Source organism: Natator depressus, chromosome 23, assembly GCF_965152275.1.
Source record: "Natator depressus isolate rNatDep1 chromosome 23, rNatDep2.hap1, whole genome shotgun sequence".
Taxonomy (NCBI): Eukaryota; Metazoa; Chordata; order Testudines; family Cheloniidae; genus Natator; species Natator depressus.
Window position 1 is genome coordinate 1,247,607 of NC_134256.1, and position 268,661 is coordinate 1,516,267.

Genomic DNA, 268,661 nt, shown 5'->3' on the forward strand with positions numbered 1-268,661 from the left:
GGACACCTGGGTCCTGAGCACAGGTGGGGGCATCCTGTGCCCATAACAAGCTCCCCTCCAGTGTCCCCCCAAAGGCTGAGCCTGGAACCCAGAAGTCCTGAACCGGCCTTCCCCTGGGGCTGCGCTGTGGGGTGCTGGTGCCTGTGGGGGGCTCCCTGCTGGGGCCCAGGTTGGGGCTTCCCAGCCTCAGGGGCCAGACAAGAGGCAGCTCAGCCTGGGGGCAGCGACCTCCAGGCCACACTCTGGCTCCCAGCCCCCCTAGGGGATGTTGTGGGGTCCAGGAACCCCCCCATGACAGGGTCACCCCCAGATGCCTGGGTCTCTCAGCAGCTGCAGGCAGAAGAGAAACGGGAGCCGCTGAAAAGCAAGAACAAGGGCCCTGGCGGGGACAAGGGGGCCACGAAGGTGAGTTTGGAGCCCCTGGGCGGGGGGGGGGGGCGGTGTTCACTGTCTGTGCGGCCCCCGGCACCCACCGCCCCAGGGGCTGCAGCCTCGAGAGCAGCCGGACTGGCTCTGAGGTGACCGAGCTCGGCTCCCAGCTCTGCTACTGCCGCTCCGGATCTGCCCCCCAGCTATGTGCCTCAGTTTCCTCACCTGTCCCATGGGGAGAAGGAGCCTTCCTCTGCCTGTGCAGACCGGGAGCTCCTTGGGGAAGGGCCCTGAGCTCAGTCAGGGTCTGGGCCATGCCTGGCCCCATGGGGGGCCCTGATCTAAGTCAGAGGGGTGGGGGTGTCTGTTGGGTGCTACCGTAACACACCTAATAGGCAGGCATTGTCCAAGCTCAGACTGTGCAGGGAGGGTCACGGTGGCTTGGAGGGGTCCCCGCTGGGGCAGGAGGAAGTGTCCAAGAAGGCCCCCAGTTGGGCCAGCCCAGCGTTAGGGGGCAGCAGGGGTAGGGGGTGCAGTGCAGTTGCCGTGAGCTTTGTGGGGGTGCTGAAAATGCAGATCAGCTTCTCACCCCCCCCCCAAACCTGCTGTTTGCAAGCTCCCTGCCCCCCAAGTGCTCGGGAAGAGTTGCTCACCCCACACAGCAGGGGGTGCTGGGGGCATGTGCCCAGGCCAGCTGCTGTGATTCTGGGGGGCGGATGGGGAGGCGTGGCCCATGCTTGGGGCGGTGAATCCCGGCAGTGTCTCGGGGCCTCTGTCCTGCCCCGGTGACAAGGGGTGTCGGCCAGGACGCCAGGGTCCTTCTCCCAAACGCCCCCAGTGCTCACAGCTCCCCTCCCCTGGGGCTGAGGGTCCTGGCTCTGTGTGGGGCTGCCAGGCTCTGGAGGCGGGGGGCTCGGGGTCACAGACCCGTCATCCTAGGGTGGCTGGCTCCCCCAGGGCAGCGGGGCGCTGACGGGGCGCGGGGGCGTTCTCAGCTCTCCGCCCAGGGCCCTGTGACACTCCCGCCGCCCCCACCCCTCTCTCCCGCAGAAGAAGCCGCAGGGAAGCCGGGTCCGAGAGGCGGCACCAGAGAAAGCAGCAGCTGTTTGCCCCAGGCTCCCCGCGAACCCCGTCCTGCAGGGAGGTAGGGGCCTGGCTGGAGGGGTGGGCCGTGGGGCGGGAGGCTGCAGGCCCAGGGTGCCAGTGCCAGCACGGGGGAGCTGCACACCGGGCAGCCCGCGATGCACCTGCCTCTGGGGTGGAGGGGCTGGTGGGGAGCCCCGCAGCAGTGGGACCGAAGGGCCGTGAGTGAAGAGTTCGCCAGCCCGGGGCACTGGGGGGAGCGTGGCTGGTGACCCCGTCTCTCCCCGCAGGGGGCTGCTTGGCGGGGGGGGCCAGCCCCTGCTCTCTGTGCCCGGGGAGCTGGGGGGAGCGTGGCTGGTGACCCCGTCTCTCCCCGCAGGGGGCCCCGACGGGGGGCCGCCCGGGGGGGGCCAGCCCCTGCTCTGCGTGCCCGGGGCGCTGGCCGAGGAGCTGACGCAGGCGCTGGTGAGCCTGGGCATGGCCCTGGAGCGGGAATACGCCTTGGACATCTTCGCCAGCATGATGGTGCGTGCCGGGGGGGAAGGGGGCAGCATGCCCGGGGGGGTTAAAGGTCACGTGACGATGGCTCCCTGGCTGCCCCATGGCTGATGTCCCTGGGTGGGGGGAGCAGCATTTTTGGAGGTTGGACCAGCCCCGCCCCCAACTACCCCCATGATGAAAAATGGGGCTCCCCCCCCCCCCAGCCCTGGCAGGAGCAACCCAAAGGCCCTGGCTGATTCCTGGGTCCCATCCCCAGCTCTGGGAGGGGAGTGGGGGCTAGTGGTTAGAGCAGGGGGGGCTTGGGGCCAGGACTCCTGGGTTCTCGCCCAGCTCCATGGCGTGTCCCTTCCGGCCCCTGGGCTCGGCCACTGCCCCATCCCCACGTTCCTCTCCCGTCCCCAGAGGAAACAATCCAGCTACGTCTTCCGGAGCTGGGAGGTGCCGCGCACCGTGACGGCCGAGATGCGGGCGCTCATCGTCGACTGGCTCGTGCAGGTGCACGTAGGTATCGGTGAACCCCCCCGCTGCCCCACCGGGACCCGACAGCCCCACACCAGGCAGCCCGACACCCCCCCCCCCCGGCCCTGGCAGGGTCCCTGGGCACGGAGCCTCCGGGATCAGGGGAGGGCGAAGAGGGGGTGGGGTTGGGCTGGGTTTGCCCCTGAGGGGGAGGGACAGCCTAGGACTCCTGGGTTCTACCCCTGTGGCAGATGGTTGGGCAGGATTCTCCCCACCTTGTGGTGCCTCAGTTTCCCCCTGCATAAAATGGGCAATAATTCCCCCTCCCCCAGGCTAAAGAGATCACACTCAGTGGCCCCCCACCGGCACCATCGCCCTGTCCCTGTGCCCCCATTTCCGGTTGCTCTGGTGACGATTGCTCTGGTGACCCGGTCCCCCCAGGAGTACCTGGGCCTGGAGGACGACACGCTCTACCTGGCCGTCTACCTGATGAACGCCTACATGAAGGTGGCACGAGTGAGGGTCCCAGCCCTGCAGCTGCTGGGTGTCACCTGCCTCTTCGTGGCCTGCAAAGTGGAGGAGTGCACCTTCCCCGAGGTAAGGCAGGGCGCCCGGACGCCTGGGTTCCTCCCCGGCTCTGGTGGGCTAGAGCAGGTGGAGCTAGGAGCTAGGACTCCTGGGTTCTCTCCCTGGCTGTGGGAGGGGAGTGGAGTGTCACGGACTCTCAGGTCGTGCCCACTCTTGGCCCGTGCGGTCCCTGGGGGGAACCCCCTTCAGTGAGACAGCCCTTCTTGGGGGTTCACTCTCTCCTGGGGGTCCAGCCCCTGCACCTCCTGGAGCTGCACCTCTACGAGCCTTAGCACCCCTGTTTCTCACCGTGGGCCCCTCAGGGAGTCCACTCGCTCTGGCCCCCCGGGGCCTCCACTCCCAGAGGGAATGATGCCTCCCTGTTCTCTAGCCCGGAGCGATTCTCAGCTGGGGTAAAACAGGAGGGTTTATTGAGAGTCCGAACCCAGCACAGGAAACTCGCCTGGCCTCCCTCAGCCCAGCACATCCCAGTCTCTCCTGCATCCAGGGGGGCTCTGCCTGCTCCCCCTCTCCAGCCCCGAGCCCCCCTGCTTCCCAGCTGGGCCTCTGAGATTCCCCGGCTCTGTCCATCATCTCTTCTGTAGGTAAACAGGGTCACCTGGGCCCCTCTCCCCTCTTTTGTCCTCTGGCCCCTCTGGCTGGGACCAGCTGGTCAGGTCACCGGGGTCCTCTCCCCACAGCCCATTGTCCCCCCACTGGCCAGACCCGGCTGGGACTCCCGAGCTGGGCCTCTGGGTCCCCAGGTCCCCAGTCGCTGGGGTCTCCATTCTCCAGGCCATTGGCCGGGGTCCCAAGGTCCCGCACAAACTCCCTCTCCCCTCCCCTCGTTAAACCCGTAACACCCAGGGAAACAGAGTCCCACCCCCTCTGCATGCAACCCACTGGAAAACACGGAGAAAACAAGAAAATCCCCACTTCGTCACACAGGGTCTAGTGGTTAGAGCAGGGGGCTGGGAGCCAGGACTCCTGGGCTCTGTTGTTTCTAGGAGGGGCTGGGGGAGGCTGGCTGCTGTTCCAGCCGCAGGAGCTGCTGGGGGGCTGGGAGGTGAGACGTGGGGGCGCCCGGCCCAGCCCTGCTTCCCTTGCAGCCGGCCGAGCTCTGCTTCATGACCGAGGACTCGTTCAGCCGCCGGGAGCTGCTGCGCATGGAGCGCAAGGTCCTGTCCCGCCTCAACTTCCAGCTGCATTTCACCAGCCCCCTGCACCTGCTGCGGCTGCTGGCGGCCCTGGGCCACTGTGGCCCGAAGGTGAGCGCTGGGGCCGGGGTCTTGCTGCGGCCGCAGGCTGGGGAGCTGGGCAGGGCGGGGAGCCAGGACTCCTGGATTCTCTCCCTGGCTCTGGGCGGGGAGTGGGGTCTAGTGGTTAGAGCGGGGGGGGGGCTGGGAGCCAGGACTCCTGGGTTCCATTCCCAGCTCTGGGCGGGGAGTGGGGTCTAGTGGTTGGGGGGGGGGGCTGGGAGCCAGGACTCCTGGGTTCTCTCCCTGGCTCTGGGCGGGGAGTGGGGTCTAGGGGTAGGTGAGGGGCGCTGGGTTTCCCAGCAGCAGGGGGCGCTGTGGACCGGTCTGACCCGTGTGCCCCCCCAGGTCCATCACCTGGCCATGTACTTCATGGAGCTGTGTCTGATGGAGGCGGACTGTGTGGCGTTCGAGCCGGCCCAGCTGGCTGCGGCTGCCCTGGGCCTGGCGCAGCGGGTGCTGCAGGAGGCGGGTGCCGGGGGCTTGGGCACCGGGCCGGAGGGCTCCACGCAGCTCTGCCTCTACAGGTGGGTGACGTGGGTGCAGGCGTGGGCAGGGGGCTCCCTGAAATGCGGCCGGCAGGAGCTCCAGCTGTCTGGGGCCCAGGTGGGCCACGGAGCCACAGGCCCTGTGTTGGACAGGAGGGTGGGGGGTTCCCCAGGCAGCGGGGGGTGGGGGGTTCCCCGCACCGGGCAGCAGGGGGTGGGGGGGGTTCCCGCTCTGGGTGATGCCCTCCCCCGGCTCTCGTTGCAGCGAAGAGGCGCTCGGTGCTGTACATTGCTCCATGGCCAGGGCCGCGCTCCGGGCCAGCAGCTCCACCCTCCAGGCCGTGTTCCTGAAATACTCGCGCCCCCAGAAGCTGGGGGCCAGCACCAGCCCGGCCATCGCCACCTCCGACTACCTCGCCCGCTGCTGGAGCCAGGCACCCTGAGCCCGGCGGGGATGGGCCTGGGCATCTCCGGGGATTCCCAGCTGCTCTGGGGGGGTGTCTGTGACTGGTGATTGGCCCCTGCTAGGGAAGGGGGCCGGGCAGGCCGTGGGGCTGTTGCACAGCTGGGAGTGCAGAAAGGGGGGCGCAGGGGGACGGGTGGGTTTTCTCTAAGCCTGCCCCCCATCTCCCTCTGTGCCCCTCGGCTCTGGGTGGAGGGGGCTGGGCCATGGGCCTGTGGCAGCCCTGAGGGGGCTGGGATCGGGGGCGGGGACAGCATCCCCCAGGCTGGCTCCCAGCCCCCCCTCGCACGGGCCTCAAAAAAAAAAAAAAAAAGAAGAAGAAAAGGAAAAAAGCAGCTGGTGGGATAAGAAACAGGCCGGGCGCGTTTGTCGAATAAAGTGAGTTTTAATCCCCCTGGAGCCAGCTGCTCGCTGGGTGTGACCGGGGGGTGCCGCCCCAGAGGGGCCCCCCCAGCTCTGGCTGCTCGCCGGGTGTGACCGGGGGGGGGGCCGCCACAGAGGGGGCCCCCCCAGCTCCGGCTGCGCAGCCCTTGGCCCAGGCTGCCAGCAGGGGCAGGTTTCTGGTGGTTTCCCTGGGCGGGGGGAGGGACTCTGCCCCCCAGAGAACGGGTGGGTCGTAGCTGGCGGCGCTGGCTCAGACCAAGCCCTGCTTGTCTGCACAACACGGGGGTCCAGCACGAGGGTCCGGCGTGAGGTCCCGGCATGCCGGGGGCTGCAGGGCGGGAGTGAGGGGCACCGGCAGAGCTGGGGGGGAGCCCAGGGCTGGGCTAGTGGTGAGTTTGGGGGGGGGGGGTGGATGCCTACAGGTCCCCACTGTGCAAGGTGCCAGGCACACGCGTGCACACACACACACGCGTCTTCTCTCAGCTCTTCTCCCCCCCCCAGCCCTGGAGGCGCTTTAGGGGAGCCTGGAGAGGCTGCAGGTTGTGACTCAGGCGTGCTGGGAACAATTGCCCGGCAGGGGAGGGTTTGCAAAGGGGAGGGCCCCGGATTAATTCCCCGATCACACCCCCCCTGCCGAAAGGGACTCCTGGCTTTTTAACATGGAGACATCTAAGGTCAGCGCTGCTGCGGTGCGATGGGATATTCCCACAATGCATCTGGGGAAGCTTTCCCGGTGCTGTTGCTGCAGAGCCAGCCGGCGCCTCATCCTCGCTGCTCCCCCCCCCCCCGCCAGAGTCACAGCCTGGCCAGGGCCCCCCCAGCCCCCATCCGCTGTCTGCACCGCTTAGCCCTCCGGCTCGTCCCGAGGAGACCGGCTTTCCCCTCCGCCCGGCATGGCTCACTGCCTCTGAGCAGGGCCATGGAGGAGCCGGGCCAGGGCTGCCCCGAGGCTGGTGGGGGGCACCGGGCCCGCGCCGAGGAGGGCGCGGTGGAGAGCCAGATCCGGAAGGCCGTGGAGTTCAAGGCGGAAGGGAACCGCTGCTACAAGGAGAAGAAATTCCGGGAGGCCATCGGGAAATACCACCGCGCCCTGCTGCAGCTCAAGGGGGTGCAGGGCCGGGCAGGGGCAGCCAGCCTGGAGCAGAGCCCGCCGGACCCGGGGCGGTGCCCGCTGACAGAGGAGCAGCTGCGGCTGGTGGAGAGCACCGAGGTGGAGTGTTACGACAGCTTGACGGGTAGGTGCTGACCCGGGGGCTGTGGGGGGACGGACAGACTAGTCACAGCTCATTCCCTCACCTGTCACTTGGCAGAGCCACCATCCGTGGGGGGGGGGACCCCCCTGCCAGGTAGACATGGGGCCGGATTCTGATCCCAGCCCTTCCCCAGGTCAATCCGGAGTCACTCCTGCCTGCGACGGGTCAGGGCTGGTTCTGGTCCCAGCCCCCCTGCCGAGGTCAATCCGGAGTCACTCCTGCCTGCGAAGGGGCTGGAGTGTCACTCCAGGCGCGGCGTTACCAGGGGCTGCTCAGTGGGGCTGGTACCTCTTGCTTTCGAGCCCCGCTGTGAATTGACTGACAGGGCCCAGGCAAGGGCCTGCTGTCCGGCTGGGGTCAGTCAGGAGGTGGGCCCCAGAGCTGGGTCGAGGGTTGGGCCCATATGACATGGGGCCTTGCCCCAGGGGCAGCTGTTTACACTGGTGCGCCATGCCACCTGGCACTTCGCACGAGTGTTTCGCTCATGCTTTGCACCAGTAAACACCTGTGGGAGCAGCCGAGCCGGGGGCCCTGGGCTTCTAGCATCTCCGCGTTGGTGTGTGGGGCGCCCCTGAGGTGCCCTGCCAGAGCCCCATTGCAGCAACTTGTGCAGTCCGCTGTGGGGCAGGCCAAGGGCGACCCAGGGGGCCGGGGGATGGGGGACCCAGGGGGCCGGGCAACGGGGAGGGTCGGGGTCCTGCAGTTCGCAGCTCCCAATGCCCCGGCCACGTGCGCCCGCCTGTCACCGAGTCGGGCCGCGGGGGGAAGCCCCAGGGAGCCGCCTCCTCCAGCCCCCACGCAGGCTCCAGAGAGCGGGGCCCTGGGCCGCGGCTGGGACCCACGTGTGCCAGGCCACGGGGGACCCCACGGGAGCCTCTCGTGAGCAACTCCCCAGGGGACCCCAGTGGCTGCAGGGTGGGGCAGGGGCTGCCTGGGAAACGCTTTTGTTTTCAAATTCCTTTAAAGAAAGATTTTAAATTGACACACATCCTGTGGCCAGCCCCTCACCTGGGATACTAGGGGCTGCGGGTCGGGAGTGAGGGGCACCGGCAGGCCTGGCTGGGGGTCAGGGCTGGGGTAGCAGGGGGCTGTGGGTCGGGAGTGAGGGGCACCGGCAGGGCTGGGGGGCAGGGGGGAGCCCAGGGCCGGGGTAGCAGGGGCTGTGGGTTGGGAGTGAGGGGCACCGGCAGGGCTGGGGGGCGGGGAGGAGCCCTGAGCTGGGGGAACAGGAAGGTAGCGAATGGAGCTCGGCTCCCCAGGGTCCCAGCCACGCAGGGGTCAGGGCGCGGCGGGCGAGGGGGTGGGCGTCCCGTCCCCAGCCCCACTGACGGCCCCTCTGCCCTGCCCAGCCTGCCTGCTGCAGTCAGAGCTGGTGAACTACGAGCGGGTGCGGGAATATTGCCTGAAAGTGCTGGAGAAACAAGGCAGCAACTTCAAAGCCACGTACCGGGCGGGCATCGCCTCCTACCACCTCGGGGACTATGCCCGCGCCCTGCTCTACCTGAAGGAGGCCAAGAGCCGGGAGCCCGCAGGTGAGCGGCCGGAGCAAGCGCCATGCATGGCCTTGGTCCAGCTACGGGGCGCTGGGCTGCCGGGAGCGGGGTGGGGGGCTCAGCAGGGGGGGTCTCCCCTGGCAGGCAGGGCTGGTCCCATGGGGCGCTAGGGGGCACTGGGGGGGGCAGGGGCTCAGTGGGGGGTCTCCCCTGGCAGGCAGGGCCAGCCCCATGGGGCGCTGGGGGGGCAGGGGTTCAGCAGGGGGTGCTGGGGGGGGCAGGGGCTCAGCAGGGGGGGTCTCCCCTGGCAGGGCCGGCCCTGTGGGGTGCTGGGGGGGCAGGGGCTCAGCAGGGGGGGTCTTCCCTGGCAGGGCCGGCCCTGTGGGGCGCTGGGGGGGCGGGGGCTCAGCAGGGGGCGCTCGGGGGGCGGGGGGGGCGGGTCTGGGCGCGAATTTCCCCCTGAGCCCTCTCCCCTTGTCCCCAGACACCAACGTCCTGCGTTACATCCAGCTGACGGAGCTGAAGATCCTGCGTCGTGGGCAGCGGGACGGCTACAAGGAGCTGATTGCGTAGGGCCCCCCCCCGGGCCCGGCCGGCCCGGCCCCCCGGGCAGAGCGCTTGGTGCCCGGCAGTCTCCTCGTTTCCTTTCCCCCTCCGAGGAGGCGGCTGGGGGTCTCTGGGGGGGGTGAGTCCTAATGCACGACGACCCCATCCCCCACCTGGGGCAGATCCCCGGCCCCCCCAGTGATGCCAGGGGGAGCCCCCCCAGCTCTGGTGAGGGGATAAATTAACCCCATGGCATCAAGCAAATTGTCCCCCCATGGCTTCCTGGGGGGGGGACATCTGTGGTGGGGGACGCCCCCCCCCCCAGAACACACAAGCAGCCTGCCTGGGGGTGGTGGCAGCCCCTGGTCTGTGAGACCGCCTCCCCCGTGCCCAGCCCCATAGTGGAACTTGATGGGGTGGGACCCACCTTCCCCCAGGGTTATTATGGCATCAGGAGGGGTGATGGGAAGGGGGGGCATCTGCAGAACCAGATCTCCTCCCCCCCCCCCCCCACAGGGCCCAACTCTCCTGCCCCACCTGGCATGGAGCCCCTCCTTTCACCACCACATGCCCCACCAGTGCTGGGGGGCAAAGCCCACTGGAGCGACTGTCCCACCCCTCCCAGTGCCAGTTGCTGCCCCCCCTCCACGCAGCTGATGGTGATTTCTCTTCCCCCCCCCCCCAAATTCACAGCATGCCACGGGGCCGCTGGGCTCGTTTCCCTCCCTGCCCCCCTGTGGGGCCCAGCCCCCCGCGAACAAGGCTGCACCCTGCCCCCAACATGGGCCATGCGGGATCCCAGGGGCGGGGGCTACAGAAGGGTGATGGGAGGAAGAGGCCAAACCCCCCCCCCCCCAGCAGCCCCCTGTCCCAGCTGTGACCGAGGAGCCATTGTAGAGCAGCTGGGCCTGTGCTGGGAGCGATGTGGGTCCTGCGGGGGGGCTCTGATGTGGGGGACAGAGACCCAGGGGCTGCATGTGGGGCGGCCGTGGACTATCTGGCATCGCTGTGATTTCTTGTCGAGGGTTTATTTCCCCCCCCCCCCCCGTAGACGGTATAAAATCTGTGTTGATTTTCTCCTGTCTCCCTTTATTTCTGCTCTGGGGGGACTGGGACCGGGGGCGCTGTACCGGGGGCTGCCCGGCTGGTGTTGCCGGCGGGGCCCAAGGACGCTGACCCTGACCCTGCCCAGGGCCAGCAGCATCGGGCCTTTTCCTTAACCCGCCGTGGGCCTTGGCCCCAGGCAGCCGCAGGAGTCGGAGAACGGCCTGGAGTTTGCCTGAGTCTGCAGGCAGCCTGCCGGGCTGGCGCTTGGGGGGCTGCCCATTCCCACCAAGCCTGGGGCTGCTCCCAGCGGGGCAGGGCATCAGGGTGGGAGTGTGGATCACGCCTCAGGCCCCCATCCCTGGGGCCGGGAGCATGCGCCTGGCTCCGTGGCGTTCCGGCCCAGCCCGGGGGGACTGGGGGGAGACCGGACAGGCCGGCCTAGGGGCGTGTGGGGCCGGCAGGGCGGAGCAGGCCATGGCCAGAGCGAGGCCCAGCACCCAGGCTCCTGGTGGAGGGACGGGACGGCCACGGCTAGAAGCCCTACACCCCAGGCCGTGCCCAGAGCCGGGTGGTGAACCCAGGAGTCCTGGCTCCCGCCCCTCGCCCTCTAACCACTAACCCTCCCCTGCCAGAGCCAGGGAGAGAACCCAGGAGTCCTGGCTCCCAGCTGCCCCCCCTGCTCTGACCACTAGCCCCCACTCCCCTGTGGCAGCCCCACAGAAGGGGGGATCAGGCCCCAGGCATGGAGGGGGAGACGCTGTGTTTCCCAGCACAGCCCAACCTGGGGGAGGACTGGAGGGGAGGGGGAGTGGGGGGGTGGGAGCCATCCCCCCTCCAGCCAGTCAGCAGCCATGCTCTTGTCACCCTCTATGGTAACCATGGCAACACAGCTGAGATGGACCCTAAGGCTCCCCCCAGGTGCAAGGCAGAGGAGGGGGGGCTGGGAGCCAGGACTCCTGGGTTCTCTCCCAGCTCTAGGAGGGGAGTGGGGGTCTAGTGGTTAGAGCAGGGGGGGATGTGAGCCAGGACTCCTGGGTTCTCTCCCAGCTCTGGGAGGGGAGTGGGGGTCTAGTGGTTAGAGCGGGGGGGCTGGAACCCAGGACTCCTGGGTTCTCTCCCAGCTCTGGGAGGGGGCTGGGAGCCAGGCCTCAATGGCGGGTGGGATTGCCGGGCCCTGCCTGCCCCCTCGTGGCCATGGGCAGTACTGCAGCAGGCACAGAGGCTGGGAGTTGTTGGGGTCTGGGGGCAGGACTCGGGGTGATCCTCGGGAATCAGGATGCAGCAGCAAGCACCCGAGGGGTGCACTGTTGGCCTGGCCGATCCCTCGGGGCCCTGTGGCTTTGGGGGCAGGGCAGGGCTGGCCTGGGCCCAGCACTGGTGGTGTCAGGGTTTAGTCAGGCCCCACCCTGTGCAGGATCAGGGCCGTGGCTCAGCCCCTGGGCACAGGGGCTGGCACAGGATGTGCAGGGGCAGCACCGGGCACCAAACCCAGGTGTCCTGCGTCCCACCCGGCCCCTCTGGGGGAACGTCGTCAAACCCTGGACAGCCTCACTCCGTCCCCTGCCTTGCCCTGCCGAGCCGGCTGCGCCCTGGGCAGCGAGCAGAAACCTGGGCGCAAACCAGCCTCTGAACACCGGCTGCAAAGCTGAGGGGGCCATAACCTCCCTCCGCCCCCCGGCCCGCGTCACCAGACTCCTGGGTTCCGTTCCCTGTTCAGGGAGGGGCTGGAGGCCAGCAGGTAAAGAAGGGGAGAATGGGACTGACGAACTCCGGAGGAGCCCAGCGAGAGGGGTCCCCATCTGAACAGTCCCCATGCCCTACCCCAGAGACAGCTGCATCTCAACACCAGGTGAGGGGGTCCCTGGATAAACAGCTCTCAAGTCCCACCCCAGAGGTGGCTGCATCTTGGTGCCAGGTCGGGGGGGTTCCTGTAAGCACTGGGGGGCTCAGCTGCACGCACGACACCTTGGGCTGGAAATGAGGCCTGAAGGCCGCAAGTTAATGAATAAGTTCACGGGGGACAAGCACCCCCTGCTGGCTCAGAAAGGGTCTTTCTTTCTTTTTTTACAAACACCACATGGAATTTAAATAGGGGTGGGGGTTCTTAACCCCCCATCAATAAATACACATGCTCCCCTCCCCCACAGTTCCCTTCCCAACCCTGCTTCTCTGGGGCAGCAGCTTCTCCCACAGCAGAACCTTTGGAGCGGTTGGTGGGTGCGGTGGGATCTCAGCCTGCTGAGGGTGGGGAATGGGGTCAGCAGCAGAGTGGGGGATGGTGGTGCAGGCGCACAGTAAAGAGGCTGGTCCATCCAAGAGGCCCCCCCCGCCCCCAGGTAGGTCTGGTGCCCCACACCGGCTGTGGGGGGGTGTACATTCATGGGTGGTTCCCTGGTCTCTGGGGGGGTGCAGTGCCAGGTCAGTGGGACATGTGGGGGTCCAGGCTGCTGGAGTGCGGTGCCCCCCCACAGAGGGGCACCGTGCTGTCCTTGCTCTGACCCTCCATGTCTATGTCCAGCAGCGTCTGGCGGGCACTGGCAGGGTCCGGTGGCTCCCCGCCGACGCCGCCCAGCTCCCCCTGCGTCTCGCACCCGCTGCCCGGGGACGCGCGGTGAGTCCTTCCGAAGGAGACGAGTTTCCAGGGGTCGAGGCGGGAGCGGGAGGGTGAGGGGCGGGGCCGGGGCGCGAACTCCAGGGTCTTGGGGCGCTCCACAGCCAGGTCCTTCTCAGGGGGCCTGCGCCGCGCCGGAGGTGGGAAGAGCGTGGGGGGGTCCAGGGTCTCCTGGGAGCCTGTGGGGAGGGGGGGAGGAAACCATCTTAGCTGGCCTGGGTGACTGCAGCCCATTAGCCCCCCCAGAATCCCCCCATAAAGCCCCCCTGTACCACAGGCCCCCTCCCTCCACCTCACAGTCCCAACTCCTCACACCGCTTCCACCCCCCGCAGCACCACTCCCCAGACACCCCACCCAGGCCCTCCATGGGGAGCGGGGAGCCCAGACTCCTGGATTCGACCCCTGGCTCTGGCAGGGGGAGTGGGGCCTAGGGAGTTGCGGGGGGATGAGAAATGAGGGCCCCAGAGACCCCAGAACAGCCCCGGGACCTGGGAGGTGGGAGCTGGGGACCCCAACAGGCTGGTGAGGTGGGGTGGGCTGTGGTGGGGGTGTGGGTGTGATAGACGCAGGGATGGGCAGGTCAGCGAGGGGGACGGGGAGGCAGGGAGGGGCTGGGGGGTGAGGAGGGGGTTGGCGTGGAGGGTCAGGGAGGGGCTGAGGAGGGGGTTGGGGTTGGGGGTCAGGGAGGGGCTGGGGGTAAGGAGGGGGTTGGCGTGGAGGGTCAGGGAGGGGCTGAGGAGGGGGTTGGGGGTCAGGGAGGGGCTGGGGGGGTGAGAAGGGGGTTGGGGAGGCAGGGAGGGGCTGGGGGGTGAGAAGGGGGTTGGGGGTCAGGGAGGGGCTGGGGGTAAGGAGGGGGTTGGCGTGGAGGGTCAGGGAGGGGCTGCGGAGTGGGTTGGGGGTCAGGGAGGGGCCGCGGGGGGGCACGACCCCTGTATCCTGTTGCTCAGGGGGGCGCTGGGGCCCCCCCACTCACCGGCCGTGGGCGCCCCCTGCTGGCTGAGCGTGGCCTGGCGCAGGGCCCCGTCTGAGGGCGTGCGCCGGTGCCCGCGGGTCACCACCTGGGCGGCCGTCACGTGGGTGGGCGTCAGCGACTGGCGCGGGCCCCTCTTGAAGCTCTCGGCCCGGAGGTCCAGCAGGGGGTTGTGGGCGGGGGGGGCGCTGGGGGGGGGCCCCGTGGGGCGGGGGGCCGGGCCGGGCGGCTCCTCGTCCGCGGGCAGCAGGGCCTTGGTGGAGTTGCACTCGCAGAGGGAGGAGAGCGAGAGCAGCGTGAGGGAGCTGGGGGGCCCCTCGCCCCGCCGGGAGTGGCCCCCCAGCGGGAACGGGCCCCCCGCCACCTCCCGGCCCAGCTCCAGCAGGTCGCTGCCCAGCCCCACGGAGGCCAGGACGGAGGCGCAGCCCAGCAGTGCCCACTCGCTGCGCCTGTGGGGCCCGGCCCGGTGCAGGCCCTCGGCGCCGGGGGGCAGCTCGTCCGTGGGCCCGGGGGCTCGGTCCTCGCCCCCTGGCAGGGGGAGGGGCGGGTAGGGGGAGTGGGGGGTGCTGCCCTCCGCCTCCGCGTACTCCTCTGGGGAGAGACAGACAGACAGAGAGACAGACAGGGGTCAGCACCAGGGGAGGGGCACAGCGACCCCCCCATCCCTTGCCCATGGGCCCCTCCCGCTGGGCCTTCACCCCCCCATCTCCCTCTTCTGGGCCCTGGCATCCCCTGGGGGGCGTCGGGCTCCTTGCCCTGAGGCCTCTAAGCCAGCCGGGCTCCAGGGTGCTGGGCTGGGGGGTGGCTAACATGGCCCCTCACCCCATCGCTGGAGGCACCAAGCCCCCCTGCTACTCCCCCTGGACATGCCCCCCCCCCCGCTGCCCTCACGCCTCGGGGCCTGGGGCCCGCCCCCCCACGTACCCATCTCCGTCAGGCTGGCGAAGCCCCCTGCCATGGGGGCACGTTTCGGGGACTTGCCCAGGTTGGGGGCGCTGGACGACCACTGCTTGCTGCCCTCGCCCAGAGCCTTCAGCCTGCGCCAGGAGAGACGGTGAGACGGCTACGGAGCGAGTGCCCCCGTGCCACCCTGCCAGTGCCCCTCGCCCCCGACCCGCAGCCCCCGCCAGCCCAGCCCTGGGCCCCCCCAGCCCTGCCCGGTGCCCCTCGCTCCCGACCCGCAGCCCCCGCCAGCCCAGCCCTGGACTCCCCCCAGCTCTGCCGGTGCCCCTCACTCCCGACCCGCAGCCCCCGCTAGCCCAGCCCTGCCCCCCCCAGCCCTGCCGGTGCCCCTCGCTCCCGACCCACAGCCCCTGCCAGCCCAGCCCTGGGCCCCCCCAGCCCTGCCGGTGCCCCTCGCTCCCGACCCGCAGCCCCTGCCAGCCCAGCCCTGGGCCCCCCCAGCCCTGCCGGTGCCCCTCGCTCCCGACCCACAGCCCCTGCCAGCCCAGCCCTGGGCCCCCCAGCTCTGCCGGTGCCCCTCGCTCCCGACCCGCAGCCCCTGCCAGCCCAGCCCTGGGCCCCCCCAGCCCTGCCGGTGCCCCTCCCTCCCGACCCGCAGCCCCTGCCAGCCCAGCCCTGGGCCCCCCACCTCTGCCGGTGCCCCTCACTCCCGACCCGCAGCCCCTGCCCCCCCAGCTCTGCCGGTGCCCCTCGCTCCCGACCCACAGCCCCTGCTAGCCCAGCCCTGCCCCCCACCAAGCTCTGCCGGTGCCCCTCACTCCCGACCCGCAGCCCCTGCTAGCCCAGCCCTGCCCCCCAGCTCTGCCGGTGCCCCTCACTCCCGACCCGCAGCCCCTGCTAGCCCAGCCATGGGCTCCCCGCCATCCAGCCGGTGCCCCTCACTCTCTGGCCCCATACCGCTCCTCCCCACCGAGCCGCTCCTTCTGCAGCGTGGAGCTGGGCCCCCACGTGCGCCCCTTCTTCTTGTTGCCCCCCAGCTCCTCCTTCTTCAGCCCTGCGCTGCGGCCCCACGTCTGGCTGCCGTCCACGGGCGTGACTGCAACGAGGGGGTTAGTGGGACCAGTGTCCCGCACGGCAGCTCATCAGGACCCGGGGGGTGGGGGGAGGATTCTGGGCTCAGTACCCCTCCCAGTAGGAGCTATGGAGGGGGGGGAGCGGGGAGATGGCCGGGGGGGCATCTCCCCAGAGTTACCGCCCAGTGTGGGGGGAGGGGGGAGACATTGGCTCATAATGTGCCAGTTCTTGGGTCTGGTCCTTGTTCCTGGATCCGGGACAGGAGCCGCAACCATTCCCCGGCCCAGCAGGGACCAGCCCGCACAGCCGGCCTCTGGGGCAGCCCCACAGGGTGCCTGGCCTGAGACCTGGGCAGCAGAGACCCAGCAAGGGAAGGAGGAATCATGGCAGAGATGGGGGGCAAATTCACATGGATGGTCCGCAGGTGTGGGGGGGACTATGGAGGGTGATGGGGGGCTATGGGGGGTAATGGGGTACTCATGGCGGATGGCCCACAGGCAGGGTCTGGGGGGACTATGGGGGGTGATGGGGGGGAATGGGGTACTCACGGCGGATGGCCCGCAGGCGGGGGATGATGATGGGGCTCGCAGGGGGGCTGGTGCCGTTGGCTCCGGTGCCTTTCCGCTTGTCCAGGGTGGGCGACGCCTGCACCGTGATCTTGTGTTGGAAGCCTGGGGGGAGAGAGGCCAGGTCAGCCCCAGAGCCCCAGCCCCCCCGGAGCCCCCCAAGGCAGCAGTTACAGCGGCGGGCGCCCTGCACTGCCACAGATCTCCCCGAGCAGGTTCGGGGCCCAGGCCTCCTGGCAGCCTGACACAGGGGGCGGGGCAGGGCCGGTGGTTATGGGGCATACGGGGGGATATGGGGAGTATGGGGGGAATATGGGGCATACAGTGGAGTTATGGGGTGTACGGGGGGTTGTGGGGCATACTGGGGGGGTTATGTGGTGTATGGGGGGTTATGGGGCATACGGGGGAGTTATGGGGCATAATGGGGGGGTTATGTGGTGTATCAGGGTTATGGGGCATATGTGGGGATGTGGGGAATACGGGGTGGAAATGGGGTGTATATGGGGCATACGGGGAAGTTATGGGGCATATGGGGGGTTATGGGGGATATGGGGCATACAGGGGAGTTATGGGGCAAATGCGGGGGTAATGGAGCATATTGGGGGGTTATGGGGCATACGGGGGAGATATGGGGCATACGGGGGGGTTGGTGGTGGTACAGGAAGTTGCTGAGATAACCGGCCTACGACTTTACCCAACCAAAGGGCCACTGGAGGAGAGCGCGGCTCCCACGGCGCCGTGATGTGACCCGGTCGTAACGAAGCCGGGAGAAGGCGCCAGCCCGGGAGCGACTGGTTCCGCCCAAGGCTGGGTGACGCCTGAGCTGGGCACCAGAGGAGCAGAAAACAAGGGACCAAACAGGCGTCGGGATTTCGGTCTAATTGGTGGACAAACGAAGGCGGCTGGATTATTCCACCCGTCACCGGTTTGGGGCCCGGCACAGAGGCGCTGGGGCTCCGGGCGGCTGTGCTGGGAGTATTGTGGCTGCGACACCAGCCCCCGGGCCCTCCCCGCTGAGCACCCCCTGGGGTCCAGGGGAGATCCCTGTGACGAAGCGGGACTGTTCTTAATGTTTCCTCTGAATAGTGTGGGAGTGCCTCAGTTTCCCCTAGGCAGTTCTTAAGTATCTAGGTGGTGGGGTAAGGGTGTATGATTATTGCAGAGCCCTAGAGGGCAGGTGTGTGCAGGGGTCTGGACACAGAGAATGGCCGACACCCTGTTTCCTGGCCACTGATGGCCTGGGCCCTTTCCCCCTGCAAGGTGAGAGCTAAAGGGTTGGAGAACAAAGGAATCCGGTGAGGAAGCCCAGGGGAGGTGGGGCTGGAGAGAGTTTCAGTTTGGGGCTGGCTGGGACATGGAGTGAAGGGCAGACGTGGTTGTCTGGTTCACTGCCCCCCAAAATGGACCTGGCTGAGGGGTCCTGTTCTCTGCACCTACAAGCTCTGTGTTAGACCATGTTCCTGTCGTCTAATAAACCTTCTGTTTTACTGGCTGGCTGAGAGTCCCGTCTGACTGCGGAGTTGGGGGGCAGGACCCTCCGGCCCTCCCAGGACCCCGCCTGGGCGGACTCGCTGGGGGAAGCGCAGGGAGGGGCAGAGGAGGCTGAATGCTCTGAGGTCAGACCCAGGAAGGTGGAAGCCGGTGAGCTGTGTGTCCTGCAGACAGGCTGCTCCCAGAGAGGAGACTTCCCCAGAGTCCTGCCTGGCTTCGTAGGGAGCAGTTCCAGAGCATCACCCGGGGACCCCAAGACAATCCCAAAGGGAGTGGGGAGACAAGAGGGCCTGGCCAGCTCTGCTGGCCCGAGCAGGACCTATGCAGGAGGGGGACCTGACCATGCCAGCCGGACGGCATCCCTATGCGGGGTCCAGAGCAACAGCTGGCACGGCCAACCCGCCCGCCCAGAGCGTCCCCTGTGGCCAAGCTGCCCCGGACCCTGAGGAGATTGGCTAGAGCCTCGTCTCTCCTCTCCCACCCGTGTCTGCGGTGGCCACGGCAGGATGGCGACTGTCAGTCTCAGGGGCGTTGCTGGGCTGGTCCCCGGACGTTAGAGCCGAGGGGGGAGGAGACGTCAGGAGCAGAGCTCTGCCAAGCTCGTTTCTCACCAACAGGAGCTGGTCCCCCCCACAGTCTCTCTCGCCCCGATTCAGAACCGACCGAGAGAACTAACCCCCTCAGCAAGAGACATGCACTGTGACGGGGCACTGGCCCCACCCTGGCCTCTAAGGGGTTACTCGAGGCCTGGGGAAGTTGTGCAGGAGGCAGCCAATTCGAGAGGGGCTGAGAGAAACAGCCAGTCAGGGCCCGGCAGGCCCATATAAGAAGAGCTGCAGGGCCAGGCAGGGCCAGTGACCCTTTGGAGCTGCAGGAGGCAGGGTGGGCAGCCGGCAGCCTTGAGGAAGCAGAGCCGCTCGCAGGGACCGGGGGCGCTGGCGAGAACTCCTGCCTGGCTGCTGGGATTTGCAGGCTGAGGCAAGGGCGAAGAGGGTGGTGGGCCGTGGGGAAGTGGCCGGACAACTGACTGCGGTCACTGCTGGGGAAGTGGCGGGATAGCTGGACTGCAGCACTCGCCCCTGGAAAGGAGGGGTGCAGGGCTGGGGGGCTGCGTGACAGAGGATGCTGTGGTCCTTGGAGTGATGTGGGTCCAGGAGCGGACGTGACAGTGGGCGAGGCACCACTGGGTGACTGTGTGCCAACCTGTGGAGCTAATCCCATGGGGTACCTGAGGGCAGGCTGATGTGGTTGTTTGGCACAGGGAGGCTGGTGGGAGTGCAGGGGAGCTGGTGGGGGGCAGGGGTTGCAGCAGATACCTGAGGGCAGGCTGATGTGGCTGGGGGCCACAGGGGGGCTGGTGGGGGCCACAGTGGGGCCGGCGGGTACCTGAGGGCAGGCTGATGTGGGCGGGGGGCACAGGGGGCCGGCGGTGGGCACAGGGGGGCCGGCGGGGGTTGCAGCGGGTACCTGAGGGCAGGCTGATATGGCTGGAGGGGGGCCGGTGGGGGCAGGGGTTGCAGCAGGTACCTGAGGGCAGGCTGATGTGGGCGGGGGGCACAGGGAGGCTGGCGGGGGGCACAGCGGGTACCTGAGGGCAGGCTGATGTGGCTGGCGGGCACAGGGGGGCTGGTGGGGGACACAGGGGGGCCGGCGGGGGCAGGGGTTGCAGCAGGTACCTGAGGGCAGGCTGATGTGGGCGGGGGGCACAGGGGGGCCGGCGGGGGTTGCAGCGGGTAACTGAGGGCAGGCTGATGTGGGCGGAGGGCACAGGGGGGCTGGCGGGGGGCACAGCGGGAACCTGAGGGCAGGCTGATGTGGCTGGGGGGCACAGGGGGGCCGGCGGGGGCACAGGGGGGCCGGCGGGGGTTGCAGCGGGAACCTGAGGGCAGGCTGATGTGGGCAGGGGGCACAGGGGGGCCGGCGGGGGGCACAGGGGGGCCGGCGGGGGTTGCAGCGGGTACCTGAGGGCAGGCTGATGTGGGCAGGGGGCACAGGGGGGCCGGCGGGGGACACAGGGGGGCCGGAGGGGGGCACAGCGGGTACCTGAGGGCAGGCTGATGTGGGCGGGGGGCACAGGGGGGCCGGCGGGGGGCACAGCGGGTACCTGAGGGCAGGCTGATGTGGGCGGGGGGCACAGGGGGGCCGGCGGGGGCACAGGGGGGCCGGCGGGGGTTGCAGCGGGTACCTGAGGGCAGGCTGATGTGGCTGGGGGCCACAGGGGGGCCGGCGGGTACCTGAGGGCAGGCTGATGTGGGCGGGAGGCACGGGGGGCTGGCGGGGGGCACAGGGGGGCCGGCGGGGATTGCAGCGGGTACCTGAGGGCAGGCTGATGTGGGCGGGGGGCACAGGGGGGCCGGCGGGGGGCACAGCGGGTACCTGAGGGCAGGCTGATGTGGGCGGGGGGCACAGGGGGGCCGGCGGGGGTTGCAGTGGGTACCTGAGGGCAGGCTGATGTGGGCGGGGGGCACAGGGGGGCCGGAGGGGGGCACAGCGGGTACCTGAGGGCAGGCTCATGTGGGCAGGGGGCACAGGGGGGCCGGCGGGGGTTGCAGCGGGTACCTGAGGGCAGGCTGATGTGGGCGGGGGGCACAGGGGGGCCGGCGGGGGTTGCAGTGGGTACCTGAGGGCAAGCTGATGTGGGCGGGGGGCACACGGGGGCCGGCGGGGGTTGCAGCGGGTACCTGAGGGCAGGCTGATGTGGGCGGGGGGCACACGGGGGCCGGCGGGGGTTGCAGCGGGTACCTGAGGGCAGGCTGATGTGGGCAGGGGGCACAGGGGGGCCGGCGGGGGGCACAGGGGGGCCGGCGGGGGTTGCAGCGGGTACCTGAGGGCAGGCTGATGTGGGCAGGGGGCACAGGGGGGCCGGCGGGGGACACAGGGGGGCCGGAGGGGGGCACAGCGGGTACCTGAGGGCAGGCTGATGTGGGCGGGGGGCACAGGGGGGCCGGCGGGGGGCACAGCGGGTACCTGAGGGCAGGCTGATGTGGGCGGGGGGCACAGGGGGGCCGGCGGGGGCACAGGGGGGCCGGCGGGGGTTGCAGCGGGTACCTGAGGGCAGGCTGATGTGGCTGGGGGCCACAGGGGGGCCGGCGGGTACCTGAGGGCAGGCTGATGTGGGCGGGAGGCACGGGGGGCTGGCGGGGGGCACAGGGGGGCCGGCGGGGATTGCAGCGGGTACCTGAGGGCAGGCTGATGTGGGCGGGGGGCACAGGGGGGCCGGCGGGGGGCACAGCGGGTACCTGAGGGCAGGCTGATGTGGGCGGGGGGCACAGGGGGGCCGGCGGCGGTTGCAGTGGGTACCTGAGGGCAGGCTGATGTGGGCGGGGGGCACAGGGGGGCCGGAGGGGGGCACAGCGGGTACCTGAGGGCAGGCTCATGTGGGCAGGGGGCACAGGGGGGCCGGCGGGGGTTGCAGCGGGTACCTGAGGGCAGGCTGATGTGGGCGGGGGGCACAGGGGGGCCGGCGGGGGTTGCAGTGGGTACCTGAGGGCAAGCTGATGTGGGCGGGGGGCACACGGGGGCCGGCGGGGGTTGCAGCGGGTACCTGAGGGCAGGCTGATGTGGGCGGGGGGCACAGGGGGGCCGGCGGGGGGCACAGGGGGGCCGGCGGGGGTTGTAGCGGGTACCTGAGGGCAGGCTGATGTGGGCGGGGGGCACAGGGGGGCCGGCGGGGGGCACAGCGGGTACCTGAGGGCAGGCTGATGTGGGCGGGGGGCTGGCGGGGGGCATGGGGGGCCAGCGGGTACCTGAGGGCAGGCTGATGTGGGCGGGGGGCACAGGGGGGCTGGCGGGGGGCACAGCGGGTACCTGAGGGCAGGCTGATGTGGGCGGGGGGCACAGGGGGGCCGGCGGGGGGCACAGCGGGTACCTGAGGGCAGGCTGATGTGGGCGGGGGGCTGGCGGGGGGCATGGGGGGCCAGCGGGTACCTGAGGGCAGGCTGATGTGGGCGGGGGGCACAGGGGGGCCGGCGGGGGGCACAGCGGGTACCTGAGGGCAGGCTGATGTGGGCGGGGGGCTGGCGGGGGGCATGGGGGGCCAGCGGGTACCTGAGGGCAGGCTGATGTGGGCGGGGGGCACAGGGGGGCTGGCGGGGGGCACAGCGGGTACCTGAGGGCAGGCTGATGTGGGCGGGGGGCACAGGGGGGCCGGCGGGGGGCACAGCGGGTACCTGAGGGCAGGCTGATGTGGGCGGGGGGCTGGCGGGGGGCATGGGGGGCCAGCGGGTACCTGAGGGCAGGCTGATGTGGGCGGGGGGCACAGGGGGGCCGGCGGGGGGCACAGCGGGTACCTGAGGGCAGGCTGATGCGGTTCCCGTCCCGCAGCTTGAGGCGGCTGCGTTTGAAGTGGCCCTTGCGCCCCTTGACCCGGGGCCGCTCCTGGTGCAGCTGGTCCATGAGCAGGTGCAGCTCGCGCTGGACGATGTCGATCTCGCGGGCGGCCAGCTCCTGCTCGCGCCGCCGCAGCTCCTCCTCCTGCGTCTTCTGCTCCTGGGCCGCCCGCAGCAGCTCCTCCTCCCGGCTCCGCAGCTCCTGGGGCAGGGGGGCACAGTGTGGGGCACGGGCCGGCAGCCGGGCAGGGCCGTGGGGCGCGCAGTAGGGGGGGTCCCAGGAGGGATCGGGCGCTGGGGGAGCTGTGAGGGGATGGGGGGGGACGCAAAGGGGGCTGTGCCATGCACGGGCAGTATGGGGGGGTCCCAGGAGGGATCGGGCGCTGGGGGAGCTGTGAGGGGATGGGGGGGGACGCAAAGGGGGCTGTGCCATGCACGGGCAGTATGGGGGGGTCCCAGGAGGGATCAGTGGCTGGGGGAGCTGTGGGGGGACCGAAGGGGGGCTGTGTTGGGGGGGGGGGTCCCACTGACCTTTTCCTTGGTGCGCAGTTCACTGAACATGTGCTGGATTTCCAGCTTCCAGTCGTCCTGCAGCGAGTGGAAGACGTCGAGGGCCATGGAGAACATGGCCGAGTGCTCGATGGCCACCAGCCGCCCCAGGATGCTCCCGAAGGGTGGCCGGGCATGGGGGTCGGGGTCCCAGCACTCTGTGGGGAGAGAGAATCAGCCAGGCCCAGGGGCACCCCCAGAGCCCCCTCCCTCGCACCCCCGTCTCCCCTGGGCACTCACCTGCCAGCAGGCGGGCGAAGGGCTCGGGGCAGGTGGAGGGAATGGGCAGCGTCAACTTGTTCATGGCCACGCCGTAGGCCACGGCCAGCGCGTCGATCTCCCGGTACGGCACCTCCCCGGTCAGCAGTTCCCACAGCAGCACCCCAAAACTGCAGCACAGGGACAGGCTGGGCTGGGGGGGGGGCGAGCATGGGTCTGGGGATTGGGGTGACCCCCCCATCCCACCACGCTGTGGACCCCCCTCCCCCAGCCCGTTGGGATCCCGCCCCCGCCCTCGTGCTGATCCCCACTCCCCGCGGGCCCCCGCTCTGCCCCGGCACCTCCAGACGTCGCTGCTCTTGGAGAAGCGCGAGAGCCGGATGACCTCTGGCGCCATCCAGGCGTAGGTGCCGGCCGCGCTCATCTTGGTCGTCCTGTGCCACTCGCGGGCCAGCCCGAAGTCCGTGATCTTCAGCGTGCGGCCGCCCAGCTCCCCGTCCTCCATCTTCTCCAGGATCAGGACTGGGGGGGGCAGGAGAGTGAGGGGGGCGTGAGGGGGCTCCCCCTGACTGGAGTACGCCAGGCTGCCATGTCCCTTGACTGCCCCTCCTTTGCCCAGTCAGGGGTGGGGGAGGGGTCTGGGGCCCCCCCTTGCTGGGGCCCAGGCCACAAGATGGGGGGGTGGGGTGCACAGGGGTTCATGTGTCTCCATAGCAACTATACAGCCCCTGCTCCGGCCTGGTGCCGCTCGGTACTGGTGTGGCCCACTGCCTGCCAGCACATTGGGGTCAGCCCCATGGCCCCACTCAGGGGTGCTTGGGGAAGGGGGGGCACCGGCTCCCATCCAGCCCCAGGGTGGGGACTGGCTGGCTCAGGGGAATGGGGCAGGGGGCCTGTCCCCGCTAGGGGGCGCCGGCTCCCATCCGGCCCCAGGGCAGGGACTGGCTGGCTCAGGGGAATGGGGCAGGGGGCCTGTCCCCGCTAGGGGGCGCCGGCTCCCATCCGGCCCCAGGGCAGGGACTGGCTGGCTCAGGGGGGCAGGGAATGGGGCAGGGGGCCTGTCCCCGCTAGGGGGCGCCGGCTCCCATCCGGCCCCAGGGCAGGGACTGGCTGGCTCAGGGGAATGGGGCAGGGGGCCTGTCCCCGCTAGGGGGCGCCGGCTCCCATCCGGCCCCAGGGCAGGGACTGGCTGGCTCAGGGGGGCAGGGAATGGGGTAGGGGGCCTGTCCCCGCTAGGGGGCGCCGGCTCCCATCCGGCCCCAGGGCAGGGACTGGCTGGCTCAGGGGAATGGGGCAGGGGCCTGTCCCCGCTAGGGGGCGCCGGCTCCCATCCGGCCCCAGGGCAGGGACTGGCTGGCTCAGGGGGGCAGGGAACGGGGCAGGGGCCTGTCCCTGTTAGGGGGCGCCGGCTCCCATCCGGCCCCAGGGCAGGGACTGGCTGGCTCAGGGGGGCAGGGAATGGGGCAGGGGCCTGTCCCCGCTAGGGGGCGCCGGCTCCCATCCGGCCCCAGGGCAGGGACTGGCTGGCTCAGGGGAATGGGGCAGGGGGCCTGTCCCCTCTAGGATGCCAGTCCCATCCTGGTACACCTGCTTTCCTGCCAGCAGCTGTTCAATGTGTGAAGTGAGTTTGGCAGGTCTCAGTCTGTTTCCCAGTGGTGTGGGCCCCACCCGCATCCCAGGGGCACCCACATGCCCGGGGAGTCAGTCCGGGGGGGCCGGCGCTGCCCCCCGCCGGCCCCTCGCCCGGCACTCACTGTTGATGGATTTCAGGTCGCGGTGGATGATGGGCACCGCGGCCTCGTTGTGGAGGTAGTTCATGCCGCGGGCGATCTGCACGGCCCAGTTCACCAGCACGTCCGGCGGCACCTTCCTGCCGGCCAGGGCTCGGCTGAGGGGGCCGCCCCGGGCGTACTCCATCACCAGGCACAGGTTGGGGGGCTGGAGGCACACGGCCTTCAGGGCAACGATGTTGGGGTGGTGCAACATGCAGAACAGCCGGGCCTCCTGCCGGACGCTCTCGGCCGTGGCGCCGATGTCCTCGTCGGGGTCCTGGCGCGCCGCCTTCACCGCCACCTCCTCCCCCCGCCAGGCGCCCTTGTAGACCTTCCCGAAGCCCCCCACCCCGATGATCTCGTCCAGCAGCAGCTCCTGGAAGGAGATCTCCAGCGGCAGAGGGTAGGGCCCGCGCGGGGGGCCGCTGGCCACGTAGTCACAGGGGAAGACGCCCACCTTGCCCTCGATTTTCCCCGTCCACCAGCCCTCGTCTCCCGACACGGTGGAGTCCTGAGAGAGCACCTCCACCAGGTCGCCGCGCCGCAGCGTCAGCTCCTCCTCCGCCGCTGCCTCGTAGTCGAAAACGGCCGTCCAGAAGGGATGGGGTTTGTGGCTCCAGACCCCGCCGCTGTCCTCTGCCCCGTCCCCGGCCTCCTCGCCCGGCAGCGCCTTGTGCCCGGCCTCCATGCTGGGCCCTCCGCGGGGACGGCCGGCCTAGGCCGCCGACGGCTGCTGGGACATGCTTCCTGGCTCCGCGCTGGGGCAGCCGCCCGCCTTTGCCGGCCCCGGGACTGGCCCCCGGTGCGCGCTCCCAGCTCCGCAGCAACATCCAGAGCTCCCAGCCCGTCGCCCCTCGGCTGCAGCCCGGCGGGCAGGAGCCACAGGTGGGTGGGTGGCGCTACGGACTAACCCCCGCACCACAACGGCGCAGCTGAGAGCGTGGGCCTTCCCCCGGCCGGCGATGCCGACCCCCCGGGAGCCTGGCTGGGGACCCCGGCACCTCTCAATGGCGCCGCTTCCCTCTGAAGCGAGGGGCCGGCGCGTCCGGCCTTTGCATCTCTGGGCGCCGGCTCTGCCTGGCTGCGGTGCTGAGCGTCGGCCGCGGACTCGCTCAGAAGAAAGGAGGCTTTATTCTTTCTTCGAGGACAGATAAATAGAGGACCCGCCCGCGCGGACAGAGAGCGAGGGCCCGGGCTACACCAGGGACCGGCTCGGAGCCTCGGCTCTCCCCGGCTTGGGTCCGGCTCCGTGAGGCTGGAGGCACCCAGCAGCCCGCGGGCGGTGGGTGACCTGGTGCTGGGGGGTCAGGGCACGAGGGCTCCAGCCGGCGAGGTGGCAGGACGGGCCAGCGCCGCTCACCCGTATGTCACCGGCTCAGGGGCCCGGGCTGGCGGGCACAGGCCAGACCCAGCTGGGACACACCGACTTCCTGCCACCCAGCGGCTGGCAGAGCGTCCTCCTCACCTGCTCCCGGCTGGCGCCCCAGCAAGGTGCACCCACGCCTGGCCCAGCCCTGGCCCCAGCTCGCTGGCTCTCTGCGCGCCCCGCGGGCTGGCAGCCCGCCCAGCAGCACCCCACGGCGGGAGGGCGGGGGGAGGGGGCACCCCACGGCGGGCGGAGCGGGCACCCCACGGCGGGAGGGCGGGCGCGGGGGGGCACCCCCCGGCGAGCCCCGCTCCCTTCTCAGCTCGCCTCTGTCAAGCCCGCAGCCTCATCGCCGCAGGGAGCGGCCGGCTCCTCTCTCCGGGCCCCCCGCGCATCCTCCTCTGCGGCACCGGGGGGCGGGGGGCCGGCGGGGTCACCCCCCCTTTCTATCCCCCACCTGGCTTTGCAGCGGCCAGCGCCTCCCCCCCCGGAATTGCAGCGCCCGCTCACCCAGCCGGAGATCGGGGGTGCGGGGGGCCCTGGCCGGGGGGACGCGGCCCCCCCTCAGCGCATCGCCCCGCTCCGGCGCCTCCCCGGCCCGTGCCAATGGTGTCCGCGCGCTCCGCCGGCCGTCAGCTGGTCTCGGGGTGCCCAGGGACCCGGCGAGCGCCCCGGTGCAGGCTGGGACTTGTAGTTCTCGGGGCTCGGGGCAGGCTCCCTGTCTTTGGGGCGGGGGGGGGGGTTTGGGGAGCCCAGCACCCGGCTGCTGCGTCCCTGCAGGGAGCCGCTGGGCCAGGTCGGGCAAGTCGCCTGCTCTGCGCCCAGAGAGCCCGGTGCCTTCGCTGGCCCCCGGCACTGCCCCCCCCGCCGGGCCTGCCAGAGCGCCCAGCCCATCGCCCCTCGGCTGCGGCCCACCGGCCCCCGCACCCCGGAGCCGCCGGCGTCGGAGCCTCCCCCCCCCCCCGGGCGCCGCGTGCCGGGGTCAACGCGAGGCCCCTGCCACGCCCCAGCTGCGGGGGGCAACGATCCCGAGCGTCGGGGTCGAGACGGGCGAGCTGGCACGTGGGCGACTTGAGGGGCATCCCACGGGACGCCCTGCCCCCCGCCGGCCTCCCCTGCCCGCCCAGCCAGGTTCACCAGACGGCGGCCGCTGAGCTACGTCACGCGTGGATCCGGGTGTGGAGGGCCGCTCAGCCCAGCCCCAGCGCTGGAAGGAAACCACGGGTGAACAGCAGTCACGGCCCACCCCAGAGGTGGCTGCATCTCGGTGCTGGGCAAGCGATCCCTGTTTAAACAGCTGCTCCCCGCCAACCCCGAGGCAGCTGCAGTTCCCCCCTAGGTAAGTCCTGCCTGGGCCCTGTCGCTGAACAGCCGCTGAAGAGCTGCCACGTTCCACCCCAGAGGTGGCTGCATTGCAGTGGCTGAGAAAAGCGCTGTGTATTGTATGACTGCTTCTGGGTATGACAGTAGCACCCAGAGGTCCTGACCGGGCTGGGGGCGCCCCGGTTGTGCTGGTCGCGGCACAGGGTGAGAGACGGCCCCTGCCCTGAACAGCTCGGTGTGTCAGTATCCTGTGTGCCGGAGGAACGAGCCCAGGGCAGATTTTCCCGTGTCTTAGCAACAACGAGGCAGAGCAACGTGCTGATTACAGGATTATTGTTCTCGGCACACGGAGGTTACCGCAGCCGCAAGCGTAGAGGCCAGAGGGCCTCCCGGGTCCTGCCATCCTGCCCCCCAATCTGTTCCCAGCCCACGTGTGGCAGAGCCGAGGAGAGCTTGCTGGTCCTCGTCTCCCTGGCCCCCCAGCGGTACCGCTGGCTTTCCCGCGGCCTTGTCCGGAGGAAGCAGACACTGGGCACGCTGTGGCACCAGCTGCTGCTTTCCCTGGCCTGGGGACGCCCGCAGGAAGGGCAGCTTGCTGAGCCCAGAGGTGTGGGAGGCTGGCCGGGCACTGGGCCGGAACCCAGGAGACCTGGGGCTGGTCCTGGCTCTGCTATGGCTCTGACCGAGAGCGGGGCCTAGCGTTGGGCAGGGCGCCACGCAGAGCATGGGGGAGGGGGACTGGAGCCGTCCAGAGTCCCACGGGGCGTCAGCCGCGGAACCAGGGATGGATCCCAGGCGTCCTGAGTCCCAGGCCTCCCCTTGTTCCACCTGGCAGCAGTTTGGGGCAGGGCCTGGGCCCCCTGGCACATCCTAGCTGGGGCTACCCCAACCCACGGGTATCCCAGAGGGAGGTCTCACCGCCAGGGCTGCCCTCTGGGGCTGGGGGCACCCGAGACAGGTCACTGCGGGGGCCCCGGGCGCACAGCAGGCAGGCGTGACTCTGGAGCCATCCCTGGCGGGGCTGCTCCCACCCAACCCCCCTCTGGCTGTTTCCCTGTCAGCCACCGCCCGTGGCAAACCAGCCCGACGGGTCCGGCAGCCGGCTCCAACCCGCTGGGTCCCAGCACCCAGCAGCGGGGGTCAGGCTGCTCCCAGCGGTGGCACTGTGAGGGCAGAAGCTATGGGCGGGGGTGGCTAGGGAAGCCCAAGGGCAGCAACTGGGGATGTCTGGGGATGGAGGGACAGACATAGGGGAGCCCAGACACACGCAATGGGGTGAGCTAGGGAAGAAATCAGCTTCCTGCCCCTGGGCTCCACCTGCCCCCGGGGGGAGTGGGCGGGACAGCCATGCTGAGCCATGTGGGGCTGCTGATGGGACCTTGCCGGGTGGGTGGGGGAATCCGTGCTGAGTTGGGGCCCCAGGTCGGCCACACCCACAGCCACCCCCCAGGCCAGAGCCAGCGATCCAGCCTCAATATTCAAAGAAGGATCCAGGGAGAAAATTCTTCTTTCTGCCCATCCTTCCCCGGAGTCCAGCCAGCCTGTCACCTCTTGCCAGTGTCCATCCATAGAGCCTGGGCAGCTCCAGCCGTGGGCCTCTGCCTCTGGGCACCGCCAGCCTCCCGGCCCGGGTACCCACACCCAGAAGAGCGGGGTGCTGTCGATGCCACAGCGACCCCCTCCCCCCGTTCCTGGCTGCGGGAGGCAGCTGATCCACGCGGGCAGGGCACCCGACGTATCGAACAGGAGAGTCAAACAGCAGCAGCGTCTCCTGGGGCCGTGACGTGGCACCAGCTTTATTACAGACTTGGCTCCGAACGCAGGGGAGGGCGGCTGGAGCGGGCCCTCCGGGCAGGGATCGGAGCCACCTTGCGCCGCAGGGTCCCCTGGGCCCCTCTGGCCCTGGCCTGCTGGGGTGGCGCCGGGGGAGCAGCGCTGGGCTGACGCTGAAGATAGAGCCGCTAGCTCACCAGACAGGCTCTGCCGCGGACCAGAGCCCTGCCCTTCCAGCCCCTCATCCCACCCCCACGTGCAGCTTGGGCGGCTGGCCCGGGCCGGCCTGCGGCGCCCCCCTCCAGGCCAGGGCCACGCTCCCGAACCGGGCCTCCCCCCGCGGCTGCAGGCTGTGCACGCTGTTCTGGAAGCTGAGGGGGATGACGCCGCGGAAGCTGGGCGGCTCGGGCGGGTTCCGGGGGGCCCGGTGCAGGATCTGGCAGAGGATTCGCTGGCCCAGGGTGGCCTCGCTCTGCCCCTGCGTGACCTGGGCCATGCCTGGCAGGGACTTGCCGCTGTGCCGGTCGGCTGCCCCCAGCTGCCGGATCAAGGCGCGGCTCAGGGGCCGCTGGAGGCTGTAGAGTTCGGTGAGCCGGTGGAACTGCTCCCACCAGGCCGGGGAGAAGGGCCCGTGGCGCTGCTGGAGGGCGAGCAGCACCCGGTAGAGCGCCAGGAACTTGTCCTCGCTCGGCAGTCGACGCTCTCCCACCTCGGTCCCGCTGGCGCCGGCGGCCGGCGGCCGGTCCGGCAGGTACAAGTCGACCTTCTCCCACTGGCTGTCCACGGGCACCGCCTCCTCCTGCACCCGGGGCCTGCTGGGCCCGGGCTCACGCTGCTGGAGCCTCTGGTGCCGGGCCTGGGCTCTGCCCAGCTGCAAGGCCGGGGGCTGCGTCTTGCGCCAGGCCTCCTCGCGCTCCCTGGGCGCAGCCAGCTCCAGGCTGGACTGCCCCAGCCGGGCCACCTGCTCCCACCAGGCCCACTCCTGCCCCATCCTCTCGGCGCTGGCCTGCAGCCGGGCCTGGGCGGACGCCAGCAGCTCCTTGGCCAGGCCGGGCTCGGGGCCAGGCTGGGCCTGGAGCAGCTTCGTGGACACGGTGGCCTTGGGCAGCTGCTGCCCGGGAATGGCCAGGAGAGCGCAGAGTGACACTGCCCTGCCCAGGTCGTCATCCTCCTCTCCCAGCACCTGGGCCGCCATGGCCAGCGTGGACTCCAGTGCCACCCTGTGCTCCACGGAGGGGCACTGCCCGAGGGCTTGGAGCCGGCCCAGCAACTCGGCCAGGTCGGTGCTCTCCAGCCTGGCCGGGTCGGCCAGGGTCTCCAGCAACGGCTGGATTCTCTGCCAGACCTGCCCCTCGGCCCCCCCAGCAACCGCCCCCGGGCTGCCCTGGGCCAGCTCTTCCTGCTGCACTGCTGGGGCCTCGCACGCCCTGCCGCCTGGCACCTGCTCTGCCCCCTCAGCCAGGCCCCCCTCAGCTGGGGCCCCCTTGGCCAGGCCCCCTTCAGCCCTTTTGGCCCAGGCCCCCTTGGCCTCCTGGGCCAGGTGCGTGCCCAGCCTGGCCACCAGCTCCTGGGCAGCCAAGGAGCTGTCGGGCAGGTCCCAGAAGACGGAGCTGCTGGACTTGCCGAGGCCCCAGGAGCTGGGGCGCTGGCCCAGGGCCAGGCGGGCGGACGCCAGCAGCTCCTCCAGGGTCCTGCGGTCGTTGGCCGAGGGGGCGACGCGCAGGGTGAGCAGCTTGCAGAGGTCGTCGCGCCAGTGGGCGCTGTCGGGGCCGTACTGGCGACTGGGGTTGATGAGGAAGGGGTCGGAGGACTCGGGGCGCATGGCCTGGGCCAAGGGCTGGCTCGGCTGCCAGGACAGGGGCTCTCCCGGCTGCTGCTTCTGCAGCATCTGCCTCTTGAGTGTCTCCTGGTAGAGCTTGGTGCGTGGGTCCTGGCGCGGGCCCAGGGGAGCCTGCCTCACCTTGGGCAGCTTGACCGTGGGCACCTTGGGGGACAGGCCGCCCGGGGTGCCGGTTGGGCGCTGCTGTCTCTCCGCCTCGCCGCCGGGGCCCAGCCCCTCGCTGCCGGGGCCCAGCTCCTCGCTGCCGGGGCCCAGCTCCTCGCTGCCGGGGCCCAGCCCCTCGCCACTCGGCACCATAATGGGGGCCGTGAGCCGCTGGGCCCTGGGCTGGATCTGGGGCAGCTCGTCCTGTGGCGGGCTCTGCTTCTTCGTGCCAGGGGCGTCTATGGCTGCACCTGGGCGGGGTGGAGACGGGGTCAGACTGGCAGTGGGGGGGGGCACCCTGACACTCAGCCCTCCCCCCCGATGGCAGGGGGTGCCCCCCTGGCAAGGCCGGGCCTGCAGACACGCCCTGCTCTGGGGAACAGCGCGCCCCTCGGGCTGCTGGTGAGTGTGAGGGAGTGTCCCTTTGCCCCCCCGGGGCTCCAGTGGGGGGAGAGGGGAGTTGGCCCCCCTGGCTCCAGCTGGACGTACCAGAGCTCCTGGGCAGCTGGGTCTGCTCAAAGAGCTGCAGCCTCTTGGCCGGGCCCTGGGTCGGCTCCACACCACCTGCCTCTGCGGCCAGCAGCTCTGACGCCTGGAGCCATTGGATGCCAGGTCCCTGGCCCCTGGCCCTGGGCTCCAGGCACTCGTCCGCCAGGTGCAGGTTGTCCGTCAGCCTGGTCTCCACTTGAGCCAGGAGGATCTCCAGTTCTGTGAGGCTGAGCGGGGCTGGCGCCCACCCCAGCCCCTCTGCCTCAGGCCCTGGTGGCTCCAGCCCGTACGGCACATACACCCCGCTGATAGTGACGGGCCTAGGGCAGGCAGAGCGGAGAAAGCGGGGTGAGGGGCTTGGCGGGGGGAGCCCAGCGCCAGCCTGCATCTGATGTCACTCGAGGTGGGTCTAGCCTGCTGGGACCCCATCCCCTGCCCGGGTCAGTGCGGAGTCCCAGTCGCTGACAGCGGGAGTGGGGCTAGGAAAGCCAGCCCGTCCTTGCACGGTCTGGTGGAGTCGCTCAGCTGCTTTAACGGGCCCAGGCACCGACCTGCAGCAGCCGTTGGCTCCCCTCGCCCTGCACGTGGGGTTACGGTGGCTTTCTGCTCCATTTCTGCTTCCCATCTTCCAGGTCCTGTCCTGCCCCATGGGCACTAAGAGCAGCCTCAGGGCTGCTCTAACTCACATTCACCCCAGGGGTCCTGGGGGGGATGGGGCAGAGACTCGCCACAGTGCAGCGTGACCCAGCTATGGCCCTGATCCACCCCTATGAGCCCGGGGAGGGGAGACAAAGAATAGCCACAGTGCAGCACCCTCCAGCCATGCTCCCGCCCCGCCCCACCCCCTCCACTGGGGGCTGGGAGCAGGGCCCTCATGCCAGCCCCACACCGCCTGGGGAGACTTGTCTGCAGGGGGATTCCCACAGGGCCGGTCCCGCCAGCGCTTGGCACAGAGGGGCCTGAGTGTGACCGTGAACCGGGGGGCGGAGAGGGAAGGACGGGCCCCGGGGGCACTCACGGCTGCTCCTTGGCGGGCGTGGCCTGCCCCTTGATTGCCTTCCGGAGGACGAACTTGTCGGGGATGCCGGCGACGGCGGTGATGAGCGAGCGGGCCTGGTCCCGCACCTGCCTGTCCGGGTCCAGCAGGGCCTGGGCCAGCGGCACCACATCCCTGCGGCTCAGCAGCTCCATCTCGCCCAGGGTCTCCCAGGCCGCCCGCCGCATCTGCCCGTTCTCGCTGGAGGTGCCCTGGTAGAGGCGGGCGGCGGCCTCGGCCTGCAGCAGGGGGGGCAGCACGTAGGCCTGGCTGATCTGCACCAGGGCGGCCGTGCACAGGCAGTAGCCGGAGAGCGGCACGTCGTCCAGCTGGCCCAGCACGGCCCGCAGGACGGCCGCCAGCGTCAGCTCGCTGGGCTTGTGCCTCAGCCAGTTCTTGGCCGCGATCTCGGCCAGCACATCCTGGGGCAGCTCTGTGTCCACGAAGGACGTGGGCTGGTCCTGCAGCTTCTGCTCGGCCTTCCCCTTCTCTGCCGGCTCCTCCCGCCACCGGGACGCCGCCGGCTCCTGGACTGGGGCTGGCTTCCGCGGCGGCAGCCGCCGGCGCGGGGTCACCTTGAGGGAGCACTGGAGGTGCGGGGGCGTGCCCAGCGGCCAGAGCCAGGCCCTGATGACGGAGTTGGAGACATAGCCATCCGGCCTGATGGGCCCCGGCCCCTCTGGCAGGAAATGCTTCTGGAGCTGCAGTGCTGGCTTCCCGGGCGCCTGGGGCTCCTCGCTGCCGGGTGGCTCCACCGGAGAGGGCACGGGCCTCTTGGTGCGTGTCCGAGCGGGCCGGAAATTGGGAGCGAGCTCCGGCGCCCTGGCGGGGCCCTCTGAGCCAGGAGAGGCACCTCTCTCTGTCTTGGCACTGGCTACCACCCTGGGCACGCTCTTGACCACCGTGACCTCCCGGTGGCTGGTGAGGGCCTCCATGCCTTCGTAGCACTTGGACTTCTCGCCCGCCCAGAGGTACCTGGGCACAAAGACCGTGTCGAAGGACAGGAGGAAGTTGGGGAGGAAGGGCAGGGGGTCCTCGACTACGTCGTCCCCCACCCTCCGGGCAGCCAGCGCCTTGAGGTGCCTGTGGGGCAGGTACTCCAGGCAGGAGACGAAGTAGATGTTGGTGCCGCAGCCCTCCAGCAGGTCACCCCACAGGCTGGAGAAGCAAACACAGCTGAACTTCAGGCTGGTGTCGAAGTCCACCAGCAGGACGCCCGTCAGGGACCACACCCGCACCGAGCCGTCCGCGGCACCCGTCAGCAGCAGCCGCAGCGGGTGGCAGTAGTCCAAGGAGGTGATGGCACAGGAGTGCAGGGGGCAGGTCTCCAGCCAGTAAGGGTTGATCTTCCTGGGCACCAGGGCGGCCTGTCTCCAGAGCCTGAGCCGGTTCTGCTCGGTCAGGGCACAGAGGTAGCCTGGCAGCAGCAGAAGGCTCTGGATCCGGCAGTCGGTGCTGGGGATGACGACCAGGGGCCGGAGCGCCAGCTCGCTGCCCGTCAGGCCCACGTTGGACAGCACGATCCGCTCGTCCGCGCCGTAGGAGCAGAGGAAGTTGGACTCCGGGGAGCAGTAGGACATGTCCGCGCAGGCCGAGAGGCTACACAGGGCGCCCACCGCCCCTTTGTGGATCTGCTGCTCCGCCAGGTGGTGGGCATGCTGGGAGACCAGGCGCACGTGCCCGCTCTGGTGCCCGCTGAACACGAAGCCAGCGGGCTGGGTGCCCAGGCCCAGACGGCAGAAGGCCAAGCACAGCACCTTGTCGTCTCTGTTCTCCGTGGTGCGCAGGATGTACTTGGCCGGGCAGGGACAGGTGGTGGTGTCCAGGACATAGACGTCGGCCGTCCCCACGGCCACCACCAGCTCCTCCCGCTCCGGGTCGTAGGCGTAGTCCAGGGCCTTCTCCAGCCGGTGGAAGGGCCAGGTGAGGAGGAGCAGCTCCCCGGTGACGGGCGAGAGGAAGCGGGTCACCCCATCCTCAGTGGTGGCCAGGATGCGGGCTCTGCCGGGGCCACAGGTTACCCGGGCCAGCCTGCGCAGGCCGGAGCCGGTGGCGTTGAAGAGCCGGTAGAAGCTGCGCAGGGCATGGAGGGAGAAGCTGAACTGAGACCGGCAGTAGAGCACGCTCTCGGTGACCAAGCCCAGCTGGAAGACAGGCTCGCCCAAGGCCAGCCGGCGCAGCGGCTCGCAGGTGCCTAGGCCCCACTCCTTGAGCAGCCCGTCCAGCGACGCCGTCAGCAGGGTGTGCGCGGCCGGGCGGCACACCACGCTGGTCACGGCGCTCAGGTGGGCCTTGAACTGCCGCTCCTGGCACCCCGTCTCCAGGCTCCACAGCTTGACCTGCCCGGCCAGGTCGCCCACGTACAGGTGGCCCTGGGGCCCGTGGGCGGAGCAGCAGGTGAGGGAGACGCCCTGGCTGAGCTGGAAGGCCCGGGTCTCGGCCCGGCGCTGGCAGTCGTAGAGCCGGATGGTGCTCTCGCAGAGGGCCACCAGCGCCCGCGCGTCCCGCTCCACACTCAGGCAGTGCACGAACTCTCCGCCGGCCACTCTCACCGCCCACGAGATGCTCAGGCCTGGCACAGGCCCCGGGCTGAAGGCCCAGAAGCTGAGGGCGCCGATGGCCCCCGTGACCAGCTCGCCCGTCTCCGGGTTGTAGCACATGCTGGTGACGGAGTGCGGGCAGCGGACGGCCGCGAGGAGCCGCAGGCCCTGGCTGTGGTCCCCGAAGAGCCGCAGGTGCAGGTCATCGCAGTAGGTGACCAGCAGGCGCAGGCTGGGCACGTGGGAGACCTGCAGCACCTTCACCCGCTGGGCCATGGGGACGTCCTTCTCCACCACCGCGCTCTTGTCTGCAGTGTGCTGCAGCCAGACCCGGGCCTGCGGGGGCGTGCATCATCAGGGCAGGGGAGCAGAGCAGGTAAGCTGTGCGTGCATGCATGTCCAGCACCTTGCACGACAGGGCTCTGCCTGCGTTCACAGCACCTCGCACGACAGGGCCTTATGGATGTGTATGTGTGTGTACAGCGCCTTGCACGACAGGGCCCTATGTGTGTGTACAGTGCCTCAGACAACAGGGCCCTACGTGTGTACATGTGTGTACAGCACCTTGTACGACAGGGCCCTGCGTGTGTACGTGTGTGTACAGTGCCTTGCACGACAGGGCCGAGCATGTGTGTGTGCATAGGAGGGGCCCTAACCCTGCCCTAAGGCCCAAGCATGGCTGTCATAATTGATCATCAACCATCGGCGATCAGTGAGGGGCTCTCCACCCCCAGCCGGCGCCCAGCCAGCGATGAGCAGAGCCCGCGGAAATGCCGTCTGTGCTGGCCGATGGGCGCGAGCCAGCAATCGGTGCCCAGCCATTGCCAATCGCCTGGCGATAAGAGCGGGTGGCAGCTGCTGATCCGTTCTCAGCGCTGAGTCACTGGCCCTCGGCAGCTGGGTGCCATCGCTGGTGAGCGCCGGCCGAGGCTCGGTGCGTGGCCCCCGTTGGGAATCCCCGTCCCTAGTCAAGGCTTGGCGGTTTAGTGTCAATAGTCGATGGAGCCGCTCGAACTTCTCCACCCGAAGGTTTAGGGTTTTTAACCAAATCAGCTTTTTTCCAAACGTGAAACTTGGGGGTGAGTTGTGGGGGAATGATCGGGGGTTGGTGGCATTTGCCCTTTTTTGCACCGTTTTCTGCATTTATTTTTCCCCCCCTTGCCATCGGCAGTGACGGTGTCTCGGTGTAGTGCACCCCACCCTGTTCGTACTGGAGCGGGGGCAGTTTCTGCGAAGGAAACGTTTCGAAAATGGTTTGGGGTGAGCAAGGCAGGCGGAGGTTGGATGGAAAATGTGCCTTGTTCGAAACGGCTCCTGCTTCTCCAGCAGCTCCCCTCACAGAGTCAGAGCCGGGGACGTGAGAGACAAGTGATGCAGCTGCTCCTCTGAGGACAGGACTGGTGGGGAAACCGAGGCACGGGGGAAGTGCCTTCCTGACAGTCAGATGCCGGTTGTCTGACTCCCAGTGTGGGCTGAGCAGGGAGGTCGGGACTCCTGGGTTCTGCTCTGAGCTGGGGGCGGGGAGAGGAGTCAGTGGGGTTAGAACAGGGGGCTGGGAGCAGAGGGCCCTGATCACAGCATTTCAGGCTCCCCCAGCCACTTTCCCTGGGGCAAGGGCAAGAGGTGGAGGACGCAGCCCCCCATGCGGCAGATCGTGGTGGAGGGCATGAGGGGCACCAATCCCCCAGGCGCACCTCAGGTGGGGGTCTCACCTGGTCCTGTTTCACCCCCGGGCCCCCCCAGGAGAAGCAGACGAAGATGTTGGCGGTGGCAGTCGGGTAGAAGCAGATGCGGGGCATGAGGTGAGGGTGGCGGCTGGCCCGGTACACAAGGGAGGGTCTGTCGCTCAGCACCACCGGCGTCCCGGGCGCCGCCTTGGGCAGCTCCTGCGTAGGAAGGAAGGACAGTGAGGGCGATTTGTCCTGGCGCCTGTGACCGCAGGTGCAGCCGGCTCCGACCAGCATGGGCCTGCCACCTTGGGGGCTGAGGGGGTGCAGGTTATTGCCAGCGATGGAACCCCAGAGGAGGGTGGAGCAGGACCCCCCCCCCCCGGCCATGGCACCTCTCCCCTCCAGCTCCCTGGAGAACCTGGCGATGTCTGTCACGCTCAGGGCAGCTCTCCCTTCTCCGAGCGACAGGCTCAGGCTCTCTGCAGACCCAGGCAGCGTTGTTGGAACCAAGGCCCAAATCTCGCTGGAAGGGGGGGTGCAGCGTCTGTACATCAGCCGGCTGCTGCGGTGTCTGCCTGGTTCTATGGGTGCATCTCTACAGGAAAGGAGCAGTGTGGAGCAGTAAATGGCCCCCCGCTTCTCCCAGCCCTCACCCCGTTACCTTTGGCATCTGCAGCTTTTGGGAGATCTGAGATTTCAGGTTCTTCCATGTGGGGATGATCCTGGCAGCTCCCAACATGGCAGCGCTGGTGTGGGGCGGCTTATCCCGGGCGACTGCAGAAGCCAGGAGGTGACGTCGGGGAGAAGCAGCAGCTCAGACCAGCCTGGGAACCGGTGCGAATTCCCTGCTGGGATTCTCTAGCTGGAGAGCAGGTGCTGCCCGGAGAGCTTCCATGGTCAGTACGCCCTAGTGGGGTCAGGCCCCGTGCCCCATTCCCTGCCCCCTCCCCAGCCCCGAGCCAGCCAGTCCCCGCCCTGGGGCTGGTCCGGGGCTGGCACCCCCTAGTGGGGACAGGCCCCGTGCCCCATTTCCTGTCCCCCCCGCCCCGAGCCAGACAGTCCCCGCCCTGGGGCTGGTCCGGGGCTGGCGCCCCCTAGTGGGGACAGGCCCCGTGCCCCATTTCCTGCCCCCTCCCCCCCGCCCCGAGCCAGCCAGTCCCACCCTGGGGCTAGACAGGCGCCAGCACCCCCCAGAGGGGACAGGCCCCGTGCCCCATTCCCCATCCCCCTGAACCAGCCAGTCCCTGCCCTAGGGCCGGATGGGAGCCGGCGCCCCCCAGAGGGGACAGGCCCCGTGCCCCATTCCCCGCCCCCCTGAACCAGCCAGTCCCTGCCCTAGGGCCGGATGGGAGCCGGCGCCCCCCAGAGGGGACAGGCCCCGTGCCCCGCCCCCCCGAGCCAGCCGGCGCCCTGTTCGCTCTCAGCGTGAGACGTTTATTCTGGTCTCTCAGGCGCACAGAGATCTTTGTGGGTGATGCCGTTGGGCCGGGGGGGTGCGGGGTGAAAGCCCCTCCCAGCAGAAGAGGACAGGACACACTAGGGGGGTCAGCGGCATCTGCCCCTGGCTTGTGACCTTGGGGGTCAGGTTCCCGCGCGGCCTGGGGCGGCCCGCCTGGCACCCCCCTTTTCCGCTGGCCGCGAAGGGGCCCCGGCCTTGCTCCCGAAGCTCAGCCCAGCACCGCCGGTGTACGGGCAGGCTCGTCCCGGCCCCCGGCCCCCCGGGGCACCATGGGCGGCCGCGCCAGGGGCACCAGCTTCACCTGCCCGCGCGGCTGCGGCCCCATGGCCAGCACCGCAGCATTGTGACATCACCCAGCCCCGACCAAAGGACCCGTGGCCGTGGAGGTATCCATCCACAAGAGAAAATAGTCCCTCTTCCCTCCCCCGCCTGCCAGAAACCAGGGAACATCATCATGTAATGCAAAAGCAAGGATCACTCTGTACTAATTAGCACGTACTTAGGGTCATTAGGCAAGGGCTAGATTGTCAGTTTCCTGGTGTGTGTCTGTCCAGCACCTGGTGCAGTGGGGGGCCTGGCCCTGGGCTGGGGTGGTGCTACCGTAATACACCTAATAGCAATAGAAATGTACAGCGCCTGGCGCAGTGTGTGTGGGGGGCTGGACCTGGGCTGGGGTGGTGCTATGTAACACACCTAATAGCAATAGAAATGCACAGTGCCTGGCGCGGGGGGGGGGGGGGGGCTGGACCTGGGCTGGGGTGGTGCTACCGTAATACACCTAATAGCAATAGAAATGCACAGTGCCTGGCGCAGTGTGGAGGGGCTGGACCTGGGCTGGGGTGCTGCTACCGTAATACACCTAATAGCAATAGAAATGTACAGTGCCTGGCGCAGTGGGGGGCCTGGGATTCCTAGGCACCAAGATACTCTGCCTATTAATTATTAATAATTAATGTAGTTCTGTGTTAAGTACAATAGTTTATGGGCCTGTCCGGTCCCAACTAGCCCCTCCCCCCGCAGCTCCCCATTCCTGCCAGCGCCAGGACAGAGCCTCCGGTTCATTTCCTGGCGCCCGGGTCTCCCCATCCTCGCTCTGCAGTGATGGACATGGCCCTGCATGGGGCAGGGCAGCAGATGCTCCGCCCAGCCTGGCCTTGCACACACCCTGTTAGCCCTGGGGCTGCCCCCTCCACCGTGGGTCGTGTCCCGTAGCTGGCCCCTCGCCACTAGGATACCTAGCCTGATGGATCGATTGGGATTCAGATGCTGACATCACGTTCTTGCCCCCAATTCCCGATCCCGCCCCATCTCTGGGCCCCACCCCCCAGCAAGTCTCCCCCCCCCAGGCTCCTTTGCACCCCAGACAGATCTGCTCACTGAGCAGACCGGCATCTCCCAGCCGGGCATCTCCCTGGCAACAGCAAAGGCACGGCCCAACTGTGGGTACCGCTGGTTGCCCGGTGCACCCTGTGATAAAGCAGATTAACAGCAGGGGGCGCTGCACCCCCCTCAGCCACAGCCAGGCCCCTGGGGTAGCTGCAGGGGCAAGAATCCAGGACCTACCTCCCCTGGGGTTTGAGCTGGCAGTGGTGCCAAGCCCTCGTAAAGGCACAGTTTGCACCAGGGCACGGTGATTTGCACTGTCACAGTTTACACAGCCATGATTTATACCTGTGCAAAGTGAGGTGGGGAGCTGGGAGCCAGGACTCCTGGGTTCTCTCCCCAGCTCTGGGAGGGGAGTGGGGTCTCATGGTTAGAGCAGGGGGGGCTGGGAGCCAGGACTCCTGGGTTCTCTCCCCAGCTCTGGGAGGGGAGTGGGCTCCACTGGTTAGAACAGCGAGGGGGCTGGGGGAATAGAGACATTTCTTGAACTCCAGTAGCTGCTGTTGCGTTTGGGGGCGTGGGGCGGGTGGGGAAGAAAGCATGAACACGGCCAGGCAGAGGGAGGCACTGAACCCAGTGTCCGGTGCCAGAGCCCCCTTCGTCTCCTATGCTGCTCTGGTATTCCCCCCGGGCAGTCGCTCCATGCCACGCCTGCCAGCTCGTGCGGCGGGCCATCCGACAGGAGAGCCGGGCACGGGTCCATCCTGCTCCACCCTGTTTGGCCTCCCAGGGGTTCCCCCCACCCCCGCCCACACTTTGGTGTAAATTAGGGATTTTTCTCCCGGTGGGTAGATTACTGCTGGGCAGCCCCCAGATGGCTCCTTCCTTCCGCTAATTACTAATTAGGCTCAGGGTAAAAGCATGAGAGGGAGGGGAGGGCGGGCCGGACTGTGTGCAGGGACTGAGCTGTCTGAGCTGTTTGTCTCTGCTAGCCTGGGGGAGTTGAGGGGGGCACCAAAATCTCTCCTTAGGCTGGATCCGACCAGAGCAGCCAAACTCCCCCCCGCCCCCCATCGGCCTCTGGCACCACGGGGAGGGGGAGCAGGGCGCCGCATGCTGCCCCAGACGGCCGGATGAGCCAGGCGCGGATTAGCCGGGTCATGCCGATTCCCAACGGCACAGACTTCCCTCTGCAATCCTTTAATGGGGGGATCCATCAGCCTGTCAGCGCCAGAGCTGAGCGGCTGGGGCGGTGCGGCGGGACCCCGCTGGGGGCTGGTCACTGGCCCAAAGCTCTGCTGTGATGCTCAGGCCCTGGCCCCTGGCTTGCACCATCAGTTAATAATGGGTTGCATGGCTGCAAAGCATGGGACAAACACTTCCTGGGCAGCCAAAGCGAGTTCGGTGCTGAGGATGGTCCATGGGCTTTGGGTGCATCGTCCCCTTCATCCACTTAGACAAACCCCAGCCTGGGTCACTAGCTGTAGTTTGCCCTTTTACTTCATTTGATGAATGGACTTTTCACACTTGGGGGAGGGGGACAGAGCATTTTTGCTGAAACCTTGTCTTAATTTACTTATTAATCCAGTAGGACGGCAACACCCCCGCCCCCCGATCAGGACCCCCATTGTGCCAGGCGCTGCACAGACCCTGACTGCAATCTGGGCCCCCACTGTGCCAGGGGCCGCCCAGACACAGGCCTGGCGCCAAAGAGCTCGCAAATTCATCACGTATCTTAAACCTGCTTTAAAAGAGGGCAATCCCCTGCCCGCTGTCCGAGCTCATGCGAACGCTGCTACGCGTGTCTCCCGGCTTGTCCCAAGAGCAGAACCAGGGCAGCTGAGGCAGGCACCTCAAAACCTTTCCAGGCTCTCCCCCCTCCTCCAGAGGATGCGCAGAGATTTTCAACCGTGTCTTTCTGTAGGAGGTGTGAACCGGTGACAGGACCTAGTTTGCAGCGGTGTCATTGCTGGATCTGTGCTTAGCAGAGTGTCGCCAGGTCACGGAGTGAGCCTCTTTACACGCCCCAGGTCAGAGCATTTCTACTGGTTTATTAGACTGAGTGAAATCGCTGCTCCCGCATTTAACAAGCCAGGTGTGCCGAGAGGCCTAGGCAGGGGAGCTGGGGTGTGTGCGGGTGAGCATGCTCTGGGTACTGAATGAATGGTAACCAAATCTCTAAGTATCTGTCCCCTGTCTGCTTTGCTGGGTATGTCACCGGTGCACTCATTTTTCCAGGACAGCCCCCTCCCAGATTTGGGGAACCAGTGCTCTGCAGTCGGACTTGTTATTTTTCCCCAGTGAGGGGCGGTCAGTCGCCCTGCAGCTGTTAGAAGACCCAGGAGGGCTACCAAAGAATCGCTGGGTCATAACTAGCCACTCATTTGTGGCAGCTGGTTATGACCTGCATCCCAGGTCCTTCCAGGACTGGCCACATTCACCTCATGATGTGCATAAAATCTCCTCTTTCCCCACGATTTCACCAACATTTGTCCCTGTCCAATCGCTTGCTGGTGTCTCACCCTGGGGGTATTTTTTGAGGTTCACCAGAGGGGGCGAGGGACAATTTTCAAACCGCTCGAGCCAAAGGACGCGGGTGGTGACAGTTGAGCAGGAGGCTGTGGCGAGAGGGACGGCTGGTTATGGGGAAACTCTTCCCTTGGCATTAAGTGAGGTGCAGGAAAATCCAGGGGATGCTGGTGATGTTGTTAGCCCCAAGGAGGCAGCGGCCATGCCACTCAGACAGCATGAAGTGGCCTGGACCATCCACCAGAGACTCCCTGGCCGTGGGCCTTGCAGCCACTTTGGGCTGCCCCCTCTGAGGTACAAAAGCCTGGGGTGAGCATTGAGCCCACCCACCTGGCAGCTAGCAGTGTGCACTGGGCACCCCAACAGGTTCCCAGGACAGCTGCCTCCACCTGAGGGCGATCCTAGGAAAACCTGGACAGCCAGCAGCCATGCTCCCAGGGGCTGGGGCAGATCAGGGTGTGGTGGGGGCATGCCGTGCTCTCATCCTTCTCCCATTCCCAGGGCCCACAGAGGGCCGAGCGGGCCCCGGGCCATCCCCAAAGTCAGGGGGAGGGAGCGCAAAGGTAAGATCAAGGAAGGATTGTCACCTTCATCCGACAGAGGGGGATGGGGCTCAGCAAACTGCCGGGTCAGTGCCAGGAACTGGAGCTGGTCTTCTGAGCCCCACACCTGAGCCAGTCTCCTGAGCCCCACTCCAGGCCAGCCCTGAGGGGATCATGTCTCAGAAGGGGTGAGGAGTGGGTTCATAGACACAGGGGGCTGCCAGGCAGCCCCCGCAGGCTCCTGCGGCAGACAAGACACCAGACTGGCTCTAATAACAGCAGGCCCTGGCCCTGCAGCACGGGAGCCGTGCCGGGGAGCCAGGTGCCGGCCAGCTGTTAATCCTCAGGGCGCAAAGCGATTTGCAGTTACCACAGAGATGAACGGCTTTGCTCAGCCGAAATGCTAGGTGCTTTTACTGCAGCCCCCGCCCTGGTAGCGGAATCATTCCTTCTAGCAGCAGCCTGCTCCTTGGACAACCCGTCCTCTCGGCTTGGGGAGGCAGCGTGGTCTCGTGGATGGGACACTGGGCCTCAGGACACCTGGGGTCTATTCCTGCCACTGTCCCTGTGTAACTTTGGGCAAGTCCCTGTCTCTCTCTGGGCCTCAGTTTCCCCTTTGTCCGTTCCGGCCGTGAGTTCTTCAGGGCAGGGACTGCTTCTGGCTCTGTGTCTGTGCAGTGCCTTCACAATGGGGCCCTGATCTCAGTCGGGGTCTGTGCAGCACCTGGCACCACAGAGGCCCTGATCTCGGTCAGGGTCTTTGCAGCGCCTGGCACAATGGGGGTCCCAGTAATACCAACATTGCCAACCCCAGCAGGACTCAAGTGGTACCCTGGGCCCTGTGTCAGTCCCTGTGCCTGGGGTCAGCAGAACCCCACATCGCAGATCCCTTCCTAGGGGGCAGTGTCCCTGCACGTGGTTGCCAGGTTCAAACTGCAGCCCGGACGCCTGGCTCCTGTCTACAGTAAATCCCGTTGGACGGGTTCCGCAAGCGCTTTCCCGCTGCTGAAGGAGAACGGCAGGGAGCGGAGAGCTGAGCAGATCGGCCTGAACCCAGAAAACCAAACCACGGTTCTAAGCAAAACTGTACGGGTCGGGTTTTCTCCCCAGGACCAAGAAAAGTCTGTTGGGTCAAACCCAATGTTTTGTTCAAGCTGTCATTTTTCTCCAGTTCTCACTTTGGGTCGGCTTTGGGTGTTTCCCACTTTCTTTTTTCCAAACAGCTGAATTGCAAAATGCAAAGCTGTTGAAAAGTCGGGGCATTTCTTTGCAAAATGGCTGAATTGAAGCATTTTGACTTTTTAGAATTTTTCTCTCATATTTTTAATTTCTCGCTATTTGCCGAATTCAGCTCAAATTCGTGAAGTTTCAGAGACACAAAAATACAATTTCCACAATTTATTATTCACCAAAAAAGTGTTGCCCGACTCTGCCTTGCCAGCAGCTGCAGCTCTGTCGCTTTCCCCGGAACTGCTGACGAGGCAGCCAGGGTCCGGCTCACCCGGGAACCGGTTCTCAGCCGAAGCACTGGGCCTGTAGACCCACAGCGATGGCTCGGTTGGGATTTGGTCACCTCAGGTCCCCCTGGAACTGGATCAGAATGGCCTGTTTCCTGCCTGCTTTGCACTGGAGTGTGACCGCAGGTGTGTGTTAACCCCTCCCCCGCTCGCCCCGCGAAACAACGGGGGGTTAACCCCTCCCCCGCTGGCCCCACATACCCAATGGGGGTTAACCCCTCCCCCGCTCGCCCCACGTACCCAGTGGGGGTTAACCCCCAGGGATTACCTGGAGCAAGTCGGGGAGGGGTTAACCCCCATTGGGTACGTGGGGTGACTGAGGGAGGGGTTATTCCCCATTGGCTATATGGGGCGAGTGGAGGGGGTTAACCCCTCCCCCACTTGCTCCAGGTAATCACTGGGGGTTAACCCCCTCCACTCGCCCCATATAGCCAATGGGGGATAACCCCTCCCCCGCTCGCCCTATATACCCAGTGGGGGTTAACACCTCCCCCAGTCACCCCACGTACCCAATGGGGGTTAACCCCTCCCCCGCTCACCCCATATACCCAGTGGGGTTGCCCACCCTGCGCTGTGGGGCGGAGGCTCAATGGGGTGCGTGGCCCTTTAAGGCCTTAGAGGGGCGGGGCCAGCTCCCTCCGGTCGGGCAGCTCCCTCTAGCGGTGGGAGGTGCTGGGGGGGCGGAGCCGGTCCCTCCCTTCAGCCCCGCCCACTCCCCGCCCGGCCCCGCCCACGCGGCGGGTGAGAGCACCTCCCCCGCCGGCTGTGCCCCTCCCCCGCCGTGTCCTCGCGCCCGGCCGGCTCAGGTCCGGGGTGTCCGCGCGCCGCTGCCCCGCTCCCATTGGCCCCTGGCCGCGCGCCGCTGCTGACCGGTGAGTGACCGCGCGCCGCGGCCGTTGGGCTTCCCCTCCGCGCGCGGCCGGCGTCTGAGCGGAGGGGGCGCTGCCCCCGGTGCGGGGTGGGGGGGCGGCCCCGTGTGCCCATCGCGGGGGGGGCCGCTCACCGCCCCCCACCGGGCGCTGCTCCGAGCCGCTTCCTGAACCCCCCGCGGGCAGCTGCGGAGCGGCGCGGGGGCTGCTGGGAGCTGTAGTTTCCGGGCGCCCGGGCGGCCGTAGCGCAAGGCGGGGGTGGGCGGCCGCGCGGACTACAGCTCCCAGCAGCCCCCGCGCGGCCAGCGGCTGCCCCGCGGGAGGGGGTCGTTCGGGGGGCTCCGGCTGTCCCGTGCGAGAGGGGTAAGGTGGGGGGGCCTCCGGCTGCCCAGGGCTGTGGGGGGGGCCATCAGGCCGGGGGGGGGTCATTGCACTCTGCTTGAGGAGCCTTTGGGGGGGCGGGATGGTGGGGGGCTCCTGCGCCCCGTGGGGGGGTCATTGCACTCTGCTTGAGGAGCCTTTGGGGGGGCTGGGATGGTGGGGGGCTCCTGCGCTCCATGGGGGGGTCATTGCACTCTGCTTGAGGAGCCTTTGGGGGGGGGGCCGGGATGGGGGGGAGCTCTGGCTGACCCGTGGGGGGGTCATTGCACTCTGCTTGAGGAGCCTTTGGGGGGGGGGCCGGGATGGTGGGGAGCTCTGGCTGACCCGTGGGGGGGTCACTGCACTCTGCTTGAGGAGCCTTGGGGGGGGGGTGGGATGGTGGGGGGCTCCTGCGCTCCATGGGGGGGTCATTGCACTCTGCTTGAGGAGCCTTTGGGGGGGCCGGGATGGTGGGGGGCTCTGGCTGACCCGTGGGGGGGGTCACTGCACTCTGCTTGAGGAGCCTTGGGGGGGGGTGGGATGGTGGGGGGCTCCTGCGCTCCATGGGGGGGTCATTGCACTCTGCTTGAGGAGCCTTGGGGGGGGCGGGATGGTGGGGGGCTCCTGCGCCCCGTGGGGGGGTCATTGCACTCTGCTTGAGGAGCCTTTGGGGGGGGCCCGGGATGGTGGGGAGCTCTGGCTGACCTGTGGGGGGGGTCACTGCACTCTGCTTGAGGGGCCTTTGGGGGGGCGGGATGGTGGGGGGCTCCTGCGCCCCGTGAGGGGGTCACTGCACTCTGCTTGAGGAGCCTTTGGGGGGGGGGCGGGATGGTGGGGAGCTCTGGCTGACCTGTGGGGGGGGTCACTGCACTCTGCTTGAGGAGCCTTTGGGGGGGGGGCCGGGATGGTGGGGAGCTCTGGCTGACCCGTGGGGGGGTCATTGCACTCTGCTTGAGGAGCCTTTGGGGGGGGCCAGGATGGTGGGGGGCTCCTGCGCCCCATGGAGGGGGGTCATTGCACGCAGCTCACGTCCCTGGGCTGCAGACGGGGAGCTGAGCACAGGGCAGCGCAGTGTTTGCCCAAGTCACGTTGACAGAGCCTGCAGCCGAGGCAGCCCCCTCCTCGCTGGGCCCTGCTGAGCTGGCGGGTTCACCCTTCGGGATTGCGGGGGCTGGGGCACGGGACCGTTTCAAAGGTCACAAGCCGGAGGTGGCAAATGTAAAGGTAGCTCGAGTAAAGCGGTGAGAGTGTCCAGTTTGTGACACAGCCCCCTCACCACCCCCAGCTGCAATGTTTGCCCAATTCATAGTAGCCTCTGCAGGAGTCCTTGGACCTAACTCAGAATTGTGGCGACAATCGACTATTCAGCTAGTGGGGATGTTGCCTGTGAAAACAGTCAGGTCTTTGGTGGTTTGTGCTTTTTAAACCCAGCCCTGATCCAGAGGGCAAAGACTGGGGTGCACAGTGCTACGCCTTGCACTAAATGCAAATTGTCGTTGCGCTCCTGTATTGTGTTACCGGCATGCAGAGTGGGAAGGCTGACACACAAATGGTTAGCTGTGGTATAGACTTCTCAAGACTTGGCTTTGCTTCCAGGCTATGGCAAGTTATTTGAATTAACTTCTCCCCTGAAATTAAAGTGTTTTCCTATTTCACATCAGTTTTGCCTGAGCCTTGCTGTATAAATTTAGTGCTGTGCAGAGCTCGGGTTAAAGCTTGAAAGAGCTGGTGGTAGCTTAACCCTGTGATGTGAATAACACTGAATGGCTCAATAAGTCAGTGGGGTATAATATAAGTGGGCCAAAGCACCATGAATGTATTTCACATTAACAAGTGCTTTATTCAGGCCTGTCCGAATGAGGGTGCGTATTAGATGCTTACCTTCCGGATGACGTTGGAGTTTCATCTCCTGACTTTCTGTGGATGGGGGGTGTATTTGGTCTTGCTAGACATTCTTTTAAAAACAGCTCTGCCTGTGCAACTGAAATAATTTTCCACGTGTGACAGGAATCAAAGGGCCAGTGTTGTAAGAGGAGCTGAATCAGCTAAATGGAAGCAGAACAGACAAAATGACATTAAATAGGAAGATGTTAAACTTGCTAGCTTTGCCTGGAGGTATTGGCTCCATTATGCTGTATAAGTAACAGCTGCAATATGAATAAAAGCGGGGAGGGGGATCAGACAGCATAAGCCAGCGGCAGGATTTATGGTATTAGGGGCAGGGGGCTGTCAGATGCAGGCTTAATATCACTCTTTTGTTTTTACAGACATGTCCATGCCCTCCAGACTCTCACAAGGGGGAGTTAAGTGGCTCTCCCAGTGCTGTGATAGCATGGAGCTGGGGATTAAATGAGATCTGAAGGTAGCCTGCGGTTCCAAGGAACTGCACTGATAGAGTGCTGCTTGCAGCCATGCAAGGCAGAGATCCTGAAAGAGATTCATGTGTTTATGGAAACTATATAGATCAAAGAGTACTAGAGATGAAATTGCTGACCAGTCTTTATAGACTTGAAGTAGGAAGCAGCATGCCCAGTAAGTGTCCGCGTGACTGGGCCCCTACTTCGCAACTTCTTGCAGCAGAAATCAAATCTTGTACATGTGTTGTCTGCTTAGTATGTCCAGATCTGAACTGGCTTTCACTGATGTCAGTGGAAATACTCTCACTGCATCAAGATCAGATCCTCTCTGCCTAAGTCATACAAAGTTTCTCAGTTTCTGCAAACAGAATTTATAGCAGGTTTCAGAGTAACAGCCGTGTTAGTCTGTATTCGTAAAAAGAAAAAAGAAAAGGAGTACTTGTGGCACCTTAGAGACTAACCAGTTTATTTGAGCATGAGCTTTATAGCAGAAGCCATCCTTCCCATTTGAACATCAGACAGTGCATTTCACTTCCTTTGTGATGGAAACTTTCAATCTTACCCATCCTGATACTCAAACACCTGTGTGGTTCTTCTAAAGCTTCCTGGAGTAGTAGTGAAGGTGTCAGAAGTGCAGATAATGCTAGAAAGCCAGCAGTGTTGTTTTCCCAGAAAACGATTGTTCAGATATATACATGAAAATAAAAGGGCTATAGAGGATAGCCAGGAACTGGAATTATATCTTGCATTTCTGAGTTGCAAAACGGGAGTAGTCTGTTCTCCAACTGATGGCTGGTGGATTTACATATACAGTTCTCATTAACATTAATGGGAACAGCTGTACATCAATGTCTCATTTATTCATTTTACTAAGTGTCCTGTCAAATCAGATCATCCCCCAAATTACCTTTAAAAAAAATTGGCTTTCAGAAAAATCCAGAGACCAATGGAAGTGTAGTACATCATATTTTTAAAAATCCTCCCAACGCTTCCAGCAGTTGTTTTCAAACAAACATCCCTGCAGACCAAACACTGCAGCCCTGAGCGCTTCAAAGTGAAACCTACATCTTTGTTTTCTATTGTCCAAAGTAATCAGTAAATAGAACTTAATCTTTGTATTCTAGTAATCTGGAGCAGTGGGAGCAATTTAGGTAGGAAAGTGTGTCCCTTTCAATGAAATATGGCTGCCTCTAAGGATTTATTCTGGGGTAACATAAAACCACTTGATGAAAACCACAACAAGAAAAGGAGGACTTGTGGCACCTTAGAGACTAACCAATTTATTTGAGCATAAGCTTTCGTGAGCTACAGCTCACTTCATCGGATGCATTCCATGTAGTGAGCTGTAGCTCAGGAAAGCTTATGCTCAGATAAATTGGTTAGTCTCTAAGGTGCCACAAGTCCTCCTTTTCTTTTTGCGGATACAGACTAACATGGCTGCTACTCTGAAACTTGATGAAAACCGTTTCTGGAAATACATTCTCCTTGGATGCAGTCACCTTTGTTAGTGGAAGTGTATCTTTACACTGAACTTGGCTCTAGTGGAAAAGTGCCCGGCTCGCGAGTGAATCCTCTCTCTCCATAGATCAGGTACCATGTAGGCAGAGCCAGGGTGACATTCTGAACCGTGCTGCTCTCATGCCAGCATGCTTGTGCCTCATTCTGGCCGGAAGAGCCATCCTTTGGGATGAAAGGGCAAATCATATTGGTGTCTTAATGCCGTGCTGAGTCTGACAAACATTGCACGGCGGTTTTGGTGACATGGTCACAAACCTGCTGGGAATTGGGTTAGGACCTCCCCCAACTCGTTTTGCACAGCCATCGGATGATGGATGACTTCTGGTTGTTAATTCTGCTTGGCTGGATCTGAATCAGTGACCTGGAGACTGTGGGAGTGGTGCTCAACAGCCTGTTTTGGTAATGAGCGAATTGCTTTAATATGACACTTTTTTGGAAGAGGATATATGTGCTGCTTTAAATTCTAGAATCCTGCAGAACGTGAGCTTAATGCTGGAGTCTGAATGTCCCCTTGCGAATCAGGCTGAGCTGAAATAATAATGGTGCAGCTGGTGCCATACTCCTAGCCGCGTTTTGGAGTAATCTGACCTGCGGCAGCTAATGTGCTGTGGCACTGTTTGTTTAGTCCTGACAGCTTTCACACTTGTCTCCCAATTTTGAACATTGGGCTGATACTTGTTTTCACACATGCCATTCAGCCCTCCTGCCTTATCCCCTTTTCTCTGCAGGGCTGTGTTTCAACAGGCTGCATCAGAAACCCCTCCAGAGGTGCACTGTTGTGGTGCCGACTTGTTTTCAATTCCATAACAACACTTGCCTCGTCCGCTGACCTATTTGTGCAGGCACCAAAAGAACAGTGAGCACGGCTGTTTACTAACTAATACTGTTACAGATGGTGGGGGCTGAGAATGTGCGGAGGGGTTTTGTTCTTGGCAAGTAAAAAGGCTCCTATCTTTGTTACGGTTATACGAAAGGGGAAAAGAAAGCTGAGCCATTTGAATGAACTCTGCCTCTGTAGTACTGAAATGCTGATGGAGGTTGGTTGTCGCTCTGCCATCAGTTATACGCCTGCCCGTTGACTTCATGGGTGTGTGGAGGATCCCAGTTCTGCCTTTACTCTGGCAGCATAGACGTTATCCTTAGTCTATACTTTCCACTAGTCTTAATTTTTCTGCTGCAGTAGTGCCTTGATCAGAGTCCTGGTGTGCAAGGCACAGTGCACACACCCAGGCCTGCTCTACAATAGCTATTTTGAACTGGTATAGCTATTTTGGTGAGGGGGTGGATTTCTTTATCAATGTAGTTACACTGATACATCCCACAGTGTGGGTGCAGTTCTATCAGGATAAAGGTACCTTACACTGCTATCGCTTATTCCCCTTCCCGTCAGAGAATAAACTATTCTGGTATAAGCACTTTTGTATGGCTAGAACTGCGTCCATAGGTGTAGTTTGACTTTTCTGTTGGGGAGGGGCTTAATACTATTTATAATAGGTATAGCTCTAATTTCTGGATTTACCAATTGTTAGTGGTACTTAAATTACAGTGTACTTGAAATCACAAATACTGTTTACGTTCATTATTTAATCACCTTAGTTTTTGTTTTAACTTAATTATTCGCCATGTTTACTAGCTACCATTTAAAAATCAACATTGGCATAAAAACAAATTCTTAAATAAACAGAACCAAGCACTTTCATGTAACTATGAATCACGCCTCCCTGGTTTGAGAGATACACAAACTTGTGATGCACACACCAAACCAATCCATCGCTAAAACCTGTCCCCTTTGCCCCGTGCCTAAGCATGCTCCACTCCCATTCAACCTTCCCTGGTCAGTCAATGCTCAACGCTGCCCAGCGCTTGGGACGCACCTCAGAGCTTGTACTCACTTGCTGCAATGTTACCGGCGCTGATTAGAAAGTGGCCCCTATGTCTAGACAACTGTGTTTCTGGGGCAAGTCTCTTATTTTATATGCTAGTAAAACTGAAAGGACCCGAAGCTGGAGCTCTGCTGTGAGGGTCAGGAGCTGCTCTTAGGCAGCCCATGTGGGGAAACGGATCTGGACACACAGCGCCTGGCATTGCTGCTCACCCCCCGAACGTTCCTCTGTAGGGAGGAAGCAGGGCCAAATAGAAGGGAGAAATCTGGCCCCTTCCCATGCGTCACCTCTGTGATGTATCCAGTTGGGGGGGGGGGGGGGGCAATGCCCCCCATAGCTCCTGTCAGTGTAGGTAATCCACCTCCCTGAGAGGTGGTCGCTGTGTTGATGGGAGAAGCTCTCTCTCCTTGACCTAGTGCTGTCTACACGAGTGGTTATGTTGGTATAACTATGTCACTTGGGGTGGGTTTTTCACACCCTTCCCTTCTCTGTGCCTCAGGGTTTGGCTACACTACAAAAAAAAAAAAAAAAAACCCTGAGGCAGCATGTCTCAGAACCTGGCTCAAATGACCGGGGCTTGCAGGGCTTGTGCTGTGGGGCTAAAAATAGTAGTGTAGACATTCTTGCTCAGGCTGGATCCTGGGCTCAGGAAATGCCCCCCACCCCTTGCTGGGTTCCAGAGCCCGGGCTCCAGCTTGGGTGAGAATGTCTACACTACTATCTTTAGCCCTGTTGTGTGAGCCCGAGTCAGTTGACCTGGTTCTGAAATTTCCTGCTATAGGGTGTTTTTTGTTGGGTGTTTTTTTTGCGGTGTAGATGTACCCTCAGTTTTCCTGCCTGTTACATGGGGAGCAGGACCCACCTCGGCAGCAGTTGGGAGGCCAAACGCTTTCTGTATGCAGTGCTTTGGCATCCTTGAATGGTTGATGCTGTCGCATGTTGGGTGGATGGGGTTACTTAACCATTCCCAAACTCTGTGATATTTCTAGAGCCCCTTTTCATGTTGTTACCCTAAAATTAACTGGCCCATATCTTTTCCCATCGCCATGGACTTATGTTTTGTTTTTATTTTTCTTTGAATTCAGAGTTTCCTCAAGTTTTGACCCAGCAGACGATGGCACTCCTGCACCTATAGGATATTCATTTAGTGAGCATTTTAGGAAACCCCTTTTGTGAGCTGGCTGATGCAGTAAAATGCCCATCAACTGAGTCTACGTAGCTTCTTACCAAGTGTACGCTGCATTGAGAAATTCTTGCTTTTTGCTTGGGCTCTGAGCCTCAATTTTATTTCAGATGTTTTCTAATGACCGGGGGGAGGGGAGTCAGTGATTTCCAAACCCTGTTAAAAAGTGGTTTCCCTGCTGTGGGAAATCTAGAATATTCTGCATTTCATTCTGACACAGAACACTTTTTTGGTAGAATTTTGGAGTTTCCCATGGAGATCACAGTCTAGCCAGAATCTAGCCAGTTACTGTGCCACAGGGGAAACCCTGGATGTGTAGGTCTGTATGTAGCCAATTCCACGGAAGGAAGTGCAGTCCAAACGCTTTGGCCTTGGCCCCTTGGTAATGCAGAGGTGAAAGGCTCTCTTTGCTGGCGTTCTCTAGTTTAGTTTCCAGGCCGTGCTCTTCCCACCAGTGTGACGTGTGATAGCCCAGCACACCTACCAGGAAAAGCCATTGTTGCCTGGTAAGCTCTTCTCTGGAATGTTCGGCCTGTTCAGACTTTCAGACACTGATCCCTGCCGAATAGTCACAAACTCAACAGGAACTGTTACTTGGGATTACCACCAGGATTCTAATCCAGTCACTTTACACTGTTCTTTTGGAAATAGCTGCCTTTTGAAACCTGTTTTTGGGGTTCCCTCTGTGTTCTGTTGATCAGAATTGGTTACAGACTTACGGTATGTCGTCCATCCAGAGAGCCCACATGTTAACAAATGCCCTGTTGAGACTGGTGCTGCCAGGCATTGCACTGCCTGGGTAGCAAAAACACTTCTCTCATGTACTTGGGAGGTTATCGCTTGCTGTTCCTTTGAGGTTTTTTCTGACTCTATCGTACGGGCTTCTTTCTAAAACATAAAAATGAAACCTTGCTAGTTCGCTTTGTGAAGAAGCTGCTGTTCAAACAAAGTCTGTTTTCCTTAATGTACCTATTGCACAATAAGAATGCGTTAGGATAATGGATCAGCTAGTCTTACCAGCCTCTAACACCACATACCTGCTATAACAACAGAAATCTCAGTATATTTGTATAGTGGCTTAGTATACAGGAGGTGAAGTCTCAAATGTAATTGGTCCCTGCTCTGAAGAGCTTGCCTTCTGTAAGCACACCATGCTGACAGGCAGGGCACGGGGAGTCAGGAGATCTAGGTTCTCGTCCCAGCTCTCTTAAATGATCCATGGGGCGCCCTTGGGCATGTCCCTTAACCACTCTGAGTCTCAGCTCTCCATCTGTAAAATGAAGATAACAATTCTTCCTTTGACTTGTCTGTTTAGACTGTAAGATCTCTGAGGCAGGGACTGTCTCTTACCTTGTATACACATGATGCCTAGCATAATGGGGCCCCGATCCCATCTGGGGCCTGTAGGTGGTACTTTAATACAAATAATAAGATATTGGAACAGGCTCCCACTCACTTGTATGTGTGCCTGTTCCATTCATCTACTGCTATCTTATGTGCCTGCACGCCTCTTTGAGACCAGATTGGCAATTCAGTCGGCACTGCCTTGTCACGTGGGAGAGCTCCTAAGAAATGAGGGGTATGAGGTAGCTGTAATAAACATAACCTTAAATCAACAAAACCTTGCACTCCATCCTTCACTAGCCCCATTGTGCACGTTGCAGCTCATGCTGTTTGCTGAGCCAGAGATTCTCCTTGCTTTCTTGAAACTCTGCGATACCTCTATGAAATATCTCTGCATGCACTCACTCTACCTTCCATGGTGTTCAGTTTAATGTAGACTAATGCAGTTGGCTGACTGTCTTTTTTCCTATGTGTTGTGTGTGGGGGAGGGAGTGGATATCAGCCTCTCTCTCTCTCTCAATTGGTATTCTGTTAGTGGAAGTACACTCGGGAACGTAGGCATTAGCAGGCAGCCTATGGCTCAGAGTTCCCTGACAATTTAATAGGCAATATTTCTTATCCTGGAGATGGACAGATTTTAATTAAATGGCGAACTAGAGGAACAAGGTTATTTAATAGATGACATTTCCTCATCTGCTTCTGTCTTCTGCCATCATCGGTTGACTCCAATAAGAAAAAATATCTAAGGGAAGGTTTCCCCTGGCTTTAACAAGGCGAGGTCAGTGTGCCCCTCTCACACCTCCGAAACAGTGTGGCTGAGTTTTTCAAATGGGTCTAACTCCCACTGAACTTCATATTTCTAAAATATCTGCTCTAGCTCACCTTCAAGGTATGGGCAGGTTGCAAGAATCAGTGAGTGTAGGTCTGTGGTCTGGGTTATGCAGGAGCCCAGGCTAGGTGGTCATAATGGTCCCTTTTGGCTTTCAAAATCTATGCAACTCAGGCCAAAGCCTATTGAGCATCTAGATGAGTTGCTGCATTTCCTCCTCCAGGGCCAGGAGCTGCTGCTGTTCAAGGAATCTTAAAATTACAGTAATTGGATATTCCAGTTGATCTGCCTCCAGAATTGGACAAGTATGAATCTGCCCATAGTTACAAACCAGTTGATATATGTTGTTTTTAATTTAGTTTGACACCCAACATGAATGCTGGGTTATCTCCAATTACACTGTCTCCATCAGATAAATAGATGGAGGTCTAGTTTTCTAATCCCAGGCTCAGTTTGGAGAAGAAATATGAATGAATAGCCTCTGGGCTGTGTTGTGCCTCTCTGCGGAGTAGGTGCAATGTCCTTTCCCAGTGTTCTGCTGATGGGCCTGAATTATGGCTTTCTTCCCTATTGTAGCTCTGATGTTTGACCATCTGTTTGATGTATTTTCTTTTATAAGAAGAAAATTAATGGCATCCTGATTGCTCAGCAGTGGGGATTATTTGGCTTTAACCAACCCTAATTAATCTCAAAATCATGAACCTTTTAGTTTAATTACCTTGCTAATTCTCTGTTTGGAGGCTGCAGTGTTAGCTGTTGACTGTGGTTTTTATTCTGGGTTGGCTTTTACCTGCATCTGACTTTTGCCAGCAGGTGCACCGCCCCCCTCGCCCCCTTTGTGTCTGTATGCAAAGCTCAGGTCAGACTTCAGGCAGCAGCATTCATACCCAGAAAAATTAAAGGCATATAAAAGAGCTTTGTCAGGCAGATTTCCTTCTTGGCGTGTCTGGTCTGCGTTGCCCCAGGTACTCCGGCTCTGGGTGAACCTAGGACATGGCTGAGCTGGTGAGGGAGTGAATGGGAGCTCTGCGGCAGACAAAACAGGGCTGGGATTCGGGCTACCTGAGTTCTTAGTCTCTTCACTCCCTTTTTAAAATGAGGCAAGAACCATGTCAGAGTCAGTTGTGTAGCTTCATTGAGAAGCACTTTGAGATTCAAGGATGAAAAGTCTTTATGTTCCTATAAAGTCTTTACACTAGTGTTTAAGGCAGGAGTAAATCTGTGCCTTTTAAATCTGACAGGCACATCTTACTTCCTTGGATTTAACAGTTTCAAAAGATCCTACAAGAAACTGCCCTTTGGTGCTTCATGGATATTCTAGTAATTTTTACTGTCAGCTGCAAATTTGCTCTGTTTTTATGGACTCTGAAATATAGTTATAAGCATCCACCCCATCTGCTGGCTGCCCATCCCATGGCTAAAATACTCCATAATACAAAAAGACCCTAAGGACTCTGGTCGCTGAGCTTCGGTACCAGCTAAGGATCAGCTTCAAGCTGCGTCTGCATCAGGAACAGCGGTACTGTCAACAGGGCACCTAGTGCTGGCACTGACCTCAATACCTACACCTTCGGCGCCTCTTACTCCAACAGGCTGTGACGGGGTGCGACTCACCACTCCAGTTCCTCCTGCTGGCTGTCACAGGGATTAGCTTTTCTTGCCAGTGCGCCCTCTTCTGGCAGTGCCTTGCCACCGTCACTTCTGCTCTGGGACCCATGTCACTCCCAGGACCTCTTCAGTGACACAGCCCTCCAGCCATGTTACGCTCTGGGTTTCCCGCTTCTGGGGGCTCTGCAATATCTGTCTAGCCACTTCTGCAGGGGAATGGGGGGACCCGGGCCACCCACTACTCTGGATCTCGGCTCAGGGACCCTGTAGATGGCCACCACTTGCTGCGTCCCCTCCGAGTCCTCTGTAGATCTCCCTGGGCCACTTCCCTGCAGCCCCAGCACCCTCTTTGCCCTTGTCTCAGGGCCTCAGCCTGCAGATCTCTGCAGCCCACCAGGAGCTGCCTTTAGCTCCCTGGGTCTCTGCCAGCAGCACTGCTCTGTCCAGGGAGTTTGCTGCCTTCAGTCTGCAAGACAGCCAGTCCTCCCTCCTCAAGCTTCAGGGAGTGACTGACTGAAGCTGCTCTGCAGCCCTTCTTATATGGGCCAGCCCGGCCCTGACTGGCTGCTCCTCACAGTCCCTCTCTGATTGGCTGCCTCCTGCGCAGCTTCCCAAGGGCTCTATTAACCCCTTAGAGTCCAATGTGGGGCAAGTGCCCCATCACACAGGCCATTTGTAGTAACGACCTTCTTGGTACCGAGTGCCTTCAAGGCGTTGGTGCTTCCTGAGAGGCTGCTATTAACACCTGCAGTGAGGGTTCGCCCTTTGATAGCAGCTGCTGGCTGGACACTGGTGCTGAGTGGTTCTGAAGCACAGGTAAGGGAGCTCCCTATAACACATCCAGCAACCCCTACAGAAACTCAAAGATAACGTCTTCCACTCCACTTCTGAGGGTAGTAGGAGAGCTGCTCCTGGATGCTGTCCAGGATCCCATTCTGCTTATGGCTCCATCTCATCTGAGAGGGATTCTAGGTCCTTTTACTCTTGCAGGCAAAGGGTGTTGGAGGGAGACAATCCCTTTGGTACCCCACAGTGGCACCCTGCTCCTATCTCCTAAAGCTCTCAACCCTGGGCAGATTGGATCTTGTAGGGGTTATACCTGACAGAGACCCTTCTCCATGGCTCCTTCAAGAGTAACTCCAGTGAGATCCCGTAGGGTGCAGCACCATCATCAGCCCCAAAGACCTTGCGCCAAGTCTGAGCAACTGCCACCATCAGCTGGCAGAACTCATTCCAGCTGCTCTCTCTCCTTCATGGCCCAGTGAAGTCATGGCTCCCTTCTGACAAATAGAAAACTCTTCAAGACTTGACTCGAAGGCTGGCAGATGCTCTGGAAATCCCTGTTGAAATCCCATAAGCTTTTAGATATTCTCCACTCCTTGATGCCAGAGAGGTTGGCAATGCCAATCAATTGGGGGTTTGCTGGCCAAGCACAACACCTGTGGCTGATGCCAGCATCAGCTCCTTGTACATTCAGGAAAGCTGACAAATGGCATCAGGTACCTTCATCTAGTTTTGAATGTTTTTACACACGTCCAGTGCTTGGTTCGCTGCTTGCAACAGCTACACAAGTAGGATCTAGACAATGGGGAGCCAAGACAGTGCCTACGGAGAGAGAACTTAAATGTCTGGACTTGTTCTGGAGAAAGGATTACTCCTGCCAGACTCCAGCTCAGAATTGCCAGCTACCAGGCATTATTGTCTAGGTATGACTACCTTCAGTGGCATAAGGTGAGCGAGTTTGCGAACAAGCACCATCAGGAATCTAGAGATGAGCATAAATGCCTAGGAGCAGCTAGTGGCACAAACCTCCCTCCAGGCAGCGATTGATGCCTCCGATATCGCTGCAAGGTCTGTAGCAACTTCTGTTGTAATGAGAGAGGTCACCGTGTCTACAATCTTTGGGAATCCCCGGGGAGGTGCAGAACACAACTGGTGGTACTGAGCTGTTCAGCAATAAAACAGAGGAGGGGGTGTTCCTTGAAGGACTCCTGGGCCTCTGTGTTCTCTAGGTATTTAGACTCCACAGCCTAGAAGAAGACTGGGTAGATAGCAGACACGTTATAGGCAGGTTCCTCAACAGCTCTTGGAATTTCATAGAAACAGTAGTTTCATAAACGAAGCCCCTCAGCTTCTTCCTCGCCAGTTGGACAGTGTGGTTGAGGACCACATGACTCACTTCTGAATCCACCCTTTTTCTACCTCATTTGGAGACCGGTTATTTTATTGTCTGGGCCACTGGGTGCGGGAAATAATTGAGGTGGGACATTGGCTCCAGTTCCAGAGTCCCCCAACCCTCTTCCCTGTCCTCCTGCAAGTCCCCTCTCACGAGAGCCTTTCGCAACAGGAAGTGGACTCACTTCTGTCTCTTGGGGTGACAGAAGAGTTTCTGCCTCCATTCAGGGGTAAGGGTTTTTCGTCTCATTTTCTAATTCTCCAGAAAGAAAGCAGAGCGATGCCCAGTTCTTCCTTCATTCGTCTGAGAGCCAGGGCTTCCCCCGCTTCTGGAGCAGCAGTTCTGCTGCTTTCTGTGTTTTGTTTCAGTGGCAAGTATGTCATGGCAGGCCCCACCATACGTTGTCTTCCACAGGACAAAGTTACCGTACGGGCCTATCCGATATTTTTACCTAATGGGATCTTTGACTTCCCTCTAAAAGAGATGGAACATTTACCAGTGTTCTTCTGTAAACCACACACCAGTCAAGGGGAGTCAGGCTTCAGACCTTAGATGCACTCAGGGCTCTCTCCTTTTACCTTGGTAGAATCAAACAATTCAAGGTTGTTTATTACTTTGCGGATAGGGTAAGGGGTCAAGCTTTTCATTCCCAAGGCTTTCCAAATGGGCCTCTGACTGACTGCACTAAACTTATCAGCTAGCTTGTCTAGACCGCTAGGCAGGCTCTCGGCTCATGCAACTAGAGCCCCGGCACCATCCGTGTGGCCATCTCTGAAGTTTGTAGGGCAGCTACCTGGGGATTGGTACACACACTTACAAAATACTCTTCCCTCTAGAGGCCTCTAGGTCTGATGACTGCCTTCTGATCACTGTCTGATTTACCTGTGTGCCCACCTCATACCTGTCAGGGTACAGTTTGAGTCACTAAGAGTGGACCCACCTTCCTTCCCTGCTACTGTGGCCTCTGATAACACCTGGATTTTGTGTTGATGAAGGAACTGAGGGGTGATTGGGCCTGCTTCACCCTTTGTACTCAGGGAGTGGGGGTACGAGGGTGGCGTAGGCGCAGCCCCAGTGGACAAAAGGTTCTGGTCATGAGCACCTGGGTTCACATGGAGCGAGAGTGGAATATGAATAGAAACCCCGCTTGAAGAGCCATGCTTATGCTAAGGTTGGTAACTGTTCTTTAGGGCTAAATCCAGCACCTTTCATTCCACTTGGAAGCTTATTGGAAGCCGATGCATATCACAAAGCACTTGTCTAACGTGGTCCGGATGTGCAACTCTGTGCAGCATTCTGCCTCAGGTATGGTATGTGCATGGCGCCGTGGAGAACGTTACAGCAGTCCGATCTCTTGGTCTGAATCAGAATGTCCATCAGCACTGAGTGAGTTTCTCTCAGCCCCCAAAATAACCCTTCTCTTACATGCACAGGCCACCCACTGACATCAGCCTCATTGTGATGCAGTGGGTCCCTTTTAGCGCATACCTTCTAGAAACAAGAATTCCATGTGTCAAACATGTGAGGTGCTTCCTCTTCAGTATGGTGAGCACAGCAATATGAACGTACAGCTGCTGTGCCCCACGAGATGATGATTAACCCAAACAGCTACTGCTTCGTTTTTTCTGGATTCCCCTCGATTGCAGTCACCTCATGCTTATTTACAGCAATTGGGAGGCTTCCTCGCTTTACCAAGTAATGGCGAATTAGAGGCAAGATATATATTATTTTTAAATGCTCGGCCTTTATGCCAAAGCTGCGTAAAGGAGCCACTGAGCTAGCAAACGTTGCAGGAGGAAACGCAGAGTGAGGCAGAAAATCAAATTGTGTAATAGGCTGTCTTGTCATGGGCTTCCATCTCCTGAAAATGCAGATAATTTTCAATCTGTAATTAGTCTCGCGAGCCAGCCAGTTAGAGGCACCCTCCTTCAAGAAAATATCCATGGCGCTTTTGCAAATGCTTTAGACTGGACTCTAAGTTTCAGCAAGTGTTTGCTAGCAAAGGTAGCAAATGGTGTAGCTCTTTAACTCTTGATCCCGCAATGTACTCTGCCTTTGCGTTAATGGACATCACTGTGGGATGAGGTCCTTACTCAGCAGCTGTCTCTAGCAACCCAACCGACATCTCATCATTCCCCTGGGTAATACGGGGTGTGTGGGTGGGGTGAAAAGCATATAGCGCACATTAAAGGTGATGTCAATTAGCCAGGTAGCATGTGCTTTAATCACATTATGTCCTGTGATGCAGGGGAGGGCAGCGGACAGGTAACTGGTGAATTGCTTCCCATGGCAGCATGGTTCAGCGATTAAAGCACTGGATTGGAGTCAGGGCACCTCGGTTCTGTTTCTGACTCTGCCACTGATGTGTGAACAGTGTTTGTCTTCCCATTGCATGACCCCTCTTCCTTCTAAAGCCTCTGGTGAAACCTTTCTTTCTCACTGAGACTTTTGGGGCTTCGCTAAAGAAATCTGCCATTCGCACGCAGCAAACATCGTATTCTGTTATAGCATCCACTTAACATTGGCTGGCCTTCGTTGTTCATTGCATGTTGTTCTTATTCTTGCCTAAATTAAAACAGGTGTTGCCATTGGCCTTTTCCTTTCTCAGTTGCTCTCGTGACAAACTAAGCTTGAATCACATGTGTCAGGGCATTAGATTTGTAAACTGGTCTCCAGAGAGCTCTGTGTGTGTGTGTGTATGAGAGAGAGAGAATACGTTGTATAGGTTTGTTTTTTGTGTAATGATATGTAATGGGTTTGAAGTAACCTTTATGCAGGGCATGAGCGGTAGCCCACAAATGGGGGAAGCCATGGATGAATTGGGGATTGCTTCCACTTTTGGAGCGGGATGAAATGTGGTGTTCTGGATTGGTCTTCTGATTCTGTCTTTGGGAGGAGAGGACCAAGGAATTGACAAGGTTTAGGACGGACCATTTGACTCAGCCTGTCTTGTAGCACAGCAGCATTTGATACTTTGCGGCTCCATTTGCACAGTTCTCCTGCTAGGCAACCTGCAGGCTGGCAGCACTCTTCAGACTCTTCAGTAGTGAACTGTCAATCCTAAGAGCTGTCCAGAGCTAGCCGGCTGTGACTCAGAGGAGTCTAAGAAGGCTTATTTTATCTCCACAGAAATAGCCAGCCACTGCATTGTCACATTGATGGCAGAAGTGTCTTTCTGGTCAGCGACGGGACTAGACTGTTGGAGAGCTTGGCTGCCACTTAAGGAGCGTTGGATAAATGACCAGGGAGGAGTATAAAAATATTGCTCAGGCATGCAGGAGTGAAATCAGGAAGGCCCAATCACACCTGGAGTTGCAGCTAGCAAGGGATGTTAAGAGTAACAAGAAGGGTTTCTACAGGTTTGTTAGCAACAAGAAGGTCAGGGAAAGTGTGGGCCCCTTATTGAATGGGGGAGGCAACCTAGTGACAGAGGATGTGGAAAAAGCTAATGTACTCAATGCTTTTTTCACCTCTGTCTTCACAAACAAGGTCAGCTCCCAGACTACTGCACTGGGCAGCAAAGTATGGGGAGGAGGTGACCTGCCCTCTGTGGAGAAAGAAGTGGTTCGGGACTATTTTAGAAGAGCTGGACAAGCACTAGTCCATGGGGCTGGATGCACTGCATCCCAGGGTGCTAAAGGAGTTGGCGGATGTGATTGCAGAGCCATTGGCCATTATCTTTGAAAACTCATGGCTATCAGGGGAGGTCCCGGATGACTTGAAAAAGGCTAATGTAGTGCCCATCTTTAAAAAAGGGAAGAAGGAGGATCCTGGGAACTACAGGCCAGTCAGCCTCACCTCAGTCCCTGGAAAAATCATGGAGCAGGTCCTCAAGGAATCAATTTTGAAGCACTTTGAGGAGAGGAAAGTGATCAGGAACAGTCAGCATGGGTTCACCAAGGGCAAGTCATGCCTGACTAACCTAATTGCCTTCTATGACGAGATAACTGGCTTTGTGGATGAGGGGAAAGCAGTGGACATGTTATTCCTTGACTTTAGCAAAGCTTTTGATATGGTTTCCCACAGTATTCTTGCCAGCAAGTTAAAGAAGTATGGGCTGGATGAATGGACGATAAGGTGGATAGAAAGCTGGCTAGATCATCAGGCTTAACGGGTAGTGATCAATGGCTCCATGTCTAGTTGGCAGCCGGGATCAAGCGGAGTGCCCCAAGGGTCAATCCTGGGGCTGGTTTTGTTCAATATCTTCATTAATGATCTGGAAGATGGCATGGATTGCACCCTCAGCAAGTTTGCAGATGACACTAAACTGGGTGGAGTGGTAGATACACTGGAGGGTAGGGATAGGATATGGAGGGACCTAGATAAATTAGAGGATTGGGCCAAAAGAAATCTGATGAGGTTCAACAAGGACAAGTGCAGAGTTCTGCACTTAGGACGGAAGAATCCCATGCACCGCTACAGACTAGAGATCGAGTGGCTCGGGAGCAGTTCTGCAGAAAAGGACCTGGGGGTTACGATGGACAAGAAGCTGAATATGAGTCAGCAGTGTTCCCTTGTTGCCAAGAAGGCTAACGGCATTTTGGGCTGTATAAGTAGGAGTATTGCCAGCAGATTGAGGGATGTGACCATTCCCCTCTGTTCGACATTGGTGAGGCCTCATCTGGAGTACTGTGTCCAGTTTTTGGGCCCCACGCTACAAGAAGGAGGTGGAAAAATTGAAAAGAGTCCAGCGCAGGGCAACAAAAATGATTAGGGAGCACATGACTTATGAGGAGAGGCTGAGGGAACTGGAATTATTTAGTCTGCAGAAGAGAAGAATGAGGCGGGATTTGATAGCTGCTTTCAACTACCTGAAGGGGGGTTCCAAAGAGGATGGCTCTAGACTGTTCTCAGTGGTGGCAGATGATAGAACAAGGAGTAATGGTCTCAAGTTGCAGTGGGGGAGGTTTAGGTTGGATAGTAGGAAGAACTTTTTCACTAGGAGGGTGGTGAAGCACTGGAATGGGTTACCTAGGGAGGTGGTGGAATCTCTTTCCTTAGAGGTTTTTAAGATCAGGCTTGACAAAGCCCTGGCTGGCATGATTTAATTGGGGATTAGATCCTGCTTTGAGCAGGGGATTGGACTAGATGACCTCCTGAGGTCCCTTCCAACCCTGATGTTCTATGATTCTATGACTTCTGGCAACAGCTGATAGAATATCACAAAACTGTCTTGAATGAAAATGGGGTTCCTGAAAACCATGGAGAAATTATTTGTATTCCGGTAGCACCGAGAGACCCCGATGGGAGATTGGGGCCATGTTGTGCTGAGGGCTGCACAGACACAGACTAAGAGATGGTCCTGGCCCCAGGAGCCTGCAATCTAAATAGCAGAACAGACCTGACGGTGGGAGAAAAGTAAGGATCATTACCCCCATTTTACAGAAGGGAGACTGAGGCCTAGAGAGAGGCAGTTACTTTCCCAGGGTGACACAGTCTGTGATGGAGCTGGGAATTGAACCCACGTCTCCTAATATTACTGAAGTGAAGATCCCCTCCTCCTCTTTGACTGATTTATTGATTTATTTTTAGGGTTATGGGACATATTGACTAGTGCTTTAGGATCCTATGTGGTGTGGGCCTGAAAATCTGTTTGCTTAAGAAAATCTGCCATGATGTAGCTAGCTATCCATATCTGTCTGAGAGTCAAAGCAGAGCTAAGTGTCTCTGACCTTGTGGCCGCAAATGAAGTGGCTGTGCTCACAAACGCAATTACGTTCTTTCCTCTAAACTCGATCAAGTCCTGAGAGCAGTGAGCTAGATAAGTATTGCTCTTTATTATGCCAGAACCTAGCTCTCTCGAGTTTTCTGAAATAGAAGCTGCAATCAAATTAGATGTAAAATTATCAGCATTAGAGTCTCTATGGGTGGATCTGCTGACCCTGTGACCGTTTCATGGCATCTCTTTCCTTCTCTGGAGACAGTGTTCCAAGAGAAGCATGTTGTAGATTTGCAGTGTGGAGTGACAGAATGAGGAACTGCACTTTGCAGGCTTTCCTTTCTCAGTCCGACAAAAACTGCTTCCTTCCTTCAAATCAGAAAGCTGCTACCTTGAGTTGGGAGGAGGCTGGCACTAGGGATGTTAAAATGTTAACTGGTTAACCAGTAAGCATTAGTCTTACTGATTAGCCTGCCTTAATCGTAACCCCCTGGCCCAGCCCCATCCCAAGCCATGCTGGCTGGCGGGATCAGCCCCAGCTGCTTAATCGGTTGACCATTTAAACGAAATATTTTTTAATCTTTGAAATGGTATTTACATCCCTAGCTGGCACATCAGTATCATAAATAACCTTTACACTCAGGAAAGATAAGACTTTAGACTATGAACGCCTCTTCTCCTGGCCTCCCCACCCTGATTGCATCAAGGATATTATTTGCAGCAACAACTTGGAATGCAGAAACTCTTTTTCCTCCTCTGAAATGCAGTAAAAGTGCCTGTTCTGAGTTGTTCTTTTGCACAGGGGCATAGGAACTCCCTTCCTCCCTGTATAAACTGCACATGAAGGTGCTTTCTGAGGAAAGACAATGGTGAGAAATAAATGAACCAAGGGCTTGTGGGATAAACGTGAAATGTGCTTGCTCTCATCTTGGGCTTGTGAGGATGTATAAAGAGCCTATTCATCCCTGTATCCAGAGCAGAGGTTAAACACTTCCGTTCAATATGCCGTTATGAACACTAAGTCTTTAATAGGAGAGGAGTGGTACAGACATTCCTACGCTGCAGGTTAACTTAGCCTTTAAACTAAAATTAAAGTAAGAGCTCTTGTGACAAGGGCCAGGGAGAGACGCAAAGGGCAATTGGTCAAACTGTTTTGAAACATCCACCCTTGATGTAGGAAATTGCATAATGTTATCAGGCCAGGGGCTAGTCCTTTAGAGTAGCTGGGAATAGTTTTGTTGCGCTAAGATTGTGTGAGGTGCTCTCTTACCACTGCCTTGACACATGGCTTTATCACAGGTTTAAAATATTTCTCTGGGCACAGGCTGACGATTATGAAGCCTCAATATGGGAGCAAACTTCTTAAAGACTTAAGAAACAAAATGGTTTCTTATGCCAATGTTGTGGCATAAAAAAAAAAAAAAAAGATAAGTCCTACTAGCTGAAAAATAAAGGGCAAAACAGTTGACAAATTTAAGTGATTATTCTGTAATCTGATTTCTGCCGGATGGCTGAGGCTTATCTATCATAGATTTCCAAAGTGGGCGCGGGGGCTGCTTTTCATAAAGACAGGTGCTGTACATATCAGTTTTTACTTTAAAAACTGTCCCAGTGCTTACTCCAAAGGAGGTACATTTTCAGCGAGAATTTCCTAGATGATCTGATTTGTCTTTTGTGTAGTTAGAAACATATGTGTATACCTGCACACATGGATTTGATATTCTCATGCACCAGGGGTTGGTTGCTGTTATCAAAGTGTGTTTGGCATGTCTTTAAGGCGGAACTGTGCCCCTGAAATGTTGCCACTCACCCATCTCGCAAATGCTTGTCAGGTTTGACACGGAGCACTTATTTGGGAAGTCTGCTGCTGTGCGTCAGTATGGTGACCTTGCAGTAAATGGGCATGAGATCCTCAGGGGACACAGATGAAACATGTCACTTTCATGTTGCCCACTCACATTGCAATTTGTCCTGGATTCCAGTTGTGCAAATCAATTCCAGAGATGTTCTGTGGATGAAAAAGGAGGGCATTTCTTTGTAATATATTATGAGCTGTTACTAGGAACACCTGAGATTGCTGAAAGGTTTTAGAATTTAAACAATCTAGTTTTCTTTTCCCCATTCATACTCTCTTTACTTCTTGCACTTCACCTGCCTTGGGCAGTGAAAACCAGGTCACAGCATTCAGGTTCTCATGACCCAGCAATGTCCGGGTTGCAAAGGCTACAAAGGATATGTTTCAATTAAAACAAACTGCTTTAACTGGAATTACAACATAATGAAGCACAAAGTGTCAGATTCTTTGTCATCCTGCACCTGTGCAAATTGAGTGTGAAACAAGACCAAATCAGAATGCCAGTGTTTGTATCCATTTTGCATAAGTGAAAATGAGGGCGCAAGGCGCAGGGCGATGGAGAATCAGAGGCAACCCTTAAAAAAACAAATCCAAAAAACCCCCACAAGCTAAAAAACCTCCTCTTTTTAACCAAACTGAATACTTGTATTTGTTTAGCCCCAACCTACCTGAATGGAGGAGACACTGGTTCAGTCATGTGGAACTTTCTCCTGTCTCCAGTACTCACACACTCACTTTCTCTTGCTGCCACAGTCCAAACCTGCTCCTCTTCTGGAAAGCATTGGCATGGCTTGCAGTACAGATGCCCTCTCATCACAGCTGCATGATAGACTAGTTTGATGTGTACCCTGATGCCATGACAATCCCCGAATTCTGGCCAACTGCTCCTTTGGCAGGCGGGGGCAGAGATGCATGCACATTCTCTGTTGACTGAGAGAAGAGTGTTTCATGGCACGATACCATGTCAACAAAATCTCCTGGACTGTGCATTTTTCTCTTAACTTTCCCACCACTGCCTAAGTGCCGGTGGGAGCACTAGCAAAGAGCAGGCCACTGGTGCTGTAGCCGCTGTGCTGGCTGGGTCTGCCCAGAACAGGTCTGGATGACATGGCTTACAAAACGAGTAGCTACCAGTGTCCTGTCTACACTAACAATAATGAGGAATGCTTGTGCAGAAGTGACCTTGCAGTGCCCTAGCTGGTGGGCTCTGACTTCCCTTGGAGCTGCGGGGTCACACTCTGCCTTGCCCATCCCATCTCGGTAGAAGAAATGAAGGTCCCAGCTAGATGGGCTGGGGGCCCATTGTGGAAAAGGTTGAGAGCCATTTTATTGAAGCATTGTGAAGTGGAAGGTTGTGAACGTACTCCATTCCACCCCTCCTCCACCTGTAGCCAAATGTGAGTGACAAACCCTTGATTTCAGTCTCCAGCCGAGGAGTGCATCTGCAGATCTTGGGTCTTGGATCTGCTTCTGAAAATGGTGTAACCATGTCAGTGCATGGATTCACAAAATGCAACACTTTACCCTGGGCCCAGGGAAAAGCTGACTGAAGCGTAGCTCCTGCTGCAGTACCTGTGGGGTTGCTGGCTGTATTGGTGCACTTGCCTCAATCTCTACAATTTTTATATTTTTTGGCCTAATTGTACTGATCTAGCACAGAATTCTCTTCTCTAAGGTCTTTCGTGCCAGGCAATGTATTTAAACCTCAGAGTGAGCGAAGAGCACAGAGAGTAGGGGGGAATGCTTATTAATTAACTAGCTCTTCACTTACGTTGATGCTTTGCATAAATGCTCTTTGGAAAACAGGAAGGACAAAAAGGTCAGGTGTGTTTGCAAGGTTGGCGCGTGATTGTTTGCTAGTGGCAGTGCAAACCTGCCAAAAGCCCTTTGCCCTCTGTCTTGGGGAAAACACAGCTGGGCCTGATTCTCTCTTGTCCTGCGCTTTGTATGAGTCATTTTCCCCGTTACAAAGCCCTGCCTTCTGATTTGCGGGTGTGTTATGCTTGCTTTGCCACTGGTGTGAAAGCACAGTAGATTTTTAGGTGCGTTCAAGGTCACACTCATGCTGTAAATATATTTTAGAGATTGGTTCATTGGACCTGACTAAAAGGAGGGAAATGGCTGTTTGATTTAGAATAAGGGGTGTGTGTGAATTCACTAAGTTGGCACTAGTGACTGTCCTTTGGCTGCCATCACGACTTACAAGTTTATTGCAATCTAGCCTCTAAGTGCCATAGAATTCCCGGTGCCTTGATTAAGAGGAAGGATGGCCCAGTGGTTAGAGCACTAGCCTGGGACTTGAGACATGGGTTTGAATCCCCTGCTCCGCCACAGACTCCCCTTGTGACAGTGGGCAGCTCACTTAGCCTCTCTGTGTCTTGGTCCCCCATCTGTACAATGGGGATACTGCCTGACGTGAGTATGAGGATAAGTATATTACAGTCTATGCGGCGCTCAGTTATTACGGTACTGGGGCCAGAGACGGACTCAGACGAACAGACTAGGAATATCTTGCAGATGTTCCTAGGTAGAGAACTTCAAAGCAAAGCTGAAGGTGCAGGAGAGACCTGCTCAGCTTTCCTGTAAACATAACACACACGTTTTATAAGGCTTTTTGCAATAATGTATTCAGAATTTGGGTCTTAGTGAAATTCGAAACCCTTCCCCTTGCAGAACAGCTGTTCTCCTTTGCTGAGTTTCTGCTGTGGAATAATTTCATCCTAGAAGAAGCAATTATCGCAGCCTGGGCCTTGTCTGTAAAACCAACTGACTGTGTTCTTTCCATACGTGGTGATATCTGAGGGCTTGTCTTTGCAAGTATGCTAAGCAGAGGCACCTCTTTCTATTCCTTGGCAATGAAACAGGACAGTTGTAGTTTGTCTGCAGCTGTCTGCCTTGTGGAACTTTTGGAGAACTTACCCAGAAGCCATTTGTTGCCCCAGTAAAGTGATGTCCCATCAGAACTAGACATCTTGGGCTCCAGAGGGCTCTGGCACAGCATTTAGATTGTTTGGTTGTTCACAAACAATAGATTTGAGGGGCACAGGTCAGATCCTCACCTGGTACACGTGGGCACACCTTAAGTCAATGAAGCAGGGCCCATTTCCCTCACCTAGGGATCTGGCCCTCGATGGGATGTTGTGGGTACTGAGAATCTCCATGTGTAACCTGTCATTTTAAAAAATGAAATCTCTCCTCTTCCCAAGCCAAGGCTGCAGCAGTATCTAAAACGTCAGCAACCTCTTCTCCCGCACCCCCCCCCAACCCCCCCACAAGGGATAGGTCTTGGTTGCCATCGCAGATTGAACCCTCCTTCCTGCCTCTCGTGGCAAAATTGATCCCACTTTGCTGTCTGCTGAAACTCTTGGGAATTTCAATCGCATGGTTGCTCAGAAGGGAAGAGGGAGCCTTCTGATCAGAGCAATGGGTTACAGGCACCTCTGGGGGCCAACATGAAGTTGGCAGGTCTAATTTTAAGCTTGCTAGCCCTGACATTGTCCCTGTAAATGCTCTTGAAATATTCAAAAGGGTACATGGTTCATATCTGTGCTCTCTTGCCCCAGCTAGGCTAGCTGCAGTTTACTTTACAAACAGGCTATGAAAACAAACTTCTGGGATATATTTTCATGGGCTGCTGAGGCTAATTCCAACAGTAGCTCTATCATAAGGAGGGCATCCTGAGGCTTGTGACAATTGAATGAATCCCTGTGGGGCTGAATGAATTGTTAAACTGAGATGCAGTAGTCTGTAATAATCTGAATTCCCTGTTGATAGGGGTTGGCCTTCTGTGGCCAGATTAGGTTTTCCACGTGACTGATACTTCAAACAGGACTGTATTTTCTTTCTACAACACTGATTTTTACAGTTCATATTTGATAAAAGCTGTTCTTTGTGAGACTGGATCACTTTGATCCACATCCACACTGGTTTTTCTTTTATCGAGATAATTTATGTCACAAAAAAAGAAACAATACATTTGTTTCATTCCTAGATAAGGGTTTCTCCTTCCCCCTTTTCGTTTAAAAAGGAAGAAGGCTTGACTCTATTTTTCTTTCAGTTTGGACTACAAACACTTTTCCACTGAGGGCTAAAGGAAGGTTAAAAATATATTCTGCATGTGCTCTGTAGAGCTTTATGTTAGAGGCATAAAAATTCTAGTGCTGTTTATCAAAAGGTCTGTGGTTAATAATTAAAATGTTTCCCCCCAAACTAGAAGAGTTTTTGAAGTGCACATGTCAGTGCCTGGGTATCTTGCCGAAATATCTGCTGTGTCTGCTTGCTGTTGCACTCAGAATACTCCCTCCCCCTGCCCAAGGCTTTTTACCAATTTAACTCAGTGCATTTTTAGTTAGTACTTTACCTAGAAAGGGCTCGATCCTGATTTCAGATTTGAAGTTGCAGCTGCCACCAACTCCGGAGCAAATGGCAGGACACATTTCTCATGGACTACGTTCTTTATATTCTCCACTTAACCTTACTGGGAATCCTATCTGTATAGGATAGGGACACAGGTCCATGCTCAAGAGGGGACACAGGTCCATGCTTCCTAGTGAGAAATTGGAATACACAAATGAGTGAGTGTGGGAGACGGAAGATTGGGTGGGGTTTACTCCTAGTTCTGTGCTGAAAGGAGGGGAGTGCCTTGGCTGCCAACTTCCTTAAGCAGATAAAGCAATACAATTTAATAAACAGCCTTTTCAGAGAAGGTGACCTCATTGAGGAGATGTTAAATTCTGGGAGACCTAATCTGGTAGCTTTTGAAGTCTGGGATCTTTCAGAGCTTTCTAGAGCAGGCTGGTTCTGCGCTGAGTGAGATCCATAATCACAATGAATTTATACATCTTAGTTTCATTTTGAGCTCTTTAAAACGATTGAATCAAGTTTTCCATAAACCTAAGGGAAAACACCCTCCACTGCGCATTTTGTAGGAAATGAAAACTCCACTTTCTTTTTGTGCTCCTTGTGTTAATGCAACCTACAAACTAACTTGGTGTTTCTAATTGGTCAGTATATTTCAGGGGGTGATCAGAGTGTTAAAAAGGCATAGGTTAAAATGCAGGGGTGGGTTATCTGTATCTCTTTGTGTGCTTGTCCACACAGGTTTGCTGTTGCACAAATGTCACTGCAAGGGTGCGAAAAGCACCAGCACAAATCATTTTTTACACCAGTGCAGCACACCAGCCTAGCTACCGCTGCGCAAAACAACTCTTGAGCAGACAAGTCTTGTTAACATCTCATTGTAAAAAAAAATGTCTGCAGACCAATCAAATGTCCTCGCTAAACAGTGGGCCTGAGTCTCTGCTGCCCTGCACTATGTGCAGGCATTTACACCAGCACAAAGTAGGAGTAATAAGCTGTCACATCGGAATACCACACTTTGCATCGAGGTGCAAGGCAGAGGAGAATCAGGCCCACTGACTTCTAAAGAGTTGCTATTAGTGGGTTAGAGCCCAGTGTCCTGTCTATACGCAAACCTACACCAGTTTAGTTTAAACCTATGCAAAGCCCCGTCTGGAGACTCTGATTTCAGTTAAGAACGGCTTGTTTAGGTTTAGTCTAACTTTCTTCCTAATTGATTTAAGCTAAACCAAACTAAGCCTGGTTTAAACTGAAATCAGAGTGTCCACTCAGCCTCCTGCACCAGATTAACCAAGCTGGTTTAAAAGTTTACTGTGAACCAATGCAGCTGTGTGGGTAGAGAAGCTCCAAGCCAGTGGGAGCCAACATGGCTGCTGTGTCATCGAATCTCCGTTGCTTTGCTAAAGTTCCAGAGGTGGTTCCCCCTCCCTTTGCTCTACCCCGTCCACCCTTGATTTCCGTGCAGCACTCTTCCCCGACATCCTTCCACAGAGGCAGGGAAACTGACCTGTGCGTGTTGAGCCTCCAGCCATTGTTCCACCCGCGCCGCCAGTGTCGGCCTAATGGCAGCAACGGCTAAATACTCACTCGCTTGTTTTTTAATGTGAGCTGACAAAACCCCATCTCCTCGCCCTCACCAGGTGAGGTGGTGATGCCACCGCCACCTCTTCCGGTTGATGACTTTAAACAAGTTCAGAAGCTTACTCAATGGATCTCACATTGGCTAAATACATGGTTCCTGGCAGAAGCATCTTTCTAAGTAACTGCTATGCTAAGGGATCTGTTGTTAATAGTTTGTTAAAGTAGCACCCGGACCTCCAACCAGGATTGGGACCCCATTGTGCTAGGCTCTGCACATATTCATACAGACCCTGCCCAAAAGTGCTTTCATGAGTGCTAGACCAGATGGAAGAGTGGGGAAGGGAAACTGAGGCCCAGAGAAATGATGTGACTTGCCCAAGATCACACAGCAAGCCAGTGGCAGAGCTGGGAATAGAAGCCCAGTATCCTATCTACTAGACTGTACTGCCTCCAATGGATACTTAAAAAAACACTCCTGCACAGGTTTCAGAGGAGCAGCCGTGTTTGTCTGTATTTGCAAAAAGAAAAGGAGGACTTGTATGCTCAAATAAATTGGTTAGTCTCTAAGGTGCCACAAGTACTCCTTTTCTTTTTGCGACTACTGGACAAGACTTTGTTAGGTATGCTATGGCTTAATGTTTGGCGTGGGACAACGAGGTGGCTGGTTCTGAGCTAATTTCTGCACTGACTTGAACCCCTCTGCCAGTCCCATTGATTGCAGAGTTTGGCCTATTGTGCATTCACCTACAACAGGGGAGCATAGCTGCTGTTGTTTTACATGGACACATTGTGGCGAGGCCGCTATTCAGATCCCTTCAGAATTCCCGAGAGGCTTTTCCAGTCTCTCCAGCACACATACGAATGTATCACTACCAAATGAATAATTAATGCTGCTGTAAATCTTTTATGCTCGCTCCAGTTTACCTAGGAGTGTCTGTGGGAGAGTGTTTAAAGCTGCTCTGTGTTTTTCTGCCGCTGTTCATTAAACGTGTAGGGAGTGTTCTCACTTGTAATAAAGTCATCTGGCTGGGAATGAGGCTGGGGGGGTGTCCTTGCCAAGCCGGGCTCCCGAGTTCTCTTGAAGCCAAGACATAAGAGTTGACAGGACTGCTGGAAAAGGCTCCTTCCATCTCACCAGTCGTGATGCAGGCCGGTGGGTAGTGAGTTTTGGTGCGGGTTAGGGTGGTGTGGGTGGAGAGAGGGACACTTTAAAAATATTAACATGTTTGGCTGGAGTTTCCCTGTTTACCTTGTCGGGGACTGAGTGTAGATGAGCCTGAGAGAGGGGAGGATCTGGGGAAGTGGGAGAAATGGAGCAGCACCAGGGCAGGTTGGTTGGCTGGGTCTGTGTGCTGTTCCCTCATGAGTTCTAAGCCCCTTAGCGGCCACTTCATGGTTCAGTAACAATACTTGTGTGCGCATCCCAATAAAGCTTTCTCTGGCAGTGGGATAGTTGTCTTTAGTGATAAAGGGGTTCTACTGTATTCCAACTGCAGCTGTAATTACCTTCACTGTAGCAGCATCTTAGACATGCTGTTGTTTTCTAAAGGTGGAATTGTGATGGCAGGGGGGGGCGGATGTGTGTGGCTTTATTTACACACGTAGGGAGGTACACACCCACCTCCAGGTTGTAGTTTGCCCGCAATAGAATCTGAGATTTGGTGCTGAAAGGAACACCTGTTCTTCTTGGTGATCTCGTTGCTGTAGGTGGACAAATATAACTATTTATAAAAAGAAAAGGAGTACTTGTGGCACCTTAGACTAACCAATTTATCTGAGCATAAGCTTATGCTTAAATAAATTGGTTAGTCTCTAAGTTGCCACAAGCACTCCTTTTCTTTTTGCGAATACAGACTAACACGGCTGTTACTCTGATAACTATTTATGTAGGGGAAAAAAGGGTCTTTCCAAAGACAGGCTCGTGAGCTTGTGCTGTCGATCCAGGGATGCCTTTCAGAAGGCAGCTTTCACTTTTCACCTGATAAACAATGTATTCTGGGATAAAAATGTTTTGTTTCCTAAATATACACTCAGGGAAGATGTGTGTGAACTGTAACATAGAACTTTGACAGGTTTCAGAGCAGCAGCCGTGTTAGTCTGTATTCGCAAAAAGAATAGGCGGACTTGTGGCACCTTAGAGATTAACAAATTTATCTGAGCATAAGCTTTCGTGAGCTACAGCTCACTTTATCGGATGCATGCAGTGGAAAACTGAGTTTTCCACTGAATGCATCCGATGAAGTGAGCTGTAGCTCACGAAAGCTTATGCTCAAATAAATTTGATAGAACTTTGGAATATAAGGCTTGAAAAATACCAAGCTGCTCAGCAATAAGATATTTTAAAAAACTATGGGGAAGTCTCTTGAAAATCAAATCGACGGGAGGCTGCGATACGTTTGCTTGTATCTCTTGCTAACCAAATTAATTGTTCCCCAGGCTGCTGAGCTGCAACTCATAAGTGATCAAACAAGAAACCTGACTCTGAATAAACAGGGAATGAAATTTGAATTAAACGTGTTCAGTTCAGGTTATATGCCACGTTAAATAGTTTCCAAGTTAATCTTGCAGCTGTATTATAGTCTTAAAAAAAAAAAGGCCGCACGCTTGGGCATTGTCATCATAGACTTTTAACACCAGGTATTTTTGACAAGTTTAGCACTTCTGTTAGTGCTAGTAGAACTTCCTGGTTTTCTAAAGTAATGAGACATTGCAGCTAGGCAGAACATTAATCTGCTGCGTAAGTCTTCAGCTTGACAACAGACAAACACTGCACAGGGCACGGCCAGCATTCCAGCCTTTATTCTCTATTTCGTTTTGTTTGCTTTCTCACAGCTGTAACCCTACTTACACATTGTACAAAAAGTCTGTTTATTAATACTTTGACGTGGAGAGCTTCCCAACGTAGGGTCTCAACACCAGAGAGGGACCTCGGACAGGGCTGGTCCCATTTTGCACAAAGCTGAAGAGGCTTTCCCAAGTGCACATGGGAAAGCTATGGAAGAAAAGATCTTAGTTTAATATCTGGTTTTTACCCAAAAGCCCTTTGACAGAGCCAACCAGGAAGTGCATCAGACTTGCCTGCAAGATCTCATGGGGCTGGTAGATTTGCTTTAGTTAATTTGTTCCTCTCCGATGGATGCCAGTGGTCACGGTGAACAGTTGCTCCATGTCCACTTTCATGTCTACGCGGGTCCTGCGGGGCCTGCTGCCGTAATAGCAGGAGCAGGATTAAAGAACTGTCCCTTGCAGGGCTCTGTTCTAGAGTATGTGCAGAAAGATCTCTAGGAAGTAGGTCTAGGAGAAGTTTTGGTGGTGCGGGAACTCACCTAGTCTATCTAACGGCTCTCGGGTGAAATGAGTGATCACCTTTTTCTGTCTGTAATGAGAAAATATTTTGATTGCGTGTTTTCCTCCACTCATGTGGTCAGACATTTGCTATTTATCAATCAATGTTTGTCATTCTGGTAGCATAAGGCACAATAAAAGTCTAGAGGTGAAGAAAAGGAACAAATGTTCTGACGAATTTTAGGTTTGATTGAAGGGATGCGCTTATCTAATAGAGCAGCTTTGAAATAAAGATGTTGCCAGTGCTAGGTTTCATCTGCTGCTGTTTTGCTGGCTGGTCAAGTGCCCTGAAGAATATCACTCCGGTGTTCCAGGTCCGTTACAGAGAGGCTGATCGGGTTTTCCCCTCTTTGCTGGTTTAGTTCTCTTCTGTTCATTTGTCCCTTTGCAGCAGTTGTTCTTGTAAGTTATTGATTTTTGACTAACAGGTTTTTTTTATACATGATGGAAACTAAATTGTGTTGGATCACCTGGTTGGTGAGGTTCTCCAAAGTATCCCCCCACCATTCATGTTTCATTTGATGCATGAAATCTGGGTAAATAGAATTGTTTGGTTTCACTTCTATTCAAGGCAGAATTCCTGACTCCTGGCTCTCTGAAAGGTTTGCACAGGATACACTATTCTGACAATCTAAATGGCACGAGAGCATTCTCAGAAAGAACGAAACAATTTAGTGTCTGAAATGGCTGTGCATTTCACACACGCACCAGAGTTGCCTTGACCAACATTCAGATCCCTTTTTAGAAGAAATATAGCCATTAAAGAAGTTTGTTTCACAATCCAGATTGTGGTTATGGAGGCTTTGGTGGCAACTGTGACTGTGTTAAAGGTGCAATAAGATTAAAGTCTTCTAGTTCTGGTCTTGAATATTTCTTGAAAAAGGTCCTTGGCATTATAAATCTCTGCATGGTTTTATTTCCTAAGGTGCTTCTGGGTTGATATGTGATGTAGTTCTTAAATCAGTATGCCTTCTAAAAAAAAATCACTTTTTCAGATGGCAAGTCAGTTAACTAAAAAGGGTTAAAAATGCAGCATATGTAAAAAGGATACTGTACTCCTGAGACATTTAAACAGAGGAAGCAGTTGCAGTTCTTATTTCCAGGAATGCTGCTGTTTGCAGTTCAGGGGGTTCGGCCACGGACCTAGTCGATTCCAGCTGATCTTTCAGCTGTATATACAGGAGTGTGTGTTTATCATCTTGGAATACTAGCACTGACCTTTCCTCCTCGGTGTGTGAACCAAGATGTGGGAGTCAGTAATTATGAGGAATTAGTGTTGAAAATTGGACCTGTTTATACATAATCATTAATAGATCTTCAGGCCTCACCCTAAGGTTAATACATTTTGGGCTGCATTTAAGTACATTGCGTTGTAATAGGGTTACTACCTCCAATAGGATTCCTGTCAGTTCTCTAAAACAGCAAAAGCAGCTCACTTTAACTCCTCTCTTTACGATGCCATTTGTCTTGTTTCTTTCGACTGAAAGCAGGTCTTCGACTGAAAGCAGGTCTGGGCGTCCGGCCCCGGGGGCGAGGGTGTTCAGAAGCTCCTTACTGAAAGGATTAGTTACAAGCTGCAGTGTACGTTCCTTTCTGTCAGGTTCCTGCACACTCCATCCTTGTGTACACAGCCTGGGCGTCTGTTTGAGTTGGCTGGGCCTCCATGCCGTAGGTACTAGCACCCTTCGCTCCAGGGGGATGCTGGGTCACTCACGTTGCGACATGGAGACTTGAATGGCTCAGAATGAAGGGCTGGCGGTGACCAGCAAGAGCAAAGTGTTAGCTCTGTGTATCAGAGGGGTAGCCGTGTTAGTGTGTATCCATAAAAACAGCGAGGAGTCTGGTGGAACCTTTATTTGTGGATGTCTGCACTCTGTGTGGATGTCTGCGCTTGTCGTGAAGCTCGGAGTTGTCCTGTTAGCAGTAAGGCCTAGGGAGCGAAGCCCGTGATACGCTTCCTTGGGTAACTTGCTCACACAGTTTACAAACAATGAGGCTACTTCTGAAAGTAGCTCCAGCGTAGATATTCACAGCCCAATCCTCTGAAGGCCGTCAGAGCATCATGCAAGAGCAGGTCCTAAGTCTTTTAGCCTCTAGTTTACACACAATCCATCTTTCTCTTTCAGAAGCTTGCCATGGCTCATCTTCTCCTGAGATAGCCTGAGTTACAGAGACCACGCTCCTGAGGCCGGAGGGAATGACATGCTACGGCAAGCCATATATTGTATGTACCTGCGAAGGCCCTTTCTGTCAGTATTATGGTATAAACTCTAGTATCTGCATAGGTAAAATCTCCACCCTTCTGCATCTCATGAGACTAAAAAATGGAATGCATCTCTTCAACTGCATGTAGTGAAAGACGACATAATCCTCCATAATTAGGCAACATAGTTGAGGTAACTGTTGCATCTTAAGTTTTCAGCAAGTTTATGTAATGCTTCCGTGGATTCTGAACCTGAGCCACGGGTATGGGCCACGCTCTGCCCTCAAATGCCTGAAGGATTCCAACCCATGCCGCTCTGGCTCTGTTGAGGGGAGTTATTTTGTTGGGCTTGCAGCCAAATGTTTTAGGAGGTTAATACAAATGAGTCTGTCTTACAATGAAGAGAAATGTAAAGCTTCATACTAAAATATTTAAACATGACGCTAATGTGGGGAATGATGATGATGAGCATTTTTAACTAACTTTGTTAGTAATTGACAGGTTGTTCATAGCCCAGTAGGAGTTAATATTTCCCTCTGGAGTTTTAACTGCTGTTCAGATAAACAGGAGTAAAATTGGAAGATGTTAAAAGATGGTTATAATAAATTCAGTGTATGCTTATACTTGGCTCTCAGTCTAAGGGGGCAGCATAGACCAGAGTGCTGGAAACTCCTGGCTACATTGCTGGCTATTTTGCTGACTCACTTCAGGAACTTGGGCCAGCTACTTTGACCCATATTTTCAAAGTGGCCTGTGATTTTTTGGGTCCCCAACTTGACACCTTGGCTTTGAATTTTTTCAGAAGTGGCGAGTATCCTACATCTCCAGCTGATGTCCATAGTTGTGCAGCAGTGCTGCATGGGCATTCTGTGATAGACAGAAAAATGAAATTAACAAGTGCAGGTAAAATCCCAGCGAGCGTAGGTTTAGTTATAGCTAAGTATTCTGCACTGAAATTCTCACATGAAGAGCCGAGAACTCCGCACCAAAACATCTGCACTCCAGGCCCGACAGAGATGCAGCATGCAAAGCATGCTGTCTCCAGGCAGCAGACTTGCCTTTGTGTCTAATTGGTAATGTTTCTCTGTGAGCCTTTAATTTGGTTTTGATTTGGGTTTGCTCATTGAGTTGACTGGTGTCCTTGTTTTGCTGCGTTCAGGAGTGCCCCACTGATCAGTGACAAACGGGGCTCTTCTTTGTGTATTGTCTGGCTGTTTTCAGCAGTAGCCCAGCATTGTGCTTTTGGCTCACAATGTGGGAATTGTGAAGGAACGCCGTTCCTGACCGTCCTGGCTCCCACACAGTGCTGCCCAGGAGAGAGTGCAAGGGGATGGCACTTGTTTCCAGGCTTGGGAATCAGACCTGCACGGAACATGTTCGCTGACCTTTCACAACGGGCAGAAAGGTAGGTGTTTTGAATTTTAGCTGACAGGAGCCAGCCACGTTACTACAGGCATCTGCCTTGTTTCAGTTTTGTCCTTGTTGTAAGTTGCTTTCTTTACTTTTGTGTTAAGCTGCATACAGTTCAGCAAAGGGGTTACTGCTTACATTTCAAATGTGTTCATTTTCCAGCTCTTCTGTTTTAAGCCAAACTCTGCCTTGTCCCTTTCCCTGGGAGGACTTCATCTAGTGGAAAATGACCTGTACTGGTTGTGCTGCAGTCTCTAGACACAACGGCCTACATTTCACGCCCAGCTCCGAATTTCTGGCTCAGTTGCACTCATGGCTGTTGTGGGCTGTTGGTGTGTGAATTTTGTAGTGCGGGTGTGACTAGGGGAAAGCCAGTAGAATGTGGCATTACTGAGCGGGACACAAAGGCTTTCCTCTCAGTGCCCTTTTTTAGTGAGTCAAGGTGTGTTATTTGTGTGACAGTTAGCACTGGAGTGCCCAGCCCAGGTCAGAGCCGAACAGGCACACGGTGAGGGACAGCGCCTGCCAGAAGACACACCATCGAAACAGACAAGACAAACGAAGGATTGCTGTCCCCATTTCACAGGGGGGCGGCGAGCACAGAGAGAGTCAGTGACTCTCCTAAGGGGAAAGAGAACATTAAGTGGTAGTGTTGGACTGTGTTAGTGTTCTCTGTGAAATCAGAAGACGTGTATTGCAGAAAGCAGGTGGTTCTCTTGGGTTAATCAAAAGATTTTTTTCTTTTCCCCCTAACCTTAGTATAACCATAATTTAATAAATTTGTATTACAGTAACATCCAGAGGCTACAGCTGGGAGCAGGGCCCCATTGTGCTAGGCACTGTATGTACACAGAGTTTGCAGATGCTGAGGTTTTATGGTACTGGGGCTTGGAAGGGTTTGCATGCCAATTTCTCCCCAGTTTTACAGGGTTTAATGGCTGGTCCCTGGTAGTTCTGAGAGAACCAAGCCCAGTGACCAGCACCAGGAGTCCAATATCGGCTCCCATTTCACTGCACTCGCCTCATCTTCCCACTTCCTTAGTACTGTTTTAATCCAGCATTATCGACATAATTTCCTGTACCAGGCAGTTAATCCACAGACTTCAGCAGCTGTGTAAGGAGCTCTGCCTCTCCTGGCTAAGGAAACTGCTGTTTCCATCTCTTGCCTTGACTGTTTAAAAAACCCCCAACATCTTGGCAAGGGTTTCTCATCCATGTGAACTGGAGCAGGGAGATGCAGCAGCTGCCCTTCTGAATCCGACTCCAAAGCCACAGCGGGTTTGGCTTGGTCTTTTAGGTAGATAGGCTGTTCTGGAGACAAACAAATGGGTCCGAGACTCTAAAATGGAGGGAGAGAAAATGTTACAAACCTCCCGGTAACATGCCCTGCAACAAACCAAGCAGCTTAATCAGAGGCATGTTGCCTGGGTGCTGATGGAATTTTACAGATTTGCTCCCGGGATGCTTCATGTGCAGATAAATGTATTACAGAATCGTAGCCTTACTCCCCTGTCCAGTCACACAGCACGTCTGAGAGAGTTCATTGCCAGGGCTGTCTGTCGTATCCCTCAGGCTCCCTCCTTTATGCATCTTAGCTGGGATTTTTCAAAGGCACTCAAAGGAGTTAGGCACCCACTGCATAAATTTTAAGGGCAGAAGGGACTGCTCTGATCATTTAGCCTGGCTCCTGGATAGCACAGGCCAGAGAAATGGAAATACACCCAGTGATTCCTGCAATGGAGAGAATTACTCCCCCCTCATGGCTTGTGTCCGAGTGAAGAGCATTTCTTAGTTTGGGTGGGGCTCTGATTGGTCCTGGCCGGTCCAGGTTATCTAAAAGCACTGATGGTTTATCTTTGGTACTCAAGGACCTGCATACCCTGCTGGTAGGATTGGGGGCCTCTGAACTGGTACAAGATGAGGTCTCGGCCCACATTTAGGAATGGAACTACAGCCCTGGCAATGCAGCGGAGTGGCTGTTTGCTTGTATGGGTGTGACGCTCAGAGGCCCACGGTCAGGAATCAGAGCCCGTCCCGGGGGCTGCAGGGAGATAGTGCCTTAGAAATCGCACAGCAGTGATAGGAGTAAAAACTGCCCCCTCCCCCCAGTGAGAGCAGCTCGCTGGGCAATGGCCAGCAGGGAGCCAGTGGCCCTCTTGCCTTGCTGTGTCCGGTGACGCTGCTCTGACATGACATGGAAAGTGGTGCTGTAATGGGGAACAATTATTGCCTTCGCACGCTTGCACCTTTCTCTGCCTCTTCAAACAAAGGCTAGAAGTATCTGTTGACACCACTGGTGGCTTTGTTACTCTGGCCTCCAATCCAACTAAAAATATCCTGTGCTGCCTGGCCCTGGGGCATGAGTGGGACAAGAGATGTGGGTGCACAACAGGTGACCTGTAGTGGGGAATGTAATATACCCTGGACAAGACCAAAGAGCCAAAACAAAAGCTCTCCGGCCAGCAGCTCTGAAAGGAGCTTCCCGTGCACTGCAGTTTCTTATGCAACTGGAGTCCTGTGGCTCCAGCGAGGTCCGTGGGCATGCCTCTGGGTGTGTGCACAGGGCAGGGAATGGGATCCTGGGAACTACCATCCTGGAGCAGACCCATGCTATCCCGTCTTCCAGCTGGCGCAGGAGGAGGGGAGACTTCCGGTTCCTCAGAGGTCTCTGAGCCAGTGACTGATGTGAAAAACTGAGCTCTGAGTGTAGGGTGTCATGACAGCACCTAGCTGGGGATTCCCAGCCCCTTTTCCTCCCTGGTAAAGGGCCAGCAGGCTGGGCTTTGCCCATGGCCTTGGCTAGTCAGTGTCCGTTCTAGATGTGTGCTCCCTGGACTAATCTGTGTCAGTGTTCATTGCAGGGCTTCCTGCACCTTCCTCCAATGCAGCCGGTACTGGCCACTCTTGGAGATGGGATATGAGACTAGATGAGCCTGCTGGATGGAGCTAGCCCGGCAGCTCCATGTTTGGAAGAGAACTGCCCAGACCGCGTAGCTGGGGTTGGACCTGGCTCCCCGCTCCTCACTGCACCCCATAGGGAGCTGGTTTTACTTCCAGGAATGTTCTTTATATACTGGTTACATTTCATTGCCTAGAGATGCTCTTTTGCCGGCCTTCCTTGGATAACAGTCACTGGAGGTTTTCAAAAGGAGGCTGGATAGCCATCTATCTTGGATGGTTTAGACACAACAAATCCTGCATCTTGGCAAGGGGTTAGACTAGCTGACCTTTGTGGTCCCTTCTAACCCTCTGATTCTGTGTCTAGCTTTGTAATTATGCAGCTGTTGGGGGAGACACCTGCAACCTCCCACCTGCTTTTGGGGGATGATTTTATGCGAAAAAGAGCAAAATTTGAACTGGCTTATCATTCGTAATGGCCAAATATTGACTTTGCTCTTGCTAATCCTCAGTGCACATAAAGGTGGCTACTCTGAGTTTGCTTAGCTGGAAAGAGACTGAAACTTGCATTTAAAGAAGTGTCTATGAACTCCTGTTTCCCAGTTTCTCCCAGTGCTTGTCTGCTCGGTGCACTTAGGTCTGTATTTCAACACTAGTCTGCCTGCCATTGTTGTTTCAAGTGTGGGAATCTCAACTTTATAACCACCCTTAGAGTAGGAAGATTTGACTTTGGGGAAGACTTTCTAAAGTGCACCCAGACACCGAACTCTTATTGATGTTCATTGGGAGTCAGGCACTGAACTGCCATTTGTACCTTTGAAAACCCGCCTCTGTAGCTGGCAGGCCACGGTTAGGTTCCTAAATCTGCATTTAGACACCTAAATAAATGGCTTGGCTTTTTGTGACTGTGTTGAGCACTCATTGGGTCCCATTGATTTCAGCCTCCACTGACTATTATGGTGCCCAAAAATGACCTTGGAAGACTGGCTTTGGGAATCTTGGCCAAGGTGTTTTCCTTTGTGCTGGAGCTTGAAAGGAAAGCTCCTCCCATGATAGTAACGAGAGCTTGAAGGATGTGTAGAAGATAGATGAATGATCTTAATAACTACACCGGAGGTAGTCTGTGATGAATAATTCTTTGGTAACTCTTGGTCATATGCCTGCTGCATTATTCCAATAACAGCTGTTATAAAGAACTAGTCAGCGTAGAGATGTTCAGTGTATTCCCTGGTGGGGAAACTGAGCAGAATCTACTGACCTTTGTTATCTTCAGAGGCTCATTGTTTAGGAACGTTACTTAGGGGATGCCGCATCATCGCTCAGATAGTTCTGACCGTCTGGGCTTCCAGCGCTTTCACTCTTACTGATGATTTCTCATGTCCTGGAGGAAATGCTGTTGCAGAGAGAATTGTGAGTAATCGAGAAATGACGCGCTGCGAGTTTCCTTCGCTTTGCAACCTCAGTGCCTAGAAGACATGTGAATGTGGAGATGGGAAAGGAAAAGATTACTCAGAGGAAATCTGGGGCTTTCTTCTTCAGCAGGAGTCACAGCTTAGTCAAGAGTTCAGGAGTCAAGCTCGTCCCATTGCCGTTGGGTGAACCATCTTGGGGGTGAATTTGGCCCAGGAATCTAGAACTGCACACTTCAGTGGGATGAACTGCTGGTCCTAGAAGCACAAGCCTCAAAGCCCGAGAATTTCCTTATTTGTAATGTGGCAATAAAGGAAGAAAAGCCACCTGATTATCTCTAGGTGCATTGTTTACTTCTGTCTCTAAAAGGGCTCCTGGGAGGGATAAAGGTTTATTCCGGTGCTTCCTGGAGATGCTTCCAATTGACATTGCAATTACTTGAGGTAAATATAGATTATACAAGTGTTTTGTTTTGCTTTGAATGAACTCCTATCAAGGCCTTCCTTTGAAAGTCCAGACTGGGATGGCATGCGGATGAGGAACTCCTTTGGAATTTAACCCTCTGGAGCTTGTTCATGCAGCATGCTTCGACTGGATCAGACAGCATGTTGCATGTTGGGTTACTTGCTTCTGCTTTAGTTTGATTTTGTTCTGCTTTTGTGACAGTTACCAAAATGTGCAGATTAGATTTTGGAACTTGATACCCATTTTGTACTGGGCTCCAATAGGCATGTGAACGGCTTTACCCCTAGGATCCAAAGAAAACATGCATGGCATTGAATTTATTGGTGCAATACATGACTTGAAAGAGCTAAGGAGGGGGTAGGAGAAGCTAAAGATGTAGGTAACGCAGGTGGTGAGAAGTGGGTTTGGAAATCAGACTGTAGCCCGGGAGCCTGCCACCTTTGCCTCTGCAGAATTGTTTTCTTGGTTGAATAGACTATCAGAATGGAAAAGAAATATTTGTGTCCCTTTGAAATGCTTAAGCATGTCGCTACATAACGCTGTGTGGAATGTACATGGAATTAATTATCCATGGATTGTGAAGTACATTTGAATAAATCAAAGGAGGTGCTTTCTGCTACGAATCCTCCAAATGAAATTAACGTTTAGATGCTTGGTCTGTGAATCATTTGGCATGGGGACAGGGTGACTTTCAGGTAATTGCTTTTAATAGCTGAAGTCTATATTTAAAAGCAGGTAATTCTGACTGACAATTTGACCCTTCAGATTGTTTTTCCCTTCACACTTGGATTGAGAGGGAGGGTATAACTTTGTAGCTGCTTTGTTGGTTTAAACATGTGTAGTTCTGTTGGGATGGATTTGGCCCTCTCTCTACTCAGGCTTTGAATATATTTGAACTGCAAAGGGTCACTGCGACGTGCCCGTTAGAAAGCCGGAAGTGTTGGGTTGAAGGGAGTGCCCTGGGGAAGTGGAGGGATAGATTGTCAGTATATCCTGATTAATGGCTAGTTTATTGGTATAATTTAGAGAAGCTCTTGTGGTTAAGACTCTGGAATGGACTTGGGAGATCTGGGTTCAGTTTCAGCTCTCCCACAGACTCGCTGTATGACCTTTGCTCTGCCCAGAGGTCACTTCCCCAGCTGTAACACGGGGTGCTCAGCCTGCCTTTCTTCTCCCACTCTTTGCATCTTGACTATTTAGGCCCCAATCCTGCGACCACTTATTCCAGTGCTTAGCTTTACCACTGTAAATCGATTTCAGATCAGTGGCACTACCCAGTAGTTAAGCACGTGCATAATTGTTTGCAGAATTGGGGCCTCAAATTGTGAGCACTTGGAGTTGAGGACTAACTTTCTAGGCTTATGTACAGCAGGGCCCTCATGGTGATGCAGGCCTGTGGGCACTGCAGTAATAAAAACACACAAAGAGGGTGTTCCTGTCTCTAAAGCACTAGGGACTTCCTCAAAAGAGGCAGAGAGGGTTTCCCTGTTGATACGTTGGTGCATACTTTTGTACTTACGCTTAAAATGATCAGTTACATGTAATGAAATCTTCTAAGCCCTGTCAGATCAGAGTAGCTCTCCTCCTGCCTTCGAGTTACTGCACAGTTCAGAGTGCGAGATGTGCCCAGTTTATTTTTATTTTAAAAACCTCTTTAAAAATTAGACTGGGAATTAATTAGATCCGAGCAGTCACTTGAATTCTAAAATCACACACCAACTGTTCATGCAACTTTTATCATGTTGCAGGAGGCAGAATACCTTTTCCTCATCACATTTACTTCGGTTGCCGTCCTCTCCCACCGTGTTGGCCTGGCAGCCCCAAAGAGCATCGCCTATATCAATAGTATGCATAATTTATGCTAATATCTGCCAAGCCATCTGTTGCTCGCTTTTTATTGACTGACTGAATGGCTCTTATTCAGTGTAATTATTCCACTGTAAACATCCCTTTTATCCTGAAAAAATGAAGTCAGTCTTTCAAGCACTCTCACTTTTCTCCGCTTTCTTCAACAAGTCTGTCTGTACGTGCGCGCGCATGTGTATTTTTAACATTGGAATCAAAGCCTTCTGCATGGATTTTCTCCGAAGCGGAAATGCTGCTCGGTTTATGCAAATACAGAGTTTACAGTTTCTTTTAGTACTAAATCTAAGCAAAGCTGCTGTAATGAAATTGAGCACTGCTCAACGATTCCCAGTGTGTCTGTGCCCTCGGAATCCAATTGTACGTGAAAGCTGGCTATCTCGTGAATTGCTTGAGCTGCTTCTTCGTGTTTAGGAGGCATTTCTTTGGACTTTTCATTCTTTCCAGGCTGATTTCTGTTGTTGGCCTCAGTACTTCACTCAGTCACAGTTGTAAATCGTGAATCTGTAAATAATTACGGCTGGTGGCCAATTAAAACACTCTCTGTTTGTTTGTTTTCCCTGAACTGTGGCAGAAGGAGGTGAGTTGCATTTCCCGTGACCCCTGCAGCAAAACATAGCTTTTGTTTAACTGGAGGTGGGTCAGGCTTTCACAGGAGCAGAAGATAGCAATATTGTCCCGCACTTCAGACTTAAGGAGTGCATGATGATGGAGAAGTCAGAATGCATCTCTGATGGCCTTATGTGGCAGACATTTGTCTTTGTGATCAATTTCAGGGTTTCTAGTGTCCTGGAGCAGCTTCTGAGCATTGCTGGTGAAATATTTTGCCCTCTTTCAGACTGAGTCATAAAGTAAACAAAATATTGTATCCGTTTTAACGAAGTGCAAGAATCCAGGAACTGTTACCTAGGGGAAAATCTCATTAGGGTGCTCTGCCTGTTTGTTCTCACTACTAACGGTGGAATTGCCAACAATATCAGCAAACGCCTCTGAAAGTTCTTACTGGCCACAAACTTACTGTGTCTTAAATCCATGGCCAGCAATGAGTTCTGGGGTTGCATGTGTCTGCATGGCAGGTGGCTGCTCTGAGTGAAGAGGTATTCCACCAGGATGAATCTGGCCCCAGGATTTCCAGTAAAGATTTTTATGGCTGGGATTTCAAAGGAGCCTGTAGGAGTTAAGTGCCCAACTCCCTTATGCCACTTGGAAATCTGACCCTAGATCTGCTATAACTCTTTCATAAAGAAAGCGGAGTGAGATTTTCACTTAGGAGAGTTAGGAGCACAAGTCCCAGCGAAAGTCGGGGCGTCTTGTGCTCCTGATTTCTTTAGGTGCTTTTGAAGTCCCCCTTTCTAAAGCCTGGACCTGATGCTAATTGGGGTTGCAGAGTCACTTGCTCTGCTGTAAAGCTGGTATGAGACCAAAATCGGGCTCCCTTTTCTTTATCTATTTCTCTTTTGGCCCCGTTTCGTTAGCTTCCGCTCCGTGAGTTGTCATGGCGAACAGCCCTCCAACCTGCCTGCGTGTCTGATGCTGGAGCCAAATGGTCATCTGGCCTCTCTCTGACCAAACGGCCTGCCCTTTGGTCCGATAGCCATCTGGTCAAGGGGACAGTGCAGGCTAGAGCACATCTTTTCTTTTCCCTTTGACAGCTCAACTGAATGCTGAACATCAGTGGTTTCTCTTGGGAACCTGGCTGCCTGGTTTCATGCATCTGACACGGATGCACTATAGGAAAACCTGTTGCTTAGGGTTCTCAGCTGAGTATATTGGTGTGACAACGTGCAGGTAGTATCTGTTAGTCTGGGATAGGTTGCTCCGAGCTTAGTGGGTTTCTACATGGCGCCCGTCTCATCTTTCCCAGTGATGACACAGCTGCTGCTTCTTGGATTTCCACTGTGCCTTTGATTTCGTTTAAGTTTGAGGAAAACTGCTCTGTGTTAATTCCAAAAGTATATAATTAACTGAGCATCGTGCTCCGAAGTCACTTACTTTGTTTTACACAGTCCCTCCCTATGTGTATTTCCCAGGAGTGTGGCTGTCTGGGACTGGTTTCTGTGCAAGTTTCTCTACCTGCTGTGGTTTTATGTTAAATCTTTTCTTCTCGGGGCACTATGCTGCCTTCTCAGAGCTCTGTCTAGTGGCCTAAGTGTTGTTTAGGGCCACTGTGCCTTGTTAGTATTGCTAGAGAGACCAGGTGGGTGAGGTGTTACCTTTTGTTGGCTCTCTTGGTGAGAGAGACAAGCCTTGCCACTTTCACAGAGCTCTTCTTCAGGGTTGTGGAGAACTAGGAGTGATTCTCTGTAGAAGCAACGTGTGTCTCTCACATTTATTTCTGGCCTTCTGTTTAACGTTCGGGGAATGCCTGTTTTAATTGGGATGGTACCAGCATTGAGGGATAGTGCATAGGTATATGACTAGAATATGAAATATTATATATATAAAATAGCAGAAGCAATCATGTTGGGGTTGTCACCATCATACCTGATGTTTAGGAGATTTTCTATGTTGGGAGTTTACTGGGTGGGACAAGATGCCAAGGGGGAGTTAAAGGGGTTGAACTATGCTGTTGAATCGTTTAGTGGGAGTTTTGTTGGGAGTGGGCAGGAATTAATTGTGGTCCAAGGAGCCTGCCCTGGTGGCCCAGAGAATGAAGTATTTGAAGCTTATTTTATTGGGTTATAGGAGTGCCTAGGGGGCTTTAGGCTGTGGGGGCCTTGCTTGCCGGGGTGCGGTATGGACATGCAGCAGCCGGGAGTGTGGTACAGACCCTGCACTGAAGAGTTTACAACCCAGACAAGACAGAGTAAAGTGGGTGGGGAGAAAAGATTGTATCTCCATCTGACCGACGAGAGATGGGAACAGGCATCTTCCCTACAGAGACAGCTATTGAATTGATAGGTTGGAGAGCCACTGGTGCAGCAAAGTGGGTTTGAGATCCTGACTTGACTGGCTTTTCTGCAGTTTCTCGTCTTGCATAGGGGGCTGTGTAGTCGGATTTTTGAGACTGTGTAATAGTACTTAGGTTCAGAACTAATCAAGAAACGGATCAGCTGCCGGATCCGTCTCCCATGCCGAATTTTCCATAGGAGCCTGGCAGCAGTGTGTGTGTGTGTGTGAGTGTGCGCCTACCTACAAGCCCAATTTGGGAGAGAATTATTCCCTTACATTCTTTGAGTGGCTGCACATGTCCATTCTGCTGCCAGTGTGTGCTTGCCTCGTGCACGGTTGTCAGAGAATTTTTTCCCCTCAGCAGTACCTGATGGGGTGGCCCAAGTGCCCTCTGTGGACACGTACCCCGCGTGCTGGTATGGGAGGCTGGAGCTGCCCCTGGCCCTGCCTTAGTTCCTTCTTACCACCAGTGAGGGTTGTTGGAGCAATTGCAGACCTGTTATGACAAGTGCTTCCCTCCCTGCTTTGTATACATATCCGGCTATTGTTTGTTAGTTGGGTTTAGTGTAGCTAGATTTTAGTTGTAGGTTTTGGTTTGGGTCACACTCTCGTTCAGTACCAGGATCGGTACTGGAACAATGCTCCGCTCACAGGTTAAGTCCTGCCAGACGTGCGCTAAGCCTACGCTGGTCAGCAACCCACACCCACGTGGTTTGAAATGTTTGGGAGAACCCAAAGAAGTAATTTGCCTCTGGGGCTTTAGCATAACCAGCTCAATTCGTGGCAGGGCTGCTTACCTTCCAGGAAACGTTAGCAGATCAGCTGAGCAGGTCCTTCTCCAATCACCACGAGTGGTCATTACACCCAAACGTGGCCAGATCCATCTTCTAGCTTGGGGGGCTCTCCAAGTGGACCTCTTTGAAACAAAGACCATCAGAAAATGCCATCAGTTTTGTTCCTGGGGAGGTCTCGGCCCAGGCTCTCTAACAGATGCTTTTCTCCTGTCCGGGAAGAATCCCCTCATTGTACGCCTTCCATCCGATTCCGTTGCTGCCGACTGTCCTGCACCAAGCACACCTCTAGATGGGCTCGAAGTATTGCAGCTTTATTCATACAGGCAACGCTAACACATCTGTAGGAGATTTGACGTCCCAAAAGGCTCCAAGGTAGTAAAGACAAGCTATTTAGATCGGTGGTGCGGACAGGCTCCAGTGGAGATGGTGGCACCGAGCCATCATTGTTTGTACAGCACCCGACGCAGAGTGACTTTCCAGGGGATCAGAGACAGGAAGAGAACCCAGGCATCCTTACTCCCAGTCCTGTGCCCTACTGCCTGGGCCGTGCCGTCCCACGCTGCAGATGTTTCCTCAGCGCGGCAGGGATGGGCAGGGCTTGGGCGAGGGGCTAGAAGGGAGTGTGAAGGGGCGGCAGGGATTGATCTTTGAGGCAGGCTAAGGAGGAGAGGCTGGCTGCATGTTCCTGGAGTGCGCCATAACACCGCTTTGACAAGCACTGCTCATTTCATTATTTAGAACGTGGGGTACTGCCTGATCTCCATTGACGCTGCCTCGGGCTGCTCTGCAAGGGCGTCAGTGAGGCTAGCGGAGACTGGTCATGAATCAGAGATGTGGTATCCATCTTTGAGAGCATCTCCTCGGAGCCTCACTGCGAAGGGTATCTGGTGCCACAGGAGCTGTGCCGTCCAGCTCCTGCTCTCCAGCCAAGGTGGCAGGGCTTCTGCAAGCTGGGGAGGGCGGTAAACCTGCAGTGGGGACTCCTGGGATGAGTGCATAGAAACGCCTCTAAAGAGAGAGAAGGGGTGTGGAAAAGCTGGTGGAGTTCAGTCAGCTCCCAAAAGTCATCGACAGCCTGGTCTCAATCCAGAGCTGCACCACTTTAACTAGGAGTGACTTGAAACCGATTCAGTTAAACTGGTGCAATATGTTGTTTAAGCCAAGCTAGTTTGTTTTGTTTACCACTTAGGAACAGACTTGAGACAAACTGAATTAAGCTGTGTCACGGAGTCCCTGGGTGATGCTCTGGAACTGCTCCCCATGAAGCCAGTCTGGGGAAGTCTCCTTTCTGTGAGCAAGACTGTCTTCAGGACACAAAGCTCACACAGCTTCCACCTTCCTGGGTCTGACCTCGGAGCATTCAGCCTCCTCTGTCCCTCCGTGCGCTTCCCCCAGCGAGTCCGCCCAGGTGGGGTCCTGGGGAAGCCAGAAGGTCCTGCCCCCAACTCCGCAGTCAGACGGGACTCTCAGCCAGCCAGTAAAACAGAGGTTTATTAGACGACAGGAACATGGTTTAAAACAGAGCTTGCAGGTGCAGAGAACAGGACCCCTCAGCCGGGTCCATTTTGGGGGCAGTGAGCCAGATAATCAGGTCTGCACTTCACTCCATGTCTCCAGCCAGCCCCAAACTGAAACTCTCTCCAGTCCCTCCTCCTCTGGGCTTTGTCCCTTTCCCAGGCCAGGAGGTCACCTGATTCCTTTGTTCTCCAACCCTTTAGCTCTCACCTTGCAGGGGGGAAGGGCCCAGGCCATCAGTTGCCAGGAAACAGGGTGTCGGCCATTCTCTGTGTCCAGACCCCTGCACACACCTGCCCTCTAGGGCTCTGCAATGATCACACACCCTTATCCCACCCCCTAGATACTTAAGATCTGCATAGGGGAAACTGAGGCACCCCCACACTATTCAGAGGAAACATTAAGAATAGTCCCACTTCGTCACAAGCTGCTCTTAACCCGAAATCCAGTGAGTATACCCCTGTGGGAGCTAGTTTAATTAAACTGGAGCAAGTTCAGGTGTAGACAAGGGCTAAGAGGCTTATTGCATTAAATGGGGTGTTTGAAGTAGCAGCCTGCTGTTCTGTATTCATTCTACAGACCAAGATCCTCTGCATCCAGAGCCTCACTTAGCTGCATTCCTGCAAGCAGAACCCTTGGACTAGCTATGGAATAGCTCTGGGGCTGGCTCTGGGTTAACTCTGGTATCCCCAGGCAAGAGATGCTGTCTGGGCCCGATTCTCTGTCGCCTGTTGCCTTGTGCAGTCACATACACCTGTGCAAAGTGGAAGTGAAATGTGACCATCACAACAGCCGCATTGTGCACCTGTGACACACAGCGCAGGGCAGCAGGGGCCTGGGCCCTCCATTTAACTGAGGGGCATCCCAGGGATTAAGGGGAGATCAGACGCCAGACTGACTCAAACTGAGAGCTCTGACGTCTCGGACAAGTCCGCATCTTACTGCCGTGCTGCAAGGACCGCAGCTCAGCGTCCGCAGCTCCCATTGGCTTCAGCAGGCGCTCCGAGTGCTCCGCCCTTCTGAAAACCAGGCCTTAACCTCCAGATGTCCTCTCCTCGGGAAGGAGGACTCGGCCCCTACATCCTGCTCCCCTCTCCACTGAGAGTCCTAAGCATCTGTCTGCACTGACGCTAATCACTTTCCTGTCACCCCTTTGTGTTGTGACAAATGAGAGATTTTGACTTCAGGTGGGGAATGAGCAGCAGCAGGCACAGATGGGCTCTCGGGAAACAAAGGATCTGGTTCCCTCACAAAGGTTCATGGTTATGGAGCATCGGGCGAGGATGTGGGGAATGTACAATACACCAGCAGGGCTGTATCTATATCAGTGGGTTTCAAACTTTTTTTCTGGGGACCCAGTTGAAGAAAATTGTTGCTGCCTGCAACCCAGAGGAGTGGGGATGAGGGGCTGGGGCAGAGGGTTGGGGTGCAGGGATGAGGGCTGTGGGGTGGGGCCAGGAATGAGGGGTTCAGGATGTGGATGGGGGCTCTGGGCTGGGGCAGGGGGTTGTGGTGCGGGGGTGAGGCCGGGAATGAGGGGTTCAGGGTGTGGGGGAGGGGTCTGGGCTGGGGCTTGGGGTGCGGGAGGGGGTGCAGGCTCTGGGGTGGGGCCGGGGATGAGAGGTTTGGGGTGCAGGAAGGGGCTCCCGGTCAGCGGCGCAGCGGGGGTGCTAAGGGAGGTGTCCTGGCACCGCAGACCACGCTGCGCCCCGGAAGTGGCCACCAGGAGGTCTGGCTCCTATGCGGAGGGCTCCATGCAGCTCTCGCCTGCAGGACCGCCCCCCCAGCTCCCATTGGCTGGGAACCAGCCAATGGAAGTGCAGAGCTGGTGCTTGGGGCAGGAGCAGCAGGTGAAGCCCCGTGTCCGCCGCGCCTAGGAGCTGGACCTGCTGCTGGCCGCTTCCAGGGGCACAGCACGGTGTCAGAACAGGTAGGGACTAGCCTGCCTTAGCTGGGCAGCACTGCCCACGGGATTTTAATGGCCTGTAACGACCCAGCGCCTTACATTCCACGACCCAGTACTGGGTTGCGACCCGCAGTTTGAAACCACTGATCTAAATAGCTTGTCTTTACTACCTTGGAGCCTTTTGGGACGTCGAATCTCCTACAGATGTGTTAGCGTTGCCTGTATGAATAAAGCTGCAATACTTCGAGCCCATCTAGAGGTGTGCTTGGTGCAGGACAGTAGGCAGTACGCCATGGCTCCCATGTCAAAGTACCTGCTTTAGATATGGGGACAGGAACTCCGGCTCTGATCCTACCTGTGCAGGGGGGAGATTTCTCAAAGGCCCCAAGGGTAGCTAGGCAGTGTAGGGTAGGATTCCCAAAAGCACCTTGCTCCTTAGTCACCCAGGAGAATTGTGGGAAGGGATTGCAGGACCGTGGCTCTCCAGTGTTATCGCAGAGCTAACCTGTGCCCAGAGTGGGCACTAGCCGCTACCTCAAAGGTGATGTCTCTCAACTCGAGCCACATGCGGGGACGAGTACTCCTGCTGGGCTCCTGCCAATCCGCAGGCCAGGAGCTGGGCTGGCAACTCCCAGGGCTGGTCTGTGAGCCTCCCAGGAGAAACAGGAGCTCAGTCTGCCCAATGTCCCCTCCTGATCATGGTGACACTCCACAGGCCTTCGCCTGCTCCAGCCCTGTTCTGCACTCCTGAGTCTGATTCTGACCCCGGTTCTGACCCCAGCTCCGACCCCTCCCTGTCAGTTTCTGAGGGTAGCCCCCGCCCATGCCAGCCAACTCATGTTACTGGCACCACTGCACATGAGGGAGTAGTTAGTGTGGGGCAGGCGTCAGTGTGAACACTTGAGCTGTAACAGACGGGAAGATAAGCCCTTAGGCACATGTGAAAATCCCTGCCTGAGCCCATGGGAGTTGGGTGCCTGACTCCCATCTGTGCCTTCCCCAATAGCACACGCTTAATGTGAAGCACATAAGCTGTCATAGCTGCTTAAAACTAAACAGCATGAGAGCTGGCAGGCCGGGGCCTGGAGAACCTGGGGGGACTGTCCTGACCTGTATGCTCTGCGCCGTGTTCTTCAGTCTGTAGCCAGAGGCAGGGACTCCCGCAGACTCAGTGACACTTGGGCTGAGCTTTGTGTAAGGGGGGGAATAGTCCCGCTCTTGTGGGGAATTTTCCTGGCTTCTGCACGACCCCGGTGAAGTGGGCTAGCGAAAGGATCTGAGTCCTCGCTCCCACTTCCTTTACCCAGTGGCCTCCCTGCCCTTGAGGACTCCCCTTCCACTCTCCTGTCTGGCAGAGTCCTCGTAACCCCAACAAGGCTGGGCCCAGGATTCCGGGGGGGCTCGACCCCCAACCCTGCTGTGGTCACCTGGGACGGGGGCTAGGGTGTCCCCACTCCGAGGTACTCTCTCTGCCCTGGGCACTTCTCTGACCCACTGACTATTACGTACAAGTTAAAGCAAATGCAAGTTATTTAATCAACAATTAATTTTAAAAAGAATAAGGGAAAATGGGAAAGGTTAAAGGAAACACATCACCCCGCTCTGGGGCTGGGAACATCACAAACAGCGTCTCTGGAACGTCAGGGCAGTTCACAGTCTGCTCCTTCTAAGTCCCAGGCCCCTTCTCAGGCCCTGGCCGTGCTGCAGGGATGCTGGGGGTTGGACACTCACTCTGGTGGTGGCCACACGCTCTCAGGCTCTAAGTGGTAGGACCCTTCTGCCCAGTGTCACCCCCGCCCTGTCGGGGTTACGATCCAAGCCTGGCCTGCAGAGCCTCTTGGCTGAGGTGTCTCCCTGTGCTGGGCCCGCTGCCCAGGGTCCCCCTCGCTCTCCCCAGCTGCTCACCGCACCCAGCTCCGGAGACTGCTCCAGCCCCAGCTCCACCACTCGGTCTCTGCACGGCTGCTGCTGCCTCCAGCTCCCTGGGCTGCTTCTCTGGCCCCTCTGGCTCTGGTTGCTGCAGCTCTGCTCCCAGGGCAGGTCTGCTCTGCAGGCTGCTTCTCTGACTCTGCTCCTAGCACGGACCTGCTTCCTGGGCTGCTTTTCTGGCCCCTCCGGCTCTGGCTGCTGCAGCTCCGCTCCCAGGACAGGTCTGCTCTGCAGGCTGCTTCTCTGACTCTGCTCCTAGCACGGACCTGCTTCCTGGGCTGCTTTTCTGGCCCCTCCGGCTCTGGCTGCTGCAGCTCTGCTCCCAGGGCAGATCTGCTCTCTCTGGGCTGTGCCTCTGGCTTTGGGGCTGCAGCTCTGCTCCCAAGACAGGGTCTGCTTTTCTGGTCCCTCTGGATCTCGCACAGCTCTGCTCCCCAGCTCAGCTTGGGCCCCTGTTTTCTCCTTAGCTCGGCCCCACTCTGTCTGACCCAGGCTATTCCAGCTCACACGGAGGACGGGACGTCCCTGGCCTCCTGACTCCCTGATTAGCCTGCCCACCCTGTCATTCAGGCTGACCTGCAGCATTGGCCTCTCCCCATTGTTCCTGGGGACTATCAGTCTCAGGGTCCTGATTCCCCATAGACCCTTCCCCTTTTAGTACTGGGAGCTAGCCAACCAAAACACCCCCACTGAATGTTAATAAGGAGGCAACAGTCCCCTTACATTTGGGTGAATTTCTGTCTTCAACGTGACCAGCATCTAACCCCTGTTCATCCTGCCCAGTGGTGATGGTCTCTTCAGGAACTACCACCACCATGCGCTGCTTCTAACGAGACAACGTGGGCATGGCCTCTTCTCAATATGTCATTGTATGAAAGGCAGGATTAACACTCATCACGTGCTGCTGGAATTAGCTGCCCCAGACTCCAGGAGAGAACCTAATTTCAGTCTCGGTGCAAACTCTTGCAGCCCTTCCCCAGCGCGCTGGAATAAATCCTTGCTTTGTGCAGACACTTTGGTAGATTAATCAAAGCCCTTACATTTCTAGATAATACAGGGATTTCAAATCATCAGATTGCACCAGTTTGAAGGCTTCCATGAGGCCGCCCTGTCGTCATGGTAACCTGCTGTTCGGATTAGGGATATATTTTAGAGGGTTGGACTCCCAGATCCACTTCAGAGTTCTTCCTCCTTCAGAAAAACGTTCCTGACTCTGTGGGAATTCCAGCCAGGAGCTCCATAATGTACACATCAGTGAAATGACAATGCTCAGAGCCCTTCATGCTACAGAGTACATAAAAATGAAGGTAGATCAAAGGTGCATGTGGCTTTTCAGTCTCACTTTATACTTATCAGCCATTTATACATGGCTTATAAAGGGTTAAAAAGTGATGCCTCTGGAAGATCCTTCACGTCAACTTGCCGCACTAATGCCAACATCCTTGCTGACGCCAATGTCACCAGCATGGAAGCCATGATCCTCATGAACCAGCTTCAGATGTGTGCAGATGCCAGACTCTCGCCCCCCAAAACAAGTTCTCTACTCTCAGCTCACCCATGGTCAGAGATCCTGGGGTGGCCAGAGGAAACGCTACAAAGACACACTGAAAGCGTATCTTAAGAAAACTGATGTGGACATCCCAAGCTGGGAGGAGCAAGCCACCGACCAACCCAAATGGCACCATATCCTCCATCAGGCAGCGGCCCGCTTCAAGAAGTGCCTTGCCCTTGAAGCTGAAAAGAGAGAGAGAAGGAGGGAAAAAGAAAGAACTTTCTCCTAGCAGGCAGCTGACCTGCCAGGAAATGTCTGTACCTACTGCGGGCGCATTTACGGTTCCAAGATCGGACTCCTGAGTCGTCTCAGGACCCATATGTAAATCCGTAGTAGAGATCATCCTCGAATCGAGGGATCGCCAATCCATCAATAAAGAGTTAAGAAAGGATTATTCGCTATTACTAGCCTGTCATAAACATGACTAACATATTCTAGGTGGTTACAGGTGTCACAATAGGAGGGGTTCTGGTTGGTTATAACCAACCTCTTGACTTGTTGGACTCTGACAATCTCTAGTAATTGCACAACCATCTATTAAAACATCTATTATTAACCCTTAACAAAATGTGTATGATGACTTTACCCACGTTTCCGCATGCCCTTGGGTGGGAAGCACAGAGCCTGTGAGCTGTAAAAGAGGGGAGACCTATATCTCGCTGTCATCATTATTTCTCCTGACTAGATCCAAGGGCTTGTCCTGATCATCTCTTGCCAAATTAGTGGCCAGTGGGCATTTCCAACTTTCTGGTGGCCTGGACCTGCTAGAAAAAGGTCTATAAAATCCTGACTGGTGTGGAAAAAGGTACTAGAGAAGTGGTATTGATCTTTTCACAGAACACAAAAACCAGGGGTCATGCAATGAAACGAGTGGGCAGCAGGTTTAATACAAACAAGAGGAAGTACTTTTTAGCACAGCCAGCTAGGAACTCATTGCCAGGGCATGTTCTGATGGCCAAAAGTATAACTGGGTTCAAAAAACAACTGGATAAGTTCAGGGAGGATGGGTCTGTCAATGGCTATTAGCCAAGATGGTCAGAGACCCTACCTCGTGCTTGGAGTGACCCTAAACCTCTGAAGCCAGAAGTGAAAGACAGGTGGCTCACTCCATAATTGCCCTGTTCTGGACACCCCCCCAAGTCTCTGGTCCTGGCAGCTGTTGGAGACAGGCTACTGGGCAAGATGAGCAGCCTGGCAGCTCTCATGTTCCTCAAGCCAACACGAAGGAGTGCAAGTAAAACCACCCTGAGCCCAAGCTCTGCTAACTAGTACAGGGGAACGCCATAACTTGGAGCTAAAATAAAATGACCAACCCCTAAATGTCTAATACAGGTCTCCCCTCTAATCTCTTCTGCAGCTGAGTGTAGAAGTGCTGGGAGTCAGGCTGAATGAGGCTCCCGGGGGAGGTGAGACTGTCCTGAGCTAAATGGAGACGCTCCATCTCTGTAACCGGGGAATCCAGCTACCTCCACAGTGCAGATCTGTTTTCCTCTTCCTTCAAGTGTATTGCTGCATGGAAGAGAAGCAGTTTAGCATGAATAAATCACTCCATCAGTCTGAGAATAGGCATGCAGCTCAAGTGCTCATGCGTCGTTTGTTTCCCTGAAGGGACGTAAGCAGCATTCTGAGCAGCATTTGTGTTTGGAAACGCCGGTCCAGCCTATCTGAGTTCATCCTATTTAACCTGTGAGTCTGAGTCCCACGTAAATGGATCAAAGCGCCATGCGTGGATCGCATGGCAAAGAGACAATAGATACAAAATCCCATTCACATCCATAACCTTCTGTCCCAGTCAGAGCAAGCAGCGACTTCGTTCAAACTGATAGAGGAGACGGTGAGCCAGATACTCAAAAGACGTCCAGCAGCTCCCATTGCTTTCAGCATGGGTGAGATTCTGCTCTGTGCTCAGTGAGAGCTGTTGGGTGCTTGAGAATCCTGCTTAGAGCCTTTTTGTTCAAAGGGCAGTTTTCTCTGGTCCCCCTGCTAAGGCCTTTAGCGGGCAGGAACGCATTTCAATTTGGTGGCTGCATGATCAGAGAAATGAGCTGACCTGGTGCTGAGTTGTGTTTCCCTGCCAGAGAGATTATAAAAACCCAAATCAAATTGTACACCTTTCTGAACAGGAAGTAGTATTGATGCAATATGCAGGGGCCTTAAATACCTAAAAATGCTCCCCCCGGTCCTGTTTCATGATTAAATGCTGCAACAATGCATGCAGATCTCCCAAACGCTGTATCTCAGGAGAGTCAGATGAGGTCTCCAGCGCCTGGCTTTGTGATGCTTTCGAAATATGGCCCTCTCTCTCTTTTTTTTTTTTTTATTGGAGTTTAAACAATCCCTGGAAGAAATATGGAGAAATTAAAACTTGACCGTGTACCTGCCGCTGGGTATAATGGATGAAGCCTGCCAGCCTTTAAAAAGAATTTTTAGCCGACTTTTTGGATGCCTCTTTAAAGTGAAGTGTCTGGCCTCCAGATCTCTGGGTGCGGAATTGAGTGGCCCCACCCTGCTGTTCAGTGAGCATTCCATGGAGCATGTGACTCTTTTATTGTACAAAAGTGGTATCGGTTTGCTGTTTACACAAGACAAAAGTGCCAGCATACTTCTCGTGCTTCGTGCCCGACGTCTGCACCACCTGCAGCTTTGTTTGAGTCCATGCTGCTGTTACTTTGCACCATGCTGAACTGCCCTGTATCTGGAACCTACGTGTTCCTTCCGCTTACCAGCTGTAGTTGTCTCGCTTGGGTGCCAACGACCGTTAACGCCCTAACGAGCAGCAGGCTGCAGGAGTGGCTGCCCAGGCACAGAGAACTAGAAGCCGTGTGCCCAGCAGGGCAGTGCAGTAGATCAGCTGCGTGAGTGGTCAAGTGGCAGGTGCCCACCGTAGCAAAGCGTATTGCTGGCCTGCTGGGTAACCTTGGACAAGTCGGCTCTGCTCGCTGCCGCTCGCTTTCTCCCTGAACACTGGGGATCTCTGGAAAAAGGCACTGCAGTTCATTCCCAGGTTCCTGGGCTCCATGCTCTGATGCTGTGGCCTCTCGTGGAAGTCTGCAAAGAGCAGAGGAAGTACATCCAGTGCCGAGCTGTTTAGGCAGTGAACTCTCTCTCGCTGGCTTCCTGCAGTATTTTTTTCACAGGCCAAGTCCTGCCAGTCAGTTTCTCGTCTCTGCAGGAGGTGGCAGGACAGCCGAGGCTTTCATCCAGGTTGGGTGTTGTGCCCAGCCTGGGCGCGTGGGAAATGCCAAAGGCTGCACCTCGGATGCTGTCTGTGGGTGATGGTTTCTAAGGCCAGAAGGGGCCATTGCGCTCTTCTAATCCGACCACCTCCTGGGTAGGGCGGCTGGGACAAAGCCCACGTAAGAGTTGCATCAGGCAGCCCTGTGCTAGGTGACTTTACACCCATTTGTCAAGCAGATCATTACTCAGCCCTGCCTGTCCCTACTCTGGGCAGCTAATGCTTAGAAGCCACTCAGCAGGTAAGACAAGAGTCCTCTTCTTTCAGCCCCACCTTCTGTTCATCCCCTCCTCTATGGCTCCCCCCACCCCCAAAAATACCGTGGAAACCGGTTCCCGAGTGCTGAGCCGCTGCCAGCCCTTAATACTGCAGGTCTTTCCGCCCTCCTGCCATGGACATCAGCTCTCGACTCACTAACTCAGCCAACAACCCTGCCTTGTTAACTCGTCCCTGCTGGCGTGTGGGGGTTGGCTTTGTCTCCGTTATGGTGCAGATCTCCAGGACTAGAATGTTGTTAATCTGAGGCTAAATTTTGAGCAGACGTGCCACAAAATTAAGAAGACTGTCTCGAAGGAAGGTTAGAATTCTTCCTCTTGCTTGGTGGTTTTCTATTGGTGCCAACCTGTGAGTTGAGGGCAGGGCATGCCTCATGGCTAATTAGACAAAAGTTAACTATGTTACTACTTCTGGGCACCTCTGACGGCCAGGATGACAATTGCACAGTGCAAAGGTCTGGGCACACTGAGTGCAGCAAGGTTGTTCCAGCAAGTCTGTGTTTAGGATACCCAGAGGGGGAGCGCTGAACTGTCAGGTCATGTGCATCACATTTCCTGCTTTTAATGATCTCATTGTATTTTTTTTCCGCACACCAAGGAACAATCGAGCTCTCCGTGCCATTCTTTCTCATCAATACGGAGACATTTCTGCTCTGCCTGATTAGTTCCGTCTGGTTGTACCTAGCACAGCAAACTGAGCTGCACTGCATGCTCATCTTGCTTAGGCTTTCCATTAGCCATCTGATGCACGCACCGACGTGGGGGAGGGAGGAGGCTATTTGGGGGAGGGAGGAGGCTATTGCGGAAGAAGAGTTTCTTTGGCTTGTGTGTTTCCCCAGGAATTTATTTATTACTAGAGAGGTCAAAAGAGGAAAACACAAAGGGAAAGGTGGCAAATTCAAAACTGATCAAGGGAAATACTTTTTCACACAAAGGATAGCCAGGCTTTGGAAATCATTCAGGCAAAGAATTTAGCACAATTCAAAAAGGGATTGGACATTTATATGCATAACAAGACTATCCAGAGTTGTTATAGTTAATGCTAGCAACATTTGGAAGGGATATTAACTTCCTGCTACCAGGTTTATGTTGATCTCTAGCTATTAGACCTAAGGTTGGGGGACAGATTACCCCACAACTGCTACTGTGAGGTTCTTGCACCTTCCTCTGAAATGTCTGTTTCTGGCCACCGTCTGAGACAGGACCCTGGGCTAGATGGGCCTCCAATCTAATCCAGTCAGGACACTGCTGTGTTGCTGAAACTTACAATGATGTGAGTTAGCTCCATTTTTCTCCTTTCCCCTTCCCACCTCTGTACCTGTGTGACCAAAAAAAAAAAAAAAAAAAAAATCCTTGACTCTCAGGGTCTCAGGATGGGGTTGCAAATGGGTGTGGCTGTCAACTTGCCCATCTCATATTGCTAAATGGAAAGAGGGTACGTGTTCGGAAAAGGCTGTAAAACCTCTGCCTTAAATGTTTGATGCTTTTGGAGAAAGGTTGTAGTGGGATCTGGTAATCTCTGAGTGAGGGCTGCATTTGTATCCTTGGCTATAGAGGAAGCTAATCACTCTATCTTTTGTTCATTTGTTAAAAAGCACTCACTGAATTTAGTGCTGGGACTTCCCTCTCCCATGAAAACGGTGTCATTACAGAGGTAGTATTAGGAGGGGAAGGTAGATGAATTTTCTAAGTCTACAGTTTGACTCCATGTAGTTTCCCCTGAAGATGCACGCAACAGTGAACACCAGCACAAACACACATTGGAACCGTAGAGAGAGTTTGCGATTGCAGTGACTTTTTTGATCAGAACGGTGTTGATCCATCACACACAGGAGAACAGGCGGTCAACGTTTTCACACCCAGGTCAGGAGCTGGGCTGAGATGCGGACTCTGTGGGAACAGCTGCGTGCACAGCACTTCTGAGCCATTGGGTTACTTCCCAGAGGGGTGGCTTCAGCACAAGTGATGACGTCTCAGGACCCATATGTAAATCCATGGTAGAGATCATCCTCGAATCGAGGGATCGCCAATCCATCAATAAAGACTCCAGGAGCTCACTCTCTTTAGCTTAGCAAAGAGAAGGTCTCTAAGGAGCAATGCAGGGAACAGATATGTAGGCTCTTTGGTGGAGCAGAAAAGGTCTAATGAGACTCAATGGCTGAAAATTGAAGCTAGAGAATTCAGACAGGCAATGGGCACAGATTTTTAACAGGGAGGGTAATTAACCAGTAGAACAATTTCGCAAGGGGTGTGGTGGATTCTCCACCACTGGCCATTTTTAAATCAAGATGAGGTGTTTTTCGAAAAGCTCTGCTCTAGTTCAGACAGAAATTAACTCAAGCGAGTCCTGTGGCCTGTTACACAGGAGGTCGGCTTTATGATCTGTGAATCTGTGCCTAACCAAGAATGGTGGGGTCTAACCTGAGGCCCCTAGGTTTGTTCACAAGAAGTCTTGGGCCTGCCTGTCAGCAGTTGGGGTCGCATTTTAAAGAGCTGTGGGTGCTCCTGTCTCACGAGAGCCATAATTCTGCCGTCCCCAGAGTGTATTCGTGACCTTGCTGAGTAAATGGATCCATTGAGGAGAGGACTTCAGATTCCCAGCGCCACTCGGTGCTGCCAGATGGGTAATTCTGAAGCACTTAGAGGAGAGGAAAGTGATCAGGAACAGTCAGCATGGATTCACCAAGGGCAAGTCATGCCTGACTAATCTAATTGCCTTCTATGACGAGATAACTGGCTCTGTGGATGAGGGGAAAGCAGTGGACGTGTCGTTCCTTGACTTTAGCAAAGCTTTTGACATGGTCTCCCACAGTATTCTTGCCAGCAAGTTAAAGTAGTATGGGCTGGATGAATGGACGATAAGGTGGATAGAAAGCTGGCTAGATTGTCGGGCTCAACGGGTAGTGATCAATGGCTCCATGTCTAGTTGGCAGCCGGTATCAAGTGGAGTGCCCCAAGGGTCGGTCCTGGGGCTGGTTTTGTTCAATATCTTCATAAATGATCTGGAGGATGGTGTGGATTGCACCCTCAGCAAGTTTGCAGATGACACTAAACTGGGAGGAGAGGTAGATATGCTAGAGGGTAGGGATAGGATACAGAGGGACCTAGACAAATTAGAGGATTGGGCCAAAAGAAATCTGATGAGGTTCAACAAGGACAAATGTGGAGTCCTGCACTTAAGATGGAAGAATCCCATGCACCGCTACAGACTAGGGATCGAGTGGCTTGGCAGCAGTTCTGCAGAAAAGGACCTAGGGGTTACAGTGGACGAGAAGCTGGATATGAGTCAACAGTGTGCCCTTGTTGCCAAGAAGGCCAATGGCATTTTGGGATGTATAAGTAGGGGCATTGCCAGCAGATCGAGGGACGTGATCGTTCCCCTCTGTTCGACATTGGTGAGGCCTCATTTGGAGTACTGTGTTTAGTTTTGGGCCCCACACTACAAGAAGGATGTGGAAAAATTGGATAACATCCAGCGGAGGGCAACAAAAATGATTAGGGGACTGGAACACATGACTTATGAGGAGAGGCTGAGGGAACTGGGATTGTTTAGTCTGCAGAAGAGAAGAATGAGGCGGGATTTGATAGCTGCTTTCAACTACCTGAAAGTGGGTTCCAAAGAGGATGGATCTAGACTGTTCTCAGTGGTAGCAGATTACAGAACGAGGAGTAATGGTCTCAAGTTGCAGTGGGGTAGGTTTAGGTTGGATATTAGGGAAAACTTTTTCACTAGGAGGGTGGTGAAACACTGGAATGCGTTACCTAGGGAGGTGGTGGAATCTCCTTCCTTGGAAGTTTTTAAGGTCAGGCTTGACAAAGCCCTGGCTGGGATGATTTAGTTGGGGATTGGTCCTGCTTTGAGAAGGGGGTTGGACTAGATGACCTCCTGAGGTCCCTTCCAACCCTGATATTCTATGATTCTATGTAACACTGAAGCCGTGATAAAATCACTGGTTGTTCCCAGCCCCCAGGTTGCTGAGGGAAGCCTGTTAGCGATTGGAAATTCATTCTCTGACATGCTCCTTCACAAAGGTCAGAGATGCGAATCAACGTGTATTGAATTTCCTTCGCTGTGAAGTATGTCAGCCAAGCTGACAGGACTCCCAACACCTGGCTGCAAACAGCCCCAAGAATTGGCTTCCTTCCCCCAGCTTTTCCCAGCTTGTGTACTTGGAAGCTATTTCCAGCGTTCCTGAGAAAAGCACAGCTCCCTGCCAGCTGCCGGAAGGTTCACTGAGCAGCTCTCGCAGTTGGGATAACAGGCGTATTACAGTGGGAAGTAGTGTCATAGATGAGACGTGGGATTTGCCTTCCCTAAAGGTAGGGCTCTGATTTAAAATGTTAAATGTCCAGACTAAACCCACAGTGATCCATAATCTGGTTAGGATTTAGTGATTCTGCAGCGGGAGACAGTGCTTGGGTTTGATCAGTTACTGCCTGCCGGGTAGCACTGCCAGACTGCTTGGATGCTGCTGGAGAAGGAAGGTGTCGTGCCTTCAGGTCTGGAAGACCTGGGTGTTCTGGGACCAGAGCTGGCCAAAGGAGTCACCTCCCTAATCAGTCAGCTAGCTGCTTGCTGTGTCTTAATGTTGGATGATTCAGCTCAGTGCACCACCCTGAGCTCCTCTGCAAGGCCTCTCTTCTCCTGCTCAGGTGTCTCTCTAACCTCTTTCTGCCACGCTGCCTGGATCCGTATAGACCATCCTGTTTGTGGTTCCCCTTCTGGGACCTCTGCCCACCCTTTGACTCCAAGCTCCTCAAGGCAGGAGCCATCTCTTCCTGTATGTCTGGAAAACACCTAGTCCCTTTTGGGCACCCCCACCAAACGACACTGAGTGACTTGGCTCCATTTTTATGACGTTTGGAGCAGGTGATGCACACCTCAGTTATCATGGGGGGACGTTGTTCTCCCTCTGGGGCAGGAGGTGGCCTGTCAACGTATTTGCCATTGCTCTTCACAGTGGAGTTGCAGGAGGCTTTTGTTTTGAATGGAATTTGTTGTCGGCAAGCTCCTAACTTTTCCACTTGGATTTTAGAGACAGTCTTCTTTCCTTGCAGTTCTTTGGGACTCTTTGTACTTTGCCATGGGATCACTGCTTTGCCCTCTAATGATCAGGAGCCACAGATTCCTTTGACTATTAGGTTGAGTCCCAAATTAAATGCGACACTGTGATTTCCTTACCTACGATGTAGCAAATAGGTCAGTGCAATGTTAGATGATTTTGCATGAAGGTTGTCATCTCTAATTATCTCTGTAACACTTCACCCACTTCTGCAGTCTCAGATCCCTGCAGTTAATATCATTTTCCAGGGTGCTGCTTGCTTTCTTTGAGGGTTCTTTGGCACATTTCCAGGGGACCTGTCAGTTGACTTTAGTGATTGTACAGAAGTATTTAATAAAGGCTGCACAGAACAGATAACATCCAGCTTGAACCCGGGGCGACTGAGCTAATTCATCTGCTTGGAAACAAACGGCCAGTTGAAAGGGAGATTCCCCCAGGGAATACTCAAGCCTGGCTGAGTTTTCCCTTATCCCTAATCCTACTATTCTCATGCTAGGCCTGAGTCTCTGCCAACGGTGCTTCCTGCGCTGACACGGCCAGTCAGACACCAGAATTCTTTTCTGTCTGCAGCTTCCTAAAGGGGGCTCTGCCATTTGTGTTCAATGAATTGGTCAGTTTCTATTAATAATGCAACACAGGGCTCTCTCTAGGGTGCCCTCTCCTCTGGGCGTCTGACGTTCTGACTGTGCCGTACGCAGCTTGGTCTCCCCCTTCTCCTGGTGCCCGATGCTGCTTTCTGAGCCTCTGAGTCGTTAGTAAGATGCAAAAAGAACAGGAGGACTTGTGGCACCTTAGACACTAACAAATTTATTTGAGCGTAAGCTTTCGTGAGCTACAGCTCACTTTATTGGATGCTTATGCTCAAATAAATTTGTTAGTCTCTAAGGTGCCACAAGTCCTCCTTTTTGCGGATACAGACTAACACGGCTGCTACTCTGAAACCTGTTAGAAAGATGCATTGCTCTTCCTCCACAACCCCGAGAGGCAATAGCCCCACCTTACAGTGGTCTGACTTGAGAAGGTGCTTCTGCTTTTTTAGGGTCAGGTAGCTCATAGAACTCTCTGGGTGAAATCCTGGACTCACTGAATTCAGTGGCAAAACTTCCATTGACTCTGAAATCCAGATTTCGCTCCTAGATCTCATCTCTTAGGTACTTTTACGTTGCCCCGGTGACCCTAGCAGCTGAGCCCCGCACCGTCATTACCATGTTCATCTCCCAGCCCCCGGTGAGGGAGTGCAGGGCTGTTATCCCGTGTCACAGAGGGGAAATGAAGCACAGAGACTAAGTGACTAGCCAAGGGTCACCCAGGGCATCTGTGGCAGAGCAGGGAATTGAACCATTTCTTGTTTTCTGTTGAGCTTCCCCTTACAATGGATCTGATTGTCTTGTTACTGGATATCTGTGTTGCTGCTTTTCAGCAGTTGTCAGAAGTTCCTTACAGCTGTGACTCAAGTGCTGAGGATGTGGCATGCAAATGCAATGCAGTGACTGCTGAGAATATGTCACAAAGACTTGTTCAGCTAAACCGATCTGCCCGTAGGCTTGCTTGCGAAGGACGGCTAGTGAGCTCATGGCAGCAGTGTTCCTGCCGCTGTTCTATATTTTTTCTCCCTGTGTTTTCATAATCCTGAAGGACAGCTCCTGGGGCGTCCGATGGAATAAGTTTGGATGGAGGTTCATGCTGCTGCTTCCTGTGTAATATCCTCGAGGTAACATGAGTGGTGGTGCAGCCCAGCTGTGTGGTAAGGCGTCTGGAATCAGAAAGGCCTGAGGCCACGTGGAGCAGATAATAGATGGAGGATTAAGAGCCTAGCAATCCATGTTTTAAGGGTTTTCTTTATAAAACATGTTTGTTTGGGGTTAATTTTGCTCTTGGCTTTTTCCATGTTTGCTTGTTTGTCTGCACTGATCACAGCAGGAAGAGTCCCAGAACTCCCAACTGCATTAAATAAAAAATGAGAGATGAGCAATCCCTGTTTAAATTTAAAAGAGCTCAGAAAAATCTGGGCCCAAGATATAGATAGATGTAAATATCTGTCTGTCTCGCCTTGCTATACTCCGATTCACCCAGCGAGGCCTGGTCTACCCCCAGTTGCACCAGTTTAACTAAAGGTGTGTTTTGTAAATGGATTTAAAGTGCTGCAAGCCTTGTGCAGATACTCTTCAGTCCCTTTACACCTGACTGTCAGTTCCTTGCAGATGTAGGCTGAGTGGCTAGAAGTCAGGGTTAAATAGAGAAGAAAGCCCACGCAGGACACAAACCCCCAGTTTTAATTAAACCCATGCAATCTTTGTGCGAAGACCAGAGATGCACCACCAATTCCAGCACTGTGCTCTACTCTGTGATTTCAGAGTGGTGCGCTCTGGGATGTGTTCATTGACCTTGGAGGATTTCTTAGCTGTGCAAACAAGCAGGCTTCTGCTCTGCAGGCACCATCTGGCCAGTTAGCGGGGCTGGTGGGGCTTTTCCGTGGCAGCTGGGCCTTGCCTAGCTTGGGATGTGGGGTGTGGCTGGAACACGTTAGTCAGCACAGCTCTGAAAGTCCAGTGTAAGCATGCCAGCCAACCCCTCTTCCCCTAGTGTAGGCAAGGCCTGGGCCCAGCAGGGTGAGTGGCAGGGCCCATCTCCGCATCGGGTCCCTTCCTTTGGCTTGGTGTTGTGCTTTTAAGGGGCTCCCTCCCGCAGACCTCCTAGGCTCATTGGGAGCTGCTCCGGGCTGACCGGGCTCATCCTGGGAACGGAGCATTGGGGTGGGTGGAGCTGTGCCGTGGTGAAGCAGCGTGTTTGCTGTGCAAAGGAATATTTGAATAGCAGGGAGAGGTGATTGACAGAAGGGAGCAGAGTTGGACTGCACCCACCCTGCAGCAGAGCCTGCCACCACATCCCAGCACTTAGCACCCCCGTCAACCACTGCAGCTAGAGGCCCGTGGCCGTGGGCAAGGGGCAGGGCAGTGCCCGTGTGACAGGGGACAACCCGTACAAGTGCCTGACGGTGCTCCGACCCGGGCTGGATCTGGGCTATTGGTCATCTCTGCTTGCGTTCGGATTCCTGTTCGCAGTAGTGGAAGGCACACTGGTCTGGTTTCCAGTGGGCATGCGAAATGGCAGGGGGGTGTGTGTGTGTGTGTGTGTGTGTGTGTGTGGTGGGAGGAGGGGGAGTGATGGACAGTGGCAAACAAGGAGGGTGCAAGATGAGCCTGAGGCATTGCACCCATCTGTACCCGCTGTGGCACTGCAGACCTGCAGAAAGAGGCTGTTGGGCAGCAGGTGTGATCCAGGGAGATGCTGAGCACCTTGGCACCCACTGAAGTCAGTGGGAGTTAAAGGCACCCACCCTGGCAGGGCCAGCCCAGAGGACGGGGCACGCAGAGTGCTGGGTGAGCCAGGAGCAGCTGTCAGAGCTGTGGCACCTCGTGCTGAGAGAAAAGCTGCTAAAACTCACCCCTCCCATCTCCCTGGGCAGGAGAGAGACTCCAGAGCTGCAGCATCACCTGTGGGAGGGCTGGGCTGGACAGGGGCAGCGCACAGTCGGTATAACGGGGGCGGTTGGACAGCCTCTCCCCTACCCCACACGTGGTGTGTGCTGGCTTCGTGGAATGAGTAGTTGGCTGAGGCCAGGTAGAAAGTGGTCACTTCTTGGGGGTCCGGTCAGCCCTTAGGGGCCATCAGCTGGAGTCCACGTGGCCATGCACCTCGTACAGCCATGCGCGTGACTGCAAGGGGGCAACCGGCCCTGCTTGGATCGTGTCACATCTCGCTGTGGGGGGTGTGGCTGACCAGGGTGCAGGGCAGCAGACCAAGGCCTGGGACTCTGAAATCTGTGCAGATGCTGGCAGGCAGAACTAGCTGCCGTGTTCTGTCCCTGCTCTCACAACACCTCCCTGCCTTCATTAGCCCACTGCAAAATTGGGACCATAAAGTGACTTCCCCTGGGGCTGAAGGTCAGTTCATGCTGCACAGTGCTCTGAAGCTGGCAAGTGCTACGTGAATGCTAAACAGGAACTTGGCTCTGCACCGTAATCGAGTGTGCAGCGTCAGCATGCTGCTCTGGAGCTGGCACACCTGCTCAGCACTGCTCTAAGTGACTGCACTGAGTACAGGCCGAGGGGAGTCAGGCCCCAGCCAGCTTGAGGCATTTCTAAGCGCGTCTGTCTGCTGGTTTAATAATTGTTCCCCTTGAACCACACTGCCACCTCTTGTGATTTTAGCACTAGTCTCGAGGCATCTGTGGCACGTGGGGGAATGTGTCTGGGCGCCTAGAACCCCGTCGTCCCCCCCACAGCTACAGAGAACCACCCACGCTGGGTGTCTACCTTAAAGCCCCAGCTCCTGGAGTCATATGAACGTGAGAATCTCAGCTTGCGTTTCAAGGAAAAGTAAGTTTTTAGTCCTCCTGGATGTGGTGAAAAGAATGCAAATGGGACCGCTGCAGGCTAAAAGCCAGGAGGCAAATAAAAAGAACCCCCCAGGTATAGATCCTTGTTATCGATCAGGATTGTAGGGCCTGACTCCCTGTGAACATTTTGAGGTTGGCAACACCACCATAATGCTGTGTCCCCTTCCTGCGTGCTGCGCAGGGTCCTGCAGGGCCTGGGGGCTTGCACCTCTTCCAGTGGTTGGCTAGGAGGACCCCTTGGCCAGCAGCTATCTCCCCAGTGAGCCGGCAGAGCATGTAGGAGTCAGCAGGTGCAGAGCGTAGCACTCCTGACCCAGTGGGTACATCTGCATTGCAGCTGGGGCTGGGATTGGCAGCACGTGTGAGGTACCCGCACTAGCTGTGTGCTGGCTCGTGTGTGGTGGGGGCAACCGTGCGTGCCGGGGCGGGCTCAGACGGCTTGTGCCGCCCATGCCGCAGCCTCATGTCTGTTCTAGCGAGGCAGGCCGTGCAGGTACGTCTACACGAGCTGCCAGTCGCACCTCTGACTGCTGTGCAGACGTTCCCGAAGTGAACCCATCTCAGGGCGCCTCTGCTGGGGGCCCTGCTTTCCCCAAGGCCTGCTCCACCTCTGCATCCTGAGACCCCTTCCAGTGCCTGGCTGCTCCTTCACACCTCACCCTCTGCACCTGGGTGAACTCCCCCTTTGCTGGGAAACCGGCGGGATCCTGGGTGCAGTCACACCCCTGCTCACCTGTGATCCAGGAATTGTGTGGGTTACCTCCCCACCGCTGTCGCACCTGCTGCCAGCCACCATGGGCCATCTCTGGTCACTTGGGAGCTGCATTATGCCTTGTCCCTTCCGTGGTGAGGTGCCTTTCCTCGGTCATTGGCCTCAGGGCTTCATTTGGTTATTGGACTGCGAGCTAGTGTTCTCCTGCACCTCTCCTGCCTCCCTCGCGCAGCCTTGGAGGGCAGTGAGACCCCCAGCTCCCAGGGTGGGGTGTGACAGTGCGAGGACGGAGCATGCCTGGTCTGCTAAAAGTGAAGACAGTGACTGCTGGCTTTGAGCACCTGAGAGCAACTAACTGGGGCCTTGGGCCTGTGGGCCGTTCCAAGCTCACAGTCTGGTTTGATCTTGCGCTAGCGCTGCTCTGGGAATGACTCCCTGGATTCGGTACCAGCAGCTGCAGGCATGGCAGCCTTGTCTCCAATTTCCTCCCTGCTGCTCCAGCTGCTGAGAAGGACACGCCAGGATTCCTAGGCTAAACAGATGTGGTTGTTGAGACGGTGTAGAATTTGAAAATATAGTGCATCAAAATGGAGACTCTTTCAGTGAACTCCCTGTTTGCACTGAACGCAGCCGCCTTCCGCGCTGACAGGGAGAGTCAAACATTGTTATTTGGGGGGTAGAAATCTCGCCGCTCTATCAGACAGATCCAGGTTGCTCTGGAAAATGAAGCAATCAACTCTGAAGACTTTACAGCCTTCATTGCACAGCAGCGTGCCACTGTTGGAACATTGTGTGCCTATGGGGCTGATTGCACGTGTGCAAGGAGCCGGTTTGCCAACAAACCTAGCTCACGAAAGCTTATGCTCCAATAAATTTGTTAGTTTCTAAGGTGCCACAAGTCCTCCTGTTCTTTTTGCGAATACAGACTAACACGGCTGCTACTCTGAAACCTAGCAAAGGGGCTTTGCAAAGCTCCCGGCTCTGAAGCACAGCCCTGAGGTGGAGGATAAGCCCACAGCTGCTAGTGCAGAGCTCTCTCTAATTCTCAGCTCTCTGGTTACTAGATTAAATAATGTCTGTTCCCTCCTTGCAGCGTGGACGGGAGTATGTTTTGATTCAGGTGAGGTTTGGGGCAGCTGTCTCGTCATGAAAGCTGCTCGCTGGATGTCTTGTCACCCTGGTGAAAGGACTCTTTCCTCTGCCTCCCCTTCAGAAGGGAGATTCTAGCATTAACAGCCCATCTCTGGATGGCTCTGAGGAACAGGTTCCTTGCACTGCCTGTAAACAACATGCCGGATGTGCCCGCGGTAACTTGACTTGGATGGTTTCTCTAAGGACTGCCCCCTTAACAAATATGCCAGTTGGGAAAACGCCTTGGGGGCATTGAAAGCTGGCTCCATGCTGCTGCCGTGGGTCCTGCTGAGTCGGGCGAAATCTCCATTGACTTACCCCACTGACTGAGTTCTGAGCGTCTGCGCCAACAGCTCCCCACCCTCTCCTCCCCAGTCTCGTGTTTGCTAACTGCAGCCAACAGTCGTTATTGTTGTGTTCGTTTGGGTTCTGTTGCGTGTGCAATCTGGGAAGCACTAACCATAAGCAAAGGGACAGATTCTGCCTTGAGCAAGGCCCCTGGGACTCCAGGGCAAGTCAACGAGGCATGTCTTCTGTCGCAGGTGTGGGGGAGGAGGTAAAGCCCAGAATAAAGACTGGCCAGGTTCTCCGAGAACACATGGGGCTTGGTTCACCTGCACCCAGGGCAAAATGGCTGCAAAATGCTGCCAGGTCAGCATGGTGGGTTTGTACTTGCTGTGCGCAAGGTGCAGGACAATAGCAAGCCCTTGGCCCCTGTTGGGACCTTAGGCTGAAATTTTCCAAGAGGACTAAAGGACTCCATTGGAGTTCAGTTGGGCCCTGAGGGTCTGATCCAAACCCCATTGAAATCAATGGGGCTCTGCCATCAGCTGGATCAGGCCTGGTTCCCGTATTCTCCCTTGCCCGAATCAGCTGAGTTGTGGTGGTGTCCAGTTCACGCTCGTCAATGACCTCTCTTTCGGCTGCAGCACTTCAGGGAGCTCTGTTGGCACGCTGGGCTGGGGACGGGGGTCTGGTCCACAGTGCATGCTGTAGCTAGCCACTGGGTTTCACTTGCCTGTGTGCTGGGGCTTTCTGTGCCTGAACACAGCGCCCAGGGGCTGTCGTGGCTCCGGGCGGGGACACGCACCGCAGTGGCAGATGAGGAGCTCTCCATGAGGGGCATGCACTTTGCAGCGTGCGTGCAGGGGAAGAACTGGCAAACCTTGGCAACGCTGCTGTGTGAGCTTTCTCTGTGTTCTGGGTTTGCACAGGGCCTAGCACCGTAGGGTCCTGGTCTGTGACGGAGACTCCCGAGGGCTCCCGCAATGTAGCGTGGAACTCTGGGAATTCTAAGAGTGACCCGCTGTGCCACGCTGCACCAAGCTGGGTGAGAGCAGCCAGCCTGCAAGTCTCTCCACTTCTGCTGCCCCAAAAGCCTCCGTCCCCTCTACTCCAAGAAATACTGCAGCTGAGTGTTGGAGCCAGCAAGGGCTTGGAACAGCTCCCTGGTGCAGAGCTGCAGAGAACTGGCTGCAGCTGCGCTGGTGCGGAGATGTTTGTAACCAAGGAGCCGACCGGTGAGGGGCCCTCGGAGGGTGACCCGAGAGCAAGTGTGAAAAATCGGGACTTTTTTGGGGGGGACTGTGGTGGTACAGTTACCTATATAAGACACAACCCCTAATATCAGGAGGGTCCCAATAATATCGGGACATCTAGTCACCTCGATGCAGGGGCTGCAGCATGCTGGGGTTTCTTGCTAACATCTGGGTACTCTTTCTTCTCTCCCCCTCCCCCCCACCACAATGCTACCCAGCCATAGTGTCTGCCGGGCCCGGGAATGTGTCCGATGCATCCCCCCGCGTAGCGCTGTCCGTGTCTGGGCAGCCATACAAACAGCAAAGCTAAAGCCCCATCTTTCTCGTGCTGCATTCAGTTCCTCTTTCCTGCTCATCTCCCCTGAGCAGCTCCTTGCTTTGCCAACTCCAGCCTTTGCTTTGTGAACAAGGTAACCCTCCCGCCTTCTGTCTTGTTGCCCCTTTCCCAGATTTAGGGGCGTGTGCAGAGTGGCAGCAACTGCCGCACCCTCCGGCAGGAGGTAGGCGGGTAGGAAAGCAGGTGTGATGCTGTGCTTCCTTTTTCAACGTCCTCCCGTTCTGCAAACAGAGCTGTTGTCTCCTCCCCCTCTTCCCCCCTCCCCCCTGCAAAAAGGCATCCTGAACAAAGAGGCTTTGTAAAACCCACTGACTCTGCTGGCCTGGATTGGCGTCTTTCCAGCCCCTTCGTCCAAACAGGTGAAGGCAGATCCAAAAAGCTTTCCCTCCACAGTGTTTACACGAGCGAAGCTGGAGTGGTTTAGGCGGGTTTTGGGTCAGTTGACGTGCTCTCTAACTCTGGGGAATGCTTGTTTGAAATACTAGAGCGTGATCCGCTTTGCGGGCGGCTGGCCACAGACACCCTTCTGCTCCATGGCTTCGTTCAATCGCGTGGCGCTGGGGGAAACGGTCTTTACTAGGGTGGTTCTCTGGCTCTCAACAGTTCAGTCGTGTTCTTCCTTTATCAAAAATACTACCCTCTGCTGCAGGGAGGCAGGCAGTTTCCAGCATCTACCTTGTGTCATGGAACAATGGCAAAGGGTTTGAATGATAAGGGAATGTGTCTAGTGGTTAGAGCAGGAGGGGCTAGGAAGCAGGGCTCCTGGGTTCTCTTTCTCAGCCCTGGAAGGAGAATGGGCTCTAGTGGTGGGAGCAGGGAGTCAGGACTCCTGGGATCTAGTTCTGACTTGTGGTGGCTTTGTGCAAGTCCTTTCACCTTGCTGTGCCGCCTGCTCTGTGTTTGGGAAGTGACTGGCACGCTGGGCCTCGGGGGCGGAAGGGGCGTGTTCTGGAGCTTGAGGAGTGGCCTGGAGCATCTCAGCTGGAAGATGCGCCCAGCATCGTTAATGGTGGAAGAATGGTTGTGCGGTAGCTCTCCGTAGGCCGCCTGACGCTGCTGGTTCCTGCCTCCCCGCAGCTACCGTGTCATGCTGGCCCTGGCACAGAACAAACCACCTGGCATCCCTCAGCTGGAGAAAAGCGCATGGGAAAGTTGATGTCAAATAGCAAGGGTGACCGGAGAGAGAACTTGATTCTGCCTGAAGTGAGTTCTTTCCTCTTCTGCTGGGTGATGTAAGCAAACTCCTCCAGAGCCTGGCTTTCCCCGGGGCTGGGGGAGGCCCAGCCAGGCTGCAGTGCCGTTTGGGGGAGCTGTGCGACGCGGCTCTGCACTTCCATTTAGATTGCACTGGCAGGGCATAGATGCTGTTAAGAAGTGAGACTTTTTTGGTCCCCGCCTGCTGTCTTTGCAAAGCAGAACAGCGGGATTGCTGACCCCGACACTTGACAAATGAAACCTGTGGGCAGCGCATCCGTCCCATGCTGAGACTTGGCAAAGAGCAGCGGAGCTCAGGTTTATGCAAACTGGGACTTTGGGAGCTGAGAGAATCCTGCTTGTGCAGGATTAGTCTCTAAGGTGCCACAAGTACTCCTTTTCTCATAGCTTCTCTGCTTGTCTCTGGCCTCCTCTACACTAGGGATCCCAGCCACCGAGTGGGGACGGGCAGAGTTGCTCTGGGCTGCACTTCGTACCAGTTCAGTTTACCCCTGGTTAAACCTGAGACGATTTAGCTCAGTGCAAATAGTGGCTTTGCCCATCTGTTGTGGAGGTTTTCTCCGATGCACTAATGGAAAAACAGAGCAAATTCCCAGTGTAAAGGTCTAACTCAGTCCATGACTAGACTATGGAACTCATTGCTGCTGAGGAGCTGGCCATATTCAATACTGGCCATCTTCAAAGAGACTGGAGGTTTCTGGATAACAGAACTGTCCAGAGTTGTTGGGGTCAATGCTCAGTAAAATACTTTGGGAAGGCTCGAGAACCCCCGGCTTTGGGGGCTGAAACCAGTTTCTGTTAAGTGGTAGAAGGGGGCCGACAATGTCACATTTGCCTGCCTGATTCTTGCACCTTCCTCAGAACATCTGGTGCTGGCCGCCGTGGGAGGCAGGATGTGGTCTATGTGGCCCTGGGTGAGTCGGTGAGTCTGGCTGTCTCACAGTATTACTGACTTCACCGGGGCCCCTCCACGGACGCCAGCCACAGCTCCAACCAGTTATTTTTATGAATGTGGCAAGAAATGTATGTGCCGCCGCTGGGAACTCGGCAGCGAAAATGTGGGGATGGCAGAGATGTTCCTTCCCCTGTTTACATGCCTCAGACAGTGCAGACCGAGCGCACCTCCCGCTTCCCCTGGAGCCTGGAATAGAGACTTGTGAAAATGTCAGAGAGTGTTTTGACTTTTCTGTACTGGCCCATTTCTATCGCTCCATTCTAAACATTACAGCGAGCACTTCCATGGCCACTCCAGAGCAGGACAGTCCTGGGGGCGATCCCCAGGCGCTGCGATGGAGCACAAGGTGAGCGCCCTCCCTTCCCCAGCCCCAGCTGCCTCTCTCACCGCTGGGCTTGCAGATGGATTCTGCAGTGAGCCTCCTGGCATGGCAACTCCTGGGCTCCTGCTGAGAATCTGCTGACCGTGGGGCAAGGGGAGGGTAGCTCAGCGTTCAGTGTCTGCAGCAGATGCCCTCGTTAGGATTCTTTGGCTTGCATTTAATTAAGACATTCAGATATTGATTTAATATCCATTCTCAACAGATGTGATCTTAGTGGGCTTCTCTTATAATTGGTTTAGATTAGTGTAGAGGTCCAGGATTGTGTGCATGCTTTATGCAGGGGCTGCAGTGGAATTAGGAGAGAGGCAGACAGTGTTCTTACCCCAGAGACCTGGCAGCAGGAACACACAGGCGTACTAATCCTTCAATCACTGTATTAGTCTGTTCCAGGGCCCTGTCAAGCAGGAGGGAAAGTGCCCAAGTGCCTTAGTAGTTGTCTGTACTTCAGCAGTGTCTGCAGGGCAGCTGAGATCAGGGCCCCCATTGTGCTGGGCACGTAGCCACTCCCTGCCCTGGCCCAAGGTGGCGCAGGAAGTCCATGGCGGAGCTGGAAATTGAGCCCTGTCAATGCCATACCCACAGGCTGCTCTTCTTCTGTGGAGCGCAAAGCCCTTCTGCTTGGTGAAAGGATGCAGCAGCTCATCACTCATCTGGGTGCTACTTCCAGAGGGCCAGGGCGGCTAGGAGGGCCCGGATCTGCCACGTGCTCACTGTGCATGCACTGTTGTCCCCAGGAGCACAGGAATCTACTTGAGGGGGTGAAATGCACAGCTCACAGTCCCTGAGCTGCCTGGTGCCACATTCCTGCTCTGATCGCCTCTTTGCCCAGGCCCCCCCTTGTCTCAGAGAGGTGTGGAGCAACCAGCCCAGTTTGGGAAACATGGTCCTCTTAGACGAGCAGGCACTTAGGTATGTCTACACTGCAACTCGGCTGGTGGAGCTGCTTCATTCCAGTGTAGAGGCTGGGAGTGGAGCCCCTGGGACCCTCCCACCTTGCAGGGTCCTAGAGCCTGGCCTCCAGCACAAGCCAGAACATCTACTCTGCAAATAAACAGCCCTTAGCCCGAGTCGGGTGGCGTGGGCCAGCTGCGGGTTTGTAATTGCAGTGTAGACCCACTTGTACAGACCCGATCCCTGCTAAGGGGTCGCTGAGACACCGAGAAATGGCCACTTTTACCAAAGAAAGGGAGAGTGCTGCCATTTCAGTGCTGAGAAACTGACAACTTGGGCACTCCAGATCATTGCAGTGGTGCGCGCTTCCCCATGGCTGCCTGAGCCATCGCTCACCTGGAGCCCCCCTGGGACCCCCGTGCCGGGCAATACTCTGAGATGCAGCCATCAATCTTCTTTCACTTGGGGTCCTTCAAGAGGCTCCGTCGAGCTGCCGTCCTGCCCCTAGAGATCCTTTCTTGGTCCTGCTGATTCTCGGCCTTCCTGGGCTTGGAGAAGTTATGAGGTGGAGGAGATCTACCCGTATTTCTCCATGTTCTTCTCCTTCTGGGTTCTGCCCATGTTGCTGCAGCAAAGCGTGCCTGGGAGTGAATTGTGATCATCCGGTCGTCTCTAGGAATGCTGGAGCACTTCCCGAGGGGCGCGGAGACTTGAAATCTCTCTGTCTCAGCCGCTAGTTCTCGGGCTGGATGGGGCATCTCTGGCTTGCCCTGTGCAGGAGGTCAGACTATGTTACTGTAATGCTCCCGTCTCGCTTGAAACTCTGTGGGCCTGATTCCCTCTAGTCCTGCACCGTGAGCACTTGCTTGTGCCTGCGTTGCGCTCGCCTGGTTCCACTTTGCAATCCCTTCACACTGGAGTAAACGACGGCACCAGGTGTAGGGCAAGGGAGAAGTGGCGCCTAAGAAACTGTATTGTGTGCTGTATGGTGCCTAGCCCAACGGCCCTGATCCCTGATTGAGGCCCCTGGTGTCACTGGGGTGAGGGTGTGTGTGCGGGGGGAGGGGGTTGGACAGTGACTCTGCCACCTTCTGTCTGATCAAATCTGTACATCAGAGCACTCTCCTCACCTTATCTGGGTACTTGCATTCACTGCCACTTCCTTATCCAGCGCCTGCTTTCAGGCTTCAGTATGAAAAACCTCTCCGTGGAGGTTAACAGCTCTCCAGTCTTAGTCTCCAGCAGAGCCTGGCAGTCTGTTTGGCATCTGATTTCCATTGCTGAGGGTGGTTTAGGGCTCCTGCCCTTCTGTGTATCTAAGTGGCTGACCTATTTCTTCCTTTCTATCAGAGAAGGCTGAAAGGCAGGTTCTCTGCTCTTTTCTTGAAGCTGCTGACGGAAAAGAGAAGCATCCAGGAACTTGTAAGATGCCAAGCAGCTGCCCTGGCCCCTGAAATAGATGTCTCCTCTCCCCCAGCTGCGTGAAAGTGAAACAGAGGCACTTTCCCTGTGCTTTGTGGTGAAGGGAGGCTGGAGCTGTTTAAAATGTGGGTTCCTGGGGCATCCTTCCTCCAGGGTTTCTGTGGTTGGAGTGGCTTCTTTGCTCAGCGGCTCTGCAGATGATTCTGGGAGGTTGATAAAGCAAGAATTTCCTCTGGTAGTATATCCTGTCTCCAGCCTCCCATCTGCCTTGTCGATCCAGTCTGCAGCCTCCAGCTCTTTTACAGTTGTGGGGGGCCAGCCCCATTGTAACTGAGTGGGGCAGGGTTTGTAAGGGAAAGGGACGGGCGGCAGTGGTATCTAAAAGGACTTTTGTGCAAAGAGCCTGTCACGGAGTCCCCGGGCGATGCTCTGGAACTGCTCCCCATGAAGCCAGTCAGGACTCTGGGGAAGTCTCCTTTCTGTGAGCAGCCTGTCTGCAGGACACACAGCTCATGCAGCTTCCACCTTCCTCGGAGCATTCAGCATCCTCTGCCCCTCCATGCGCTTCCCACAGCGAGTCCGCCCAGGCGGGGTCTTAAGGAAGCCAGAGGGTCCTGCCCCCCAACTCCGCAGTCAGACGGGGCTCTCAGCCAGCCAGTAAAACAGAAGCTTTATTAGACGACAGGAACATGGTCTAACACAGAGCTTGTAGGTGCAGAGAACAGGACCCCTCAGCCGGGTCCATTTTGGGGGGCAGGGAGCCAGACAACCAAGTCTGCCCTTCACTCCATGTCCCCAGCCAGCCCCAAACCAACTCCCCCTCCAGCCCCTCCTCCTCTGGGCTTCGTCCCTTTCCCGGGCCAGGAGGTCACCGGATTCCTTTGTTCTCCAACCCTTTAGCTCTCACCTTGCAGGGGGGAAGGGCCCAGGCCATCAGTTGCCAGGAAACAGGGTGTCGGCCATTCTCTGTGTCCAGACCCCTGCACACACCTGCCCTCTAGGGCTCTGCAATGATCATACACCCTTACCCCACCCCCTAGAGACTTAAGAACTGCCTAGGGGAAACTGAGGCACCCCCACAATATTCAGAGGAAACATTAAGAACAGTCCTGCTTTGTCGCAGAGCCTGTTTGGAACCAGTGGGCCGGGGACGACTTCTCCTAGCCTGGCTAAAATCACCATTGGGGTTTCTGGTGTTCCTCTCCTCGGATTTATACATTGCCCCAGCACGGTGCCCACTCGGTAACGCTCTCGCTCCCAGGCCCCCGGGTTTGAGTCTGTTCTGGTTAGGTTATTACCCCTGCCCTGCACAGCACTCGGATAATTGCTCAATGCCTACTGGGAGGAGGCAGCGTGGGTTCTGCTCCCAGCTGGGTGACCTGTGGCAAGTTACTCCCCCTCTCTGCAGCTCTGTGTGGAGGGGAAGTGTCTTGTCTGTGAGCTCTTCAGGGCAGGGCCTGCCTCTCTTTGTGGCTGTACAGTGGCTATCATGACGGGGCGGCACCACACAGCACCCTGCTCTGGCGCCATGGGACTGCTGTGTGCGACCATAGGACAGGCAAGAGATTCTCTGCAAATCACTTGGTGTCGAAGAAGGGCCAGTTGGGAACGGTGCTGTGCTATATTTTTGTTATACAGAAAAATGTCCACGTTCAGTGGCCTTGCTCTGCAAACACTGACGGAGCCGACTGGTTGAAATCCTCTGCTCTGCTTGAGCTCAGAATGGAAGTGTCATGCGATCCCTGGAGCATCCCTTTGTCTTGTTCAGGTGGAGGTCTGTACAGTGCTAGGTAGCCGAAGTTATGGGAGGCACCAGCAATCCAATGGGCCGCACTCTGCAGCTGTAGACAGAAGATCCAACTGGTATTTCAGAAAACATTCGGGGGGTGGGGAGAAAAAGACAGGGCCCCTGAGAATTCACGTTCACAGTCCTCGGTTGTTTTCTAGCCAGCGAGATCCTTTGCCCACCTTCCACAGACGTGGGAGCTGTTCCAGCTGCAGTATTGGATGCGGTTACTAGTCATCTTAAATGTTGTTGCCATATAAAGATGGGTCAAATGATTAATTTCGCTGTCCGGATAACAGCCTGGTCCAAACGCGGTGAAAATTCTGAACACAATTCTCAGACACACAGCTGAACCCGATAGGTCAGGGAAGAGTCAGCCCGGCTTTTATAAAGTGAAATCCCGCCTCACCAACGTGTTCGAATTCTTTCAGGGAATCCGCAAACATGTGGCCAAGGTGGGATCCAGTGGCTCGTGTTCTTGGCCTTTCCGAAAGCCTGACAAGGTCCCTCACCAAAGGCTCTTAGGGAAACTAAACAGTCATGGGGGAAGAGGGAAGTCCTCTCATGTTTAGTCTGCTCCGTGGTCTCTGTTTGGCTCGGGCTGGCCGGGCCAATAGCGGCCTCCTTTCCCTTTTGGTGCCTGGGCACATTCAGTCTGAACTCGGGGCTTTCCTTGCTTTTGTGGGTTTAAATCCATTTCATGCTGCAGCTGTCACTCAGTTTCCTCTGGCTTAGATGATACCTGCAGCACTACCCAGTCAAGATGTTTTAACCCTGGGGAAAGGTCTGAACGGCTTTTACCTGAGGAGGGAAGGTTGTTCGGGGGAAATGTGACAGGTGGAGCCGGAGTGGGGACTGAACTGTTATCAGTCAGCCAAGTGGGCAAAGCAACCTTCCTGGAACTCACGGGGAATCTCCAGTTAGCTGTTATCAGTTCAGAGCATGTGATACACAGGTGTGCATTTCAGTGGCACTCGTTCTTTGCAGCCTCAGGACAGTCACCACCTCTGCGTCTCACATGAGTTACGCTTGGTGCACTGCTTTAAATACACAAACTTCCGATCAGGACGAAACTAGGAACTCAACCTGCAACGGTTTTACGTGCAGCCTAAGAAACCGGTGCCTGCAACTACTGCCTGGTCTAGCAGCCGTCAGTCCTACGCCTGGCCGGCACGTCTGCTTTGTCCCCAAACCCGCACCCGCGTCGCTCCCTGTGGCAGTCACACAGAAGGGGGCTGGACTTGGAATTAAAGCTCGAGCCGGTCAGAATGCAGGGTTCCAGTTTGTGGGAAATTGGCAGGGGTGGGGGTTAATTGGGTTTTATTCCAAATCGAAAGACCTGGGTGTCAGGCCGCTGGGCAGCGTGCACGGCAGGCTGCCCCAGACCCTGGAAAACCCAGCCCCCTAGCAATCCAGGGAGCATAAGGCACTGGTTGTGGGTTCAATCCCCACTTCTGCTGCAGACTCCCTGGGTGACCTTGGGCAAGTTCCTGGCCCTCAGATCTCCCCTGTGAAATGGGGAGGAGTCGGTCGCTGTCTGCCTGATGGGGCTCTGGGCGGTACCATGAATAGTAGCGGAGGCGGAGAGAAGCAAGGCCATTTGTAGAGCAGCTGTGAGTAGCATTGCAAAGAACTCTCAAGCTCAATCCTTCTCCATCGTTTTGCTAATGTTTCCCTTTACTCTCCCTGCTTTAGGAGGCCTGGGAAATGGTACTGCACCCGCCTGGCCTGCGTCTGGAACGGTCGTCCCCGGAGCAGCACCAGCTGGGAGCAAGGGCTGAGCAGTGACTTTCCCCTCGGACCAAATCCAATCTGTTGCCTCCCGATAAAAGGCTGCAGGCTCCCAGGGAGCGAGGATGGCAGCATGGGACGAGCAGGCAGAAAGTCGTAACGCTGGCTCTGGCAAGCCTTTGCCTTTCCATTCTGCCCTGGCTGCACCCAGCAATGGCTGAGGGGCCGGTCTCACACCGGAGATGAGTGGACCTTTCCCCCTGGAAGTAGGGTTTAGCGCTGAGCTTGGACTATGACATCCTATCGACCCATTCCACATGCAAGTGTGGATGTTGGCGGACCAGTGCTGAAGGGGAGTGACGGTCTGGCTGGCACGCGGGGGGATTACTTCTCGCCAGGCTTCTGGGCGCAGAATGGTGGCACCTCGCAGCCAGCTGGGGACAGTCTGCCTGGGCCACGGCCCACCACCACCACGCCTGCCATGCCAAAGATGGGCGTGCGCGCCAGGATTGCCGACTGGCCCCCAAAGAGAGAGACACTGAAGGATCCGGCCGCTCCAAGCCCCACGAGGGACATGGAAGCTTCGACGGGCATCAGCAGGACTTTTCTTTCACCCAAGGGCTTTCAGAATGGGCAGCAGCCGCCTCCCACCAGCCTGGGCTCCTCAGGGCTCAGGGGCTTGCACCGGCTCTCCAGGAGGAGATCCAAGGACGTGGAGTTCCAGGAGGGTTGGCCCCGATCGCCTGGCAGGGCTTTCGTCCCGCTGCGCAACAGGAGTAACAGCGAGATCACCCTCAGCGAGTGTGATTTGGAAGAGGCCCTCGAGCCCCGTGGGGCCAAGCTGGGGAGCGGCCTGCCCCTCTTCCGCGAGTACGGCAGCACCTCCTCCATAGACGTGCAGGGCGTCTCGGAACAGAGCTTGTTCAACATGCTCAGTGAGCTCCGCGGCGAGAAGCCGGCCCAGCGACGCCTGCCGCCCGAGAAGCCGAGCGACCTGCTGCTGGCCAACACCAGCACAGCCTCCAGCCTGCAAGCGGCTGGCAGCGCCCAGGCGGACGTGAGGAACGGCCTGGGGCTCCCCCCTGAGGACTCCCCCATTCCTCCGAAGGAGAAGCCCCGCAAGAAGGGCCCCAAGGGGGAGGCAGGAGGCGACTCCATCTTCAAGAAGCTGCGGAGCAGCCGGAGCGATGGGGAGCCCGGGAGGGCCTTGGCGGAGCCGGAGGAGGGTGGCAAGGCCTGGGTCTGCCAGAAGAGCTTCGCTCACTACGACGTGCAGAGCCTGCTCTTCAACCTCAACCAGGTGGCAGCCACCCGAGTGGTGGTGGCGCAGCGGCGGAATACCACGACGGGCGCCTCAGCCGCCTCTGCCGTCTCGGCTGCCCTCTCCCGGGCCTACGGCCTGGGGGAGCTGGACCCGGCCTTCGCCAGCACCGAAGACCTCAACGACAAGGAGAGCCTGGAGCACGACCTCGGGGATAACAACAGCAACGACCTGCTGCTCAGCTGCCCCCACTTCCGCAACGAGGTGGGCGGCATGTGTGAGCGCACCGTCAGCTTCTCCAGGGCGTCGGCTGGCTCCCCCGGCGGGGCTGCGGGCGAGGGGGGCTTCCTGGAGCCCTCCCTCAACGCCTACTGCACCAATGCCAGCATCTCCGTGCTGGAGGTCCCCAGGGAGCTGCAGAGGAGCCCCAGCAGGCTCGCACGCTACAATGTGGAGCACGTCGACCTGGGGGCCCGCTACTACCAGCTCTATTTCCATGGCAAAGGTAACGCTCGGGCAGTCGCCTCCAGCCCTGCAAAGCTGCGGTGTCCTGCCGCTCGTCCCAGCCACTGTAGTTCGGCTCCCCCAGGTCAGGTAACGTCTGCGTTACCAGACTGGCTCTGGCCAGCCCAGCCTCTTGTCTCCCAACAGAGGCCAGCACCAACGGGAAGTGCTAGAGACCCCGTAGTGATGGGATTGCCTGCCCCCCTGAGAAGGGGTCTTCCGAACCCTCACTAGTTAAAGGCTTGTCTGTGTCCCAAAGCAAGAGGGTTTAATACCCTCTCCCAGGCCTGGGCTGCTAAAGCCTTGCTCTGGGCATTCTTTGTAACTATATCGATACCCAAGCCGGAGCCCTGCTACATTTTTTGGTCTCAGTGATACATGTGGCAATGAGTTCCGCATGCTAATTGTGTAGAGAAAGTCACTTCCTGTATCAGCCTTCAGTGTTCTGCCTTGTGTTGTCACACACGAGGGGTGAACAGCTCTGTCTGATCACCTTGGGGCTGAAATGTTGCCGGGTTTGTCATTGTGACTCTGTGCCCACAGCCTGGCTTATTATTGTAGGGTGGCTCCCAAGGAGTCTGTTGGAGTGTCTAATGTGGGGCTGGGCTGATGGAATTTTGTTTAGTGGGGGGCTGGTGGTTTGGGGCTTTTATAACAATAACCTGCAGGGGCGGATGGGTGTGTGCATATCTCCTAGGGTAGCTCATGGTCAGGGCAGATTTTGGTTCTACTGAGTTTGTCGGTGCCAGCGCTGAGCATTGCACCAGAACTAGGATGTCCCTCGTGGCACGTACAAAGGTTTATATTCCTGAGTGCTCCAAAACTAGCTTCCATATACGAGTGCGCAGTGCCAGGGCTCCCTAACAACTAGCTCCACTCTGACGGGCCCATTGCTCTCTGCTGAGGGCACGTCAGTGACTCATGTCTCCAGGATGCCGTTCACTCGACCAGCCCCTCTGCCCGGTGCCTGCTCCTGTTCTCTGGCAAGGCACCTCCTTGCTTTTTCAGAGCATTCCAACTACTTTGGCGTGGATGAGAAGCTGGGACCAGTGGCTGTGAGCATCAGGAGAGAGAAGTTGGAGGATCATAAAGACCACGGGCCCCAGTACCAGTACAGGATTATCTTCCGGACCAGCGAGGTACGTCATCTCGTCCGGGGCGGCCACGGCTGCCGTCCTCCTCCAGAGAGTGCCTGCGTGTCTGTATTCTGGATCTAGGGGGACTTTGGAAACCACCTCTGTCCGAGGGCCCCCCAGCCTCGGCCTGTGGGGCACAAGCAGGGTTCTGGTACGCTGTGGCGCTGACCTTCCCAGTCAGGTTCAATCAGCTGTCAGGAGTGTGGCTCCAGGGTCCCTCCCTGCAGGGGTTGGGCAGGCAGCAGGGCTTGAACCGGGGACCCTGCTCTGAGCTAGAGGACCGGGCCTGGACTCAGCAGAGCACGTCTACAAGCTGCGTGAGTGCTTGGCTGCAAGTGGGCTAGGGAGCTGCCTGCTGGTGCCCTGCAGGGCGGGCGGGGAGGTTTTCCCCCGAGCACTGTGGTCCTAGGGCTAGAGTGGGGGCGCTCGGACTCTGGGACCTGGTTACTGCAGTGTGCATGCCAGAGCCCTGGGTTCGAGCCCGGGTTGGAAACCCTGGGCTTACATGCCCTTAGAGAGACTTTAGAACAGCCCTTGAAATCCGATTGGCCCCCAGCAGAGGGCGCCGTGGCTTGCCATCGGCGTGACAAGCAGCCTGCTGGCAGCTGCAGCCGGAACAGGCCACAAGTTTCAGTGCTCTCCGGCGAGCCTGGTGACCAGCCCTGCCTCCGTGCTCCTGCCGGGGCGGGCGTCCGGCGGCGCCACGAGCCGGGGTCTCAGTGCTGACGCTGCGGGCTCCCGTTCCTGGTGCTCTCCTGGTCTGGCCTCTGCAATAGCAGGTGCTGAGGGCCCCGCGGTAGGCAAAGGGGCTGGCCTGGTGACTCGTCCCAGGCCAGGAGTGCGGCTCGAATGAAGAGCCAGGTACACCTGCAGTCGGCGCAAGGGACAGGGCGGTTCCTGAGATTCACCACCTTCCCACCAGGCAGGCAGAGTGCTGGAGGAGATCCCAAAGAAGGGTTGCACTGTTTTATCTGTACTTGTAAAAGAAGGGGGGCTCCATGGTGAAGGGGTTTGGCTGGAACCCAGGAGAGACACCCTGTCTGACCTCGGGCACGACTGGATCTCTGTGGGCCTGTTTCCCCCAGTCTGCGAGATGGGGGTGAGGATCCTTCCTTTCTCCCAGTTTGTGCCTGTTTTGTCTATTCAGACTGGGAGCTCTCTGAGTCGGGGACTTCCGCAGTCAGGGGCTGTGCAGTGCCCAGTGCAACAGGGCCCCGGCCTTGGTTGGGGTCTGGGCAGCGCCTGGCGCAGTTGGGGGCTTACAGGTTGGGGGCTTACCTCTGTACAAGTCTGCCGAATGCTGACACTTGGCTTTATTTTTACATTGGCTTGTATGTTTGGAGACCTTACCATTGCCCTGGTTACTGAGTCTAGAAAGCACGGTGTATTTTCTTAAGAGAAGCTCATCCCTGCAGGTTTGTGAAGACCCTCGCTGGTGTGCCCGACCTCCCTAAGCAAAGCCATCTCATTCTTAGTTCTCTAAGCAGGATTTCCGTGGCAAGCTCATGGCTGAAGTGGATGACGTCCTGTGCCAGGAGGTCTGCCCGGAGACATGCCGGTTCCCAGAGAACAGGATTGTAACTCCTCTCCCCACTTCTATGTGTTTGGTGCAGCTCGTGACCCTGCGAGGCTCCATCCTGGAGGACGCGACTCCCACCACCACCAAGCATGGGACGGTGCGTGGCCTCCCCCTGAAGGATGTGCTGGAGTATGTGGTCCCCGAGCTGAACATCCACTGTCTGCGGCTTGCCATGAACACACCGAAAGTCACAGAGCAGCTCCTGAAACTCGATGAGCAGGGGGTGAGTCGCGTGCAGCAGATGGGCAGTGCTGAGCTGTGCTTCGTGCCCTCTGGGGGTCCTGCTGTCAGCTGCGGGAGACCTGCTGCAAATCTGGGAACGGGGATGAGGGGCTGGCTCGGGGATCAGCATTGAGCTCGGCTAGAAGAGGGGCATAGCTTGCGGCCATTCGCAGCCAGTCTGCAAAGGCAGAAAGCTGATCTCAGAGCAGAGCTAGGCACTGGGGTTCCATCCTCTTTGTGATGGGACTCATGCTTCTAAGTCACCTAGGCCCCTTTGAGCGCTCCATCCTCTGGGCTGGGCTGCGCTCGGCCAGGCGTGGCACCCTGCTGGTGGGAGGGGTGGGAGATTGGTGACAGAGCAGGCAGCATCTCACGCCCCTTCCCACTCGCGCAGCTCTGCAGGAAACACAAGGTGGGGATCCTGTACTGCAAAGCACGCCAGAGCTCAGAGGAGGAGATGTACAATAATGAGGAGGCCGGGCCAGCCTTCGAAGAGTTCCTCTCCCTCATCGGGGAGAAGGTCTGTCTGAAAGCCTTCAGCAAGTACGCTGCCCAGTTGGACACAAAGAGTAAGTCCCAGTGCGTGCGGCAAGGGGTCTACGGGCAGGGGGCATCGGTGCCCGTGGCTGCAGAGCGTGTGCGGAGCTTGCCGGCACAGCGTACCTCTGTGCGTGTGCTGTGTCAGCACGCTGAGCGCGTCAGCCAGCTCTCCCCTCACGGAGTCTGTTCTCTTACTCTGCTTCGCAGCCGACTCCACTGGCACCCACTCTCTGTACACCACGTATCAGGACTACGAGATCATGTTCCACGTCTCCACCATGCTCCCCTACACACTCAACAACCGGCAGCAGGTAAACAGCCCTTCAGCTGGCAGAGCCCAGGGTACTGGAGAGCTTGCGGGGCTCTGGCATGCCACACAATGGCTGGAGGTGGCGCTGTTCTGATGACCAGTGTCGGCATTCCCCTCACTTCCTAGGCAAATGTGTTTTCAGACTTCCCGGGTTCGGCTTCTCAGGCAGCGTGGGATGTCCAGGGTGGTCTGGGTGCGGGTCCTGTAGATGAGTAAGGAAGGAGAAAGTGTCCGTGCTCTGTTGCACACACTCCAGTGGATTCATCCTCTCATGCTCCGGGAGGGAAGCAGTGCTGTCGTCTCCACTGGACGCACTGCTGGGAGCTGACGCACAGCCAGACTGAATGACTTGGCCACAGTCATAGTCCGTGGCAGAGCTGGGAAGAGAACCTGGGTCTCCTGCCCACTGGCCCATCCCTCCTCTGGGCTGGGCTGGGCTGGGGGCAAATAGCAGCTGGGCTCCTGACAGTCTGGGTTTGTAATCGGAGCTAGACGCCAGACTGCCAGGAACTGGCCTGAGAGTCTCGATACCCTTCCCTGTCTGCAAAGGAGCCGTGCCATGGGCACAGAGAGCTCAGATAGAGAGCAGTCTGCTGGGCTCCCCACAAAGCTAGCAGTGATTGTGGCTCTGTCCCATCACTGACTGGCATTGCAGAGTCCTTCCACGTGCTCTGGTGGGGAGAACACAGCAATGTGGTGCCCGCTGGTTTGGGAGGTGAAGGGCGATCCCGCTCTCCCTGCAGCTGCCAGCAGCCCAGGCTCTCCAAATGGGATTCGCTTTAACATTTCAAATCTTGTGGCTACGTCTCTGTGCTGGGTCAGGCCCGGTTTTCCTGCCCGCTTCTCCTCTCGCCATCTGACCGGACGGCGAGGTCCCCCGGAGCCTTTGTCATCTGCCTCGCCCGTGTTTGCTCGTTAATGCTGTCTTTGTGCGGCACCCGGGGCACTAACACGTGTGTGTGTTCTTACCTTGGTAGCTACTCAGGAAGCGGCACATAGGAAACGACATAGTCACAATCATCTTCCAGGAGCCTGGAGCGTTGCCTTTCACCCCCCAGAATATCCGCTCACACTTCCAGCATGTCTTTATTATTGTCAGAGTCCACAGCCCTTGCACTGATAACGTTTGCTATAGGTAAGCCTCACCTGCTGCTAACCCACCGTTAGCTTTTAGACACCTGGCTCGCGGCTGCCAGCTCGGGTTCTGTGTCACCGCCCGCGCCCCTTGGCTTTCTGCACCGGGATGGTGCTGTCTGCTCTTCTGCTCAACTGGCCGCAGGGGCTGGGGTGGAAGGATGCCTGTTTGCACTGGCGAGGCTCTGACCTGAGGTCTCGGGCTATGTTGGCACTGTGTGGGAGCGAACATGACTGAATGCTCCAGGCAGTCACTGGGTGGGGGAGGTGTGGGTGGCTTGAGTTAATGTTTCTCCTGCCGTTCTGCTCTGGGAACAGAGGCTTTCTGATGCCAGCTCCGTGAATCGCTCGAAGAAGACTGGGGCTACGGGAGCTGGTGCCTTACTTGGAGGCGCCTTTCAGGGGCCTGAGTTTCAGCTGGGGTTGAGCACCTGCCCTCCGAAAGGCGCCTTCCTTCGGGCGCACAGAAACCCCTAGCCAGTTTTGCACAGCTAGCCCTATCCGGGAAGACACACGATGTGTCCTGAAGCTGCTGCGCTAGCAGGAGACAGCTCTTCTAAGTGGTTTTTCTCCTCCCCTTCGTTTCCTAAGCGTGGCTGTGACCAGATCCAAAGATGCTCCCCCCTTCGGCCCCCCCATCCCCAGCGGCGTCACCTTCCGCAAGTCTGACATCTTTAGAGACTTCTTACTGGCCAAGGTGATCAATGCTGAGAATGCCGCACACAAGTCTGACAAGTTCCACACCATGGCGACGCGCACCAGGCAGGAGTACCTGAAGGACCTGGCAGAGAACTGTGTCACTAACACGCCCATCGACTCCACGGGGAAATTCAACTTGATCTCCCTGACTTCCAAGAAGAAGGAGAAGACGAAGGCGCGTGTGGGGGCGGAGCAGTACAGTAGCGGGGCCATCGCTTGGCGCGTCTCAGCCCAGGACTTTGCTCAGGGGGTGGAGATCGAGTGCATCTTGGCCATCTCCAACGAGTTCATCGTCCTGCTGGACCTCGCCACCAAGGAGGTGGTGTTCAACTGCTTCTGCAGGGATGTGATCGGCTGGACTCCTGACCCCAGCACCCTCCGGATCTTCTACGGCAGAGGGGACCATGTCTCCATCCAGGCCGCGGACAGCAGCCCCGAGGACATCAAGGAGATAGTGCAGCGACTCAAGGTAGGAGCAAAGCTGGCTGGTGTATTAGTGTCACGCCCGGGGGCCCCATTGCGCAGAGAGCCTCCGCTCTTAATTGATGAGACCGACGAAAGGAGTGAGAGGGGAGGTAGGCTGTCCAAGTTGACACACACCAGATCAGTGGCGCAGCTCGGGAGAGAACCCAGGAGTCCTGGCTCCCAGCCCCCCTGCTCCTACCCACCAGACCCCACTCCCCTCCTAGAGCCGGGGATGGAACCCAGGCGTCCCGGCTGCCTGCTAGTCAAACTGCCTCCTCAGTGGTGTGGGCAGAATGTTTTCAGCTGCCAGTGGGTGTGGTGGGGTCACACATGGGCCCATGTCGCTGCGGGATTCCAAGTGACTGTCTCGGGCCCCTGTCTCCTCGTTCGTATTCATTCGCCCACTGTGTGCAGACCCCGTTTCCTGGGCAGTGAGCAGCAGCTGATCCAGGCACAGTCAGCCCAGGGTCAGGCCATCTGCCTGGGACTTCATCTCCATGGGCCTGATTCCTCTCTCCAACATCTTGGGGTGCGAGGGGGAGCCCAGCAGGCCCCCTGCTGGCAGGCAGAGGTGAAATGAACAGGAGCCCAGCATAGGGGAGCACCCTGTGCACAGAATGCCGGCTGCGAGCGCTGCAGGACATGGGTTTGCACACGCCGTGTTAGAGGGGCTACCCACAACCAGCTGATCTCCATGAAGCAACCAGCAGCAAAGTGGTGGCCTGGTTCCCAGGGGTGCTAGCTGTTAGCTCTCTGTTGAGTCTGGGGACTGGGAGGAAGGTAAAGGGCAGCATTCAGTGAAAAACACCAGTGCAAATGCACGCGTATTGTGGCAGAGGAGCATGAGCAGGGTGCAGAGCCTGTCGGTGAAACCTGGACCTCCACACTGGGCACGTGGTCAGACTGCCCCATGGCGCTCAGCTCGAGAGGTTGGCAGCATCCGAGCAGGTTCCCTGCTGTGCCAAGCCAAGCGCGAGCCCCTGAGCTCTTGTGAGCAGTGTCGGGGGGCAGCGGGGTGAAGCCGGCACCAAAGGAGAGGCTGAGGCTGCAGGCTAGTTTGTCAGGCAGCTTTGGCTGAAACAGATGGCCCCAGTGGGGGCCATTTGCTGGTCTGGTGATGCTGGGATTGCTGCTCCATGTGCCCTCCGCAGGTCATGACCTCGGGCTGCGAGACAGTCGACATGACCCTCAGGAGGAACGGACTGGGCCAGCTCGGCTTCCACGTGAAGTATGACGGGACGGTGGCCGAGGTGGAGGACTACGGGTTTGCGTGGCAGGCGGGGCTCCGGCAGGGCAGCCGGCTGGTGGAGATCTGTAAAGTTGCCGTGGTGACGCTGTCCCACGACCAGATGATCGACTTGTTGCGGACCTCGGTCACGGTGAAAGTGGTCATCATCCCGCCCCACGAGGACGGCGTCCCTCGCAGGTACTGCCCCTGCGCCGTCGCCAGCACTCTTCGCCAAGGGGCTGACACGCGTTTCCCGGCATGCCTTAGCGCTACCGAAGTGCAGCGCCGGGGGCCGTGCTTTGCAAGGCGCTGTGGTGCCGTGGCGTTCATGTTCGGCTCGCTTCCCCGGGCCCTCCGCTCCGCCGCGGCATGGGGGAAGCTGAGCTGCTGTTAGCTTTCATTAAAAAGGAAAGCATACTGATGGGAGTGCAAACAGCGGGGGCCCAAAGCCATCCGGCTCCGCCCCCGGGGCAATGGCTGGCAGGACACTGGGCCAGGGGAAGATGGGGCCATGAGCCTGGCTAACCCCTGACGCGTGAGAGCCAACTGGCTTTGGCTGGCAAGGCCAGGACTGTCTGTGCTGTAGTCGCTTAGCACGACAAGCTGAGTTACTGGGGGGGGGCTTGCTCAGAGTTCTCTGGCTTTGATAGGGTTAAGTTGGGCCCATTTATGAACAGATTTGCATGTGGCCCCTGCAGCTTTCTCTGTGCTTTGACTTCTAAGCCACGCCTGCTCTGCGGCATTGCAGGGCAAGTTCAGACAGTGATAAACTTGTAGGCAGCGTCTCCTCCCAAATCAAAACCCAAACCCGGCCGTGGACCGAGCTCTGCTCATGAATGGTGGCTCCTGGAGTGGTCGCGTGTTGCAGGGATGGGAGCCATGTTTTCTGCTCGGGAGCCAGACGGCTGATGTCTTAAGAGCAGGGAGCAGGTACCGTAATGGCCACAGCTAAATGGGAGTTGTGCTAAGTTGTCGTTTTGCGTGTGAAGTTAGTTACTGCGCTAGGAGGGAGGAGCGAGAGGCTGGCTCGTGCACTGACTTGCCAGCCCAGGGCTGTGCAATGACCTCACTGTGTGGCAGGCCCCAGTTAGCAGCAGGGCTGAGAAACTGTTTCATAGCATCAGGGCTTGTTTCTCAGTTGGTCTCTGGATTGCAGCTAAAGGGCTGCCAGCAGCAAACTGCCCCGGGAGATGGACAGCATGGAGCACCCTCCTGCCCTTCTTGTGCCTTGGCTGGGTGGGTGGGATGAGGCTCTTAGGGCCGGTTCACGCTGGGCAGGCAGACGTGCTAAGGACAGCAGCGCGGGCTCTCAAGCCCATCCAAACCCCCCGGCTCCACATGTCCGCACTGCTGTTTAGCGCCTCCCAGGAGAGAGTCTCAGCGTAGCGCACATGGAGGGCGGGTGTGGCCCTGCCGTGCTCACCTGAGTGTCAACCCCTGGGCTTCCTTGGGGCGCGGGTGCAGCACTCGTTTCTGCTAGTGCTGAGAGGGATGTTGCCCAGCAAGCCGAGGGGTCCAACTAAAGTGCAGTGGAATTTGCCATCCGCCAAGGTGCCCACTCTCGCTCCTGGCCATTGGTTACTTACTTTGGCAGGGATCGTCTGTAACCTCAGCTTTTAACGGCAGCAGCAGAATTAGGACCGTTGGGCTTTACAGTTGGATTCCTCCAGACCTGTTGCCATTTCCCGTCGGCCCAACTCTTCCCATGGCGGGTGCGAAGTCCATAGACCAACAGCCCCGTCAGTGGGAAGGGCGGTTGCTGCTCACATCTGAAAATCAAGCCAGGTGTCCAGGAGCCTAAACATGGCTCTTGTTGCCTGTCAATAGGCAGCCAATCCCCAAGCCGTTGTCCTTCAGGGCTTCCCCCCATGGCTGTTTTGAACAAAAAGCTCCCAGTAACGCGAAGAAATCTGGAGAACTCTCTTGCTCCAGCTCATTTCCCTGCCCCGAACCGAACCGAGGAGGTTTGCGCTGGCGAGGCCGGGCGGTGCTGCTGTCTCGCTGCCCATAATGAAATGAAGCAGTGAGGGGGCCAGTGCAGGCTCCCTTCCACCAGGCTGAGCCGTTACCAGCTGCTGAGGGCCCCGCACCAGCCTCTGGCAGCCTGCGGCTGTGGCCTAGCTAGTGCAGGGGCAGGAATTGCTCCAGACACGGTTTTTCCCCTTTGCAGCAAATGGGATGTGTAGGAGGGTTTCGAAGCAGAGCCGTGGGCTAGTGCAGCGTCTCTGTTAGCAGAGTAACCTGGTGCAGTGAGACGATGAACCACGGAGGCCGGGGCCGCGAGCACTGAGACGGCTGTAAATCAGACTCAGCGGGGTGGTCTCTGGCATTCCAGCCTGGGGGCGTTTGGTGCCTTTCTCGCGCAGAGAGGGAGCTGTGGGTGGGTGGGAGGGGCGCAGCACACTCCCCTCCAAGGGCCACGAGGGACCCTGGCCTGAGAAGCCCCCAGCGGGCAGGGTTTTGTCCGTCCGTCTTTAGGCTCCTGCGTCCTGGTTTTCCCCACGTGTGGCTAAGTAGGTCACCTCCTCCGTTCCAGCTGCCTGTGCGTCGTCCTGGCAAGTAGCAGGGAGATGCTGCCGCTGGCACAGTGCTGTGCGGTTAAACACAGTGCTGAGCTGGGGAAGGCAGCACAACCTCCAAGGAGCAGCGCCTCTTCCCTCTGCGGCTGCATGGGCGGCCCCTCGGCAGGGGAAGAGGCGGCATTAGCTGCCCGCCCGGGCTCACATGCAGAGAGTCTCGCGTGCCCGCAGCAACGAGTGCTGTTTGCTTTTCAGGGGATGGGCCGAGTCCTTCGAAATGAGCAGCATGGAGCACAAGGCAGAGCTGGAGAGCGTGCCCACGGGGCACCGCCCGCCGTACCGCAGCAACTCGGCATGGCAGTGGAGTGGCCCTGCCTCGCACAACTCCTCGCAGGCAGCCAAATGGGCAGACCCCCCGCCCCTCAGCCATGCCCAGTCCCTCACGAGGCCCCCCAAACAGGCCTCCGTCGTCCCGTACCGCGAGCCACAGCCCTTGCCCAGCAAGAGGTAAGGCGGGGGGTGGGGCTGAGGTGCAGGGGCCGAGGGGCAGTCCGTGGGGTGACCTGCGGGTGGGGACTGAGTGGTGCGGCGCACGAGTGAGTGCGAGCCATGATGCACGAGCCTGACGCTGAGGTCAGTACGTGAGGCTTTCGGAAATGGCTCGTGTGTACAACTGAGCACTGCGGTGTCCCCCAGCTGTGTGGCCTTGACTGAGGTTCACCCTCCTGCCTGGGCCAGGGTCCTGCGGTGGGTGGAGCAGGCTGTGAAAATGGGGCCTAGCAGATGGCACACCCAATTTACTGTAAACATTGCTACAGATGGTGGAAATCTGCCTCTTCCAAGCTGGTTATCCCAGGGTGTGGGGGGCTCCTGTCTGAACGGCCCTTTCGTACCTTCCTGAACACTGGGATTCCAGCTTTTGGGGGCAGATTGAACCGGCAGCCTTTGATCTCGCTCCCTGTTGAGAGCCTGGTCTGCAGTCCCCAGCCTGCGTTAGCCGCGCCCAGCCAGTGGTGGTCCTTTTGCATTCCAACTCCCTTCCGGCGAGGGAGGGGCTGGTCAGTACGAACTCCTGAGAACCCTAGCAGCATTGCGCCAGCCCTTTAATGCACGTCAGGGCCTCCCTTTGCATTAGTGTCTCCTTCTCTCCAGCTGAGAACGGGAAGCAGAAAGGGTGAATGTGGTGAGACGGGGTGGCTAGCAGCGCAGGGGGGGGGCTGAGCTGGGACAGCCCCAGCAGTAGCATCCAGTGCAACTCCGTGTCACTTGCCAGGGACTCTTGCATGCAGTGATGTGTTACGGCTGGGGGGAAGTGTCCCCTGCCATTCACCAAGGAGTGAACGTCCACGCACCTGTGCAGACGCACGTCCCGGTGACCGCTCTCTGCACTGTCCATGTTCTCCAGCTCCACTGGCCATCACACTTGCTCACTACTTGCCTTGCTCTTGTTCTTTTGGGCCCGAGTCTTGGTACTTTCTGGGATTCTCCAGCTGGTTGCTGCAGGAGGAAGTGCACAGAGCTGGGCTGGGTTTCTGGGGGATTTCTGGCTCGGGATGTTTGAATCTTTAGGGCAGACCAAGCACTGAAAGCCTTTCTTTCTCTGTGTGCGTCTCTTTGAACCAGGCCGGTTAGCTTCCCTGAGACGCCACATGCCTCCACCGCCTCCTCCCCAGCAGGGGCAGAGAGAGCCCAGCCCTATCGGCAGCCGTCAGGCAGCTTCTCAACTCCAGGCTCGGGAGGAACCGCTTACACCCGCTATAAGCCATCCCCAGAAAGGTAGGCTAAGGAACAGGGGAAAGGTGCTAACCTCTCCACCCCGCTGCGCGAGTCTGATAGCCCGTCTAGCTGCCGGCAAGCCTGGAGCGATGTCGAGGGGAGTGCCCATTTCACTGTGTCCCGTATTGCACAGAGGGGATCTTCCATTGCCAGCAATTAACACATCCACCCTCCCCCTCGTGAGAAGATGCTCTGAGCCCTGGCCAGAACGGCGTACGCCGGGCCAAGGGAGCCGGGAAGTGGCAACTCTGCTTCACCAGGAGGGGGGTGACGCGTCATTCTCACGGCCAGTTACTGCAGCTTTTACTCTGCCCTGGCTCAGCAGAACTCCTCCCCATTGACAATCCAGGGTCCTGTCCAGTGCTGGGTGAGCAGGAGTCCACTCGGCACGCTGTAGTCCTGCGGCCGGGACAGGAGCCACGTACGGTGCCGATCCCCTTTCTGTAGAATACTGAGCATATGGGAAGATGGGAGCAGCAGCCCCAGAGGTGACTGTCATGCACTGGCCTGTTACAGGAGTTACTCTTCCTTTCTGGGCTGATCCCATCCCTCTGCCCGCCTGGTGAGCCCCAGCAGCCTTTACCTGAGCTCTGAAACCAGAGCCGAGTGCCCCTGGACCTGGCAAAGAGCAGTGTGTGTTTATAATGGGGTCTGGCCAGCTGCTTTCACCTGCACAGAGCACAGCCACAGGACGTGCAGGGATCCACTCACCAGCCACCTCACTGGTAGCATTCGCTTGGGAGAGCTGTGCTCAGTAGCCATGATCCAGCTGGGGAAACGCCCTGGACACCCCCCAACTGAGATCAGAGCCCCATCAGGCCAGGCACTGCACAGACACCCCCTGACCGTGAGCAGGGGGCCCCGTCGGGCTGGGCGATGCACGGACGCCCCCTGACCGAGAACAGAGGGGCCCGCTGGGCTGGGCGATGCACGGACACATAGTGAGACCCAGCTCCTGCCCCAGAGAGCTCCCAGTGGGAACAGCCACGGGGTGGCGCCGGTGAGGGAAATGGAGCCGTCGAGCGCCGGCTGAGCAGACTGCTAATGAACCGGCTCCAGTGCGGGAGCCACCGCAGCACGTGACTCCCGGGGCGTGGGCATGTGGTGGAGAAAGGCCCAGCTGTACCCTGCTCCTCAGAGAGCTCTGGGGGGTCTCTCCCCAGCAACGACCTGTTCTCTGTCCCCCGCATTGGGGTTTGTGTTTGCTCAGACAGGGTCTTTGGCTGTCCGTTGCCTGACGCATACTGCGCTGGCTTATTCCTGCACACAGCCCCCAGGCAATGTCGGATTTACTGTAGCCCTGGTGAGTTCGGATGGCTGCTCCCCTGGCCTGCAATTCCAGGCTCCGTGCTGTGTCCCTCCGGCTCATCCATTATTTTAGGGGGTCTGCCTGGTGCCTGTGTTCAGCGGCAAGACTTCACAAGGGTTTTCATTGCACATTCTGCCTCTTACTCAGCTCTCAGCTTTTCCCCTTCCTCCTCCCCCGCCCGAGCCTGAATCCTGGCTTTTAAAAAACCTGCTAATGAGAACACAGGATTATTTTAACAGCCTGAGTTTGCCGGCTTCATCTGTCACACCTCCCGTTCCCTTCGCAGATATGCAGCCTCTCAACGTCCTTTGCTGCCGTTGGAACAGCACTATAGCCCCGAAGTGACCTCGAGCGGCGATTCCTCATCCGGGGGGCTCCCCAGTCAGGAGAGCACCATGGAGAGACACAAGCCGGGTAAGGCTCCCTCACACTGGCGCAGTTACCAGTGCACTCGCCTTGGGGTTTGAAGCATTTGAACCCAGCAAATGCAAAACGACTTGGGCACGTAGGCTCCACTATGATTCCCCGAGGGTTTCCCTTGCTTTCAGGCCGGAATGGAGCCTGCGGCATGATGCAGTCTCCGCAGCAGCTGTGTCTTCTCTTGATTTGGGAGCTAAACTCCCCAGCCACCTCTTTGCTCTGTGCACCCTAGACTGACGTGTTGAACCCTGCCCAGCTGGTGCGGGGGCCAGGGAGGTGGCCCTGCCTCCTATGCCACTGGCTGTCCCTGCTCGGTCAGGGGCAGGCCGGCAGCCCCGCCGCTGAGGGTCAGGCTGGGCGTGGTGGGGGGAAGGGGTCGTTAGGGTTGAGGCAGATGGGGGGAGGGGAAACTGAGACACATAATTGCCCATGGTCATGTGGCAAGACAGTGGCAGAACTGGGAATAGAACCCAGGTCTCCAGACTCCCAGGCCGGTGCTGTGTCCACTCTGCTGTCCTGACAAATCTTTACTGAGCTCCTGGCCTTGGTAATAGCCTGCAGCGGTGAGTCCCACGGATCAGGTCTGCCATCAGCTCTGCAGGAGGGTTCCATGCCTTTCTCCTCTCCACTCTCAATTGGCTGTTTTCGAGAGGGGGAGAAATCAATGAATAGAAACATGCTGAAAAGCAGACTCTGGATTTCTCCTGGTGTTTCTCTGCTGATCTGGCCCCAGCCCCTCAATGGGTCAGTGATTGCTAATTTGCTTTTGTTCCGCCAGCCAAGTGGGAGACTATTTATTTATAGATCCTGTGTCCAGCAGGCTCTGACGGGGTTGCTCTGAGGTGAGAGCCCCGCAGGTGGGGCGTTGATACAACAGCCGTTCAGAAGCTAACCAGGCTGATCCTGTCTCCCAGCACCCGCTGTGGGAGCTGCACGCCTGCGGACTCTGGGAGCGGCTGCCTCACGATGGCAGAAACTCGAAGCTATTAGAGACGGGATGTTAAAATTCCCAGCCGGTGTGCTTTGGGGGCTGGCTTTGTCCAGCCCCATCTTCCCTAGAAGAGCCTCAGTGCGCTGTCTCTCGCTCTGCTGGGCTGCTCAGCCAGCCAGGTTACTGAAGCCGGGCTAGCGGCCTGATGTATTCATCCCAAGGATCAGAGGAGTTACAGGTGTGATAAACTCTCTCGTGTCCGACGTTAGAACAGTGCTGAAAAGGTTCAGGGGGGGAGGGTTCCTCGGGTGTCTGGCAAACACCCAGAAGCATTTGTTCTAAAGCTGAAAGTTTATTGCTCAAACACAAAGATCCCAAGAAATTAAAACGAGCATTTAGAGTGAAACCGAACTCGAGTTATACCAGACAAACTTCAGCAAAACCTATTTAAGCCTCTCTCCTTTTGGAGGCAAAATATTGGCATCTCCTCTTTTCATTACCAACCTTGCATTGGTGCAGAGGAGAGAGGTAATTTTACTCAGTGCTGAAGTATGTGAAGGGTATTCGCTGCTCTTGTTTGTAACAGACAGACCCGATGTGGAGGAGGGGACGGATAGCAAAGGGGGGAAAGGCGGCTTTGGGTGATGTCTCTGGGACACTGGACTGCTGGTCAGTTACGAATGGATGCTTTGGCTGGCAGGTCCTCCGGGGCAGCTGGTGCTTGGACCCCGGTTCCCATTCTGCTCAGGGACATCGTCCTCGGGCAGGGCACTGGCCGTCTCATCTGGCTGTGCTGAGGCTGTGTAGCTGGTTTCAGGCTTTGATTAGAAGCTGAGAGAGTGAGAGACAGGACAGGAGGAAAGAAATCGAGGGGAAGAGCGTAACACAGCAGGGACGGGGAACGGAAGAGGCTCGGCTCTGGTGGCAATGAGCTGTCCCCACCATGGGCTGAGGTGAAACACACAGCTCCTTAAACGGGAGTGAGGCCTGCTGGCCACCCTCTCGTGATGGAAACCCTTCGGTCTGCTCGGCTCCCTCAGCCTTGGGAGGTGAGACCGGAGCTGCTGAGATTCTCAGTCTCTTTTTAAGAACCCCTGAAAGGGGAAAATCCGGTGGCATAGTTTGTCCCTCGTTATTCCGGCCGACCATTAGGCCTAATATCCCACGCACCAATTTTGGTGCATTAATTTCTGGCTCCACATGGTCTGTTTTTAGAAGCGTGATGTTAACCCGGTCCATGAGTCACTCATGCTGGTGGTGGTTTGGACTGGCTCAGCCTCTGTCGGGTTTTCTTGCCCTTGTTCATAACATTTGTTACTGAAACCAACTTGACCTATTTTCCATCGTTCATTCCCCAGCAGGCCAAAAGTTCGAGGTTTTGGGATCTGTTGTGAACTTTCACATGCTTCTTACAGTTGAGCTCCCAATGAATGTGTAGGCCCAGTTACCACCAGCGGCCAGGGCCTCTGTTGTGCCGGGCGCTGCCTCACACAGCGGGAGGAGAACAGAGGCCCATAGAGGCAGTTTCCCCAAGGCAGGTCATGGGCTGAGCTGGGAGTAGAGACCAGGTGTCCTGTCTGCCTGGCGCACCTTGGTCCTCCCCAGAGTCAGACACCCAGAACCCACTGGATCCAGCCAGACTCAGCAGCTGTTCTGGCTGGCAGGAAAGCTGCCCCCGAGGGACTGGAGCTGTTAAAGTTCTCCAGGTCCCTGTCATTAACAGGGGGTTAGAACTGGATTGGTTCCCGCTTTGGTGAATGGTTTACCCCTTGCTGAACCATCCTTTGCTTGCTTCTCTTTGCAGCGGTATCCGGGGAGGCGCTGGGCTGGCACTTGGCGTGCCTCAGGCTTGCTGGGCACAGGTGGTTTGGGGACCAGGTGGAGGTGCCAATCTCTGCCTTGTGTACAGTGGGCCCCTTTGAGGTGTCTCAGATTGGCCAGTCAGCCCTGAGTCAAGGTATGCCTCAATCTCTCTGGGGCACATTTTCCAAGCGCCTAGGTGACTTAGGCTCCTCCATGCCTGTTTTGGAAATGGGACTTACGTGGCTAAGTCACCTGGGTACTATGAAAATGTTCCCCTCTCTGTGTCTCCGCTCTTCCTGCCCTCAGGTGGTGAGCCAATGAGCAGGTTAATGTTCGTGAGGCTGGGGGGTTGCAGGAACAGGGCCCTAGCCCCACTCAGCATGAAGGGGTGGCCGAGACAAGCCCTTAGAACAGACACCGGGGATCAGCTGCACACAGCTGGTCTGTATCAGCAACGGGAGAGCAAGCGGGGAGATTTCCTTTGGTGGGATTATGAGCAAAGCAAAATCCCTCTGACCAGCTAGGGCAGCACAGCTGTGTGGGCACCAGCTTGGCGTGTCCGCCAGCAGGCTCTGCCGCGGCCCTGGTGGACTCACTCCTTGGGAGGGTCCCCTCCAGCGGTATGGCTTAGGGTGCGGCTCGGCGGGGATTTCTCTGGAAATCCCTGTGTGCGGCTGGGAGGTAGCGTCAGTGTTGAGCGGGAGGTGCTCTTCCTTCTGGGAGAGGCCAGTGCTGCGGTAATGGGGGCTGGGCTGGGCAAGGGAGGAGCAGTGTCCTGTCCCCTAGTGGCTCCCGTCGCAGGGGGCGATGTTCTAGCCGTGGCTAATTACCAGCTCCCTAAAGCTGCCCCCTCCCTGCCCTGTGCACTGCACTCCGGTTACAGGCTGGCGCCTTCTGCCCCAGGGAGGCTGCCGGTGCAGTCTGACATGCCGCAGGCCGTTGGTGGGTGCGCTGGGATCCACGGGGCCTGCTGTGCATGTCATTCCTGATGTGGCGTGGTGGTGGATTGTTGCAGAGCCCCTGTGGCACGTGCCGGTGCAGTCCCGGCTCCCTGCTGCGACGGGGAGCAGCATGACCAAGCGGCCCAGCAGACAGGAGCTGGCAGGAAAGGATTCTCCCAACCGGCCTTCCAAAGTGAGTGGAGCTTCTCCCTGAATCCGGCCCCAGGCTACTCACTGCGTTCTCCCGGGTGCGAGTGTCCTGCCGGGTCACGTGGGCTGCAGCACATGGTGCATGGGAGCTGTTACAGCAGGCAGGCCCCTCTGCCCTGCTCCTGCCCCAGCCCCAGCGAGCCACAGGGATGTCCTGGCTCTCCCCTGGTGAGAAGCAGCCAGCTCGGCTCGTAGAGTTTCTCTCGTGCAGAGGCCTAGTGAAAAGGTCTGGCCCTGGGGGAGGCGACCGTGCCGGGGCAGATACCCCAGGGAAGCTGAGCCCCGCATCAGCGTCTGCCCCCAGTTGAAGGGGAGCTGAGTCTAGGAGCTGTTGTTCTGGGGGTGGGGGCCAGGCAGGAAACGCTGCCCCGGATTGTGTGGTCAGCATGGTTCCCAGCACTGTGTGCTTTAGGAAGGGGCGGGCTATATCCTGAGAGCAACACCCACCGGAGCGAATCTCCAGGAGCGTCCGGAGCCGGTCACTGGTCCAGTTAGACCCATTTGTCAGCAGGAGAGGCCGCTGCAGGCACCGCGGCTGAGCAATGGAGCCGCTCGGTGTCTGTCCCGGCTTTGCAGTGCTGCACAAGAGCCTCTGCTGCTTCGCATCCCCAAAGCAGGCCGGCCTCCCTCGGGCTGTCTTCGCAGCGGGCTGTAGCGTAGTCTGGGCATGGCTGTCATCTAACCCGCCGGGCACAGCGATCCTGCTGCGGGTGATGCTTCTGAATGCCCCAGCCCATCAGTACGCCCTCCCCGGCCTGCCTGGGGATGCTGCGCCGTCCCCATGATCTCCCCAGTGAGCGCACCGCTGCCTAGTCTCTGTGCAAGGGAACTCAGACGTGGGCCCAGCCCTGGCGCTCTTACTGACCCGCCGGACTGCACCCGCCTTCCCCAGACCCAGCAATCTGAGCATCTCAGAAAGAAGCCCCTGAAAGGGCCCCAGCCCTGCCGAGGTACCTGGAGCCCTCTGGAGGTGTGAGGTTCAATCCCTAGGGGGTCCCTGGCGGAGAAGGCTGGACAGGGCTCAGACCCCCGTGGTGGGCGCGCAGCAGGAGTCCCGTTGGCCGCTCTCCAGTGACCCGCAGCGGGGCTGTCTTTGCAGGGCGAGGCTCCGTACTCCAGCCACTCCAGCAGCAACACGCTGTCCAGCAACGCCTCCAGCAGCCACAGCGACGAGCGCTGGTTTGACACGCCCGACCCTGCCGAGGGGGAGCCAGACCCCGTCTCCAAGGGGGGCTCCAGCGATAGCGGCATTGACACCACGCTCTACCCCAAGCCCCCCCGCCTGGGGCCACAGAGAGACCAGCTGCCCAAAGCCCTGCCGGGCTCTGCCCACTACGCCAGCCTGCACGAGACTGGGGGGCGGCCCGGGAACAAGAGGAGGGAGCCTTCTCCTGCTGTCAGCGTGGGCAGCCAGAGCCGAGGCTACTGGCCGAAGATGTACGCAGCAGGGGCCAGTGTGGCCGGGCCTGCCGCAGCCCCCGACCATGGCAGTGAGCTCTTCAAGCACCCAAGGTAACCTGGCCTGTGCAGCGCAGAGTGCTTGGTGGGGGATGGGTGGGAAGCAGGGGGAACCCCCCCCCCCCCCCCCCACCTGTGATGGGAAGGCTCCAGGGTCTGCTTGAGCTCTTGCTGGGAGGCTGACAGAGGAGGAAACTGGGGAAGAGCTAGTCTCCTGGCCAGCCACTTCCTCCCTCCGCCAGTGCTTGGAGCTGGGCAGTGTCTCCGGTCATGGGCTGTGCCAGTCTGGGTGAGAGACACTGGCCGGGGAGGTCTGAGCACCCAGCGAAATACCCAGGAACCCCCGAGAGGTAGGTGGGGGAAAGGCTGAGGCCTTGTGTAAAGATAGCTCAGATCTGATGGGTCATGTCCCCTGCAAAGACACTGCTTTCGTGCAGAGTCTGAGGCTCTGAGCTGCAGACAGGGGATCTGTGTCCTCCGGTCACCGCAGCGTCTGTATCTGCAGCACTCTCCATGGCCCAGCTTGGGGGAGGCATTACATCTGGCAGCCGTGAACAGCCGGTGGAGCGCCCCCCTGCTGTGGAGCTGGAGGGCAAAGCTCCAAACAGGTTCCTGGCCTGCAGTAATGCTCTAGTCAGTGTCCTCCAGGTAACAGCCAGCACAGCTGAGCCCTCCTGCTGCTCAGTATGCAGCACCTGGCGGTGGAACGGAAGCCCAGGTAGCTTTTGAAGGCGTTAGGTCTGTGCTGGAGAAATACAATCCCCAGCTGGGGTAAATCGGCCCTAACTCCGACAAAGCCAGCGGGCCAAGCCGATTTGCTCCCCTGGAACCTGAACGTTCTGGTGCTGGGATGGGCCTGGACGAATCGTCTCTTGGGAGAGGCAGGGAAGGGCGTTCACAGAAAACCTCTTCCCCTCCAGGATGTGAAATGCCCGTTAGTGAATGTGACGAAGTGGGACTGTTCTTAATGTTTTCTCTGTATATTGTGGGGATGCCTCTGTTTCCCCTAGGCAGTTCTTAAGTATCTAGGTGGTGGGGTAAGGGTGTATGATCCTTGCAGAGCCCTAGAGGGCAGGTGTGTGCAGGGGTCTGGACACAGAGAATGGCCGACACCCTGTTTCCTGGCCACTGATGGCCTGGCCCTTCCCCCCTGCAAGGTGAGAGCTAAAGGGTTGGAGAACAAAGGAATCAGGTGACCTCCTGGCCCGGGAAAGGGACAAAGCCCAGAGGAGGAGGGGCTGGAGGGATTTTCAGTTTGGGTCTGGCTGGGGACGAGGAGTGAAGGGCAGACCTGGTTGTCTGGTTCACTGCCCCCCAAAATGGATCCGGCTGAGGGGTCCTGTTCTCTGCACCTACAAGCTCTGTGTTAGACCATGTTCCTGTCATCTAATAAACCTCTGTTTTACTGGCTGGCTGAGAGTCCCGTCTGACTGCGGAGTTGGGGGGCAGGACGCTCTGGCTTCCTCAGGATCCCGCCTGGACGGACTCGCTGTGGGAAGCACACGGAGGGGCAGAGGATGCTGAATGCTCTGAGGTCAGACCCAGGAAGGTGGAAGATGTGTAAGCTGTTTGCCCTGCAGACAGTCTGCTCCCAGAGAGGAGGCTCCCCCAGTGTCCTGCCTGGCTTCGTAGGGAGCAGTTCCAGAGCATCGCCTGGGGACTCCGTGACAACTGCCTGCTTCTTATCTCTGGAGGGACTTTGCTACACTGAAGCTTTGAACGAAGGACTGAATGACCCATCCCAGCTAGGGATGTTCTCCAGAGACTTGATTTGAACCTGCCGTTTATTCCATCCCTGCTACAAGCCTGAGCCAAGAACTGTGCCATTACTGTGTGTAATTGATTCCATTTAACCCATTCTAGCTCTCATCTCTATCTTTTTCGTTTTATGAATAAACCTTTAGATTTTAGATTCTTAAGGTTTGGAACAGCGTGATTTGTGGATAAGGTCTGACTTGTATATTGACCTGGGTCTGGGGCTTGGTCCTTTGGGATCGAGAGAACCTTTGTTCTTTTACTGGGGTATTGGTTTTCATAACCCTTTGTCCCCATAACGAGTGGCACTGGTGAGGATACTGGGAAACTGGGGTGTCTGAGGGAATAGCTTGTGTGACTTGTGGTTAGCCAGTGGGGTGAGACCAAAGTCCTCTCTGTCTGGCTGGTTTGGTTTGCCTTGGTGGGCACAGAAACCCCAGCCTGGGGCTGTGAGTGCCCTGCTGGAACCAGTTTGTCCCGAATCGGCGCCTCTCCGTGGGGTCCCGCCAGAACCAGCCTCGTTACAGTGGCGTAGTCGGCAGGATCCACAGAACCAGGTCAATTAAGCTTTGGGTCAGAACCCCACGCTGTCCAAATCTGAATTTTGGTATCGAGAGTTTGGTTGGTTAAAGAGCAGCTGCAATGGGTGAGTGACGAGCATAGGAGGGCCTTGGCAAAAAAGCCCTGGAAGGTTTGTGTTCAGAAAAGGGGATAAGCTTTAGAAAGAAGGCTACGAACCAAGCACTGAGAGATCTGTTAAAGGGCAGTGATCAGGAGGCCGCAGCACAGCCCTTGCCTGAGGCTACAGACGCTGCAGAAGCAATGACACTGCACGCCCTGAGCGCGGCCTGCAGCCGGAACGTGAACAGAAACTGGCAGAAATCCGAATGAGAGAGAAGCAGGCCTTGGCCCAGCTGGAAAAAGAAGCTTCTGAAAGACGGAAGGAAAGGCTGGCTGCTAAGGAGAGTCTCCACCAGATGCAACAAAAAGCTGACAGACTTCAGCTCCAAGTCAAAAAAGCAATGGAAGAACAGCAGAAATTGTATCCTCTTGAAAGTCCGGTATATAACAATGTTGGTATGTTGTATAACTCTGAGCAGTTGTCTGAGTGTAACCAAATGTATCCCACAACTGCCACCAGTTGTCACCGAGTCCCCGGGCGATGCTCTGGACCTGCTCCCTACGAAGCCAGGCAGGACTCTGGGGGAGTCTCCTCTCTGGGAGCAGCCTGTCTGCAGGACACGCAGCTCACCTGGCTCCCACCTTCCTGGGTCTGACCCCGGAGCATTCAGCATCCTCTGCCCCTCCGTGCGCTTCCCAGGCGGGGTCCTGGGGAAGCCAGAGGGTCCTGCCCCTCAACTCCACAGTCAGACGGGACTCTCAGCCAGCCAGTAAAACAGAAGGTTTATTAGACGACAAGAACATGGTCTAACAACCACGTCTGCACTTCACTCCATGTCCCAGCCAGCCCCAAACTGAAACTCCCTCCAGCCCCCCCTCCTCTGGGCTTTGTCCCTTTCCCGGGCCAGGAGGTCACCGGATTCCTTTGTTCTCCAGCCGTTTAGCTCTCACCTTGCAGGGGGGAAGGGCCCAGGCCATCAGTGGCCAGGAAACAGGGTGTCGGCCATTCTCTGTGTCCAGACCCCTGCACACACCTGCCCTCTAGGGCTCTGCAAGGATCATACACCCTTACCCCACCCCCTAGAGACTTAAGAACTGCCTAGGGGAAACTGAGGCACCCCCACACTATTCAGAGGAAACATTAAGAACAGTCCCACTTCGTCACAGTGAACCACGAAGAGAGAGCAGGTTCCTGGCAGCCCTCTGGAGCACGGGCTGAAAGCCCTGCCCTGCACCGCCCCGGGAGGCGTGGGTTTGGTTGGTGACACTGTTCTAGCCAGTCCCAAGGGTTCAGAACTCATGAGCCCAGCCCCCTGAATCGTGGGATTTCCAAACTGCTCCCCGCTGGGCTCGGTATTTGCTGTCTGGTTGGGGAGCTCCTGGGATGTCACTTTCAGGCCTTTCTCTGTAACCACCGAGGCACAGACCCCCCTACTCACATGACTGCAGCAGCTGGGCCCTAAAGGAAAAACACCCCAAATCTCATGAGTTGGCAACACCAGGCTGTTCAGTAAACACCCTGCTTGTTAGCTCGTGCTCGTCTCCCCCCCCGTCGCGTTTCAGCTGTGTTTAGGGCACCCCAGATCTGTTCCACTGAAACAGTGAAAAGCAGCTACAGCTCCTGCCCCAGCCCCTGGCTCCCCCACCAAGTTCTGGGGTTTTGCAGCCCCTGTGTTTGCTTGATTTCCTCTCCCCAACAAGGCACCGGGCTGTAGAGGGGCAGCCGGGAAAGTGATTCTCTTCAAAGATCCGTTACCTTCCCAGAATCACAAACTGGAAACTCTGAGCCAAATAGACTTTACACACGAACTTCTGGGGGTCAAGATTCCCCCAGTGAGAAGTGATTTGGGGGTTCCCAACTTGAGGTGCCTGTCCGGGGTCCCCATGGTCACAAGTCGGGGTTTCCGCCCCAGCCGAATCCCGGCCCTTTACAGAGTCTCAAGTCCCGCATCCAAGTCCCTGCTCACACCTGCAAATCTTGCCCCATTGTAAAACCAGCAGGTCAAATGTTATCAGACAGGGCTGGTTTGTAAAGTTCCAGTGTCGCTTTAAACTCTCAGACACGCCAAAGCCCAGGAGACTGGGCCACGTGCTAGTCTCTGGCCCAAACCCAGCGCTACCGTGGAGCAGCAGAGTTTTAATCCCAACCCAGAAACCGCCCGGGTTTTGTAGCGGTTGCATTGTTTTAAAAGGGTGATGAAAGGCTACCCGTGGGTCATCCCAGAGTGGCTTGTTCCCAGCCAGGGGGCACTGGTGCTGGGGGTGAAATCGGATTTCCGCCTGACCTGGAATTGATTTGCTTTCATTTTTTTTGTTTTACTTTGTAGTAATTTCAGTTTGCGACAAGGCCGTCCTGCTCAGGGTTACAAAACGCCCGTGGCTGAGAATCCCAGGCCCCCACACATGTCCCAGTCCAGCTCCTTCCAGCTGTCTGCCTCTGTCCCCAAATCCTTCTTTTCCAAACAGACCAGCAGGAGCAAGCCTACATCAGGGTGGAAGAGAGCCGAGGAGACCCCCACAAGACCTGTGGCCTTCATAGACCCAAAGAAGTAAGTGCTTCTCATTGAACCGCCGGCTGGTGGGATGGGGCTGAGCAGAGCACCAGGCGTGTGTGATCTCTGCCATGGGGAGCACATTCCGGGGAATGGTACTCGAGCGATAGCCTTCAATAGCTTGCTGCTGTTATACAGACAAAACTGCACAGGATCGTTTCAGGGGACAAGACAAGATGTCACGTTTATTATAACAACACAATTTGATTTAAGACCAATAACTAATATCTAATACCTACGCACATAGACACACACGCCCATATCAAATGTTCTGCAGCTGCTAGATAGTTACCAGTCCTGAATGTAGCTCGAGTTCGTGGCTTGTGGTGGCTCACTGGCCAGGAAAGCCGGGCACAAGGAAGGGCTGGGTCTCTGTGGGGCGCGCACCGATGCCCTTCCATGTTGGCAGCAGAATGTTACCCTCCAAAGTCTTCCATCTCCCCCATCCTGTTTGCAGGCTTTAGTTTGAATCCAGAGTCTACAGGTCTTGCTGAGTCAGGCTGCCTCTGGGTCCGGAGTGAGTGATCACCCGTCAGTTGCAGACGTGACTTTCAGCCTGGGACCTGGCTTTGATGTTTCTTCAGCTGTACTTTTGTTCTTTTCTTTTGAGGGTGGACTTTTCTTACTTCGTCAGGGCTGTTGTCTGCATCTTCAGCCCTTGGTGTTTACACTTTATTTTATCAGGACCGGCTGGGGCTGGAGGTTGAGTCCATCATCCATCCATCCATCCCTCATTCCCACATTGAAACTACACTCATCAGATTACAGCAGGGTTTAGCGAAAATGAAGTGAGCGTTGTACAATGGAGTTTGGGAGAAGTTACAATGGAGTTTGGGTTACACCATGGACACGTGTAAGGAACGGCAAACAGGGAGCAGAAGTTCCCATGTTGAGGCCGTGCAAGTTTCAGTGATTTAAGCAGCAATTGGATTGAAAGTGAAACTCAATTAGCCAGTTCTTGGGGTACCTGGTTTTATGAATGGATGTAGTTTCATTCATAAAACTTTACTTATGAAGTTATATTAATAAAGTGAACAATTAAAAACAATTTCATGGATCAGTTCTACACCATGAGTTCTGAGCCGAGCCCGTCTGCATGTGGGAGCCGCGCTCACTCCCAGGCGAATGGTGCGGCTGTGCCAGCCAGTGCCCACTACCTCATTCCACCCTGTGCCCCCAGCCTGGGCAGTTCTTGCTTGGCACCTGAGGAGATGAGCATGGGCGGCCCCCCGTGCGCACCAGTGCAGGTCTGGAGCTGCTGCTAGCACATGGGCCTGAGTGCAGGGTAGGAGGAGCTGGAACAAGGGGTCTGAGTCTCCCCCCCCACACTCTCTCAGGGCATGGAGAAAGGCTCTGGCATCTCTGCATGGGTAGCTGTGCCCACAAGGATGCATGGCAAACCTGGCTGGTGCCAGCCCTCTCCAGCACAACAGGGTTAAGCCAAAGGTCGGAGAGGATGGCGGCCATGTGCCTGTCTCAGACTACTCTTGCGTGGCTGTGGCGCTGGTGCGAGTAGCAGCTGCTTCCCAACGCCTGGCGCTGGGGCTTGGAGCCGGAGAGATGGGCACCTGCCTGCCCTGTCCACCCAGCGCCAGGATCCCTCCTGCAGCAAACAGACACCCTCTCGGGGCCCTGCACATCAGGGAGACGTGTGCAGCAGTGCCCCCGAGCAGTGTGGCCGCAGGAGCGGCTGCCTGGGGGCTGCGCCCCTGATGCTCCGCCTGGAGCTCCCAGCTACCCGCGGGGCCAGGCAGGTCAGTGCTAATTCTACAGGACGCTCTGTACTCCTGGCCTGGCTTCCGTTGTCTCCTGCCAGCTACTGGGGCCACAGAGACGCCCAGCTGGACCCAGGGCCGTTGACTGGTTCATGGAGCCAGCGTCTTGCCAGGGGTCAAAGGAGCAAGAGCAGAGGGGCCAGTGGTAGCATTCCCCCCATAGAGGGGCCGAAGCGGGCCTGGCGAGAGCCAAGCCCTTTGCTTTCCCGTCGGCCCCGCTCGGGCACCGGCTGTTTGTTAGCTGCATGGCGAGACGCGCTGTGGGCCTGTCATTGCCGCAGTCCTGTAGTCCAGCTCAGCAAGAGGCTGCTGGGAGCCATGGCTCCTGGCCTTTCAGCTCGCAAGGCTGGTGGATGAAAAGGAGACCGAAGCTGCGGCCCCATTCCTGGGGTTTAGGGCCTCCTCTTCTCACTCGTGGGGTCCAGGTGGTTCCTCTGCCTCCTACAAAGGCTAATAAACGGAGCAGCCGCTGGCGTCGCCTGGCCCCACTGGATCTGTTGCTGCTCCCGCGCTGGCCAGGGCACAAAAACAACCCCAGGAAAGCCAGAATTGGGCCAGCCGCTGCCTGGGCAGTTCAGAGCTTTTCCTGCCCGTCTCTGCTGGGCATCAGGAGGGGCCTGCCCCAGCTCGGGCTGTCGAATCACACCACCCGTGAATCTCTCCTAATCAAACATGCCCAGTGGGGAGGGAACTGGGCAGGGGGTCAGGACTCCTGGGTTGTAGCCCCACATCTCACCTGCTCTGTTCCTCAGTTTCCCTGCCTATCTCTGTGTTTGTCCAGACAGTGTGCTCTTTGGAGCAGGGACTGTCTCACTGGGCCTGGACAGCGCCTAGCGTGTCGGGGCCTGTGTAGCACCCAGCACGACCCAGCGGGGCCCCCATCTCGGTCGGGGCCTGTGCAGCGCCCGGCACGACCCAGCGGGGCCCCCATCTCGGTTGGGGGCACAGCTGTCCTACAAATAACTCGCACCAGGCAGAAGTTCGTGAGGAAAATGATTGTTTCCATCGCTCCTGCATGGGCTCGACGCTTTACAAACGGAGTCCTGGCCCAGAGAGATGAGTGAAGCCCAAATCCACCCTGAGCACTGGGGGAGACAGAGTTTTCCACAGGATTCAGATGAGCAGGGGGTGGGGGCTCTCCTGACTGCTAGAAGGGCTGTAAACACCCAGGAGCCTTGGGAGGCAGATGCTCCTCTTGCCTCAGGGCACCTGGTTCGGGTGGCCCCGTGCCTGCAGGGCAATGACCATCGGGCCTGCCGTGCTCTTGGCTAACGGGGGCTGCTCCTGGAGCCAGTCTCTAATCACGTCCCCCCCACGCTGCTCTAGGCAAATTGACGTGAACACCAAGAACGTCTTTGGGCAGCCCAGGCTGCGGGCGTCGCTCCGGGACCTGCGCTCCCCGCGCAAGAACTACAAGTCCACCATTGAGGACGACCTGAAGAAGCTCATCATTATGGACGGCTTGGGCCCGGAGCAGGAGAGAGCCATGGTGGGTGCAGGCCGACGGGGCGGGCCTCACAAACAAGGGGGACTCTGTTCCCTTCCTTCCATCCATCTAACGGCAGTCAGGCACTGGAAGGGGGTGGTGTTTGTGCTCCAGTGGGCAGGACTCCTCGGTTCTGTTCCCAGTTCTAGGCAGGGAGTGGGGGCTGGGGAACCAGGACTCCTGGGTTCCATCCCCAGCTCTGTCACTTATCTAGTGTGTGACCTTGGGCGAATCCCTTCCCCTCTCTGTGCCTCAGTTTCCCCTCCCACACTGTACTGTGAGGTCTTTGGAACAGGGACAGTCTCTCACCCTGGTTCTGTGCAGTCCCCATCCCCAGTCTCTGATGAGGCTTCTCGGTGCTACTGTGACACTCCCAGTAGTAACCCCTGGGTGCTACCGGAAAGTAACTGTGTTTCTGCGACAGTCTCCGCAGAAGACTCTCCAGCGGACATTATCAGATGAGAGCCTGTGCAGCGGGAGGAGAGACGCCAGCTACGCCAACGCCACCTGCTTCGAACAGTCCCTGGCCAGCGACGTCCTCTTCACCAGCACCTATCCCTCCAACACGCTGCCCATCCGGCGGCAGCACCCGCAGCCGGGCAACGGGGGCCTCCCCGAGAAGAAATGTGAGTATGGCACGGGTCTTGGTTAGAGCCGGGGGCTGGCAGCCAGCACTCCTGGGTTCTGTCCCTGGCTCTGGAAGGGGAGTGGGGACTGGTCGTTAGAGCAGGGGCCCGGGAACCAGGACTCTTGGGTTCTTTCCCCAGCTCTGCCGCTGGCCTGCTGTGTGACTCCAGCTGTGTCACCTCCCCTTGCCATGAAAGGGGACGGGGATGTCCCGTGGTTGGGAGTCCCTAGGTGACGAATGTGAGAGATGCAGGGCAGCGTGTGACGTGGGTACTGCCGTGGTCCCGGTTCGTCAGGGAGCACACACGGCGCCCTGCCTGGCGGAGAGATGCCATGCGTTGCACGTGTGCTTGGTAGTAGACGAGAGCTGGGTCTCCCCATGGGCAGGCGCAGCTCCCCTCTGGGAAGAGCCAGGGCATCTCCACCCAGCACCAGGCGGGTCTCCTTGGACCGTCACGGGACCAGTCCGTTCCCTCCCTCCCTCTCCCATGTGCCTCTGCCCGGACGTGTCATTGCACCTCCGTCCCTCTTCCCAGCGCTGGGCCCATTCCTGTGAGTGGCAGTGAGGTGAGGCCCCGCTGGCAGGTCTCCCCAGGCTCCTGGGGAAGGGCGGGGGTGGGGTGTGCGGGGCTGGTCTGAGCACAGCCCTAGTGTCCGTTCCAGGAGCCGGGGCAGGGCTGGATCCAAGGGCTGGAGCATGTGGATTCTGCAGACCAGCCCCATGGTGCTAGCGGGGATGATTCGTTGGCGTACAAGCTGGTGGTGCTCATCCCTGGGCTACACTTGGCCCTGGCGTAACCACAGGGCAGTGGGTGGGGGGCTGGCAGCAGGGCAGAGCGCTGCTCCAGGGGGGTGCTGGGCTTGCTTCCCGGTACTCCGAGCATCCTCTGACCCCTCTGCTCTCCCCAAAGCCACCATCTCTGCCTCAGAGCTGTCACTGAGCGACGTACGGGACAAGCCCACGAGACGCCTCGACCCGGGGCTGATGCCCCTGCCCGACACGGCAGCTGGCCTGGAATGGTCCAGCCTGGTCAATGCTGCGAAGGCCTATGAAGGTAGGAGCGCCCTGGCGTCTGCAGAACGCTCGCTCCCCCCGGCCAGGGAGCTGCACCCTGCCACACTGGAGGTGGTGCTGCTGGCTGCCAAGCCACGTTAGCCAAGCCATGCCCAGACAGCTGCGGCGTCGGGAAATTATTGCCCAGTTAATGGCAGTGAAAGGGAAACCGAGGCACGACCTCCCTTTGCAGGAGGCGACGGTGATTAATACTGACCATGGCATCGTTGGCCGTAGAGCTCTGAGATCAGAGGGCAGCAGGGTGGGGAGAAGGGCTGGGCAAGGTGCTGGAACTAGGGGTACGGGGCGTGCTGCAGCACCCCCTGGCTTGAAGTGGTTTCCATCATATCCAGGGTTTACAGTTCAGTTCAGTGGCTCTCAGCCCTCACTGTATGCATTGTTCCAGCACCCTGGGGCTGGGGGCAGCAGGGTGGGACGTGATATGGGGGTTGCTGGGACAGTGACGGGAAGTGGGTATGAATTGGGGGTTTCAAAGGCAAGTGGCTAACGTGCATCATCTGTGGACCGTCCCTGTGAGCCTCTGTCCCTCCGCTCCATCTCTGCCTCCCTCAGCTCCGACTCGGAGCCAGAGAGCCCAAGGCCAGCGGGACCAGCGGAGTCCCTCCACGCTGTCCCCTGCCAGCTCAGCACTTGGTCAATGTCCTCCAGAGGGAGGGGTGGGCCCCCAGGTTCAGAGCCGTCCTGTGATTTGCGGGGCTTGGCTCAAGCCCCCAGAGCGGGAGCAGATTCCAAGGGGCGAGTGTCCCGGTCAGGTCTCTTCGCAGGGAGGGGCTCTCGGCTGCAGGGTGTCTGTAGGGTGGTGCTGGGCGTGCGAGGAGGCCCCAGCTCTTCGGAGTCGCCGTAAGGAGACAGTCTGCCCTGGGTGGGTTCCCTGCGCTGTGGGAGCTTGGAGCAGCTGGTCACAACAGTCCCTCCGCTCATTGCTCGGATTCCCTCGTTCCCTCCCCCTAGAGCTGCCCTGCCAAGTGATGTCTTTACTGCTGCCCAGCCCCTCGTGTGGATGCCCTCCCCTCCCTTGCCAGCCCCACACGGCCGGCCACGCCCAGTGCGCTGGAGCCACAGGCTGGGAAGCAAAAGTGTCCAGACCTGTCGACTCTCCTGTCCATGCGTCACACTCACGTGGCCGGGAGCCCCACCCCGGGGTTCTGGCAGGGCCGGGAGACGCACGGGAGCCCTTGTCGTGCGGCTCAGGGAGAAATACGGGCGCTCCCAGCACCCTCCCGTGACCGAGACCCCTCCCCAGGTAGGAGGCTGTTCCCTGGCTCTGTGCCAGCACCAAGGCCCCCCTGCTGCAGTGAGTGTTTGGGACCCCGTGGTCCTGACTTGGGCAGCACGGTTAGTGGTTAGAGCACAGAGCTGAGCACCAGGAAGCCCCAAATTCTGTCCTCTGGAGTGCAATGGGGCCTGGTCAGGGGGAGGAGGGGTGGGGGCTGGGTCTAGTGCTGAGCATTGGCTGCACCCCATCGGCGTAGGTGGGGAGCCGGGCCCCCTGTATCCCATCAGCTCACGCAGCCCTTCTGCATTGCTGCCTCTCCCTACTTCCTGCATCTTGGGGGGGGGGGGGGTCTGCTGATGAGGTGCATCCCCCTGCTATGGCCCCTGCGCCAGTTCTCGCGGGCTGTGCAGAGCTCAGTCTCCAGAGTAGCCTGAAAAGCAGCTTAGGTCCCTCCCCTGCCCTTGGGTCCCCTTGCGTTGTGGGGTGAGCCGCCCCTCTGCTCTTCTCCGTACCCAGCTGCCAACTCTAAAGAAAGCTGAGTCCTCCACGTCATCGCGCCTGTGACTTCCGCTGCCGCTCGCAACCCCAGGGAGCCATGGCCTCGCCAGCCTCCTAGCTGACATGGCAAAATAAACAGACCCTGTTGGGACAAGGCTGCTAGCCTGGCGGAGAGGAGCTGTGTGCCATGGGAGGCCAGCGCTGGGAGCGCAGGCATGGCCCGTGCCTTAGCAGGGAGAACTGAGCCCCCGCAGATTCTCACCGCCCTGTCTCTTCCCATCCCCCCATTGAAATGTACCTATCGGGGGGGGGGCAGCTGCTTCAGCCCCACACAAATACTGCCCCCCCATTCCTAACCGTGTCCATTCCCAGTGAAAGGGAAATTTCAACCCCCGAATTTCTGCTTGGAAGAGAAAGGCGTGTAGCCAGAGTGAGTGGCAGGGCAGCACAGCGAGGGTTAACCCTGGAAGGTGCTGCAGGTGTGCGGGGAGGGGACGGCATCCCAGCCGGTCCAGGGGCTAGGCCTGTGCCCGGTGGGGTGTCCTGCGAGTGCTCGGCATACCGGTGCTGCAAGGGACCCCCGTGGAGACTGGCGCCCCATAGGCCACAGTTGCCGGGGCTTGTGCCATTGGGTTTCCTCCTGGGTGCATTTGACGTGGTTCACATTTGGCCGTGGCACGTCACCCGTGGCACGCACGGCCCTGCCTGGGAGCCTGTCCTGGACCAGCTATGCAGGAGTCACGCTGGCTGTTCCCAGGAGGGGCAGAGAGCCCAGCCAGCCCTTAGCCCGGTCTCTGCCCCCGACCGCTGGCCACCTGTGCTGCAGGACAGGGGCTCCCCTCAGCCTGAGAAAAGCCCCGATTGCAGCCTGGGTCTCCCCCGCCCCGAGGCCCATGGAGGGCCGGGCGTGAGTCAAGCCGGGGGCGCTGCCTGGTAACTGGGCTCTGGGAGGAGCTCCTCTCCAGCACACAGCTCTGCAAACAGCTTCCGGCGAGGGCTGACGTGGGCAGCGCTCGGGCCCAGGGAGTGCGGGTGCCCTCCAGGCAGGGCCGAGCTGCCTAGGCAGCATGGGCATGGCAAAGCAAACCCTCTCCTTTGCCTTGCAGTGCAGAGAGCCGTCTCCCTCTTCTCCCTCAACGACTCGGTGCTGAGCCCCGCCGCCCCGCCAGCGCACAGCCCGGGCCCCACGCCCCGCACCACGCCCACCATGAGGTAAGCGGGGGCGCCTGGTTCTGTGCCTGGGTAAGCCCCAGCCCCTCTCTGTAACAGGGCAGACACCGCTGGGTGGGCTGGGCAGGTGGCTGGCGGGACAGGTGTGTCTAGCAGCAGTCGGGGCAGCGAGCGCCCTCCAGGCCTGGGCTGTGGGCGAGGGCAAGCCAGCGCCTCTTCCTGCTGGCAGGAACCCAGCTGACCTCACATGGCCGGCGTGTCATGGAGCCACCGCCTGGCGCTGCAGCCAGAGCGCCACGGGGCAGGGCGCCGTAGGAGCAGGCTGCTAGCTATAGGGGAGCGGGGGCAGACACTGCAGCCTCAGCCGGCCTGCCTGGGGGGAGCGTCTTCACACCCCTGGTTCTGTGTGTGTCTGTAGGGTGGTGCTAGCATTTCATCCATCCCCATCTCACACCCACAACCTGGCCAAGGGGACTGTTCCCCCACCCCGAGGCTGCCCTGGCCTGTGCGCCCGGGGCTCCCTGCGCCAGCGGGTTAAGCCAGGAGGCTGCCCGGCACGCCCAGGGGCTGCAGCAGGTCTCCACAGCCCTGCCAGCTCCTCTTGTCTGCGCTGGGTCCCCATTGCTGTGGCGAGATGCACTGACCCATGTTTTCCCCTCCCCAGCGAGGAGCTGCCCCTGGACCTGACGGGGAAGGTGTGTCAGCTGGAGGCCATGCTGAAGCAGCTACACAGTGACCTGCAGAAAGTAAGGGGCTCGCACCAGGGCTGCCCCCCCTCCCCTTCTGTCGGCCCCACAGGGCACCCCCTTCTCTCTGCCACTGGGCAGCCTCTCGGAAAGCTCCACCGGGCGGGCGTGCCTAGCAGGTTTGAGGCAGGCGGGCTGGGAGTCAGGACTCCTGGGTTCACTCCTGAGCCGTCAGCAGGCTGGTAGCCCGGCTGGGGGTGGGGCTGGCTGCAGCTGAGAGCTCTCCAAACACCCCCTCTCTCCTCAGGAGAAGCAGGACAAGGTGATGCTGCAGGCAGAGGTGGCCAGTCTGCGTCAGAACAACCAGCGGCTGCAGGAGGAATCGCAGACGGCCAACGAGCAGCTGCGCAAGTTCGCCGAGATCTTCTCCAGCCCCGTGGATAAGGAGCTGTGAGCTGCTCCTCTCGGGCGCCAGGTGCCAGGCACACCCAGCGCTCTACTGAGATCTTCTCGAGCCCCGTGGATAAGGAGCTGGGAGCTGCCCCTCTCGGCCGCCGGGTGCCAGGCACACCCAGTGCTCTACTGAGATCTTCTCCAGCCCCGTGGATAAGGAGCTGGGAGCTGCCCGGCACACCCAGCGCTGTACTGAGATCTTCTCGAGCCCTGTGGATAAGGAGCTGGGAGCTGCCCCTCTTGGGCGCCAGGTGCCAGGCACACCTAGTGCTGTACCCCCAGGCTGCTGGCTGGGTGGGGGCAGCAGTGACCTGGGAGGTGCAGGGCACTGGGGAAGCTTCTGATGTGCTGGAAGGGGCCTGTCCTTGGAAAGAGCATTGCCAGCCCTTCCACGCCTGCACCATGCCCCTGGCAATATGTGGCTAAACACGGGGATTTACTGCTCCGTCTCCCTCCACGCGGTGCTGTGTGTCAAGCCAGGGATCCGTGTCTGTTCTCTGCCATGCCACCAGGATGTTCTTGGGGCACCAGTGCCAGAGCACTCCTGCAAAGAGCGCTGCTGGGCACCCGGGCTGGGACAGCGACTTCCTCACCCTGGAGGGGATCTGACCCGTTGGGGGGCAGGGGAGATCTTGGGCGCATCGGCCAGGACGACTATCTCCTGGGCGTGAACCTTTACTAATCTAGGAAATATCCCTGTGAAATGACTTGATTCCAGCCGTGGGCACTGGAATAGCCCTTCTGCACTACGTTACACAGCCTGCATCTTCTGGCCAGGTCCCCCGGCCGTCTGCCACGGACATAGCCCTGTGGGGCTGGGTGGGGTCGGTCGCTGTCACGGCCGCTGGGGGGGGCAGGGTTTCGGCTGTAAAATAATTATAATGGGACGGGACCCATACCTGAGAGAGACTATAAAAATCGCCCCTGCCTCTGGCGAGCACCCCTCAGCGCTAAGTTATTTTCCAGAGAAGGCACTGCTGAGCGTGGGTCAGGCCCTGCAGGCGGCTTGCCATGTAAATGTTCTTTATAAAACACTATATTTGTATAAAGGAGACGCTTTGTAAGGCTCTTTCCATGCGATTTCTGTACATGGCGCCAGGCGGCGGGGAGCATTTGCAGCGGCCGTGAGGTAAAAGCAAGGAGCAGCGTGTGCCGGGGAATGAACCTGCGGTTACTGCGCTTGGTGGGTAACCGTAAGATCCACGGGGCGTGCGATGGGAGAGACGTCTGTCACCCAGAGCGGCTCCTGGGCAGCTAGATCAGCGCGTGGCCGGTGGGGTGACCCCCCAGAGCGCCCCCCCAATTCCCTTTTATAGCTGCCTCCAGAATCCAAGCCCAGCGCTAACGGTGGGGCTCCGGGCAGCTGCCTGGGGAGGCTTGCCTGGCGGCTCGCCCGGATATGGCCTGTTGCTGCTTTTCTTCTTTGGCCGCGCAGTCACGGGGCAGCAAGGTGCTAATTTCATGTCGGTGCATGAAACCTCTTGTGCCCCAGCCAGCGGGCACGGGCCAGGTCCCCGGCGGTGCTGCGCATCGCTTCCAATCAGCTTGACATCGCAGCCTCCTGCTTGACCCTGCTGGGCGAGGGCGCAGCGCCCCTCCCCACCTCTCCTTGGGCTGGGGCAGGGAAGACCCTGGGCTGCAGAACCTGCCCAAGCCCACGGCTGCTGCCTGTCCCGTCTCGGCGTGTCAGCTGCAGCTGGTGTGGCCAGTGCACCATGTCCCCGCGCCCAGGTCAGGAGCCCCCCCCCCGCGGGCTGCCAGCTGCTCAGCCATGAATTCAGCCTGAGGGGAGGGCTGAAAATCCCCTTTATCCTGAGCACCGTGACCCCAGCAGGGGCCTGCCAGCAGAACATCACTCCCCCCTCCGGGAGCAGCCCCCCCAGAGTGCAAAGATTAACCCGGCAGCTTGGGGTATAAGCCAGGTAAAAAGTAGGTCACACCTGAAGGCTGCACCTAGCAGCCCCCACACATACCACATGGGGGGCTGGGTATGCTGGTTGCTGTGATGCCCAGGGCCAGGGGGTGCTGGCCAAACTCCCTGTGTGCACCCCATCTCTGGGGGTGGGGGGGGCTGGGAGCCCAGACTCCTGGGTTCTCTCGCCAGCTTGGGGAGGGGAGTGAGGTCTAGAGGTTAAAGAAGGGGGGGGCTGGGAGCCCGGACTCCTGGGTTCTCTCGCCAGCTCCGGGGGCGGGTCTAGAGGTTAAAGAAGGGGGGGCTGGGAGCCCAGACTCCTGGGTTCTCTCGCCAGCTCCGGGGAGAAAAGACGCCAAGGCCGGGCCATGGACCATGGTTTAATGCACAGACAATCCAAGCACATTGCAGACAGCAGCACCAGCACGACACCATGAACGAGGGGCGGGGGGGCCGTGCTGGCGGCGGGAATTGCCCCTGGGCTGGCCACTGCTCGTGCCCCCACCGCCCCGGCAGCTTTTTTACACCCCCCCCCTTTTTTTGAACCAGGAACAACAGAAAATAAACACCCACATCAAACAGCTTTAGTGAGGGGCACTGCCCCCACCCCCCGGTTCCTCTTGCACTAAAATAAATACACCCCAGCTGGCTGGGGGGGCCCTATGAGATGCAGCACCAGGGCCTGTGCCAGGGAACGGGGGAGCAGCAGTGAATGCACCAATCCCCCCCACCCCAGCACTAAGGGCCTGGAACAGCTGGGGGGGGCAGTGCTTCCCCCCCACCCCCACTGATGGTCCCCACCCATCCTTGGGATAAGAAAAAACAAACAATTCTATTTCCACATCATGCAAAAGCCCCTTCCCCTGCATCCCCCAGCCAGTCGGGGGGGGGGGGTGTCTCTGGGGAGCAGCCCCCCCCAGAGCACCCAGGCCCAGCACGCCCCACCCCCCCCACCTGGAGTTATGGCTTTGAGGAGGATTTTGGCTGGGGGGGGGGGCATAGGAGCCCCCCCGGGTGCAGGGTTTGAGGGTGCTGGCGTCAGGGGCGCATGGCCGGGGGGTCCTCCCACTCGCTCTGGTCGCGGTGCCCCCCCAGGGAGCCCTCTCGGGGGGGGGCAGCGGCTCTAGGTGAGCGTGATGTAAGCCGAGGCCTTGTCCTTCAGCAGCCGCAGGCACAGGTCACAGCTCCAGCTCCCTGCGGGCGGGGGGAGAGCGTCAGCCTGGCCCCCCGCCGGCCCCCCGCTGGACCCGCAGCCCCTCCCTGCAGGGGAGGCCCCGGCCCATCGGTCCCCCCAGCCAGCCGCGAGGGGTTGGGGGCGCAGGGGGCTCACCTTCGGGGGGCTCTGCCATGGGGGGATTCAAGCAGTACATGTGGTAGCCCCGGTCGCAGTCGTCACAGAACAGCAGCTGGTCCTGCCGGGCAGGGGGCGGAAAGGCAGGTCAGTGGGGAGCAGACACACCAGCCCTCCCCTGGGGGGTGCCGGGGTGGCGATGGGACCCACTCCCAGGAGGGGCGAGGGGGAGGGAGGGAGGGGCTGGCAGGTCCAGGGGGTGGGGTGCAGGGAGTGGGGCAGTCGGGGCCTGGCAGGTTCAGGGAGGGGGGGCGGTCAGGGGCTGGCGCGTACAGGGAACGGGGGGCCGCAGGGGCTGCTGGGAGTGGGGGGCCGCAGGGGCCGGGGGCGGCTCACGTCGTTCTCCGAGGTGCCACAGAGGCTGCAGGATTTGCACTCGATGCACTGCCAGCGATAGGTGCGCACGGCCGCCGTCATGTTCACTGTGAACTGCAGACACGAGGGGTGACCTGCGGGGGGCACAGAGCGGGCAGAGTCGGGGGTGGGGGGGCCCAGAGCAAGCGACTCCCCCCCACTACTTCCCCCGCTACCACCTGCCAAGCCTGGGAATCTGCCCCCGCCAGGGCAGGGTGAGGCCAGGCTGAGACCCAGCAAATTCAGGACACCAGCCGCAACGAGCCCCCCAGCCAGGGGCGTCCCAGGCCTGCTCCCGCCCCCCCCAGCAGGGGAGCGAAATGTAGAACAGCTCAGCCCGGCCTCATTTGCCCCCAGGCTGGGGGGGGGAAAACGACACCTCGTCCTCCGCACACGCCCAGAGCAGGGCTCACCCCCTCCAGCAGGGGCAGCGCGACCAGCCGCGCCCGGCTCTGCCCCCTGCCAGCTCCCCCCCGTCGCGCCCCCGGCTGCCCCGGCCTGGCCGGGGGTCGTTACCGGAGCGCCCGCAGTCCGCGCAGGAGATGAGATCCTCGGGGCAGCCGGTTTTCTTGGCGCCGCCGAGACAGAAATCACAGTACCCGTTGGGAATGACCGAGCCGTCCGGAGCTTTCTTAGCTGGAAAACAGCGAGCAGGGGCGGAGATGAAGGGGGTGCAACAGGCTCGGCCCCATGCAGCCCCCCCACTAACACCGCCCCCACCTCCACCCCTGGCCCTGGGGCACCCGACACAGCCCGGTACCAATGTGGAATCCCTGGATCACACAACAAGCCAACCCCCCACCCCCCCAGCAACCTCCCCCTGCTGCGAGCTTCCTCCGCACAGTGCCCTGGCAGACTGACGCTGCCCCCAGCTGCCCACCCGCGGCCTTCCAGGGCCCTGCAGATCCCGCTCCGGGGGGGAGCCAGGAGCCAGCGGGTTTTTGTGTTTTTCTCCCCTTTCTGGCTGGGAAGAGTCAGCCCAGCCTTGGCCCCGGGGCCACCTGGGCAGCTCCCAGAGAGGAAGCTCACTCAGCGCGTTTTCCTCCCAGGGGCCGGGCGCAGTCGGGGTGAGATCCGGGAGAGCTGCTCCGGCCCAGCCCCCGGCACGGCCACACGCCGAGCTCTCGGGCCGGATGGTCCCCGGGCCTGAAACTGCACCAATCTGAGTCCTCCAAACCTCTCCCAGCAAACGGGGTTTGGCTCCCTCCTGTCTGAGATCACAGCCCCATGGGGCACTAGGGGGCTCTGGGTGGCACTAGGGGGCACTGGGCTGCAGGACGGGGGGCTCGGCGGGGGGCCTCTCCCCTGGCAGGCAGGGCTGGCCCCGCTGCCCCAGTCAGTCACTTTCCTCCTTTCCAGGTCCCTTTCAAGGCCCCAAACTGGGGCCGGGGTGCCGGGCCACGTGTCGGGCCTGAGAGCCGGGTTGGGGGCCCTGCCCCGCCCCGGGGTGTGGGGGGGTTACCTGTGTGTCTGCGCTGGTTCTCGGGGACCCAATTCAATTCTTTGTAAAACTCTGATGGGAACAGCAAAAACCAGACAGAATGAGGTTAAAGCCAGCTCCCCCCCCAAGTCCAGCTCCCCAACAGACGGAGATTGGGGGGAGTCCCCCACCCAGACACCCCTGACTAGAGCATGGGCCCTGGGGGGGAGGAACCCGGTCCGGTGAGCCCCCAGGGCTCCCTGGCACCCCCCAGAGCAAAGGGACCTCCGGTGGGGGGCTGGACATGGAGCAGGAGGTAGAATGGGGCCAGGCTGGTTCCCCCCAAAACTACCCCCCACTGAACAATTAGAAACCAGGCAGCACCCCCTCCCCCCCCAACAGTGACCCCAGCAGTGGGGCGCTGCAAGGCCCCTCCCCCCCCGCCAACAGTGACCCCAGCAGTGGGGCGCTGCAAGGCCCCTCCCCCCCTGCCAACAGTGACCCCAGCAGTGGGGCGCTGCAAGGCCACTCCCCCCCCCAAGTCACCCGGCTGTGGGGCGCTCCAAGGCCACTCCCCCCCCCCCCCAGTCACCCGGCTGTGGGGCGCTGCAGGGCCACTCCCCCCCCCCCAGTCACCCGGCTGTGGGGCGCTGCAGGCCCCCGCGGGGTCCCCGGGGCTCACGTTTGTGGTTGTTCTTGCGGGGTGGGGGCAGGGGGTGTCGCTCCGCGCTCTCCTCGCCCTCCTCCTCCGCCAGGTGGGTGTGGGTATAGTGATAGCTCAGCCCCGGCCGATTCTTGTAGCGCTTCCCGCAGGCTGCAGGGAGGGCAGGGTCAGAGCCCCCCAAACCAGCCCCCTCCTCTCCAGACCCCTCCTCTCCAGCCCCCCGCTGGGAATCCCGCGGGCTGGGAGCCGAGGGGGTGCGCCCTGCCTTGCCGCCCCGGACGCCTGGGTCCCATCCACACCCCAGAGCCGGGGGTTGTAGGACCCCCTAGTGGCAAGTGCCCTGCCTTGCCGCCCCGGACGCCTGGGTCCCATCCACACCCCAGAGCCAGGGGTTGTAGGACCCCCTTGTGGCGAGTGCCCTGCGTTGCCGCCCCGGACGCCTGGGTCCCAACCACACCCCAGAGCCGGGGGTTGTAGGGCCCCCTAGTGGCAAGTGCCCTGCCTTGCCGCCCTGGACGCCTGGGTCCCATCCACACCCCAGAGCCAGGGGTTGTAGGACCCCCCTAGTGGCAAGTGCCCTGCGTTGCCGTCCCGGACGCCTGGGTCCCATCCACACCCCAGAGCCGGGGGTTGTAGGGCCCCCTAGTGGCGAGTGCCCTGCCTTGCCGCCCCGGACGCCTGGGTCCCAACCACACCCCAGAGCCGGGGGTTGTAGGGCCCCCTAGTGGCGAGTGCCCTGCCTTGCCGTCCCGGACGCCTGGGTCCCATCCACACCCCAGAGCCGGGGGCTGTAGGGCCCCCTAGTGGCGAGTGCCCTGCCTTGCCGCCCCGGACGCCTGGGTCCCATTGCCACACACTCACTGTCGCAGACGTAAGGCTTGTCACGGTCCTCCAGTGAGGGGGCGTCCTGCCTCTTCCGCATGCCCCCGATCCCGTAGGCCTGGGGGGCCGGGAATGGGGTGAGATGCAGCCGGACAGCACCCCCTGGCTCCCACCCCAGGGCCAGCACAGAGCCAACAGGGGTGGGGATGCCCCGGGGGGCTGGATGCCCACCAGCTCCCCCTCCCCCATACACCTCCCCACCCCCTTCACCCCAGCTCCCCACCCCCATACACCCCCCCTTCCCCCATCATCCCAGCTCCCCCTCCCTCATAGACCCCCCCACCCCACCTTGCCCTTGGCCTTGTTCTTGCGCCGGGGGATGTCGTCCTCCAGATCGTCGCCCTCCAGGTCGTGGGGGAACTCGCCCGCCTGCTGCTTCTGCCACAGACCGGGGGGGGGGGGTGTCAGAGCCGGGGGGGGTCAGAGCCCTGCCCCCCCACAGCACCGCTACGCCAGGGAGCCCCCCAGGGATGGGCTGGGGGCAGGGACCGAACGCAAGGGGGGCTCACCCCTGGGAGGGATTGGGGGGCCCTTGGGGGGAGATTGGTGCCCCAAGGGGGGGGCCGCGGGGGGGGGTCCTCACCTGACAGTCCAGCACCAGCTCCTCCTCCTTCAGCTCCGTTTTCTTGTCCCCAGTCTCGGCGCAGAGCAGGGCCTCCAGCACCGGACCCTCCGGAAGCCCCCCCTCCTTCTTCAGGGGGGCCTCGCAGTCTGGGGGGGCATCACGTCAGAGCAGCTGGGCAGGGCCCCCAAATACAGACCCCCCCCCAGGTGCTCCGACACCTTCGGAGAGACCCCCCGGTAACGCCCCACCGGCTGCAATTCACCTAAATGCCAGCCAAACAACCTCCAGCCACGCACCGCGGTCACGTGGGGCTGTAATTAGGGGGTGCCCCCCACCCCTAGGCTCTGGTCTCCCTCAGCGTTACCATGGAAACCAACTGAGCCCCCCAACGGCCCCCCTCCTCCCAACCTCAGCCTCGCCTGCCCCCCCCAAAGCCCCTGGTGCGGGGGGCTGAGAGCACCAGGATCAGAATCTCCCCCCCTTCCCTCATGCCCCCCCCGATCACCCCCCCCATCCCTGCCCCCCGGTTCCTTACCGATCTTGAACTCACAAGGCCTCAGCCGCGGGTCCTCCAGGATGTTCAGCCGCCGTTTCTTGCGCCAGCAGCGGGCCGGGTACGTGTAGATCTGCCCCGGGGCCAGGCCTGGGGGGGGGCACGTGAAATGAGCCCCTAGAGTCCCCCCCCCATCCCCAGTCTTCATAGCCCCATGGCTCGGCTGCAGGGGCTGAGGGTCGGGCTGGGGGGCCCAGGGCGAGACTGAAGGTCGGGAGTGGGGGGCACCGGCAAGGCTGTGGGTCGGGGCGGTGCCGGCAGGTCAGGGGGGGCTGCAGGTCGGGGGGAGCACTGGCTAGGGTGAGATATGGGTCAGGGGGGCCACCGGCGGAGCTGCGGGTCGGTGGGGGGCACTGGCTAGGCTGGGGGGCTGAGGGTTGGGAGTGGGGGGCACCGGCAGAGCGGGGGGGGGGCAGGGCTGGGCTGGGAGGGGGCTGCGGGTCGGGAGTGAGGGGCACCGGCAGGGCTGGGCTGGGGGGGGGGCTGCGGGTCGGGAGTGAGGGGCACCGGCAGGGCTGCGGGTCGGGAGTGAGGGGCACCGGCAGGGCTGCGGGTCGGGGGCTGCGGGTCGGGAGTGAGGGGCACCGGCAGGGCTGCGGGTCGGGGGCTGCGGGTCGGGAGTGAGGGGCACCGGCAGGGCTGGGCTGGGGGGCTGCGGGTCGGGAGTGAGGGGCACCGGCAGGGCTGCGGGTCGGGGCTGCGGGTCGGGAGTGAGGGGCACCGGCAGGGCTGGGCTGGGGGGCTGCGGGCCGGGAGTGAGGGGCACCGGCAGGGCTGTGGGTCGGGGGCTGCGGGTCGGGAGTGAGGGGCACCGGCAGGGCTGCGGGTCGGGGCTGCGGGTCGGGAGCGAGGGGCACCGGCAGGGCTGGGCTGGGCTGGGGGGCTGCGGGCCGGGAGTGAGGGGCACCGGCAGGGCAGGGCAGGGCTGGGGGGCTGCGGGCCAGGAGCGAGGGGCACCGGCAGGGCTGGGCTGGGCTGGGGGGCTGCGGGCCGGGAGCGAGGGGCACCGGCAGGGCAGGGCAGGGCTGGGGGGCTGCGGGCCGGGAGCGAGGGGCACCGGCAGGGCAGGGCAGGGCTGGGGGGCTGCGGGCCGGGAGCGAGGGGCACCGGCAGGGCAGGGCAGGGCTGGGGGGCTGCGGGCCGGGAGCGAGGGGCACCGGCAGGGCAGGGCTGGGCTGGGGGGCTGCGGGCCGGGAGCGAGGGGCACCGGCAGGGCAGGGCAGGGCTGGGGGGCTGCGGGCCGGGAGCGAGGGGCACCGGCAGGGCAGGGCAGGGCTGGGGGGCTGCGGGCCGGGAGCGAGGGGCACCGGCAGGGCAGGGCAGGGCTGGGGGGCTGCGGGCCGGGAGCGAGGGGCACCGGCAGGGCAGGGCAGGGCTGGGGGGCTGCGGGCCGGGAGCGAGGGGCACCGGCAGGGCAGGGCAGGGCTGGGGGGCTGCGGGCCGGGAGCGAGGGGCACCGGCAGGGCAGGGCAGGGCTGGGGGGCTGCGGGCCGGGAGCGAGGGGCACCGGCAGGGCAGGGCAGGGCTGGGGGGCTGCGGGCCGGGAGCGAGGGGCACCGGCAGGGCAGGGCAGGGCTGGGGGGCTGCGGGCCGGGAGCGAGGGGCACCGGCAGGGCAGGGCAGGGCTGGGGGGCTGCGGGCCGGGAGCGAGGGGCACCGGCAGGGCAGGGCAGGGCTGGGGGGCTGCGGGCCGGGAGCGAGGGGCACCGGCAGGGCAGGGCAGGGCTGGGGGGCTGCGGGCCGGGAGCGAGGGGCACCGGCAGGGCAGGGCAGGGCTGGGGGGCTGCGGGCCGGGAGCGAGGGGCACCGGCAGGGCAGGGCAGGGCTGGGGGGCTGCGGGCCGGGAGCGAGGGGCACCGGCAGGGCAGGGCAGGGCTGGGGGGCTGCGGGCCGGGAGCGAGGGGCACCGGCAGGGCAGGGCAGGGCTGGGGGGCTGCGGGCCGGGAGCGAGGGGCACCGGCAGGGCAGGGCAGGGCTGGGGGGCTGCGGGCCGGGAGCGAGGGGCACCGGCAGGGCAGGGCAGGGCTGGGGGGCTGCGGGCCGGGAGCGAGGGGCACCGGCAGGGCAGGGCAGGGCTGGGGGGCTGCGGGCCGGGAGCGAGGGGCACCGGCAGGGCAGGGCAGGGCTGGGGGGCTGCGGGCCGGGAGCGAGGGGCACCGGCAGGGCAGGGCAGGGCTGGGGGGCTGCGGGCCGGGAGCGAGGGGCACCGGCAGGGCAGGGCAGGGCTGGGGGGCTGCGGGCCGGGAGCGAGGGGCACCGGCAGGGCAGGGCAGGGCTGGGGGGCTGCGGGCCGGGAGCGAGGGGCACCGGCAGGGCAGGGCAGGGCTGGGGGGCTGCGGGCCGGGAGCGAGGGGCACCGGCAGGGCAGGGCAGGGCTGGGGGGCTGCGGGCCGGGAGCGAGGGGCACCGGCAGGGCAGGGCAGGGCTGGGGGGCTGCGGGCCGGGAGCGAGGGGCACCGGCAGGGCAGGGCAGGGCTGGGGGGCTGCGGGCCGGGAGCGAGGGGCACCGGCAGGGCAGGGCAGGGCTGGGGGGCTGCGGGCCGGGAGCGAGGGGCACCGGCAGGGCAGGGCAGGGGGGCTCACCTGGCCCCCGGTGGGTCTTCTCCATCCAGATGTAGCAGTTGTTCTGGGCCACGCCGGTCTGCGAGTCGAGGAAGGGCAGGCGCAGGCTGCGCTCGGCGCAGAGCCGCGCATTGTAGCTGCGACAGTGCTCGATGGCCTCGCGGTAGAACTCCTCCCCCAGGCTGGCGAGACGGGGGGTCAGGGGGGCTGGCCCGGCCCGGCCCGGCCCCCCGACCCCCCAGAGCCTCTGAGCTCTCCCCCACCCCGAGCGTATGCACCCCCCACGTCCCGGCATCACCCCCAGCCCCAAGGCCCGCACCCCCCACGCGGCCCCTCCGCGACCCCCAGCCACACCCGGGGGCTGCCCGGCCCCACACGACCCCTCCGCACCCCCCCAGCCACACCCAGGGGCTGCCCGGCCCCACGCCCCCCAGCCAGGGAGTCTGGTGGGCAGGCGGGAAGGTCTGGGAGAGCCCGGCTGGGGTGGGTGAGGGCGAGCCCAGTGGGACAGGCTGGGGGCACAGGCTGGGGTGTCTGGGGCAACCAGAGGGGGCAGGTTGGGGGAAGACACGGGGGGGGTCCTTTGGGACAAGCTGGGGGCGAAGGTTGGGGTCAGGCTCGGGGATGTGGGGGGGTTGGGGGTGGAGGTTGAGGGAGCTGCGGGGCTAAACTGGTGGGGCCGGGTATCTGGTTTGGGGGGCTAGGCATGACAGACTTGGAGGTCCGGCTAGGGCGGGGAGGTTGAGGGGCCTGGGGGGGTGGGGAGTCAAGCTGGGGGGAGAGGTTGAGGGGTCCGGCTGTGGGGGGGGGGAGACAGGCTGGGGATGCGGTTTGGGGGAGACCGGCAGGACAGGCTTGGGGGGGGAGGTGGGTGGGGAGGTCTGGGGGGTCCGGGGGAGGTCTGGGGGGCCGGCTGGGGGGGAGGGTTGAGGGGTCTGGGGGAGAGGCTGGGGGGTCCAAGGGAGGCTAGGGGGGAGGTCTGGGGGGGGAGGCTGGGGGGTTGAGGGGTCTGGGGAGGTGGCTGGGGGGGTTCGGGTGTCTGGGGGAGGTTGGGGGGTCCGGGGGAGGGCTGGGGGGGAGGCTGGAGGGGGGGTTGAGGGGTCTGGGGGGGAGGCTGGGGGGGAGGCTGGGGGGTCCGGGGAGGCCAGGGGGGAGGTTGAGGGGTCTGGGGGAGGTCTGGGGGGTCCGGGGGAGGCTGGGGGGGAAGTTGAGGGGTCCGGGGAGGTCTGGGGGGGAGGCTGGGGGGTCCGGGGGAGAGCTGGGGGGGAGGCTGGGGGGGGGTTGAGGGGTCTGGGGGGGAAGTTGGGGGGTCCGGGGGAGGGCTGGGGGGCAGGCTGGGGGGGCCCGGCTCTCACTTACCCCTGGAGCGGCTCCTGCCCGGCTGAGCCCATCCCGCGCCCGCCCCGGGCTCCGGCCCGGTTTCATTCATTCCCCAGCCGGGGGGAGCCCATCGCCCCCCCGCCGCGCCCCGGTGCACGCCGGGAGATGCTGCCCCCCCCGCACCCCCCCTTGGCTGCGGTCCTGCCCGGGGCCCGTCCCGGGCTGCGCGAGGCGGCGCTGGGTGCGATGGCGGGGGGGGCCGGGGGGGGTCACAGCTGGAAGCGGGCAGGGACTACAGCTCCCAGCATGCCCCGCGCTTGACAGCTGGCAGGCCCGCCTCCCGAGGGGGCGGATTGGCTGGGCCTGGGGGGGTCACTCAGTGAGGGAGGGACCTGGGGGGCTCAGGGAAGGTGCAAACGGAAGGGGGGGCGGACCAGAGTCACAGCCCCCCTCTGCTCCCCCTTGCATCCCAGCCCCGCCCCCCTCTGCCCCCCCCTTTGTATCCCGCCCCGGCCCCCCTCAGTGTCAGGGGAGATGGGGGGGGTTGTGAGTGGAGCCCCCTCCCTGCACCAGCACCCCCTTGCAACTGGGATCAGGGCGGGGCCCTGCCGTGGGGATGGGGCCAGAGGGGTGGGGGGCCCAGCTTACAGTGGGGGGACTCAGCTGATCCAAGCACGACCCTTTCCCCAGGAAGTTAAAATGAATCTGATCAGACCACCCCCCCACTCGGAGTAGGGGGCGGGGTCCCCAAGGTCCAGGACAGACCCCACCTCTGACCTCCCACCGCCTTGTAGCATCTGGAGTCTCCGGCGGGGGGGCTCCTTTACTGGACTGCAGGGGGTCCGGGGGGACAGCAGGCCCTGACCTAACTCATTGGCCAGTCACTCCTGGGAACAGAACCCAGGAGTCCTGGCCCCCAGCCCCCTGCTCTAACTACTAGACACCGCCCCCCAGCTGGGGAGAGAACCCAGGAGTCCTGGCTCCCAGCCCCCTGCTCTGACCACTAGACCCCCCACTCCCCTCCCAGAACTGGGGAGAGAGTCCTGGCTCCCAGCCCCCTGCTCTGATCACTAGACCCCCCACTCTCCTCCCAGAGCTGGGGAGGGAACCCAGCCGTCCTGGCTCCCAGCCCCCTGCTCTGACCACTAGACCCCCACTCCCGTCCCAGAGCTGGGAGAGAACCCAGGCGTCCTGCCCCCCGGGTGACCTTGGGCCTCGGTTTTCCACCTGTGACATGGGGCTAATGGCCCTGCCCTTGTCTCTTCAAGCTGCGAGCTCGGGACCGTCTCTCGCTGCTGGGGCAGCGCCCGGCCGGGCTCCGGGCAGGCACCTCCCGTGGCCCGGGGACCCCCGGCAGCCAGGGGCCCGGGGAGGGCGGGGCGGGGATAATGAGATGCTAATGAGGGCCCTGCTGCCTGCGTGATGAGGCACCATTCGCTCCCTCGCGAGGGGTTAACCCTTCGGCCTCCGGCGGGGAGCTCTAACCACTAGACCCCCCCCAGCTGGGGAGAGAACCCAGGAGTCCTGGCCCCCAGCCCGCTGCTCTAACCACTAGACCACCCCCCCCCAGCTGGGGAGAGAACCCAGGAGTCCTGGCCCCCAGCCCCCTGCTCTAACCACTAGACCACCCCCCCCCCCAGCTGGGGAGAGAACCCAGGAGTCCTGGCTAACCAGTTTTCGCCCTGGCACTGGGACGGGGTCTAATGCTAGCGCAGCTGGGACTGGCAGTCGGGACTGGTCCCAGCTCTGCTACAGACCTTTAGCGAATCCCTTCCCCACTCCATGCCTCAGTTTCCCCCGACCCAGGAGCCGAGTGTCATTAAACACGTCACGGGGGTGCTTAGGACAGAACCATCTCAGGCCAGGCGGGGAGGGGCTGCGACTGCACCCCTCAGCCCCCCACATGCGGCAGCAGCAGCAGCGACCCCCCCGCTGGGTGGAAGACACCTGCCTAGACCCACGGCCCCTCTCCCGAGCGGGCGGAGGTGTGGGGCCAGAGAGGTGATGGGCGTGTCTGGGGATGGACAGACAGAAGGGGCTGTACTGGGGGGAGGGGGGCAGGGATGGCTCTGGACGGGGACAGATCGAGGGGGGTGGGGCTGGCGATGGACCCAGGGATCTGGGTGGGGATGGGGCTGGACCTGTGTGGGCGCGTGGGGCTGGAGGGACAGATGGGGCTGGGTCAGGGGCTGGCTGGCGCTGGACGCTCAGAAGGATGTGTGGGGCTGGCCGGGGCGGGGGGGGGGAGAAGGTGGGGTGGCCGGGGGGGGGAAGGTGGGGCTGGCTCTGGCCCAGGCCCCTGACCCCCCAAGGAACTTTGTCCCCCTGGCACCGCGACAGCCGCCCCCCTGCCCGCGGTAACTGGGCCGGGGGGCTCGGCCCCGCCCCCCGCCGACCGGCCTGAATCCGGGCACCCCCGGCCCCCCCCGGCCCGCCGCACAATGGAATCTGCCGCCCCCCCGTGCGCCCCCCCGGGGGAGCCGGCGCCGGCACAGCGCGAGCCCCCCGGGAGGGGATTCAAGCGGTGCGGGAGGGGCTGGGGTGGGGGCGGGGTTTGGGGGGGGCATCAGCTGCACAATGGAGGCGCCCCCCGCTCGGCGCCCCCGGCCCGGTACTCACGACTTGAGCGGGTTGTGCACCGCCGCGGCCATCCCCGCAGCCCGGCTCCGCGCCCGGCTCGCCGCAGCCCGCTGCAGCTTCATTCATTCCCCGGGGCTGCCGTGGGGCAGGGGCAGCCAATCGGGGGCCTCCCAAAACTCCAGCTGCATCCTGGGAAACGTAGTCCTGCCCCCCCCCCCGGTAAGGCAGGCCGGGGCCGTGCACGCAGGGGGAGGTGCCCCCCCCGCCCGCAGGGAGGGGGCAATTCCACCTTCCTCTGGTTCCCAATGGCCGGGGGCTTCACTGCGGGGGGGTCCCCAGAGCACCGGCTGGGGTGGCTCATGTGACAGGGCAGAGGGCACAGGTGTGTGTGGGGGGGTCATGGCAGATTGGGGGGGGAGGGTCTGTGTGTGAAAACCTTCAGCTCCGCTTATCTGAGCCCCCCTCCCCTCCGTCGGTTCTGTCTAGAGATGGGGGGGCTGTGAGCTCGGGGGGGGGGCTGAGCAAATGCCAGACGGGCAGCAGCTTGAGGGGGAGGATCCCCCCCCCCCCCCCCCGCAGTCATGGCAGCATCTAGACTGAGGCTCCAGCCCAAAGCACAGACCCAGGTCCCCGCCCCAGATCAGGGCCCTGTCGCCTGGGTCCCAGCCAATGTCCAGCCCCCCGGCCAGCCCCACCCCGACACCAAACCCCCTCCCGCGGGCTCTGCCTGGGCTGGAACGCACCGGTCACGGCTGGCACCGGCGCACGCCCCACATGTGGGGGTCACGCAAGGGAATTGTCACCTGCTGGCCCTTTCTGTGTGCCCACGGACACAGCTTGAAAGAGAACCCAGGAGTCCTGGCTTCCAGCCCCCCTGCTCTAGCCACCAGCCCCCACTCCCCTCGCAGAGCTGGGGAGAGAACCCAGGAGTCCTGGTGCCCAGCCCCGTGCCCCCGCCTGGAGCTGACACGTGCTACACTAGTGCCAGCTGTTGTGACTGGAGCCATGTCCGGAGATGGTCTGAGGCCTGGCGGGGCCCAGGCTGGCGTGGGGGGGGTTCTCCTGCCAGCTGGGGGGTTCGCTGGGGGCATCCCAGGAGCTGGAAATTCCCCAACCTTCCTTTGCTGCAGCGGCTTCCCCTGGGCGGGGAGGGCAGGCTTGGCAGAGAGCCCATCCCAGCGACCCCAGCTCCACCCAGCGAGAGCAGCCCGCATGGCCCCGGCCTTTGTCCAGCCCCCCACTGCCCTTCCGAGTCGAGCTGGCCGCCTGCTTCCCCTGCGCCCAGGGACCACCCATGCCAGCCCCAGAGCCCAGCCAGCAAACGGGAGACCTGCCTCTGCCAGGCCACCAGCCTCGCTGGGATTGCAGCAGTGCCCAGCTGGGACTGGGGGCCCCGTCCAGACCCTGACCGGCCGGGGGCTGCACAGACCCAAAGGGAGACACACCCTGCCCCCAAGGGCTCACAGGTAGGACTTTTATCACCATTTTGCCCCTTGGGAAGCTGAGGCAAGGACAGATGCGGGGACTTGGCCATGGTCACGTAGGGAGTCCATGGCAAAGGTGGGAATTGAACCCTGATCTCCTGGGTCCCAGTCCAGTGCCTGCCCCCCGTGATACATGGCGGGACTCCATATTAAACAGCTGCCCCCCACCACCACCCAAGGCACGTCTCCTTTAAGAGCCGGTGAGCATCTCTGGCTGCTGGTTACCTTAGCAACCACAAGTGATCCATTTCCTTATTCGAGATAAGGCAAATATATATATCTATCTATATCTGTCTCCCCTCCCCCGCTGCAGCCGTCGCAGCTCCGGGGGATGATGGGAAATCTGCGGGGGGGGGGGCATCTCCTGTGCACTGGTTTGCACCCACCGGCAACCCTGGAGTGGGAGGAGGGGCTGGGTGATGGAGCCCCCATGGGGCACTGACCTGCTGCCCTGCCCATATCCCACTGCTGACACCAATGTCAGCCCCTACTGAGCAGGAGCGGGCATCTGGGCCCTGGAAGGGCAGATCCTGGCGGTAGGGGAATCAGGGAGGTGAAAGCTGGCTGAGCACAGGGTGTTATGTGTTTGTTTCCACTCTGTAGCCCAGTCCAGTCCAGGAAGCCCCCCAGGGAGCCCAGCCAGCAGATCACACCGAGCGGCTCGAACCATCGAGCGGCTGGTCTCCCCAAGAGTCGAAACTTGCTTGTACACTGGGAAAATTCCCTCGGATGGCAGGGACAGACAGTACCCCCAGGGTGCCGGTCGCGCCCAACTGCTGGCTTCTCTGTGATGAGTTCAGTCAGGCCTCAGCCCAGGCCCCAGCCCAGCTGGCAGGAATCACCCCACACGCCCCCCATGTCTGGTAGGGGGAGGAGCTGGAACTGGATGAGCTGGGGAGTGGGGGGTGCTGAGACTTCAGGGCAGTGCCAAGGCTCTGGCAGAAGTGTGGGGTGGGGGGTTCTCTGCAGCTGCCAGGACTGTGCCCCCGCATGGGGTGGATTTGACATTGGTTGGGCTCCTTCTATTGGCCAGTGACCCTCTGGATTTCAGGGCACTGGAACCCAGGGCTGGGCTAGCAGGGACTCCAGGTCGGGAGTGAGGGGCACCGGCAGAGCTGGGGGGGGAAGCCCAGGGCTGGGCTGGCAGGGGCTGCAGGTCGGGAGTGAGGGGCACCGGCAGAGCTGGGGGGGGAAGCCCAGGGCTGGGCTGGCAGGGGCTGTGGGTCGGGAGTGAGGGGCACCGGCAGACCTGGGGGGGCAGGTGGCTGCAGGTCGGGAGTGAGGGGCACCGGCAGAGCTGGGGGGGGGAGCAGGGGGCTGTGGATCGGGAGTGAGGGGCACCGGCAGAGCTGGGGGGGAGCAGGGGGCTGCGGGTCGGGAGTGAGGGGCACCGGCAGAGCTGCGGGGGCGCTGTGGGTCGGGAGTGAGGGGCACCGGCAGAGCTGCGGGGTGCTGTGGGTCGGGAGTGAGGGGCACCGGCAGAGCTGGGGGGGAGCAGGGGGCTGCGGGTCGGGAGTGAGGGGCACCGGCAGAGCTGCGGGGGCGCTGTGGGTCGGGAGTGAGGGGCACCGGCAGAGCTGCGGGGTGCTGTGGGTCGGGAGTGAGGGGCACCGGCAGAGCTGGGGGGGAGCAGGGGGCTGCGGGTCGGGAGTGAGGGGCACCGGCAGAGCTGCGGGGGGCTGTAGGTCGGGAGTGAGGGGCACCGGCAGAGCTGGGGGGGAGCAGGGGGCTGCGGGGCCCCCTAGCCTGGCGGGGGAGTTGGGAGGGTGCCTTGTGGAGGTGGTGGTGGGAGCTGTATCCAGGTTGGGGGCCAGGCTGGGGGAGGGGTAAGTGGGGCGTTTCCTGTTGCTGGATGAGAACTAGGTGCGGCAGCTGCATCCCCCCCCCAGCCCCCTGGAGTCCCCCCTTCTCCCAACACAGACCCCCACCGCCACCCCCAGTGTGACAGACCGCTCCCTTCTCTTCCCCCCAACCGTCTCTCTGCCCCCATATCCACCCCCCACCCACCTTTCCCCTCTAGGGGGTTCCGGGGGGCCCAGGGCAAAGGCTGACAGGGCCCGGGGGGGCAGGGAATGGGGCACAGGGCCCTGCCCCCTAGGGAGCACTGGCGGGGGGCCCAGGGCAGAGGCTGGCTTGGTCGAGGGGGCAGGGAATGGGGCACAGGGCCTTGCCCCCTAGGAGGCCCCAAGGGGTCCAGGGCAGGGGCTGGCTTGGGGGTGCAGGGTGGTGTGGGACCCCCCGTCTGCCCCCCTTTGCAGCCTCCTTTCTCTAACCCCCACATCTCCCGCAGAGCTGCCCCAAAGCCGGCTGCGACCCCTGGGCCATGGCTCCCCCCGACAGTTCCCCTGGGCAGGGGAAGGCCCCCCCGTGGGGTCCCAAACCACTCGCTGGGGGGCAGTTACAATAGCAGCATTCCCACACCCCCAGCAGAGCACCCCCCTCGTCAGGGGGCACAGCCAGCGCCTCGTGGGGGCTGGATGGGCCATGCCTGGGGGGTGCGGGGGCGACGGAGCCCGCAGGGGCCGTGTGCTGTGCCAAGGCAGCATGGCCTGTGCCCGCCTGGCACCATCCACATCCCACGAGCCCCACGGCACCCGGCCTGGCACGTGGCCAGGCGCGACCCAGCCGCTGGTTCTGGTTCAGGAACCGGGGCCCCGAGGGCTCCGTGGGGCAGCCGGAGATCTGGCACGTCTGCCCTGGGGTGGGGCGGGCACAGGCAAGGGGGGTCCTGCCAGGGGGAGGAGGGGGGGTCCCAGGAGAGGGGTGACCTGAGGGATGCAGATGGGGGTGGCGGGCAGGGTGCGAGTGGGGGTACTCGGGGGGTGTTTCATCATCCAGCCAGACCAGGCCCGTGCCCGAGCCACGTGGGGCTGCAGGGCCTGCTCCCGGGCCCGGCCAGGTGAGGGCGCTGTGGGGAGATCCATAGGGCTGGACTCCGGTCCCCCCGGCCTCATCGCTGCGGGCTGAGACCCAGCAGAATCATCACACCCAATGGCCGGCGCCCCCTGGAGGGGACAGACCCTGCCCCATTCCCCGCCCCCCTGAGCCAGCCAGTCCCTGCCCTGGGGCCGGGTGGGAGCCAGCGCCCCCGGGAGGGGCCAGGCCCCGGGGCCAGTCCCCCCAGCAGGTGAATGGGAGGTGCTGGAGGGGGCAGTGCTCCCCATGAGCTGGGGCAGGGGCAGGTGGCTCCAACCCCGGGCTGCCCTAGCTCCCCCCAGAGGAACAGCCCCCTGCCCCGTGGGGGGTCCTGTGGGGGCTACGCAGGGTGGGGCTGCTTACAGGGGCCCCTCTTCCTGGTGCTGAGATGCTGGGGTGAAGCACGGGGTGGGGTTATACGGCACCTGCTTGCCCAGTATGGAGATGCAGCCACCTCTGGGGAGGGGCAGGGCAGGGGGGGGATCCTGCAGCTGGACCCAGGGCAATTCCAGCTGTGGCACCCCCACCCCCAGGGGCCGGGACACCTGACGCGATCCCGATCCGCTGCTGGGGGGGTCTTAGCTGAATGGCCCCCGCCCGGCGCAGGGCACCAGCCGGCGGCAGAGGGTAGCTTTATTGGCAGTTATTTCTGTCATACAAACGCGGGGGGGGGGGGGGAATTTTAGATACAAAACATGTGGAAATAAAGATAGAAAATCTCCTCTCCCCCCCCCCCCCCGGCCGGTGTCGCCTCCTGGGGGTCGGTGCAGGGCCCGTGCCAGCCGGAGGGCTGGGGGGAGGGCAGGACAGCAGCTGCCTCCCCCTCCCCGCACCCCAGCACCTGCCCCAGGGCTCTGTGCACCTACAACGTGGCACTGCCCCCCCGCCCCAGGGCGCCCCCCCCATGCGGCAGCTCCCCCCTGCCCCAGCGGTGGGGCACGGCCAGCCTGCACCCACGGTGTGGCCTCCACTGAGCCGGGTGACATGGCATTGCCCCCCCCCACCCCGGCAGCCCCAGCCCCCCGGGGCCCACGAAGCACCTCCGGTGGTGCCCACGGGGGGGGGGGGGGGGGCTAATCCAGGCCGTGCTGCTCAGGCCATGGGGCAAATGAGAGGCCTCAGGTGCCCCCCCGGGGGTCCGGCCCTGCCCTTGACCCCACACAGCCTGTGGGAGGGGTGTCTGGTCCCCCCACTCCAGACCCCCCCCCCCAGTTCCCACAATATCCCCCTACATCAGCCCAGCAGGTGGGGGACAAGCTGCCACTTCAATGCACCCCCCCCGACGGCCTTTGACTTGTGGCAGGATCAGGGCAGACAGCTGGGGGGGGGGCATCTGGGGCAATGCACGCCCGTCTGTCCGTCCATCCCACCCTGGCCTGAGCCCCTCCCCCATCTTCACCAGGATCCCCCCCCATCCCTGCCCCCGAACTAAAAATCGAAGACAATAAATTTGAGCCAGGAACAACCCCCCCGCCCCGCTTGGCCAGGGGCCCCTGAGACCCCCCCAGGCCAGGCCCAGCCAGGGGTCTGGGCAGGAAAAGCTCCAGCTCTGGGTGTTTTTTCCTAGGGGGGGGAAGCTCCCCGCAGAAGATTTAGGGTTAGCATCACCCCTGCTTTGCCCCTCCCTCCAGACTCCCCATCTGGGCCACGCTGGGGGACCCGGGGGAGCCACAGCACCCCCCAGTAGGTGATGCTGGTGCATCGTGATCCCCCCCCACTGCTGCAGCAGAGGCCTATGGGGGCGGAAAGGCCAGAACCAGTCCCCCCGCCCCCAAGGCAGCTCCCTGCAGGGGACGCCAATCCCCCCCCCCCCCAGACCCCATTTTCCCTCTGCTCAGCCCCCCATCACCTGCCCCCAGGCCCGGGGCTGCGGGGCCTCATCTCTGCAGGTCTGACCATTAGACTCGGGGGGGAGGGGGTTAGCCCTGATCACCCCTGGATCTGGGGGGTGCTCCCCGGTCCATACCCCCAAAACGTACAGCCCAGGGTCCCTCCCCTTTTGCAGCCAGCCAGCTAGGGACCTGTTAACCATTTCAACACCGGGGGGGAGGCTCCTTACCCCCACGCTCCCCCCCCCCACTTCAGCAGACCCCAGCCCCACCTCCAGGGACTGGGACCCACGCTCAGCCCCGCATTGGCCCCCTGGCAAAGCCCCCAGCAGCAAAGCTGGTGCGGGCGGGCGGGCGGGCGGGGGGAGCAGTCCTGGGGGCCCCTCCCCAGGCTGCCCCCCATTTGACAAGGAGCTGGTGACCCAGGTTCCGCTGGGGTGGGGGGGTCTCCGTACATCCCCCACCTCTACCTGGCCCCATAGTCAGTTCCACAGTGCGGGGCTCGGGGACCCCGGTGGCCCCCCCCAGCTCACAGCTCGATCTCAAAGGTTTTCTGCAGGTCTCCGGCGAAGGGGTTGACTGGGTCGGCCCCCCCGGGGGGCTTGGCCCCCAGCGCCGCCCACTGAGCCTCAAAGGGGTCCAGCTTGGGCCCAGGGGGGGCGGGTGGGGGGGCTGTGGCCCCCGGCTGGCCCGGCTCCGGGGGCCAGGGGGCGGCGCCGCCGGCCTTGGGCCGGGCCTGGGGGGGAGGGGGCAGCACGGGGCCCCGCAGCGCAGGGGGGAAGGGGCCGGCCTTGCCCCCCGAGTTCGAGGGCGGCAGCTGGGCAGTGGAGCAGAAGACGTTGGCCACCATCTGGGAGGGGGTGATGCCCACCACGGGCACGCTGGGCGCCCCGTAGGGCCCGGCCAGCGGGTAGGCCCCCGCGGGCACGTGGGCCGGCTGCATGTGGGGCGGCCGGAAGATGCCCACGGGGGCGGGCGTGGCGGCGTAGCTCACGGGGTAGGGGGGCAGCGTGGCGGGCAGGGCCGCGGGCACGGGCGCCGCGGAAGGGGCCAGCTGCTGAGCTTTGACTGTCTGGGCCACCTCCTCCAGCCAGCGCTCGGCCTCCGACGGGGTCCGCTTGTGTCCGGGCTGGAACGGGGGGGCCGGCGAGGGGGCCCCTGCCCCGGGCTCGCCCCAAGCGGCCGGCCCTGCGGGCGAGGAGAAAAACCCACGTCAGGAGCGAGCCGCATGCCAATGCTGGGGCGGGGCGACGGGGGGCTGGCTCCCCAGGGACCCCTCACCCTGCGCTGAGACCGGCTTTCTCTGGGGTAGGGGGCAGGGGCTGGGTATATAGGGGTTTTCCCTCGAGGGGACAGCTTGTCCCTGTGCCCTTGGCACAGTGGGGGTATGGGGCATCCCCGGGCGGGATCCCCAGGAGAGTGGCGCGGCAGAAGGGGCCTGGCACCGCCAGGGGGCTCGGCATAGTTGGGGGGGACCTCCCGGGGCACACCACGGCGTACCTGGGGGGGTGTGGCACAGGGGGTGGGGCACAGTGGGGGGGCCCGTACCTTGGGGAAGCCCCGCGGGGGGGGAGGCGGTGCCGTCGGCGGCCGTGGGGCTGAAGGGGTCGGCGGGCGGGCGGGTGAAGGAGGCATCGATCTGGCTGCAGAGGGCACTGATCCCGTCGCTGTCGCCGGGCGGGGTCGACTCCAGCTCCAGCACTGGGGGGGTGCGGGGAGCAGAGTTGGGGGGGGCCAACTCAGAGCAAACCACCCCCCCTTCCAGTATGGCCCCCTCCCTCTGGGGCTCCCCACGCCCCCCATCTCTTAAAGGGCCAGAAGCCAAGATACCACCCCTAGGGTCCAAGTACCCCCACCCAGCCCCATGCCCGGATCCCCTGCCCCCCAGCTCCCCCCCAGCCCCCCGTGCCCGTCTCCCCAGCTCCCCCCCAACCCCCCGCGCCCGGCTCCCCCCCGCCCCCTGGCTCCCCCCCCTGGCTCACCGGCGCCCCGGGCCGGGAAGCCCCCCGTGCGCTGCAGGGTGGAGGGCAGGTCGCTGAGCCGCAGCGAGAGCTGGCGTTTGAAGGGCGAGTTCCTCTGGCTGAGGGCGGGGAAGCCGCGGAAGGAGCCCTGCCGCACCAGCTGCTCCAGGGGTGCGTGGCGGCGCGGGATGGCGTGCTGGGGGCCCCCCTCTCCCTTCTCCGCCGGCGAGGGGGCCCCCTGCGGTGGGGAGACGCTGCCCGGCTGGGCGGGGCCGGGGGGCGCCGAGGGGGCGGCGGCGGGGGCGGCCTCCGCTGGCGGACAGAGTCGGGGTGAGACCCCCTGTGGACCCCCCACCACGCCCCCCCGGTGCCCTCGGCTCCTCCCCCCAGGACGGCCCCCTCCCCCACGAACCAACCTCCCTCCCTCCCTCCACACATTCAAGTCCCCCCACCTCAGACCAAGAGTGGCCCCCGCCCAGCATGCAACGGGGGGGCTGGGCGGGACTCAGAGTGGGGCGGCTACCTGGGGGGGGGGGTTTAGAGCTGAGCAGGTATGGGGGGGCGGAGATGGTCAGAAGCTTGGGGTATTGGGGGGGCAGGTACTCAGAGGGGTGGGGGGGAGAGGGGGCAGAGATGGTCAGGAGCTGAGGGTATTAGGGGGTGGGGGAGAGTTGGGCGGGGCAGGAACCTGGAGGGTACTGGGGGGTCGGGGGGCATGGGGGGTGGAGCTGGTCAGGAGCTGAGGGTATTGGGGGGCGCGGGGGGCGCGGGGCCCCGGTCACCTTTCTGGCTGTCCGGCGGCGGGCGGGCGGCCGGGGCGCGGAAGGAGCCCTGGCGGGCGAAGCTGGCACGGTTGGCGCCGAAGGAGGCCGTCACCCCGCACTCCTGCTCCCGCTTCTGCTTGCGCTCCAGGCAGGCGGCGAAGGCGCAGCCCACGGCGTGACTCAGCCGCTCGCCCTGCGGCAGGGGGCAGAGCCCGGTCAGGGGGGGCAGGGCCCGGTCGGGGGGGGTACGAGAGGGCGCAGCGGCACGCCAGTGGGCACCGGGGCACGTGCGAGACCCAGCAAGCGCGGGTGTTACAGGCGTGCCAGGGCGGGGCGTGCCGGGGCAGGGCGTGCCGGGGGCTGCGGGCGGGCGTGCCGAGGCAGGGCGTGCCTGGGGGGGGGCGTGTCGGGGGGGGCGTGCCAGGGCAGGGGGGGCATGCAGGGGGCTGCAGGCGGGTGTGCCGGGGCAGGGCGTGCCGGGGGCTGCGGGCGGGCGTGCCGAGGCAGGGTGTGCCTGGGTGGGGGCGTGTCGGGGTGGGGGGGCGTGCCAGGGCAGGGGGGGCATGCAGGGGGCTGCAGGCGGGTGTGCCGGGGCAGGGCGTGCCTGGGGGGGGGCGTGCCGGGGGCTGAAGGCAGGCGTGCCAGGGGCGTGCCGAGGCAGGGCGTGCCTGGGGGGGGCGTGTCGGGGTGGGGGGGCGTGCCAGGGCAGGGGGGGCATGCAGGGGGCTGCAGGCGGGTGTGCCGGGGCAGGGCGTGCCTGGGGGGGGCGTGCCGGGGGCTGAAGGCAGGTGTGCCAGGGGCGTGCTGAGGCAGGGCGTGCCTGGGGGGGGCGTGCCGGGGGCTGAAGGCAGGTGTGCCAGGGGCGTGCCGAGGCAGGGCGTGCCTGGGGGGGGCGTGCCGGGGGCTGTGGGCAGGCGTGCCAGGGGCGTGCCGAGGCAGGGCGTGCCTGGGGGGGGCGTGCCGGGGGCTGTGGGCAGGCGTGCCAGGGGCGTGCTGAGGCAGGGCGTGCCTGGGGGGGGCGTGCCGGGGGCTGAAGGCAGGTGTGCCAGGGGCGTGCCGAGGCAGGGCGTGCCTGGGGGGGGCGTGCCGGGGGCTGTGGGCAGGCGTGCCAGGGGCGTGCCGAGGCAGGGCGTGCCTGGGGGGGGCGTGCCGGGGGCTGTGGGCAGGCGTGCCAGGGGCGTGCCGAGGCAGGGCGTGCCTGGGGGGGGCGTGCCGGGGGCTGTGGGCAGGCGTGCCAGGGGCGTGCCGAGGCAGGGCGTGCCTGGGGGGGGCGTGCCGGGGGCTGTGGGCAGGCGTGCCAGGGGCGTGCCGAGGCAGGGCGTGCCTGGGGGGGGCGTGCCGGGGGCTGTGGGCAGGCGTGCCAGGGGCGTGCCGAGGCAGGGCGTGCCTGGGGGGGGCGTGCCGGGGGCTGTGGGCAGGCGTGCCAGGGGCGTGCCGAGGCAGGGCGTGCCTGGGGAGGGTGTGCCGGGGTGGGGGTACGCCGGGGCGGGGGGGGCGCGTCGGGGCGCCCCCGGGGGCCACGCACCGAGTCCTTGAGGGCCAGGAAGCAGTGGCAGATCCAGCGGCGGGTGGTGCCGTCGCGGCAGATGTAGGAAAAGGCCTTGTCGAAGTTGCGGTCGGGGGCGCAGAACGAAACCTTCTCAATGGTCTGGTCGACGATGAGATCCTGGGGGGGGGCGGGGGGGCATGAGACGGGGGCAGCTCATCCCCCCCCCGCTTCCCCCCCGCCTCAGCCCAGGGGGAGACACTGCGCGTCCCCGGGGCTCCCACTGAGTCCATGGGGGCTGGGGGGTGGCAGGACCCCCGCACGGCTCCCAACTGCCCCATAACCCCCCCAGCCGTGCCCCCCACAATCCCCAGTCCCTCCCCCCACCCCCGTACCTTTGTTTTGTCGTCCACAACCCGCAGCCCGTCTGCCGACACCCACAGAACCGACTTCACCGACTTGCGCCCGCTCTGCAACCGGGGGGGGGTGTCAGTGGGGGGACACTAGAAACCCCCCCAGCCCATCCCTCGCTCCTGAGCCCTCTGCCCCATGGGGGGGGGGCAGAGTCCCAGGCCGGGGGGAACCACTTCAAAGAATGGAGAAATCCATTAGTGCTCTCAAGGCTGGGGGGAGATTAATGGGAGGATGACGATGGGTGGCTGGGGGGGGTGCTGGTTAACTTGGCGGGGGCTGAAGGGGGTGCTGGTGAACTCGGGGGGGCCGGGAGTTGAACGGGGTGCTGGGAAACTCAGGATGGAGAGGGGGGTTGAAGGAGGAGGTGCTGGGGGCCCCGGTGGGGGCATCTGGCCTAGATCTGCCCCCCCGGCCCCCAGGCCAGCCGCACTCACTGTTTTCAGCTTCTTCACGGCCTCTTCACACACGTGCATCCCCCGGGACTCCTCCACCTCCGCGTGGCCCAGGTACTGCGGGGGGCAGAGGTCAGAGCCAGGCCACCCCCCAAGACAAGACCCAAGTGCCCCATGACCACCATGCCCAGCGCCACCCCCGGGTTCCCCGCAGGGAGGGGGAGGAGCGGAGCAGGCCCTTGTGTGCGAGACGGGGGTGTGCAAATCCGGGGCACACGCGTGTGCCTCCCAGGGGAGCTACTGCGAACAGAGGCGTGCAAGCCAAGCGTGCAACCCCCCAGCCTGTGCATATCCACGGGCCCATGTGTGCCGGCCGTGTGAGCCGAGCGTGCGACCCCCCGGACCTGTGTGCACCCTGCTGGGCACGCGTGTGTGCAAGCCGCTCGCACCCAGGAGTACGCAGGGCTGCGAGCGGAGGGCGTGCCGGGCGTGCGAGGGCCCCGCCCGGCGGACTCACCCGCACAGGGAAGCTGCACTTGCCCCGGCGCACGGCCTCCTCGTCCGCCTGCCACTGGTGCGGCCGGCTGGCCTCGGGCACGTAGCCCGGCTTCTTCCGCCGCAGGCTCTGCCGGAGCTTGTTCATCGCGCCACCGCCGGGCCTGGGGAGACGGGCGTGAGCCGGGGCCCCACTGCAGACACGCCCGGGACCAGGACGCCTGGGTTCTCTCCCGGCTCGGGGGGGAGGGGGGCTAGTGCTTAGAGCAGGGGGCTGGGAGCCAGGACGCCTGGGTTCTCTCCCCAGCTCTGGGAGGGGAGGGGGGCTGGTGGTTAGAGCAGGGGGGCAGGGAGCCAGGACTGCCCTCAGGAGCTGCCAATGTGGACAGACACAAGGGTCACTCTGGGAATGTGCACCCCATCTCCGGGGGTCCCCCCCAGTTCAAATGAGCTGCCTCTTCACCCCTGGGAGACACTCAGCCCCTCCCTCCCCGAGCTGGGCTCCCCCCACTCGTCAGCCCCTGGTGCCCCAAAATGCAGGAAGGTTCAGGGTGTGCCCGAAACACGAACGGCACGGGGGGGAGGGGGGGCTGCAGGCCCCTGGCAGGGCGGGGTGGTGCTACAGACCTATATAACCCCTTCCCCCCCGCCCCCCTCACAGAGGGCATCTGCTGTGGACCCCTCTGTGCCGAGCTGACCTGTGCCCCACACGATGCCCCCCCAGCTCCTAACAAGGGTCACAAAAGGGGCCAAGATGGAACCCCCCACCCCTCAAACCGACTCGGCCTGAACCCCCCCAAAGCAGATTGTCGGGGCTGGAGACGGGGGGGGCTGTGGCTGGTAGTGGGAGGTGGGCAAGTTGGGCTGGGGGGACTCCTGGGGGGGACAGGGAGGGGGCGGGCTGGGGATGGGACAGGGCTGGTGAGGGTCTTTGGGGGCTGTGGGAGGGGCAGTGGGGCGATGGGGCCAAGGGGAGGCAAGGCCTGCGTTGGAGGGGGAGTGGGGAAGATGGGGAGGGAAGGGCAGGGGCCAGGCCTGTGTTTTAGGGGGGTAAAGTGCTGGGGGGAGGGGCCAGGACTGCAATGGGGGGGGAAGGGGGGGAGGGGCCAGGCCCGCATTGGGGTCTTGATTTAAATTCAGCCCCAGACAACCGAGCGCGGCCAGAACAAAAGGCCGCAGTGGGGGGCCAGCCCCATGGTAACCCCCCCTCCCCCGAGGAAGGCAGCTGCCCCGAATCAGCACAGGGCTCCGGACAGCTGTCCTCCCCCCGCACCTCCCCAACACCAGCTGGAGCCGTGCGGGGAGGTCGGGGCCGGGCAAACATTTGGCCAAGGGGGTTTGTTTCCTCAGCTGCTTCCCCGCCCCCCCTCCCCTGCCCAGCCCCCCTGCACACCCGATCTCCTGAACACCCCCCACCTGCTCCCCCTAAATACCCCCGCCCCCTCGAGCGTGGGGTGTCCGGCCACAGGGAGCTGGGGTGTTGAGCCCTTGGGGGAGGGGGAAAAGACGCCCCCCCCCAGCAGGCTAAGGGAAAGTGGGGTGTCTTCCCACAGAATGGGGGGCAAGTCCCCCCTACCCCCGTCAGCAGCAGCCTGGGCGAAATCACGCGCAGGGCGAGTTCTCCTGGCGGGGGCGGGGTCCTGGCTCAGACAAATCAGACCAGGCTGGACAGTGTCGGGGGCCGGGGCGGGGGGAAGCGGGGGCAGGACGGACTGGAATTCAAAGTGAAACTAGCGAGAATCAAAACAATACCGGACCAACTGCAGCCCCCCGAGGCCCTATAATAACAGACCAGCCCCCGGAGCCGCAGCCCCCCGGAGACCTACAATAACAGACCAGCCCCCGGAGCCAACACGCCCAGAGACCTACAATAACACACCAGCCCCCGGAGCCAACATGCCTAGAGACCCTACAATAACAGACCAGCCCCCGGAGCCAACGCGCCTAGAGACCCTACAATAACACACCAGCCCCCGGAGCCAACACGCCCAGAGACCCTACAATAACAGACCAGCCCCCGGAGCCAACACGCCCAGAGACCCTACAATAACACACCAGCCCCCGGAGCCAACACGCCTAGAGACCCTACAATAACAGACCAGCCCCCGGAGCCAACACACCCAGAGACCCTACAATAACAGACCAGCCCCCGGAGCCAACACGCCCAGAGACCCTACAATAACAGACCAGCCCCCGGAGCCAACACGCCCAGAGACCCTACAATAACACACCAGCCCCCGGAGCCAACACGCCTAGAGACCCTACAATAACAGACCAGCCCCCGGAGCCAACGCGCCTAGAGACCCTACAATAACAGACCAGCCCCCGGAGCCAACACGCCCAGAGACCCTACAATAACACACCAGCCCCCGGAGCCAACACGCCCAGAGACCCTACAATAACAGACCAGCCCCCGGAGCCAACACGCCCAGAGACCCTACAATAACAGACCAGCCCCCGGAGCCGCAGCCCCCCCGGAGACCTACAATAACAGACCAGCCCCCGGAGCCGCAGCCCCCCGGAGACCTACAATAACAGACCAGCCCCCGGAGCCAACGCGCCTAGAGACCCTACAATAACAGACCAGCCCCCGGAGCCAACACGCCCAGAGACCCTACAATAACAGACCAGCCCCCGGAGCCAACACGCCTAGAGACCCTACAATAACAGACCAGCCCCCGGAGCCAACACGCCCAGAGACCCTACAATAACACACCAGCCCCCGGAGCCAACACGCCCAGAGACCCTACAATAACAGACCAGCCCCCGGAGCCAACACGCCCAGAGACCCTACAATAACAGACCAGCCCCCGGAGCCGCAGCCCCCCCGGAGACCTACAATAACAGACCAGCCCCCGGAGCCGCAGCCCCCCCGGAGACCTACAATAACAGACCAGCCCCCGGAGCCAACGCGCCTAGAGACCCTACAATAACAGCCCAGCCCCCGGAGCCAACGCGCCTAGAGACCCTACAATAACAGCCCAGCCCCCGGAGCCAACACGCCCAGAGACCCTACAATAACAGACCAGACCCCGGAGCCAACACGCCCAGAGACCCTACAATAACAGACCAGCCCCCGGAGCCAACACGCCCAGAGACCCTACAATAACAGACCAGCCCCCGGAGCCAACACGCCCAGAGACCCTACAATAACAGCCCAGCCCCCGGAGCCAACACGCCCAGAGACCCTACAATAACAGACCAGCCCCCGGAGCCAACGCGCCTAGAGACCCTACAATAACAGACCAGACCCCGGAGCCAACGCGCCTAGAGACCCTACAATAACAGCCCAGCCCCCGGAGCCAACGCGCCTAGAGACCCTACAATAACACACCAGCCCCCAGAGCCCCGACAGTAACAGCCCAGCCTGCCCGCCCCCTGAAGATAAATATTCCCCATTCATGCCCCCCACCCATGGGGCTGGCGCTGCCCTGCTGGTGCCCAGCTCCCAGCCCTGCGGGAAGCGGGGGAGGAGCTGGGGGGACCCGGTCCAGACCGTGCCCACGGAGCAGAGCCAAACGGACGCCTCGCCCAGGGATCCGTGCCACACAGCCGCTGGCGTCGTCTGCCCCCGCCCACAGCTCTGGGGGCTCGGCTCCACTCCGGGGACACCAGGAGACCCCCCCGCCCCGCCGTGCCAGTCGCCTGCCAGTGCCGTTGCCCCTCCCCCTGGCAGGGACCCCAGAGCAGAGCCGAGCTCGGGGGCCTGCTCCGGCCTGGGACACAGCCCTGCCCGCGGGGGCAGCTCCGGGGGGCTCCGAGGCCGGCCCCCGTCCTTGATCGGCTCCGGATGAGGCCACGCAGGGTGGGCTGGGCGGAGCTGCATTTCTGTGGGTACCTGGCAGGGCACCAACCCCCTCCCCAAGGCAACTTCGGCACAAAGCTCCTGACCCCATTTGGTGGATCAATCCAGCCCCACAAGCTCCTTGGGAGGGAGCTATGCTGGTCACAGGGAAACTGAGTCCCTGGACATGACCTACCCCACAGTGACTTATTGTCAGCCTGGAATAGAACCCAGGAGTCCTGACTCTCTCCTCCCAAAACCAATAGACCCCTCTCTCCTCCCAGACCTGCCCTCGCTCTACCCACTAGACCCCACTCCCCTTCCAGAGCTGGGGGGAGAACCCAGGAGTCCTGGCTCCCTGACCCCCCCCCGGCTCTAACCACTAGCCCCCACTCCCCTTCCAGAGCTGGGAGGGGGACCAGGGGTCCTAGTGTTCCCCTTTGGCTGGAGGCTCCAGCAGCAGCTGGCCTCCGATGTGGCTCTAACGGATGCTAATAATTCCAGATCGTTTCCCAACTTCCTGCCGGCTCCCGGCTGGCGTCTGGGACCCCTTGAACCCAGCCGCCCCCCCGCTCCTTGAGCTCAGCCAGGCCGGCCCTGGGGATCTCTGCGGTTGTCTCTGCCAGGGGCCGGGGAATGGGAGCCCTTCCTGTACGCTCCCCCGTGGCAAGTGCCCCCCACCCTGCCCCATCAGCCCCACTGCCAACCGTCCACTCCAGGCCCCGGTCCCCGCTCTCCACCCCGGCTGGGCTCTGGGATCCATGGGGAGGACGACCCAGCAGAGAGCTAGGGATTCACACCCCATTTGCACAGGGAAGCTAAGGCACAGAGCAATCACAGTGGGGAGAGAGAAAACAGAAGGGAGGAGATCTGAGGAACAGGCCACATCCCTACTGAAGTAGTGTGATCAAGCAGGTAGGGACTAGGGCTGGGAGCCAGGACTCCTGGGTTCTATCCTCAGGTCTTGGCGGGGAGGGCGGTCTAGTGGTTAGAGCGGGGGGGTGTGGGGGAGCTTGGAGCCAGGATTCCTGGGTTCTATCCACAGCTCTTGGCGGGGAGGGGGGTCTAGTGGTTAGAGGGGGGTGTGGGGGAGCTGGGAGGCAGGACTCCCCTGAGAGCTCCCAGCATAAGGTGGGGAAAGGGAGGTGCAGGGAGCCAGTGGCAGAGCTGAGAATTGAACCCAGGAGTCCTGGCTCCTGGCCCAGTGTCTTCCCCACGAATGGCCCCGCTGTCCCCTCCAGCTGAGCTACGGAAGATCCGGGCCTAGCCCGAGTTCAGCGCCAGAGCCCGACGGCCCCTGGCGAGATCCCAGCCTCCGTACAGACTAGACAGGATGAATCGCAGCCGTCTCTGGGGTGGGGTGTGGGGGCCGGTTATCCAGGGACCCCCTTGCACGGTACCAAGATGCAGCCGTCTCTGGGGTGGGGTGCGGGGGCCGGTATCCAGGGAGCCGGCGCTGAGATGCATCCGTCTCTGGGGTGGGGTGCAGGGGCCGGTTATCCAGGGACCCCTCGCCCGGCGCCGAGATGCAGCCGACTCTGGGGCGGGGCAGTTGTTTATGCAGGGAGCTCTCCCCTGCTGTTCCAGGCGTGGCCTGGACCAAGCTCCAGTGTGTTCGGACTGTGCAGAAATATGACGCTTCTAACACCCCTCAAGGCACTTCCCAGACGTCACCCCTGCTCCGCGACCGGAGAACTGCGAGCCAGAGAGCTGGGAACCACTTCATCCCTGAGCCCCTTCGTGTGGAGCACCAGGGAGCGAACCCAGGAGTCTGGACGCCTGGACCCCGCCTCACTGGGGAGCGAACCCAGGAGTCCGGACGCCTGGGTCCCCTGCCCAGAGCTGAGGTAGAACCCCAGAGCCCCAGTCCCCACTGCTCCCCCTCGTGCTGGCCCCTGCACCCAGCCAGACGCAGACACCCGGGGTCCGGGCAGCCAGGCCTGGGCGCGGCGGGGGAATAATCCGTACTGCAACAAGGCCTCCCAGGAGCAGCCGGGAAAATAAAGACCCATCCACTCCCCTGCCCCCCTCCACCGGCTCCTGAGTCACCGAGCATCCAGGGGCCGCATGATTAAGGCAAGCGGCGGGGGGGAGGGGGGGTCTTTTGATCATTGCCTGGGATACGCCACATCCTCGCTTCCCCAGCAAAACTGTCACATCCCCAGGCCGGCTGCAGCCACCACCTGTTCCCAGCGCAAACACGCCCCAGCCTGGGAATTGCGGGGCAAGGAGCCAAAGATCAGAGGGGTCAGGGAAGGGGGGGGTTGCACTGGGGAAAGCCCCCTTGGTTTGGGTGTGACAAATATCTCCTCCTCCCCTGCCGGGACAGACACATCCCGCAAAAGATCGGTCACCCCCAGACGTGGAGGCACCCCCAAAGAACTAGCTGTTTTCAGGAGAGGGCATATCGGCCCCTTCCCCATCCACGCACTCCACAGACTGGCCCGCAGAAGCAGCTCCCCCGTGCGCCGGGCTCCCCTGGCTGTTCGGGGGCGGCCTGAGCTCCCCCCGATGGTCCACACCCCCGGTCTCCCGTGTCTGAAAGAAACCGCCCCGGGCGGGTAACTGGCACCGGCCTCAGGTGGTTTCTTTGCAGCAGAAGTGGGCACGAGGGCACGGCTGTGGGGAGGCCCTAAATCCGGTCTCCCGGGCGCCAGCTCCGCTTCCGTCCGCACCCCGTCGAGACGCGCGAACTTGCAAGAGTTTATCGCCCCCCCGCTGGATAGCATCACCCCTCGCCCTCAGATTCCGATCCAAAACCGGTGCCTAACCCACCGGCGTCAAGCGCGCCAGGCGGGGCGCTGTGCAAATGGGGCCCCCCAGTTCCACGGTGCCCTGGGGCGATTGATCGCGCCCGCGTGGCTTGGATCGATCGCCCAGCCTGCGCCATCTGCCAGCGCTCAGCCCCCGCCCTCGGCGGCTGCCTCTGGTTTCCAAGGCCCCGAACCACAGTCCTGCCAGATCTGCAAAACGCTAGAAAAATAAATGACACATTTCTCCCCGGCGCGGCTCCCTCCTTTTGGGGGGGCGGAGGGGGAATGTCCCTTTTTCCAGCACTGACGCCCACCCCCCTCCAACTCAGCAAAAAACAATCAAATTCCCCATCCAGACCCGAGGCCCAGACCCGAGGCCCAGACCCCCCCAGTTTCTGCAGGCCTAGGGAAGGGAGCGACCCAAAAGCCACGCATCCCTGGGGGGGTGGACACAGACCCCTCTCTCGTTTATGTGGCTTTGGAGAAAATAATCGGGGGGGGGGAGGGCAAAGCCAGGCCCACAGCCCAGCCTTGGCATCTCAGCTGCTCTCCCCGCCCGGACCCAGCACCAGGGGTGGGGGTGGGGGCCCAGAACTCCCCCCCCCCAGCATGCTGCAGACCGCAGGCTAATAAACCCATCCGGTCGGATGACCCCCCCTCCCCAGATGGGATCTGTAATAAATGCAGGGAGGGGAGAGGATGGGGGGGTCCCGCTTTGCTAGAGCCCCCCCCGTGCAGCCGCCACTGGGGGAGGGGGCGGCCCCGAGGCGGGCAAGATTTTCAGAGCTGAGCCCCCCCCTTTCCGAGACTGATTGTGGCGGGGGGGGAGCTGCACCCCGGGGGAGCAGATGCGACGTGCACAAGGCGCGGGGGGGTGATCGGAGCCCAGGACCCCCCCCCGGCCAGTCCTTACCCGGGCGCTGGCTCCGCAGGCACCGAGCGGCCCCCCCGGCCGCCCCCGGCTCCGGCTCCGGCCCCGGCCCCTGGTTACAGTGTCGCACGCACGCGCCGCCCTCCCAGCCCCGGGAGCATTCCAGCCGCTGGCCACGCCCCCCGCCTCATCAATATGCCAATGAGCCCCGCGCTCGGCCACGCCCTCCTCTGCGCGAGGTCTCACGGCCCCCGCCCCCACATTGGCCGCGCCTTTCCCAGCGCCTCTCCGCTCCCCTCCCATTGGCTGTGGGATCATGCATATGCAAATGAACTCTGCATTGACCGCAACCCCCTCCTTCCCTCCCGTTATTTACAAACGGCCTCAGCTCCCACCCCGGCTCTTCCCATTGGCCGCTGGGCTCATTAATATGCAAATAAGCCTTCCCTGACCTACCCCCCCTTTTTTTGGTGCAAGAGTCCCTCAGCCTGCTCCCATTGGCCCCCAGGCTCATGCATATGCAAATAGCCCTCCCCACCCTGTGATAGGCACAAGGGTTGCCCCCAGCCCGGGCCCGGTGCTCAGAGGCAAGGGTGTGGGGGGGACGGGTGGCCCCTTTGCCTCTTGGCCACCTTCCTCTGAACAACAGACCCCGAGAGCGGATCCATCGCTGCCCCCCAACACACACCTGTCTCACCCCAACCAATTAGATCCCCTGCCCAGAGCAAGTGAGAGATGGGACCCCCCCCAATCAATTGGGAGTGGGGCACCGTTGTGTGTGCGGACGCCCTTAAATCGGTTCAGACCTGACAGAGGGTGGCTGAGCACGGGCTGGATGGAGCCACGGGCAGCCGCCGTTGTTCTGGCTGGGGACCCCCCAGTGCCAGGGGTTAGACTCCGTGGCCCCCTGTCCCGCCCCCCCAGGCCCAGCCCCGTGCCCAGGCCGGGCCTGCAGCTGCTCCCGCCCTGCCAGAGCATCGATCCAACCCACCGAGCAACACCCTATACGGGGCAGGACTCCTGGGTTCTGTCCCCAGCTCTGGGCATGGGGTCTGGTGGTTAGAACAGGGGGACCAGGAATCTGGACTCGGGGGGGGTCGTGCCCATCTGTCAAACAGGCGACAACAGGTTGGGGGCTGTAATAAATGAAGGGGGCCCAGGGGGGTTGGGCTACGAATGAGCCGCCGCGCGGCCGGGGAGGTTCGCCGTGGCCCTGGGATGAATGTGCCATGCTGGGGATAGGATCCGAGAGTCCTGGCTCCCAGCCCCCCCAGCGCTGGGACCCACTACCAATAGAGACCAGTGAACAACCCCATGGCCAGGAAGCAGCTGCCAGGGCCCAGCCTCACCGCCAGCTGCGTCACCCGGCCACCCCCAGCCCCACGGTGCCGCCCGCCAGCCCGGCCGCATTCGGCTCGGTGAGGGAGGGGACAGTGGGGGTGTGACGCCACCTTGCAGCCCATCTTGCTGGCCCAGTCAAGGGAAGCGAGCCGGGAGCTGCTGGGGACACACTCAGGAGAGCTGAGTTCCACGCCCAGGCGACGTGGGCATGTTGGCTCTCTGGGCCTCAGTTTCCCCATCTGAAAAATTGAGATAATCCTTCTTTGGTTAGACGGTGAGCTCTTTGGGGCAGGGCTTGTCCCACCCCATGTCTGGGCAGCACCCGGCCCGACAGGCCCCTGATCTCGGGGTCTGGGCAGAGCCCGGCCCTGATCTCGGTCGGGGTCTATCGTTGGGACTGTGACCCAAGGGATTCTGTCAGCATGAGACAGTCAGGTCCGGCCGTGGCCGCCCGGGAGGAGCTGCGGAAAGCGAACCATCTGGAGCTGGGTTCTGCACGTCCTTGTGGTGGGAAAATCTGCCGTGTTCTCGGGAGCTGCCGTGACGTTAGGCGGAAACGAACGCTCAGATTAAAACCAGCTGCCTGCTCCTGAGGAATGGGCCACGGGGCCTTTTCCCTCTAGGGGGCGCTGGCTCCGATCCGACCCCAGCGGGGGACGGGCTGGCTCAGGGGGGCAGGGAATGGGGCACGGGCCTATCCCCTCTAGTCTGCCTGGGGCCCAGCAGGGCGAAGTGCCAGCTCCTGCAGTTGGCAGAGACGGCAGCTGGAGCTGGCTTCCCGGGGGGGGCAGCGGGCACACAGCCGGGAACTCGTCTCCGTCAGGCCAGGCTCCCCGGGGATTTGGCTGTGAAGGGAGGATCCCCGGCAGTTCCCAGAATCGGCTCCCTCATGGCCTGGCCCCATTCGCTCCCTGCTCTGGGGCTGGATTGTCCCCAGTCCTGCCCGCCCAGCTGGGGAAGCTGCAGCGGGGGGGAGGGCTGAAGACGCGAGATCAAAGCCTTGGAAAGAGACCAAAAGCTCCTGCCGCTGTCACGGGGCCTGAATGTGGGACACCGGGATGGTGCAGAGCTGGGGGGGAGGCTGGCCCTGCTGCGGGGGAGGAGCTGCAAAGATGGGGGGCCCAATGGGGGGGACCCTAAAATGGGAATTGCATCCATGTCTTCGCCTGGCTCTGCAGGAACCAGCTGGGGGCACCAGGACTCTGCCCCCCAAATGCCCCCTAACCAACTGGGCCACCATGTCTCCCTCCAGCTGGGCCAGCCCCTGCCCCCCTGCAGCTCTCTCTGGGGGAAGCAGCAGTAGCGGGGGGGGAGGGGGGCGTGGAATCGGGACCTGACTCGGGGATGGGGGAGCGGCGGGGAAGAAACTGACGAGGCCCAGCCCAGGTGCCAGGATTTAATGGGCACGGAGTGGCAACAGGACCGCGACACTCGCGGACACGGCGTGGGAGGGCCGCGGGCGCAGCCGGCCCCCGGAGCTCGACCCAGAGCTCCCAGCCCACGGCAGCGAGGGCTCCGGTCTCTCCGGTCAGCCAGGGTCTGGGTGCAGGGAGGTCCTGTTTGGGGCCCCAGGCCCTGCCCTGGCGCTAGGCGCCCCGCTCCCGGGCCCAGTACTGCCCGTAGAGCTCCTGGAAGAGGCTGTGGCAGGGGACGCGGGCACGCAGCCGGGTGCAGAGCAGGAAGCAGCCGGCCAGCTTGCGGTGCAGGGCGTAGCTCTCCTCGGGGGGCGGCGTCAGACGGTGGCGCAGCATGACGGGGATCAGGGCCTGCACGCGCCGCGTGGTGCTCTGGGCCCCGAAGTCAAAGAGCCCCGGGGCGGAGAAAGCCTCCCCCAGGATCATCACCGTGTCCACGTGCGCCTCCTCGAACTCCTGGGCACGGGGGGGGCAGGGTCAGCTACTGGACCAGCCAAACCCCTACACAGAACCCACCAGCCCTGCCGGTGCCCCTCACCCCCGACCCGCGGCCCCCTGCTAGCCCAGCCCTGCCCCCCACCCAGCTCTGCCAGTGCCCCTCACTCCCGACCCGCAGCCCCTGCTAGCCCGGCCCTGCCCCCCAGCTCTGCCGGTGCCCCTCACTCCCAACCCATGGCCCCCTGCTAGCCCAGCCCTGCCCCCCACCCAGCTCTGCCAGTGCCCCTCACTCCCGACCCGCAGCCCCTGCTAGTCCAGCCCTGGCCTCCCCCAAGCTCTGCCGGTGCCCCTCATTCCTGACCCGCAGCCCCTGCTAGCCCGGCCCTGGGCCCCCCCAGTCCTGCCGGTGCCCCTCACTCCTGACCCGCAGCCCCTACTAGCCCGCCCCAGCCTGGCCCCCCAGCGCCCCGACTCTCCATCCACACAGTCCCTGCTTGGCCCCCAGCACACATCCAGCCCAACTGCTCACCTTGGTCTCGAAGCCCGTCATGAACTTCAGGTCTTTGGATTTCTGGAGCACCTTGGCCCTGTCCCCCTCGGCTGCAGCTTTCACCACCTGCGGCAGGGAGGGGCCAGGTGAGAACAAGCTGCAGGGCGCCCCCTAGTGCCACCCTAGGGTCAGCCCTGACTGCCAGCCCCCGCCCCCTGCTGGCCCCTGCCCCCTGCAGCACAGCGCCCCCTTGTGCCGCTCGCCAGCACTGACTGCCAGGGGAGAGCACCCCCCGTCGCATCGGGCGCAGCACAGACCCCGACCAAGATCAGGGCCCCTTAGCACCAGGCACCGCACAGAGAGTGAGAGACGGTCCCTGCCCCAAAGAGCTCCCAGTCTGAACAGACACAGGGTGGGAGGAGAAACTGAGGCACGGGGCGGGGCGCTAACTTGCCCAGAGCTGGGAAGGGAATCCAGGTGTCCCATCAACGCAGCGCCCTAGCCCCCTGCCCCCTCTGCCTCTAATCCCGCGGGCTCCGAGGCAGCAGCCGGGACGTCCCCAATACAGACAGGCAGGCTCCTGCGGGGTGGGCAGCCAGGCGAACGCGCCCATACCTCGATGTAGTGATGGGTGAACTCTCTGCTGAAGGGCCGGCTTGCTCCGAAATCCAGCAAGGTCACCTGGAACGAACGACAGCAGCGGCTCAGAACCCCGGGCAGCTTCTTAGGGGGCTGCCTGCATTGGGCTGCGGCTCAGGCCTGCTCCGGGCACGGGCACCACACCAGGAAATGTCAGGATCGCCTGATTTTGAGCAGGGCCCCACCCCGCACACCTGTGGAACTCGCTGCTGCTGGGCCCTGAGAATGCTCTGTACTCAGCTGGCCTTCGCCGGCGGCTGGGGCTCTGCCTGGCGCTCGGCCAGAGGGGTTTTTAGCTGATGTATTTTTTATTGCCCGGGCCACGGAGCGGATCTGCGAGCTCCTCGCTGGAGAGAGGACCCGATGAATAATTCAGCCGCAGAGCACTGGGTGGATTGGGATCGATGCGCCCCATGGGACGGCGGGGGAACTACTATGCGTATTAGGGTAGCCATAGAGGCCAGGGGGGTGATTACTATGTATATTACAGTACCCCTAAAGGCCAGAGTTGGAAGGGGCAACTATTACATGTATTAGGGTAGCTCCTAGAGGCCAGGGTCCTGAGGGGCAATTACTATGTGTATTACAGTAGCCCCTGGGTTGGGGGGCCCTGAGGGGCAATTATTATGTGTATTACGGTAACCCCACCTCCCGGGGGGCCCTGGCGTGACTCTTGCTCCCAGCAGAGACCCTGGAGCCAGCAGCCCCGCGAGGGGCAGAACGGTGGAAAGGGGGCCGGGGGGCTCCCCCCACCCCCGGGAGGCTGGCATGGGCTCACCCGCTCTCCTGCAGCCCCCTGGCTCCGGTGCTGCCCTGCAGAGTGTGCCACCCCCATGGTTCCCCTCCCCCGGCCGGGGCCCACACCCCACCTGGTGCTTGCGTGCGTCGTAGAAGAAGTTGGCCCAGTTGGGGTCCGTCTGCATGAAGCGGAACTGGAAGAGCTCCCGCAGACAGAGGCGCAGGACATTGTGACAGATCTGGGGGGGCAGCGGGGGAAGAGAATCACCGGCAGGCCGGGCCCCGGGATCGCAGTTATGGTAGCTTCGATCAGGGGCCCTGCCGCGCCAGGCGCTGCACAGGCATGGAGCCAGCCAGGGCCGGCCTCACAGGGTCATAATCCCCACGCTGCTGACCCGGAGACGCGGGGACTGGCTCCAGGGCACACAGCAGCTTAGAGGCAGAGCTGGGATAGAACCCAGGCGTCCTGGCTCCCAGCCCCCCTGCTCTCACCACTAGCCTCCACTCCCCTCCCAGAGCTGGGGATGGGACCCAGGAGTCCTGGCTCCCAGCCCCCCTGCTCTCACCACTAGACCCCACTCCCCTCCCAGAGCTGGGGAGATAACCCCGGTGTCCTGGCTCCCAGCCCCCCTGCTCTCACCACTAGATCTCACTCCCTTCCCAGAGCTGGGGAGAGAACCCAGGCGTCCTGGCTCCCAGACCTCCTGCTCTCACCACTAGACCCCACTCCCCTCCCAGAGCTGGGATAGAACCCAGGTGTCCTAGTTCCCAGCCCCCTGCTCTCACCAATAGCCCCCATCCCCCTGGGGGGCAGCCCGGCTGTCGTGCTCGTCGGACCAGCTCACCTCATTCCGGATGTCCTGGGGCAGCTCCAGGCACTGATCCAGGGGGACGCCGCTCCCCAGCTCCATGGTCAGCACCCGCCGCGTCGTCAGCTCGCCCACCACCCTGGGCACTTCGAAGAAAGGGTCGCCGGCCAGGAGCTGCCTAGGGGGGCAGCAGGATGCCGCTGGCTACCCCCACTTTGCCAGCCAGGAGCCCCCAGCCCCTACCAGGCCCCCACCTCTGAGCTGGCAGGACACTGCTTCTAGGGGGCCGGGCAGCCCTGCTAGAAGGGGGCCAAGGAGTAGCCCACAGGTGGCTTAGCTCAGTTGGAGCTGTGCATGCCGGGACACGGAGTCCCCGGGGGCCACCCCACTAACGCCGGAGCCGTGCATGCTGCCCTGAATGTGGGCTGGGGGGCCAGGACCCTGCCCGGGGGCCCCGCGGTCGGTACCTGAAGCTCCGGGCGCAATCGGCCTCGCGCCGGTAGTCACACTCCCACTCCAGCTCTCTCTGCAGCACCTGCAGCGTGTTGTTGGCGAAGAGGCCTGGGGAGGGCGGGGGGGGGGTGAGGCTGCGGACTCAGGGGGGCTCCCCTCTGCCTGCAGCAGGCGATGCAGCCCCCGAGGGAAGGGGGCACCTTGTGCCCAGGCTGGCAGGGTCAGGAAGGAAGCCCCAGGACAGCAGGACACGCCCAGGGAAGGGGGCAGGCAAGACACTGGGTAACGCCCCCCGGGCCCGGCGCAGACCCTTACCCGCCGGGAGCACCACGGTGAGCCTCAGCAGGGCCACCAGGTTCTCCACGTCGCTCCGGATGCTCTGGGCTATGCCCGGGTACTGCGGGGAGGGAGAGAGAGGCGCTGGCTCGGAGAACGGAGGGGGGAGTGCCAGGCCCCCCCCAGCTCGGAGCCCTTCCCAACCTCTGCTCGGGGATCAGCCAGGGCCACTGCCCCACTCAGCACAAACTGAGGTACCCATGAGGGAAGGGAGCTGATTCAGGTCACAAAGCAAGGCAGTAGCAGAACTAGGAATAGAACCCAGGAGTCCTGGCTCCCAGCCCCCCTGCTCTAACCACTAGACCCCACTCCCCTCCCAGGGCCAGGGAGAGAACCCAGGAGTCCTGGCTCCCAGCCCCCTGCTCTAACCCCTCCCTGATGCTCCCTCTGTAACTGGCCCTGGCTACCCTGAGGCTGCCACCCATGGGTGCTGGGGTGCACAGGCTGCTCACCTGGATCTTCATGGCCACCTCCGTCCCGTCGCGGAGCACCCCGAGGTGCACCTGGCCGATGGAAGCCGCTGCGAAGGGTGTCTCCTCAAAGGAGGACACCTTCTCCCGCCAGTCCGGCCCCAGCTCCTCTGCCAGCACCCTCTGAAAGGCCGAGGGGGGGAGACAGGCTCAGCCGGCGCCCTGCCCCAGGCCAGCCCAGCCCAGCCACCCCCCGGGGGCACCTCATCTCTCGGGCACCGGCTCCACGGGCCTGGGGGATCTCAGTCCCGTCGCCAGCAGGATGCTGCAGCAGCAGCCGGGCTGTGCCTGGCCCCCCCGGGATACACGCCGTGGGGCGGCCCTCACTCACCCTGGTCTGCCAGGCCGGCATGAAGTCCGCGCTCTGCCGCACCCGCGCGAAGATCCGCTGTAGCTGCGGGCTGAGGAAGCTGTTATCTGCGGGGAGAAGCCGGCCAGTCAGCGGGGTGCTCCCGGGCCCAGATGCGCCCCCCACACCCTGCCAGACGCAGCCCCCGGGAGAGGCAGCCAGGCTCAGACTAGAGCCCCCCTGTGCAGCCCAACCCAGAGAGCCTGGCTCCCTGCCCCCCATCCCTGCCCTGGGGGTTACAGCTCTAACCCCCCCGCTCTGTACCCTGGGCCCCTATGTCAGCTAGAGCAGCCTGCGGGCCCCGAGCATCACTGACACCTGGCCCGTGACATTCGTGTGCCCGGCGTGCGGGGTGGGGGGCTTTCTGTGCACACCCGCCCCCTCCAGGGACGGGCCCTTCCCCCAAGGCTGAGGGGCCAGGGCCAAGGAGGGGGCAAGGCGGGCAGGCACCTACCTTGGATACTCAGCATCTGCCCGATTTTGAGGGCGGCGCCCCGCACCCTGCACAACGTGTCCACGATCCGCGCCGCGTTGGCCTCCGACAGGAAGGGGCTGGAGCCCGGGACGGAGCTGCTGCCGTCTGCGCAAAGGGGGCAGGGAGTGAGGTGGGGGGTGCGGGGGACCTAGGGCTAGTTCCTTGGGGGACTGACACCCACATCTCAGCAGCCACCGGCCCCCATGGGAGATCAATGGGCCAGCAACCCAGTCCCCTCTGACCCCTGTCCCAGCTCCCCCCACCCCCTCCCCAGCCCCCTCCACCCCCTAGAGGTATATGGGCCACAGGGATCCAGTCTCCAGGGCTGCCCCTTTGAGAGCCAGGCAGGAGCCAGCCCCACAACTTACCCCTTGGCTTCTTCTCCCCATTGAGCGAGTTCTTGGCCACCTCTGCCAGGGCACCGATGCCCAGACCCACCGCCAGACCTGGGGAGAGAGGCACAGGTCAGAGGGCTGCTCCTCAGGGGGCTGGGCAGAGGGGGAACCCGCTGCGGGGCTGAGGGGGCAAGGCCGGGGATCCCGCACGGGGGGAGCCATTGGCCAGGCTGAGACGTGGGGCGCGCTAGCCCCTTGCTGGCAGAGGGTGTTGGCCAGTCCCCAGGAGGGTCACGTTCTGCGTTCGGAAAGGGGCTGCGAGGGGGGGGCAGGAGGCCCCCCTAGTACACACACATAGCAACACGCTAGTCACGCGCTAGTGATCTCACCCACTGGTGATGCAACACGCAGAGACAGAGCAGGGCCCATCCCGTCCAGCAGGGGGCAGTAGGGAGGCAGACAGACAGACCCCCCAACTCCCTCCCCAGGGCAGGGACACGGACACCCCCCCCTCAGCCCCGGGCTCTCACGGACTCTACCTCCGAAGCTGGCGAGCCGACCAACGCGTGACGCGGGCACCGTCCGCTCCCGGGCTCTCTCGCTGAGCTGGCGGGAAGAGAAGAAGGGCAGGGCTGGGGGGCCAGTGTGTCCAGCGGGGGAGGGGGCAGGTCTGTGACGTGGGGGCTCCGTTCCCACGCTCCACCACTGCCCCTGCCTGGTGACCCTGGGGACGTCCCTGCCCCGCCTCGTGCCTCGGTTTCCCCTCTCCCTGTGTCGGTCTGCGCACTCCTTGGAACGCCCAGGACTTTAGTACGTGCTGAGGCCCCTTTCAGGTGTCCCAAGCAGCCCCCGCCCCAGCCCCTTTTGCCTGTCCTGGACCAAGAGTCCAATTAAAAGACACCCCCCCAGCCCCCTTTCCCCAGACAGCACTCCCGCCCTGCATGCCAAGGCCTGGCTGTGCCTGCGCCCCCCTCCCCCCAGCATCTCCCACTGACCCCTCCTCACCTTCTGCCTAGGAGCCCGAGCCGGCTCCTCCGGGCCCATCTTCCGCCTGGCCTCCCGGGCTCTGCGGATGTCATCGGCCGCCAGGGCTCCCAGGGCCGCGTCTCGGTGGAAGAGCCGGCCGGGGCCAAGACCGGGGCACCCGGAGCCCCTGGTGCCGGCGCGTGCCGTGGGCAGGGGGGGAGGAGCCGACCGGCCAGAAGCCCTGGGAGCTGTGGGGGGTCTCGCTAACAGAGACACGCCTGGGGGCTGCTGGGGGGCCCCGTTTGGACCCCATGTGCCACTTCTCTCTCTTGAGACGAGGTCCTGTGGCCCCGAGATTCCTGCCTGGAACAGGAGACTCAGAGAATGTGTCCGTGTGTGTGTGAGTCCATGCAAGTGTGTGTGTGTGTGTCTGTGTGTGTGCGTCCGTGCGTGTGCGAGTGTGTGTCCATGCACGTGCGTCCCTGCACAAGTGTGAGAGGAGCTTGCCCTGAATTCCCTTCACACGCCCCCACGGCACCCGGCAGGTCACGGGCACTGCCTGGACCAACCCACCCCGCCCTTTCCCCTGCGGAAGCTCGGAGGGCGACGGGGAAGAGCCAGCGTCCAACTGCAGCCTCCGTGGGGCCGTCAGGGTGGAAACACTAGTGGCTTCTCACCCACCTGGGCAGGGAGGAGAACCGGCTACTGGGCCAGCCCTCACAGGGTCTGGATGGGCCCAAGAGGATACAGCACCGAGCGCGGGACCGGAGAGTCAGAGAAGTATGAGTAGAGAGAGACATGGAGATGGGAGGACGGAAGGATACATACCGGGAAGAGAGGGATGGATGGACGGGGGGTGGGATGGCTGGAGATGGGGCGGAGGGATGGATACACACCGGGAAGAGAGGGACGGATGGACGGGGTGGAGATGGGAGGACGGATGGATACACACGGTGGTGGAAGAGAGGGACGGATGGACGGGGGGTGGGATGGATGGAGATGGAGATCGGAGAGAGGGGCAGCTACGCACGGCGATGGACGGAGGGAAGAACAGAGACGGGACGGAGCTGAGAGAGGCGGGTGGCCCTGCTGTAAAGGGACGGACACCCAGAGCGAGGGGCGAGGTGGACGGACGGATACGCACAGAGACGGAGTGGCCGGGCGGTTGAAGAGGGACGGGATGGAGACAGGGCGGATGGAAGGACGGACAGGCGCAGATGGACGGGGGGACGGACGGGTGCAGGGGTGCGAAGATGGGGTGGGTGGATAGACGGAGGCGGGACGGACGGACGGATGGGGGCACAGACGGACGGATGGGGATGGGACGGACGGGGGGACAGGTGCAGATGGACGGAGACGGGACAGAAGGACGGTGACGGATGGACGGGGGGATGGGCAGGTGCGGAGGGGGACGGGGGGCTGCATTTGGTGACAGGCCGACGGGTCGCAGCCCCTGACCCCCACCGCCTGCCCCGCGTGTGCCCGGCCGGGGTCACTCACCCTGCGTCCGGCTGGCGCCCAGGTCCGGGGCAGCCCCCGCGGGGCCCCCCCCAGCACCTCGCCCAGGGCGCCCCGCAGCGCCCCCCGCAGCTCCGGCCACATGCTGCACCTGGGGGGGGCAAAGGTCACTGGCCCCGCCTACCCCCCCCGGGAACGGCCCCGCCCCCCACGGCCCCTCCCCCACCCGCGGGGGTCGCTCCTCCCCACGCCCCCTGCCCCACCCGCGGGGGTCGCCCCGCCCCCCACGGCCCCTGCCCCACCCGCGGGGGTCGCTCCTTCCCCACGGCCCCTCCCCCACCCGCAGGGGTCGCCCCGCCCCCCACAGCCCCTCCCCCACCCGCGGGGGTCGCTCCTTCCTCACGGCCCCTCCCCCACCCGCGGGGGTCGCCCCGCCCCCCACAGCCCCTCCCCCGCCCGCGGGGGTCGCTCCTTCCCCACGGCCCCTCCCCCACCCGCGGGGGTCGCTCCTCCCCCCACGGCCCCTACCCCGCCCCCCACGGCCCCTCCCCCACCTGCGGGGGTCGATCCCGGTTCTCACCCGGGTCCGCCGCCCCGCGCCGGCTCCTGCTGCCGCCTCCGCTTCCAGGTTCTGCGGAGCCCCGCCCCTCCGGCCGAGAGGAGCCAATCAGGGCCCTGGCCGCGTGACTGCCGGCAGGGACAGCCAATGGGAGGAGCTAGAAAGGGGCGAGGCCCCGCCTCCTGCTGGGGTCTGGGAGCGCTCACGTGTGTTGGGGGCGGGGCAATGCCCGCGCATTTGCACACTCGCCGACCCCTTGCACTATCATTGCACACTCGTCACAGACTCGATGGCTCCTTCCACACTCACTGCCACAGGGTGTCGTCATTGCACACGTGCTGCCCCATTGCACACTGATCGCACACTCCCCGGTTCATTGCACACTCGCTGGCCGGTTGGACACTGATTGCACACTCCCCAGTTCATTGCACGCTCGCTGGCCGGTTGGACACTGATTGCACACTCCCCAGTTCATTGCACACTCGCGGCCCCATTGCACACTGATTGCACACTCCCCAGTTCATTGCACGTTCGCTGGCCAGTTGGACACTGATCGCACACTCCCCAGTTCATTGCACGTTCGCTGCCCCATTGCACACTGATTGCACACTCCCCAGTTCATTGCACGCTTGCTGTCCCGTTGGACACTGATTGCACACTCCCCAGTTCATTGCACACTTGCTGGCTGGTTGCACACTAATTGCACACTCCCCAGTTCTTTGCACACTCACTACCCCATTGCACACTGATCACACATTCCCCAGTTCATTGCACGCTTGCTGGCCAGTTGCACACTAATTGCACATACCCCAGTTCATTGCACACTTGCTGGCTGGTTGCACACTTGTCCAGCTCCTTCTTCATTCCATGATGCTGCCCATGGGTTCCTGGTCCGCCTTGAGGCCAGTGGCTGGATTCGGGCCTGTGCAGAGCTGGGATTTGGCTGATCCCGTGCCTGGTGTGCCTTCCTCCCCCCCAGCACGGTTTGGGCTGAAAGGTTAAAAGCTACAATAATCTTGTCAGGGCACCTGGGGGTGAAAGGGCGAGTGGGGGGACCCCGGCTCTGCCCCCAAGAGACAAAAGCCCCCCAGGCCCCAGCTCCCTGCACGTGTGACCTTTGCAGAGTCTGTGTGTTACGCCGCAGCAAAGCCGGGGCCACGTTGTCATGGGGCCACACACGAAGGCTGCTCCGAACTCCAGGGCAGGGAGGACTCAGAGGAGGAGAGAACCCAGCCCCAAAAGCCCAGCCCCATCCCTGGCCACCTGAGCAAAAGGAGAATCCCCATTAGCTGTTAGCAGTACAGGGCTTATGACACTAGATAAGGTCCATCAATGGCTATTAGCCAGGGTGGACAGGGACGGTGTCCCTAGCCTCTGTTTGCCAGAAGCTGGGAGTGGGCGACAGGGGATGCATCACTCGGTGATTCCCTGTTCTCTTCATTGCCTCTGGGGCCCCTGGCACTGGCCACTGCCGGAGGACAGGACACTGGGCTAGACGGACCTTTGGGCTGACCCGGTCCGGCTGCTCTTGTGTTCACAGAGGAGCATTTAGGATTGCATCCAGTACAGGGCAACACACACAGATTAGGGCTCAGCCCCTCCAGCAGGGGGCAGCAGGTACACACACACACAAACACACAGGCACACAGACCGGGGTGGGGGGGGAGACACACACAGACAGCGCCACCTGTCGCATCTGAGGACCTCCAAGCAAGACAAGGACCCAAGAAGAGACAAAACAATCTCCCATCACCCTTGTGCGAGCCCGAGTGAGCCAGACACCGCGAGTGAGCGCTCGCTCTGCCCCAGCAAGTCCCCTGGGGTGGGACTGGAGACCTTGCCTTGGAGCTGAATTCAATTTGGTTGAAAGAAGCAACTTAGTACAGAGTGGGCGTGGGCGTGTGCGTGCGTGCGTGTGTGTGTGTGTCCCTGCTGCCCCCTACTGGAGGGGCTGAGCCCTGCTCTGTGTGTGTGAGAGGAGAGTTGACACCAGAGTTATTGGATCCTGCACAGGGAGGAACAGCTGGACTGCAATCTGAGGCAAAGACCCTGATTTATTCACTCCTTTCATTCCAGATGGGTGGAATTAGGACATAATTCCCCCTCCCCCAACCTTTCCTCCTAGTGAAAACAAGGCCTAAGGCTTTTGGACAGAACCAGGAACACTCCTCCCCACTCTAACCACCAGCCCCCACGCCCCTCCCAGAGCCAGGGAGAGAACCCAGGAGTCCTGGCTCCCAGCCCCCCTGCTCTAACCACCAGCCCCCATGCCCCTCCCAGAGCCAGGGAGAGAACCCAGGAGTCCTGGCTCCCAACCCCCCTGCTCTAACCACCAGCCCCCACGCCCCTCCCAGAGCCAGGGAGAGAACCCAGGAGACATTCCAAGAAATGCATGACCCACACAAAGCATGAGATTTTTGTTTTTAATAATATATTTTGGAATCATCTCATTTGTGGTTCTGGTTTTGGAGCCCGGAGCCCGCAGGCGCTTCCTGTTTACGAGCTGTTCGCCAGGCCCAGCAGGGCTAGCAACTTCCTGTTTATTAAAAATAAAAATTAACGCCTAGCGTCTCAGGGATTGCCCCGTGACTCCAGGCGCCGGGGCTTTACGAGAGACCCCAAAGAGCAGAAGATTAGTGTCAAAATTGCAAGAGCTGGCCACTCTGTGACGGAGCAGGCAGATGTCAAAGACAGTGTGACCAACTCCTGGGATTTTGTCACAAGTCTTGTGAGATTTGGGGGTTTCCTTGGATTCCCGGCTCCAGGCGTCGGGGCTATGTGACAATCTCCGTTCCGGAAGGGTTAGAACCTGCCCCTTCGGAGGCAGCGGGAGTTTTGTCACTGATTTCAGCAGGGTCAGGAGTCCCAGCCTGCTTCTAGCACTCACAGCAGCAGGAAAGGGCTTTGAAACGGGACTTAAGTGGTACCCAAAGGCTGGGAAACCAGCAGGCAAATCACCAGGACCCCCCATAATAACAAACAGTCATTGTAAAAATGATGATTGGAAAGCCCATCTCATGAGATTTGGGAGCCTGGCGCGTGGTTAAAAACCCCTCAGGATTTTGGGTGTGTGATTTGTGAAACAAAATCTCAGGATTTTAAACAGAATCTTGTGATTTTGGGTGCCCCGGCCCGTGAATGTGGAGCACTCAGGGGTGGGGATGCTGGAAAGACCAGGGTGTAAGTGACGTGGGCCCCGCGGTGCCGGGGTGCGCTTATCCCGAGGTGTTGGGAAATTGATGGTGGAGCAACCCCATCCCGCCCTGATCTGCGGGGTGGGAACTTTGTTGTAGCTTCAGGGTTGTGGCCTGGTTTGCCATCTCACACACATGCTTTGCTAGGGAAACATTTAGTCTCCCACCCCTGGGCTTTGTCAGGACCCACACAGCTGCTCTTGTTTGTTGCGTCTGGTCCCTTGGCTGGACTAGCCGGGATATCGGACATCTGCCCGTCTCTGTGTATGGGTTGTGTCTGTGTCTCCGGGTGTGCATGGCTCTATGTGGTGTCTGTGTGTTGTGTCTGTGTTTGTGTGTTGTGTCTGAGAGTCATCTGTGTGTCTGCATGTTGTGTGTGTCTGTGTTTGTGTTATCTCTGTGTCTGGGTTGTGTGTCTGCATGTCTCTGTGTTGTCTCTGTCTCTGTCTTGTCTCTGTGTATGGTGTTTGTGTTATCTGTATGTTGTCTTTGTGTCCGACTGTGTTTGTGTGTTGCGTCTGGGTGTCGACTCTGTCTCTGTGTGATCTCTGTGTGCTGTCTCTGTGTCTGTGTTGCGTGTCTCTATGTTGTGTCTGCCTGTGTTTGTGTTATCTCTGTGTCTGTGTGTTGTGTGTGTATCCGCCTGTGTTGTGTCCCTGGCCCGCTTGGGACATGCATCCCTATTCAATCCCCTCAACCCTGATCATTCTTTCCCAAGCAGCCGGGGCCCCGGCCCATCTCTGCCCTGACCCTGCGGCCAGGGCCCCGGCCCAGCTCTGCCCTGACCCTGCGGCCGGGGCCCAATGTCGCACTGACTTCGGGGGACCCGGCTCCACCTGTGCCCTTGGGGGGGTGTCAGATCCCCTAGCGCCCGCTCTGAGCTGGGCCCGACCCGGCGGGCACTGCAGGGACATGACACACAAGTGAGAAGCAAACGAGCCGGGTGGCCGGGGAAGGGGGAAAGGAGCCGACAGCCCAGACGGGCCCAGATGGGCTGGGCTGGGCGATTCCCAGCTAGCTGCCTCCATCCCTTTGCTCTGGAGCGATGGGCAGGGGATATTGGCCAAGCCAAGCCTGGGGTCTGAGCCACCATGGCAGGGAGCTGGGAGCCAGCAGCCTGCTCTGGCCGGAGGGGCAGCCGGACACTGGGCTGGTGCCGGCGGAGAATCGGGAACGCGTCAGGCCCCTGCAGCCGAGGAAAATCCCAGCCAAGTTGCTTCCCGTTTCCCTGCTCCAGAGTGGGCTCAAGGGGAGGGGGAGGGAGAGGGGGATGTGGATGTGGATAGGATGCGATGGGATGGGGGGCCAGGTAGCCAGGACTCCTGGGTTCTCTCCCAGCTCTGGGAGAGGAGCAGGGTCCAGCAGTAAGAGCAGGAGGGGGCCGGGTAGCCAGGACTCCTGGGTTCTCTCCCAGCTGTGGGAGGGGAGCAGGGTCCAGCAGTAAGAGCAGGAGGGGGCCGGGTAGCCAGGACTCCTGGGTTCTCTCCCAGCTGTGGGAGGGGAGCAGGGTCCAGTAGTAAGAGCAGGAGGGGGCTGGGCGCCAGGACTCCTGGGTTCCTGGCTTTGCCACTGACTCCCTGGTTGCCCATGGGCAAGTCCTTGCCCCCTCTCTTTGTGTCAGTTTCCTGCTCTGTCACAGGGGCGAGGCCAGGGATTTGAGCGACGCCCAGGCCCCAGCGCTGGGTGCGATGAGGCAAAGGGCAATTGTGTAACCTCCCGGGATGGCGTTTCCTGGATGTGGGGACGTTCCCGGCCACAGGACGGTGCGTGCCGAGCAGCGGGGCCAGGCGCAGGACGTGCCGTGCAGCCAGCAGGACAGCCCCGGGGGGGCGTGGCGGGGACTGGACCCAGCCAGGGGGCCGGGAGACTCCGCCAGGGCCCACCTAGCCCAGCGTCCAGGCTCCCGGTGGTACCGAGCGCTGTCCACCCCCTGGGACCCCTGGGCATTTTTCTTTGTTCTTCCCCGGTCCCCAGGCTTCCCCCGCCCCAATCCTCTCCTGCCCTCTGGCCTTTAAACTGGAGAGTGGGTCAGGCTAAAAATAACCAACAACCAAGAGTTAAAACTCAGCTCCAAGCCCCCTGGCCAGTTTCTGTGGTTTGCCGATGCCACTTGGTGGCTGGTTTTAACGACACGCTGCGCTTCCCCCACGAAAGACCCAGACAAACACTGGAAAGTGACTAATCGCGCCGTCAGCTTCACTCCTTCCCCCGTGTAATGAAAGTGCACAAATAAAATACACCTGTACCCGAAACCCTCCTGGCGGGCTTTCCCCTCCTCTCTCTCGCGCTAGGAAGCTCTGGTTTTACACGTGACGACAGCAGGTTTTTAAACAATCAGACACGGGTTTCTCTAGCTAATGGCGTCCCATGTGGGACACTTCGGGCTTTTCGACACACACAGGTTGTCCCGCTTGAACTGTCCCTGGCAGTTAAAGATCGTAAGATCCCAGGGTTGTCTGTCTGTCTGGGTGTCGCTCTGAAGCCTGGATGTTGGAGACAGGGGTAGCCTCCGGTGCAGCTGCTTTTTCCCCTCCCAGCAGGGCTTTCCGAGAGACAGGAGCTGGTTTACGGAAGAAATCTTCCATCGACTTCACCGTGTCTACGCTGGGTCGGCTTCACGGCGGTGCTCACAGGCATGGATTTCTCACAGCCCTGGGCGACGTAGCTAGGTCGAGCTAAGTGCAGACCAGGCCTTGATCAGTTAAAAAACCAAGCAACCCACCCCTCCCACTGGCACGGGACACAAACCACACGCGCGTGGGGAAGGCCCAGGTCGGAGACAGAAGCAGCTGCTGACTGCAGCTGACGGCTGGAACTTCGCATTTCCTGGCTCCTGCTGCCCTGATTTCAGACCCGCCACACTCGGGACTTCGCGGGAGGAAGTCCTGGCCAGGGCCCGGCTCTTCCTGACATGAGAGATGGAAAAAACCAGCATTGGTGTGCCCAGAGTTTTGGGTCTGGAAATTGCATCAGTCCAGAGCCTCTGGCCGTGTTTGCCGAGGACCCAGGCCGCTGGCGAGGGTGGGGAGCGGCTTGCTGCCAAACCCGCCCCCCCCAGCCACTCGACATGGGGAGGAAGCGACACTGTCCCATGTGAATCGCTCAGGGTGTTGGCTCCAGGCTGGAGCGCGCGGACACCGCTGGTGGACGTACTGACATGGGCAGCTGTGAAAGGGGCCTGCCGGGCGGCGTTCATCTCGACGTGGCCGTGTCCCGTGTGCCACGCCTAAACCACTGCTTGGTGACTAACGTGCCCCATGCAGCTCTCGTTTGCCAGTGTGGTAACTCCTGGAGAGCATCCGCAGCCCAGCGTGGGTCCCCGCCCGTCTCCTTCTCCCGCGGGCCCTCTGCCAGCCACTGCGAGGTGGGCAGTGGGGGCAGCCGAGGTGTCGCTGGGTTGAGTCAATTGACACCTGGTGCCGGCTGCACCCTCCTTGCCAGGCGGACGTGGGCTGGGCGATTCAGTCCTCAACCCGACCGATGCCTGTCCAGGGGTCTCCCTTTCCTCGGCAGCTGCTGGGAAGAGTTTTTCCTGAATTCCCCATGGAAGAGTCAGGAGATGAGACTGACCAGGGCTCGTTGCTTGCTGGGAAGTGAACCACGGGCCCGTAGCCATCACTGGCCGGCTGCTGGTGCAGAGATACTTGTGCTGGGACGGATTTTCCTTAGGAACGGAGGGGCCGGGTTCAGCCTAAAACAGCGCCGCTCCCTCGTCCCGTGCGGTGGGGGGAAACCAGGCAGTGTCCAGAGCCTGGGGCTGGTGCTCATGGAGAGTGTGATGGGTTTGGTCACAGAAACCCCCTTGGGACTGTCACCTGACATGCTGGAATTACCTCTGAGCCCGTTTTCTCTGCCAGTTTGGGCCTCCAGAACCCTGCCTTGTCGAGCCAGCCACGCCAGCCTGCTGCAACACAGACCCAGGGTCCGACCACGCGCCCCAAAGCTGCAGACTTAACTGAAAACGGCTTAGCAAGTGCTCCTGTCTCCAGCACCCAGACACCCAGCTCCCAGTGGGATCCAAACCCCAAATAAATCCATTTTACTCTGCATAAAGCTTACACAGGGTAAACGAATAAATTGTCCACACTCATAGAGAGATATGCCCAGCTGTTTGCCCCCACAGGTATGAATCACTTACTCTGGGTCAATTAATAAGCAAAAGTGATTTTATTAAGTGTAACAAGTAGGATTTAAGTGGTTCCAAGTAATAACAGACAGAACAAAGTAAGTGACCAAGCAAAATAAAACAAAACAGGCAAGTCTAAAAGTCTAATACATTTAAGAAACTGAATACAGGTAAATCTCACCCTTGGAGATGTTCCAATACGCTTCTTTCACAGACTGGACTCCTTCCTTTCCCCTGGTACAGTCCTTCTTCCAGCTCATGTGGTAACTAGGGGATTTCTCATGATTGCAGCCCCCTTTGTTCTGTTCCACCCCCTTTTATAGCTTTGGCCCAAGGCGGGAATCCTTTGTCTTTCTGGGTTTCTACCCCCCCTTTTAAATGGAAAAGCACCAGGTTTAAGATGGATTCCAGTACCAGGTGACATGGTCACATGTCCTGTGAGACCCCCCCAAGCCTTCATTCTTCCTGGCCTGACTCACAGGAAGGCTTCCAAGTCAACAGAGCCATTTACAACCAACTGTCCTGGTCAATGGGAGCCATCAAGATTCCAAGCCACCATTAATGGTCCACACTTTGCATAATTACAACAGGCCCTCAGAGTTATATTTCATATTCCTAGTTTCAGATACCAGAGTGATACATTTATACAAATAGGATGCCCACACTCAGGAGATTATAAGCTTTGTAACGATACCTTCCAAGAGACCTTTTGCATGAAGCATATTCCGGTTACGTCATATTCACACTCCTCAGCGTATTTTCATAAAATCATACGGAGTGCAAAGTCACAGAGAAATGGGGGGATTATTTATGCTTCGCCACGGCCCAGGGCCGCATGGCGCTAGGCACTGTACTAAAACCAGGGCTGGTTCCCTCAGTGTCAGATGAGATGAGAGGTGAAAACAGACAGAAGTAAACAAGTCATAGAAATTGAAAAGGAAGCAAGGGGCTATTTCCCGCCAGGGGGGTTTGCAGGGCTGGGGAGTCAGTGTATTTGGGTTACAGGCAATAACTGTCTAATTCGCTCCCTGGGTCAGGTTAAGGGAGCCGGTGACTTGAGGCCCTGAGTTTAGCCTGAAGGGATCTGAGGGCAGGATCTGGGCCTAGGGGAAGGAAGCCGGGACTTCTCTTGGAATCTGGCAGGAGCCGGGAGAGCTGAACTCGGCTCTGTGCCGTTAAAACGACTTCCCAGCTGGTTTTGAAAAGAGGTTAGATGGGGCGGTGTAGTGGTTAGAGCTGGGGGGGTCTGGGAGCCAGGACTCCTGGGTTCTCTCCCAGCTCTGGGAAGGACCGTGGGGTCATGATTAGAGCAGGAGACTGTGGGTCAGGATTCTGCTCCCAGCTGTATGATGCTAAGCCCTGGGACCGCCCCAGCCATGGAGCAGGGCCACAGACCCTGCGCCCCCATCGCAAGGATTCCTTTCCCCCGTGTTCCAAGATCTGCCGAGAGCGAAGCGGGACGCCGGCAGCTGGAAATCGAGCCCGTGTGAAGTTCCACATTTCACTCCCCCCGCCACGTCTGGTGCTTTTACACCTCCAGCTTCCTTTTTCAAAGGGGGTTTCTCCCCCCCCTCCCCCCCCCCCCGTTGCTGCCTGAGAGACCCACACAAAACAGCGAGGGCAGCGGTGAAACTGACACACAGCGCAGGCAAAATCCCCCCCGCCGGCTGGAAAAAGAGGGGATTCCCCCCACTCACCCCCCCACCCCCACCCTGTGTGTGTCAGTTACAGGAATGCTGGGAGGGTCGCTTGCCGCAGTGGAAAGGAAAAATCCTTCATGCAATGCTGCGCTGAGCCCCCTCCGCCCTGCCAGGTAAACCGGGACATCCCCCTCGGGCAGCTTGGCCCGGAGATCGCAGGAGCCCCCAGGACGGGTCCCGTCGCCGGCGGGGCTGGAGGGTGCAGTCGAGTGGTTAGAGCACTGCCCCTGGCATCCGGACGCCTGGGGTCTCTTCTCCGCTCAGCGAGGGAGGTGTCTCATGGTGAGTGCAGAGACTGGGAGGGGAGTGGGGTCCAGTGGTGAGAGCAGGGGGCTGGGAGCAGGACCCCTGGGTTCCTTTCCAGGCACTGGGAAGGGAGTGGGGTCCAGTGGTGAGAGCAGGGGGCTGGGAGCCAGGACTCCTGGGTTCCGTTCCAGGCCCTGGGAGGGGAGTGGGGTCCAGTGGTGAGAGCAGGGGGCTGGGAGCAGGACTCCTGGGTTCCTTTCCAGGCACTGGGAGGGGAGTGGGGTCCAGTGGTGAGAGCAGGGGGCTGGGAGCCAGGACTCCTGGGTTCTCTCCGGGCTCTGGGAGGGCAGTGGGGTCCAGTGGTGAGAGCAGGGGGCTGGGAGCAGGACTCCTGGGTTCCTTTCCAGGCACTGGGAAGGGAGTGGAGTCCAGTGGTGAGAGCAGGGGGCTGGGAGCCAGGACTCCTGGGTTCCGTTCCAGGCACTGGGAGGGGAGTGGGGTCCAGTGGTGAGAGCAGGGGGCTGGGAGCAGGACTCCTGGGTTCCGTTCCAGGCACTGGGAGGGGAGTGGGGTCCAGTGGTGAGAGCAGGGGGCTGGGAGCCAGGACTCCTGGGTTCCGTTCCAGGCACTGGGAGGGGAGTGGGGTCCAGTGGTGAGAGCAGGGGGCTGGGAGCAGGACTCCTGGCTTGCAGCTGGCTGTCTCACACCTCCCGAGGAGGACAGTCTGTCTCGCTGCTATTTCCCGCGCTGGCCTTGGTCTGGGGACAGCCAGGCCATGTTTGCGTTCTTGTCTCCCGGGCGGATGCAGGACAGCGTGTGCCTGTCGGGGAGAGGCTGCGGGCACCTGCTCTCCCTTCCCCAGAGCCTGGGCGCAGAGGAACCCTGCCCTTTGGGCCCGGGAACGGGGGTAAATGCCCTGTGTTGGCCGGGTCTGCTGTTTGCCCCAGGACAGAGGGGAGCTCATTGGGGGTGCAGGGGGGGCACAGGTGACGTAACCAGCCCCCCCACATACTCCGACAGGAACTCACAGCCGCTGGCACCCACGTGGGGGCTTTAAAAATACACTGCAGCAAAAATCCCCACGGGTCGGACGGGGACAATGAATCCTGCCCCCACGCTGGGGCATTTAAACAGAGCTCTGGGAGGTCGGGTCCCCATGGGGCTGGGCGCTGCACAGGCCCCAGTGGAGATCAGCCTCCCCACCCCACAATGGACACAGCCAGACAGTCCCTGTCCCGAAGGGCCCCCACTCTGATCAGACATTAGATGGGGAAACTGAGTCTGGCCGCAGGAACTGGCCTGAGGTCACACATCTGGTCCGGGGCCAAGCCAGGACTTAAACCCCGGTGTCCCGTATCCCAGCCCTGCCCCTTCCCCACTAGCTCCTCCCCCCCACTCCCCAATGGGGTGGGCTTAGCACCCCGGGGGGCTGCCTCCTGCCTGCGCCAGGGCCTGTCTCCTGCTGCTGTCATGGAAAATTCTTTGCCAGCTGGCCTGGTTGCTTGGCAACCCCCTGGCATCGTCACCCCCCCGCCCCCCCGCCGAGGTTTGGATGCCAGCCAGCAGGGAGGGCTCAGGCAGCATCAGAAAGACGGAGCTGGCGCAAAGGGGAAGCGTGGAGCCGTGGGGCTGGCGGGGCCATGAAGCAGCGGGACAGGAGCCCCTATCGGGTAAGTACCCGCGGGGCGCCCGGGGCAGGGGTGACAAAGCGGGACACTTTGGGTTTTTTTTGTGGGGGGGGGGAAGAGGTATCTGTATAAGACAAAGCCCCGTATAGCAAGATGTGGGGTTACATGAGGTGGGTCCAGGGCTTGGCCCTCAGGGTGTCAGTCCCCAGCTGCCGGGGGCAGGAAGGGGGATCCCGTGGGGTTCCGTGCCTCAGCTTCCCCAGGTGGGCATGAAGGGGGCTGACCCAGCTCCCGGGGGCTCCGGGACACGGAGAGGTTACTGGGCACCTCGACCGCCAGCCCGGGGACCCAGAACAAACCTCGCTCCAGGGACACCCCCCCAAGCAAGACAGCTCTGTCCTCGCCCAGCAGTCACAGAACCCAGGCGTCCGGGCTCCCTGCTCGAACCACTAACTCCCGCCGCCCCTCCCCCTGGCAGGGATAGAACCCAGGCGTCTGGGCTCCCAGCCCCACTCTCCCCTCCCAGTGCGGGGGGGAGAACCCAGGCGTCCGGCCCTTTTATCCAGAGGACAATGGCTCCCCGGCATGTTGTCATGGTGACTTGTCCCGGGCGCTGGGCTTTGTCTAGCCGTGGGTAGGGGGGACTCCAGAGCCCCCCCACATTGGCTGCCTGCCCAGGGGCCAGGCGGGGGGGGGCTGTTTGCGGGTGCCCCTGGCGGCTCAGCTCTGCCCCCTGCCCGACGGCTCCACAGCGCGGCCGGGGACCCCCCAGCAATGACTGCCCCACTGCCCCTCCCCAGCGAGCTGGGGGGGCTCTGCCCCACAGAGGCAGAGAGAGGGGTCGCGCCAGGTATTCAGTGCAGAGCCAGGAGAGCCCCCCTGCTCTAACCACTAGACCCCCAATCCCCTCCCAGAGCTGGGAGAGAACCCAGGAGTCCTGGCTCCCAGCCCTCTTGCTCTAACCACTAGACCCCACTCCCCAAGCTGGGGAGTGAACCCAGGTGTCCTGGCTCCCAGCCCCCCATGCTCTAATCACAAGACCCCACTCCCCTCCCAGAGCTGGGATAGAACCCAGGAGTCCTGACTCCCAGCCCCCATTGTCTAACCACGAGACCCCACTCCCCAAGCTGGGAAGAGAACCCAGGTGTCCTGGGTCCTGGGATGAGCAGAAGTTCTCGAGCGCTGTTACCCTGTGGTGCCCTTTGCCCGTGTGTGGTCTCTGGCCCCGGCTCGCTTGCAGCCCCCGGGGGGATGTGTGAGCTGAAAGCTGTCAATTGGTCACCACGAGCCAAGGCCCCCGAGCCCTGCCCAGCACCCGGCCCGACTCCCAGCCTTTGGGGTGAGGGTGGCGGGAGCCCACAGGCCCTTCATGGCGCGAATGCACCTGCAGCTCATGGCAAATCCCCCCCCCACGCCGTTGGCAGGTTAAACCCTCTCGTTTCCCTTGGGAGGGTGGGCGCTGCAGGGCGGGGGGGGGGGTCGCTGGGCCACAGGGGAGCTGGGAGCGGATGGGGTTGGCCCCTCTAGCCCTCTGTGCTCTGCCAGTGTGGGATAAATACCCCCCCACTGCCCCTGAGTGTGGCCACTGCCCCAGCCAGGCGCGTACCCCTGGAGGGCTGCCCCATGGCCTGTGTGCCGAGCCCCCAGGGCCCTGGCTGTCGGGTGCGTTTTCTGTGCCTGAAAGGGGCTCTCGGAACTGCCTGGAAACGGGGCGTCTCAGGTCGGGTGTGATTGGGGAAGGAGCCTGGGGCCTAGCGGTTCAGAGCCGGACTCCCGGGTTCTGTTCCCACACCCTTCGGGGGCCTTGGCCGCCTCTCTGAGCCTCGCAGACGTCCCGGCATCCACCCTTGCGCCGTCGCTCTGAGGCAGGCTGATGCTGGTGCCAGGGCGTTGTTTGCAGCTTGCTAATTAGCAGATGGGGAAACTGAGTCATAGGGCGGCAGTGACTTGCCCAAAGTCATGCAGGAAGACAGGGCAGACCCAGATCTCCTGGGTTCCAGCCCGGGGCTTCCACGAGGCCGGCCTCCCTGGGCCACGAGTTCAGCCTACGGCTGCTTGTGGAAGGTTGGCCCTGCTCTGTGCCTCAGTGTCCCCCCCCCCCCCCAGCACCTGGCCGATGCTCCCTGTGGGGCGGGGGGCTTTACAGGGTTTTGGAAGGGGAACAGGAAATGGGCCGAGATGCTGAGTGTTGATCGCACACACACACACCCCCCCGGCCCCCGGCAGTCATGTGCAGAGCTGACAAACCTGTCGGGATGGAAACCCTGACCTGCCCCAGCCTCCGCTTTCCCATGACAAATCTCTGACTCCCTGCCCTGCCCCCCGACACCACCCAGACGCGGGGTGGGACGGGGCAGGTAGACGCTGCTGCGGCTGGGGTTGTAGAGTTACCGGATGGGGCAGCTCGGGATGTGGATTTGAGATCCAGCGAAAACCAGCTTCCCGAGAGGGGGATCCTCTAAAAGCTGCTTTCCTGGGTAAGTGAGACCCAGCCGTGGAGCTGTGAGCGCGGGAGTGAGGGGAAGGGAGAACCTCAATGTCCTGTCCAAGATGGGGCCCCGTCGTGCGGGGCGCTGCCCAGACCCCAGCCGAGATCAGGCCCCGTCGTGCCAGGCGCTGCCCAGACCCCGGCCGAGATCAGGGCCCCGTCGTGCCGGGCGCTGCCCAGACCCCGGCCGAGATCAGGGCCCCGTCGTGCTGGGCGCTGTCCAGACCCCGGCTGAGATCAGGGCTCCGTCCTGCTGGGTGCTCCTCAGAACCCCGCCGAGATCAGGCCCTGTCGGGCTGGGCGCCGCCCAGACCCCCACTGAGATCAGGGCCCCGTCGCACCCACCCAGAGCAACAAAGGGCAGGTTGTTCTCCTCAGGTCACTGCTGGGGGAGATGCAAGGAGTTGCCCAGGACCGCCCCATACATCAGTGGCAGAGCCAGGAGTCCTGACTCCAGTCCCATGCTCTCGCCGCTGGCCCAGGCTCCCCCATGGGCTGCAGCCAGGCCGACCTGTTACAAATCTTTGGCTCTCCACACCCCCCCGCCCCCCCCGGCTCTGTTGTGGCTCAGCCCTGATCACGCCAGCAGGTTTCTGCTCGTCGCTCACAGCCTCCTCTCGCAGAGTCAGCAAGAAACCACGAGGCGCTTGTGATGGAAAATGTGTGTCAGGCCAGGGCTGGAGCGGGGGGAAGTTCTCTGGGTGAAACGCTGAGCGGGGCGGGAGTTTCTGCTGAAAGGGTGAAACTGGTGCAGCCGGGAGCTGGTTTGGTGACAATGGCTGAGGCTCCTGGCTGTGTTGTGTTCTTGAAACCCCTAGAACCCAGGAGTCCTGGCTCCCAGCTCCCCCTAACCACTAGTCCCCACTCCCCTCCCGGAGCTGGGGACAGAACCCAGGAGTCCAGGCTCCCAGCCCCCCCTAACCACTAGCCCCCACTCCCCTTCCAGATCCAGGGATAGAACCCAGAAGTCCTGGCTCCCAGACACGAGGCCTGCATGGGCTTGTCCCTCAGAGGGACTCGGAGCTGCCGGTGACTGAGCCCCCTCTGCAGGGGCCATAGGGGTGGGGGGGGGGTGGCCTTGGCCTGGCCCTCCCGACTCCTGTCCCTGATCAGAGGGGACAGCCCGGGAGCCATTCCCAGCAGCCCCATAACGAGCTGGTGCCAGCAGGTGATAGGGATTCCCCCCCCCCCGTGTAATTAACGCAGGCGCGACCTGTGCCCTGGGTGAAAGTCCAGGCGGGGGGCAGGAACGGGGACTCTGCTCCACTCCAGGCAGAGGTGACATGCCAGCGTCTCGGCGTGGGGCAGCGCCCGCATGCAGCTGCTGTCCTCGGCAGCCCCCAGCCCCGCCTGCCACCGGCTCCGGGCACCCGGCGGTGAGCAGGGAGCAGACACCAGGTGCACCGGGCCGATGCGGGATGGGGCAGTGCCGCAGGTGGGAGGGGAGCTGCCCCGGGGTGGGGGAGGGCGCGTGTGTGTCTGGGGGAGGCGCCGAGGGTCCGGGCGAGCTTCCGAACCAGCTGCATAGATGGAGTCAGATTGGCCCCCCCTTGTAGGGCATGTGGTGTGGGGGCTGGGAGCCAGGACTCCTGGGTTCTCTCCCAGCTCTGGGAGGGGAGTGGGGCTGGTGGTTAGAGCCGGGCAGCTGGGAGCCTGGACTCCTGGGTCCTGTCCTGGCTCTGGGAGGGGAGTCTAGTGGTTAGAGCAGGGGTTGTGGGAGGAGTCACTCCCTTTTCGTTCTCTTCCCAAATCTGCTGCTGACACTCTGGGGGACCTTGGACAAGTCAGGCCTCAGTTTCCCTGTCTGTAACATGGGGAGAACAATCCTTCCCATGTGCTGTGCGGGGCAGGGATTGTCTGTCCCTCGGGGCTGGGCAGCGCCCGGCCTGACGGGGCCCTGATCTCGGCCGAATGGCTGGAAAGCGCCGGTCACACGTTGGGGGCCTTGATCACGCGCGGTCTGTGCAGCACCTGGCACGGGGGGGCGGGGGGGTGATCTCAGTTGGGTCCGCTAGCAGGGACCCTCCTACAGTAGGGGGGGCACCGCCGGGTCCCCTGCCGCGGGCGCCCGGGCACTGACTCCCTCCCTGCCTTTCTCTCTAGAACAAGCCGTGGAAGAAACTCAAGAGCATGGTCCACTGGTCGCCTTTCGTCGTGTCCTTCAAGAAGCGCTACCCCTGGGTGCAGCTGGCCGGCCATGCGGGTGAGAGGGGCCGCGGGAACAGGGCCATGCGGGGAGGGGCCGTGGCTCTGCTGGGGGGTTCAGCCAGCCCCGAGGGTGGCTGGGCGAAGGCAGCGCCGTGTGCCCAGCGGGCACGGGCCGGGTGTGTCCGGGCTCCCCTGACACCAGCCGTTCCCTCCCTCCCCGGCAGGGAATTTCAAAGCCGGCGACTACGGGCGGATCCTGAAGAAGTTCTGCCCGTGTGAGCAGCAGTGCCTGGAGCGCCTCATGCGGGACTCGCTGCGCCCCCACGTGCCCGCCTACTTCGGGCTGGTGCAGCGGGACGGCGAGTGCTACAACCAGATGGAGGATCTGCTGGCCGGCTTCGAGACGCCCTCCCTCATGGACTGCAAGATGGGGGTCAGGTGAGAGCCCAGAGGGGGCACAGGCAGGCCGGCTCAGCGAGGGGCAGCAGGGAGTCCTGGCTCCCAGCCCCCTCCACTCTAACCACCAGCCCCCACTCCCCTCCCAGAGCCAGGGATGGAACCCAGGAGTCCTGGCTCCCAGCCCCCTCCACTCTAACCACCAGCCCCCACTCCCCTCCCAGAGCCAGGGATGGAACCCAGGAGTCCTGGCTCCCAGCCCCTGGCTCTCACCACCAGCCCCCACCGCCGGGGTGGAACCCAGGAGCCCTGCGCTGGGAGTGCCAGACCCCAGTAGCCCCGGGCCGGCCGAGGCCGAGGCCATGGGGTGAGCGCCCCCAGCTGATCCCCGCTCTGCCCCCCGCAGGACGTACCTGGAGGAGGAGTTGGAGCAGGCCCGGCAGCGGCCCCGGCTGCGCCGTGACATGTACGAGAAGATGGTGGCGGTGGAGCCAGGGGCGCCCACGCCCGAGGAGCACGCCCAGCGCGCCGTGCTCAAGCCCCGTTACATGCAGTGGAGGGAGTCGCTCAGCTCCACCGCCACGCTGGGCTTCCGCATCGAGGGCATCAAGGTGGGGCCACGGGCCAGGGCGGAGCAGGCCTGGCTGGGGGGGGGGGGACATCTGGCTGGGGTGGAGCAGGCCTGGCTGGGGGGGGGGGACATCTGGCTGGGGGGGAGCGGGCCTGGCTGGGGAGGGGCACATCTGGCTGGGGCGGAGGAGGCCTGGCTGGGGTGGGGCACATCTGGCTGGGGGGGAGCAGGCCTGGCTGGGGGCCACATCTGGCTGGGGGGTCACATCTGGCTGGGGGGGGAGCAGGCCTGGCTGGGTCGGCACATCTGGCTGGGGCGGAGCGGGCCTGGCTGGGGGGGGCACATCTGGCTGGGGGGGCACATCTGGCTGGGGGGGAGCAGGCCTGGCTGCAGCGTGGAAGGGGGGTCATGTCCGCCTCTGGGAGGGGAAGCTGGAGCAGGGGCGTCTGGCTCTGGGGAGGGGAGATCATGTCTGGCTGGGGCACAGCTGGCTCTGTGGGGAGTGGGTCTGAGTGGGCAGGTGCGTCCCGCGCAGCCTCCCAGGCCCCGGGCTGACGGGTCCCTGTGTCCCCAGAAAGCCGACGGCACCTGCAGCACCAACTTCAAGAAGACGCGGCTGCCCGAGCAGGTGGTGCAGGCGCTGGGCGACTTTGTGGACGGCGACAGAACCATCCTGGTGAGGGGCTGGGCTCCCCGTGGGTGCCGCATGGCCCAGAGCTTGGGCTTTTCGCTGCCGGAATGCAGCCACCTCTGGGGCACGACACAGCAGCTGGCTGAGATCTGCGTGGCTTTTGTTTCAACTGCGGGCGGCAGCACAGCGCCCCCCAGGGCCAGCTCTGATTGCCTGGGGAGACCCCACCCTGCTCCCTGCCCCACAGCCCCCCCTAGGGCCAGCCCTGCCTGCCGGGGAGAGCCCCCTGCTGAGCCCCCAGCCCCACAGCCCCCCCTAGCGCCGCCCTGGGGCCAGCCCTGCCTGCTAGAGGAGCACGCCCCCTGCTGAGCCCCCAGCCCCACAGCGCCCCCTAGTGCGCCCCTGGGGCCAGCCCTGCCTGCTGGGGAGGGCGCCCCCTGTTGAATTGCCGGTGCCAGTCCTTGCCGATCGGGCCAGCCCCGTTCCCCTCCCTGCCGGGGCCCAGACCGGCTGCACCTGGCTGGCGCTCGGGGCAGCTGGGTGGATCCCGTGGTGCCCTCGGCCTCACCTGCCCACCCTCCTCTTCCTCCCCAGGCCACCTACCTGGGCCGCTTGGAGGAGCTGCGGGTGGCGCTGGAGCAGTCCGAGGTCTTCAGGACCCACGAGGTAGGTTCTGGCTGGGTGGGGGGCCGCGGGGGAGATGCTCCCTGCCGAGCGGGTGGCCCAGCCAGTGGCCCTCGCCCTGTGGGTCTGGGCACACGCGCCAGAGTGCAGGGTCTGTTCGCCTGCCCCCTGGCAACCCCAGGTCCATAGGAAGCGACACTTGTTTGCCTCTCCTCTGGCCCCGCCTGGATGCGCTGGGTTCTGTAGCAGCCTCCTCCTGTGGCTCACAGAGCAATGAATGGACCCAGGAGTCCTGGCTCCCAGACCCCCTTGCTCTAACCACTAGACCCCACTCCCCTCCCAGAGCTGGGAGAGAACCCAGGAGTCCTGGCTCCCAGCCCCACTGCTCTAACCACTAGACCCCACTCCCCTCCCAGAGCTGGGGAGAGAACGCAGGAGTCCCGGTTCCCAGCTCTGCTCTAACCACTCCCCTTCTAGAGCCGGGGAAGGAACCCAGGAGTCCTGGCTCCCAGCCCCCTTGCTCACTGAGCTCTGTGTTTGCCCCCTGACAGGTGGTGGGGAGCTCTCTGCTTTTCGTCCATGACCGGACGGGGCTGGCCAAGGTCTGGATGATCGACTTCGGAAAGATGGTGCCGCTGGCCGGGGGGCAGACGCTGACGCACCGGCTGCCGTGGGTGGAGGGGAACCGGGAGGACGGCTACCTCTGGGGGCTGGACAATCTCATCGCCATCTTCAGCACCATGGTGCAGAACTGAGCCAGGCGCCGGCAGGGCCTGGGCCGGCGCACTGGGGACACCCAGCACCGGCTCTGTGCAATAGACGGGCACTGCCGTGCGGTGCCCTCCCTGCCTCTTATTTATACAGCCAGATATGCTACAGCCCCGCTCGGAGCTGGGGCCCGTCGTGCCCCGTCTGCCTGGGCCCGCTTCCATCAGCTGACGGCCCCGCGCCGGGGAGGGCACCTGCAGGGCCTGGCCCGTCGCACAGACGCGATGGGACCTGTTTTACAGCAGCCAGCGGGAAGGGCCGAGACCTGGTCCCGTCTCGGAGCGGAGCCCTTTCCCGCTCAGCGGCTCGTTCCGCGGCCCGGGGAACCCTGGGAAGGCCGAGGCTGAGATGGGAGACACCAGCGTTTCGGCGGGCACGGGGGCAGCGATCCTGCACTCCGGGCGACGCCGGCCGAAGCGGAACCAAACCAAAGGGGGCTCGGATCGTCTGGGCCCCTCTCCTGTTCACGGCCCATTTTCCTGCAGCCCTGCTTAATTTTGCAGCTGGGTCCGGGTCCCGCCCCTGCTGGTATCAGACCCTGCCCCACCACTGGGCGGCTCCACGGGACCTGATCTGCAGGGAGCTGCCCATTAATGTTGTGTTAAATTCAAGACACTTTAAAAGACTTTTTGGCAACTCGGGGGTTGAAGCATAGTGACTGGGCTCTGAGACGACCCCCCAGGCGGCAGGGTGTCCCCCAGCTGCGGCTGCGGGGTTCTCACCCCTTCCCCTGAAGCATTTGTGGCCCTGCTGGAGGGTCGGAACTGGCTGGCCATTTCCACCCCCGGCGCTTTGCTCTTACCGGCCCATCCGTTTGGCTGTGCAAGGAGCCTCGCGCTGGCCCCTCTGGCCTGGGAACAGGCCGGCTGGGAACTGAGAACGCGGACTTACTGCCAAGCTTGCGCCACGCCCATGGGGAGCTCAGGGGGCCTGTGGCTGAGTCTGGCCTAGCCCGGGGCGGTTTTTCTGGAGGCTGGAGAGTTGTGTGGCTCTGTGCTGGGGTGAGCCTGGCTGGAAAGCTCAGTCCGGCTTTACAGGGGTCTTGGCCGTTTGGGACGCTGCCTCCTCTGCCAGCTTTGTGTGGTTCTCCTAGCCCAGCCTTGGGCTCGCCACGGGTTCTTGCCCTTCGCGCAGGGCGCTGGCACGGCCAGCCACGGGCCAGCTCTCCGCCAGGCTCCCGGCTCGGCTTGCACATCTGCAGAGGCGGATGCACAAAGGCCCGAGTGAGGCACCTGGTTTCCTCTGGCTCTGCCGCTCCCTCGGTGCCTCGTTTCCCGTGTGCTCGCCGCACGTCTGCGTGAGCATCTCATGGGCGGAGCCAACCCCCTGAAACACGGAGGGGGCCAGGGAGTCGCAACCTGCACCAGCTTCAAGCCTGGCCAGTCTGGGGAGCATTTTCCAAGGCCCCAGCGACGAGTGGATTCGGGAGCCCGGGCTTCACGAGGCCCGACCCTACTGGAAGAGACGATCCGTCTCTGGCTTCTGTGCCAAGGGCACAGCCAGTAGCTGCCTGAGCCGTGGCCGCTCTGCAGGGAGCTGCTCAGACCTCCAGCCCCTGCCGGTGGCGGGGAAGCGTCACTGGGTTCAGCTCTGGCTGTGAGCACAGATTCACTGCACCCTGGAGCTTATGGGGGCAGGCGGGCGCGGTTCATGGGACCGTCCTGCTCCCCGCTGGCTCGGGCTCAGGAGCGCAGCGTGTAGCCAGCCGGGCATTCGCTCCAGTCCCTTGAGTGCTGCCCAGTAACCAGCGGGAATGGGCCCCTCAGGATCCCTCCCAGAGCGTTGTCCCTGGCCCAGGCCTCTGCGTGGGGCTCTGCCACCCCTCTGGAGACGGGAACGGGGTGCTGAGGCCAATGGACAATGGCCAGGCCTCTGGGACCGGAACCTGTCACAATAAACAGAACCTGCCGGTGGTGGAAACCAAACAGCCTTTGTCTTTAATGCAGGTTTGCTGGGCGTGGTTCAGAGTTCCCAAGTTAGGTGTATGACAGCAGCTCTAGAGAGCTGAGACCATCAGGCTGGGCGCTGCCCAGACCCCGGCCGAGATCAGGGCCCCGTCGGGCCGGGCGCTGCCCAGACCCCGGCCAAGATCGGGGCCCTGTCTGGGCGGGCACTGCACCAGCCCCGACTGAGAGCCAGTCCCTGCTCTCAAGAGCTAACAGTGGTGGGTGGCAGACAGGAAGCGTTAAGTTATTTTCAGAGCCGGCCACAAGTACCTGCCGTTTCCTGGCGCCGTGGCCCCAAACCAGAAATCTGGGACATTCTGAGAAGCTCACTGGGGGAAGAGCAGCAGCTCCTCTGGAGAGGGCCTGAAATAGCTGCTCCTCCCCCACGGCCGCAGCCTGGCGGGCACAGGGAAAACGGGCCGGGGCCACACCCGGCACTTTAACCCCAGCGGCTCTCTCCTCGGTGCGTCTGACTATTATACGCCCTGCCCCTCCCCGTGCACCGCTCTGCAAAGGAGGGCAGGAACATCAGCCCCATTTTGCAGAGGGGAAACTGAGGCACGGAGAGGGGAAGCGCGGCAGAGCCAGGCCCCCCGAGTCCCAGATCAGTGCTCCACCCACTAGGCCCTGCTGTCCCTCGTAGCATGGGCGGGCCCAAGGGATGCAGGGAGTTTGCAGCAGGCGGGGGCTGTGCCGTCTCCTCCACCCGGTGCTCCCGTGGCTCCTAGCGCTCGGCAGCACGGGGTGGCCCGGCTGGCTGGGGCAGGGCGCTCTGTGTGGTCCTTGGGTGCAGCAGCACCGACTTGCCGCAGAGCCCTGCCCTGACGCCGCCCGCGGGCACCACGTAGACCTTGCCGTCGCCCGCCCGCTTGGGGCAGAAGTCCATCAGCTGGGCGTTGCTCTCGTGTGCCTGCCGGTAATTCCACAGCTGGGGGCGCCAGCTCTTGCCCTGCTTGGAGAGCAGGTAGATCTCCAGCACGTCCTCCGGGGCGGGCGGGGGGCAGGCTGGGCCGGGGCGGAAGAGGCCGGGGATCTGCTCGTCCTCCTGGCAGGCCGGGCCGAGGGCGCCGTCCCGGAGGCCCAGCAGGAGTCCTGCAGGGGGAGAGGAGCTAGCCAGTCTCCCCAGGGCAGTCCTGTGCTGGGAATCGCAGCCGCAGGGTCCTGTCTGAGCAGCCTCGCCACGCCCCTGGGATCACTGGGCCAGTGCCGGGGGCAGCCCCTGTTGGCACAGCTCTGCAGGCTGGCCCCGTGCCCGGCCAGCTGCCGCCCCCTTGGGGCAAGTCTTGGAAATGCAGCCAGGCCAACTCACCCTCCTGGTTTCTTTCTCCCTGTGCCCAGGTGTGGGCGCAGGAAGCCCGGCTCTGATCGGGGCTGTCCCCACGCCCCAGCCTTAGGAGCCTGTTTTTCCGCACGGCGGCTGGGCAGCCCCAGCTCCAGATGCTGGGAGCCCCAGGCCCTCCCATGGGGGAAGTTTGGGGGTGGACCGGGGCGGGGCGCTGCGGCCGCAGGGATAAGCTCACTCCCCACCCCGGGAGCTGCCCGGGAACAGGGCAAAGGGCCTGAGCAGGAGGGGTCCGAGCCCCGTTCGCCGCAGCCCCAGAAGCTGCCCCCGCCCGTGCAGCCGGGACATACCTGAGACGACGGCCCAGTGGGCTTTGTAGCCGCGTCTCCTGCAGGGCTCGTGGTTGGAGTCCTCGTCGTAGCTGGGGTGGCCATTAAGGTTTGCCAAGGGGGCTGTGGCAGGCCGGCTGGCGAGGAAGGGGCACGTGGGGCGAGCAGGTTGCCCCAGCTCTGGGCACCCGGCTCCTGCCCCTGGAGAAGTGCCCTCCCTAGCAGGCACTGACTGGGCACACATGGGGTGGCTAAACCCCTCCAACCAGAGAGGGGCTGGAGCTTTAAATCTGCTGCTGTCTGAACCTGCGGGCTCTAGACACCACCCCAGTGGCTGCCTCGGAAGGGCGGGGCATGGGGGAGGCAGGTGTGGGGGGGCATTTAACCACTGGGAGGGAGAAGGCACCTGCCCCACATTCATCCCCCGCCCCCGCTGCAGCCGGGAAGAGGAGACGCGAGAGTTGGTGGCCACACCCCACCCCAGAAGTGGCCGCATCTGCCTCTAAAATGACACCACCAGACCTGCTCTACAGGGGTATCAGAACTGCGCCAGCCCTGCCCATGCGTACAGGCTGCAGTGCGGAGCCCAGCACGGACGGGACACCCCAAGGGGTCGCTGCGCATGGGAAGGATACGGCAGTAGCAGGGGGCAGCCAGCAGTCAGATGGCGAAGGATCCTGCCCCGGTTCTCTCCCTCCAGACCTCCCGAAAGCAGCTCGGCCCGGCACTGGAACACCTCCTCGGCCAGCTGGGCCATGTCAGCCGCTGGGATGGGCAGAGACAGGGATTAGAGCTGCCCCGAGGCCCACCCCCGGCAGCGCAGCCTGCGCTCGGAGCGTGCCCCTGGCTTCCTGCCCCCCCAAGCAGCGCTCCGATGGCACGCGGGGGAACCACACTGCCGGGGGCACGCGACCCGACAGGGGGACAACCAAGGGCTCTGCAACCTAGCAAAGGTCTAACACGACCCAGTGGCTGGGAGGCGAAGCTAGACAAATTCAGACAGGAAATGGGCACAGATCTGTAACGGGGAGGGGAATGAACTATTGGAACAATTTCCCGAGGGCCGTGGCGGGCTCTCCATCACGGGGGCGGTTTAAATCAAGATGGGCTGTTTTTCAGGAAGCTCCTGTTCACACAGGAGCCAATTCAGGGAAGGCCCGTGGCCCGTGTTCTACAGGCACTCGAACCAGCTGCTCACAATGGTCTCTGCCAGCCTGAGACTCGATGGATCAGCGAGAACACACAGCGCCGGCCCCACGGCATTTATACAGGCCGGGCTCACTGTGGCCTGCACTCAGGATTTTATCAGCAGCCTGACGATAGCCGCTGTTTTTCCTCACAAACCCCAACTCCCGGAGTCCTGGGATTCCACAAAGTCCTCAGCTTTTCCTGCTGGCTGTGGAGAAGAGCTGGGAAGTATGAGCCTGAAAGGCTCCAAAAGTGAATCCCCAGCCCAGCTGCTCAGTACATGCTCATGATCTCGGACCACTCAGGGCCGGCATTAGCGAGGCTCCCGCTGCCTGCCCCGGCTCCCAGAGGATCCTCGTGCCTTGGACAGAAACCTCCAAGTGCTCGCTCCTCGTGGGAAATTAACAGCCCGGCTGTGGGGTTCTTTCCCTAAATCAAGGAGCTTGCAAGTTTTCAAGAAAACTCATCCCGCTGGGGGGACAGAGGTGGGAGCTGAGGCTGTGCAGAGACCAGGGTTCAGCGAATAAGGCTGGAAGGGACAATGAGACCATCTAGTCTGACCTCCCGTCCAGCACGGGCTGTTCCACATCACCCAGCTCCCCCTGCATCGAGCCCTTCCAGGAAGGCGTCCGGTCCCCAGCAACGCTCTAGGGGCCAGAGACTGAACTCCGGCAAGGCAAGAGCAAGGCCCTCATGCCCTGCGCTATGTACCGCCTCTGGGCACTTCCTCACGCAGTCACAACCCAGACTGGCCTTTGGAGGGTCCCGCCAGCACCCAGCCCAGCTCCTGTGGCCTAGTGCAGGGAGGGAGTTTTTAACCCCCACCGCAACCAGTCACCAACCTGAGAACATTTCTCCTTGGGCAGTGTAGCCTCTCTCCAATGCCACCTGCACGATCCTCTCCAGGGAGACGTCCTGGGACAGACTGAGGAGGGAGCCTGCCATCCACAGTGCCACCAGCCCGCACCTACAGGGGCAGAGACAAGAGACAATGCAGGGAGCCTGGGTCCCACGGGGTGAGCTCGGCCAGTCCCCCTGCCGGGTTCAGAGACAGGTATTTCTCCGCGAGCCTTGGAACGCTTCCCTGGGTTCCTGTGTCCTTTGGCCTCTTCCCCCTCGGCGTTCCCAGCCTCCCTACGGTTTTCGCCTCCCCTTGCAGCCTGGGGCGCGTGCCACCGGCTGGGCTCATCTGGGCACGTCTCACTGAGTCGATTCCCTGCCATCACAGCGGCCTGGGGCAGCGGTGGCACCTTGGTGGCTCCTGTTCCTGCCTGGGCTCACTGGAGCTTAGCCCCTGAGGACTGAAATGTTTTGCTCTAAGTCAACTCTCTGGGCTCAGCACATCGGTAACCAGGTGAGACTGAAGGGCCTGGGCCACCCAGGAGATCAGGCGACATGAGCGAACAGGCCGTCTGGCCACAGATGCTAGCTCCAGCAAGGCCTTTGCTCCTCCAGGGGAGTGGGGTACGGCTCACTGAGGTGCAGCTCACCCCCAGGCTGGGGTTCGGGGGAGCAGCCTGGGGGCACCTGTTTAAGATGGAAAAGGCCAGGTGTGGGGGTTTTAAAGGCAGATCCTGAGTCGGACGTTAGGTTTAGACCAACTCGTCCGACCTTGTGCTACCTCCTCACCATCCTTTTCCCTCCGACGTGGCGAGTAACGCTCCCCAGGCCCTTTGCGCTCTCACCCGCCACTCGGGCGGAGCTCCCCGTAAACATCCGCCCGGCTCCCTCCTCGGCCTCCTACACCTGCCGGGAAACGCTCCTTTGCCGGGACGCCTCCAACAGACTTCACAGCGGTTAGGCTGCTGGTGGGAGAAGATCCCTGCCCACCATGCTGAGTGGTATGGCCTCCTTGTTTCCCGGTGCTCCCTGTCCGTCTCCACTGGCTGGCTTGTCTCTTAAACCTAGATTGCAGGTCTCTGGGGCGGGGACTGTCTTTTGGGAGGTTTATACAGCACCAAGCACAATGGGGGCCGGGTCCACGGCTGGGCTTCCCAGGCGCGACCGTAATACAGCCGCTGGCTCCCTGCTCAGCGCCAGGCTGGCCGCCCCTATGCTCCCTCCAATGCACATGGACAAAAGAGCTCTTGGCAACTCCTTGGGAGGGACCAAGCAGGGGAAGCTGTAGATCCATGGGACTGAGACCCCTGCCCCAGGCCCCTGGGTGGGTCCAGCCCCCGGGTAGAGCCACCCCCTCCCCATCACACTCAGCTGCCAGAGAGATAGCGCTCGCAATACTCACTGGGGCCCCTCTTGGATTAAGGAAGGCACCGCCCTGTTGTAGAGGAGCCACTTGAAACACCCGCTGAAGCTGGAAGACAGAACCAAAGAAACACTCACTGGCCATTCGCCGTCCAGCGCCCGCTCGCCAGCACGTTCTTCTCTGCATAATTAATGAGACGATCTCGTCTCCTCCCAGAGCGCTTTGGAAGAACGGACTTCAGCTGCTGCTGGGACTGCGGCTACCTCTGGGCTGGGATGCGGCTGCTGTCTGATGGCCAGGTGGCAAGGCCCCACTGAGGGACAGGAAGTGGCCCAAGGTCCTGGACCCAGCGGGCACTGCAGAGGGAATTTAGGGAGGCAAAAGGAACTCAGCTCAGCTGGGGCCGGGCCAGGACACCGGGGTTCACCGCACCTGGACTTCGGGGCGAAGAGCAGAGCCTAGGAACTAAGTGTTACGTCTCATTTGAATTACGGGCACCTCCAGCACCACAGAGACCTGGGCTGCCACCCTGGGGGTTAGGGTCGGGGCTGACTGTGAGGGGAGAGCGCCCCCCGCCGAGCCCCCCACCCCACAGCGCCCCCTAGCGCCCCACGGGGCCAGCACTGCCCGCCGGGGGAGAGTGCCCCCTGCTGAGCCCCCCGCCCTGCTCCCTGCCCCACAGCGCCCCCTAGTGCCCCACGGGGCCAGCCCTGCCCGCCGGGGGAGAGTGCCCCCTGCTGAGCCCCCCGCCCTGCTCCCTGCCCCACAGCGCCCCCTAGCACCCCACGGGGCCAGCCCTGCCTGCTGGGGGAGAGCGCCCCCTGCTGAGCCCCCCTGCCCTGCTCCCCGCCCCACAGCGCCCCCTAGCGCCCTACGGGGCCAGCCCCGCCTGCCCAGGGACAGCGCCCCCTGCTCAGCCCCCCTGCCCTGCTCTCCGCCCCACTCCCCGCCCCACAGCGCCCCATGGGGCCAGCCCTGCCTGCCGGGGGAGAGCGCCCCCTGCCGAGCCCCCCGCCCCGCTCCCTGCCCCACAGCGCCCCCTAGCGCCCCACGGGGCCAGCCCCGTCTGCCCGGGGAGAGCACCCCCTGCCGAGCCCCCCGCCCCGCTCCCTGCCCCACAGCGCCCCCTAGCGCCCCACGGGGCCAGCCCCGCCTGCCCAGGGACAGCGCCCCCTGCTCAGCCCCCCTGCCCTGCTCTCCGCCCCACTCCCCGCCCCACAGCGCCCCATGGGGCCAGCCCTGCCTGCCGGGGGAGAGCGCCCCCTGCTGAGCCCCCCTGCCCTGCTCCCCGCCCCACAGCGCCCCCTAGCGCCCTACGGGGCCAGCCCCGCCTGCCCAGGGACAGCGCCCCCTGCTCAGCCCCCCTGCCCTGCTCTCCGCCCCACTCCCCGCCCCACAGCGCCCCATGGGGCCAGCCCTGCCTGCCGGGGGAGAGCGCCCCCTGCCGAGCCCCCCGCCCCGCTCCCTGCCCCACAGCGCCCCCTAGCACCCCACAGGGCCAGCCCTGCCTGCCCAGGGACAGCGCCCCCTGCTCAACCCCCCTGCCCTGCTCTCCGCCCCACTCCCCACCCCACAGCGCCCCATGGGGCCAGCGCTGCCCGCCTGGGGAGAGCGCCCCCTGCTGAGCCCCCCTGCCCTGCTCCCCGCCCCACAGCGCCCCCTAGCGCCCCACGGGGCCAGCACTGCCTGCCGGGGGAGAGCGCCCCCTGCTGAGCCCCCCGCCCCGCTCCCTGCCCCACAGCACCCCCTAGCGCCCCACGGGGCCAGCCCCGTCTGCCCGGGGAGAGCACCCCCTGCCGAGCCCCCCGCCCCGCTCCCTGCCCCACAGCGCCCCCTAGCGCCCCACGGGGCCAGCCCCGCCTGCCCAGGGACAGCGCCCCCTGCTCAGCCCCCCTGCCCTGCTCTCCGCCCCACAGCGCCCCATGGGGCCAGCCCTGCCTGCCGGGGGAGAGCGCCCCCTGCCGAGCCCCCTGCCCTGCTCCCCGCCCCACAGCGCCCCCTAGCGCCCCACGGGGCCAGCCCCGCCTGCCCAGGGACAGCGCCCCCTGCTCAGCCCCCCTGCCCTGCTCTCCGCCCCACTCCCCGCCCCACAGCGCCCCATGGGGCCAGCCCTGCCTGCCGGGGGAGAGCGCCCCCTGCCGAGCCCCCTGCCCTGCTCCCCGCCCCACAGCGCCCCCTAGCGCCCCACGGGGCCAGCCCCGCCTGCCCAGGGACAGCGCCCCCTGCTCAGCCCCCCTGCCCTGCTCTCCGCCCCACTCCCCGCCCCACAGCGCCCCATGGGGCCAGCGCTGCCCGCCTGGGGAGAGCGCCCCCTGCTGAGCCCCCCTGCCCTGCTCCCCGCCCCACAGCGCCCCCTAGCGCCCCACGGGGCCAGCCCTGCCTGCCGGGGGAGAGCGCCCCCTGCTGAGCCCCCCGCCCCGCTCCCTGCCCCACAGCACCCCCTAGCGCCCCACGGGGCCAGCCCCGCCTGCCCAGGGACAGCGCCCCCTGCTCAGCCCCCCTGCCCTGCTCTCCGCCCCACTCCCCGCCCCACAGCGCCCCATGGGGCCAGCCCTGCCTGCCGGGGGAGAGCGCCCCCTGCTGAGCCCCCCGCCCCGCTCCCTGCCCCACAGCGCCCCCTAGCACCCCACAGGGCCAGCCCTGCCTGCCCAGGGACAGCGCCCCCTGCTCAACCCCCCTGCCCTGCTCTCCGCCCCACTCCCCACCCCACAGCGCCCCATGGGGCCAGCGCTGCCCGCCTGGGGAGAGCGCCCCCTGCTGAGCCCCCCTGCCCTGCTCCCCGCCCCACAGCGCCCCCTAGCGCCCCACGGGGCCAGCACTGCCTGCCGGGGGAGAGCACCCCCTGCCGAGCCCCCCGCCCCGCTCCCTGCCCCACAGCACCCCCTAGCGCCCCACGGGGCCAGCCCCGCCTGCCCAGGGACAGCGCCCCCTGCTCAGCCCCCCTGCCCTGCTCTCCGCCCCACTCCCCGCCCCACAGCGCCCCATGGGGCCAGCCCTGCCTGCCGGGGGAGAGCGCCCACTGCCGAGCCACCCGCCCCACAGCGCCCCCTGGGTTCTCCCGGCGCCGGCGCGGGCCCGACCTGGGTTTCCGGCGGCTCAGCAGCTCCCGGAGCTCGTCCCCGCTGCGCGGCGCCCCCTGGAGGAACTTGGCCCCGTGGGGGGGCAGCGGCCTGGGGGGGGGCGGCGGGGGGGGAGCGGGAGGAGGAGGGGGAGGGGCAGGGCCCTGTTGGGGGGCGGGAGGGGGCAGCCCCCCCCTGTGGGCCATTCCCACCCTGGCTCGGGGGGGGGGGGGAAGCAGGGGGTCAAAGGGCGCAGACTAGAACCAAGGTCACTGGGGCATGGGTGAGAGGTCAGGGGTCAGGTCGCGGGGGGTCAGGGGTCACCGCGGGGTCGTGGCGCGTGGCCTGGCGGGGTCGGAGGTCATGGTGCCAGGGGCGCCGCTGGGGCGGTCGCAGGGCCCCGCCCGCTTCGCGAGCCGCTCCTGCCCCTCCTAAAATGGCGGCCGCCGGCCGCGGCTGGGTGAGTCTGGTCACGTGATCGGATACCAGCCACCCCCTACCCGCCTCTCTGGCCCCCCTCCGGGTCGCGTGACAAAGGCCACCAATCAAATGTGGTAACGGCGATTACTGACAGCTGCTCTCAGCCACTGGCCGGCTCTTGTGAGGAAGGCGGGAACTGCCGAGCGGAACACCCAATCCGAATGCGAATTGCCCTAGGGGGCGGGATAAAGACAGAGCACCGCCTTCTGATTGGTCATTTTAGAAGCCATGACACGGCTTTGATTGGCCTCCCGGGCACGAGGCCGTAGCCCTTTCATTGGCCGGGGCAGGCGAGACGCCCTTTGGTAGGCTCATGAGGCCGAGGCTGCTTCGTCGAGATTGGCTCGCGCGGCCAGTGGGCGTGGTCGTCTCTCTCGGCGGGCTCCTGTGGCGGCGGGCGGCGCTGGGAGACCTGGGCCTGCGGACTCCATCGGTGAGGGGCCGCGGCGGGGCGGCGCCATCGGGCCGCGGGGCCGGGGGGGATCGGGCCGGGGGGCCGGGCCCGCCCTGTGTGACCCAGTATGGCCGGGGTCTGGGCGGCGGGGCCGGGCCGCAGCGACCGGGGCCTTCTGGGGGGCGGGGCTTATCGGGCCCCTCCCCCCGGAGGCCCCACATCCGGGTCTTACGGGGGGGGGGTTGCAGGGCTGCAGCCTTTATTCCCCCCTCCCCCCGGTGTGGGCGGGGCCTGGCGCCCCGTGAGCGCTTCCCTGGGGGTGGGGATGGGGCCCGTTCTCTGCCCCCCGGTGTGTGTGGGTCTTTGTTGGGGGGGCCCCGTGGGGAGGCGCTGTGGCCAGGCCTGGCGCCCGTGGCAGGACTTGGCGGCCCTGGCAGCTGCCGGGAGCCAGGCTGGTGGGGTCCCTGGTGCTGCGGTGTGGCGGTCCGTGCCCTAGAGCCCAGGCTGTGGGCCTCCCCCCCCCCCCATTAAGGTCTTGGCCCCAGACCCTTGTCACAACCTGCCTCCGCTGAACATGGCGCCAGCGGCCTCGGCTCTGCTGGCGCCTGGGCCCGCTCTTCCTGCGGGCGCTGTGGGGTGGGCGTAACCCCTGCGCCTGGACGAGCCTGGAGCTCGTGGGGTCGCTGCCTCCCGCCCCTCGTGCTCGTCTCTCCCTGGCCCTCGCCCCGGAAGCGCACGCTGGGGGTCGCGCGGCTGCTGCGGCACTGGGAGCCTCGCAGCCGGTGGCGCCATTGCACGGTCGCCTCGGTTTACCGTCTCTTCTCCTTAGACCCCGCCGTTGCGAAGGGCCGACGAAGATGGCCGTCCCGGAAACCCGCCCCAATCACACCATCTACATCAACAACCTCAATGAGAAGATCAAGAAGGATGGTGAGCCAGCTCCCAGGGGCGGGAGCTCCTGTCTGCAGCTGGCGACGTGGGCGGCTGGGCTGAGGGGCTAGCACCAGAGCCCAGCGCTTCGGGGGGTCTGGAGGACCCGCTGTCCCTGCCCCGCTCCTGCTCTCCTCTTGCTGCCTGGCTGAGGAGGACTGGGTGCTGTGGGCTCCCTCTCTCTGACGCGGGGGGTGAGAACCTTTGTCCGAGGCCACAGGAGTCGCCTGGTCTGCATCCAGTTCCTCATTGCGGCAGAGCTCCGTCCCCGTCTGATCTGTGTGCCTAACGCTCCGGTTCTCTCCCCTAGAGCTGAAGAAATCCCTCTACGCCATCTTCTCCCAATTCGGCCAGATCCTGGATATCCTGGTGTCTCGGAGCCTCAAGATGCGGGGTCAAGCCTTCGTCATCTTCAAGGAAATCAGCAGCGCCACCAACGCCTTGAGGTCCATGCAGGGGTTCCCCTTCTATGACAAGCCGATGGTAAGTGCCGCCCTGGGCCGGGGGCGGCCGTCTGGCGGGTGCCGTGGGAACTGCCCGGTTGGCCGGGCTCCCCCTGACGAGCTCTCTCCGCCCCCAGAGGATCCAGTACGCCAAGTCGGACTCCGACATCATCTCAAAAATGAAAGGCACCTACGTGGAGCGCGACCGCAAGCGGGAGAAGAGGAAGCCTAAAGGCCCGGAGACGCCCGTGGTCAAGAAACAAATGCCTGGGGCCGCTGCTCCGGTGGCAGGCGCAGTGCAAGGAGCCGTCCCTGTGAGTAACGTGAGCCGCGCCTCTGACGGACGCTGCCCCAGGGCAGTGGCTGGTTGGCAGCCGGCGCGAGGGGCGTGGGGCAGCCAGCATGTCCCGGGCTGCTCTCGGGAGTCGGGCTGGGTCTGCTGTTTGGCTTCTGTGACTGCCAGGCTTCTGCGGCCCGCGGTGGACTCTGGTGTGAATGCCAGGACTGTGCCCAGGCAGCCCCGCGCCCAGGATCTTGCTGTGAAGCTGGGCGCTTGCTCTCTCTCCCATAGGGGATGCCGCCAATGAACCAGGCCCCTCGCATGATGCACCACATGGCAGGCCAGCCTCCATACATGCCCCCTCCGGGTATGATCCCCCCACCCGGTATGACTCCAGGAGGAATCGCGCCAGGGGCCATGCCCCCTCAGCAGATGATGCCTGGCCAGATGCCGCCTACCCAGCCGGTGAGTATGACAGAGCTTGGCCTGGCTCCTGTTCCTTTCTGGCAACAATGGCCATGTCACATCGGACTCAGTGGCGTGGGGCAAACCTCCGGCTGGGGTTGGGGCTTAGGGGTAACAGGCCCTTTCCCCTTCAAGGTACTGGCTCCAGTGGGGAGCGGAAGAGAACTCGCAGGGTTGTGTGGGACCCCGGGAGCGGTAAGTCGTCCCCACTGGCTCATTGCTCGCCTCAGCTGGGAAGCCAGAGATGCTGAGTCCCGGGGGACTCCTGTGCATGGAAAGCGGGGGGCCCTTGCCCTGGCAGGGGGAGGGTGGCCTTGCCTGGGCACCGCCCTTGCTGTGTGCGTCTGGCTGGAGCCACCCTGCAGGGTTCTCGGCCCTCCCCTCCAGGCGCCGCTTGCAGCGTCGGGGCTCCCGGCCTGACCCCTGCTCTCTCCCTTGCAGCTCTCTGAGAACCCACCCAATCACATCCTCTTCCTCACCAACCTGCCCGAGGAGACCAACGAGCTGATGCTGTCCATGCTCTTCAATCAGTGAGTGTGGGGCCCTCTGAGGGTGCCGGGAGCGCTGAGCGGGGGGCTGATGGGCCGAGGCAGGGGGTGCCAAACCTTGGTGGAAGTGGGTGGCCCGAAGGAGGCGGGGAGCACGGGGATTGGGAGGCCTAGGGAGCGGGGGTGGGCGCCAGAGCGATCCGGGGGCCTGTCCCCTTTAACAGCCGGATCCTGCCCCTCAGGTTCCCGGGGTTCAAGGAGGTGCGCCTGGTGCCCGGGCGGCACGACATCGCTTTCGTGGAGTTCGATAACGAGGTGCAGGCCGGAGCCGCCCGTGACGCCCTCCAGGGCTTCAAGATCACACAGAGCAACGCCATGAAGATTTCCTTTGCCAAGAAGTGAAGACCCCACCCCGGGCCCAGAACTGTCCCTCAGGCCCAGAACTGCCCCTCCCCACTCCCCCCAGTTAGTGTCTGATTGAGCCAGGCCCCCTCCTGTTTTTTTTACCAGTTCCCTGGAAGGTAAGTCTGTCCTCAGGGTCGGCCGGATTTCCAGCCCCAAACTGCCCCCTTCCCCAGAGCCTTGTGAACTGACAGCAGGGAAGTGTCTGACTTGCGTCCCCCCCTGCACGCCGCGCTGCCTGGCTGCTCGGAGTGGGTAAGTGACTCTAGAGCGCCGCCAGCTGGTGATCCCCGTGTCTGCGATGAGCCTGGAGCTGGTTCATGGCGGGATGGTTGGTACAGGGGGTGGGGGCGGCTAGAGGCAGCGAAAACCCTCCGGAAGCATTGTACCCAGAGTCTGCTGCTCAGACATTGCACCTGGCGCTCTCTGTTCTGTAATAAAAACTTTGTGACCTCCCTGTGATGCGGCTGGGCCGTTCCTGGATGGGCTCCCGGGGGGGCGGGGTGAAATCGCCCGGGCGGATTCTCCACCTGGGAGTCTGATTCCCTTAACCCAGTGTCCTGAGAGGTGGCTCTGAGCCAAGCCCCCTGGCAGGGACGGGGCATTGGCGGGAGCTGACGGGAATTATTACCAATGCGGTGATTGTGAAAGTGGTGAATTCTGGGTTTACCCCACCAATATCCCAGGAGCCTTTTGGGGTGGCTTGGGTCTGGTCTGAGCAGATTGTCCCTGCCTTCTTTAACACAGAGCCTAGAGATCCCAGGATGCACTGCTGGATGGAGCATTGCATGCTGGGAAGAGAGTGCCTGGGCGGGGGAGCTGGCCTGTGCCCTGCCAGTCGTGCTCCCAGTGTGGCAGAGGGATCACCGGTGGCCGGGGTTTGACTACCGAGGTCACCCCCAGAAGTGGCTGCCTGCCTCCTTCCTCATTGGCTTCAGAGCTAGCCTGTTCACCCCCTCACTGGCCAAGAGGAGCCCGGCAGTTGCTGGGGGTCAGACACTTCCCAGCAGCCCCCCATGGGTGAGACCCGGCCCCTGGCAGGGGTGGGTCTGATGTGTTGAGTCAGAGCATAAGCTCAGAGTACAGGAAACTGGCGGCTGGCAGGAGCTAGTACTGGTGCCACCTGGCTTGAAGTGGGATCCCACCGCTGACACAAAGAGCTTCTGACCTGGGGGGGGGGCATCAGAGGGCTCCCCTCCTGGCTTCCCCTCTGACACGGGGCTGGGGGGGGGGGCGGGTTGGACAGTGCCCCTCACTCTCCTCCCCTTCTCTGGGATCCTGGTGGTATTGCCCCTTCTATGGGCCTCAGCTGTGGGGAGCCGGGCTGGGGACAATGGGCCCAGTATGTTACCCGAGAGCCAGCCCCCTGGCCCCTGCGTCACCAGCCGGCCCCACTCGCCCTCGCTCCCAGCTTGAGTTTGTGGCACTGGATTGTTTAAGAAGCGAAGCGGACGGGGGAGAGAATTTGAGCCTGGTGACTTGGCTGTGCCCGCTGCCCAGGGATGGGTCTCTGTCTCCCCTCCTCCCGCTCTGAGTGGCCTGGCAAGTTGACACGAAGACTTCTTGTCGTGGACATGCAGCCGTGCTACGCAATCGGAGGTGACCAGCCCTATCCTGGGAGAGCCATGAGGCCAGAGCATGGCAGTGCCCCGGCTGGTGTCCAGGATGGGCGTCCCCGAGGACCGGGGGAGCTGGAATTGTCAGAAGGACGCAGGGGCGATGTTCTATCCAAAACCTGGTGCCTGCCGCAGCACAGTCCCCCCTACAGCCGCGTGTGCGTCAGGGCTGCCTTGTAAGTCCCCTACAGCAGCACGGCCCCCCAATGCTGCCCGGGGGTCAGCCTCGACTCCGGGAAGGGTGCCCCCTAGTGCCAGGCCAGGCAAAGCTTGGCACTGCCAAGGGGGCCCCTGCCGAATGAGTGGGCGCTGCTCCGTCCAGTGGGGTGGCTGCTCCGGGATTTCCGAAAAGGGCTCAGGGCGGCGACTAGAAACGCAGCCAGGGCGGGCTGGGCTGGCGCCGGCCCTCCCTGTGGGGACAGTCTGAGCCTGGGGCGGCTGCATCTTTCCTACCATGGCTAACGCCCGGCTCTGGGCCCGGGCCGCTCTGCTGTGCGCCCTGCTGGGGCTGGCGCAGGGGGGCCGGCAGCTGGGCAAGCTGGCTGAGAAGAAGCTGTGTGCGGATGCCGACTGCAGCCGTAAGTGTGCGGGGGGGAGAAGGGGGGAGGCTGGGGCAGTGCCAAGGCTGAGGGGCTGCAGATGGGGCGGTGCTGGGGGCACGGGGCTGTGCCCTGAGGGGTAGCAGGCACTGGGGTTGAGGCCGTGGCGCTGGGATGGGGCAGGGCGGGGCCGTGGTGCGGAGACAGGGTGGGGGGCTGGTGGAGGTGCAGTGTCCAGGCCCAGGGATTGACCCCTGTCTGTCGTGTCCCCCCCAGATCCGATCTCCATTGCGGTGGCTGTGCAGGATTACATCGCCCCTGACTGCCGCTTCATGCCCATCCAGCGCGGGCAGGTCGTCTACGTCTTCTCCAAGCTGAAGGGCCGCGGCCGGTTGTTCTGGGGCGGCAGCGTGAGTGGCTGGAGGCGCGCGGGGGATTTCTTTGGGCGCTGGCCGGCCGGGTGGGGCAAGCGAGAGCTCAGAAACGGGCTCCCTGGGCTCCGCTGGGGCATCAGCCCCTGGTGGAGCAGGAGCCAGGGCCACGCAGAAGGCTGGGCCTGACCCCTGCATCCCCAAATCACCAGGTCAAGCCAGTCAGCCCCCCAGCACCGGTTCCCATCTCAGCCCAGTGCCCCTCTGCAGGCTGGTGGGCTCCTGTGTGATGTTTGCTGGGGGGCTTCATGGGGTGGGGGAGTTTGCCCTGCCCAGACTGTAGCTCTGTGGTGGAGGGCTGGTGTCGGGGGTGTCTTGGCACCCCAGGCTAAGCTCCCCCGCAATCTCCTCCCTGCAGGTGCAGGGGGATTATTACGGGGAGCACCCCGCCCGCCTGGGCTTCTTCCCCAGCAGCGTGGTCCAAGAGAGCCAGTACCTGAAGCCGGGGAAGGTGGAGGTCAAAACCGATGTGAGTAGCCGAACCTGCAGCAGGTGGGCACCCAATTACTGCTGGGGGGGGGGGGGGGGCTACCCGCACCATGGGGGCTGCCACCATCTGGAGACCACGGCATGTGGGGTGGCTGGCATCTTTGCTCCACCCATAGGGCACTGAGCCCCTGAGTTGGGGAGAGACTGCAGGGGTGGCAGATCTGGGGATAGAATCCAGGAATCCTGGCTCCCCCAGCTCTACCCACTAGTCCCTTCTCCCCTCCCAGAGCCGGGGATAGAACCCAGGTGTCCTGGCTCCTAGCCGCTGCCTCCTCTCTCCTCCCTGGTCTAGGACTCCCTCCACTTGTCTCCCACAGTGGCCAGTGTCTGATCTCTGCACTCTTTCCTTCCAGCAATGGGATTTCTCCTGCCAGTGAGTCCTGCCTTGGCCCCAGCTCCCGGCGCTCGCTTGGATCCCAGCACAGCTGCTTGGGCGCCGCAGCTCCAGCGCTGGGCCCAGGGCCTGGGGCTGAAGTGAATTTCCTTTGCTGTAGCAGTAATTCCGCCCCCGCCCCGGCGGGGTCCTCTGGTCCTGGGGCAGTTCCCTGTAGCTTCACCCTTACTGCCCCCCACCTGGGGCCAGTCCTAAATAAACTCCCATGCAGCAAACCTGCTGGCCCCCGTCTTTCCCTGGGGAGGAAGCAGGAGCAGCGGCTCTCCTAGATGGGGCGAGGTGGGGAGGGGGGTGTTTGCAGCCTCGCCCCAGCTGCCTGGCTTCTTGCTGGCGCAGGCCAGCTGGACACCTGCCTGGCTTGAAAAGTGAGACCCTTCTGGCTCGGGGGGGCAGCACCCAGGAGTGCCCTGGGGGTCAAGGGGAGGTATCCCCAGTGTCCAGCTGGGTGGGGGCACTTGGGAATGTTCCTGTCCCTCCGGCCCCCCCTTGGATGGGGGGGGGGGGCTGCCGCAGAGTTGGTGCTGGCAGCGCCGTCCCCCTGGAGCAGCGGGCTGGAAATAGAAATCTCATTCGTACACCCTGCCCCAGATTCTCTGCCGCCCTGCCCTGCTTGTGCCACGCACCGTGGCCTTCCCCCCCATGGAGCTAGGGCTGGGGGCTCGCCGAAGGGGCTGGGCATGGCTTGGTGAGGGGCATTTCTGATCCCTGCTCCCCCCAGGGAGGAGGGGTGGGGCTGTGGGACAAGTGCCAACTAGTTTATCACCTGCCTTCTCAAAGTGAAAGCACAAGAGAGTGGCCCCCCCAGGGGTCTGGGGGAGGCTTTGTTACAGCTGGCAGGCTCAGCGGAGGTGGGGCTTCAGGGAGGCAGGGTCCTCTCTAGCTCATGGCAGGGGGATTGCTGCGGGGGGGCATGTGGGGGTCTCCCTTGGGCTGCCCTGGCGCTGGGGACAGAGGGTGTCACCCCCTGCACTGCTAATTCACTGTGGGGGTTAGCTAACACTGCAGCCCAGGGTCACTGGGACCTTTCAGGCAGCCGCTCGGGCGGATGCCAGGAGCTCCTGCCCTGGAGCGAAAGGGGGTTATCTGCAACCTGCAGCAAAGCCGTCAGATCCCGGCTTCGGCTCTTGGCAGGTGGGCTGAGAGCAGGCTGGAGAACTGGGGGCAAAGGTGGGGGGAAGGGAGGGGCTTCCCTTTAGCTGGCACCTTTCCTCTGTCCTCTGGCTAGCGGGGCTTTGGCCGGGCGAGCGCATGGGTCTCACCTTGCAAAATCTGGAAGGCATCCAAAAAACGGGGATGGGTGGGGTGTAGATTTATGGTGTGTATGACGATAGCACCAAGGAACTTGACCAGCAGCCAGGGCCCTGGGTGCTGCATGGATCCCACCCCAAAATCAGCACCCTGTTGTCCCAGCTGCCCTGACCGAGACCAGAGCCCTGTTGGGCTGGATGCTGAGCCCTACCCCCCCCCCCCGTCTCCGGTTTTTGAGCTCTCTGGCGGCTGATTGCCAGGGGGGTTTGTGGGAACTGCAGGGCCGTGGCTCCCATAAGCAGCTCTCTGAAGCCAGGGCCCTGCCTGGAGCCCTTTTGACCCAGCCCTGGGATCGCCCCGGCACCGTGTCCTGTTTCCAAACACAGGTGACGTGCTCTGCACACGCGCTCGGCTTCTTCCTGTTTTTGCTCCTGGTGCACGGGGGAGGCGTGAAGCCCCCGCAGATGCGCTGCGGTGTCCAAAACACCTGGGGGGGGAGGGGGACTCGCGGCAGAGAGGGACCATTCTCTATTAATGCACAACAGGGTGGTGGGTGTGTCGGGCTGGGCAGCATTGACAAATGGTCACACCCAGCGGGGGGGCAGGCCCCAGACCCCAGAGGGAGGGGGTGGGAGTAGTGGGGCTCAGGCCCCAGCCCTGTGGGGGAGGGGTGGGAAGTAGCGGGGCTCAGGCCGAGGCCCCACCAGGTCCCCCCGTGCCCAGCAGGGGCCCAGCTCAGCCAGGGTCCCTGGAGCCGCTGGGCAGGGGGAGCTGGATTCCCGAGGTCTGGGCAAGGACCCCCCCCGCCCCGTTAGCACATCTCCCCTCCCCCCTTCTTTTGCCCCACCTCCTCCAGCATGCAGGGCGTGTCCCCCGCTTAGTCCCCGCCCCCTGGGGGCGGGGCGATGGAGATGAGCCGGGGTATAAAGCCCCGCGCGGGGCAGCGCGCCGCGGCTTGGAGCGCAGGGCGCACGGGGGCGCAGCCGGCTGTGGCGACCCCCCGCGGCTCCCGCCTCCGCCCCTTTGCCCTCCCCGCCAGGGGCCCGGGCCGGACCATGGGCCCCCAGGAGCTGCTGCCCGAGTACCCGCCTGCGCCCCCGGTGCCCCCGCACCGGCCCCCGCCCCGGCTGGAGCTGCAGTGCGTCCTGCTGGGGGACGGCGCCGTGGGCAAGACCAGCCTGGCGGTGAGCTACAGCGCCAACGGGTACCCGGCCCGCTACGTGCCCACGGCGCTGGACCGCTTCTCGGGTAGGTCCCGCGGGGGGCCCCGCCTCCGCCCGGCCTCTCCAGCCGCGACCCCGCTTCCAGCCCGCCGGGGGACCTGCCAAGGGGTTTCCCACCCCCTGGAGCGCACGGGCCTTCCCCCCGTCCCCTCGGTGCTCTGCCCGCCCCACTGCCCAGAATGGGACCCCTGCCCCCGGACTCCTGGGTTCTGTCCCAGCTCTGGGAGGGGAGTGGGGGCTGGTGGTTAGAGCAGGGGGGGCTGGAAGCCAGGACTCCTGGGTTCTCTCCCCAGCTCTGGGACGGGAGTGGGGGCTAGTGGTTAGAGCAGGGGGGAGCTGGGAGTCAGGACTCCTGGGTTCTGTCCCAGCTCTGGGAGGGGAGTGGGGGCTGGTGGTTAGAGCAGGGGGGGCTGGAAGCCAGGACTCCTGGGTTCTCTCCCCAGCTCTGGGACGGGAGTGGGGGCTGGTGGTTAGAGCAGGGGGGGCTGGAAGCCAGGACTCCTGGGTTCTCTCCCCAGCTCTGGGAGGGGAGTGGGGGCTGGTGGTTAGAGCAGGGGGGAGCTGGGAGTCAGGACTCCTGGGTTCTCTCCCCAGCTCTGGGAGGGGAGTGGGGGCTAGTGGTTAGAGCGGGGGGGGGGGGGGCTGGGAGCCAGGACTCCTGGGTTCTATCCCAGCACTGGGGGGACGGGGTAGCGGTTAGAGCGGCAGAGGTGGGTTCTCTCCCAGCTTTGCCACTGACCTGTTTTGAGAAGCTCAGCGTCCCTGGGGCTGGAGAGGGGGTGGTTGTTGGTGGTCCGCGGAGCGTCTGGCTCCAGGGGTAACGGGTCTCTTCCCCTTGCAGCTGTGGTGCAGGTGGACAGCGCCCCTGTGAGGCTGCATCTCTGTGACACGGCGGGGCAGGTAAGAGCCCAGCTGGGAGCTCCCTTTAACCCATTCCCAGCAGCTGGTCAACCCCCGGCGTGTCTGAGCAGGTCAGCTCGGGGGGTGCTGGGGAAGGTGACGAACCTGCCCTGCTCCCCCTCTGTGGCTCTCTGCCAGCCTCCAGCCTCCTGCGCACTGGGGTTCTGTCCCTGCTCTGGGAGGGGAGTGGGGGCTAGTGGTGAGAGCAGGGGGGCTGGGAGCCAGGACTCCTGGGTTCTATCCCTGGCTCAGGGACAGGGCAGGGGGGCTGGGACCCAGGAGGCCTGAGTTCTATTTCCAGATCCACCTCTGACTCCGTGTGTGGCCTTGAGGAAGTTGGTTCTCTCCCTGGGCCCCAGCCTGCACATCAGGGACACCGGGGTGGGGGCTGGGTGGGTCCGTGGGGCTGGCTGGAGGCACTCACTCCCTCCCCTCCCCCCCCCAGGACGAGTTTGACACGCTGCGGCGGCTTTGTTACCCCAAGGCGGACGTCTTCCTCCTCTGCTTCAGTGTGGTGGCCCCCACCTCCTTCCAGAACGTGGGGGAGAAGTGGGTGCCGGAGCTGTGCCGGCTCCGCCCCACTGCCCCCCTGCTGCTGGTGGGCACCCAGTGCGACCTACGCCAGGACGTCCAGGTGCTCATCCAGCTGGCCCGGCGCCGGGAAAAGCCGGTGGCCGAGCCGGCGGCCCGGGCGCTGGCCCAGAAAGTGGGGGCCGTGGGCTACGTGGAGTGCTCGGCGCTGACCCAGCAGAACCTCAAGGAGGTGTTCGACACGGCCATCCTTGCGGGGCTGCGGCATGCCGAGGCCCGGGGCCGGCGGGCGCGGAGCACGGCCAGCAAGGTGCGGGCGCTCTCCAAGGCCTGGTGGAAGAAGTACGTCTGTGTGCGGTAGCCGGTGCTCTCCCCCGGGCCACCCTCCCGCTGAGGACAGACAACTCGATCCAGGCATGGATTCAAGAGCCTCCGGGCTGCTGCTGAACTGGGTGTTTGCCGGCAGGATGGAGACGGGCCCCATGCCGTGCGGGTGGCTGTGCCGGGCTCCAGACGCCCCCACCCCGCTCCATGTGGGTTGTGCTCCTGGGCTGCCGATCTGCATGGCCCCCCCAGTCCGGGGCAGTGTTCTGGCTCCACAAAGGCCCGCAGGGTCCGAATTCAAAGCAGGGGCTGGTTCCCTGCTGTGGGGGGAGCCAGAATCTCATCCATCAAGCTGCCCCCCTGCAGGACAGTCTGTCTTGGGGAGCCCTGGGGCTTTGACCCCTGCCTGGGCCCGGGGTGGGGGAGAATCCCTCCCAGCACAGCCCCTTTTGCAGAGGATTTTGGTTTGCACGGGGCAGGGAGTGAACCACTGCAGGAGGGTCACCCCACTGGACTGGGGAGGTGCAGAACACCCCCAGCCGCCCTGGTCCGGCCCCACAGCTGGGTTTAAATCCTTCCCCCTTGCTGGGCACTTTGTGGAAGGGAACGGCCGGGGCACGGGGGGTGCAATGCACCGTGGCCGCCCTGCCCGTATTGCCCAGCGGCAATTGCCCAGCCAGGACCCTGGCTCTGGCCAGCTGCAGCCGTGGACCGGAGCTTCCCGTGTGTGCAGCAGGCTGAGGGGCCCGTCTCTGGGGGTCTGCGCCCGCTCCGGGACCCTCCCCTGCCCGCTGCTATCTTTGCACTAGTATAAAAACATCCCTGGCCGAAAGGGGTTTTCCCCAGGGTCCCCTCCCACCCCATGGCACGGGGACCCCAGGAGAAATCCCCCTTTTGCCCCCTCCCGAGGCCTTAACCCCTTCTGTGCCAGCCATGCCCTTGGGTGTCCTGTGCCCTCCCACTGGGAGCAGGGTGGGGGGCTGTGGACTGTACGGGGGGACTGGCTTCAGGCAGCCGGCAAAGGGCAAATGGGTGATTTTATCCTCTTCAGGGGGTGCAGGAACCTGGCTTCCCTGTGTGGAGCGGGGGCTGAGATCTATTTTCCCCCCCTCCGGCAGCAGCATGGTCCCCCCAGTTGGCTGGGGGGGCAGGGGGTGTGCTGCTGAACTGCCCCTCACCCCCATAACTGCCCCTAGCTCTGCCCCAGGGCTGCTGGTTTCTGATCCCAGTTGGGGGGTGGGTGTCAGCTGCTGTTGTGATAACCCTGGGCAAAGCCAGGGGTTTGTCTGTCCGTCCATCCGTCTGCTCTTTCTTTTTTTAAAATGTCTTGACCCAATAAAGTTTCTTTCCCCGTTGCAAATGCTGGGGGAGCTCCCACGGGAGCTGCTGTGTGGGGGGAGCCGAGCGCCGGGGGGGTCGATAAGGGCTTTGAACGGGGGATTACAGTACAGTCTGCAAGGGCCCCTCCCCCCTGACCTGAGCCTAGTGCCCCCATGACACCGGGCACTGCCCAGACCCAGGGAGATCTCAGCACCCCCGTCACACCGGGCGCTGCCCAGATCCCGACCGAGATCAGGGCCCCGTCGTGCAACATTTGGCAAAGATGCCCTGGGAGCTCCCCGGTGCAGACCTCAGGGACTGGGCCAAGCTGGCCCTGCCAGCCTGGATTAGAGCTGGAAGTTGACCCCCGCCACCCGCCCTGAGTCCCAGCCCTGCTGGCGGAAGGGACCCCCTGGCTCTAGCTGGGCACCGTGGGCAGAGGGCTGCTCGTGCCCTGGGCTGGGGAACCACTGCTGCCCTATGCGGTGCGGGTGCTGGCCCAAAGAGCTGGGGGCGCCAGGGCTCTCTGCGCCACCTGCTGCCCCTCCCCTGGGGAAGGCCCCTTGGGGCGTCCCTGTGGGTGAGAGCCGGCAGGTCCCTGATAACCAGCCGCCCGTGTTTTCCCAGGGTGGGTGACCGGTTAGACCAGGAAGGGAGGGCAGCGCCCGGGGGTGGGGAAGCAGCTCTTGTGCTCCAGGGTGGGAGGGAGCCAGTGACTTCAGGGCCAGGAAGGGAGAGAACCCAGGCGTCCTGGCTCCCCCTCTCCCCGTCTCACCACTGCCAGATGCCTCTCTCAGTTCACTTCTGTTCCCTTGAGCCCGTAGCCAGGGGGACCCGAGGCCCAGCGCCGGGCTGAGCAGGACCAGCCAGCGGGTGCCAGCCTGCCGGGGTTCCCTGATGGGGAGAGACCGAGCTCTGTATCGGGGCTCCAGGGAACCATGACTGTCAGTCCACACCTAGTGCCAGCAGCCCCTTGGGGAGGAGGGCAAGGACTAGTGGTTAGAGCAGGGGGCTGGGAGCCAGGACTCCTGGGTTCCTTCTGTTCGAGCTCTGGGAGGGGGGTGGGGTCCACTAGTTAGAGTGGGGGGCTGGGAGCCAGGACTGTTGGGTTCTGCCCCAGCTCTGGGTGCGGGGTGGGGTACACAGTGCAGGGCAGAGGCTGCCCCCTGGGGGTGGGGAGGGGGTGTTGGTCACGTTCCTGTTGCTGCCCTTCCCCCGCTGTGGTCCCTGCTCGAAGCTGGTGACTGCAGCTGGCTCTTATCAGCGGCTCCCGCCCTGCCATAAAGCTCAGGAGGGGAGCAGACCCGACAGCACCAGAGCCTGGACAAAGGGCGCTGGGGTCTCTTCTGTCCCAAGGACGGGGCGCGGGGCTGCACTTTGCCTGACGTGCCCCACCCCAGAGCTGGCTGCATCCCTCTGCCAGGGCCGCTTCAGACCCTGGAAGTGGGGGAGAGAGACGGTGCGGCGGCTGAGGTCTCTGGGGGGCCTGCTGGGGATTCATGGCAGTCGGGGGCATGTGGGGGGGAAGAAATCAGAAATCTGCCCCATCTCTGCCCCCTTGCTCAGCACCCCCCTCCCCCACCCCACGGCTGTCGGGCCTGGGCGGACTTTCCTGGAACCCGGACGATTTGATTCCTCTGGGCAAACCCCACTTCCCTTGCGGAAAACAGGAATCTGGGATGCGGCGCTGGAAAACCCCGCCTGACGGGAACCCGGCCGGCTGGGGGGGGGCAGCTGGGTTAGGGGCCGGGATCTCAATGGAGCAGGGCCAGCGGCCCCTAGCCAGGGATCTGGCCCCAGACCCTTAACCAACAGCATCAACTGTGGGAAAAGCCCAGGGCCTGGCTCTCACCCTCCTTGGTTCTAACCACTAGACCTCACTCCCCTCCCAGTGCACGGGAGAGAACCCAGGAGTCCTGGCTCCCAGCCCCCCAGCTCTAACCACTAGACCCCACTCCTCTCCCAGAACTGGGAGAGAACCCAGGAGTCCGGGCTCCCAGACCCCACTGCTCTAACTATCAGGCAACTTGGATGCCCCCTGGTTTTTATTTCCTGGGCTGGAGGGAGGCGGTATGGGGGTTTGGTGGGGGTGCTGGGAGCCTCCATTTCTTCATCCCCATTAACCGCCCCCCCGATCTGAGCCCCCCCCCCAGCATCTGTTCCAGGAACTGGCTGGCAGAGGTGAGGTTGCCCCACGGGCACGGGGAGGGCGTGTTCGCTTGGCAGGTACAGGGAGTCCATGGTACAGCCGCCCGCTGACTTGCCGCACCCAGCCGGCCTGCATCCCCCCCCGCCCTGGGTCAGGGCTTGCTGGGGCCTGTGGATGCGAGCACAGGGCTCTGGGGCGCGTCTCAGTGCTGTGCCCACGCAGTGCCGGGGGGGCAGCGAGGGGCAGCGGGGAAACAGGATGCCTGGGTCCAATCCCCGGCTCTGGGGGGAGTGGGGCCCAGTGGTTAGAGTGGGGGGGAGGGGTCTCGGCAGCAGGACTCCTGGGTTCCGTCCCTGGCTCTGGGAAGAGTGGGGTCTAGTGGTTTAGAGCTGGGGGGACTGGGAGCCAGGACTCCTGGGTTCTCTCCCAGCTTGAGACTAAGCTTGTCTCTCTTTGGGGGGGGCCCCCTCCTAGGAACCCAACCTGCCAGCCCCCCCCCAGCCCACTAGGCCCCACTCAATTCCCAGAGTACAACATGGCAGGGTGCTGCCGGTGAGGGGCATCGCCAGAGCTGGGGGGAGACCAGGGCTGCTTAGATCCAGCTTCTGACACCTTGGGGGAAGTGGCCCACACAGCTGCTCCCCCCACCCCCCCCGTGCTCCAGGGGCTCTTAGCTCCCCAACCCCCCCTTCCCTCGGCAGCAAATCCGGGGTAGGGAGGGACGCTCCCCGGGTGGAATTGCTGGGCGCAGGGCACCCCTCGCACTCGCAGCCTCGGTGCAGGCCTTGGGTGTGTGGGGTCATTCCCGTCACACGGACACCGGCCTCCGCAGGCAGATTTCAGGCCTGGGCACATGCCCCACCTGCCCCCACCATGGGGCCACCTGCCCCATGCACCACTGCGACATGCCCCCACCACGGTGCAACCCGGCCCTGCAGCGAGTTCCCCTGCCCCCGGGCTGATGGCGCTGGGGGGGCCGATTTTGCCCCCCGAGGGTGAGCCCCAGGCTGGGCTGAGCTCCGTGGGGGGTGGGACTGGAAAACAGCCGTGAGTAACGGGGGGTGGCAGGGGGCAGAGCAGTCAAGGCTGTGGGGAGGTGTCGGGGATCTGAGCCAGGCCTGCCTGGGACCCCCCAGGTGCCCGGTGATGGGACACAGGAGGTGCCGGGGCTCCAAGGCGGGTGCAACGGGTGAAATGAAAGAGCCGTGGGCAGCCAGCCCTGGTGGCAGAGAAGCTGCATGTGGCCCGGCAGGGTACGGGGTGGGGGGTTGTGGGGGACCGATGGGCCTCAGAATTGAGCCACCCCCTCTCCTGATGCCATGGGGGTCGGGGGTGTGGGTGGGGGGCTTGAATTCTGGGGACACAAACCAGCCACCTACTGGGGGAAGCGGCGTGACACCGACACGCTGCTCCCCCTTCCCCCAGCAGCCCCCCAGCCCCGGGCACAGGTTACACTCACTGCCCCCCAGCGTGACCCCCAGCTGCCCCAACCCCAAACCCCCACCCCGAGCCACCAGAGAACCCAGGAGTCCCGGCTCCCAGCCCCCCCCCCCCGCTCTAACCACTCGACCCCACTCCCCTCCCAGAGCCACCAGAGAACCCAGGAGTCCCGGCTCCCAGCCCCGCCCACCCTCAACCTTTCCCTCTAAGCCCCGCCCCTGCACCCCCGCCTCCGGTGACGTCAGACGCACGCCGGCGTGGGCGCGCACGGACCCGGAAGCGCCTCCCCCAGCCGGGTCCGCGGGCGCCGCCATATTGGCGGATCCTGGGCGCCGCCATATCGCGCCCACTGCGCTCGGTTCTGCCCGGTGCCGCCGCCCCAGCCCCAGCCATGTCCGAGAGCTACGGTCAGCGGGGGGGGCTGTGGGGGGAGCTGGAGGGTGCGGTGGGGGGAGGGGGGAGCTGTGTGCGGGGCGGGCGGGGGCTGGAGGGTGCGGTGGGGGGAGGGGGGAGCTGTGTGCAGTGGGGAGGGGCTGGAGGGTGCGGTGGGGGGAGGGGGGAGCTGTGGGCGGGGGCTGGAGGGTGCGGAGGGGGGAGCTGTGTGCAGTGGGGAGGGGCTGGAGGGTGGGGGAGGGGGGAGCTGTGGGCGGGGGGGGCAGGGGCTGGAGGGTGCGGTGGGGGAGGGGGGAGCTGTGGGCGGGGGGGGCAGGGGCTGGAGGGTGCGGTGGGGGAGGGGGGAGCTGTGGGCGGGGGGGGCAGGGGCTGGAGGGTGCGGTGGGGGAGGGGGGAGCTGTGTGCAGTGGGGAGGGGCTGGAGGGTGGGGGAGGGGGGAGCTGGGGGCGGGGGGGGCAGGGGCTGGAGGGTGCGGTGGGGGAGGGGGGAGCTGTGTGCAGTGGGGAGGGGCTGGAGGGTGGGGGAGGGGGGAGCTGGGGGCGGGGGGGGCAGGGGCTGGAGGGTGCGGTGGGGGAGGGGGGAGCTGTGTGCAGTGGGGAGGGGCTGGAGGGTGCGGTGGGGGAGGGGCTGGTGGGGGAGGGGGGAGCTGTGTGCGGGGCGGGCGGGGGCTGGAGGGTGCGGTGGGGGGAGGGGGGAGCTGGGGGCGGGGGGGGCGGGGGCTGGAGCCGCGGGCGGGGGGGTTCTGTGCGGGGGGGCGGTTGGCCCATCTGGGTGAGTATTAAAGCAGGCGGGGGTGCGTGGCGTGCAGTCGGGGTGCGCTAAGGGGCAGAACAGGCGGCGGGGTTGCGGTAGGTGGAGGGGTGCGGCTGGGGGGGCAATAGGAGAGGGGGGGCACTGGGAGGGGACAGGGGTGTCGGGAGAGTGGGGATGGGGGGGTGCTGCGGGGCTGAAGCTGACCCACTGCGATCCCCCCCCCATTCTCCAGCAGGCTGTGCCGGGTGCCAGCCGGGGGCCTGGCTCAGGGCTGGCAACGCTGCCCAGGCCTCAGAAATCCTCCCCGAAGGAGCGTCATTGGCCTGTTTTGGCGTCTGTGTGTGGTGCCCGGGCGAAGGGGGTGGGAAAGTCCCCGGTGCGGAGAGGCCCTGCCCTCGGCATGACCCCCCAGGGCGCTAATCGCCCCACAGCTGCGCAGGCTGGAGCTGGGGGTGCGTTCTTGGAAACCACTTCTTGTGCCAGCTCTCGAGGAGGCTGACCCCAGAGCCAGTTGCTTAACAAGGAGAGGAGATGAAGCGCGTCCCCCGAACGCGGGGGGTGTGGGGAAGATGAGGGGTGGTGAATTTCTGCCCCGGGGGAGCCTGCCTGGGTTTATTCAATGCCATCTGCTCTTGGGCTGCCCACCGCCCTCTCTGGCTTGCATGAGCTGAAATTGGGGATGGCAAATGGGGGTGTCTTGGCCTTTTAACCATTCAGATTCAAACTCCTTCCCCCTCCCCCAGTGCACAAACAAGCCCTGGGCGTGCCACGTTCAAACCCTCATGGGATGGATTCGTCCTTCCCTGGTGGGTTCATGGCGCACGGGCTGCTGAGCAAATGGGAGGTCTTTTCTTCCCCACTCCAGGGACTGCGTTTCAGTGGCCCTGTGTGCACCCGGGGGTGCTCCGGGACAGCAGGGCTGGGTGCTAATGGGGGAACAGAGACGTGACTTTTCCACCGCCTCTGCCTGTGAGAAAAGCCCGGCCATTGGGCTTCCTCGGGTTGTCTGCATGGGGAGTTCTTGCCCCGTAGTGCCACGTGTGGGCGTTCCTATTCCGCACGAAGTTTCTGGTTCTGAATTAGACTGAGGTGCTTTGGAGGCAGGCCTGGGCTGCACTGAAAAGTTGTCAATGGAGCTATGCCGATGCCACCTTCCAGTGCAGCCCAGGCCCGCGCGGGAGTCAGCTGCCCCTAGGAACTCGTCACGTGCCATGGGTGCCTGTCTCTCTCATCGAGGCTGAGAAATAAAGCCCGGGGCCTTGTCTGTACAGACAACTGGCAGCTTTAGCGATCCCGGGAAAGCGAAAGCGGCGAGTTAACGCCGAACCAGCCTGTTAGTGTTGGCGCAGCTATTCCAGCCTGGCAAAGGGCGTTCGTTCTACAGGTATAACAGGGAGTCTACACTGCAAAGTTAGGTCAGCTTCGCTACATCCCCCAGGGGTGTGCAAAATTCACAATCCTCAGAGGAGCTGACTAGGCCCTGGTGCAGACGCCGCTCGGTCAGTGGAAGAATTCTTCCACCAGCCTCGCTACCGCCTGGCGGAGCGGTGGGTTAACGGCGGGGGGAGGAACACCCTCCGTTGCGGTAGTCGGTGTCTACACGACGGCAGCACAGCTGTACCCCAGAGTGACCTGTGTCCACACTGGGGCTTGGGCTGGTGTCACTCTGCCAGTAACATAAACCGAAAATCACGCCAGCCAACACGATCGGAAAGCTGGGTAGACTCCACCGCGGACCTGCGCTACTGGGCCGCTCGAAAGGATGAAGAGTTTGTTTAAAACCACCTCTGTCGGAAGTCTTGCTGGCTGTTCTTCCGGCCTGACTCGCGGGGAGAGCAGGGGAATCTCTTCACTTGGTTTTCTTTGTGCCTCGGCCAGCACTTTGCATGTCGTCCGTTCCACTGTTTGGGCGGTTTCCTCAGTACCTGCGCTGGTGTCTGTGTTGCGTTCCGCAAGAGCACAGACTGGGCCACCTGAAAAATGTGATCGTAAAACCGCAGTTGGCAGAGAGGCAGGTGCAATGGCTGAAACGACTTTGAACTCGCTCAGCCTAGATAGCAAGATAACTGAGTTCCCTTTGAACCTGGCAAAGGCTTTCTGGTTGCTGGGCCCAGGTTTGTCTTTCAGGCGGAGTCCTGGGGTTTTAAGATAGCATCCAGTGCTTGAGGTTTCTCTTTCTGGGAAAACAGCATCCCAAATATTTCCCTTGTAAACAAGGTAATAATGGGACCTAAATAACTGAAGGGAGGTGGTTTTGCTTAATGGGAGAAGCCTTTCTCTCAGAGCTAGCATTGATTTTTAGCGTAGGATTCTCCATCACTGGCCATTTTAAAATCACGCTGGGATCTTTTTCTAAAAGACCTGCTCTGGTTCAAGGAGGAATTACTGATGCAGGGAAGTGCTGTGGTCTGGGTCAGACGAGATTACTTAGCCCAGCCTCAGACTAGATGACTAACTGAGATCTCTTCTAGTCCGGTAGTTCTGTGATTGCAATGGTTCCTGCTGGCCGTGGATTCGCTGAACTAGTGAAGGGGAACCAGGGAGAACACTTCTGCTTTTGTTGTGAGGGCGTTTGTGGTTCAAACACTGCGAGGTTCTGCCGAACACTAGACACTTCTATGGGTAAGGTAGATAGGTTTGGTAGGCTGACACCACGGCTCATCATGACCTGTATTGTCTCGTTATTTCCTGATGTCTCCCCCTGGCTGTACCTGCCTGTTGTCTCTTGGCCCCACAACTGGGGTCCTGTGCACTCGGCAGCCTCCGCAGGGTCATTGGTAGGATGCTGTTCTTAGAAAGGATTGTAAATCGGGGCTTTTCAAGGAGCATCCCTTCTGCCCCCCCCCCCCCCCCCCCCGGTACGTTATTCCATCATTGTTCCCTGCGGGGTTTCTTGCACCTTCCTCTGAGCTGTCAGGAGCTGGCCTTTGTTGGACACAGGTGATGGGCGTGGCTGGAGGCCTGGTCAGAGCTGATGTGGCTGTGCCCAGCGCTTCTATGCCAGAGAGGGAATGGGGCATGAAACCTCCTGCTGAGCTGAGACTAAACAAACAGCCTGACTTGGGAACAGTGACAAGAGGGAGGGACACAGACTCCCTCTGTGACCTTGAGCGAGCCCCTGCCTCAGTTTCCCCACTTGTAAAATGCTTTCCTACCAATGGGTGAGTGTTAAAGATTGAGGTGCTTAGATAACACTGTCACGGGGCCATACACGTACCGATGCCTTCCCCCCCTCAATGTGTTCTTAATGGAGCGGTTACCCAGGTGAGGAGTAAAATCGCGGTCCCCAGATCCAAATGGTATCTGGGTAGGTGGTAATTTGGCGCGGGAGTCTTCACAAGCAGGGAATGCTCCGTGTGTCGTATGGAGTGGTGTTCGTCAACCTGCTCTGCTTGGCAGCCCCTCGTCTGACACCAAAAATGTGGCAATGAGAATAAGTCTCTGTAATTCTCTGGGCGAAGACTTGCCGTGGAAGGGGAAAGGTGTATGGGGAGGGGTGGAGAGACGGTTTTGTGGCTTTGATTGGACCAGAATTGTCACACTGCCTTATGCCCCCCGGTTGCCTTTGGTTGTGACCCACCAGTCAAGTAGCACTGATATGGGCTTCGATGCAATGCCTCTTGCTTGCAAATTCTTCCAAACGAGCCTCTGTTAAATGAAAGGAGACGTTAGATTCATAAACAAAGTGCCGGTGTGTGGGACTTAAAACCAACGTGCACACACAGGGGGTCTGCAGGCTGGTCTACGCTGGGTGCGTACGTCGGTGTCGTGTGGAAAATCCACCCCCTGAGAGATGGAGTTACGCTGACCTGACCCCGTGCAGACAGGGAGAACCCCTCCCGTCGGCATGGTGCTCTTAGTGGCTTAAGTGTAGATGTGCCTGGCAAGTCAGAAAATCGACCTCCCGCCCTTTCTGTGGCGCTCATCCCCACCAAATAAAGGCCCGTTCGCTGTTTGGCTTCTTCCTCTGCATGGGGACAAGGCCTTTCTCTGTCTGTGGGGCACCCCGCAGAAGGGGGGGTCTCTAGGCTTTACTGTCATGCCACCGGGGACGGGTTGGAATCCGAGCCAGAGATCGCGCCTCGCGCTGCACCAGAAGGAACCAGCTCTGGCCGGTGGCTGGGGGGAGCGTCCGGGACTTCAGCCCAAGAGCTCTCTGGAGGCTGCTGTAATGGGAGGCTTTTGCGGGCGGTGGGGAATACGATACATTCTGTCTGGTGCCCACCTGCGGGGGGACACACGCTGCGGCGCACTCTGGGAAGTCTGTTGGTCTCATTCGAACGCATGCTTTGTTTCTGTGCTTCCCCTCTGCCCCTGAGGTCTTTGCACAGTGCGTTTAGCCCTGGGGAACGGCCGAGGGCTTGGCTTGGCTTCCCCTGCCTGCTGCTGTGCAGGGATCCAACCCGCGGTGCTGGGCAGCCGGCTCCAGCTGGGCACAGCAGCGGCTTACGGAGGAGCTGCCGGGCTGGAGCAGCCCTGAGCCTGTCTTGGCCTGCGTTCCGGCTCTGACAGTGGTTGGTGCTAGATGCTTCAAGGACAGAAGCAGCCATGGGATAATCTGCCCCCATGTTATGTCCCATGCTGGTTTCTAACAGTTTGCTTGCTTAAGCCCTGAAGTAGGAGGAGGGTTAATGACCCTTCTAAAACTGTTCATTAACTAGAACGATTCTGGCTCTTCTTGTTATGCATGTAAATGTCCAGATGGTTTTTACCTTCCTAAGTTCTTGGCCTCAACAGCTTCATGTGGCAATGAGTTCCATAGTCCAACCGTGGTCTGTCCTTTGGCCAGCTGTGCATTTCCCACCATTGAATCACATTGGAGTCCCGTTGTTCTTGAGTTACCGGCCAATGCGAATGGTAGCTCCTGGTCTCCCTTCTCGAGACCCGGCCAATTTATCACACCCCCCTGGCTTGTCTCCTTTCTAAGGTAACCAGTCCCACTGTCTTCACAGGACTGTTGGTCCAAGCCCTTGATTGTTCTGACTGGCCTCCTGTGAACGCCTTCTAATTCTGTAATAGCCTCACCTCCTGCCAGTAAGACTTGTAGGGGATTTGAACCTGTGACCTCACATGCTCTGCATTGCAGTGGAACCTGGCAGGCTCCACCCCTAACCCCTGGGGGCCACTCTCTGGGCTGAGCGGTGTCCTGTCTCTGCTCTCAGGCTGCTCCTGAGTTGTCATAATTGTGTGCACTCCTGGCTGCTGGCGATCACTGCAGCGTGCCGATCGGGTATTCCTGCCCCAGCATGAGCAGAAGGGAGCTGGCTAACGCCGAATGGGGTGCAAATAATGCTTTAGTAAGCTAACAGCAGTGCCAAAAGACACCAAGCTGAGATCAGGCCCCCTTTGCGCCGGGCGCTGTATGTACACCTAGGACGAGACTGTCTCTACCTCAGCGTGCTTAGTCTAATGAGACAAAGATGGGCCAAAGGAAGCGTCACTATCTCTTTTACTGCGGCCTGGGAAATGAGGTGACGTGCCAAAGTCACACGGGGAGTTTGACGCCGGGGAGCACTGCACGTAATGTTTCTCGGTGCACGTTTCTAAAGACTGGTCGAGAAGATGCTCTGCTTTTTGTAAACCTCCCCAGCCCCCTTCCTCATGCGCGAGGGTCACAATCGTGCTTATTTTGTTCTTCAGATTTCCTCTTCAAGTTCCTTGTGATAGGAAGTGCCGGTACTGGGAAGTCCTGTCTCCTGCATCAGTTTATAGAGAATAAATGTAAGTAGCCCTGTTCCTGTTGCCAATGTCGTTGTTTAGATGAACTGATTTCTCTTTTGCTCCGGTGTGTTTCCTAAGATCTGAGACCCTCTGGAGCTGGTCCAAAAGGGAAGATTCCGCTGTACAATTGTTGCCAGAAAGACAATTGAACTTGCATTGTGGTCTGTCCTTCAGCTCCCAAAACTTGCCTTTTACCAAAGAAACTCTGATGAAAGAGTGGGAGTTTCCACATCCAAACGTGTGAAACTTCAAATCTGTGATGGAGTTTTTTTTTATTATGACATTTTTAAACTTCAGCCTTCTTGAAAACCCGCTTCCTATTTTAACATTTTTTTCTGAATGGGAAAGTGGAAATGGCTCGACTAGCCTAACGAAATCGAAGGTGAAACCCCTCCTGCTTTGTGGTTTTCATCGCAGATGTCTTTGCACAGCCCTGGCTTCCTCCGTGTGTTCAGCAAATTACAAAATTGTATTCCAAAGGGGCTTCCTGTGTTGGTAAAGAATCCGTCTGGTGCTTGATTTTCACACACTGTTGTGTACTAGCTTAACCGTGCCAAGGAAACGAAAAGGGCGCGTCATGGCGCGCGCAGACACACCCCAACGCCAGCCAGCTAGTTGTTGACACATCATCTCTGCTGCTTCGTTAGCCCCGTGTGAGCAGGTTTGTGCTGGGTTACGCCAGCTGCCTGCGTTAGATTTGAAGCTCCCGCGGTGGGGTGCTGTGGTGTCCGTGTTTCGTTAGGGATGCTTTCTGCTGCGGTGACATGACTTGCGCGGGGCTTGGCACAGGCTGGGAGATTGCGTGGCAGCTCTGGATCAGAACTCTTTGTGCTGCCGCGCCTAAAGCCCTGTTTTCACGGGCTGTACCAAAACCGCAAAATTGGCTCAATCCGGCACATTTTCCAGCAGCGGGGAGGCAAAAGCAGGCCTCTCTGCGTGCCGGCCTCCTCTCGGGACAGCAGGGTATTGGACCAGCAGGTTTGGGGGGGCGGCTGGTTTTATGGCAGGCGCAGTAGCCAGCACCGCTGCTGCATGGAGTGCGCTGCAAGCCCCTCTGAGCAGGAGACCGACGTGGGGCTGCCTGCTTCCACCGGCTGCTGGAGAAGTCGCAGCAGGTTGGGGGAGGCTCGGGGGCCGGGGATGCTCCACTAAATCCTCTCCGTTGCCTCTGGCGCTGCCTTGAACAACAACAGAAAAGATGCAGTTTTCTTTGTGCCTTAGGCTGCTGTGTGCGCTTAAGGGCAGGATCCCAGGGCTGGGCTGCGGGTCGGGAGCGAGGGGCACCGGCAGAGCTGGGGGGAGCCCAGGGCTGGGCCCGCAGGGGGCTGCGGGTCGGGAGCGAGGGGCACCGGCAGAGCTGGGGGGAGCCCAGGGTTGGGCCCGCAGGGGGCTGCGGGTCGGGAGCGAGGGGCACCAGCAGAGCTGGGGGGAGCCCAGGGCTGGGCCCGCAGGGGGCTGCGGGTCGGGAGTGAGGGGCACCGGCAGAGCTGTGGGGGGCGGGAAGCCCAGGGCCGGGCTAGCAGGGGGCTGCGGGTGGGGACTGAGGGGCACCGGCAGAGTTGGGGGGAGCCCAGGGCTGGGCCCGCAGGGGGCTGCAGGTCAGGAGTGAGGGGCACCGGCAGAGCTGTGGGGGGGGGGGAGCCCAGGGCCGGGGTACCAGGGGCTGCGGGTGGGGAGTGAGGGGCACCGGCATGTCGCTCTGCAACACCTGGAGTCTCCAGTCTGCGCAGGAATCAGAGTGAAGCAATTGCAGGTCGCTTGGGGCTCTCGGGTATCAGCACTTGGACTGGAAGCTCCTGGTTCCGGAGCGGCTACGCGTTGTAGCTGATCCCTAACTGACCAGGGGCCTTCTCAGTAAGTCACTGATTTGGGATCTCTCCCTTCTCCAGTCAAGCAGGATTCCAACCACACGATCGGAGTGGAGTTTGGGTCGAAGGTGGTTAATGTCGGTGGGAAAACGGTGAAACTGCAGATCTGGGATACGGCAGGACAAGAACGGTTTAGGTAAAAAACCATCCATCCAGCGAATGACCATCTGAAAGGTCTGTGGGGTAACATCCACGGAAGGTGTGCCGTAGCAGCCAGCTTTCCAGGCTACATCTGGAGACTGGGTAAAATATTGCTTGATGTCCCAGAAGCCTGCAAAAGGGGTGTCTTGCGTGTGTAAAAGCAGCTGCGGGAATTAAGCGGAATCAGAGATTTACAAGGATCGCTTTTCCCACACCCATGGAGGTGCAGCCACCTCTGGGGTGGGACATGGCAGATGGTTACCAGCACAGCACAACGCTCCACACCAGTGTAACACAGGACATGGAGAGGCCTGTGTGCGGACAGAGGGAAGCTGTACTTAGCTTTAGTCCTGGAGCCGTGACCATATTTCAGCTCTGGCATTACTGGAGCCCTCAAAGGACCCCGACCTAGATTGGGGACCTCCGTTGTGCCCGGTGTTGCACAGCGAGAGACGGTCCCTGCCCTGCAGAGGTTACGGGACAAACAGGCAAGACCCAGACAGGGTGGGGGGACACTGAGGCACAGAGGAGTGGGGACTTGTCCAAGGTTACATGGCAGGTCAATGGCAGAGCTGGGACTGAACCAAGGTGTCCTGACTCCCAGCCCAGTGTCCTGCCCAATAGGCTGTGCTGCCACCCCGCCACCTAACTCTTGGCTGCTTGTACCTTTCCATGAGTGATTTTAAAAGCTCTGAGTCCCGGAATCAGCTTGATCTTGGGGCAGCGGCTCGAGCCCAGGGGTGCGGCAGCAGGGTTTCTGCTCCTCTGGAGTCTCCCCAGGGCATGAGGGGTTCAGACGATGGCATCTCTGATAGGGGACCCCCCCTTCCCAAGTGCAGCTGGAGACAGCTTTCCATTGGTCTTGGGGTGTGGGGCCTTTCCCGGTCGGATGCTGGGTCCCGGAATGCAGGACCTTCCCCTCTGGGGGCACCGGCTCTGACCTGTCCTTGGGGTGAGGGGCTGGGGGGCCCAAGGAGCCTTTCCCCTCTAGGCGGCACTGGCAAGTTCAGGGAATGGGACCCCCTCAGCCGGGGGTGATGGACGGCTGCTCCAGTCTGAGATGGATCCGTTGGGCAGGTTGGCCAGCCTCTAAGAGGAGCCAGCCACGCTGGCCCTGTCCGTGCTGGGGTGGCTGCCAGACTCCCGCCTCGTGCCGTGCTTGTCCCTTCGGCTCCTCCATTACCCAGCCGCCCGACACCTTCCCCCGCCCCCCGTCCCACAGGCCTGTTCTCCCAGCATGTCCCAGGCTGGCCTCATGCAGAGCTGACCCGAAATAGCCCCGCGGTTCCCAGTGGGCTCCTGGCCCTGCTGATCGCTCGGTCTCTCTCCTCGCCCTCTAGGTCGGTGACTCGGAGCTACTACCGTGGTGCTGCCGGGGCCCTGCTGGTGTACGACATCACCAGGTGGGTGTCCTTGGCGGCTCCTCGCTGCTGGGGGAGACTCTCCCGGCTGGCGTTCGGAGCGATGCCCTGGGGACCCCTCCTCACCTGGGGCTCCCAGGAACGGGGCGAGCTCCCTGGGCAGGTTTCCAGACAGAACTAGACTAAAGCCTGCGAAATGGAAACAGAACAAGCCCCCCTTGTTCCGGCCTGAGCATCCGCCCCAGGGAGCTGGTCCGGTCCCATCATAGCGGCTGAGCTGAATCGGTTCTGTTCTGCCCCTCGACTTCGCCACGTAGGAACGCCCTCCGGGTCTGTTCAGCCCACGGCCGAGGTCCGTGCCAGCAGCGGGCACCGCACAGGGAGTGCCCTGCTCGGCCAACCCCTCTGGCAGGCGTCAAGCAACCCCCTGTGGTGGGGAGATGGACACGAGTCTTATAAACGGGTTGAGAAGAGCAGGGCCTAGGCCTGGAGGGCAGCCCCTAATCTGGGATTTGCGAGAAGTGCCCGGTTGCCGGATGCCCCCTGCTGCCCCCTCTGTCCTGTGTTGCAGCCGGGAGACCTACAACGCGCTGACCAACTGGCTGACGGACGCCCGGACGCTCGCCAGCCCCAGCATCGTCATCATCCTCTGCGGGAACAAGAAGGACCTGGATGCAGATCGGGAAGTGACCTTCCTGGAAGCCTCCCGCTTCGCACAAGAGAACGGTACCAAGCCGGGGCCCGGGGAGGGGCTGCTCTGGGGGCTCATTAGTTTTGACTATCACATGGTCCTGCCTTGCCCTTTCCATGTGGGGTGGGGGGGGGTGTTCCTTGGGGATGTTCCTGTCCCCTACCTGCTTTGCCATGGCACCAGGGCTTAGTGATGTGAAAGCGTCCCGCAGCCAGGCCGGGTCCAGCAGGGTAAGGAACTATGGAAGTGGTGTGGGGGCAGGCAGGGCTGGCCCCAGGGCAGTGCTAGGGGGCGGGGGGCTTGGCAGGGGGCGCTCTCCCCTGGCAGTCTGGGCTGGCCCCAGAGTGGGTGCTGGTGGGTACGGTGTTGCTACCAGGAGCTGTCTTTCCCATGAGCGGTAGCACCGCAGTCCTTGCCATGCCAGCATTAAAATCCCATGGCCCCCAAAAGGGGTCATCAGCCCTGGGGTACTGCCCCAATCCCGTCCTGCCTCCTTAAACATCCCTTGGAGGCAGGGCGCTCCTTTGTTGCTGAGCGCTGCGGGGCGAGGGCGGCAGCTGTGTTTGGACCCCCGGGGCGGGCGACTGAGCTCCGCAGAGCCCCGGGGCCAAGGGCGCTAGATGAAAACCGCGGAAGAGCTGCTGGAATGGCTCCCCGGCACTGGTGCTGTTTGGCCAGGAGGGGGCGCTCGGACTCCGTGGTTAGAGCACGGTGTCAGACTGGAAGCACCAGATTTCGTGTGTTCAGTGGTGGTGCTGGATCGGGCCCCACTCCACCCAGGCTGCCCAGGGTATGAGAGGCGAGGATGGACCGTGCCCTGCAGGTCCCGCTGCAGAGCGAACTGCTCTCTTCTGTGTGTTGGCGGGCTGGATCCCGAGCGAGGAGTTGCGTTGTCTCGGGATACCCAGCTGGGGATGTCCCGTGCTTAGCGTGTGGGCCAAGGCGAATCATGCTGTGAGCCGCACCCCGGTTACCTTCCTGCTGTTTCTCTCTTCGCCTCGGCAGAACTCATGTTCTTGGAGACCAGCGCGCTGACCGGGGAGAACGTAGAAGAAGCTTTCTTAAAATGTGCCAGGACCATACTAAACAAAATTGAATCAGGTACGAAGGCTGCAGATGGCAGGGGGCACCGAGGGGCGTGACACAGCCCCATGCTTCCCCGCTGAGCATTTCCAGCCTGAACATCTCGACCAGGAAAGGAAACCAGTTTCCAATAATAATTAATAATGAGTGATAGAGACAGATTATGGCCCGGGCTCTGGCTGAGACCAGGGGCCCCCAGTCATGTCCTGAAGTAGGGCAGGAGATGTGGGTATGGCCCAGTTCTCCAGGGGTGCTCAGCTGCCCCATGCCCTCTGCAGTCCGGGGCAGGGTTTCTCTGGCGCCTGCAGGGATGCATGGATCCAGCCCACCATGGATCGATCTCCTTGATGGTAGTTAGTCTGGAGTCTGTTAAGTGACTACACCCAGGAGTTGCCCGGCTGGGCGTACCCACGGCTGGCCTAGAAGGGTCCCGGTAAAGATTCCTCCCTCCCAGCCCCACGCAATCTGGGGGAGCGAGGGGACGTGGCGGAGGGGACGGTTGTGTCCCCCCGCGCTGAGTGCTGCTCTGTCTGGCTAGGCGAGCTGGATCCCGAGAGGATGGGCTCAGGAATCCAGTACGGAGACGCCTCCTTGCGCCACCTGAGACAGCCCCGCGGGGCCCAAACCCAGAGCAAGCAGCCGTGCAGCTGCTAAGGGCGAAGGCTCCCAGGAATCTGTCTGCAAGTAAGCTGGTGCGGGGGAGCTGAGAAGCCACCATGCGTGCTGGCTCAGCCGTGGTGTCCTGGGGGGGACGCGTTGTCCAGACCCGAAGGGCTGGCGGTCTGTGGAGCGAACCCCCTCCACAGCCCCCTGGCAGTGGGGCAGGCCTGCAGCACACGGTGCTGGGGGGGTGGAGAGGCTGGGGCGTGTCTCTCTCTGCCCTACTCCAGGGGTCAGCCCCTGCCCCACCTCCCAGGCAGCTGTCAAATCCCCTAAGCCCCCCGGGACCTGGCCATGCACCTCGGCCGCCGAGACTGACTTCTCTCCTCCTGTCTCCCCAGCGCTGGACCGTGGCCAGTCGGACCCTCCGGGGCTCAAGCACTTTCTCTTCTCTTCCCAGGACCACGTGCCTCGCTCGCTGAGCCCCCTGCTTCCCGAGCCATGCGCCCTCTCCGAGCAGTGCGCTGCCCGCCCCTTCGGCCCACGAGCCCTGGGACTCTGTGGCAAACTGCCCGGTTAACTGTATGCAGCCACAGTGTCGTCTGTCGGACGCTCCCTGCCCGCTGTGCGTCCCCCGAACCTGAGGCTGTCACGGGCCCGTCTCAGTAACGACTTTCAAAGGATGAAGTAACGGGGCCCCGGCCAGCCTCCCATAGCTAATTGCTGCTCTGGGTAGGAGAGTCCCTCTGCGTTAACACCAGGACGAGGGGGGAGCGGGTTCTCCTTGTGAAACGGTTCATTTGGGGTTGACTCCTGCTACCCCGTTGCTGGGAGCGAGGCTGGGGCTTTGCCCTGGGTAGGTGGGGGGTGTCTCTTAGCCTGGGGGACAGCGTGGAGATGGGGTTTGCCTGTCACAAACCAAAGGGCTCTTGTCACGCAGGGGAGCTCGTGAGCGGTTCCCCGCAGCGAGCGGCTTGCCGGGCGGTCGAGGCTGGGCTTGGATTTCTGTTACACTGGTTTTGCTTTTGAAGCTGAGGTCTGTCTCCGCCATGTCCCGGGCTCCACCTTGTCTCGCTGCTTTTCCGCCAGCCAGCCGTTGCGCTCCCGAGCACTGTGCTTGCGAACTCTCCCCTGCTCCGGGCGGGGTGACGTTCTGGTGTAACAGACAGTTGGGGCTGGGCGGACGGCGCGTCCCCTTTGAAATACTGTAAGCTTAATACTGGACCATTGAAGTGTCCGTGGCAGGAGCCGGCTCTGCCACTGGGTTTAGTCCCAGCTCCTGCGGGAGGTTCCCTCGGGCTCCGTGGCTCGTGCGCTGAATCTCTTGGGTGGGCATGGGCATCTGGGGTTTAAAACCCCACGGCAGCCATAATGGCAGATCCGCATCTCAAACCAAGCACATACCGGGCAGGAAAGTCCAGGCTGGCTGAGCCACAACCAGAGCTGGGATAACGTGCCAACAGCAGCTTCCCCTCGAGGGGGCCGGTTCGAATCCGGCCCTGCTGGGTCCAGACCAAGGGTCAAATTTTCAAGAGTGCCGAAGCAACAAGCTCCAAAGGCCTGTTGAAAGCAAATAGGATCTGGGCTCCTAAATCACCTAGTGCTCTGAATGTTAACCGCCTCTGGTTCTTGTCTGGCCCCTTTGGGGCTCCTGTCCACTGCTGGCACTAATGGCCCTCAGCAGGCTGAGAGGGGCTCGCCCTGGACAGAATCTGTCTAGCTGGAGCAATTGGCAGCCATCGCTGACTCCGGCCCACGGCTGCAGGGTTGGATTTGAAGGTGGTGACAGTGGCATAAAGACTCCTTGAGCAGCCAGAGCCCGTCTGCTTTGTCCTCGTGCCGCCCCCGGCCTGCACCCCTTCCCCATCCCTCTCGCCTCCTCTGGCAGCAGTGATCCCTGGCCCCCGCGTACAGCCGCTGGGCTGCGGCCCCGGTCTCTCTCTCCTAATCTTGGCCCAAAACATTGCACGACCCACGCGGCCCTCCTGCTGTAACTGCCAAACCAGTGATACTCAATAGGCGGCCCGCAGGCCAAATGTGGCCCTCCAGCTCACCTTACAAAAAGTGTGTAATTAAATTCACAATCCGTGATGCGCTGCCTTAGCAAGCGACTTACCGGCCTGACGTTCTGGCGAGAGCGTCCGCTAAACAGCGCACAGCCGCCGCCCGGTTTCTCGTTAGCGATGGAAACGGAGCCACAAATGAATGCGGCTGGGTGTAAACGTCACCAAGTCGGCAGGGGAAACCGAGCTTTGAACCCCAACTGAATGGGGGGTTTTTCTCTTTATTACGCCGGCTCGTCTAAAGCCCAAACCTGTGTGTTTAACATGCCGAACTGCTGTATCTGTCCGGAAGGTCGCCACAGTGAATCAGGGTAATGTGGACGTGGCCTGTCCTTCCGGCCGTGTTGTAAGATGTGAGAAAATGGAAAATCTGCAGGCTTTGGATTGCACTTCAAATGTCCTTCTCGCCCCATCAGCAACTGCAGGGAAAAGCAGCAGCTGCTTCTCTTCAGAGAATGTGGGAACTCGCACAAAAGAAAAGGCCTTTCCTGGCTGCCGAGCTTGGGCAGTGCACGCTGGACATGCGGGGGAGCCTTGTGCCGGAGGTGAAAACACAGGTGACCTTGTGAACCGTATGAAGCAGGTTCCCCTGTCTGAGGCCACAGCAGTGCGAAGACGGGGGGTAATTTGAGGATTGTTTGTCAGCACTGCTTTCCGATTTACAAAATGCCAAACACCAGTCTCTGGCTGTGGATGAACTGAGCGATTGAAGTGACGCTGCCCGGCTATCGCTGTTTGCTGGAATTTGCGATGGGGAAATTTTCAAGGAAGAAGTTTTGTGCTGAAACCTACCCCACAGGAGAGAGCATTTTTGAAAAGGTAAAAGACTTTTTTGGGAGGGAAAAAACCCAACTTTCTGCAGAGCTAAACCAAACTGTCTTGTACAGACAGAGGGCCCTCCGTGACGGAGAGAGAGACGGGCGTTGCCCCATGTTTCACAGCGATACGCCTTTCTTTAAATACACTTCACTGCATCGTTCACCAGACTGTCCTATGCGGTGAGTTGTGTGGGGACTTGGAAAAACCAAGTTACAGCAGAACCTCAGAGTTACTAACTGACCAGTCAGCCGCACACCTCAGGGGAACCGGAACTACGCAATCAGGCAGCGCACACCCCCACACCCCCCGCAAATACAGGACAGTGCTGGGTTAAAAGTAAACCCCTAAAACAATCCAGGGAAGCAGCGTTTTTCTCCTGCACAGTGACGTTTCAAAGCTCTCTTAAGTCGATGTCCAGCTGTAAATTTTTGAAAGAACCGTAACGATTTGTTCAGCGTCGGGGTTCGAAACGAGAGTCTACTGTACCGTGATGAGCTCAGCGACCTCCATATGCTCAGCTTCTGGCTTGCAGCATTGTCTTTCCCAAGCTGTCTTACCAGTCCTTTCAGCCGGATATGGGGACCTTTTGCAGCCCGGCGGCATTCGCTCGCGAATAGAAGGCGCATGGGAGAGAGGTTTTGTGCCCTTTAGGAAGAAATAATGGACTTTCTTTCCAACCACAAGCCCAAGCTTGTGAGGCCCTGGAATTTACGAATGCTGTCCCAGGTAGCGTCTCTGTATGATGTGACTGGTCACTCGAATTCCCTCAGCGGGCTGCCCCGAGGTCGTGCAAGCCAGGCCGGGGAGCTCTTTGAAGAAGCGTGTGCCTTTCTGAGCGACTTAAAAGGATGTTTCACTTCCCCACATTGCGCGTTGTTGCGACCGGTGACAGTCAGATGAAGACGAGGCAAGAATTCCTACATCACCTGAACGAGAATTAAAATCCCAGAGCATTTGCTTTTATTCACCATCTGTTTGGCTGTGCCCGAGGGACCTCGCCCTTCTCAAGCAAAGAACATTCTTGAGTCAGTTGACGATTGTAAGACTCCAGCGCTCAGATGTCTTGGCAAAATTCAGAGCAGTGGGTCTTGGTGATAGCAGAAGAACGGCCAGACCGGGTCAGACCAAAGGTCCGTCTAGCCCAGTGTCCTGTCCTCCGGCAGTGGCCACTGCCGGAGGGTGCCCCAGAGGGAGCGAACAGAACAGGGAATCACCAAGTGATCCATCCCCTGTCTTCCATTCCCAGCTTTCTGAGCTTAATATGCTGACCAGGTTCGGGATGGACGGCTAGATTCAGGCAATCTTTTAACTATGTTCAGACCAACGTCCCTCTGCCAACCTGGGTTTTCCACCAGGAACATTGCGAAAAACACAACATCCCAATTGCCTGCCGGATGAGCATCTTCACCAGGGCGTCCGCCTTGCCCTGACGCTCACAAAGCTTGCCCAAGATCACTGCTGTCCCCTCTCCTGTTCGAGAGTGACACACCTGGGGGCTAATGTCCATTTACAAACTTCGTCCGACAATAGAAATGCTCCTCCTTCCCTTGTCAACCAAGGCCTGTATTTACATTTTTCTTTCTTTTTATGTGGTCAGCCATGCGTGCCTACGGCCCGTCTCTGGTCCTGAAATTCTCAGATCAGCCCGTGGGTAGAGAGAGTTGGGTATCACTGGTGAGGCCCCTCCAGTGTCCTGCGTGGGCTGGGGCTAGTGCTGTGCGTGGTGGGGGGACGGGGAGCCCAGCACATCCATCTTGAGCCAGTCACCTTCACCCCCCTTCGTGTGGCTCCAGAGAGCCCTGGGCTATCTCTGTCCCTTTGAAAGGCTCCTGTCTGAGCGGGGAGGGGAGCACAGATCGGGCCGCTGTTCGGAGGGGTGGGGCGACCCCCGGCTGGGTGGCTGCGTGAGCCCCGGCCCAACCAGGCGAGGGGGCGGGCTGAGTTCGTCTGTTGTGTTCTTACGCTTAAGCTGCTGTTATTTATTAGGTGGGGGAGGACAGGAGGCTGCTGCCTTTGTGGCTTGCCTCGCACTCGGCTCTTGCCTGGCCCGTCCCGGGGCACGGGCGGGAGGATGCAAGCGCGGCTCCGTCCGATTCCTCCTGAAGCTGGGGCAGGGTGGGGAGAAATGGTTGGATCCAAACCGGTTTATAATTCACACCCTGTGAAATTTCTTCTCTTTAAAAGAAAAATCCCTCCGACTTCAGGCTGTGACAATGTGACTCGTACATAAAGTATTAATGTTTTCCACCTCTGGCCTCCTGGCGTCTGATTGCGGCTAACCAGGATCCTGGCCATGGTCCGCGTCTCCTTGGCGCCAGGCGCTGTACGTAGCCCTCACGGCAACGAGCTGACGGGCCAGGTCGCAGTGTGGCAGAGCTGGGTAGGGGGAGGCACAGAGACAGCCAGGGCTTGGCCCGTGATCCCACAGCCCGTGAGAGAGAGAGAGCTGGAAATTGCACCCAGGTCTCCTCAGGCTCAGCCCCGCATCTTTTAAGGTTTGCCAAGCTGTGGTGTGCCCAGAGCTGGCCAGCCCGGCCCAGGCAGCCGCCCGTCCATCTCCCAAGCAGAGGGGCTGGCCCCCACCTCCTGTGGCTGGCTGGGGGAAGAGGGGCTGCGACCTATCCCTGTGGGGCTGGGACCCGGAGGGGAGGTTCCCTGGGAGAAATGTCTGGCCTTCGGTTGGGGGGCGGGGGGGTCTTCTTACCTCTTGTGGCACCAAGTTCCAACGTCCCCCTCCGTTTCAAATCCCGACTTCCCCCCAGCGTTCGAATCAGGCCCTGGTTCACCCCAGCCTGTGTTTTAAGCCAGCGGATTTCCAGGGGTGTTGAGCATGGGGGGGGAACCCCGGGAGCTGTAATCTCGCTGCAGCCAGTCCTCGCCTGGGCACCGCACTGCAGGGGGACACAGCTTCTCTTTCCAAGCGTCTCGTAAAGCCAAGGCCGTGGTGGCGGGTGACTGGGGGAGGCCGACCTGGCCAGGGATTGCTCAGACAGCTACACTAGCCCTGGGCCCTGCTCTTGGGGGAGCAGATTTCTTCCCCCCCCTTCCCCAGGTGCCCCCATGCTCCCCTCCCCATGCTAGAGCAGCTGGGCTCGAAAACCTCCCTCTTGTCACCCGAGGGAGTCCTTCAGCGGGCTGGAGGGGCTAGTGGCTCCCTGAGCTGGGCTCACAGGGGTCTCACGCCCCTTGTCCCGCACCCTTCCCACTGGCCGTCGGGCCGAGGCTCTTTCCCTGGCTCCCACTTGCCGGTTTGAGCTCCGCTGCGGAGGCTGCTGGCTCCCCCCACGCCTCGGCTTCCCTGGGCCACCTCGGGCCTGAAGCTGGCTGCGTGGGCCACTCAGCAGGAAGGGACAGCGGGAATCCTTCCCCCAGGCCAGGAAAAGGGGGGCTGCCCCACTGTGGAGCAGGCTGCTGGTCCCATGGCAGGGACCCTGTCACCCACCCCGTGGGAGAGGCCCAGGGAGGGAGCCCAGGGCTGCTTGGCTCATGGCGTAGGGGATACAGGAGGCCCGGCAAGGTGCCGTTAGAGTGGAAACTACCCCCTTGTGGGCGCCGGGGGTCAGGCCTGCCCTGAGGGCAGAGCGCAAGGAATGGGGGGCTGGTGCCTGGTCTGATCTCAGGCTCTTCACAGGTACAGCTGAACTGCAAGTGCAGACGAGCGGGCCAGGGACCTGTTCCGGGGGAGGCAGCGTGGCCTGGGGGCTAGTGCTGGTTGGGGACGCGGGAGCCCCATGTTCTGTTCCTGGCTCTGCCAGGGGCTGGCTGGCTGACCTCATGCAAGTCCTGTCTATCTGTGCCTCAGTTTCCCCATGTGCAAAGGGGTAACGCTCCGGCCCCACTGTGACGTGCTCTGAGATAAGGCGTATCGGCACTAGTCACCCTCGCATGCAAAGCGAGGGCCCAGGAGCTGTGAGGGGAAAGGAAACGTTTAAACTGGATTCAAGGGAAGGGCGTGTCTGGGGAACTCACTGCCACAGGATCTCACCTGCCTGAGAGCTCAGCAGGATTCCCAGGGGGTGGAGAGGAATGTCCCAGGTATAAGCCCTGCCTCGGTGGGGCTGCACCTGCAGGGGGCTGGGGAGGGGAGGGCCTGGGGCATGTTATCCACTCACTGCACCTTGGTCCTTGTGGGGGCCTGTGCCCTGCAGCTGGGCCATGTTCTTACAGGGTCAGCCCCCTCCCCCCCAGTCCATTTCCCATAAGAGCAGAGGGTTTCCCTGGCTCCATCTGCCCCCCCCAGCTCTGTGGCTGGGGGTTGCAGGTCAGGACTGAGCGGCCCCGTTCTGCTCTGCATGGCTGCCCCCTCCCCAGCAATGGCTGCAGTTTGCTGGCGCTCCGGGCAGGGGCTAGCAGGGGGGCTCCTATCTGGAAAGCTCCCTCCCCCCCCCGGAGGAGGCAGCTGGGGCAGGCGAAGGGTGAGTAGCCCGAGGGGCTGCGGCCACCCCAGCTGCCCCCCACCCGCTGCGTGTTTTCCGGGAAGAGGGAGCTGCTGCCGACATCCCGGCTACTTATAACCCCGGGGGGAGCCGGCCCCGGGATTTTCCTCCCGTCCGAACCCGGCTTCTGCTCAGACGACTGGTGATTTCTCAGCACCCCCGGGCTGGGACCCCCAGGGGCTGGCTTCCTCCAGCTGCCTTTGCCTGCCACGCCCGGCCCGGCCCCTGTTTAGCGATGGGCCGAGGCTTTGGCTCACTTGACAGTCTGAGGGGGCTGCGGGTCGGGAGTGAGGGGCACGGGCAGGGTTGGGGGGCAGTTTACCAGCTCAGCTGAAGGCGACCAGCTCCTGCCGTGCCCGGGAGTGGCTGGGTGCCATCTCTGTGCTCTGCTGGTGCCCCTCACTCCTGACCCGCAGCCCCTGCTGGCCCAGCCCTGGGCCCCCCCAGACCTGCCGGTGCCCCTCACTCCTGACCCGCAGCCCCCTGCTGGCCCAGCCCTGGGCCCCCCCAGACCTGCCGGTGCCCCTCACTCCTGACCTGCAGCCCCCTGCTAGCCCAGCCCTGGGCCCCCCCAGACCTGCCGGTGCCCCTCACTCCTGACCCGCAGCCCCCTGCTAGCCCAGCCCTGGGCTCCCCCCAGCTCTGCCGGTGCCCCTCACTCCCGACCCACAGCCCCTGCCATACTGGTTGCTGAGGGGTAGATAGTTCTGTGTGTTGGGGGGTTGCTGCTTGGGGGAGCTCCAGAGCCGGCTGCTGCTTTTGCACAAAACCAGCTCCCCCCCCCCCCCCCGCCCCGGGCCTGGAGCAGAGGCCTCGAGGGCCGCCCCTCGGCTCGCAGCCTGTCGCCCCCTCATGGAGGCAGCGTCCTGCACTTCCTGGCTCAAATCCTTCTGCCGGGAGTCTCTGTAACCAGCCCCCGCATCCCAGCGCCGGGCGAGGGGTCCCTGTGGGTGTGGGGCCCCTGGCGGCCCCGGTGAGTGCTTGGGGGAGAGGCCCGAGCTCTGTCCCACCCTCCCCCCGCAGAGAAAGGGCCCCCCTGAGCCCCTCTCTCCTCCCTCCCCACTGGGCGCAACGAAGGGGGGGCGGGCGCAGCGCACAACCAGCCCAGCGGGGCACACAGGAGCTGCGCAAGGTGATGGGCCGGGGGGGGGATCTGGGGGGCTGGGGAGACACCCCCCGTTTAAGAGGGCTCCCTCTGCCATGTGGTTGGGTTGTTTCCCTGCCCCCCCCGGCTGTTCGCTGCCCTTGGGGTGTTTGTCTGGGGGGGTTGCGAGGTGTTGGGGGTCGGGTGGGGCTGATACTTTAAAGGGGGTGCCTGGGTCCCCGAGCGGGACCTGGGGGGGTCTGTCTCTTGTTGGAAGGGGCTGGAAACTCCTGCGGGTTGGGATCTGGGGCTCAGTGTCCCCCCGCATCCCCCGCCCGCCTTGGGGGGGGTAGGAGGGGGGAGGGTTGGAGACTGGGCAGCCAGAATGCAGTTTGGATACTGTAGCCCCCCCCACCTTTCCCTGCCTCGACTCCCCCCAGCTCCCTCTTCCCAGCCTTACCCCTGCTGTCTTTGCAGATTTCCCCCCTTCCCCCCCTGCAGGGACCCCGGTGACCCCCCCCCACCCCAATCCCCGGCCTGAACCCTGCTGTCTTTGCAGAAGATCCCCCCCCGCCCTGGTGGGGACCCGGCGACCCCCCGATCCCCGGCCTGGGGGCAGCCACCGCTTGGCACCATGGACGTGACCCAACTGCCATGCAGAAGCCGCATCGCCCACCACCCCTAGAGCCTCGGTGCCCAGGGCCGAGCCGGCCTGCCATGGGGGGCTTCCCGGAGAGCTCGTTGGGCCCCGGCCTCCCCCACGACTTGGCCCCCGCTAGCCTGGTCCGGCGCGGCCCACCCAGGGAGCTGTGCCCGCTGCAGAGCGAGGGGGCCGCCGTCCTGCTGGCCAAGCGGCTGCCGGAGGGGGACGCCGGGGGCCGGCTGCTCGGGGCGCCCAAGTGGAGGTGGCTGGAGAACAGGGACTCGGCGGCTGGCGAGCCGGCCCGGTGGCACCGGGGGGCTGGGGCGGGCGGCTGGCGCTGGGTGACATGGTGCCCTGCCTGAGCGACTACGGGATCTGCGTGAGGGACGGGTTCCTGGGCGAGGCGCCGGGCGCCCAGGCACTGGCCGAGGTGCAGGGGCTGGGCCGCAGGGGGAAGTTCCAGGACGGGCAGCTGGCGAGCCAGTGTCCGCGGGGCCCAGGTGGCCTGGGTGCAGGGGTGCGAGCCCGGCTGCCAGGCCGTCCGGGCCCCCATGGGCAGCATCGACCAACTGATCCTGCCCAGGTGCCCGGCACACTGCAGGAACCTCGTCAACGGCAGGACTAAGGTGAGCCCCGCGCCAGCCACTTGGACTCCTGGGTTCTCTTCCCGGCTCTGGGAGGGGAGTGGGGGCCGGTGGTTAGAGGAGCGGGGGAGCCAGGACTCCTGGGTTCTCTCCCCAGCTTTCTCACAGACCCATTGCAAGTCTCTGCTGGGTGCTGCCTCAGTTTCCCTATCTCAACCGGATGCTGGCAGTGGGCTGTGTGGGCGGCAGGGCTGTGAGCGGGGAGCAGCCGGGGCACAGATTGACCCCCTGATCAGCGATTCCCCCTGCCCTCTGGCTGGCAGAACACCGCCCCCTCTGCACAGGGCGGGCTAAGAATGGGGCAGCCCCGGGCAGGGGGTGGGGACGTGGCTCAGGACGGGGGTCTGGGGTCTGGCTGTCGCTAGCCCCTCCGTGTCTGTGGCTCACACGCTGTCTTCAGTACTTTCTCCGGGCGGGCGGGGGCAGCATAATGCCACCCTTGCGGGGCTTCAGGAGCCAGCGGGCTGGGCAAACTCGGGTCTGAACTCGGGTCTCCTCTGGCCCAGACCCTTGGGCCCAGCTCCTGAAAGGTGTTCGGGCACCTAACACCAAGTGGGAGTTAACTGGCTCCCAGCCCCCCTTTGCTCTAGTCACTAGCCCCCCTCCCCTGCCAGAGCCAGGGGGAGAACCCAGGAGTCCTGGTCCTTCTCTGGCCTCACCCCAGAAGTGGCTGCATTGGCAGGGCTGCCGGGCGCTGGTCTAGGAGCAGGGAGGCGGGGGGGGGGGGGCTGCCAGAGTCAGCTTAACCCCCGTCCGCACGGTAGGGTTTGCCCCGGCGGGAGCCGAGCATGGCCCGGGGGGCACTGTGGCTCCTGGGGCTACCCCTGGCCAAGCTGCCCTCTGACGTCTCTCCCGGGGCATGTGGGAGAGCCGGTCAGCCCGGGCGGGGAGGTGTGGGAAGGCGGCCCCCTGTGCTGAGCCGGCCGGCTCCCTGGGGCGTCTAAACAGTCAGGAAAGTTCATCCCAATGGATTCGGAAAGTGGAGTAGTGAAACCGCTTTAACCCCCCCCCCCCCCCCGTGTGGACGCTCCTGTGCCACATTTAAACAGCCTGAGCTGGACTGTGGATTCGGAGTAAGAGCGTCCCCACGGGGGTTTCATGCGGTTGAAATTTGCACCGTTTCTTCCTTCGGCTTCGCTCCTGCGTGTGCCCAGCGGGAGCCCCCCGCCCCGTGACCGGTGTTTGAATGTGGGGGGGACTCGAGCTGGGGGCAGAGCCAGCCCTGCACAGGGCTCCATCCTGCCCCGCGCTCGTGAATGAACCTTTCTAAAGGCGACGGCCACCCCCACCCCCTGCCCCCCGGCTCTAGGAGGAGCCGGCCAACTCAGGCCTTTCGCTGCCCGAGGAGACGTCTGCGTGGGTGCTGGAGACCCTGGGGGGCCGCGCTGGGCTGCATTGTTCCCCCCCAAAACCTTGCCATTGCTGTGACCCACCCCAGAGGTGGCTGCATTTCGGCCTGACAGCAGGTGGCTCTGGGGCATGGGAGGGACCCCTGGGCTGGGTGTGTTGGTGGGTGAGTCAGGTCCCCGGAGAAGGAATCTTCCAATGGGGTCCCTGGTGCGAATTAAGGCCCTGGCCTGGGGGCCGCACTTCCCAGCATGGGGACGGAGGCACGGGACAGGGAGAA

At 61.2% G+C, this 268,661-nt stretch overlaps 14 protein-coding genes across 23 annotated transcripts; 8 read left to right on the forward strand and 6 right to left on the reverse strand.

Moving 5' to 3' along the window:
* Positions 1 to 291: 291 nt before the first annotated feature.
* CCNP (cyclin P) lies at positions 292 to 5,166 on the forward strand. Its single transcript, XM_074937933.1, has 8 exons — positions 292 to 405; positions 1,420 to 1,513; positions 1,832 to 1,979; positions 2,358 to 2,454; positions 2,854 to 3,009; positions 4,089 to 4,247; positions 4,584 to 4,762; positions 4,989 to 5,166. Exons 1-8 carry the CDS (start codon positions 292 to 294, stop codon positions 5,164 to 5,166), a joined length of 1,125 nt encoding a protein of 374 aa, XP_074794034.1.
* A 1,197-nt stretch (positions 5,167 to 6,363) lies between these two features.
* TTC9B (tetratricopeptide repeat domain 9B) lies at positions 6,364 to 9,364 on the forward strand. Its single transcript, XM_074937749.1, has 3 exons — positions 6,364 to 6,805; positions 8,173 to 8,355; positions 8,801 to 9,364. Exons 1-3 carry the CDS (start codon positions 6,490 to 6,492, stop codon positions 8,887 to 8,889), a joined length of 588 nt encoding a protein of 195 aa, XP_074793850.1. The 5' UTR covers positions 6,364 to 6,489; the 3' UTR covers positions 8,890 to 9,364.
* A 2,583-nt stretch (positions 9,365 to 11,947) lies between these two features.
* Positions 11,948 to 25,967, reverse strand: MAP3K10 (mitogen-activated protein kinase kinase kinase 10). Its single transcript, XM_074937733.1, has 10 exons — positions 24,376 to 25,967; positions 22,963 to 23,143; positions 22,643 to 22,791; positions 22,385 to 22,560; positions 21,815 to 22,055; positions 16,017 to 16,139; positions 15,352 to 15,490; positions 14,416 to 14,528; positions 13,495 to 14,082; positions 11,948 to 12,699 (listed from the first exon to the last, which is right to left on the reverse strand). Exons 1-10 carry the CDS (start codon positions 25,079 to 25,081, stop codon positions 12,329 to 12,331), a joined length of 2,787 nt encoding a protein of 928 aa, XP_074793834.1. The 5' UTR covers positions 25,082 to 25,967; the 3' UTR covers positions 11,948 to 12,328.
* A 3,129-nt stretch (positions 25,968 to 29,096) lies between these two features.
* Positions 29,097 to 37,308, reverse strand: WDR87 (WD repeat domain 87). The gene is made up of 5 exons (XM_074937934.1): positions 37,236 to 37,308; positions 36,617 to 36,790; positions 32,347 to 35,240; positions 31,329 to 31,648; positions 29,097 to 31,090 (listed from the first exon to the last, which is right to left on the reverse strand). Exons 1-5 carry the CDS (start codon positions 37,242 to 37,244, stop codon positions 29,097 to 29,099), a joined length of 5,391 nt encoding a protein of 1,796 aa, XP_074794035.1. The 5' UTR covers positions 37,245 to 37,308.
* Positions 37,309 to 72,633: 35,325 nt separating this feature from the next.
* Positions 72,634 to 156,181, forward strand: SIPA1L3 (signal induced proliferation associated 1 like 3). 3 transcript variants are annotated; one of them, XM_074937730.1, is made up of 23 exons: positions 72,653 to 72,678; positions 76,997 to 77,094; positions 78,295 to 78,478; positions 120,744 to 122,545; positions 123,553 to 123,683; positions 125,294 to 125,482; positions 125,876 to 126,050; positions 126,229 to 126,332; positions 127,309 to 127,466; positions 128,057 to 128,633; positions 129,781 to 130,055; positions 132,632 to 132,883; positions 134,000 to 134,152; positions 135,748 to 135,875; positions 139,631 to 139,749; positions 140,866 to 141,278; positions 145,928 to 146,149; positions 149,254 to 149,416; positions 149,838 to 150,039; positions 150,952 to 151,095; positions 153,936 to 154,041; positions 154,664 to 154,745; positions 154,993 to 156,181. In XM_074937730.1, exons 4-23 carry the CDS (start codon positions 121,072 to 121,074, stop codon positions 155,137 to 155,139), a joined length of 5,214 nt encoding a protein of 1,737 aa, XP_074793831.1. In that variant the 5' UTR covers positions 72,653 to 72,678; positions 76,997 to 77,094; positions 78,295 to 78,478; positions 120,744 to 121,071; the 3' UTR covers positions 155,140 to 156,181. The 3 variants fall into 3 exon arrangements, with proteins under 3 accessions (XP_074793832.1, XP_074793831.1, XP_074793833.1); XM_074937732.1 differs by having other exon boundaries at positions 78,298 to 78,478; XM_074937731.1 differs by lacking the exon at positions 78,295 to 78,478 and having other exon boundaries at positions 72,634 to 72,678.
* Positions 156,182 to 158,033: 1,852 nt separating this feature from the next.
* Positions 158,034 to 169,499, reverse strand: DPF1 (double PHD fingers 1). 3 transcript variants are annotated; one of them, XM_074937742.1, is made up of 12 exons: positions 169,341 to 169,499; positions 165,423 to 165,583; positions 162,837 to 162,929; positions 162,305 to 162,432; positions 162,010 to 162,099; positions 161,701 to 161,779; positions 160,858 to 160,989; positions 160,218 to 160,268; positions 159,272 to 159,391; positions 158,738 to 158,850; positions 158,381 to 158,462; positions 158,034 to 158,244 (listed from the first exon to the last, which is right to left on the reverse strand). In XM_074937742.1, the coding sequence occupies exons 1-12, from the start codon at positions 169,421 to 169,423 to the stop codon at positions 158,174 to 158,176; spliced, it is 1,203 nt and encodes a 400-aa protein (XP_074793843.1). In that variant the 5' UTR covers positions 169,424 to 169,499; the 3' UTR covers positions 158,034 to 158,173. The 3 variants fall into 3 exon arrangements, with proteins under 3 accessions (XP_074793843.1, XP_074793842.1, XP_074793844.1); XM_074937741.1 differs by having other exon boundaries at positions 158,042 to 158,244; positions 162,822 to 162,929; XM_074937743.1 differs by lacking the exon at positions 169,341 to 169,499 and adding an exon at positions 166,761 to 166,898 and having other exon boundaries at positions 158,043 to 158,244; positions 162,822 to 162,929.
* Positions 169,500 to 176,044: 6,545 nt separating this feature from the next.
* NUMBL (NUMB like endocytic adaptor protein) lies at positions 176,045 to 188,539 on the reverse strand. The gene is made up of 9 exons (XM_074937734.1): positions 188,493 to 188,539; positions 181,065 to 181,206; positions 180,590 to 180,664; positions 180,137 to 180,211; positions 179,781 to 179,921; positions 178,274 to 178,448; positions 177,513 to 177,803; positions 177,079 to 177,231; positions 176,045 to 176,718 (listed from the first exon to the last, which is right to left on the reverse strand). Exons 2-9 carry the CDS (start codon positions 181,188 to 181,190, stop codon positions 176,060 to 176,062), a joined length of 1,695 nt encoding a protein of 564 aa, XP_074793835.1. The 5' UTR covers positions 181,191 to 181,206; positions 188,493 to 188,539; the 3' UTR covers positions 176,045 to 176,059.
* A 2,640-nt stretch (positions 188,540 to 191,179) lies between these two features.
* COQ8B (coenzyme Q8B) lies at positions 191,180 to 199,306 on the reverse strand. The gene is made up of 14 exons (XM_074938096.1): positions 199,205 to 199,306; positions 197,744 to 198,067; positions 197,278 to 197,344; positions 196,772 to 196,849; positions 196,383 to 196,508; positions 195,911 to 195,996; positions 195,562 to 195,702; positions 195,089 to 195,170; positions 194,788 to 194,881; positions 194,357 to 194,498; positions 193,643 to 193,750; positions 192,750 to 192,815; positions 192,174 to 192,260; positions 191,180 to 191,662 (listed from the first exon to the last, which is right to left on the reverse strand). Exons 1-14 carry the CDS (start codon positions 199,304 to 199,306, stop codon positions 191,378 to 191,380), a joined length of 1,788 nt encoding a protein of 595 aa, XP_074794197.1. The 3' UTR covers positions 191,180 to 191,377.
* Positions 199,307 to 210,519: 11,213 nt separating this feature from the next.
* On the forward strand, positions 210,520 to 220,158 carry ITPKC (inositol-trisphosphate 3-kinase C). The gene is made up of 7 exons (XM_074937860.1): positions 210,520 to 210,657; positions 215,207 to 215,306; positions 215,476 to 215,689; positions 216,054 to 216,258; positions 216,793 to 216,894; positions 217,444 to 217,515; positions 218,025 to 220,158. Exons 1-7 carry the CDS (start codon positions 210,628 to 210,630, stop codon positions 218,226 to 218,228), a joined length of 927 nt encoding a protein of 308 aa, XP_074793961.1. The 5' UTR covers positions 210,520 to 210,627; the 3' UTR covers positions 218,229 to 220,158.
* A 20-nt stretch (positions 220,159 to 220,178) lies between these two features.
* Positions 220,179 to 229,689, reverse strand: ACTMAP (actin maturation protease). Of its 4 annotated transcripts, none has more exons than XM_074937857.1 (6): positions 229,682 to 229,689; positions 225,229 to 225,297; positions 223,829 to 223,953; positions 222,434 to 222,563; positions 221,820 to 221,890; positions 220,179 to 221,279 (listed from the first exon to the last, which is right to left on the reverse strand). In XM_074937857.1, the coding sequence occupies exons 3-6, from the start codon at positions 223,929 to 223,931 to the stop codon at positions 220,912 to 220,914; spliced, it is 672 nt and encodes a 223-aa protein (XP_074793958.1). In that variant the 5' UTR covers positions 223,932 to 223,953; positions 225,229 to 225,297; positions 229,682 to 229,689; the 3' UTR covers positions 220,179 to 220,911. The 4 variants fall into 4 exon arrangements, with proteins under 4 accessions (XP_074793958.1, XP_074793957.1, XP_074793959.1 ...); XM_074937856.1 differs by lacking the exon at positions 229,682 to 229,689 and adding an exon at positions 228,270 to 228,454; XM_074937858.1 differs by lacking the exon at positions 229,682 to 229,689 and adding an exon at positions 225,622 to 225,639.
* SNRPA (small nuclear ribonucleoprotein polypeptide A) lies at positions 229,019 to 232,585 on the forward strand. The gene is made up of 7 exons (XM_074937861.1): positions 229,019 to 229,161; positions 229,952 to 230,052; positions 230,363 to 230,535; positions 230,633 to 230,809; positions 231,067 to 231,240; positions 231,682 to 231,770; positions 231,971 to 232,585. The coding sequence occupies exons 2-7, from the start codon at positions 229,980 to 229,982 to the stop codon at positions 232,128 to 232,130; spliced, it is 846 nt and encodes a 281-aa protein (XP_074793962.1). The 5' UTR covers positions 229,019 to 229,161; positions 229,952 to 229,979; the 3' UTR covers positions 232,131 to 232,585.
* Positions 232,586 to 233,326: 741 nt separating this feature from the next.
* On the forward strand, positions 233,327 to 235,808 carry MIA (MIA SH3 domain containing). Of its 2 annotated transcripts, none has more exons than XM_074937862.1 (4): positions 233,327 to 233,922; positions 234,562 to 234,695; positions 235,075 to 235,185; positions 235,559 to 235,808. In XM_074937862.1, the coding sequence occupies exons 1-4, from the start codon at positions 233,769 to 233,771 to the stop codon at positions 235,580 to 235,582; spliced, it is 423 nt and encodes a 140-aa protein (XP_074793963.1). In that variant the 5' UTR covers positions 233,327 to 233,768; the 3' UTR covers positions 235,583 to 235,808. The 2 variants fall into 2 exon arrangements, with proteins under 2 accessions (XP_074793963.1, XP_074793964.1); XM_074937863.1 differs by lacking the exon at positions 233,327 to 233,922 and adding an exon at positions 233,972 to 234,324.
* A 2,094-nt stretch (positions 235,809 to 237,902) lies between these two features.
* On the forward strand, positions 237,903 to 241,177 carry LOC141976223 (rho-related GTP-binding protein RhoU-like). The gene is made up of 3 exons (XM_074937059.1): positions 237,903 to 238,095; positions 238,912 to 238,970; positions 239,416 to 241,177. The coding sequence occupies exons 1-3, from the start codon at positions 237,903 to 237,905 to the stop codon at positions 239,860 to 239,862; spliced, it is 699 nt and encodes a 232-aa protein (XP_074793160.1). The 3' UTR covers positions 239,863 to 241,177.
* Positions 241,178 to 245,007: 3,830 nt separating this feature from the next.
* RAB4B (RAB4B, member RAS oncogene family) lies at positions 245,008 to 257,968 on the forward strand. 2 transcript variants are annotated; one of them, XM_074937770.1, is made up of 8 exons: positions 245,008 to 245,141; positions 251,521 to 251,601; positions 253,491 to 253,605; positions 254,951 to 255,013; positions 255,543 to 255,697; positions 256,668 to 256,763; positions 257,284 to 257,429; positions 257,747 to 257,968. In XM_074937770.1, exons 1-7 carry the CDS (start codon positions 245,126 to 245,128, stop codon positions 257,397 to 257,399), a joined length of 642 nt encoding a protein of 213 aa, XP_074793871.1. In that variant the 5' UTR covers positions 245,008 to 245,125; the 3' UTR covers positions 257,400 to 257,429; positions 257,747 to 257,968. The 2 variants fall into 2 exon arrangements, with proteins under 2 accessions (XP_074793871.1, XP_074793872.1); XM_074937771.1 differs by having other exon boundaries at positions 257,806 to 257,965.
* The last annotated feature ends 10,693 nt before the right edge of the window (positions 257,969 to 268,661 follow it).

What these genes read in the sequence shown, in the direction of transcription:
- TTC9B (XM_074937749.1), top strand. Translation starts at nt 6,490, where the DNA reads ATGGAGGAGCCGGGCCAGGGCTGCCCCGAGGCTGGTGGGGGGCACCGG. An exon ending in GTGTTACGACAGCTTGACGG is followed by an intron (nt 6,806 to 8,172) that starts GTAGGTGCTGAC and finishes TGCCCTGCCCAG; the next exon opens with CCTGCCTGCTGCAGTCAGAG. An exon ending in CAAGAGCCGGGAGCCCGCAG is followed by an intron (nt 8,356 to 8,800) that starts GTGAGCGGCCGG and finishes CCTTGTCCCCAG; the next exon opens with ACACCAACGTCCTGCGTTAC.
- WDR87 (XM_074937934.1), bottom strand. An exon ending in ACGCCCGCCAAGGAGCAGCC is followed by an intron (nt 31,649 to 32,346) that starts GTGAGTGCCCCC and finishes TGCCTGCCCTAG; the next exon opens with GCCCGTCACTATCAGCGGGG. An exon ending in CCAGCTGCCCAGGAGCTCTG is followed by an intron (nt 31,091 to 31,328) that starts GTACGTCCAGCT and finishes CACCCCGCCCAG; the next exon opens with GTGCAGCCATAGACGCCCCT.
- NUMBL (XM_074937734.1), bottom strand. Translation starts at nt 181,190, where the DNA reads ATGAACAAGCTCCGGCAGAGCCTGCGGCGGAAGAAGCCGGGCTACGTG. An exon ending in AGTGCAGCTTCCCTGTGCGG is followed by an intron (nt 180,665 to 181,064) that starts GTGAGTCCGCCG and finishes TGCCCCCCGCAG; the next exon opens with TACCTGGGCCACGCGGAGGT. An exon ending in CCCCGCGGGGCTTCCCCAAG is followed by an intron (nt 176,719 to 177,078) that starts GTACGGGCCCCC and finishes CCTCGCCCGCAG; the next exon opens with GGCCGGCCGCTTGGGGCGAG.
- COQ8B (XM_074938096.1), bottom strand. Translation starts at nt 199,306, where the DNA reads ATGTGGCCGGAGCTGCGGGGGGCGCTGCGGGGCGCCCTGGGCGAGGTG. An exon ending in AGGTGGCCATGAAGATCCAG is followed by an intron (nt 195,171 to 195,561) that starts GTGAGCAGCCTG and finishes CCCTCCCCGCAG; the next exon opens with TACCCGGGCATAGCCCAGAG. An exon ending in CACCGTGGTGCTCCCGGCGG is followed by an intron (nt 194,882 to 195,088) that starts GTAAGGGTCTGC and finishes CGCCCTCCCCAG; the next exon opens with GCCTCTTCGCCAACAACACG.
- ACTMAP (XM_074937856.1), bottom strand. Translation starts at nt 228,454, where the DNA reads ATGGCCCACAGGGGGGGGCTGCCCCCTCCCGCCCCCCAACAGGGCCCT. An exon ending in CTGAGCCGCCGGAAACCCAG is followed by an intron (nt 225,298 to 228,269) that starts GTCGGGCCCGCG and finishes TCTGTCTTCCAG; the next exon opens with CTTCAGCGGGTGTTTCAAGT. An exon ending in GGCTGCCCCCTGCTACTGCC is followed by an intron (nt 221,891 to 222,433) that starts GTATCCTTCCCA and finishes TGGCCACCCCAG; the next exon opens with CTACGACGAGGACTCCAACC.
- SNRPA (XM_074937861.1), top strand. Translation starts at nt 229,980, where the DNA reads ATGGCCGTCCCGGAAACCCGCCCCAATCACACCATCTACATCAACAAC. An exon ending in AGATGCCGCCTACCCAGCCG is followed by an intron (nt 231,241 to 231,681) that starts GTGAGTATGACA and finishes TCTCCCTTGCAG; the next exon opens with CTCTCTGAGAACCCACCCAA. An exon ending in CTGTCCATGCTCTTCAATCA is followed by an intron (nt 231,771 to 231,970) that starts GTGAGTGTGGGG and finishes CCTGCCCCTCAG; the next exon opens with GTTCCCGGGGTTCAAGGAGG.
- CCNP (XM_074937933.1), top strand. Translation starts at nt 292, where the DNA reads ATGACAGGGTCACCCCCAGATGCCTGGGTCTCTCAGCAGCTGCAGGCA. An exon ending in ATCTTCGCCAGCATGATGGT is followed by an intron (nt 1,980 to 2,357) that starts GCGTGCCGGGGG and finishes CCGTCCCCAGAG; the next exon opens with GAAACAATCCAGCTACGTCT. An exon ending in TGGGCCACTGTGGCCCGAAG is followed by an intron (nt 4,248 to 4,583) that starts GTGAGCGCTGGG and finishes GTGCCCCCCCAG; the next exon opens with GTCCATCACCTGGCCATGTA.
- LOC141976223 (XM_074937059.1), top strand. Translation starts at nt 237,903, where the DNA reads ATGGGCCCCCAGGAGCTGCTGCCCGAGTACCCGCCTGCGCCCCCGGTG. An exon ending in GGCGCTGGACCGCTTCTCGG is followed by an intron (nt 238,096 to 238,911) that starts GTAGGTCCCGCG and finishes TTCCCCTTGCAG; the next exon opens with CTGTGGTGCAGGTGGACAGC. An exon ending in TCTGTGACACGGCGGGGCAG is followed by an intron (nt 238,971 to 239,415) that starts GTAAGAGCCCAG and finishes TCCCCCCCCCAG; the next exon opens with GACGAGTTTGACACGCTGCG.
- MAP3K10 (XM_074937733.1), bottom strand. Translation starts at nt 25,081, where the DNA reads ATGGAGGCCGGGCACAAGGCGCTGCCGGGCGAGGAGGCCGGGGACGGG. An exon ending in AACTGCGCACCAAGGAAAAG is followed by an intron (nt 22,056 to 22,384) that starts GTCAGTGGGACC and finishes CCCCTGCCCCAG; the next exon opens with GAGCTGCGGAGCCGGGAGGA. An exon ending in CGCCAGCCTGACGGAGATGG is followed by an intron (nt 14,083 to 14,415) that starts GTACGTGGGGGG and finishes GTCTCTCCCCAG; the next exon opens with AGGAGTACGCGGAGGCGGAG.
- SIPA1L3 (XM_074937731.1), top strand. Translation starts at nt 121,072, where the DNA reads ATGACATCCTATCGACCCATTCCACATGCAAGTGTGGATGTTGGCGGA. An exon ending in CATGGAGAGACACAAGCCGG is followed by an intron (nt 135,876 to 139,630) that starts GTAAGGCTCCCT and finishes GGATTGTTGCAG; the next exon opens with AGCCCCTGTGGCACGTGCCG. An exon ending in CGCACCACGCCCACCATGAG is followed by an intron (nt 154,042 to 154,663) that starts GTAAGCGGGGGC and finishes TCCCCTCCCCAG; the next exon opens with CGAGGAGCTGCCCCTGGACC.
- MIA (XM_074937862.1), top strand. Translation starts at nt 233,769, where the DNA reads ATGGCAGTGCCCCGGCTGGTGTCCAGGATGGGCGTCCCCGAGGACCGG. An exon ending in GTGTGCGTCAGGGCTGCCTT is followed by an intron (nt 233,923 to 234,561) that starts GTAAGTCCCCTA and finishes TGTCCCCCCCAG; the next exon opens with ATCCGATCTCCATTGCGGTG. An exon ending in GGTTGTTCTGGGGCGGCAGC is followed by an intron (nt 234,696 to 235,074) that starts GTGAGTGGCTGG and finishes TCCTCCCTGCAG; the next exon opens with GTGCAGGGGGATTATTACGG.
- ITPKC (XM_074937860.1), top strand. Translation starts at nt 210,628, where the DNA reads ATGAAGCAGCGGGACAGGAGCCCCTATCGG. An exon ending in GGGACAGGAGCCCCTATCGG is followed by an intron (nt 210,658 to 215,206) that starts GTAAGTACCCGC and finishes CTTTCTCTCTAG; the next exon opens with AACAAGCCGTGGAAGAAACT. An exon ending in ACGGCGACAGAACCATCCTG is followed by an intron (nt 216,895 to 217,443) that starts GTGAGGGGCTGG and finishes CTTCCTCCCCAG; the next exon opens with GCCACCTACCTGGGCCGCTT.
- DPF1 (XM_074937741.1), bottom strand. Translation starts at nt 169,423, where the DNA reads ATGAAGCTGCAGCGGGCTGCGGCGAGCCGGGCGCGGAGCCGGGCTGCG. An exon ending in CAAGCCTTACGTCTGCGACA is followed by an intron (nt 160,990 to 161,700) that starts GTGAGTGTGTGG and finishes CCCTCCCTGCAG; the next exon opens with CCTGCGGGAAGCGCTACAAG. An exon ending in GAACCAGCGCAGACACACAG is followed by an intron (nt 159,392 to 160,217) that starts GTAACCCCCCCA and finishes GCTGTTTTCCAG; the next exon opens with CTAAGAAAGCTCCGGACGGC.
- RAB4B (XM_074937770.1), top strand. An exon ending in TCAGTTTATAGAGAATAAAT is followed by an intron (nt 251,602 to 253,490) that starts GTAAGTAGCCCT and finishes TCCCTTCTCCAG; the next exon opens with TCAAGCAGGATTCCAACCAC. An exon ending in GCAGGACAAGAACGGTTTAG is followed by an intron (nt 253,606 to 254,950) that starts GTAAAAAACCAT and finishes CTCGCCCTCTAG; the next exon opens with GTCGGTGACTCGGAGCTACT.